This window comes from Puma concolor, chromosome C1, assembly GCF_028749965.1.
Source record: "Puma concolor isolate L17-30 chromosome C1, mPumCon1.1.hap2, whole genome shotgun sequence".
In the NCBI taxonomy this organism is placed as follows: domain Eukaryota; kingdom Metazoa; phylum Chordata; class Mammalia; order Carnivora; family Felidae; genus Puma; species Puma concolor.
In genome coordinates, this window is record NC_141674.1 from 42,338,785 (window position 1) to 42,576,861 (window position 238,077).

Here is a 238,077-nt window from a genome sequence, read left to right on the forward strand (position 1 = left end):
AACAACCACCTGATCAGTCAGCACTCAAGTCAAGACCCTCCACCAGCAAAAAGATTATGACTCACTGAATTTCAGCTGATGATTAACATATTTTAGCAATAAAATTAAGGCATGTACATTTTCGACAATGCTACTGTACACTTAAATCAACTACAGGATAAGTGTAAACGTAACTTACATGCACTGGGAAATCAAAAAAGGCATTTGACTCACTTTAATGCGATACTCGCTTTATTGCAGTGATCTGGGACCTAATCTGCAACATCTCCGAGGTATGCCTATATTTTAACAAAAACATACACTGGGCCAGCTATCTCATTAACAGAACAAATGAGCAAACTCCACCATTTAGTAGGATTCTGAGAGATACTGAAGTTTTAATATGAAGAACTTACAGTAAATAGACCTGATCTTAACATTTAATAAATACCTTTTCAGGGCTGTAAATATGGCAGGAAAGCCCTCAACCTCCTGCAATAGATTTCAAGCATCTTCCAAGTTGGAAAATATGGCAAAAGCCCAGAGTCTCCTATTTAAGTAATGCACATCTGAGGAAGCAGAACAAAGATAATACACTGTCCTTAAAATACATTTGTATTTACTTATTCTGCAGATTTCCAAATAAATCTATAGGATCATTTAGTCCAAAATCCCTGTCAAATATGTAATTGGGAGGTTTAGACAAAACGACCTCAGCTCAATGGATAGTACCAAAAAGAGCTAAAATACTACTAACAACACAAGTTTAATTTCAACTATAATCAGTTACCACAACCATTATTGGTAAATACCATCCTGGCAAGTGTGCATTCCAGGTAGTAACAGAACTCAGAATGGATAGTCTGGCACATACTAGTACCTCAGTAAGTAAGAAATCTCTTCCCTCCACTCAAATTGCCAGTATCAGTCTCAGTGTTTAAAAACTCTTCTTCAAAAGATCTGTTTCCATTCTCTTTCCAACATAGAAGTGTGCTACCTTGGAATTCACTTTATTGTTTTGCACCTCTGTTTTCTCAATGATGAACAGACATGAAGACAGTATATGTTTCTATCAACTTCATATGGGTGTTGTGAAGATCCAGTAAAATAAAGGACATTAAAAAAGATTCTTGGTTCTCTAAGTCTGTAATTTAGAATGCTCCATTCACTGAGAGTAAAACAAATCTCTAAATTGTTACATATCTCCATGATCTAAACAACCATATGAATTAACCAAATTTGACTCTTGTCAAAAAGATTTATTAACTTAAAATAGAATTACTTCAAATACAGACGAAAGCAACTTTCTGTTCAATTTTGAATATTTTCAATATACAAGAATGTAAAAGAAAAAATTCTGAATCTTCACGTTGTAGTTTTATTTTATTATTTTTTTTTTTTTTAGCTTTTAAAAAGTTTTTGGCACTACAAGGTTCTGTAAAGAATAGAAGTGACAAATTTAAAACACATGAAAGTTTTTCCTAATTCTTAAGAACAATATATATAAAGTCTGAAGCAACCAAAGTATGAATACAGCTAATAGAAAATAAAGAATGTAATTTTTTAAATTCTCTCTTTATACAATTCATCAAGATTAAACAAAACATAAAATTCCCTTAAAAATAGGGTAATAAAATAGATGAAATTTGTATCACTCAATTTGGTGATACTAGTAAAAACTATAGTTCATATTTATATACAAATAATACAGTCTTTAAAAACAGTCTTAGAATTTAAATAAGCTATCTAAACGTGTTAAAATTTTAAATCAGGACCTGATTTGTTTTGCTTTCCATTAAATGTCACTTTTTCTGCTGAATGTAACTGACATTGAGGTACGGATACCCTTGAGACAGCAGGATTGGCTGGTTGCTGTGCATCGGTAGACCAGCTGAAAGAAAATGGACTCGCATTACTCCGACACGTTTCCTCTTGGTGGGTGGGGACAACGCTCTCTACACCGACGGGTGGCACATCTGTCTGTTGGACACAACACAGACAGGAAACTGAAAGGCTTGTGCCTATATATCTGACAACCCTTAGAATTAATAACTTGTAGCTAGTTCTCTTTTTTTCTATTTATATAGTAAAGAGGAGATAAAGCATGTAAAAACATTTCGCAGGAGAAAGAAGAGGAGAGCAGGAAACATGGGTATGTGAAAGAAAAGAGAGATGAAGGGGAGGTACCAAAGGCAACAAATTCATCAGGGAAGAATTTCAGACTCCCCCCAACCATGCCACCAGCCCACCAAGCCCTTATATGATTAATAATAACTTTTTTCAACCTTAGTTCTTTACTCAGAAGATTAAGTCCACCACAGTCAATGTTCTGCCATTCTATAATATAGGGATGCCCCAGCAATACACGGATAGTTTACAAAGGCTTAAATGAATCAAGCCTGAAACTTGCACCAGGGTTTCCCCTTAAAGTTACCATTTAATTCAGTCAGCATTTCTTGAGTGCCTTTCTTTAATTTCTTGAACTCCTAGTTTAAGTGTAGTAAGTAACTGACTCTAGTTTTTTAATTCATAGGTTAACGAAGAGCTGAGGGCCAGACTCAGACATTCCCTATTAGAATTGAAATACCTTCAAGGCAAGTAGGCTAGATAAAATGCTACAAATTCTCCTTAGTTTGTAATATTCATTACTTAGATCAAACCTATTATTGGTATGTCAGCACTAACAGAATAAATGAATTCTAATGTCATTCAAGTTCAACTAAACAAATTTTGACTATGTCACTATTCAACTCAAAAACTTCTATTAAATCCACACTACTTACTAAACATAGTCCAAAAAGTTTTTCATAATATGGCCTCAGCCTACCTTCTCCAGCCTCATCATGTACACATCTTTCCCATCCACTTCATCCTCTAGTCCTATTATTTTCTCTTCTTTTTTCCTCACTATGCCAGGCAAAACTCCTCGACTTTACATATATATTCCCTCAGCTAAGAATACTCTTCCCCTATAATCTCTAACAAATCTCTAGGAAAAACAAATCCTGTATCTCTTTCACAGTCTAATTCAAATGTCAAAATCTTGTGTGATTTGATCCTTGGTGTCCATATCTCCTATAAACTCTGCTAGGATAACATTTAACTGACTCCTTCTAAGTTCCTATCCTTGTCTATTTTACATGTCTGGCTCTTCTAAGTGTAAAGGTTTTACTTAATTCTTGCCTGAACAAGCACCTAGCACAGTGTGACACACAGTATGCTCTCAATAAAATGTTTACTGAATGCATAAAATCTCACTCCTGGTTCCTTGCCTTCACAAAGCCACCTTTGTCCCAGAACAAAACCCACCCAGCCTCTTAATGAATTTGTAAACAACGGTACCTTGAGTATAGAACGGTTTGTTGGGCTGAAATCTGGCATTTCCCTGATGCATGAAGTTTTGATGCAAACCATAAGGCCACGAAGCTGGGACAAGAGGGAAATGGGGACGTGGTGCATGTTCCCAAGGAATTGGAGGATTTAGTCCTGGAAAGCCTGGCTCTGCATTTCAACAAGACAGGAAAGACATACTTAAAATATCAGTTTGTTCATTTAAATATTCCTTCATTCCACAAAGATTTATTGAGTACCTACCACTGGACAAGAACAATGTTAAATGCAGAGGATACCAATTTTTTTAAGAATCAAACACTGTGCTCAAATTATTCATAAAAGAGACATATAAAAAGGTAGAGATACAATAATAAGTAGTCATTGCTATAAGAGATTGGTGGAAGGTGCTCTAAAGAGGGAACTAGGGGGGCGCCTGGGTGGCGCAGTCGGTTAAGCGTCCGACTCAGCCAGGTCACGATCTCGCGGTCCGTGAGTTCGAGCCCCGCGTCAGGCTCTGGGCTGATGGCTCGGAGCCTGGAGCCTGTTTCCGATTCTGTGTCTCCCTCTGTCTCTGCCCCTCCCCCATTCATGCTCTGTCTCTCTCTGTCCCCAAAATAAATAAACGTTGAAAAAAAAATTTAAAAAAAAAAAAAAAAAAAGAGGGAACTAGGGTGCCTGGGTGGCTCAGCTGGTTAAGTGACTGACTCTTGGTTTCAGCCTGGGTTTGGTTTGCGAGTTCAAGCCCTGCGTCGGGCTCTGTGCTGACAGTGTGGAGCCTGCTTGGGACTCTCTCTCTCCTCTCTCTCTGTCCCTCCCCTGCTTGCTTGGGCACTCTCTCTCTCTCAAAATAAGTATTAAAAAAAAATAATAATAATGAAAAATAAAGAGGGGGCTAACCTATTTGGTTCAAGGCTAGAGAAGGTTTTCCTAAGATGATTGACTAAACTAAATTTTAAAGCACAAGGAATTGTTAGGCAAAACAGGGCAAAGAGGGCATTTTAAACAGAAGGAATAACAAGTACAATAGCCAGGAAACAGGACAGTACAGCAAGTTTGGGAAGCTGCAAAAACAATCAGCAGTACCACTAAGGAGTAAAAGGAGGCAATGAAAGAAAAAAAGGCTGGATGGATAAGGTAGGATTTACATTTTAAAGAACCTTAGTACATCATTAAGGAGCTTCCACTTTTTCCTAAAGACAATGCCACTATCCTAGAAACAACTGTATCATGGTTCAAAAGGCAATTCTATTAGAAACTGAAGCACTGCGGTGTAATGGTTGAGAACTTGGGCTTTAGAGCCAACCAGGTCAAAGTTCAAATCCCAGTTCCAAAAATTACTAAAGTTCAATTATGCACCTCTGGCTGTTGTGAGGATTAAATTAGATAACAAAAACAATGTGGCTTGCACAAGTTGTGGTATGTAAGTAGAGACTCAAAAAATAGGAGTGCTATCCATTCTATGGCAAACAACCCCCACAACCTACTTCCCTTTTAGAAGTACATCTTTCAAAGTGCATCTTTTCAAATTACTCCTAAGTAATTACTCCTAAATCTTTTGCATCATTTCTGGTGGCTTTTCTCATCCAGGGTCACAATGTGGCAGGAAATAATCTGAAAGACACTTCCCTCATTCACTAAACTTCCTAGCAGACTCAAATTAAAAGGTACTGGATAGGGAGGAGTACACAGCCAGAAAACTAAAACCCATACTAGCCATACTCTTAACAAACTCAAGTCTTCTCAGGAGGTAAGCAGAAAAACAAAGCAGCTGCTTTGCTGAAAGTTCATAAAACCAAGTTACAATTAAGAACTGAAGCTACAGGGTATATTTTTTGCTTTAAATGAGACTGGGTATATATATTAAGGTCTTGACCAACTGAGAAATGTGTTTTGACATCAAAGGGTATTTCTTAGGATATATTCCAATCTCCCTCGGCCATTTTTCACAACTAAATATTTTCATAATATATTCTCACCCAATCCTTCCATTTTCAACAAATTAGTAATTTTAGCTGTAATATTAACTAGGAGTTGTAAATCCATTCCACATATAACAATATAACATTTACTGAGTAATCATTATATAATAAAAATAATATATTATATGAATAATGTATCTACCATACATCCGGGCACTATATTGGACACGATGGAGACAATGATAGAGAAGAAACAATTCACAGCTTTAGAAGTTCAGCCTAATGGGTTATGCAAACAAGTAAACTGGCAATTTCATAAGACAAGTATAAAGATATAGATATTAAGGAAACATGGAAAAGAAAAAGGATACCTAGCACAATTGGAGGACAAAATCAACAAGAGGGGTTCCTGTTAGAAAGTGAGCTAAATTTAAAAATGGAAGATGAATGAGTCACCCAAGCTTTGGAGCAAAGCAAAAGGAGGTGAGAGTAAGAAGGAGAGATAGGGAGAGGATTTTTCCAGGCAGAAGGAACAACTTTAGTAAAACAATTAAGGGTAAGAGATAATACAGTATGTTCCTAGGATGTTAATTAGTTCATTATGACTGACAGAGATCAACTAGTGGTGGTACTGGGAAGAATAAAACTGTAAAAACTGAGCCATTGTATCAAAGGGCAAGACACTGGGTCTGTGTTCATTATATAACCCAGTGACTATCATGGTACATGTCATAGCATATATACAATAAACATTTGTTGAATGACAGAAACAGAGATCACATTAGAATGAAGATGTATGGGGTGCCTAGGTGCTAGGTGGCTCAGTCCGTTAAGCATGTGACTCTTGATTTCAGCTTAGGTTATCATCTTGCAGCTTGTAGGTTTCCAGCACCACACTGGGCTATGTGCTGACAGTTCAGAGCCTGCTTGGGAGTCTTTTTCTCCCTCTCTCTCCCCCTCTCTGTGCCCCTCCCCATTTGCACTCATTCTCTCTCAAAATAAATTAAAAAAAAAAAAAAAAAAAAAAAGAATGGTCATATATGCCACATATCCTTTGATCTTGGAAATCTGAATGAGTTCCCATACTTTGACATTTCTGCTAAGCAAAATACATTATATGTATTGTTCCAAAGAGAGCAGAGGTACTTCTTCCATCATGGTACTCTAAGCAATAGCATATTTTTGTATAAAAAGTACTAAAATACTTGTGAAAATTGATAAAGGGAAAGAATCAAGCTTTTAGTCTTTTCTTATATTTCAGGATAATCAAGTAGTTAATAAGAAAAAGTTCTTTATAGAAGAATCACAAGCAGTAAATAGAAAATCATCATTTTACGACCCCTAGTAAAATAGTAATTATCAGAAATAATTATCAGTAACAACTAAAACAATTATGTAAAAATTAATGGGACACTTCATAATGGACAGAACACACTGATATCACCTAACTCATTGATCAATCTTAGATCACTAAAAGAGGAACAGTGAGAGTAAGTTCTTTTTGAAGTGAGGGAACAAGAAACATATAGGACCAATCAAGAGATAAATTCTTGCCAACAAAAATAACCTGAATCTAATCCAGCTTCTGGACCTAACTTCCAATTTATAGGAAATATGGGGACAGAGGTACATGTTAAATAATGCCACAAAGATACAATTCAGCCAACATCAGAATATAAGAAGTTCTACAGTTTCTTTAATAAACAGTTTATATGGGGGAAAAAATAGTGAAGAGAAAGTATTACATATTAAAGGAGACTTAAGAAATAAAATAAGCATACACTTATAATGTAAGGGCTTTGTTTGAATCCTGATTCAAATAAATCAACAATAACAGTAATTTTAGAAAAAGAATAAAAATGAACAGGTATTAGGTGATACGGGGTATGGTAATGGTCTTGTGATTTTTTTTTTTAAAGAGATACAAACAGGTTTATAAGGAAATTTGATCCAATGTCTGAGATTTGATTAAATACTAAAGCCAAAAGAATTTTTTAAATGAGGTAAAGGGGTCAAAGAATAGCAAATATTGGTAACTGTTAAAAGCTGGGTAACAGGGTGCTTGTCCTACTTTAAAACTCCCTCCTTCTGTGTACATTTCAAAAAAGTTTTTAAAATAAAAATATAATCAACTAAAACGATGAATATTAAACAAGATTTATGGTATATGTATTTTTAATTATGCAAATATTTAAAAAATGGATGGTAACACACCTAAGTATTACTTGGCAATTATGTCTAGGAATTGAGATTATGGATTATCTTTTATTTTTCAAATGTCCTATAATGAAAATGTATTACTTACATATCAGAAAAAACTAGTAGTTTTTAATGCTACAAAGTGCTAGTAATAGCTTTTTAAAGAATTGCTCCTTACTTATTAGTAAGAATTGTTTCTTACTAGGGCAAAGAACAAAGTTTTGAAGAAAGAAATTGATATAAAACTTGGATCTACTATGATTAATTACAAGAGCATGATAGTAAGTTACTTAACCCTATAGTTTCCTAAATTATAAAATGAGTGCCAGTAATGCACCAAGCAGGATTGCAGTGAAACTTTAAAATAATCATAAAGTTGACTTTTAAAAACTGAGAACAAACTGAGGGTTGATGGGGGTGGGAGGGAGGGGAGGGTGGGTGATGGGTATTGAAGAGGGCATCTTTTGGGATGAGCACTGGGTGTTGTATGGAAACCAATTTGACAATAAATTTCATATATTAAAAATATATATATATATAATAAAACAAAATAAAATAATCATAAAGTGACATTTATGTATATTACCTCATTTAATATTCACAACATCCCTGTGAGTTAGATGCTATTAATATCCTTATTTTACAGATGAAATCAATGCATAAAGAGATTAAGCAACTGCCTAATCCCACATAATAAATGGCAGAGCCAGGATTCAAATCTAGGCAGTCTGAATCCATAGCCCATATGCTGTATCTAATCCTATACTTGCCCCTCTGTAAATATTTCCTCACTTTTATTTCCCCCAGTTCAACCAATAAACCCAACCACCCAACCTTTCTACAGACATATACAAAAGAAGAAAAGGAAGGGTTACCCGAATTTCCCACTGTACCATTGTTCACCAGGGAATTTGGAGCCACAGTACGAGGCCAGTGTCCATCATGAGAGGAGTTAGGGATCGCCACAGGTCTGGCAGCAGGCTGTGCAAAGATGATGCTGGGATCGTTCAGGCCAATATTGCTGGGGGCACTGCCTGGTGCAGAGTGGATCACTGGGCCGTGAATAGGCCAGGACGGGGCAGGGATCTGGAGAGGGTGCATTGGCAACAGTCCCATATTGTGCATGGGAGAATACTGAGCTGGTGGTGACTGGGGAAAGTTATACATAGGCATCTGGACCTGATGTGGGGGCTGGGCTCCCTGCTGAGGTGGGCCAAGCTTGGGTTGGGATCCTGGCTGGGATGGAGACTGGGTAATGGCAGCTGACTGGGATGAATTCTGTGGAAATGGTTGGGGCTGAGGAGAATAAGATGGTGAATCAGACTGCAAAGAGAAAAAGATAACATTTTAAAATTAATTTTAAAACATCTTACTATTATAAAAGCAGAGATAATCAAAATACAAAATTATGGAGTTATTTCATTAGAACATTATAAACAGAACTCTATAATGTGTATAATAAACAATAATAGAGCCTCATTTTACATGAAAATAGAATTTTCTTCAAGATCCTCAAACTCTCTCTGACATATGTACTACCCTACAAACCCTTTCACTATCCAAAGAAAAAAGACCCCAGACGTCATTCCCATCATGCAGAACCCACATTTCCAACTGTAACTAGAAACTTATATCTAAATATCTCACAGCCACTTTGATTCAGTCCCTCAACAAGTGTTGATTACGTCTGGGCATTGTTTTAGGTGTTAGAAATACAACACTAACATATATGCCCTCATGGAACTTAAAGTTTATGGGGAAAAGGAAGAAGAGCACATGAAGATTACACAAGCAATCAAAATAAATTAAAATGATTACTATGATAAAGAATGTATAATGTATAGTGTATAAGGAAATCCCAAAGCAGGAACACCTAAAAGTACTTTGGGAAGAGAGAAAGATGAATGAAAGTGGAAATCAAGGAGAGCTTCCCAAAGGAAGCTGAGACTCAAGGGTAATAGAACTCAGTCTGATAAAAGAGAATAGGGATAAGGGGAAGGAAAGAGTGTTTTGAGCAGAGAAAACAACATGACTGAAGGTCTTTAGGCTCATGAACACCTGGCTTTTTTAAGTAATGGGATTGTGAAATAAGTTTAATATTACTGGAGTACAAAGGCAGGGGAACAGCAGATTTGAGGTTAAGAACCAATGAGGGGCAAGATAATGAAGGGTACTACAGCCCTTGTAGTTAAGACTTTATCCTGAGGGCACTGGAAAATGACCAAAGGGTTTTAAGTGGGTCAGGAACACCATCAATATGTGTTTTAGAAAAAATTATTCTGGCTTAACAGGAATGAAACAGAAAATATTAGGGGGGAAAAAACACTAATGATACTGATTAAAAGGCTGCTACAATAAATAGTCCTGAGATGATGGTAAGCTAGGCTACAAAATAGGGACAGGGAAGCAAATGGCTGTGAGCTCTTTTTTATAGGTAGAAACAACAGGATTTGGTGACTGATTTGGATGTGTGAATTGAGGGAGAGGAGTAGTTCTGGAAACCAGAGAATAGGATCATTCAATGAGATGGAGAACACAGGAGCAAGAAGAGGCCAGTCTAGGGATTTGGAGAAAAATGTTACATTCCAGACATTTTGAAGTTAAAATGCTTTGTGAGACATCAGAACAGCAGTGTCCATTAGGCTCTTATCCAAATATCAGGTAACAAAAAAGTGAGTGTTGGAAGCAAAGGGTAGAGTAGAAGCAGCACAGGAAAGTGGTTAGGGCATAGGTTTTGAAGACAGAGCCTGAGGGTTCAAGTTCAATTTACAAGTGTGTTTTGACCTCAGGCAAAAAACTTAAATCTGGTTTTTTTTACCTGTAATGTATAAATAATGAACTGAATCTACCTCATAAGTTTTTGTGTAGTTTAATTAAAATACATGTGGAAATATAAACACCAAATTAAGGATAGTAGATACATTTTAGTAGCTAGGAAGGGATGGTAGGAAGGTTTTTTTTTTTTTTTTTAATTTTTTTTTCAACGTTTATTTATTTTTGGGACAGAGAGAGACAGAGCATGAACGGGGGAGGGGCAGAGAGAGAAAGGGAGACACAGAGTCGGAAACAGGCTCCAGGCTCTGAGCCATCAGCCCAGAGCCTGACGCGGGGCTCGAACTCACGGACCGCGAGATCGTGACCTGGCTGAAGTCGGACGCTTAACCGACTGCGCCACCCAGGCGCCCCAAGGAAGGTTTTAAGATCCAATACGAATGCATAGGGACTGTTGACTATGGGTAATTTTTTAATAAATCAAAGCTAACAAAATGTTAAGACTTATTAAAGTCTGGTGGTACTACATGAATGTTTATTATTTTCTGTACTTTTCAAATATTTTACAGGAAGAAATAGAAAAAAAGCATATATACAGTACATAGCACTCAACAACGTTAGCTAATATTACCGCTGTTATGTAACATTTATGAAAATGTCAGACCCATAGTAGGTACGCAAATACTATAGGTGAGGATAGTGGGCTGCTTAATGTTCCCAATCTCTCCCTATATTGATCTTCATATACTCTTCGAATTTTTTTCTAGTGGGCGCCTGGGTGGCTCAGTTAAGCCTCCGACTCCCGGTTTCGGGTCAGGTCATGATCTCACCTTTTGTGAGTCTGAGCCTTGCATGAGGCTCTGCACTGTCTGCAGAGCCTGCTTGAGAATCAATCAATCTCTCTCTCTCTGCCCCTCTCCTGCTCATTCTATGTCTCTCTCAAAATAAATAAACCTTAAAAAAATTCTTAAAGATTTTTTTCTAAAACACAGATATCAGATTTAGCATGTTTAATAGTTAACAGCTTTGAAGCTACACAAACCTAGGTTTGAATCTTTTAGTTTCTCTTATTCTCAGCTTCCCAATTTGTAAAATTTGATCACACTAACACCTTCCACTTCACATAGCCGCCCAAAGGATTAAGTGTGACAAACCAAAACATAATGTCACATTTAGAGTAAGCAAACATTCGATTGGTATTGAATTAATTAATTTAAGAAGTGCAAGATGAATACAGATTTACATAAAGGTAAAAAGCAACTCAGCAAATATGAAACTTGTGAATCTGAACTCTAATTCAATATTCTGCTTTCACGGATATATTTCACTAGGTATTCAAATTAGCTATGAGAAGACACATAAAAGCTTCAAGCAAGTGCAATACCATGCATGTACTGCCTTAACAGTATTAAACCCCAACACATCTCAATTTTTGTGTCTATTTTTATAAATGTTGCTGATATTTTTCCACTAGGCAAAGCCTAGAACCTCAAAGTCATTACCTTATTTTAATCTACCAACAAACATATTAGTAGTTGTTATCTTACTTTACAAATAAGAAGGCAGAGTCACTGAAGTTAAGTAGCTTGCCCATAGATACAAACCCAGATATACATCACTCCAAAAGTAATGCTCATTCCACCTCAGGTGACTAGCAAGAATACCACTACAAAGCACCAAGTAATCTGGATGATTGTATTTGAAGTCTGAAAGATCAACCCTATCACCCATCAAAGATAGTACTATCTTCCTGCCAAGACTAATCCATTTGCAGGTTCAGTACTTACACATTCTGAGGACTGTCTAGTCCTTACGGACTGATCACCCTGTTGCTGGGCTGAACCAGCCACTTGCTGGGCATTTACGAGGTTGCGGACCAACTGGGCTGCTAAGAGAAGACATCAGAAAGAAAATCAACAGATAATGAAAACAGCAGAGAAATGACAATCAATAAACTCCCTTTCTCTGTTAAAGAGTCTCAAATCTTAGATTTGTACTTTTAAACTATGATTATGCATGTGAAGGACTTGTAACAACATTTTTGTTAAAGTCATTTTTCAATCTTGTAAATCACTAAAAAAATATGCTGTGGAGGACGCCTGGGTGGCTCAGCTGATTAAGCTTCCGACTCTTGATTTCGGTTTAGGTCATGATGAGGTTCATGAGTTCGAGTCCCGCATCAGGCTCCGTGCTGACAGCACAGAGCCTACTTGGGATTCTTTATCTCCCTCTCTGTCCCTCTCCCAAGTGTACACGTGTGCATGCACACACTCTTCTGTCTCAAAAATAAATAAACTTAAAAAAAAAAAACTGGGAATAGAAAGGACAAAAAGACAAATACTGCTTTTCTAAAGGAGACAATATATTTCAGAAAATACCTTCTGCAGGGCGCCTGGGTGGCTCAGTCAGTTAAGCAACCAACTCTTGCTTTCAGCTCAGATCATGATCTCATGTTGTGAGAGCAAGCCCTGAGTCTGTCTCCACCCTGGGCATGGAGCCTGCTTAAGATATTCTCTCTTCCTCTCCCTGCTCGTGCACACATATACTATCTCTCTTTCAAAACAATAAATACATTAAAAATGTTATCAACACAAATGACCTTATTTCTACCAGAAACTATTTTTGGCTTGTTCTATTTACCAGCCACACTGCTATTCCTCTGACGGGCCAGCTTGACCTCTGGGCACTCCCTTCGTACATGTCCAGCATCTCCACATATGAAGCATCTGAGGTCTCTGGGGTCTCTAAACTCTCGAGTGTCATGGAGGTCTCGGGGATCAAGAAGGTCTCGGGAGTCTTTCTCCTCTTCATTCCCATCCTTCTCTTCTTCACTGTCTTTCTTCTTTAGTCTAAACAGTAAACTGCTGATACCAATAATGTGGGGCTAGGGACTTGTAAACTGAGTGAATCACAGAACAAACTAAACTATACAAGAGTCTCACAATAAAGGGATTAACATGCTCATGGTTTCATGCATCTTTTTTAAGGCAAAAGAACTCATATTTAAAGCACATCTACTCATATGGCAGCAACTGGGTATTCTAGTAGTTTTATAATACATTATCAAATTAGAAAAAATTTTTAGTATTGAATTTTAATCTTATAACAATCAAACAGAGGCTGGTATTTATTAACTCCATTTTACAGAGTAAGAAGTAGATGCTTAGAGAAAGCATCTTCTCATTTAACAATCAGTAAATAGCACTGATGCAACCTAGGAGTTCATTCTGTCTGACAAGTTCTAAGATCTTTATATTAGGCAGGACTTGATTCCTACAGAAGGGATTTTCTTGGCCTATTAAATACAGGAAAGTATATTTCATAAATATATCCTCAGGGGGTAGAGAGAATAAATATTCCTCAAAATATGTATTATATAGGTATACCTCACAGTAGATACCTCAAAGATTTAGTTAATTATATATTATAATTATTGGTTTGCATTACTGTGAGGTGAGAACCCCATGTCTCTTTTTTTTTCTTGACTCCTAGCACAGTTTCCAATAAAGAAGGTATCAATAAATCCTTCTTCAATTTAAAAAAAAAGAAACACAAAGCCACAATGAATTAATGAATAAATGAACAAATGAGTATTTTAAGATACCATTGTACCACAAATAAATCTCACTCTATTAACAAAATTCCACTCCAATATACATTTACCCAACGTCCAATTTAAGCCCTGAACTTTCTCACTTAAACATATATGAACACAGTTACAGCTACAACTGGCCTCACATTTATTTTCCCTGTAATGTCAATATATAATCATTTTGCCAACCTTCTCCTTTTAGGGCAGTCTTTCATGTAGTGGCCTATTTTTCCACACACACGACAGCATCGATCATTGGGAGCCAGTTCTCCATCTGTTAATACTCTGGAATCAAAGAAGTACTCCTAGGGAGAAAATAAAAGTTTGCTAGAAAAAAACTATGAATTTTGGAATCCAAATGGAAATAAGACCAAGATGTAAAAGTGGTTTTAAAAAAAGGGACTAGCCACTTGGGTGGCTCAGTCAGTAAAGCATCCGACTCTTGATCTTGGGTCAGGTCATGATCTCATGGTCGTGAGATCAAGCCCTGTATCAGGCTCTATACTGACAGTGCTTGGGATTCTCTCTAGTTCTCTGCCTCTCCCCTACACACACACACACTCTCTCTCTCTCTCTCTCTCTCTCTCTCAAAATAAATAAACTTTAAAAAAGGAAATAAATATCAACAAATATTTCACGATAACTAAAATCATGATACGAAAATAAGATTAAAAATTATCATCAATATCACAGCTGCAAACAGTACTAATCACTTTATATCCACATTATTTCCTCATTCATTTGTGGCATCTTTCCATAATATTTTTTTTTTTATTAAAAAAAAATTTTTTTTTCATTTATTTATTTTTGGGACAGAGAGACAGAGCATGAACGGGGGAGGGGCAGAGAGAGAGGGAGACACAGAATCGGAAACAGGCTCCAGGCTCTGAGCCATCAGCCCAGAGCCCGACGCGGGGCTCGAACCCACGGACCGCGAGATCGTGACCTGGCTGAAGTCGGACGCTTAACCGACTGCGCCACCCAGGCGCCCCTTTCCATAATATTTCAATAAAGTAGATAGTATTTTCCAAATTTATTTTTGAGAGAGCACAAGTGGAGGAAGGGCAGAGAGAGGGACAGAGGATCTGAAGCGGGATCTGCACTGACAGGCTGACAGCAGTGAGCCTGACGTGGTGCTTGAACTCATGAACTGTGCGGGATGATGACCTGAACCAAAGTCAGGAGTTCAACTGACTAAGCCACCCAGGTGTCCCTAAAATAGATACTATTTTAATCCTCATTTTATAGATGAGGAAATGGAGGCTCAGAGAGTTCAAGTCATTTGCCCAAAGTAAAAAAAGCTGGTAAGTAAGCAGGATTTAAAGCTAAGTCTGTCTGACTACAAATCTCATATTTTCTGCCTTACCAGGCTACTTCTAGAAAAAAAAAAAACTATGCTCTTTACAAAAAGCTCTATGTAAATAAAGCAATCCTCTGGTTTATTTAAAATATGATTGGATTTTCTTATAACATCTCAAGAACATGTAACATTTATTATGCAAGCAGGGTATACCTAAAGAGAAGGTAGAGAACCAATACGAAGCAAGTCATTTTCCCAAATCATTTTTCCTTCATCCTAGCACCTGGCTTATTCTAAGCTTTAGCTCAGTTTTGTTTTGCAATATCACAAAGACTAATATGTCCTAACAGTACCCACATCTCTGGAAGGCAAGAGAATATGTCCATACAGCAATCTTCAAACCTATCTAAAGTCAGATATAAAAGAGACATACTAACTAGGATGGCTATCATAAAAAGAAAATGGATGTGGATGAAATGGAACCCACATATATTGCTAGTGGGAATATAAAATAACACAGCTACTTTAAAAAAGTTTGGCAGCAGGGCGCCTGGGTAGTGCTCCGTCAGTTGAGCGTCCGACTTTGGCTCAGGTCATGACCTCATGGTTCACGAGTTCGAGCCCCGCGTCGGGCTCTGTGCTGACAGCTCACAGCCCGCAGCCTTCTTCAGATTCTGTGTCTCCCTCTCTCTCTGACCCTCCCCTGCTCATACTCTGTCTCTCTCTTTCAAAAATAAATAAAACATTAAAAAAAAAAAGTTTTGCAGCACCACCTCAGGAAGTTAAAAATAAATTTATCAAAATGACCCAGCAATTCTGTTAGATATATAACCAAAAGAAAACATACATCCGCATGAAAATTTGTGCACAAATATTCACAGCATTACTCATAATATCCAAGAAGTAGAAACAACTCAAATGTCCAACACAGGTGATGAATAAATAAAATCTGATATATCCATATAATGGAATACCATTCAACCATAAAAAGGAATGAAGTACTGATACATGAACAAACCCTGAGAACATTAGCCCAAATGAAAGAAGCCAGTCACAAAAGGCTCCACATATGATTCCATTCATACAAAATGTCCACACAGTCAAATCTACAGAGACAAAAAAACAGATTGATGGTTTTGAGGGGTAGGAGTAAAAACAGGAGTGGGGATAGGGGTTTCCTTGAGAGAAAAACAAAATGTTCTAAATTGGATTGGGTGAAGGCTGCACAATCCTGTGAATAAACTATAAACCAGTGAATTAACTGCTCACTGTATATCAGTGAATTATAGAGTATATGAATTATATCAATAAAGCTGCATTTTAAAAAACAGATAAAAGAATTCTTCACAGTTATTATTGATGAAACCAATGTCCCTAATTAAAATCTTCACCATCATATTTTCTTCCAAGACAAAATGAAAGCCTATGTCAGTTCACCCAGTTGCTTAATGCAGAAACCTAGGAATCATCCTGAACTTGGTCTCCTTCACCCATCACCTTCAATTAATCACCAGTTGTAACCACTTTATTCTTGAATCTCTAATCCACGTTGCTCCATTCCCCCATCCCAGTTAAGGTGGCTTACACCTGAGGGTCAGCAAACTTTTCCTGTACCAGCGAGTAAATATTTTAGGTGTTGTAACAAAATTGAAGGTATTATGTACCTTCTCTCTTAACAAGAGAGAAAGCAAATTTCCACTAAATTTTCATTGAAGAATTTCAAAATATACTACTACTAATAATGGAGTTTTTTTGGTTTTTTTGTAATAGAAGTTTACTAATTGAAGAAAGTAATTCTTTCTGGGGGAGACATTTTGCCTGAGGTTCAAAATTAGTGTTCCCTATCATTAAAATCAATAGTAAATGCTCATCTCTTAATGCTAATCTGTAATTATGTTTTATGTATTTCATCTTTGAAAATGTTTTTCACAGATGAAGAGACTAAAGATTCAAGGTAAAGGGACTAACAAATGGAACTAGAATGCAAATGAAGGACTAGTCTCTGATAAAGAAAACGTATCTGTGGGGCACCTGGATGGCTCAGTCAGTTGAATGTCCGACTTCAGCTCAGGTCATGATCTCCTGGTTGGTTGAGTTCAAGCCCCATATAGGGCTTGCTGCTATCATAACAGAGCCCCTCTGTTCCCCTCTCTCTTTGCCCCTCCCCTGTTTGTGCTCTCTCTCTCTCAAAAATAAATGCACATTAAAAAAAAAAAATGTATCTGCAGATGCAGGCAGATTTATAGATTTACAGAAACTTGAAGGAATATTGGTCCGATACTATCTTTGTCTCTGAGGGAAAACTTCTAAGCATAAGAAGGGCAGAGGTGAAAGGGTGGACAAAATACAACAGGTATTGAATTTTGAGTAAAATAAGACCTGAATTAGTTTTTATCAAATAGGAGATATAGATAACTAAAGAAATGTAATAAGAGGAGCACCTGGGTGGCTCAGTTAAGTGTCTAACTCTTGGTTTCGGATCAGTTCATGATCTCATGTAATGGGATCGAGCCCCGCATCAGGCTCTGCACTACCATTGCAGAGCCTGCTTGGGATTATCCATCCCTCTCTCTCTGCCCCTCCCTCCATCTCAAAATAAATAAATATACTTTAAAAAAAATGTAGGGGCGCCTGGATGGTTCAGTTGGTTAAATGTCCAACTTTGGCTCAGGTCGTGATCTTGCAGTCTGTGAGTTCAAAGCTGTGCATCGGGCTCTGTGCTAACAGCTCAGAGCCTAGAGCCTGCCTTGGATTCTGTGTTTCCCTTTCTCTCTGTCCCTTCCCTGCTCATGCTCTGTCACTCTCTCTCTCTCAAAAATAAGTAAACATTAAAAAAAAATTTTTTTAATGTAGTAAGAATGTCACATGGTACCGAAAGTCTAATTTAGGCCAGTAAACATTAATTTATAGTTGTACTATATAAATAAAACCACCTAGCTTTATGACTTTTTTCCATAGTGCTTAGCTGCCCAAGCACAGACAGATGGTGGATGAGTGAATTCATGTAAGGCTGAACACATAAGGGTGCAAAAGAAAGGAAGGCCTAGGGTAGCTCAGTCAGTTGAGCATTCAACTCTTGCTTTTGGCTCAGGTCATGATTCCAGGTTTGGGACTGAGCCCCATGTCAGGCTCTTCCCTGAGCATGGAGCCTGCTTGAGATTCTCTCTCTCCTTCTACCCCTCTTCCCTTGCCTGTGCTCTCTCTCTCTTAACAAAACAAAACAAAAAAATAAACAAAAACAAAGAAAAAAAACGGTGCAAAAGAGGACAATGGTGCAAAGGAATTGAAAATGTAGGCCACATTGGGGCACCTAGGTGGCTCAGTCAACTGAGTTTCCAACTCTTGATTTTGGCTCAGGTCATGATCCCAGGGTTGTGGGATTGAGCCTGTGTCAGGCTCTTCCCTGAGCATGAAGCCTGCTTGAGATTCTCTCTCTCCCCCCTGCTTGCACATGCTTTCTCTTGCTCTCTCAAATAAAAAAACAAATTTTTTTAATTAATGAAAGTATACGGCACAGCACTGTCAACAATAGCCAAACTATGGAGAAAGCCCAAATGTCCATCAACTGATGAATAGGTAAAGATGTGGGGTGTGTGTGTGTGTGTGTGTATACACACACACACACACACACACATACTTACATACAATGGAATATTACTCAGCCATCAAAATGAATGAAATCTTGCCATATGTAATGTGGATAGAGCTAGAATGCATTATGCAAAGTGAAATAAGTCAGAGAAAGACAAATACCATATGATTTCACCCATACATGGAATTTAAGAAACAGAACAGATGAACATATAAAAATGGGGGGAGAGGAGAAAGGGAAACAAACCATAAGAGACTCTTAATAAAGAACAAACTGAGGGTTGATGGAGGAAGGTGGGTGAGAAATGGGCTAAGATGGGTGATGGATATTCAGGAGGGCACTTGTTGTGATAAGCATATGTAAGTGATGAATCACTAAATTCTACTCCTGAAACCAACATTTGCACTATATGTTAACTAAAATTTAAGTTAAAAAAAAAAAAAAAGGAAAAATAAAGAAAGTATATGCAAGAGAACAGACCAGGAAATCTAACTTGAATAGGAAGAAAAATGAAGACAGAAGATAGCTGACAGAATGGGAGAAAATGGGTCAGTATAGTAGAGAACCTGATGGTGTAGAATAGTTGAAGTGGGAATACGTAAGTGAAAAAGATGAATAGAAAATATACTTGTCTTCATTTTCATTAGTGTAAGAATGAAACACATCTATTTTGTATACTTATAAGCCTTGTCAGTACATAGCAGAGAAATCAGTACAAGTAGGAATTCAATAAATATGCATTGAAAGAATAAATTTTACTATGGCAAGTATAAGCATGAAAGACTATTTAACAAGGGTATTTTTTAATAGCATCAGTTGTAACACTGATATAATGAAAACAATCTAAATGCCTGTCAAAGGAGAACAGACTAGAATACACAAGCCATAGAATACTATATATTAACTTTTAAAAAGGAAAAATTCGATCAAAAAATGGTTAGCCAACTCATAGGCCCAGACTTCTGATAGGCCCCAAACTGATATTTGGCTTTTATACCAAATGATATTCAAGACCAAAGACTGATATCTGTTAGAACTGCTTATAACATACTGAGTTATTATGAGTTACTAAAATCTTATATTCATAGACTAAAGTTAGCACATTTCCAGTTTACTAAGTATTCTAATTTAATATTCTACTAAAAAGTCTGACAACATGAAACTGCTGGGTTCTATGGAACACATGCATGTATATATATGTATATACACACACTAACAATTGGAATTCCCACAATTTTCAGGTAAAATGTTTTATAAGTGCATCATCAGATTTGTTCTGATCTGACTGTGCTCTTTACTTATTGCTATTTTAATGAGTATGTTAGTAAAATTATTGTTGGATTTTCCGTTTGTTTGACATTTTTGTTCTTATACAACTTTTGTGTCATTTCAAATTTTACTGTTATTTTATTTCTCTCCATTATAATTATTATCACCCCCCAAAAGGTAGGAAAAAAATGCTCCAAGGGAATAAAGCTCTAGACTTTTCTACTTTTCTTACCCTACATCCCAAAAAAAGAGAGTGGAAATTGTACTGAACAAGATTGAGGATATTAATTAGGCAATAGTAGAGACACAGTTTCTTCTCTCTTGAGATTGCTTCTCTTGGAAGTTTCTGTGAAACTTAGACCTCCTCCCATTAGAAAGCAAGCAAAAAAAACAGAATGAGACCAAGAAGAATGGGAAACACTATGCCACCCAGTTCAGGTAAAAGGAATCCTCTCAGTTCCATGCCATCAAATTCAGCTTACCAGGGCTACACCAAAATTAGGGCAGAAGCCTCAGCAAATAATAAAGTATTTCTTTGGTGCTGTCCTCTCTGTTTGTATTTTCATTTAGATTTCAAGGGATAAGGGGCACCTAGGTAGCTCAGTGAGTTAAGCACCCAACCCCTGATTTCGGCTCAGGTCATGATCTCAAGGTTTGTGAGATCGAGCCCTGAGTTAGGCTCTGCACTGACAGTGGCAGAGCCTGCTTAGGACACTCTCTCTCTCTCCTTCTCTCTCTGTCCCTCCCCTGTTCTCTCTCTCTCAAAATAAATATATAAACATTAAAAAAAAAAGACTTCTAGAGATGGAAGAGGGACAGTAGGCAACAATTCAAATTCAGGATTTAAAGGGGCACCTGGGTGGCTCAGTCGGTTAAGCATCCAACTTTGGTTCAGGTCATGAGATCATAGGTTCGTGAGTTCAAGCCCCATATCAGGCTCTGTGCTGACAGCTTGGAGCCTGGAGCCTGTTTCAGATTCTGTATCTCCCTCTCTCTCCACCCCTCCTCCATTCGAGCATTCTCTCTCCTTCTCTCGCTCGCTCAAAGATAAACATTTAAAAAAAGTGTTTTTAAAACACATTTTAAAAAAAATTCAAACTTTAAGGATACTGACTCTTGAATATCTACCCTCACTCATTCAACAAATGCTTATCTGATACATCCTATGTGCCAGGCACTACGACAGGTACTAGAGGTATGACGGTGAAGAGACAGACCTGTCTTCATGGAGCTACAGTCTAATGAGGGAGACAAAATTTAACAGATTAACAAATACACAACATTTAGCAAATAGGTATCTAATTATGGACTATGACAAGTGCAATAAAAAAACAATACAGGGAGCTTATAATCATCTCTTTCCCCTATTCCTAACACCAACTTGAAAACAGGATAAGGCTTCCTGTATTGCAAAGAACAGTTCTTATAAGAAAAAATATTCAGAATTCAAATTATGTAAACTTACAGCTTCTCTGCCAATGAGTGGATAAAAGGGGGTACCAAAAAGTTTCCTTCCATTGATAAATGCCTTCATGATAAAATTGGTCACTATTGAAAAAAGAAGAAAATAATAAAGATGCAGACCTTAATGTAGAAGAGAGCTTTAAAAACAGGAGATTTCTATATTTCAAACTTACTTTTCCTAGAAACTCCAGCACCAAGGTTATGATTCAAGTCAAAAGGATCTAGAAAAGAAATATTTATTTTTTAATTAAAAATTATGTTCACTATAACATAAACTTAGGAGCCATAACTAGAGTCTAATACTATATAACTCAGACCATTCAAATCAGCAAATTATTCTTTTAAAAATTATAGATTAAAAGAGGAAGAATCTTCCAAATTCTAATGTGTTTTAGTTCTCCCCTCAATTTCCTTCCCAAATGAAACTCTAGCTTTTTGTTTTGTTTTATTTTGTTCCTCAGGTAATATCAGTTAAATGATTACCTTCAATTGCAATGCATTTGGATGTCCACTGCTTCTCAAAAGTTGTCAACAGCTTTTTCTGCCGAATGCTAATTACATATTCCTTGAAATCAAACTCTTCAGTATAGAAGCGAAGCAGTCCCAACCAAAGCTCTCCTAACGTTTCTGTATTCTTTCCAAGTGAAGGTAAACGCTTTTTCTATAAGTGAGAACAAAGAGAGAGAGATGTCAATACCTACCCAAAATATGGACCTCAAGTAAAATTATTAAATTATTCAAATCCTAACATGTATCAGTGAGCATTCTGTAACATAAAGGTTACGAAAAAATTACCAGCTCTTCTGTTTTATCAAAGAAAAATGCATTCCATCCATCAACCATTCGCTGTGGAATCTGTTTTCCATCAAAGATCTGCAAAAACAATTTTATTATCAGATTTCAAGTCATCCAACCCAAAAGCCTAAGTATTCTCAAATCATTTCAGAATGTAGCTATAAAAGACACATTGAAATACTTCTTCCAAAAGGAACATGTCAGGATAGTATAATTTGATGCCAAGTTATTAATGAATAAAATGTATCTGGAAGGTCAAAGCATGAGACTCTACAAATTGACACATTTGATGTTATCTATTTGGCCTGTCCAAACACATCCAGCGGAAAAATAAGGAAGTAAAACTAAAGAAAAAAACAATGAAAACTGAATTTTCATCAAAGGATCATAGATGCAGAAACACATAATACCTATTGATATGTACACCCAAAAGAAATCAATGGAACTGATTGTTTTGGGGAAGGGGTCTAGTACTTTTAATCAGTTATCTGTGTCAGATGAAGCTGAAAAGTCCCTGGGCATTGATTTCTTTAGAGAGAAAATTAGGTAGATTTCCCTGACGTCTTCATAAAAATTGTAAAATCTTCATGATAAAAAAATTTTTTTTATATTTATATATTTCTGAGACAGAAAGAAACGGAGCATGAGTGGGGGAGGGACAGAGACAGTGGGAGACACAGAATCCGAAGCAGGCTCCAGGCTCTGAGCTGTCAGCACAGAGCCCAATGTGAGGTTTGAACCCACAAACCACAATATCATGACCTGAGCCTAAGTCAGACCCCCAACTGACTGAGTCACCCAGGTGCCCCTGATATTTTTTTTAAACATGTTTTTTTTTAAGGCTTTATTTTATTTTTGAGACAGAGACAGCACAAGTAGGGGAGGGGCAGAGAGGGAGACAGAGAATCCCAAACAGGCTCCACACTGCCAGCACAGAGCCTGATGCAGCACTTGAACTCACAAACTGTGAGATCATGACCTGAGCTGAAACAAAGGGTCCAACACTTAACTGACTGTGCCACCCATGTGCCCCCAAAAGCTTCATGATTAATTATGCATAATAATTCACTGTCCCGACCAAGGAGAGGAAGGGGGCGGTGAGTAATGCTACTTTACTAGAAGAAAAGTATCCCATGAGATTAAAAAAAAAAAAAAGATGCAATAAAGTAGAAAGTTGCAATAGGTTCACAGTCAGCAGACTTCATTTCTAGTCTTAGTCCTGCCAAGTAGTGATTCCGGATAAGACAATTATCCTCTTAAACCCTTAGGTATTCTCAATGAAAATGAGAGATTAGATTAATTAGGTCAGTTGTTTCCTTTTTTCTTTTCCTCTTAAGCTGTAGAAACTTCTCCTAAAATGCAACCTTCCTGGAAGCTTAATAGGTAAAACAGATAAAAAGCAGAGGTACTCTGATAGAAGCCTGAGTACAGGAAACATACCCCATTTTTCTTTATCTCACTTCTCACATGTACACTAATGAGTCCCCAGAGCTTACCAGAAAATACTCCAAAACCATCAGATAAGGTGGTCCTCCCTCATCACCCCTTCCATTTTAGATGGTACAGTGATTTACAAAATTAACATGTCTGGCCCATCTAATCTCACTCTCAGCTTTATGTTCCTTGTAGGCAAAAACTGTAACTTTCCACTGGAGCCAAAATTCCTACTACATCACAGCCTGTCATATAGAGAATACTTAATACATGTTTGTTGAATGAATATATTTACTCTGAAAGCATGTTCATAAAGTGATCAAGTTTCCAGAAACTTAAGCTAATAAGTTGCTTTTTATTTATATGTAACTTAAATACAGTTACCACTTATCTACCATAAATTCTAACACTTCATAAAGCAAACAACGGAGAGCCTGGCAATTACAGATATTGATATCTAAAACAAAAGATATGGGATCTTGCCATGAAAAAAGAAATGAAGGCTTCAAAGGAGCCAAAGTGTAATATTTTACCCTTATAGATTATTTTACCCTTATGGATACTATTATAGATATTACATGGAAAATAATACAAGCTACCACTTTAGACCTTGATTCTTTTTGATATAATTCTTATTTCTGAGTAACCACCGTGATCCAAACTCAACTATGTTGGCTGATTAACACAGGAAGTGAACCCTGGGGGGTGGGCCTTGGAAGGTGTTTAATCACTGATTTGCCAATTTTTTTATGAGCTCTCATATTTCATTTTCTAACTTTCCACTCTTTCAGCCCTTAGAAAAAGCATTAATTCTATCCTCCCTTTCTCTTACACACGCACACACTTACTCTTTGCATTTCTTTCTTCTCTTTCTCTCTCTCAACACCATCATTTTCTATTCAAGCACTCAGTACTCCCTCTAAAACTTCATGACACATCTCAATCATATTTGTACAAGGAGTGACCCTGTATGTTTTCCATATTTACTTTTATATTTAATTGTAGTATTTTAGTATCTACTGCTATATTTAATTTTTGTTTGAAAGAGAGAGAGAGAGAGAGAGAGAGAGAGAGAGAGAGAGAGAACGAGCAGGGAAGGGGCAGAGAAAGAGGGAGACACAGATTCCAAAGCAGGTTCCAGGCTCCGAGCTGCCAGCACAGAGCCCGACGTGGGGATTCAAACTCACCAGCCATGAGATCATGACCTGAGCCAAAGTCGGATGCTTAACCAACTGAGCCACCCAGGTGCCCTTCTACTGCTATATTTAAATTGCAATTTTTTTACACATAACATAATAATATGTTATGTGTACACATAACAAATACACACAACAAATGATTATGATATAAATTTTATAAGTGTACAGTTCAGTGGCATTAAGCACACTCACATTGTTGTACACCATCACCATCATCCACCCACAGAATTCTTTTCATGAAACACTGAAAAGAAATGAAACACTGAAACTATTAAACAATAATTCCCTCTTCCTCTCTCTCCTAGCCCCTGAAAACCACCATTCCACTTTCCATCTCTTTGGATTTGACTACCTCACTTAAGTGGAATCACACAATATTTCTCCCACTGTTTTATCTTACTTAACATACTGCCCTCAAGATTCATCCATTCAATGGCAATTTTTAAGCTGATATAAGCTAAGAAAACATAGTGGTTCATAGTATCAAGTGTGAAACACTCCCTAATTCTTTTTTAGCATTTTTATATGAAAATGTACTTTACTTACGATGATTTTCTAGAATACAGCAAAACCATTCTCTTAGGAAAGCTCCTTTTGACCTACATAACTTTGTACTGTTAACCATGAAAAATACACTTAGTAGAACATTACTTATACCCAGTCACTTCAAGTCTAGGTTCAATTACAAATGGAGTCAAAGATCATCATCTTCATTAAACATATCCTTACCCTTAAAAGTTGATCAATGCCAATGACCAATACTTAAATGATGCCAAGAATGGACAATGGGGTCCCATATGACAAGCAAAAATGCCAGAAGCAAAATCCATATATCATCAGTTCATATGTATCACAAAGCCCCCCACAATCAGAGCTCATTATGATGGAAAACATTCCATGGACTGCCTCTCATTTCATCAAGCACTGTTATGCAGATAATGGGAGAGTTCTTGAAGTTGGCTACTATAGTCCTGCCTACATTTTCCCAGTAATAATATTTAAAAATCTGCTAATGATGATGATGATAATAAAACATGCACCATTTAGCACCTACTATATGCAAAAGCATCCGATTTCTCTGTACCTTATATCAATACTGAAATAATACTACTACATTATTACTGTTGATGAAACTCAGACTAGTGGCCGTTAGGCAACTTTTTGAAAGCCACAATATCAGAATTAGGATTCACATCAGGTATCTCTGGCTCCAAAATCATGCGCCTGCTCTTTCCATTATATAGTGCTACCTTAGTGGTATCTCATTCATGGGTAATGTAATTACACAACATAGACAAACCACCATGAAAACAAATTTTGTGTTCCATTTTAGTCATGGTATTCTGTCGAAGTCATAGCAAATCATAGTAAATGGCTGCTATGGTATTCCTGGGCAATAATGCATTTAAGATCCCCAAATTTAAAGCCGTTAACAATGGACTAATACAGAGAATGATCCTGGCCTTGTCAGGCCTCATTAATTCATGATAAATTTTAAGCATCCTACTGTGAACAACCTTGTCAAAAACCACATCATTCAACATAAATTCAGCAACTTAAAATTTTCTGCCAAGAAAGGATATTTGAAATTTTTGATTCCTTTCCATTGTTATCTTAAAAAGGGGCAAGGAAATGCTGCTATAAGCACATGACATTCATTAGAACTTTTTAAAATTTACTAGGGCTATCTGACATTCACCATTTGGCTTGCTTATTGTGTGATTTTCTTTTCTGCCATGACTATCGGTTTATGTGAAGTCAGAATATGTGAACTGCCAAGCAACTCTAACGGATTCTTCTCTTTATGTGAAAATAAACACTTTCCTAAGAAATTAGAACTGGATTCTCCCTAATGCTTGCAAATACACATTGTGCCAAGAATGAGGAGGAAAAGACAGATGATTAAGAAATCCCTTAAATCTATAACAGAGTATAAATTGGCTACAAAAAGAGAATCCTTAAGTCACCAAATCTGAATGAAAAGGAGTACAATCTGTTTCTTCTGATGTACACTCTTACACTTACTGCAATTAACATACCCTTACAGAGATGAGGAAGAATTTCCTTGGGTTTTCTCTCAACAAAAATTCACAAAGTTGACCAAAGTATACACAAGAATATACCAAACCTCATTGCCAGGCAGGAGAAGGGAGAATACTATGGAGAGAAGAAACTTTATATTTGCATCTGAGATGATATGATGTATGAGTTCATCGATGGCTACAAGACTTTCATAATCATCTGCAATACTCTAATACTGTGAAATACAAAACTGTTGCAAAAGATATTTAATAGTTCTGTTCATCTATTATTCTTTTGGTAGTCTATATTCTCCCATAATGAATTTTGCAAAAAAGTTCATTATATGATTATAACATTAAAGGAAGAAGAAAACTCAGAATTGTCCATGCTGGAAAAATTCCTTCATGATCTCATAAACTACACAAGATCTACTATGTGTAGATCAATTTTCACAAGAAACTCCTTTACACTTTAAAAACCTACCTCTTGTAGAACTGGGATAACAGGTGGTTTTCTCTGCTGCAGAAAGTACAGCACCATAAGGATATAAGCATATGAAGATAAACTTCCCCTGGAAGCATCTCCAATGTCACATCGCTAAAGAAACAGAAATATTATTGAAAATAAAACTTCAGAATCTTATTCCATGCAGAAGTACTGACTACATGAAGACACTATTTTTTTAACCCGTCAAAATGTCAAATATCCAAAAGCTAACAACAAACTATTATGAGGATGGGCAAAGAGGCACTCTTGTACATTACAGATGGCAGTATAAATTAGCATAAAATCTATGAAGAATAATTTGGCAATATCAAAATTACAAAAGTATATCTTACTTAACCTAGCAATTCTGTTCTAAGGATTTATCCTGCAAAAACACCAAAAAACATGTGAAATAACTTAAATTTTTTTTTTATTATAGCACTATTTTAACAGCAAAAAAATAGAAACAAGACTCATCAGTGGGGCACAGGTTTTAAAAAACTGATGACTACACTATGGAACAGGGTGTCACCATTAAAAAAGAACAAGGAAGAAAAAAAGGAACAAAAAAGCTCTAGTATACTAATAGAAAATAATTTCTATCTATTATTCAGTGAGGAAAGCAAAATACAAAACAATGTTTTCAGTATATTTATACCTGTAATAAAAAGGAGATAAGAAATTTATGTATTTGCTTATACTGACATATTTCTGGGAAGGCACAGAGGAACTTTTTAACACCAGTTGCCTCCAGCAAGAAGCACTGGTTAGCTAGGAGACAGGTGTGGACAAGAGATTTTCCAGCAGAAATCCCTTTAGACCTTTTAAATTCAAAACCACATGAATAAGTTGACTATTCAAAACAAAATTTTTAATTGAAAAATATCATGAAAGAATCCTCAGAGACTTCCACTAAGACTTTAGCTGACATATAAAGAGAGAGGAATGATTTCTGATATGAAACACTTTTAAGTTTCATTGCCACAACTCCACAAGAGTACAGACCCATCATGCTAAAATTACTTTTTTTTAATTTTAACTTGTTTTATTTTTTATTTTTTAAAATTTACATCCAAGTTATTTAGCATATAGTGCAACAATGACTTCAGGAGTAGATTCCTTAGTGCCCCTTACCCATTTAGCCCATCCCCGCCTCCCACAACCTCTCCCGTAACCCTCAGTTTGTTCTCCATATTTATGAGTCTCTTCTGTTTTGTCCCTCCCTGTTTTTATATTTTTGTTTCCCTTCCCTTATGTTCATCTATTTTGTCTCTTAAAGTCCTCATATGATTGAAGTCATATGATTTTTGTCTTTCTCTGACTAATTTCACTTAGCATAATACCCTCCAGTTCCATCCACGTAGTTGCAAATGATCATGCTAAAATTATTCTGTGAGGTGAATCCAAAAGTAGCCATATCAAATACGATTTGAGAATGTGTCTGAATGCCATTCTTTTCTTTTTTTAAAATTGTTTTAAATGTTTATTTATTTTTGAGAGAGAAAGAGTGCCAGCAGTGGAGGGGCAGAGAGAGAGGGAGACACAGAATCTGAAGCAGACTCCAGGCTCTGAACTATCTGCACAGAGCCCGATGTGGGGCTCAAACTCACAAACTGTGAGATCATGACCTGAGCCGAAGTCGGATGCTTAACTAAGCCACCCAGGCACTCCATCATTCTTTTCTAAGATGACCTCTGTCCACAGACATGCTAAAGGAATATCTAAACAAATATGTCTTCCTGCTGGAAGAGTGGATTTTACTAAATGAAAACGTGACCAACTCACTCCACTACTAGAAGTCTTCCACAAACACATTCACAAAATTAACTGTTTACTGAATAGCTAGCACAAAGCAGGTACGCTAAACTGGGGATACAGGTCTCCATCTTCATAGAGTTTACACACTTAGTGAAAAACAAGAAAACAGAATTCAGTTTATAAGTGTTATAACAGAAGAAACACATTTTATTGTTTTGTTTTCTTAGAAAAATTTATGACTAGACCCAAATCTCAGATTTCCTAACTCAGAGATTCTTACCTAACTCAGTATGATATGCCAACTCCCAGACCTGGGGCTGAAAATCTTTACTCCACTGAGAAATTTACGAAAGTATTGCACATAGGAATAGAGCACACACAGGAAAAAACTAAGACTCACCCTACTCTAACAGGATAAATTTAAATCATTTAATAGAGTGCTTCCCTTTAAAAGCTCAGATAAGTAATGAGGCACCTGAGTGGCTCTGTTGGTTGGGCATCCAACTCTTGATTTCGGCTTAGGTCATGATCTCAGTCATGAATTCGAGCCCTGCATCTGGCTCTGTGCTGACAGTGTGGAGCCTGCTTGGGATTCTCTCTTCTTCTCTGTCCCTACCTTGCTACACACAAGTGTCAGCACGTGCACATGCCCTCTCTCTCTCTCAAAACAAATAAACAGGGGCATCTGGGTGCTCAGTTGGTTAAGCATCCACCTCTTGATTTTGGCTCAGGTCATGAATTCATGGTTTGTGGAACTGAGCCCCACATTGGGCTCTGCATTACACGGACACCATGGAGCCTGTTTGGGATTCTCTCTCTCCCTCTCTCTGCCCCTCCCCCACTCACTCACACTCTCTTACACAAAATAAAAAAATAAGCTTTAAAAACAAGTACACATTAAAAATAATAATAAAATAAAAGCTCAGCCAAGTAAAACTGAGAAGATTTTTGCCACAAGTCTGACATCCATATATATCATCTTAACTATCATGAGTATTATAACAAAGCAGATCATTAACTATTTAATAAATACCTTTGCAAACACTTTCATAGTATATCCCAAGTATTGTACTCTAGGATCAATAGCTGCATAAGTAGCTAGCATTCTTGTGTTATGTTGAGCCTGAAAAATAATTACATATTGGAAAGCATTTCAAATTTATTAAAATTAAACTCAGAAATCAGATAAAAAGATATAATACAATCCAAATAAAATATATAATTGTAAAACTTAAAATACCTATAAATGAATCAAAAACTAATCTTCAATGTGAAGGAAATATCAAGACGATTCATAGAAATATTTTTGTCTTAAAATACATTTGAAACATCTAAACATAAATGGTCAGTGATCTGTAAACTTTTAAAATAACAAATACCTGGGTCTATACAGAAAGAGAAACTCACCAATGTATTATATAAACTGATATCGCCTTCTAAACCACTTCGTCTATGTTCAAATTTTACTATAGGCACTTTGGCAGTAGTTATAGGCAAAATGTTTCTTAAACCTGATTTAAGACAAACAAACACAAAAATTTCATTATGTTAAATAATTTTCATAAAGCTAAAAAATATTTTGTTGTTTTAAAGCTATAATTTAAATTCATACCTGGATGTCTCTTAAGAATTTTTGCCAAATTTTCAATTATTTCCTTACAGTTTAATTTCTAAAAAACAAAAGAAACAAATAATAAAGTTTGTCTAACTCAATTTGGCCTTGTGCAAATTCTACTGTAATGAGGCATTTAATACTAGCATTTCAAATCTCCAGCTAGCTATAAGCTCTACTTATATATGTATAAGGGTATACAAATATACCCTTGCTACTCAAAGTATGTGGTCTATAAACCTGCAGTATCAGCATCGTCTGGAAACTTGACAGAAAGACAGAATCTCAGGCCCCGCCCCAATCTAGTGAATCATAATCTGCATTTTAACAAGATTCCCAGGTAATTCACATCCACATTAAAGTGTGAGAAGCACAAAGACAAGAGAATACTGTTTTCAAATATGTGAATATGTAACTAAGGATGGATATGGTGAAGGTAAAACAGTACAGTGATTAAGAACATAGGCTCTGAATTTAGACAAACAATCTTCAACTAAGTATTAACTAGCTGTGTGACTGTGAATCCTTAAACCTCGGAGCCTAATACTATAAAATCAAGATAATGATAAATGTCTACCCTACCAAGTAGTTGGAAGAATTACATGAGACATGTATGAAAGCATTCAGCAGCATGCTTGGCACAAAATAAGCACTTTAAGTCTGTGAGCTATTATTATTATTATTATTACTATGTTGATGAGGAAAAGAAAAGTAATCCAATTATTACACAATCTACTTTTTCAAGAAAATTCTTACCCCCACAAATTGAAATATATTGATTTTTTTTAATCCAGAGACAGCAGAGTTTAAATGTGACAATAACCGTGATACAAGGAATAGGGAGATAATGGCATTATAAATTAAATGGATTAAGTTGAATGGTATATACATCAGTGCCCACACTTTCTACTAAAATCACTTTTGTATATCCCTAACGTGCTCTTTTTAGCTATAAGAGACCAGAAGCTATTACAACTTAACCTGAGGATTTCAAGGAAACCTTTAGTTACTAATTAACACATAATAAAATAAGAGATAATTTTTCTCTTTATTATGTAAGGATACAATTTATGCTAAATTATAAGTTTCAACTATGGCTCATCTAGAAGCAAATTTAATCTTTTTTATTGTTTCAACTTTCCAATGTTAATGGCACAGATTATATATATATAACAGACAAACCCTTAGTGCCTAGAGTCTGACTATTAAATTTTACATAGAAGGTATCTAAACCCTAACCTCTTCCCTGGGTAAAATCATTTCCTACTCCCTCAATTCTTGCTCTTCAAAATGGAGAGGGGAAGCCTATTTCCAAGTAGATGGCACCGAGCAGAAGTTAGTTAAGGAGAACTAAAACATTTACAACTTTTCCATTTTTTAAAGAATAAGATATTAAGGGGCGCCTGGGTGGCTCAACTGGTTAAGCATCAACTTCTGATTTCAGCTCAGGTCATGATCTCACAGTCATGAGACGGAGCCCTGCATCAGCCTCTGCACTGGGCATGGAGCCTGCTTAAGAATCTCTCTCTCCCTTTCCTTCCTGCCCCTCCCCTACTCACGTGCACACAAATGCACGCTCTCTCTCTCTCTCCCAGAAAGAATTAAATAATTAAAAGGAAAAAAAAGAATAAGATGTTAATACTAGAAGCAGTTTCTTAGGGCCAGAAATAAGGATCAACCAGACATGTTTACTCTGCCATCTTTACTATGGTTCTGCCATCTTTACTCTGATTCTAACAATTTAAAAGCCACCTTTTGAAAAAATGTTCAGAAACCCACAGTACACGATTCTGAATTCTTTTATAATAACACTCTATACTGACACCACTACAGATGCCAGAAGCTTGGCCACACCCCAATCTTGCAAGCAGCCCCTGATCTTGAAACATAAATTCCAACAGCTATGTTCCTAAAGGAATGAGCAACTATAGGGATCCCCTCCTTTTTAGTGGCTGCTAGGAAGGCCTGGGATACTTCCCTGTCCAATCAGTCCCTTTCTTTAGTGGAGCTTGGACAATCTTGTTCCCACTACTGAAGGCTGATACACGAAGAAAGAAAGCACAAGTACCCACTCTCACTGCTGAGACTGCTCTGGGGGAAGGTCTGCTCCTGGCATCTCACAGTGAAATTCCAAAAGTAGTGATTAGGTTCTACAGTAGTATTAGTACTAAATTTCAGCTACATTATGGGTTAAATAAATTACAGAGAAGCAGTGAGATACAATGGAAAGAGCATGAACTGTGGAGTCAGACAGACCTGGGTACGAATCCCGGCTCGAACATTTACTAGCTGTGTGAACTTGGGCAAGTCAGTATATCTCTCAAAGCCTCAGTTTCCTCATCTGTAAAATGGGGGAAATTATCTACCTCGAAGGTGGTTGTAAGAATGAAATGAGGCCTCAATAACTGTTAGTTCCCCTTCCCACCCAAAATGCATTTCTTGACTAAAAGCTATCCTAGAATGCAACATTTATAATAATGCTTTATGGAAAAAAATGTCTTCTAATTGCTCACAAATTCTAAATAACTTGTACAATACAACCTACTTATAAATTAGATGCCCACCTTTATTTTCTATCTTTAGTGATACAAAGATATCACTTAACGGAAGAGATATGAAAAGACAGAGAAAGTGAGATCAATGTTCACTCGTAGTGTAGCACCAGCTTCCCATTGGTTCTAATGGAAAAAACTACAACTCTATCGTATATTAACTTTTCCCAAAAATTCAATACAAAGCACTTTTAACTCAGTGACATTGTTTTCATGATATAAAATTATTGAAACAGTAAATTTACTTAGAGATTTGAATGTCTTCTAAAATGATAGTGCTAAATGCTTTTACATTTCAAATACTACAATTGCTGATATATTTTCACAAAGAATGGTACAATGTATTTTTATCAATACTACATACATAATTTCAAATATATTCACCACTGGAAAAAAATAAACTTCCACATCCCTTTCCAGACACTAGCTCTTACCTCTGCATTTTCATGGCCTTCCAGGGTCATACAAATATCCAGATCACTATCACGAAATCCAAATCCATTCTTAGAAGAGCCAAATAAGCACAATCTGGCCTTTTCTAAGTAAAGGAAAACAAAAGTCAAAAGTTTTATAATTTGTAGGAAAGAGAAGTCTTTTATTACCTACTAATGGACTAACACAAGATGCTCTTGTCCACTTTGACAGCTTAAATTACCTTCTATTGCCAGATATACTGAGAAATTCCAAAACATTCATCTAAAGCCCAGATCTTTTGCCCAAGTTCCCACAACCCATGTTTCTAACTGCTGTTTACATTTTTCTACAGACATCATAAATTCAACAAGTCAAAACTAAACCTTCAACTTTACCTCAAACCTACTATTGCTCCTATAATCCCTATTCTCAGCAAATAGTATTTTTATCTACCCAATTGCCCACATCAGAAATATAGGTATTATTCTTAATACCACTCTCTCTCAGCTTCTACATCCAAACAATCACCAAGTCCATTAGCTGCTTTCAATGTAACTAACTCATAAATTCATCCACTTTTCTTCATTCTCCACAACACTACCAATAGTAAAGTTTAATATTTAGAGATTTACCTCCTAGAAATTAGTAAACTAGTTTTTTCAGGGCACAATTCAAGTAGTTTTACAAATATCACCTAAGTACATAGAATTAATTCTCCTTCCAAAGTGAGTGATTAATCCATTTGATATAAATTATGATGGGATTATCCTTTCATATTTAGTGTCAGTCAGTAACAGCTACCACTTCAAACAAGCTGTACCTTAACTGGATTGGATTTCTTTCCATATTAATTCCTGTAGATTACACAGTTAAAAAACAAATTCTACATTTTCAAAACCTAATCCTCCAATTCAGTTCTGATGTCCAACTTGAAATTTCAATGGCAACTGAGAGACGTGAAAGAAGCTATGTTCATCAGCAAATAAAAATGTGCATAAGCTAAATATAATAGACTTAGATTTGATCAGGACTGTATATACTAGCAAATATAATGGAAAATGTAATCTTATATAACAGATCTTTCATAATATACATTCATTCCATTATAAATCAACTCTTTATCATTTCCTAAAATATTTGGCCACAAAACTCTCGATTCTTCGTCCCCATGCCCAAAACCTATTCCTTCTACTATTTTTGCCATCTCAGTTAAACAGTACCACCCAACTACTCAGGTAAAAGCTTTTAAACTGTCCTTGACACCTTTTTTTCCCTTCATATCTAACATGTAAGGCTTCAGCAAATCTTATTAGTTCTACATTCAAAATATGTCCTAAATTTGACCCCCTTTCATTGACTCTTTCAGATGTTATTACGTCTCATCTGAATGTATACAACAGCTTTTTAAATGTTCCACTTGCTTCTATTCTTATGGACCCATACTCTATTCTCTCAGATCATACCACTTAAGTGTTAAAACCTTCCAGAAGCTTCTCATTAGACACTCAAAATTCAAAGTCCTTCTACCAACATCTATAAGGCCCTAATGACTCAATCTCTAGACTACGTCTCAGACCTCAACTTTCTATTACAGTCTACCTCACAACTCCACTCCAGACACACTGACTTCCTGCATGGCCTTCAAGCATACCAAACATAATTCAACCTTGGAGTATTTGTACTTGCTACTCTTTCTCTCTAGAATGTTCTCTCCTTAGACATTCATATAACTTGCTCCCTCATATTATTCATGGCTCTCTTCAAATGTGACTTTATCAGAGAACTACCATAATAGTAGAGAGAACTACTCCATCACTATCCTTTCAACTCCTGTACTTCAATAGCATTTATTATTTCCTGATATTAAATTGTACACCTGTTTGTTAGTTGACTCTGTCTACTCCTCTTAATATAAGTTTTATGAAAGCAGGTTTCACCTTTTGTATTGGTACTATATTCCCAGCACCTGTTTTAGTACCTAACCATAACATTCAATGAACACTTTTAAAATAAACGAAACTCTGATTGGGTGGCTATAATAACAAAAACAATCAATTTTTAACATATGACATACCATCATATTCTTTTTGAATAAACTTTTCCAAGCCAATTAAAATTTGCTCCCTGTTGTGTTGTTCAGAAAAGGGTGGTGATAACTCATCTAAAAAAAGAAAAAGGAAAAAAGTAAGGAAAACAGAATCTGAAAAAGTCATCAATTTTTTATCCTAAACTCTTTACTTAAAATTTCATTATTTGTGGGGCGCCTGGGTGGCTCAGTCAGTTAAGCGTCTGACTTCGGCTCGTCATGATCTCATGGTCTGTGGGTTCGAGCCCCGCATCGGGCTCTGTGCTGACAGCTCAGAGCATGTAGCCTGCTTCAGATTCTGTGACTCCCTCTCTCTCTCTGCCCCTGCCCTGCTCATGCTCACTCACTTGCTCTCTCTCAAAAATAAACAAAACATTAAAAAAAATTTTTTTAATTTCATTATTTGTTAACTTCTCTGACTTTAAAATCGTAAATATTACTAGGGAAGGAAGGGGCAGAGGGAGAACAGAAAAATATTTTTTATAGGTCTATATACATTTCACATGATCATTCCTCTATGAAATATCTGCAAAATATATTTACTTCTACATATTATTTAATATTATTTTCTGCAGACATTCTTCTCGCTCCCAAAAAATGCTTGTTTTTCCTACCTGTTAAATCAATACTCATCTTGTTATGCGAGGTACCTGACCCATTCAAACCTAGCAGTTCCCTCAAATACATGGTCAAGATCTTTTCTATAAACTGCTTTGCCCAACCACAGCCTTCAATGACTTCTCCTTAAATTAATTTCCTTAGTTCTCCAAAGCACTTGCCAATTTGTACTAACCATTTAATTTTCTAGGTATTCCATTTATGTTCACATTATTTTTCCACATAAGACCAAATATTCTTTTTTTTTTTTAATTTTTTTTTTTTAACGTTTATTTATTTTTGAGACAGAGAGAGGCAGAGCATGAACGGGGGAGGGTCAGAGAGAGGGAGACACAGAATCTGAAACAGGCTCCAGGCTCTGAGCTGTCAGCACAGAGCCCGACACGGGGCTCGAACTCACGGACCGCGAGATCATGACCTGAGCCGAAGTCGGCCGCTTAACCGACTGATCCACCCAGGCGCCCAAGACCAAATATTCTTAAGAGTACTCTTTTTCCAGGGCACCTGGGTGGCTCAGTCAGTTAAGCATCCGACTTCGGGTCAGGTCATGAACTCACAGCTTGTGGGTTCGAGCCCTGTGTCAGGCTCTGTGCTGACAGCTCGGAGGCTGGAGCCTGCTTCGGATTCTGTGTCTCCCTCTCTTTCTGTTCCTCCCCCGCTTGCACTCTGTCTGTCTGTCTGTCTCTCTCTCTCAAAAATAAAGATTAAAAAAAAAATTCAAATACCAATTAAAAAAAATAAAAAGAGTAATCGGTTTTCTTTTCTATCTCCTCTTCTAGACTCATCCCCAAGAGTTAATACAGTGATAGCACACAAAGGAGTAATTTACTGTAATGATTTAAACTAATATTCAACTTTTGAAAAACAAATGTAGCATCTGTGTTTGCAAGCTGAATACAGGCATACCTCATTTTATTACACTTTGCTTTACTGCCCTTTGCAGATACTGTGATTTTCACAAAATGAAGTTCTGTGGCAACCCTACATCGAGCAAGTCTATTAAGCACCTTTTCTCCAACAGCACTTGCTCACTTCATGTCTGTGTCACATTTTGGTAATTCTCACATTTCTTTTTTTTTCTTTTTGTTCCTATCTTTGTTTTTTTGTTTTTTACTTTTATTTTTTTTTCAATATATGAAATTTATTGTCAGATTGGTTTCCATACAACACCCAGTGCTCATCCCAAAAGGTGCCCTCCTTAATACCCATCACCCACCTTCCCCTCCCTCCCACCCCCCATCAATCTCACAACATTTCAAACTTTTTCATTATTATATGTTATGATTACCTATGTTCAGTGACCTTTGATGCTACCATTGTAATTGTCTTGGGGTGCCATAAACTGTACCCACATAAGATGACAAACTTAATAAATTTTGTGTGTGTTCTGGATGCTCCACTGACCACCCATTTCCCCCACCTCTCACCCTCTCCTTAGGGCTTTCCATTTTCTGAGACAACATGCTACTGAAATTAGACCAGTCAATAACCTTATTATGGCCTCTAAGTGTTCAAAGGAAAACAAGTATCACATGTCTCTCACTTTAACTCAAAAGCTAGAAATAATAAAGCTTGTAAGGAAGGCATGTCAGAAGTCAAGATAGGCTGAGCACTAGGCTCTTGCACCAAACAGCCAAGTTGTGAATACAAAGGAAAAGTTCTTGAAGGAAATTAAAAGTGGTACTCCAGTGAACACACGAATGATAAGAGAGTGAAACAGCCTTATTACTGACATGGAGAAAGTATAAGTGGGTCTGAATAGATCAAACCAGCCACAACATTCGCTTAAGCCAAAGCCTAATCCAGAGCAAGTTTCTAATTCTCTTCAATTCTATGAAGGCTGAGGTGAGGAAGCTGCAAAACAAAAAGCTTGAAGCTAGCAGAGGTTCACGAGGTTTAAGAAAAGCAGCAATCTGAACAAAATACAGCATCCTTTCTTGATAAAAACCCTCAAGAAAGTAGGGATAGAAGGAACATACCTCAACATCATAAAGGCCATATACGAAAGACTCACAGCTAATATCATCCTCAATGGGGAAAAACTGAGAGCTTTCCCCCTAAGGTCAGGAACACGACAGGGATGTCCACTCTCACCACTGTTGTTCAACATAGTGCTGGAAATCCTAGCCTCAGCAATCAGACAACAAAAAGAAATAAAAGGTATCCAAATCAGCAAGGAAGAAGTCAACTTTCACTCTCTGCAGATGACATGATACTCTACATGGAAAACCTGAAAGACTCCACCAAAAAACTGCTAAAACTGATACATGAATTCAGCAAAGTGGCAGGATATAAAATCAATTAACAGAAATCAGTTGCATTTCTATACACCAATAATGAAGCAGCAAAAAAAGAGAAATCAAGGAATCGATCCCATTTACAATTGCACCAAAACCCATAAAATACCTAGGAATATACCTAACCAAAGAGGTAAAAGATATGTATGATGAAAACAATAGAAAGCTTATGGAAGAAACTGAAGATGACACAAAGAAATGGAAAAACATTCCATGCTCATGGATCAAAAGAATAAATATTGTTAAAATGTCAATACTACCCAAAGCAATCTACACTTCGATGCAATCCCTATCAAAATAACATCAGCATTCTTCACAGAGCTAGAACAAACAATTCTAAAATTTGTATGGAACCAACAAAAGGCCCTAAATGGCCAAAGTCCTGTTGAAAAAGAAAACCAAAGCTGGAGGCATCACAATTACAGACTTCAAGCTATATTACAAAGCTGTTATCATCAAGACAGTATGGTACTGGTGAAAAAACAGACACACAAATCAAGGAAATAATAGAGAACCCAGAAATGGGCCCACAAACGTATGGCCAACTAATCTTCGACAAAGCAGGAAAGAATAACCAATGGAAAAAAGATAACCTCTTCAGCAAATGGTGTTGGGAAAACTGGACAGTGACATGCAGGAGAATGAACTTACACCATACACAAAAACAAACTAAAAATGAACGAAAGACCTAAATGTAAGATAGGAAACCATCAAAATCCTAGAGGAGAAAACAGGCAACAACCCCTTTGACCTCGACCACAGCAACTTCTTACTAGGCATGTCTCTGGAGGCTAGGGAAACAAAAGCAAAAATGAACTACTGGGACCTCATCAAGTTTATAAAAACCTTCAGCACAGCAAAAGAACATTCAACAAAACTAAAAGGCACCGACAGAATGGGAGAAGATATTTGCAAATGACTTATCATATAAAGGGTTAGTATCCAAAATTTATAAAGAACTTATCAAACTCAACACCCAAAAATAAATAATCCAGTGAAGGAATGGGCAAAAGACATGAACACTTTTTCAAAGAAGACATCCAGATGGCTAACAGACACATGAAAAGATGTTCAATATCACTCATCATCAGGGAAACAGAAATCAAAACCACAATGAGATACCACCTCACACTTGTGAGAATGGCTAAAATTAACAATTCAGGAAACAAAAGATGTTGGCAAGGATGTGGAGAAAGGGGAACACTTTTATACTGTGGGTGGGAATGCAAACTAGTGCAGCCACTCTGAAAAATAGTATGGAGGTTCCTCAAAAAATTAAAAATAAAGCTACCCTATGACCAAGCACCAGTAGGTGTTTATCCAAAAGATACAAAAATGCTGATTCAAAGGGCACAGGCACCCCAATGTTTGTAGCAATACTATTAACGATAGCCAAATTATAGAAAAAGAGCCCAAATTTCCACTGACTAATGAATGGATAAAGATGTGCAGTGTGTGTGTAAGTTTGGGTGATGAACCCACAGTTCGTGGGGTCGAGCCCCACGTCAGGCTCTATGCTGACCTCTCAGAGCCTTGAGCTTGTTTTGGATTCTGTGTCTCCCTCCCTCTCTGCCCCTCCCCCACTCATACTCTGTCTCTCTCTCTCTCTCTGTCTCTCTCTTCTCAAAAATAAACATTAAAAAAAAAAAGTGAAAACAAAAGAGATGAGTATAAGGGAAAGAAATATAAGATAAAAACAGAGAGGGAGGCAAACCACAAGAGACTCCTGAACACAGAGAACAAACTGAGAGTCTCTGGAGGGGTGCTGGGCGGGGGGCGGGGGGGGGGGATGGGCTAAATGGGTGATGGGCATTAAGGAGGGCACTTGTTGGGATGAGCACTGGGTGTTACATATGTAAGTGATGAAGCATTAAATTCTACTCCTGAAACCATTATTATACTATATGTTACCTAACTTGGATGTAAATAAAATTTTTTAAAAAGAGAGAGAGGAAGCCATTTGAGTAACATAAAAGTGCAAGGTGAAGCAACAAGTGATCCACTATATCTAGCTGAGATCATTAATGAAGGTGGCCACACTAAACAATGCAGACAAAACAGCCTTATAATGGAAGAAGATACTATCTAGGACTTTCATAGCTAGACAGGAAAAGTCAATGCCTGCCTTCAAAGCTTCAAGGGACAGGCTGACTATCTTGTTAGGGGCTGATGTAGCTGGAGTCTTGAAGTTGGAACCAATGTTCATTTACCATTCTAAAAATCCTAGAGTTTAAGAATTATGTAATCTACTATGCCTGTGTTTTATAAATGAACAAAGCCTGGATGACAGCAAAACTGTTTGTAACATGGTTTACTGAATATTTTAAGCCCACTGTTGAGACATAATGCAGAAAAAAAAAAATTGCTTTCAACATGTTCCATTGACAATGCACCTGGGCACTCAAGAGCTCTGGCAGAGATCTATAGTAAGATTAATGTTTTCATGCCTGCTAAGCCAACATCCATTTATTCCACAGTCCATGGATCAGGAGTCATTTAAACTTTCAAGTCTTATCATTTAAGAAATCTATTTTGTGGGGCACCTGGGTGGCTCAGTCATTTAAATGTCATGATATCACAGTTTGTGAGTTCAGCACAGAGCTTGCTTGGGATTCTCTCCCCACCCCACCCCACCCCCCGCCTCTGTGCCTCCCCTGCTCACTCTCTCTCTCTCTCAAAATAAATTTAAAAACTTAAAAAAAGAAATCCATTCTGTAAGTTTATAGCTGCCATAGTGATTCCTCTTTTAGAGCTGTACAAAATAAACTGAAAATCTTCTGGGAAAGGAATCACTATTCTAGACGCCATTAAGAGCATCTGTGATTCATGGGAAGAAATCAAAATAGAAACCTAAACAGGAGGAATCTGAAAGAAGTTGATTCCAACCCTCATGGGTGACTCTGAGGGGTTCAAGACTTCAGTGGAGGAAGTAACTAAAGATGTGGTGCAGAGAGCAAGGGAACTAGAATAAGAAATGGAGCCTGAAGATGTGAATGAATTGCTGCAATCTCATGATATAACTTGAATGGATGAGGAGTTGCTTCTAATGGAAGCGCAATAAAGTGGCTTACTGAGATAGATTCTCTGAACTCCTGAAGATGCTGCAAAGATTGTCGAAATGACAACAAAGGATTTAGAATATGACATAACTTTGTTGATAAAGTTGATAAACTTAAGTTGATAAAACTGACTCCAACTTTGAAAGAAGTTCTACTATGGATAAAACAGCTACCTAAGGGCACCTAGGTGGCTCAGTTGGCTAAGTGTCTGACTTTAGCTCAGGTCATGATCTCATGGTTCATGGGTTTGGGACCCACATTGGGCTTTATGCTGACAGCACAGAGCCTACTTGGGATTCTGTCTCTCCCTTGTCGCTCTCTGCCCCTTCCCCCCACAAATAAACATTAAAAAAAATAGCTATCTAACAGCATCACATACTACAGAGAAATCATTCATAACAGGAAGAGTTAATGTGGCAAACTTCATTGCTGTCTTATTTTAGAAATTGTCATAGCCACCCTGATCAGTCAGCAGCCATTAACACTGAGACAAGACCCTCTACAAACAAAAAGACTATGATTCGCTGAAAGCTCAGATGATGGTTAGCATTTTTTAGCAATAAGGCATTTTTTAATCAAGGTATATACATTGTTCTTCTTTAGACACAATGCTATTGGACACTTAATAGATGACAGAGTAGTGTAAACATAACTTTTATATGCAGTGGGAAACAAAAAAATTCACTTAATTCACTTTACTGTGGTACTCACTTCATTGTGGTGGTCTGGAACCCAACCCACAATATCTCTGAGGTATACCTATAGCTGAATTACAGGTGATTTTTTTATTATTATTAAAGTGGTAAAACTATTCTGTATGATACCATAATGGTAAATACAGGATACAATGCACTTGTCAAAATCCATAGAACTTTGCAGTACAAAGAGTGAACTTTACAGTAGGTAAATTTTAAAAATATCATCTAGGTGGTTGGGGACTAGGATGGAATGCAGGCTGTGACAAAAAGAATCTACATGTGTAAGACAATGTCACTCAAAGTGAAACACACACTTCACTGTAAGACTAAGGGCAAAAGGGACTATGCATAAGTACTATAGTTGATAAAAGTTATTTCCCATAGGGGTATTAGATAATAGTTCTGATAATGTTATACATGTGTACTTAAATGTAACAACTGAATAAATGGGTAGCAGATGATGGGGCCAGTTTTTTCACTGTTGGAGTGGGAAATTTACAGATAAGCAGAAAGAAGAGACTTGAATGAGCCATGTGGTAATGTATTCAAGTTGAAGACATCAGTACAAAAGTCATGTTTAACTTAATATAAGATGGTCACATATAGAAATTTTTATAGATACAAGCATATATTTAAGTTAGTGCATATACCTAATTTTCTCACTCAGAGAGGGCCTAGAAGCAACAACAGCCCATAACAGCAAGCATGCTAGCATCCAGATCTTGGTTTCTAACACCATTCTCCAATAAAAGGAACCAAGGATCTTTGGAGACATATCTAATTCTAGGACTGGGGCAGAAAACATACATGATGAGCCTGGAGCATCTTGTAGTACCAGAAAGTAAGGAAGTGCTAAAAAAAATAAATAAAAAATAAAACGAACAAGCAAACAAAAAAAACCCCGCACACTGATGGGAGTATAAGTCACAGGAACCAACTGAAAGAATTCCCAATGGCCAAATCTGGAACAATTTGAGCAAAAGAAAAAGTAGTATTAGATAATAACCCAAAGTATAAAATATCCATGAGCTCATATAAAGACATATAAATGAATAAATAAATAAAAACAAATGTACTGTATTGTATCTTAATAAAGCTGTGGGGAAAAAATGTGCCACAAACCAGCTATTCAATGCCTTGGTATTACCTAAGAGAAATCAAAATGTACATCCATTCCCAGACCTGCACATAGATATACAGAGCAGATTTATTTATAATAATCAAAACTTAGAAATGAGCCACATTTGTATCAACAGGTGGATGGTAAACAAATTGTGGCTCTTCCATATAATGGAACACAACTCAGCAATAAAAATGAATAAACTATTTACACACATAACATGGATGAATCTCAAAATAATTATGCTAAATGAAAGAAGCCAGGACCCCAACTCAGAAAAAGAGTACATTCTAGGTGATTCTATTTATATAGAACTTTAGAGAATGCAAACTAATGGATATCAATTAAAAGCAGGTAAGTGGTTGCCTGGCAAGAGGGTGGGATAGGAAATAAGTGGGAGATATTACAACGGGGAACTAAATGTTATTACATCAAAAATTTTAACTTATCTGGGCACAGCAAATAATTTAAAAAAATATTTGTTGAGTGAAGGTTTATCCCAGGTTCACCATAAGTGTTTGTTGAATAAAATTATGTAAGGCATTTCCCAAAATATCTTTATAGCCTTTTCTCCCTCAATTATCTTTCTTATACTCTACCAAACCTAAGGCAATTATTCTCCCAAAGAAATTATACACCCTACACTTTTGTGTATAATCTCCTAGATCTGAAAAAGAGTTCAAGGTCCAACTCAAATGCCACATCATTAATTCCAATCCCTGTGTTCTACCCCAGTTAAAATACTGTTTGCCCTGCATTTTGTTTCCTACTACTACAGCATGTAATACATTCTGCTTCAAATTATGGCAATTTTTATACATATCATACTTCCATCTAGAGCAGAACTGTGCAAGAGCAATGCAGTGATGGAAATGTTGCCTATCTGACCTGTCCAATTCAGCAGCCACCAGCCACATGTAACTACTCACTACTCGGGTTGTGGCTACTAAAAATGAGGAATTTAATTTTTAATTTTAATTAATTTCAATTTAAATAGTGGCTACCATATTAGACAGCACAGATCCAGAGTCTAAGCTCTTTAAAAGCAACACATAATTACAAGAAACATAATGCCAATAAACTCATATCTTTCAGTACTCACTCTAAATCTCAATGGACTAAATGCTCCAAACAAAGACACAGGGTAACAGAATGGATAAGAAAACAAGATCCATCTATATGCTGTTTACAAGAGACCCACTTTAGACCTAAAGACACCTTCAGATTCAAAGTAAGGGGATGGAGAACCATCTAACGTGTTAGTGGTCAACAAAAGAAAGCCGGAGTAGCCATACTTACATCAGACAATCTGGACTTTAAAATAAAGACTGTATCAAGAGATGAAGAAGGGTATTATATCATAATTAAGAGGCCTATCCACCAAGAAGACCTAACAATTGTAAATAGTTATGCTCCAAATGTGAAGCACCCAAATATATAAATCAATTAATCATAAACATAAAGAAACTCATTGATAATAATACCATAATATTAGAGGACTTCAACACGCTACTTACAGCAATGGACAGATCATCTCAACAGAAAATCAACAAGGAAACAATGGCTTTGAATGATACACTGGACCAGATGGACTTAACAGATACATTCAAAACATTTCAGCCTAAAGCAGCAGAATATATATTCTTCTCCAGTGCACATGGAACATTCTCTAGAATACATCACATACTGGCACACAAATCAGCCCTCAACAAGTACAAAAAGATTAAGATCATACCGTGATTTTCAGACCACAATGCTATGGAACTCGAAATCAACCACAAGAAAAAATTGGGGAGGTAGCAAATACTTGGAGACTAAAGAACAGCCTACTAAAGAATGAATGGGCTAACCAAGAAGTTAAAGAGGAAATTTAAAACTACATGGAAGCCAATGAAAATGATAACACCACAGCCCAAAACCTCTGGGATGCAGCAAAGGTGGCCATAAGAGGGAAGTATATAGCCATCCAGGCCTTCCTAAAGAAGGAAGAAAGATCTCAAATACACAACCTAACCTCATGCCTTAAAGAGCTGAAAAAACAACAGCATATAAAACCCCAAACCAGCAGAAGACAGGAAATAATAAAGGTTAGAGCAGAAATCAATGCTATCAAAACCAAAAAAGCAGTAGAACAGAGCAATGATACCAGAAGCTGGTTCTTTGAAAGAATTAACAAAATTGACAAACCCCTAGCCAGTTTGATCAAAAAGAAAAAGGAAAGGACCCAAATAAATAAAATCAAGAAAGAAAGAAGAGAGATCACAACCAACACAGCAGAAATACAAACAATAATAAGAGAATGTTATAAGCAATTATATGTCAATAAAATGCGCAATCTGGAAGAAATGGACAAATTCCTAGAAATATATAAACTACCAAAACTGAAACAGGGAGAAATAGAAAATTTGAACAGACCCATAACCAGTAAAGAAAACGAATTAGTAATCGAAACTCTCCCAAAAAACAAGAGTCCAGGGCCAAATGGCTTTCCAGGGAAATTCTATCAAACATTTAAGGAAGACTTAACACCTATCCTCAAAGCTGTTCCAAAAAATAGAAATGGAAGGAAAACTTCTAAACTCTTTCTATGAAGTCAGCACTACCTCAATTCCAAAACCAGACAAAGACCCCACTAAAAAGAAGAACTATAGACCAATTTCCCTAATGAACATGGACGCAAAAATCCTCACCAAGATAGCAGCCAACTGGATCCAACAATACGTTAAAAAAATTATTCACCACGACCATGTGGGATTTATACCTGGGATGCAGGGCTGGATCAATATCTGCAAAACAATCAATGTGATTCATCACATCAATAAAAAGAAAGGACAAGAACCACATGATCCTCTCAACAGATGCACAGAAAGCATGTGACAAAATACAGCATCCTTTCTTGATAAAAACCCTCAAGAAAATAGGGATAGAAGGATCATACCTCGAGATCATAAAAGCCATATATGAAAGACACAACGCTAATATCATCCTCAATGGGGAAAAACTGAGAGCTTTCCCCCCTAAGGTCAGGGAGAAGACAGGGATGTCCACTCTTACCACCATTATTCAACATAGTATTGGAGGCTTAGCCTCAGCAATCAGAGAACACAAAGAAATAAAAGGCATCCAAATTGGCCAGGAGGACGTCAAACTTTCACTCTTCGCAGATGACATGATACTCCATATGGAAAACCCAAAAGACTCCAAAAAACTGCTAGAACGGATCCATGAATTCAGCAAAGTCACAGGATATAAAATCAATGCACAGAAATCGGTTGCATTCCTATAGATGAACAATGAAGCAAAAGAAAGAGAAATCAAGGAATTGATCCCATTTACAATTGCAACAAAAACCATAAAATACCTAAGAATAAATCTAACCAAAGAAGTGAAAAATCTATACACTGAAAACTATAGAAAGACCCCGAATAGCCAAAGTAATCTTGAAAAATAAAACCAAAGCTGGAGGTATCACAATCCCACAGTTCAAGCTATATTACAAAGCTATAATCATCAAGACAGTATGGTACTGGCACAAGAAAAGACACTGAGATCAATGGAGCAGAGAACCCAGAAATGGATCCACAAATGTATGGCCAACTAATCTTTGACAAAGCAGGAAAGAATATCCAATGGAATAAAGACAGTCTCTTCAGCAAGTAGTGCTGGAAAAACTGGACAGCGACATGCAGAAAAATAAATCTGGACTGCTTTCTTATATCATACACAAAAATAAATTCAAAATGGATGAAAGACTTAAATATAAGACAGGAAACCACCAAAATCCTCGAGAAGAAAGCAGGCAAAAACCTCTTTGACCTTGGCCGCAGCAACTTCTTATTCAACACTTCTCCAGAGGCAAGGGAAACAAAAGCACAAATGAACTACTTGGACCTCATCAAAATAAAAAGCTTCTGCACAGCGAAGGAAACAATCAGCAAAACTAAAAGGCAACCGATGGAATGGGAGGAGATATTTGCAAACGACATATCAGATAAAGGGTTAGTATCCAAAATCTATAAACAACTTATCAAACTCAACACCCAAAAACAAATAATCCAATGAAGAAACGACATGAATGACACTTCTCCAAAGAAGACATCCAGATGGCCTCCTGACACATTAAAAAATGCTCAACATCACTCATCATCAGGGAAATACAAATCAAAACCACAAGATACCACCTCACACCTGTCAGAATGGCTAACATTAACAACTCAGGCAACAACAGATGTTGACGAGGATGCAGAGAAAGAGGATCTCTTTTGCACTGCTGGTGGGAATGCAAACTGGTGCAGCCACTGTGGAAACAATTATGGAGGTTCCTCAAAAAATCAAAAATGGAACTACCCTATAACCCAGCAATTGCACTACTAGGTATTTATCCAAGGGATACAGGTATGCTGTTTCAAAGGGGCACATGCACCCCAACGTTTATAGCAGCACTATCAATAATAGCCAAAGTATGGAAAGAGCGCAAATGTCCATCGATGGGTGAATGGATAAAGAAGATGTGGTATATATATACAATAGAATATTACTCAGCAATCAAAAAGAATGAAATCTTGTCATTTGCAACTATGTGGATGGAACTAGAGCATATTATGCTAAGCAATATTAGTCAGAGAAAGACAAGTATCATATGACTTCACTCATGAGGACTTTAAGACACAGAACAGATGAATATAAGGGAAGGGAAGCAAAAATAATATAAAAACAGGGAGGGGGACAAAACATAAGAGACTCTTAAATATGGAGAAGAGAGGGTTGCTGGAGGGGTTGTGGGAGGGGGGATGGGCTAAATGGGTAAGGAGCATTAAGGAATCTACTCCTGAAATCATTGCTGCAGTGTATGCTAACTTGGATGTAAGTTAAAAAAATAAATTAAATAAAAATTAAAATAAATAAATAAAAGCAACACATAATGGACTCTGTATTCCCTTTGGCATTTACCACAGTGCTGTGCATTTAATAGGCATTTAATAAATATCTGTTGTTGGGTGTCTAAACTATTAAATAACCTGTACCAAAACAAAACGTAAGCAAACTGTTTTTAAATAAGAAAATAAATATTCAAAATCTAACAAAGAATCTATTCACAATAGCTCTAATAATAAAAGACTTACCAAAACATCTTTTACATACTAAATCAAGTATTTCCCGAAATCGATTTGTCATTGGTGGTAGAGGTTTTAGATCAATTTTCCTGAAATCCTCTGGACAATCATTTTTTGAATGGCCATCTTTTTTGCAGATGCTGCATACTATCGTTGGTGGCTATACAAACGTAAAAAAGAAAAAATTATCTAATAAACTATTGAGGGACTTCATCACCACTTAGAAAGCAGGTCCAAAAAGACTCTTCTATGTAACTCAATCCTGATAACCTGTGCTTTCAGGAGGTTAAAAAAAAAAAAAAAAAGCATATAAATAAAATGCAGTATTAAATGTAAAAAACACATTTTTGAGCAAACACTTTAATGTTTCTTCCCCACTAAAATGGTATTATCAAGATGAGATTTACCCAAATACATAAGAAACAGAAAATACCTGAAGAGGTAATACATATGGGTTAATGCAAACATTATGGTCAGCTCCCAAAATGAAATCTGTGCATTAATTTTAACCTACTAAAATCTTTAACAACGTAGACTATAAAGAAATTTCATGGTTTTTTTTTATGTTTATTTAATTTTGAGAGAGAGAGACAGAGAGACAGAGCGCAAGTGAGGGAGGGGCAGAGAGAAGGAGACACAGAATCAAAGCAGGCTCCAGGCTCTGAGGTGTCAGCACAGAGCCTGACGCGGGGCTCAAATTCACAGACTGCGAGATCATGACCTGAGCTGAAGTCAGACACTTAACTGTCTGAGCCACCCAGATGCCCTGATTATAAAGAAATTTCAAAAAAAGGAAGGAAGAAAAGAAAAGAAAAGAGAAGAGAAAAGAAAAAAGAAAAGAAAAGAAAGGAAAAGAAGAAATAAGAAGAAGGGAAAGAATGGAAGGAAAGGAAGAAAGGAAGAAATAAATTTGAAGTGGCAGTTTTCATTTCACTCCAAACACTTTCTATCTTCATAGTCAATTGTAAAACCCTCCACTTGGCTAGTTGGTTCAATTTATTACATTAGCATGGTACTCAAGAAACCAAACTGTAGGGCTGACCTCTAAAAATAACTTTGCGGGGCGCCTGGGTGGCGCAGTCGGTTAAGCATCCGACTTCAGCCAGGTCACAATCTCGCGGTCCGGGAGTTCAAGCCCCGCGTCAGGCTCTGGGCTGACGGCTCAGAGCCTGGAGCCTGTTTCCGATTCTGTGTCTCCCTCTCTCTCTGCCCCTCCCCCGTTCATGCTCTGTCTCTCTCTGTCCCAAAAATAAATAAACGTTGAAAAAAAAAAATTAAAAAAATAAAAAAATAAAAATAAAATAAAAATAACTTTGCTTCATACAAGGAATAACTCTTATGCAATAGCCACAAAGTTAACTGCAAACCCTATACCACCATTTAAAATGTATTCCAATGGTGGGACACCTGAATGGCTCAGTCAGTTAGGCATCCAACTCTTGGTTTCGGCTCAGTTCATGATGTCACAATTTTGGGAGCTCAAGCCCCACATTGGGATCTGTGCTAGTGTGGAAGCCTGCTTGGGATTCTCTCTCTTCCTCTCTCTCTGCCCCTCCCCCACTCACTGTCTCAATCTCTCTCAAAATAAACTTAAAAAAATTTTTTTAATAATAAAAAAATTAAATTAAATAAGATGTATTCCAATGGACTATCAGACAGGTAGTTAAAACAGTAAAAATGTATCCCAACTACTTGAACAAAACACATAGTGAAGGAAGAGCACCACTCCTTTCTTTATTGTAATATGCCTAGATTTCAAAGAGCTTCCTCCTCCAGGATTAGCTTAGATATTTACCTAGCCATGACCTCTGATGCAAATTACATACAAAAACCTCTACTTGTGGCAATGCTGTGCTATAGGCTAATTAACAGTACCACGGGAATTTTTCTTAGCTTTCAAAACTTCTTTTTAAAAGATTTATCAGAAAATACTAGAAAAATGTTACATATATCTAGAAAAAAAATTTAATTGGATAAATAGTTATCTTAAAATAACTGGGTGGCTCAGTCGGTTAAGCATATGACTTTGGCTCAGGTAATGATCTCACTGCTCGTGAGTTCAAGCCCCGCATAGGACTCTGTGCTGACAGCTCAGAGCCTAGATAGATCCTGTTTCCAATTATGTGTCGCCCTCTCTCTCTGCCCCTCCCCTGCTCACACTGTCTTTCTCAAAAATGAAATAAAATGTTAAAATAAATAAACATTAAAGAAAAAAGATAAGTTTCCAAGGGGTATAAGAAGTATATGGGGCGCCTGGGTGGCTCAGTCAGTTAAGCATCTGATTTCAGCTTAGGTCATTATCTCAAGGTTCACGAGTTCAAACCCCGCGTTGGGCTCTGTGCTGACAGCTCAGAGTCTAGAGCCTGCTTCTGATTTTATGTCATCCTCTGTCTCTGCCCCTCCCTCATTCATGTTCGGTCTTTCTCTCTGTCGGTCGGTCTCTCTCTCTCTCCCTCTCTCTCAAAAAAAAAAAAAAACGGTTTAAAAATTTACAAAAAAAAAAGCATACACTGCAGTTATATAATTTAGAAGGTTTTCTAAAAACCTACCATTTAATCTATCCTTTCTACAGTCCATATGTCCTAAACACCACAACCTAAAAAAAAAAACTGCAATATATGTATTCTTACAAAGAATAAAGAAGCACAGCTTAGTAATTAGGTTAAAAAATTTTAAGCTTGTCAATAAATAATTATTTATAAAATAATAAAACTGGGTAACTTTCTAGATTTTTTCAAAAACATTCTTCTTGGTTTACACATGACCTATATAATCATTTTTTCATCTTGGGTGCTGATATTTCAATTATGTACCCTGCAATTGAAGCAATGTGACTTAGCTAAACCTTTCTTTTATTAACAAAGTAGTCACTGCTTATTTTCTGTTATTGGGTATTTTATTTTCTATAATTTATCAAGTTGAAGTTCAGACTATCCCACTTGAACAGTAGAAAAGTTAAGACTCCATTAGTTTATAAAGGATATGCCAATATCCAAAGGAAAGCTCAAAGGCAGAGACAGAATCTGAATTCTTCACGCTTTTGGTTCCTGATCTTAGTTTCTGCTCAACTATCTTCATTAAATTTATATTCTATGTGGCTCAGTTGGTTATGCGTCTGACTCTGGGTCTCGGCTTAGGTCACGATCTCATGGTTCGTGAATTCAGGCCACGTGAATTCAGGCCCTGTGCTGACATCGTGGAGTCTGCTTGAAATTGTCTCCATCTTTATCTGCCCCTCCCCCGCTTGCTCTCTGTATCTTTCTCAAAATAAATAAAAATTTAAAAAAATTTAAAAATTTACATTCACCCACCCCATAGGGGTAAAAAACCACCTTTAAAGTGGAATACTATTAGAATTTACAAACCTTATAATCTTCTTTGTGGAAGATAAGTAAACATATACATAGAAAATTAACAAAATTTAAAATATTTGCTGCTTTTGCCAAACTGATCTTTATAAAATGCCTGATGAATCCTTTCATATATGAGAAAGTTAAGCAAACCAACTAGTAATAGAGTACTGAAACGTTTTGAGGTTTTACATACATTCTTTAAATTTTTTTTTTTTTTTCAACGTTTATTTATTTTTGGGACAGAGAGAGACAGAGCATGAACGGGGGAGGGGCAGAGAGAGAGGGAGACACAGAATCGGAAACAGGCTCCAGGCTCTGAGCCATCAGCCCAGAGCCCGACGCGGGGCTCGAACTCACGGACTGCGAGATCGTGACCTGGCTGAAGTCGGACGCTTAACCGACTGCGCCACCCAGGCGCCCCTACATACATTCTTTAAAGACAACTACAGAAAAAAATAAAGGAAAAGTGAAAATATACACCAAAATATCAATAGAAAGTAACAGTCTACCATCATAGAAGCTATTTTTACATTTCTGAATCTAAAAACTATAAATACAGTCCTACAACAACCACAAAATCTTACAGACTGTTTACAAACGGTATCCTACCTTGCCAGAGGTTAAAATAAACTTATCAAACACATAATATAATTCCTGGGTGGGGTGGTTATCATCATCATTAAAGTCAGAAGCATCTTCTGTAGCTTTGCAGTTGCAGGAGGTAGCAGATGTGTCAGTGCTCACAATCTGACGTGAACTCTCTGTTTCTATATTTGACTGGCAGTCTGTACCAGAAGATTCATCTGGGTCAGGGGATTTATAACCAATGCAATTACACTGGCTGAGTTCCTTTTTTAGACAAGTTTCTGACGGTGCTAAATCATCTTGTTTCTTAATTGATTTTGGCTCTAATTCACTGCCTCCACTGGTAGAAAGAGATGAAGATTCCTGTCCAAGTTCAGCCAAATCTAGCTCATTTACCAACAAACTGTCATCTTCAGTAATACATCTCTGTGATGTATATTCCATTTCATCATATTTATCAGGTTGACCTCTTTCTGCATTTATTTTTTCTGTGCTTTCTCCATGTAGAATGCAACAACTGGATGCCATATTGTCAGACTTCACTGGTTTCTTATTGCTTATTTTTCCCTTCTCTTTTTTCATGGAATCCACTGTAGATTTATTTCCACCCTTCCTCTGAGGACAGGCAAAATACCGATAAGCTGCCCTGAATCTCTCCACAACGTATTCATAAACAAGCTGGCTGTTTAAGCTCCGTGCAACATTCCTCTTAACTGAAAATGGATCTAGTAAAAAAAGAAATGGTCAGTAACTAAGTGTCCATCAACGAACTACAATTCCAAGCTTACCCAAACAGATTGAAACTGCTATATTCTCAGCACAGTACATTGTCCCAAAGCTTTTTTAACCTAAGGTTAAAGTGAGAGTTCCTACAAACTGAGTAGGAAAAATATAAGAGCAACATCTTTTCCTTTCTTCTGTCATAAAATAAAAAGTTAAAAGGAAAAGAGAGAAAAGAATAAGGTTAATTAATGAGAGAATAGCCAAAGAGACCAACTCAATAATTACACAATTTTTTTTTTAATTTATTTAAGTACTCACTACAACCAACATGGGGCTCAAACTCACAACCCCGAGATTAAGAATTGCATACTGTTGCAGACACCATGGTAATTACAAAATTACAATGATAAAACTGGCAGAAAAAGCCATGCCATTTATACCTTCCTGAACTGTTACTGAATAAAATTTTCCAAACCTCTAGGACCCATTAATAATTTTCATCTCTTATCATAACATTCTTTAGCGACATGCTCCTTGCAACTTAAATAAATGATAACCTAAAATTCTTAAAGCTTCAAGTTAAAAAGTACGGATTTTGGGGAGCCTGAGTGGCTCAGTCAGTTAAGCCTCCAACTCTTAGATTTCAGCTCAGGTCCTGATCTCTGTGAGATTGAGCCCCGTAGAGTCTGGGCATGGAGCCTGCTTAAGATTCTCTCTCTTGCTCTGCCCTTCCCCTGCTCATGGCCGCTCACTCTCTCTAAAAAAAACAAAAAGGAAATACTGATTTTAACATTTAACTTCAATGAGTTCAAAAAATTAAAGAAAGGAAAAATTGAAAAGTAGGAAGAAAGAGACCAAAGAAAGTAAAAATTAAACCAAAAGTTAAATTTTTTTTTTTTAAACTCTAAGGTCTTCTTTTTTTTTTTTTAACGTTTATTTTTATTTTTGAGACAGAGAGAGACAGAGCATGAACGGGGGAGGGTCAGAGAGAGGGAGACACAGAATCTGAAACAGGCTCCAGGCTCTGAGCTGTCAGCAGAGAGCCCGACGCAGGGCTCGAACCCACGGACCGTGAGATCATGACCTGAGCCGAAGTCAGCCACTCAACTGACTGAGGTACCCAGGCGCCCCCCAAAAGTTAAATTTTAATCCAGTCTAAAATGAGTATATATCAACCACATTTTCATTATTAAGAAAATATAAAAGACTTCTAAATGTTTATCGGTTTTTGGATTTTATAAACCTAAAATACAAATATGCCCCAGGAAAAAAGAATAAATGGATGACAGCCAAAAGACAATGCACATTTTCTCCACTACTGAAGATCATTAAGTAAAAGGATTAACAGGACAGGCTTCAGATTGTTAACAGGTTTGGGCATCTGTGACTTTTTGCTGTTATCTAAATCCACAGGCTGTTCTCTACACTCAAAGGCCTTTCCTGGCCTTTTTGCTCCTTGTAGAAGAAGAAAAAGACAAGAGAAAACAAATTATGATAGTTATAGGCTTCAGAGCTCATTGATTTACTGTATGTAAGTGTACAAGATGTGAGTAACTGAGTGTATAAGAATATTTGTGGGTTTAGGGGTGCCTGGGTGGCTCAGTTGGTTAAAGCATCTGACTCTTGATTTTGGCTCAGGTCATGATCTCCTGGTTCATGAGATCAAGCCCCGCGTCAGGCTCTGCACTTACAGAGTAGAGCCTGCTTGGGATTCTCTCTCTCCTCACTCTTCCCCTCCCGTGCTTGCTCTCTCTTTCTCAAAAACAAATAATATATTAATATCATTAACATTTTTTAATACATTTTTAAAAAATTATTTGTGGGTTGGGGTGCCTGGGTGGCTCAATCGGTTAAGCTTCCAACTTTGGCTCAGGTCATGATCCTGCAGTTCATGTGTTTGAGTCCCATGTCGGGCTCTGTGCTGACAGCTGAGAGCCTGGAGCCTGCTTCGGATTCTGTGTCTATCTCTTTCTGCCCCTTCCCCACACATGATCTGCCTCTCTCTCTCTCAAAAATAGAAAAAACATTAAAATTTTTAAAAAAATATTTATGGGTCAGAGAAGGCCAAAAGAGGACTGAGGGAACAGAAAAATATGTAGTCTAAGCAAACTAAAATGATGGACAGAAATTCAATTTCCTATCTATAAAAGTGAGTGAAATGCTGCATGATTTAAATTTTCTAAAAACCACTCTATCAATTTGCATCCCTAAAGATCTTAATATTCTTGGGATTTAATATGAAACTTTTTGTCAACATCAATTTTTTTTTCTTCAAATCAATCTTTTTTTTTTTAATCTTTAACCATATTTAAGCTGAGGTGCTTTTTTTTATGTTTTGAAGTATAACTGACATACAATGTTACATTATAGTTTAGGTGTACAACATAGTGATTCAACAATTCTGTAGTTAATGCTATGCTCACCAGAAGTATAGCTACCATCTGTCACCCTACAATGCTATTACAACACCACTGGCTGTATTCTGTATATATACTCCAATGACTTACACATTCCATAGAGATGAGGTTGGAGGACAATGAAAACCTGTATTTTAAAGTTATACTTTAACATAATTTTATGACAGAACCTTATAGGAATAAGATTGTTCTGAATAACTATTCTATGTGTCTATATTTTTGAAGTTTTTCATAACTAAAAAATAAACATAAAGGTATGTAATAAGCTAATAATCCTAACCAATATAGTATTTATAGATTGGAAACCTTAAAGTAAGTATTAATCCTATAAAACTATCATGGACTTGATAAAGAATTTATCTAAAATATATAATGACAACCTAGTGGTATATATAGTGCTATAAAGCCAAGGGATGTAATTTATAGCACTGTATTAGAAACAGATGATGAATAGCACACAAAAACATATTCTCTAAATGAAATATAACGTATCATCTCACCTTCAATGGCTATTCGCCTTTTAGGCCAGTTTTTGTTTTCTCTTGTTAAAATATCTTGTATCCGTACACATATGACATATTCTTCCAAAGCAAAATCCAGTGTGTAAAATTTTAGCAGCTCTAACCATAATTGTCCCAGGGATACCTGATTTGGTGTTCCCAATGTTAAAGGAGACTAGAAAAGAAAAAATACTTTTCATTTAAGCTTCACAAAACTATAGAATGATTGAATTTTCAGTGTGAAAAGACCTAAGAGATTAACTTTACAAAAACTGAAGCATAAAGAAGTAACTTGCCAAAAAGCAGTTTGTGGCCGAGCTGGGAACATAGTCCTAGTTTACCGACTGCTAGAATTTTATGTTCTTCCCAATAAACCAGTGATTCTCAACCTTGGCTGCAAATCAGAATCACACTGGGACCATTACAGTATACTAAATACCTGAGCTTCATACCATTCCTACCTCCCATACCCTTCCCAAGATTCTGATTTAACTGACCTTGGCTACATACTAGGCCCTGGGATTTTTAAAGCCTCCTAAGTGATTCATGTGCATCCAAGGTTGCAAATCACTGCACAGCAAATACTAAACTATTATAGGTCCTTATTGCAGCAATTACTTTAAATATCTAAGTAAATGCCCTGGGCTTTCAAAAGCTAATTCCTTCATTCAGCAAACTTTATTTAGAACCTACTATGTCCTGTGCTGAGGACATAAAAAAATAATGAGAGCTCACGCTTAAACATAATGGTCACCATGCATCATTCACTCCTTTAAATGCTGCAAATATAGTAGCTATTAATTCTAACAATTCTATGAAGTAGATACTACAGGGCAAGGTATGATTTGACTCAGGACCACCTGGCTACTGAATTTGTTGCTAATCACTATACCTACCATACTGCCACTCAAATAAGGTGAGGTTCTCCCTTCACAGATTATTAGAAGAGGAAGAGACAATTTAACAATTACAGTAAAGACTCTGTGCTAAAATGGGCCTCTAAATCGGGGGGGGGGGGGGGGTTAGTTAACAAAAGAGGTAATACCTGAATTCTAAAGGAATTAGCTAGATGAAGACTGGCTAAAAGTGACCACTAAGGAGCATAAAGACATGAAACAGTCATTCACTCATTCAATTCTACAACTATTCATTGAGTACCTACTATGTGCCAGGCACTTGGGATATATCCGTGAAAAAAAAAACAACAACCTTGCCTTAGTATATCTTACTTTCTAAGGAAAGAAGATAACAAACAACTTAATAAGTACATTACATAGCAAGTTACAAAAAGGAAAAGTGCTGTGGAAGTAAGAAAAAGTCGAGTAGGTTTAGTAAAAAGGGGATGGGAGTATGGAGCAGGACATGGTTTCAGTGAAACAGAGTGGTCAGGATAGTCTGCTCAGAAGGTATCATTTGAAGAAGAGGGAAAAGTGTTCTAGGAATAGGGAACAGACAGACCAAACACACTAAATAGAAGTGACTAGCTTTAAAAAGAAAACCATGAAAGCTAATGTGGTAAAGAAGGGAAGAAGAGAAGAGGAAAACAAAGAGCTACTAAGTTAAAGAGTCAGCTTTTATTCTAAATTAAATGAGGAGTGACTGAAGGGTTCTGAGTGTGGAGAGGAGGAAGGACATGATAAGACTTAAGTTTTTGAAGAACCATTCTGCCAAGAAGTGGTCAAATTCTGAAAATATTTTGAATCAGAAATGACAGGATTTCCTGACAGACTTGATATGGGGTATAAAAGAGAGAAGTAAAGGATGATTCCAAGGCTTCTGACTAACTGAAAGGATGCAGTGCCATCAACTGAGATGCAAAAACTGTATGTGGAGCAAGAGGAAGACCAGGAGTCCAGTTTCAGGCATGTTAAGTTTAAGACATCTGTTAGGAGGGAGCCTGGGTAGCTCAGTTGGTTAAGGGTCCGACTCTTGATTTTGGCTCAGGTCATTATCTCACACTTCATGAGATCCAGCCCCATGTTGGGGCTCTGCTGGCAGTGTGGTGCCTGCTTGTGATTCCCTCTCTCCCACTCTCTCTGCCCCTCTCCTGCTCATGCACGTGCATGCAGGTTCTAAATAAATAAATAAATAAATAAATAAATAAATAAATAAACAAACATTAAAAAAGTAAAATAAAAAAAAAAGACATCTCTTAGACATCTAAGTAGAGAAAGTATATAGGCAATTGGAGATACAACTATAGAGTTCAGGAGAGAGATTTGGCCAAAGATTTAAATTTGGGAGTATCATACAGATGGTATGTAAAATGCATGCAACTGAATGAGATCACCAACAGAGTGCAGATAGAGAAGAAAAGCAGTGAGAAGGGAGGATCGAGGACTGAGCCCTGGAGCATGCCACCATTAGGAGACCAGAGAGAAAGGGAGAAGACAAAGACAGCAAAGGAGACTAAGAAGGAATAATCTGCCATGGGTGTGCTACCCTGAAAGTTAAGACATTTTTCAGAAGGGGCACCTGGGTGGCTCAGTCGGTTAAGCGTCTGACTTCAGCTCAGATCATGATCTCTCGGTCTGTGGGTTTGAGCCCCACATCAGGCTCTGTGCTGACAGCTCAGAGTCTGAAGCCTGCTTCGGATCCTATATCTCCCTCTCCCTCTGCCTCACGTCTGCTCATGCTCTCTCTTCATCTTTCAAAATTGAATAAAAGCTAAAAAAAAAAAAAAAAAAAAAAAATTAAAAAAAAATTCTTTTTTTCAGAGAAGAAAATAATCAACTGGTAAATATGGCTGATAAGTCCAAAGAGATAAAAACTGAGAAGTGACAACTGGATTTAGCAATGTGGAGGATAACGACATTTGATGATACAAGTTTTGGTAGACTGACAAGGGTGGAAGACTGAATGCAGTGAGTTAATAGGAAACAGAAATCAGAAATAGTGAATGTGGACAATTCTTTCAAGAAGCTGTACTGCAAACGGGTGCAAAGGAGTTAACTGGGAAGGAAAATGATGTCCTTATTTTGCTTTAAAATGGTGGGGGGGGGGGGAAGGAGGCACCTGTGTGGCTCAGTCAAACAACTGAGTCTTGATTTCAGTTCTTTCGTGATCTCAGGGTTTGTGGATCAAAACCTTGCCCCTCACCCACCCCCCCCAACGCTGGGCGTAGAGTCTGCTTAAGATTCTCTCTCTTCCTCTCACCACGTGTTCTATCAAAAAAAAAAAAATAATAATAATAATAAATTAAATTAAATGGGAGAAATAAAAGGGTGTTTGATTCAATAAAGAATGAAAAATTGCTAACTTAGGCAGGAAAGAGAAGAATTGCTAGAGCAAAGTTCTAGTATAAACAAGAAGGGATGGGATTAAATACACAAGTGTAGAAAATGACTTTAGATAGCAACTAGGGAAGTTCCTTTATGAAAGGAGGCATCAAAGCAGATTATGTGAATGTAGATAGTAGCAGGCGATAGTGGCAGTATGTAGAAGTTCTTTTGACTGCTTCAGTTTTCTCAGTAAATAAGCAAAAGCATTAGCTAAGTATTGGTGGTTTGAGAAGAGAGTAGAAAGAAGTCTAGGAAAGTAGGAGTGTTGAAGGGACTAAGAATAAATGTTCAGGGAACTACATAAAATTCAATATAGCTAGAGTAATCATTTCAGTAATGCTTACATTTCTGTAGTAATATGTCTATTTCAGAAGACTACATACTTCTGGAAGACACAATGGCTATTCATCTTTCGTTCTCAGGCCCTCAAGATAATGTCTGGCACATAGCAGGTCCTTAATAAATGAATGTTGAATGATTAAATAAGCAAGCCATCCCCTAGGGGAGGAAAGGGCCTTTATTTTTCCACCAATCTGGCAATATTATTCCCACATGCTAAAGTTTTGGTCACCGCCCAACTCCTGAAGGAAATTTTCCTTGTCTAAATGAAAAAGATACAAAGAATTACCATGACATGATTCAAACAATACACGTCTTCCAAAATGAGGTATAAATTCATTAGAGAATCTCAGTACTGAAAAACTAAACCAGATCAACCCCTCACTTTACAGATGAGGAAAATGAGGCCAAGAGGCTTACGCAAAGTCAGTCCAGTCAATCTACTATTAAAATAGCTTCAATCGAAGGCATCACATATCCTACAGATAGAAAAGCCAAAAACAAAAACAAAAAAAAGCTTACTTTGCCATGTTTTTCCTTCATGGCATTACTTTGGTTGTCTGTTTCTGTCTTCTTGGTATCATCTTTTGGTTGGTCTGCCTTAGCTTTGTTTTCCTCAGCAATTGAGTTTTTCTCAGTTGCACTACTTGAATTATATTCCCACTTCACAAACTTCTCTTCTACTATGCCCTTCAGCTGAAAGTCATCCATTCTTTTTGGGTCAAAGCCTTCAATCTATATAAAAAGGCATTCCAAATTGGTAGTGGAAAAATTATTTACAAAAAAAAAAAAAAAAAAAAAAAGATGGACAAACAGACAAACCAGAATTCCAGCTTAATATGTTTGAACAGAGCACTCTGCAAGAGCAAACTACGTATATACATGCAAATATATGTCACAAATTCATGCTTACCCAACTTCCAAGTAAGCAAGGAAGAAGAGGGGGTTTTCTTTGTTGTAGAAAAAACATCACCATTAAAGCAAAACAGTAAGAAGGGATTCCGCCATCAGTTTGGGAGTCAATATAGCATAACTGCAAAACGAAGGGGGAAAAAGTACTGCCATTTAGCTTTAATTTTCTTTGTTCCCCTCACAATAGGAGCAGCTGGTTTTTTCCTGCTATAATCACTGTAAAACGTTTAAACAATAAAAATTATAAGGAATGACCTGAAATCACACTACCCTGAGATAAAATTAACATACTGATCTTTCCATTCATTTCTTTATTGTATATAAAGTCACATATATATTTTAGTTTAATGGAATATCATACATAGTGCTTTTACTGTATACACATTTTTAAAATATTATTTTATCTTGCTTCTACTTCTGCCTCAATGTTAACAATATTCTATATACTCTTTCATGCCTTTTTCTCTATCTATACTCTAGTAATCATATGCAAATATATTCCTATTTTCTATATAAATGCAGGAAATATTTTATGTTTTATGTCACTCTTACCAAAATTGTGTATTATAGACATGTCTCTGTATATTCTGTATATATTCTTCTCCCTTAATAATGTACAAAGTTCCTCTAAGTCAATTAGTACAGATCTAATACATTTTTTTAAAGTTTATTTATTTATTTTGAGAGAGAGACAGAGACACAGAGACACAGAGAGAGAGAGAGAGAGAGAACGCTGACATGCAGTGCCTGATATGGGGCTCAAACTCACAAACCGTGAGATCATGACCTGAGCCAAAATCAAGGGTTGGACACTTAACCGCCTGAGTCACCCAGGTACCCCATCTAATACATTCTTTTAAATGCTTAAATTATAGTCTACAATCTGGATGGCTACTCAACAGATTCCCCAGCAAAGATATTTATATTCTGTTCCCAATTACTGCCATTTTAAGCAATGCTGTAATATATTTTATCCTTATATATATTTCCTAATTACTAGTGCTTATTTATACGAGCTATATTCCCAGCACTGTGTGTACTGGATTTAAAAATGTGTGATATATATGAATTCTAATAAATAAGATTGTTTTCCAAAATCACTACAAAAATTCTTCTTTTCACCAGTAACATGAGTGTACACATACATGTTCCAACACTAAGTATTACCACTTTTTAAAAATGCCAATAGGATGTATAAGATGTAATTATCTAAGAATTATTTCAATTTGCATTTCCTCAATGCTAAGAGATTATACAATTTTCGTAAGTTTAGTAACCATTTAGATTTGCTCTTTTCTGGGGCGCCTGGGTGGCGCAGTCGGTTAAGCGTCCGACTTCAGCCAGGTCACGATCTCGCGGTCCGTGAGTTCGAGCCCCGCGTCGGGCTCTGGGCTGATGGCTCAGAGCCTGGAGCCTGTTTCCGATTCTGTGTCTCCCTCTCTCTCTGCCCCTCCCCCGTTCATGCTCTGTCTCTCTCTGTCCCAAAAATAAATAATTAAAAAAAAAAAAAAAAAAAAGATTTGCTCTTTTCTGAACTGCCTATTGAATCTTTTGCCAATTTTTCTATTTGCATGCACTGCCTATCAATTTGTATAGATTCATTTTACATTATAGTTAATGACCCTTTATACCTGATATATGCACTTCAACAATGTTATTTTTCCCAATCTGTTTTTATTCTGACATTATTTAGGGTACTTTTTATCATATAAAATATATTAATGCACATATAAATATGCTTATGTAATATAGCTTCAAGGTTTCCTATCATGGCAAAAAGGTTACTCCAAACTACAGACAACATATACATACTCTTAAGTGTTCTTCTAAAATTTTGATTTTTCATTTAAGTAGAATTTATTTTTGCATTTAGTGTCCTAAGGATCCAACATTATTTTGTTTAAGAAATATACAGTGTGACACCACCATTTAACAAATAAACCATTGTTTTATCACTGAAATCTTTTATTTTTTCATTACATTAAAATTTCATTTACAGTAGGATCTACTTCTGGGCCTTCTATTGTGTTCCACAGATCTATTTGTCTATCCCTACGGCAATGGCATATACTTGACTAAAGCAGTTTTATAGTGGTAAAGTAGGTCCCGTTCACTAGTCTTCTCTTTTTGAATTCTTTTGGCTATTCTCATTCTTCCATATTAACTTTAAGATCATTTTATCAACTTTTAAAAAAACTCTTGGTAATCAGAACTACTGTACATTTGAAAATTAAATTAAGGCAATATTACATTTTAAGGGTACCATTTCCCTATCTGACATCTTTGTATCTTTACATTTTCCAAAATTTTTGGAGTTGTCATCAATTACTCACTTCCCCTCCACTCTCATATCCAATACCTCTACAAGTCCTACCTCCAAAACCATCCCAAATGAGTCTGCTATGCTTCATATCCATTCTAACCCTGCAAAGACCATTATCACCTCTGGCTGATATATTACAGCAGCCTGCTTACTGGGCTCCCTATTTATAATCTTTACCCCAGAAAGATCTTTTCAAAGCATAAATCACATTAAGTCATACACCACTTTTAAAACTCTTCCCGTGCTTTCTCGCCACAATGAAAATCCAAATTCCTTACCACAAGAACTTTCACTTGCTTCATTCCAGCCACTCCTGCCTTCCTTTCTGTTCCTCACAAGCTCATTTGTACCTTAGAAGCTTTGTACTAGCTATTTGTTGGATGCTATTCCCTCAGACTTTCAAGTGGCTGGTTACTCATGCTCTGAGTTTAAATATCACTTTCCCTAACCATCTAGTGTAATGTCACTCTCATATCAACAGCACTAAACTCTACCAGATATTGTGTTACTTATATATTTACTGGCTGATTCTTCCACAAATATGTGAGCTTCCTGATAGCAGGACCCTACATAATCTTGTTAGATGTTTCCAGCACCTAGAATAGTATCTGGCCCATAGGAAGCATTTAACAAATGTTTGCTGAATAAATGAATTTGTTCGGATTTCACTTTTACCTATCAATAATATAATTTGCTTCCTGTACCCTTGTTATTAAATTTATTCTTTAGTATTCTATAATTTGTGACATGGTCACAAAGGTAATATTTTTGTTTCCACTCTACCAGGTTATTTTTATGACAGAGAAAACCAATTATTGCATATTTAGTCATCTTACAAATTCCCTTATTAATCCCAATAATTTAAAAAAAATTTTTTAAACGTTTATTTTTGAGAGAGAGACACACACACACACAGTGTGAGTGAGGGAGGAGCAGAGAGACAGAAAGACACACAATCAGAAGCAGGCTCCTGGCTCTGAGCTGTCAGCACAGTGCCCAACGTGGGGCTCAAACCCACAAACCACAAGATCATGACCTGAGTTGAAGTCGGATGCTTAACCGACTGAGCCACCCAGGCGCCCCTAATCCCAATAGTTTTTTAACTAAAGTTTTGCAGGTATACAATCATATCATTAATAAATTTTACTGTTTTTCCAACATATACATTATTTCATTTCATTTTCTTATTTTATTTTTTATTTTTTTTTTTAATTTTTTTTTTTCAACGTTTTTATTTATTTTTGGGACAGAGAGAGACAGAGCATGAACGGGGGAGGGGCAGAGAGAGAGGGAGACACAGAATCGGAAACAGGCTCCAGGCTCTGAGCCATCAGCCCAGAGCCTGACGCGGGGCTCGAACTCACGGACCGCGAGATCGTGACCTGGCTGAAGTCGGACGCCCAACCGACTGCGCCACCCAGGCGCCCCTTATTTTATTTTTTAAATCTCCCAAAACGATGTACAACTTCACTGGTGAACTTCTCTGTCGTATTCTTAATTCTAACACATATGGTTTGAGTAATTCACGATTTAAATGATGTTTATTTTTTTTAGTAAACAGCCTTTATTATTAATTTCCACTACTAGTTAAGAGCTTTTTTTTATGAAGAATATGCCTTTTCAGCATCCATGTTTTTTTCCACTTCAAACTGTTAATATAATAAATTATGTTAAGAGGTTTCCTGATATCAAACCTTTCGTATATTCCTGAAATCCTGCATAGTCATGGCATATAACCTTTTGTATTCCACTTGTTTATATTTCATCTAGACTTTTGCATCTATATAAGTAAGATTAGTCTATACTTGGATTTTTTTTACTTTTTATTTTTCATTCTCTTATTTATACGATAAAGATAATAATCACTATAGTTTAATGGCTTAGTAAATTTAAGAATACAGAGTCCTGGCTGGATTAGTCAGTAGAGCATATGACTCTTGATCTTGAGGCCATGAGTTCAAGCCCCATATTAGGTGTATGGCTTACTTAAAAAAAGAAAAAAAAAAGTACAATTAAAAATGAAAGGATAAAGAACACTTATAACAAGAGCTTCAATCTGGGGCACCTGGGTGGTTCAGTCGGTTAAGTGTCTGACTCTTGATTTCGGTTCAGGTCATGATCTCACAGGTTCATGAGTTTGAGCCTTGTGTCAGGCTCTGCACTAACAGCTAACAATTCCACTTGGGATTCTGTCTCCCTCTCTCTCTGTCCCACCCCTGCTTGCACACACATGCACGCTCTCTCTCAAAATAAATAAACATTTTTAAAAAATTAAATAGGGGCACCTGAGTGGTTCAGTTGGTTAAGTGTCCAACTTTAGCTCAGGTCATATCTCACAGCTCATGGGTTTGAGCCCCACGTCAGGCCCCAAACTGACAGCTCAGAGCCTGGAGCCTGCTCAGATTCTGTGTCTCCCTCTCTCTGCACCTCTCCCGCTCATACTCAGTCTCTCTCTCTCTCCCTCTCTCAAAAATTAACATTAAAAAATTTTTTTAATTAAATAAAATAAATAAGAGCTTCAACTATTCCACTAGAATAAATTCTCATTTCTCCAGAGTACTATGACAGGAGTAATGGCCTAATGACTAAGTCAAGTTAACTACTGTAAGAAACTGTTAATGTATGCTGTTAACACTATTGGACATCTCACAGAGGAGTAACATTAAGGTAGTTTAAGAGAGAGCTCTTAAAACACAGGGATCTCATAGCCAAGCTGTGGGAACAACCTTAAAGTCTATCAACAAATAAAGAGATAAAGAAAAATTGGTATACAAATACAATGGAATCTTAGTCAGCCTTAAAAAAGAGAATTCTCTCATTTGCAATAATGTGGATGGACCTACAGGACATTTTGGTAAGTGAAAGAAACTAAATATAGTAAGACAAATGCTTATCTCCCTTATGTGCAGAATCTAAAACAGTCAAACTCAAAGGAGGAGAGAGGTTAGAATGGTGATTACCAGAGGCTGGAGGAGAGGGAAATGGAGAGAATTTGGTCAAAAGATACAAAATGTCAGTTATACAAGATGAGTAAGTTCTGGTGATCTAACGTATAGCATGGTGACTATAGGTAATACTACTGTTAGTATATACCTAAAATTTGCTAGGAAGGTACATCCCAAGCATTCTCAACACACACACAAAAGGTAACTATGACAGGTAACAGACTGGTGATTATTTCACAATTAATACATATATCAAATTATCAAGTTGTAGAAGTTGTATTTATACACACACACACACACACACACACACACACACACACACACACACACACACACACACACACCCTCCCTGCCTAGGGATCTCTTTTTTATCCTTGTATGAGTATTTTTTAATTGCCTGTCAGCTGGGCCTCCGGAATTTTTTAAACTAAATTATAACTGACACATTACATTAGTTTCAGGTGTACAACACTGTGATTCAACAACTCTATATGTCATGCTATGCACACCACAAGTGACTATACTGACTATAGTCCCAATGCTATACCTTTCACCCATGTGACTTATTCATTCCACAAACGAAAGCCTGTACCTCCCACTCCTCTTCACCCAATTTGCCCATCACCCTACCCTCTTCTCCTCTGGTAACCACCAGTTTGTTCTCTGTATTTATAGGCCTGTTCCTTCTTTTTTTGTTTGTTTTTTAGATTCCAGATATAAATGAAATCATATTGTATTTGTCTTTCTTTGCCTAACTTATTTCACTTAGTATAATGCCCTCTATGACCATCCATGATATCACAAATGGCAAGGTCTTTCTTTTTTAATGGCTGAGTAATATTTCATTGTGTATGTGTACACACACGCGCGCGCACACACACACACACACACACACACACACACACACACAATCTTCTTTATCCATTCATCTATCAATGGATAGTTGTGTCACTCCCTTATCTTGGCTATTGCAAATAATGCCAATAAACACAGAGGTACACATGTCTTTTGGAGTGTTTTCTTTTTCTTTGAGTAAATACCCAGGAGTGGAATTACTGAATTGTATAGTACTTTTGATTTTAATTTTTTGAGGAACCTCCATACTATTTTCCACAGTGGCTGCACCAATTTACGTTCCCATCAACCTTGCAAGAAGGTTTCTTTTACTTTACATTCTCACCAACACCAGCTATTTCTTATCTTTTGATAAGACAGTGTAATGACGCTTTTTTTTTTTTTTTTGGAATGGCGCTTTTGATGTGCATTTTCCTGATGATTAGTGATATTGAGCATCTTTTCATCTGTTGGCCAGCTATATGTCTTCTTTGGAAAAATGTCAATTCAGGTCCTCTGCCCATTTTTTAACTGGATTATTTGGTATTTTGGTACTGACTTGTAAAAGTTCTTTACACATTTTGGATATTAAGCACTTATCAAATACATCATCTGCAAATATCTTTTCCCATTCAGTGGGCTGCCTTTTTATTTTGTTGATGGTTTCCTTATAAGTACAAAACCTTTTTATTTTGGTGTAGTCCTGATAGTTTATTTTTATTTTTGCTTCCCTTGCCTAAAAAAACACATCTAGAAAAAGGTTGCTAAGGCTGATGTCAAAGACATTACTTCCTATGTTTTCTTCTAAGAGTTTTATGGTTTTAGGTCTCACATTTAGGTCTTTAATCCATGTCAAGTTTGTTTTTGTGTATGGTATAAGAAAGTGGTCCAGTTTCATTTTTTTCCATGTAGTGGTCTCCAAGAATTTCTTTCAGATGTCAAATACTGCTAAAATTAATTCTTTTTTTCTTTAAAAATTTTTTAAATGTTTATTTTTGAGAGAGAGAGAGACAGAGCATGAGTGGGGGAGGGGCAGACAGAGAGGGAGACACAGAATCTGAAGCAGGCTCCAGTCTCTGAGCTGTCCACAAAGAGCTTGACACAGGGCTCGAACTCATGAACCGTGAGATCATGACCTGAGCCGAAGTCGGACGCTCAACCAACTGAGCCACTCAGGCGCCCCTAATTCTTATGTTAACCAAAGAAAAGTGACTCTGAGTCAGGAAACTTGACTATAAAGGGCTGATAAGGCTAAATAGTTTTAAAAGGCTTTACTTAAAAACTATTTCCTATTACTGGGAGGCTAAAATTAAGAGAGGAGACAGCCAGAGAATAGTCAAGAGCAATTTCATTACATCAGTTACAGAATAAATTATATTCATATACTAGAATTTTTCTGAACTCTCAAATTGTGGAAAATCTGTGCTTTATTATAAAATGTACAATGTGGCTTAAAACCTCACGATAAATAAAGCTGTTTTAAAAAAAGACTTTGAGAGAAAAAATATACCAGGAATTATTTCTAGGTTTCTCACAATAAACTCAGCAAATGAAAACCATGAAAAAAAGCTCTTTGCAACCAACACAAGAGCCAAAAATCAGGCACACTGTTCTGTTGGATCTAATAGAAAAGAGCCACTCTTAACCAGCTTCATACTGCATTTTTTTAGTGTACTTCATTGACTAGTACATTTAGAATCAACAGAAGTTTGAGAAATCTTGTAAGAGCCACTTTAGGAAACAAAGTTAATAGACTACATTTTTTTTTTCCAAATGAAAGTAACTTGTATGAATATCATTCATATTCTTCTCACACAGTCTACCTTAGTTGAATAAAAGAATATCTTAAGAAAACGGAAACTATTTTCTAATAACTAAACTTAGGACATAGTTAAGAAATATCATCCAAGGGGCTACTGTTTACACTTTCATCCCTTATGAAGCCACTAACCTTCCCAGAGTTGGTACACTGAGTTTCCTGAATGATAGCTATGCTTCATGTACCAGTCTCATCCCACACTCTGAGAAACCTTGGTTACTAGCGTTGTCCTCACAGACTTCACAATTTCATGGAAGAAAACAGATCACAAACAAATAAATATATGTATGGCAGGTGGTAGTAAGTGCTATGAAAAAAATAAAGCAGGGTAAAGACAGGGAGAATGATGAAGGCAATGCTATTTTATATATGGTTTCCCTTGTCAGGGAATCCTGACAAGGTAAAATTTAAGCAAAAATTTGAAAAAAGGAAAAAAGTAACCATGCTGGGTATGTGTAGTAAGAACATTCTAGATGAAGAGAACAGCAAACACAAAGGTCTTGAGTTGAAAAAACCCCAACCTTAGAATTCTGACTGCTCCTCCTTACTCAACCAGCTGGTTCTGCCCCACTCCTGAGTTCAATCCTCTTATCAGAGTCCAAACAAAAAAATTCCAAGAAGAATCCTCTAGCAGTTTTTGCTCTCAATTTACTCATTTCACCACCACCCCCTTAATCCATCTTCTTTATATAAGACTGAGAATTTATACTCATCACTACTGTAACAACTGATGAATACTATACTGATAAGAACACACTCAGAAAGGCTAAACTCTCTCTCTCTCTCTCTCTCTAGTCTTTTGGACTGATAATGGTAGTGACTTTATCACTCCTCCTTACCTCCATACCAAAGAAATGACAACAAAGGATACCGCAGCCTTCCAAAATTAATTCTAATTTAAGAAACAGATAACTGATTCTCAGCAGTTACCCGAGTAGAAATTGCTGTAGGTTATCAGTAACTTAGAGGAAAGAGAACAATGTTCTGAGACAGAGACAGGAAAAAAGATGCTAACAAAAAAACCTTGCAAACCTATGCATTAACTTGCATAACCACATCTTACAACTTTAACTTACATTAAGGGTGAAAACTTGAGCCTCATTTGTTATGTGAAAGAAAATGTTTCTGTACTACATAAAAGGAGAATAATAAAATATATCAATTACTCTGTATGTCTAGGAGACTTCATTTTCATGTCCATAATCAGAACTTGCCACATCATTTTCTGTCTGGCACAGATAACTATTTTATCCCCATATATTATGATTTATCTTACATGTTAGTACAGGAAAAAGCCTGAGTTATCTTAAAGATACGTACTTTTTTCTTCTGTTCCACTTACCTTAGCCCAGTAGCGAAAGGCTAACACCAAAGGAGTAAAAACAGGTTCCGTCTTGCCAAGAGCAGCAAGTAAATCAGTAGTGAGGCATGCCATATCATTTCCTGCACTCACTCTACAAAGTAAACCACTGTGAATGAGAAAGAAACAAATTTCACTGTATTAAAACCTTAAGAACCAGAATATTCCAAATCCTATGGTTATTCTTTCCAGTCACCGTATTTTAATACCAAGGAAGTCATAATAAAAACAAATAGATTTTAATAGATTGAGAGATAACTGGAAACGATAAATCATTTCTATCACTAGAGTTCCATAAAAAGTAAAGATGTTTTCAATATTCATTTGTACTTCAGAAATGAATTTCAACCTCACTTAGTATTTTAATTTTTCAGAAATTAATTTCAAGGGGTGCCTGGTGGGTGGCTAAGTGGGTAAGCATCCAACTCTTGATTTCAGTTCAAGTCATGATCTCACGGTTCATGGGACAGAGCCCCATGTCAGGTTCTGTGCTGACAGTGCGGAGCCCACTTAGGATTCTCTCTCTCCCTGCCCCTCCCCTGCTCTTGTGAGTGAACGCATGCACTCTCAAATAAATTAAAAAAAAAAATTTAATTTCAAAAGCAGCATTAACATTCACCAAAATTTGATTTATATCAGAGAAAAGGCATTGATCTCATCAATGTCAAGTAGTGTAACATACCTTCCTGGCTCATTCTTTTTGCTCTGCACATGATAAAAAGAAAAAATGAAATACTGAAGTAACCAGCTATACTTCTTGACTCGAATTTTTCCTATCTAAGCTTTCATGATTTTACTGATATGCTACTGTGGATTAGAAAGGACGTACAAATGAACCCTCAAATAATGCTTAAATGTAAGTGAAAATAGGAGCTATATTAAAGGAGTGACGGAATTATAGTAGAGATATTTGGTGGCAGGGAGAAGAATGTGTCTGAGGTTCCACAAAGAGGCAATTTGACACATTGTGGATACAAAACAAAAAACAGAAAACACTAGGAGTCAGAATACTTCCATTCTGATCCTGATTTTACTCTAAATGTTGTGAATCTGGCCAAATCATTTAATCCCTCCAGATTCCATTTTTTTAATTAGAAAATAACAAAGTTGAATTAGATCTCCATCGATTCTTCTAACTTTGAATAAGAAAATACAGTACTCTTAAAATGTAAGATATACAAGTTAGTATTCAATAAAAGAACACTTAGAGAACACTTAATTACTTCTCTATTGTTTTTATGTCTCCCACATTGATCGCAAATAGGATTATCTCAGTTTCCTTTTTGACAGGCGCTTTGCTCTCAATCCTACATACATCAGACTAAAAAGGCAACATTAGTCTTCAGTGACTCATTCAATTTCCGTGAACTAAAAATTAGATTCTAAAAGATGGTGGGCTCCTTGAGAAGAGCGGCTATTTCCTATTTATGTTTGTATCCTTACAGCAAAGCAGTACCTAACATACAGTAAATGCACAATGCTGTTGGGTGAATGAACTTCTCTAAGAAAAAAATGGAAGTTCTGCCTTACTGTGTTTTGTGTTTAATTGGTAACTCTCCTTTTTTTGACATGCTTTTAGTAAGCTTTTATTTTTAATAGATAGTATATTAATCTAAGGAGAAATCTAAAACAAAATTTTCTGGAGCGCCTGGTGGGTCAGTCAGTCAGTTGAGCGTCTGACTCTTGATTTCAGCTCAGGTCATGACCTCATGGTTCATGGGATAGAGCCCCAACTCAGGATTCTGTCTCTCCTTCTCTGTCCCTACCCTGTGCATGCACATTTGCATGTGTGCATTCTCTCTCTCAATAAATAAACTTTAATAATAAAATAAAATAAAATAAAATAAAATAAAATAAAATAAAATAAAATAAAATAAACAAAACAAAATAAAATAAAATTTTCTGCCTTGGAAATGTTCACTGTATATTTACTTGTTATTTCAAAAACTATTTTCATTGTTACTAACCTTTTCCGATCTTTGCACACCACAACAGGAACTTTGGCATGAAAATCAGATTCCACATCTATATATAATACTAATAAGGAAAAAAATAAAACTAGTAAGCTATTGCCAACATCTCTCAAATATTTACTTTATGGTAAACATTAAGTGATAGTTTCCTTCTAAAAATCATTTGTGTTGCTTCTGTGGGATAATACACACTCCACATTATAAGCATCAACCCAACAGAATCTCCTACCTCTCTTTGTGTCATTTGCTATATATCATAAATGACAGGCACAGTCCCAAATATTGTCCAAAAATTATAATCAGCTTAAGAAGAAAGGTCTTAACATCTCTAAAAATTTGAACATTTTCCAGTAAGTATATAATCTAGTCAAAGTGATTAAACCTTCAAAAATATGGCAAACAACAAACACCACTTACTTCTATTTCCAAAGGAGTCATGAAATGAAAACCTACAATGCTTTGACAATTTAGTTGTTTTAAGTTATCCATGCAAGTAAAAGGCTAACTCTGCTGGCCCCATTTCCTGTTACTATATGAAAAGCTTGCCCTAATCAATCAAAGAGCCTAAGGAAGAAGAGGGTAAAGCACACTTCCACTCTGAAGTCTTTCTCTACATCTCCCAGGAAGGCCCCATGACATAAATGTCCAATCTGATGAAAATAGATAGTTTAATTTATTTCATCTGAAGTTAAAAGAAAATCTCTTAGTAGTACTTGTTGGGATTATTAATTTATTAAAAATTCATGTGCTGAAGATTTATATGCCAGGAATTGCATTATGCATAGTGGTTATGACAATTAATTAGTAAGACACAAAGAGCTCAATTAAGGGTTTGCAAAACATACACAAATCCTGTAAATAACAAGACAGAGATCTTAAAGGAATACAATGAAGGCTTAAAGAAGGTAATAATTTTTTAATCAGACTGAATTCTATAAACCTGTGTTATGTGACTTAAGATGATCTAGTCATGTATTTAATATACGTTTGCTAGGCTGATACTGTCCAGTGAATCTAAAGAGGTAAAAGCTCTATATCTCTCTTATCTGTAATATGCTTTAGTTTTTGTGCAGTAACAGGCAAGTATTTATTACGAAAGAAAACTATATTAAAATCCCTTTACAAGATTAATTACATCAAATTATTTTCATAAAAACTAATTTCCCAGGAAAATGGCTAACAAGAAGCTGACAAATAATGGCGAGCTGACAGGGCAGAGAGAGAGAGAGAGAGAGAAACAGAGAGAGAGAAGGAAGTTAGAGCTGACTATGAAGTCAATGACAGGGTAAAGGAGGGTCAATAAGCGATCTTTTCTAAGCCAAACTGAAAATATTTTTGCCAGATATTTGTAACTCATAAAATTTAAGATGATAATAGGATTAATAACAACAATCACAGCAGCAAAAATTTAGTAAGAAGTCACTGCATGTAAACCAAGCACTTCTAAGCTGTGGCTTAATCCATTTCATCCTCCCAACAATCTTCTCATCAAAAAGATACTATACTGGACTGCCTGGGTAGCTCAGTCAGTTAAGCATCTGACATTTGGTTTCGGCTCAGGTTATGATCTCACAGATTGTAAGCTCAAGGCCCATGTTCAGTTCTGGGCTGACAGCATGGAGCCTGTTTAGAATTCTCTCTCCCCCTTCTCTCTGCCCCACCCCTGCTTGTATTCTCTCTCTCTCAAAATAAGTAACCTTAAAAAAAAAAAAAACAACACACTATATTACTGCCATTTTATAGATGAGAAAACTGAAGCATTAACACTTCAGTAATTTGTCAAAGGATACAACCAATAAGTGGCAGAAGTAAAATCTGAGCCCAGTTAAGTCTGGCTCCATATCCTGAGCTCTTAGGCATTTACTTTTAACAAGAAAAGCAATAAATAAAAAAACAAGAAAATAATATTGTACTACCTGACTTAGGGGGTGGTTTAAGACAGATGTAATTTAAAAACTTTTTTATTTTGAAAGTATTTTTACCTATACGAATGTCCATTTTACATCAAAAACAATCCAGACAGACAAGAAAGATATGAGAAACATACTAGGTATGACTTGGTTGATGTAATATAAATGATTAATTAAATTATTATTTTAAGTGGAAAAAAAAAAATACTCAATGCATGCAGCACACATTTTTTCCCAAGTCTCTCCTAAATCTTCCTTCATCAGTGACTTCCTAATGATTACAGGTTTTCTGTCTTCTTTTACACAAGAAATGCCCATAACATTTGTAAATTACCCAATAGGCAGTACTTTTTTACATACCAATTTTAAATATACTTTTTATCTAATAGGTGTGCTAAATTTTATAGCACACCTATTCAACAAATATGTAAATGTATGTAATATAATGACTCATATATGCTACTACAAGTGTTAAACTTGGTTAGCCATATATAAAAAACACAGTGCACATACCCTCAAAGAATTTTCTTTAGAAAGACAAAAAAAAAAAGAAACTTACCACTTTTTTTTAAAATCCCAAGCACTTGTATCAGAAGATCTGGATGATTCATCTAAAAAAATTCAAAGTAAATCAATATACTAATTTCAAAGTTCAAGGTGCAAACATTAGAGAGAATTCGATTTCATTAAATATTTAAATAAAACTAATATATTTTAAAATAATGAAAAAAGAATAGTTAAAACACTTTTATGGGGGTGCCTGGGTGGCGCAGTCGGTTAAGCGTCCGACTTCAGCCAGGTCACGATCTCGCGGTCCGTGGGTTCGAGCCCCGCGTCAGGCTCTGGGCTGATGGCTCAGAGCCTGGAGCCTGTTTCTGATTCTGTGTCTCCCTCTCTCTCTGCCCCTCCCCCGTTCATGCTCTGTCTCTCTCTGTCCCAAAAATAAATAAACGTTGAAAAAAAAAAAATTTAAAAAAAAAAACACTTTTATGGTAACATATCTTGTTCATGGAACTAGAATATAATAAATCATGTAGTGCTATTCTTCCAGCAATATTTCTAGAATTAGTAAGTTCTTAGAATGAGAAAAGATTCTGGAATTTCACAGCAAAATAAACAGAAAAGAAACCAGTTTGCCAAATAGCCTTCAAAGAGAAGTTGTTGAGACAGGAAATTTAAGAGATACTGGTAACTGGCAGCATGGTCAAAAGGTTTAGATTAAATACTACTTTAAAATACAAACTTGTCAAATGCTTAGTTTAGTATGTACTTTGCTGCTAAAGTATTTAATAATCATGTACTAATGGTAAGTAAATAACTGTATGAGATAAGAAATTAAAACATCAAGTTTTCACCTAAATCATTAATTTTCACCTAAGCATTAAAATTATTTAATAACATGTAAAATGTTAACCAACTATTTTAAATGTTTCATAGGTCAATAAATAAATAATGTTAGCAGTGCTAATTACTACTTATGGTAAGTACCCAGAATGTACCAGGCACACTATACAAAAATGTTTGGTATACAGCATCTTATTTAATATAAAAGTCATTATTATCCCTGTTTTAGAAATTAAAAAACTGAGTCATAAAAAGGCCAAGTCACTTGCTCATTGCAGCCAAGACTTGAACACAGAAGTATGATTTTAAAGTTATTTTCACTTTCTATACTGCCTACAAGTGATAACTTTTCAACACCATCAAATATGTACAAGCATTTTCCCTTTTTACTGCATTCCCCTGCTTCCTTCTTTCTCTCCCTTATTTTTATTCCACCTATATCTAGTACCTAATAGTTTCCAAAATCACATTTAATTACACTATAAACCAAAATCTTATAGTCCCCTACACCTTCTCTAAAAAGATAATCAACTAAAAATTACCAAGTACTAGTTAAGAACCACATAAAAAAGTGTTTTCATAATTACTTACCCTGGGAGGAAATTTTATATCTATATTAACATCACTACTTTTCAGAGCAAACTTAGTCAGAGATGAGCCATACAACCTAAGTGAACACTCTGGAAATAAAGGAAAAAATATGAAAGCATGACATAGTATGCAAATATGAGAAATTTCTTAAAAACGATAATAGGAAAATTACATATATTTCAATTCTGTGTCTTCAATTCTAGGACAACATTTACAGAAGAATGACATCCTTTCTAACTGATATGCAAAAAAATAAAAATGTTTCTCAGTTATGGGATTCAGGGACAGAGAAGGAAGAAATTACTCATAAAAGTCCAGTGTTTACACACAAAATATTAGTAATAGTTCATTTAGGAATGACTAGAAGTATGTTTTATATTTAATATGTAATAGTGAAAATGTACTAACCTAGGTATAGCTACTGTCATAAACTACATTTATTTACTCTTAGATATTTATATTTATGTAAGAGATAATAGCACTTTAAATGGGGAAGGGATCATAGACATTGAATGCCAATGCTCTTTAAAAATACAAAATGAAGGCTCATCACTTGATATTATAAACCTAAACTGCCCCCCCAAGAAAAAACAAAACACAAACAAAAAACCCTGTGGTGTTTCAAGATTTCATAGACCAAAATATATAGGAATAATAACATACAACTTATATCTTTTTCAAACTATCAAATACATTATTCAAAAATCATCGTAAGGTAAATTTTAAAAGGATCTCACCAGAGGGCAAGTTGAAAATAACATGATTGGGACTACTCAGGCAGGTTCAGTTTCTTAGAAAGGGTGAGTTTATACTCATTTGTATAGATAGAAGTCTACTGTTCAAGTTCACAAAACATCTGAAAATCACTGAAATCATTAACATCATAAAAACTTCCTTTCTGTCCATTTTTTAATATATTTTACTTATTTTTTTAAAGTAGGCTCCACAGGGGCGCCTGGGTGGCTCAGTCGGTTAAGCGCCCGACTTCAGCTCAGGTCATGATCTCATGGTTTCTGAGTTCGAGCCCCATGTGGGACTCTGTGCTGACAGCTCAGAGAATGGAGCCTCCTTTGGATTCTATGTCTCCCTCTCTCTCTGCCCCTCCCCCACTCATGCTCTGTCTCTCAACTTCAAAAATTAAACATTAAAAAAAAAAAAAAAAATTTAAAGTAGGCTCCACACACAACATGGGGCTCGAACTCACAACCCCAAGATCAAGAGCTGCATGCTCTACCGACTGAGCCAGCCAGGTGTCTGCATTTTTCTTCTCAAAATAGTAAATTATTTCTGTATATAATTTAAATTAGTATTCATTATACTTTAGGTAGAAAACCACATTACAGATATGAAATGAAATGAAAATGTTTTCCATTTTTTAATTTCAATTTTATATTTTCTTATAAATCTCACAAATGGCTCTATATAAAACTGTAATTTGTCAACTGTCCAAAATCCCGCTGGTGGTGAGAAATAAGTTTTACTGAATAGACATTTACTTAAATTCAATATTGATGCAAAAACAGTATTAAGTGTTAAGCAAATATAATCTTTATATAAATGTCTACAATAAACCTGGCACAACTCCCCCTTACACCAAAAATATAAGCTTTCTGTAAAGAAAGAGCAGAGTCAAAAAGAAATAAAAGGGCAAATTTTACTTGTAATGACCCTACTTAAAGTAAATTAATTTTTCCCCACCATCAGCCATAAGAATCTTTTTCAGTGACTAGCTGGAATATACGCACTGAAAATAATATAATTAAAATGTCCACTCAGAAGTCAAAGATACTGAAAAATAATATAAAATATAATATTTGACCTATAAGAAATTTTCCTATATCTGACATTTTAAAACTCTTCTTATTGTCATAATTCTCTATTTTACTTTTCTGAAATATTTCCCAAAAACTCACTTATAAAATAATTAAATTCATCTACTTTTAAGATGGGAGAAACAAACAGAAAGGAAACATTAAGAAATTTACACTAAGTTTAGCAAGAAGCAAGGGGAAAAGTTGTATGATTTTACTAATTAAGCATAAAGCGTATCTGTACCTGGTAAAAATGTTGTTATAACCTTTGACATTTCCTCCACAATTTCCTGACGGACTCTGAGGTCATCATCTGTTATTCCGTGTTCTTTTGCTAATTCAATAACTGCAACACTTAAAGCAGCCAAGTGGGCAGGGGAAGGAGGTGGCAGAGAACGAAGCTCACTTTCTTCCTGTTTTTCCTATTAATGTAACATTTAACAATAACATAAAAAAAATTTTTGTCTACTTTAATGTCCTTATATTTAGGATAGAAGAACATAAATATATTAACTCAACAAATATTCACCTTCTATATGCCAGATTTAATTTAAGACACCTAGGATATGGAAATGAACAAGAGACAGAAATGTTGTAAGTACTGGAAGATTAAGAAGTCTTTGGGGAGAGGTTATTATTAAACATTAAAAACTAAAACTTGTTCTACTGTACTGTCTTCATAAATTCTGAAATGCTACATCAAAGCCAAAATACTGTAAGTAAAACACTTAGCTGATAATTCTGTGGATAATTTTGCTGCAGCAAAAAGATTGTTTCAGATGGAGGAGAAAGTCTTGAATCCTCTCTGATCTGCACATGATACCAGATTAAACGGTCACAGGAAAACATCCTAGACACTACCATCACATTTGTTATACAGAATACCATTTACATTTGATTTCTTTCTGCTCTTTTATCCATCTAATACTAGGCAAAATGTTCCCAAAACCCTGATTCTACTGAAAGTTTGAAAGCCAACTTAAACCAAAAAGCTAAAGAGAGACTATATTATATATACACGATTTTTAAAGATTGATTTATTATTCTGATTTTTAAAAATTTTTTTAAGTTTATTTATTTGAGAGACAGAGAGTGAGTGAGGGAGGAGCAGAGAGAGATAGAGGGAGAGAGAGAATCCCAAGTAGGCTCTGCACTGTCAGCACGAAGCCTGATGCAAGCTTGAACCCACAAACCGTGATACCATGACCCAAGCCGAAATCAAGAGTCAGACACTCAACCAACTGAGCCACCCAGGTGCCCCTATTATTTTGATTTTTAAAAAAATACATGCTAACTGCAAAAGCTACATAAAACATAGGAAAATACAAAGAAGAAAATCATCCACACAATCTCGTCCTATTTCCTTTACTTTTTTTTTTTTTACCACAACAAAGACCATATCATTTGTTTAATATTATAATAATGGCATTTTCTATTACCACATTTTAGTCAAGAGACATTCTCTTATTTTTGATACATTTAGTTCCCAACAAATTGAAAAATCAGAAGTAGTTTGTTCGCTCTCCTCCACCCCTACAATGCACTTAAACAAAGACTGGTCTATTCCTAATTTTATTCATTGTTACTATATTCAGTCTTAACATAAGTGAAGTTTACCTAAGGTATAGAAAATCAAACATGGCCGTAAGACAGCTTCATTTTTCTTCCAAATTTTTAGTTAAATTCTAGTTAGAGGAAATAGACAACAAATAAATATATACATTCATGTCAGATAAAGCTATGAAGAAAAATCAAACAGGGTGAGAGACGAGTTTGACGGGTAGGGAGTATTATTTTAGAATAGAGTGGACAAAGGTAACTCTAAGCAGGTAATATTTGGCAGAAACCTAAAAATGAAGAACAGAAATGTTTAAATTTCTGAGGGAAGAGCATTCAGACACAGAGATGATAAATGCAAAGACTTAAGAGGCAACAAAGTACCTACCTAATGTTATTTGAAGAGATCAATGTGATTAAAGAGGTAACTAAATGATAAGGCTGAAAAGTTAACTAGAAGCCAAATATTGTATGACCTTATGATACGTGATAAGGACTTAAACTTTTATTCTAAGTTGGGAAGCCAGTGAAGAGCTATGAGCAGGAAGTAACATGTTATGACATGTTGTTGTTTTTTTTTTTTTAAGTTTATTTATTTATTTTGAAACAGAGAGAATTCCAAGCAGGCTCCACACCATCAGCACAGAGCCCGATGCAGCGCTCAAACCCACGAACCAGGAGATCATGACCCAAGCCAAAGTCAAGAGTTGGGCGCTCAACTGACTAAGCCACCTAAGTGCCCCCACATGTTATAACATATTTTAAAAGAACAGTCCTGGCTGATAAATGAAAAAAGAATGGACTGTGGGGGGCAAGAAGGAAGGGTAAATTGAAAAGAGTCCAGGTTAAAGATGGTGGTAACTTAGACTAAAACAAAAAGAGTAGAAGTAAGTGCCTGGCTGATTCAGTTGGGAGAACATGGGACTTTTGATCTCAGGATCATGCATTTGAGCCCTACACTGGGCATAGAGACTAGTTTAAAAAAAAAAAAAAAAAATCCCAGAGGCACCTGGGTGGCTCAGTCGGTTAATATTGGACTTTGATTCAGGTCATGATCTCAGGGTTCATGAGTTTGAGCCCCACACTGGGCTCTGTTCTAACAGCTCAGAGCCTGGAGCTTGCTTCAGATTCTGTGTCTCCCCTTCTGCCCTTCCCCCACTCATGCTCTCTCTCTCTCAAAAATAAACATTAAAAATAATTTAAACCCTAGGGATGGTAATAGCTTTCCACTATTAAACAAACAAGAAAATTCCAAACAGAAAGAGTAGAGTGTGTGCAAATGACTCAATTTGGAATATATAATGTTTCAAGGTAAACGCTATAGAATTTGTTAACAGTTTGAATGTGGGATGTAGATGAGAGAGACAAATCAAAGATGACTCAAAAGTGCTTGTCCAAAGCAACTGGGTAAACAAATGGTGGTGTTTCTGGTGATATCTGACAAGTTCTGGAAAGAATTAGTTTAGTCTAAGAAAACATGCCCGGAACACCAGGGTGGCTCAGTTAAGCGTCCGACTTTGGCTCAGGTCATGATCTCGCAGTTTGTGGGTTCGAGCTCTGCGTCGGGCTCTGTGCTGCCAGCTCAGAGCCTGGAGCCTGTTTCTGATTCTGTGTCTCCCTATCTCTCTGCTCCTCCCCTGTTCATGCTCTGTCTCTCTCAAAAATCAGTAAACATTAAGATATATGTATATATGGTGTGTGTGTGTGTGTGTGTGTGTGTATATATATATATATAGAGAGAGAGAGAGAGAGAGAGAGACAGGGAGAGAGGGAGAGAGGGAGAGAGGGAGGGAGAGAGGGAGAGAGAGAGAGAGAGAGAGAGAGAGAAAACATGCCCAAGAAGTAAGAGCTTGCTAACGAGTCATCTATTTCCACTCTCTGGCCATTCATCCCATTCCCCTTACAACTACCAGTTAGTCTCCTAGTTCAAAACTTTCAGTAAATCCTCAACAGAATACTAGCAAACCAAATGCAGCAAAATATTAAATAGATTATATAGCATGACCAAGTGCAATTTATTCCTGTAATGCAAGAAGAGTTCAACATACAATAGTCAATCAACGTAATCACCATCTTAATAAATGAAAGAAAAAAAAATGACTTGAATATCTTGATACAGAAAAAGCATTTGACAAAATTCATCCTTTTGTGGTTAAAAAAAACAAAAACAAAAACAAAAACACTCACCAAACTAGGAATAAAAGGAAATGACCTCAACATAATAAAGACATATAAAAACTCACAGCTAACATTAAACTCAGTGGTTAAAGACTAAAAGCTTTTTCTCTAAGATCAGGAACAAGTCAAGAATGCCAATTTTCGGGGTGTCTAGGTTGCTCAGTTGATTCAGCATCCAACTTCAGCTCAGGTCATGATCTCATGGTTCATGAGTTAGAACCCCACACTGGGCTCACTGCTGACAGTGCAGAGCACACTTCAGATACTCAGTCCCTCTCTCTCTCTGCTCCTCCCCTGCTCGCACTCCCTCTCAAAAATAAACATTAAAAAAAAAAAAAAAAAAAGAATGCCCATTTTTACCACTTCTATTCAACATATTATTAGAAGTGCTAGCCAGAGGAATTAGGCAAGAAAAAGAAATAATAGGCAACTAACTTGGAATGGAAGAAATAAAATTATCTCTATTCATAGATAACAAGCTAATATGTAAAAAACCCTAAAGATGCCATTTAAAAAAAACTGTTAGAACTAATGAACAAATTCAGTAAAGTAGAATACAAATCAACATGCAAAAATCAGTTGCATTTCTATACACTAACAATACACAATCTGAAAAGGAAATTAAGAAAACAACTCCATTCAACATAGCCTCAAAAAGGAACACCTGGGTGTCTCAGCTGGTTAAGCATCAAACTCTTGACTTAGGCTCAGGTCTTGATCTCAGGATCATGAGACTGAGCCCCACGCTGGGCTCCATGCTGACTGTGGAGCCTACTGGGGATTCTCTCTCTCTCTACTCCCCCCACCCCACTCTCTCTCTCAAAATAAATTTAAAACAAATAATAATAATAAAATAGCCTCAAAAAGAATAAAATACTTAGAAATTAACTTAACCAAAGAGATGAATGACTTTGTACACCGAAAAAATAAAACACTTAAAGAAATAAAAGAAGACATGAATAAACAGAAAGACATCCCATGTTCATGGACTGGCAGGCTTAATATTGTTAAGATGATGTCAATACTACTCAAAGTAATCTACAGATTCAATACAATCCCATTAAAATGGGATTGATTTTTTTTGCAAAAATAGGAAAATTAATCCTAAAATTCACATAGCATCTTAAGGGACCCTAAACAGCCGAAACAATCTTTAAAAACAACAACGAAGTTACAGAATCCACATTTCCTGACTTTGAAACTTACTCTAAGAGCCACAGTAACCAAGACAGTATGGTACTGGTATAAAGACAGATGTATAGGTCAACAGAATAAAACACATAGCCCAGAAACAGATACTCATATATATAGCCAAATGATTTTTTTTTTTTTTTTTTTTTTTTTTTTTTTTTTTTTTTTAACATTTATTTATTTTTGGGACAGAGAGAGACAGAGCATGAACAGGGGAGGGGCAGAGAGAGAGGGAGACACAGAATCGGAAACAGGCTCCAGGCTCCGAGCCATCAGCCCAGAGCCCGACGCGGGGCTCGAACTCACGGACCGCGAGATCGTGACCTGGCTGAAGTCGGACGCTTAACCGACTGCGCCACCCAGGCGCCCCCAAATGATTTTTAATAAGGGTGTCAAGACTGTCCAATGGCAAATGGACTGGCTTTTCAACAAATCATGCTAGGAAAACTGGACATCCATATGCAGTATAGACCCTTATCTTATACCAATATACAAAAATTAGCTCAAAATGGATCAAAGACCTAAATGTAAGAGAAAAATTATAAAACTCTTAGAAGAAAACAGAAAAGTTTCATGACACTAGATTTGGCAATGATTTAATGGATATGAAACATAAAAAAAACACACAGACAAAAAAAGAAAAATTAGACAAATTGGAATTTATGAAAATCAAACTTCAGTGCATCAAACAACACAATTAACAGAGTAAAAAGGCAACCCACAGAATAGGAGAAAATATTTGCAAATCACATATATGATAAGGGATTAATATCCAGAACATATAAAGACCTCCTAAAACTTAACAACAAGAAAACAACCCAATTCAAAAGTGGTCAAAGGACTTGAATAGACATTTCTCCAAAGAAGATATACAAATGGGCAGTAAGTACACAAAAAGGTGTTCAACCTCAGTAATCATTAGGAAAATGGAAATAAAAAGGACAATGAAATACCAATTCACATTTAGTAAGATAACTATTACAAAACAGAAAAAAACAAAAGTTTTGTGAATATAGAGAAATTGAACCCTTGGGCATTGCTAGTAGGAATCTAAAATGGTGTAGCCACTGTAGAAAATAGTATGGCAGTTCCTCAAAAAATTTAACATGTATTTACCATTTGATCCAGCAATTCCACTTCTGGGTATATACACAAATGAAATGAAAGTAGGGATTCGAACAAGTATTTCCTCTACCAATGTTCATACCAGTATCATTCACAATACCCAAAAAGTAGAAATGACCCAAATAGAATAAATTGATGGATGAATGGATACACAAAACATGGTACTATGGACTACTATTCAACATTAACAGGAAGGAAATCTAATACATACTACATTATGGTTGAACCTTTAAGATAAAACACTAAGTGAAATTTGCAGAAAAGGACAAACATTGTAGGATTCCACTTACATGAGGTACCTACAATAGCTAGCCAAGTACACAGACACAAAACCAGGGGCAAAGGGAAGAGGGGAATGAGGAGTTACTGTATAATGGGTACAGAGTTTTAATATGGGATGATAAAAAGTTCTACAGATGCATAGTGCAGATGGTTGTACAATCATGTGAATGTACTTAATGTCACTGAACTGTACACTTAAAAATGGAAAAAATAATAAATTTTATGTCATATGTATTTTACTGCAATAAAAATCATTTTTTAAAACCTTCAATGGCACACACAAAAAAACAAAACACCTTCAAGGGCACCAATAAGATAATGCCCCATCCTTTTAATAAGGAATTCACAGCAATTTAGTTTCAGCTTGCCTTTTTAAGCCCTCCTCCAACCATTCCTCCTACTTCTGCTAAAATTTTAGGCAATATCCATAGTTAAATAGTTACCAGCCATAAAATACTATATGTGCTATTGGGCCTCCAGGTCTTTACTTTCTGTCTCTATTCTGCCTATTTTCCTGATCATTCTCCAGTCTATTGGTTGCTCTTCTTCTACTAGTCCCTTAAACGTTTGTATTCTTTGATCTTCTCTCCTGGTTCCTTTGGGTTATCTCACCCACACCCATGACTTCAATATGCTAAAGATTACCAAATCTGAATTTTGAATTTGTAGCTCCTATTATAAATTCCAGATCATTAGATTCAACTTATTGGTGGACATCTCTAATTGAAATACCCTGCAAGTGTTTCAAATTCAGTATATTCAAAAACTTTTTTTTTCTATTTCCTGAGTAAATGGCACCACAACCTATAATAACACCTCAAATCAAATACCTTATGATCACTCTAGACATCCTAGGCCTCCACCTCCACAACTTTACATCCTAAATCTCTTAAAGTTCTAACCTCAACTCCATTCTGACTATCTACTCCTTCTTATCAAATGTTCATCATTGCCTGACTGGATTATCATGAGAGACTAACTGGTCTCCCCAAACCTAGACCTTTCAAAAGATTCTTTTTTTTTTTTTTTTTTTTTTTTTTTAATTTACTTCCAAATTAGTATATAGTGCAACAATGATTTCAGGAGTAGATTCCTTAGTGCCCCTTACGCATTTAGCCCATCCCCCCTCCCACAACCCCTCCAGTAACCCTCAATTTGTTCTCCATATTTATGAGTCTCTTCTGTTTTGTCCCCCTCCCTGTTTTTATATTATTTTTGTTTCCCTTCCCTTATGTTCATCTGTTTTGTCCCTTAAAGTCCTCATATGAGTGAAGTCATATGATGTTTGTATTTCTCTAATTTCACTTAGCCTAATACCCTCCAGTTCTATCCATGTAGTTGCAAATGGCAAGATTTCATTCTTTTTGATTGCGGAGTAATACTCCATTGTATATATATACCACATCTTCTTTATCCATTCATCCATCGAGGGACATTTGGGCTCTTTCCATACTTTGGCTATTGTTGACAGTGCTGCTATAAACATGGGGGTGCATGTGTCCCTTCAAAACAGCACACCTGTATCCCTTGGATAAATACCTAGTAGTGCAATTGCTGTGTAGTAGGGTAGTTCTATTTTGATTTTTTTGAGGAACCTCCATACTGTTTTCCAAGGTGGCTGCACCAGCTTGCATTCCCACCAACAATGCAAAAGAGATCCTCTTTCTCCGCATCCTCGCTGCACCAGCTTGCATTCCCACCAACAATGCAAAAGAGATCCTCTTTCTCCGCATCCTCGCCAACATCTGTTGTTGCCTGAATTGTTAATGTTAGCCATTCTGACAGGTGTCAAGTGGTTCAAAAGATTCTTTCACACTTGAGTATGAAAGAGTTTGCAAAATACATGTCATTAAGCTCCATAAACCTCAAAATAAAATTCAAACAGTGTAAGTATACATATTCATTCATGATCAGGCTTTTGCCTAACTGTCCAATTATCTATATATTTCATCCTCTCCTTTGTGTGCTTCAGTTATGCTAAACTACTAGTTGTTTCCTGAACACACTCTGCCATTTCTTGCCTCAAACCAACCCTCCACGTGATGGTTTCTCTTCCATAAAGATACATTCTCATTTCTACATTTGGCTAACATTATTAAGAACCAGGATCATATTCTCTATTCACCTTTTCTGACTCACTACACAAACTGTTACATAAGTCCCAATCTGCTGTCATACCATATTCTAAAAACCATCTACTATGACACTTAACCACATTCTTTCTCAATCAACCATTTGCTTATATGCCCGCAAACTCCTTGTGTCCACAGGTTATGGAGCTGTACTTCTTTTTACATTTCCGTAGCAGCAGTACCTAAAGCAGAAGCTGAAGGTACACAATAAATTCTTTATAAATTAAAAAAAAAATCTATATTAGTCTTTTTACTGGAAAATATAGTTCAATTATCTTTTTGGATATGCATAAAATTAGTATGATTGAGCTTTTTAATCTGTTTTTCCTGACACCATCAAGCCTTGTGCCCTACCCCAAATCTGCCCATTGTTTGGGATGGAGGCTTTTTCATTATCTTATTCAATCTTTCTACCTCTAATAGTTCAGAGGTTATACTTTTTTGCTACTCATAAAATGTATACCCTAGGTATTTCAACATGGATACTTAACCTAACAATATCTAAAACAAACCAGTATCTTTTATTCTCCTCCAAACCAGAAAATCTTTTTAAAGTTTTAATTTGGATAACCCTCTCAAAATTTACATCCTATTATTGTTAGTATTTTAGTACTAGCCTGCATTTTTCTCCATGACAAACTGAATGCTATTGTTGTTGTTGTTGTTACTGTCATTTTATTCAACCGATGTATCTTTAACTCTCCAATCCTTCTTCCAACTCTCTTATTTCCTCAAAGATCATTTTTAGTCTAAAATACAGCCTTTAGAATTTACTGAGGGTCTTTTGGAGGTTAACTCACTTCATTTATCCATCAATATATTCTGTGCTTAGTATTGTTAGATATTGTTAAGATATTGTGCTAAGATATTGTTAGATACACCTTTATGGGTGACCCCACCTTTTCTTTTTGACTGCTTTTATGAAAAGTACTTTACTGAAATATAATTGACATAAACAGCACAAATATAAAGTTTACAATTTGGCTGATATCTGACATACATATACCACCATAAAACCAGCACTGTAGTCAACGTAATAAATGTATCAATCACACATAAAAATTCCTTCATATCCCTTTGTGACCACTCTCCCACCCTTTTACACACATACTTGGGCAACCAATGACCTGCTTTTGACAACTACAGTTTAGTTTGCATTTTCTAGAGTTTTACATAAATGGAATCACACAATACATACTCATTTTTATCTGGCTTCTTTCACTCATGTTAATTATGTTAAGATTCATCTGTGTTGTATATATCAACAGATCATTCCTTTTTACGCCAAACAGAGTAACATGGTATGAATATATACCACAATTTGTATATCCTTTCACCTACCTATTCATGTACATTTGGCTTCTCTGCATTTTTTGGCTAATAATTGCATATAAAGCTGCCATGAACATTAGTATACAAGTATTTGTACAGACATATGCTTTCACTTCTACTGGGTAAATACATAGTAATAGAATAGCTGATAGTGTATTAGGTGTATGTTTAACTTCTTTCAAACTGCTGAAGTGTTTTCAAAAGTGGATGTACTACCACATGATCCAACAATTCCACTTCTGGGTACTTACCCAAAGGAAACAAAAATGCTAACTCAAAAAGATATTGTACCTCCTCATGTTCACTGCAGCATTACTTCTAATAGCCAACACATGGAAACAACCTAAGTACCCATGAATGGATGAATGAAAAATGTGATAGATATAGATATATACTTCCCATTGTGTATGTGTGTATATATACAACAGAAATTACTCAGCCAAAAAAAGAAAGACATTTATAACAGGGATGGATGCTGAGGTCATTATGTTAAGTGAAATAAGACAGAGAAAGAAATCCTACATGATCTCACTTATACGTGGAATCTAAAAAACACAAACTGAACTCATAAATACAGAGAACTGATACCAGCATTCTTCTCGAAGCTAGAACAAGCAATTCTAAAATTCATATGGAAACACAAAAGGCCCCGAATAGCCAAAGTAATTTTGAAGAAGACCAAAACAGGAGGCATCACAATCCCAGACTTTAGCCTCTACTACAAAGCTGTAATCATCAAGACAGCATGGTATTGGCACAAAAACAGTCACAAAGACCAATGGAAGAGAATAGAAACCCCAGAACTAGACCCACAAACATATGGCCAACTAATCTTTGACAAAGCAGGAAAGAATACCCAATGGAAAAAAGACAGTCTCTTTAACAAATAGTGCTGGGAGAACTGGACAGCAACATGCAGAAGGTTGAAACTAGACCACTTTCTTACACCATTCACAAAAATAAACTCAAAATGGATAAAGGACCTGAATGTGAGACAGGAATTTACCCAAGGGATACAGGAGTACTGATGCATAGGGGCACTTGTACCCCAATGTTTATAGCAGCACTCTCAACAATAGCCAAATTGTGGAAAGAGCCTAATGTCCATCAACTGATGAATGGATAAAGAAATTGTGGTTTATATACACAATGGAGTACTACATGGCAATGAGAAAGAACGAAATATGGCCCTTTGTAGCAACGTGGATGGAACCAGAGAGTGTGATGCTAAGTGAAATAAGCCATACAGAGAAAGACAGATACCATATGTTTTCACTCTTATGTGGATCCCGAGAAACTTAACAGAAACCCATGGGGGAGGGGAAGGGAAAAAAAAAAAAAAAAAGAGGTTAGAGTGGGAGAGAGCCAAAGCATAAGAGACTCTTAAAAACTGAGAACAAACTGAGGGTTGATGGGGGGTGGGAGGGAGGGGAGGGTGGGTGATGGGTATTGAGGAGGGCACCTTTTGGGATGAGCACTGGGTGTTGTATGGAAACCAATTTGACAATAAATTTCATATATTGAAAATAAATAAATACATACATACATACATACATACAGAGAACTGATTGGTTGGGATGAGCAAGATGGGTGAAAGTGATTAGATGGTATAAACTTTCAGTTATAAAATAAATAAATCTTAGGAATGTAATGTACAGCATGGTGACCACAATTAGTAATAATGCATTGTATATTTGAAAGTTGCTAAGAGAGTCAATCTTAAAAGTTCTCACCTCAAGACAAAAAATTTATTATGTGTGGTGCTGTACAACCAGACTTATTGTGATCATTTTGCAAAACGTATAGTGAATCATTATGCTGTCTACCTAAAACTATGTATCTCAATTAAATCTCAATTATATCTGAATTAAAAAATTATTGAAAATAACTAAAAGTTTTTAAAAAGTGCAAGTACTACTTTACATTTCCATCAGTACTGTTTGTGACTTACAGTTTGGGGTCCACATCCTTGACAAACCTTGGTACAGTTATTTTTTTTTAATTTTTAGCTATTCTTGTATTGATTTCCCTAATGTAAAGATACAGAACGTTGAACATCTTTTCATGTGTTTGATATCTGTTTATCTTTTGTAATGAAGTGTCAACTCCAATCTTCTGCCCATACTTTTATTGGACTGTTTATTACTGAGGTTTTTAATTTTTTTATTGAACTATAATTAACATACAATGTTGTATTAGTTTCAGATACACAATATAATGATTCAACAATTTTATACATTTCTCAGTGCTCATTATGCTTATTAGTGAGCTTTCAAAGTTGTTTCTACCTTCTACATATAAATTATTGCCAGATACATGATTTGCAAGTATTTTCTCCCAGTCTGTAGCTAATATCATCATTTTTTGAATAGTATCTTCCAAGGAACTGAAGTTTGCAATTTTGAGGAAGTCTCATTAATCATTTGTGTCCTTTAGTGTCATATTTTTTAAAATTGTGACTAACCCAAGGTTATAAACATTTTTTCCTATAGTTTCTTCTGGAAATTTTATGCTTTTAGGTTTTACATTTATGTCTGTTATTCATTTTAATTTTTTTATACAGTACAAATTATGGATCTAATTATTCTAGAGCCATATATTTAGAAGACTATCATTTCTCCACTGAATTGCTTTTGAACGTCAAAAATCAGTTGTTCACACATGTGTGGACCTATTTCTAGACTCACCATTCTGTTCCACTGATCTATTAGTCCACTTGATGCCAGTACCACACTGTCTTGATTATTGTGGCTTTGTTAAGTCTGGAAATAAAGTGTATTAGCCTTCCACCTTTGTTCTCTTTCAAGGTTGTTTTGGATCTTCTAGATAGAGCCTTTGTGTTCTCATATGAATTTTAGAATCAGTTTTTAAATCAGGATTTTGGCTGGGATTATGTCGAATCTATTCATCAGTTTAGAAAGAACTGACAATAATATTAATTCTTCTAACACCCAAACAAGACGATTTCTCCATTTATTTAGCTCTTTGGTTTCTCTCAGGAATGTTTTATAGTTTTCTGTACACAAGCTTTGCATATTTTGATGCTATTTTAAATAGGGCTTTTTTTTAACTTCTAGATTTCACTAAATATTCTATATAAACAATTATATTGTCTATAAATACAGTTTTGCTATTTCTTTTAGAACCTCTAATACAATATAGAACAAAAGTGTTAAGTGTGAACATTATCTTCTTTCTTCTCCAATTTTTTTAATGTCATAAAATATACACCACATAAATTTCACTATCTTAACTGTTAGGGTACATTTCAGTGACATTAAGTAAATTCATACTGTACAACCATCACTATCATCCATCCACAGAATTTCCATCTTACAAAACTGATACTCTATATCCATTCATGATAACTCCCCATTCCCTCATTTCTGCAAGGTTCTGGCAACCACCATTCTACTTTCTCTATGATTTTGTCTATTCTAAATATCTCAGGTAAATGAATTCATATAGTATTTGTCTTTTTGTTACTGGCTTACTTTATTTAGCATAATGTCCTCAAGATTCATCCATGTTATAGTATATCAGAATTTCCTCCCTTTTTATCACCCATTGTATGTTTATATAACATTTTGCTGACCCATTCATCTACAGATGGACACTTGGGTGGCTTCTATGTTTTAGTCATTATGAATGATGCACTATGAACACAGGTGTACAAATACTTCTTCAAGACCCTGCTTTCAGTTCTTCCAAGCATACACTCAGAAGTGTAACTGCTGGATCATATGGTAATTCTTTTTTTTTTAATGTTTATTTATTTATTTTTGAGAGGGAGAGAGCACAAGCAGGGGAGGGGCAGAGAAAGAGAGGGAGACACAGAATCTGAAGCAGGCTCCAGACTGATCTGCCAGCACAGAGCCCAACGCAGGGCTCAAACTCATGAACCATGAGATCATGACCCTGAGCCGAAGTCAGATGCTTGACTGAGCCACCCAGGCACCCCAGTAATTCTACTTTTAATTTCTTGAGGAAACACAATACTATTTTCACAAGAGCTATACCATTTTTTTTAATGTTTTTATTTATTTTTGAGACAGAGAGAGACAGAGCATGGTCAGGGGAGGGGCAGAGAGAGAGGGAGACACAGAATCTGAAGCAGGATCCAGACTCTGAGCTGTCAGCACAGAGCCTGACACGGGGCTTGAGCTCATAGACTGTGAGATCATGACCTGAGCTGAAGTCAGACACTTAACTGACTGAGCCACGCAGGCGCCCCAAGCTATACCATTTTCGTATCTATCTTTTCTCCTAATCTTAGGGAGACAGTGAGTGTTCAGTCTTTCACCATTAAGTATGATATTAGCTGTATGTTTTTCATAGATGTTCTTTATCACATTGAGGAAGTTCTCTTCTATTCCTAGCTTTGCAGAGCCTGATGCAGGGCTTGAACTCATCAACTTGAGACCTGGGTCAAGATCAAGAGTTGGACGCTTAACTGACTGAGCCACCCAGGAGCCCCTTGCTGAGACTTTTTATAACAACTTTTTAAAATGCTTTTTCAGCATCTACTGAAATGATCAAATAGTTTTTTTGGTTTGTTAATATGATAAATTACATTCATTGGTTTTCTAAACCAAAACTGCACTCTTGGAATAAAGCCCCACTTGGTCATAATATATTTCTTCCTTAAAATTATTCTTAGATTCAACTTGCTAAAATAATGTTTAGAATTTTTGCATTTTTATTCATGAGGGATATAGGGCTTAAGTTTTCTTTTATTGTAATGTCTTTTTCTGGTTTTGGTATCAGAATAACATAGGCCTCATGGACTCAATTAGGAAGCCATACTCTTCTTCAGTGTTCTGGAATATGTGTACTGGCACACAAATTATCAATTATCCCAGAGCTCAAGGGTGACCTTTTATTTCTTTTTTTCAAGTTTTTTCCTCTTTCTATTTCATTTTGGATGGCCTCCATTATCGTATGTTCAAGTTCACTTTTTCTTTTGCAACGTCTGATCTGCCATTAGTCCTACCCAGTGTATTTTTCATCTTAGACCCTGGAGTTTTCATTACTATAAATTCAATTGTAATCTTTTTTATATCTTCCAAGTCTCTATTTAATTTTTGGAATAGCAGGAATATAGTTAACTGCCTTGATGTCTTCCTCTGCTAATTCTCGAGTCAATTTAATCAGTTTTTCCCCTCATCATGGTTTGTGTTCTCCTGCTTCATTGTATGCCTGATAATCTTTGAATGCCAACATGAACTTTTTTTGTGGTGATGGATATACTGTGTTTCTATAAACATTCTCAACCTTTGGTCTGAAACACTGGAAACTGTACTTTTGGGTCTTGTCTTTTAAATACTTTAGTCAGGATCAGACTGCATTTAGTTTAGGGTTACATACTCCCCACTCCTGAAACAGAATCTTTCTGCATACTCCACCCAATGCCCATGAAGGTTTTCCAGTCTGGATAGTGGCAAGGTACTTACTATTCAAAGCCCTATGTGAGCATCAAGCACTGTTTGAATTCCATCAGATGATTCTTTCCCTGGCTCTAGGCAACTTTCTCACATGCATGTACCAATCAGTACTGTATTGAATACTCTGAGGGGACTGTCTTTACACCTATGGATTTCTTTTTTTTTTTCTTTTTTTTCAAGTTTATTTATTTATTTTGAGAGAAAGAGAGAGAGAGCACAAGCAGGGGAGGGGCAAAGAGACGGGGAAAGAATTCTAAGCAGGCTCTGTGCTGTCAGCAAGGCTTGAACTAGCAAACTGTGAGATCATGACCAAAGCCAAACCCAAGTGGAATGCTTAACCGACTAAGCCACCTGGGCACCCCTTTCTCTTTTTTGTTTCTTCAACAAGAAAGCTTTCTCTTTTTTGTTTCTTCAACAAAAAAGCTTTCTCTTTTTTGTTATTCTATCCTACAAACTCTAGCCACCCTGGATTCCCTGGACTAAAGTTCATCTCACCTCTGGGAGTTCATTGGGTTCCCCTCCCTATAATGCAGTATGGAAATCAAACTGGAGTAATCATTGGGTTCACCTCATTTGTTTTCCATTCACTGCCTGTCCTTCATTGCTTGAAAACCACTGTTAGCTATTTTTATTCTTTTTTCCCCTTTGGTTATTTCAAGAGTGAGGTAAATCTAGTCCTTTTTATTCCAATTTCAACAAAAGCAGAAGTCCAGTACGACTGTTTTTAATGTTTGTTTGCTTTTTTGTAATGTTCTAACATTTCCTTATAAAGTATATAATGTGTATTGGCTTTCTTTTTAAGTTTCTTGTTTGGAACTCCCTGAGGTTCCTGGAATTAATGAGCAGCATCATTCAACATTTCTTGAAATTTCTCAGTTATTTTGTCTTTGTTCCATTAAGTCTTATGAAGCTCTAATTAAATCAAAATAGGCTAATAAAATCTGAATTTCTTTTCCGAATTTCTGATTTTCTTCAATGCATTCATTTTTTCAAGAAAGATGTACTGAACACCTACTATGTGTCAGACACTGTCCTAAGCAATATAGAAACAAAAATAAGACACTAAACCTACCTGCTAGAATACTGGATATTGAAAGTGTAGAAGAAAAGGAGAGAAAGCAGACATGCACAATACATTCTGATCAAGCTGCTATGCAAGCACAGAAATACCTAATCCAGACTTTTTGGGAAGATCAGGTAAGAGTATTTCTCAGAGAAAATACACCAGCAGAGACTGAGACATAAGTAGATTACATAGTATTAATATTACAACTTTGAAAAGAAAAAATTAAATAGCTAAAATACTAATCATTTTTAAAAACACTATTCATATCTATGTCTACGAAATGTTCAAACAAAAATAGCTAATTAAAAAATTATGAATTCACAAAGTCTAATCATCATAAAGCCCTACATGGTCTGGACTTCTCTACCTTCACCTCACATCATTTTCGTCCTCTCTCTCTTTGCCCCAGTCACACTAGACATTTTCAGTTCCTAATATGCCACATCATTTCCTAACTTAGAGAACTTTATTCATACTTTTTTGTGTAAAATGCCCTCAGCTTACTCCTCTGTGCCATTCACCTTTCTTTTAAACTACTTCAAAGTTCAACTCAAATGACACTTTCTCAGATAAACTGTCTCTGTTGCAGACTAAGTAAAACATTCTTGTACACTTCCTTAGCACCACATTTCTCCCTTTAATAAAACTCGTTATACTTAAATTCTTTTTCAGTGTACGCCTTCACCAATACTTTAGACACTCTGAGGGTAGGAATCACGACTATCTTGTTCACCGCTGCCTAGACCAAGCACATAAAATCTCAATAAGTATCAGGTGGACTGACTGTACTCGACAGTTATGTATGTATGTAAGTATGTATGTATTCATTCATGCATTCATTTCGGTTTTATTTTTAAGTTATCCATACAACCAACATGGGGCTCAAATTTACAACCTGGAGATCAAGAGTCACATGCTCTACCAAATAAGACAGCCAGGAGCCCCTCTCTGACAGTTTTAAACTTAGTAATCAACATACTTTAGGATGAAAAGACTGGTCTCTGAAAAGAACCTCCTGACCACCTAAGATAAAGTCAATCACAGTTTTTAATGCTATCATTTTAGTTACTAATATAAGACTGGACAAATGCCTCATTTTTGGTTTCATAAATAAATCTTTGATATAGTTTTACCATTCAAAATATAAATAAAATATTTTGTAAAAAGAACTCACCAAAATATTTTTCTTATGTCGTTTCTCCTTTATATGTTTATGAGCTCCCTGGATGTTTTCAATGTGAATTAAGCAAAGTTTGCATAGATATCGGCAATTGGTATATTCTGGTGAGCGCTGAAAAGTTAAAAAATACATTTTCAGAAAACAGAGAAGTAAATTTTTGACTATATATTTGGATGACATAAATATAAGTAACAAAAATAGGCATTAAAGGAATAAATTTTTAATAAACAAATCAGTACTTATATACCGAAAAGATCGTTGTCCTTTTCAAAACAGTCACCATAGGCGATTATACACTAATTTCAAACAACATGATAATGTAATATAGTCTTTAGAATCCAATGTAGGATAAAAAAGTCAGTCTTGTTACTTAGTCTTATTCCAATGTTGTCCCAAAAACCAGTTTCAAACTTTGTCTTTTTATTATAAAAAATAAAATCCACCCTCAAATAGGGGATTTCAAAAGAATGAACTGCAAATATGGAAGACAGTTTCAAAAGCTGAGTTCCAAAATCACTCCAATGAATCTCAAGCTCATGGGAATAAATGGATACTCTCTTGAGTCAACTATTCCGAAGGGAACAATTCTGACACACAAAATTATCATAGTACTTTAGTCATACTTTATAAATCTAATCTTGAAATAATTTTTAAAAACTTAGTAATTTCAGGGGCGCCTGGGTGGCGCAGTCGGTTAAGCGTCCGACTTCAGCCAGGTCACGATCTCGCGGTCCATGAGTTCGAGCCCCGTGTCGGGCTCTGGGCTGATGGCTCAGAGCCTGGAGCCTGTTTCCGATTCTGTGTCTCCCTCTCTCTCTGCCCCTCCCCCCGTTCATGCTCTGTCTCTCTCTGTCCCAAAAATAAATAAACGTTGAAAAAAAGAAAAAAACTTAGTAATTTCAAAGGGCCTGTTATGTGCTAGGCACCATACTAGGTGTTTTCACATATAATTTGTCACTTTAATACCCCTAATAATCCAATTAGATTGGTATTATCTTCATTCTATACATGTGAAAACAAAAGTTCATACAGCTTGTAACTTTCACAAGGATACAACATTAAGTAGGAGATGCTGAATTTAAATTCATGTATATCTGAATCCAAAACCAGCTCTATCCATATTGATTACACAATGAAAAATTATAAAAACACAATAAATACACATTGAATTTAAAATATTATTTCTAGTGCCTTATACTGAAATTGTAGCAATGCTTAAATTTTTATCTCAGATCGATCTTCAATAGGCTGCAATTCCTGACAAAAAGATTCTCACCCCAAATTTACCAACAATCCTACCAGACTAAAAATAAATATAGCCATCATTTAATGACTCCACATTTTACTGGCAAAGCAACTAAATCTCAAGAATTAAATAATCTGTCCAAGGCAACAAGCAAAAAGGAAAATTCAGTTCGACAGTCATTTCGATTTGTAGTATAAAAATCCTTTCACCATTGCAAAGATATGGATGGAGCGAGAGTTATGCTAAGTGAAATAAGTCAGAGAAAGACAAATACCATGTGATTTCACTCATATGTAGAATTTAAGAAACAAAACAAACGAGCAAAGGGGAGAAGGGGGGGGCAAAGCAAGAAACAGATGCTTAACTACAGAGAACAAACTGGTTACCAAAAGAGAAGTGGGTAGGAGGATGGGTTAAATAGGTGATAGGAATTAAGGAGAGCACTTGTGATCAGCACCAAGTGTTGTATGGAAGTGCTGAATCACTATACTTTACACCTGACACTATCATTACACTGTATGTTAACTGGAATTTAAATAAAAACTTAAAGACAAAAAACAAACCAAAAAAACTCTTTCAAATCTGTCCTTCTTGGGGAACGAATTAAGACCTTGCAGAGACTCCTACCTCTTAGTTTCTAACCACAACTAATACTTAACTCCCTAAATACCTTCTTAGCTCATACTATGTCAGACATTTATCTAGGAGCTGGGGAAATACAAACAAAACAAATTCTCTGTTCTCACAGTTTACATTCTAGTGTACAGAGACATGTAATAAATAAACAAATGTACAAATTAATAGGAATATGGTGTGGGAGTATTAACTACTTTTTTAAAAAAGGGTCCTCACTTAAGACTTTACTGATAAACTTAAAGGAAGTGAAGGATTAAGCTGGGTGGATATTTGGTAAGAGACATTCTAAGCAGAAGGAAATGTTAATGCTAAGGCCCTGAGGCAGGAATGTGCTAATATGTTTGAGAAACTGCAAAAAGCCTAGTGTATGACTGGCAGAGGGGTAACTGGGGCCAGGTCACAGGCCCCTTAAAAAGACCCTGGCTTTTATTCCAAGTGTGAGAGGAAGACACTGAAGGTTTTCAAGCAGAGAATTACAAGATCTAATCTACTTTTAAAGGGATGACTTGCCTTCTTCCTAATTCCTTCAAGAACAGAAGCAGGAAGAGCTTATTGCCATTATGAGCATACTGCAACAATCCAGAAGAGAGATGATGTTGACTTGGTTCAAGAAGAGTGGTGAATGTGGCAAGAAGGGTCGATTCAAGAGTCAAAAGCATAAATACAGAACACCTGAAGCTATGAATATTGATGAGGGAGTCATGAAATCACTTATGACACGAGTTTTTCAGTTGTAAAATATTAGCGGACAAGGACTTGTCTGGATTTTTTTTATAAGAAAAATTTGTTGTAACACTGAACGGGGAGTCAGAAAGCTTGAGATGACATCTCAATTGACCTTGGATAAATCTCTAACACTGAAAACTGCTTCTATCATCTTAGAATGTAATAATAAAAATTGCTCTCCTTGGTAAATTCAATTCTACAAATAGCTGATCTTTATTTAGTGGTTACTACATACCAGGCACTATGCCAAGAACTTTACTTGTATTACTGTATTTAGCCCTCCTAACAGCCAATGAGCTGTTATTTTTTTATCAACTCTATTCTAATGATGAAGAAACTGAGGTTTAAAGAAGTTAAATAACTTATCCAATGTTACCCAACCAGTAAGTGGCAGAGATAGACCCCATGACTCCGAAACCCATACACTTTAATCACTAAGCAAACTACCTCCAATTATTGGCTAACTTCTATGTGCAAGGCAATATATTAAGTACAACAGGAAATAGGACAAAAATGTTCTATCATGAAGCTTCTAGTTTCACAGGAGAAACAAATAAAAAAATGTTTTAAAATTCCTTTATTATAGTTATATTTTATTTTGCCATTAAACACACACACTAATAAGCCTTTTTCTGGGCATGGAAATTCTAGTCAACAATACTAGTCAACTAGTATTTCCTAGTCAACATTTAACACTCACTATGGGGAAATTTACCCTTCGGATCTAAGAGCTTGGATTCATTCCTTCTTTGGTACAGTTTAAAAATCTACATCTTTACTCCTCAATCAGATAATCTATGGGTATAGTGTGAACCAAAGGACCTGATGAAACCAAAAGCAAGTAGTTAAGAATATTCTTAATGGGGGCGCCTGGGTGGCTCAGTGGGTTACGTGTCCGACTTCGGCTCAGGTCATGATCTCATGGTCCATGGGTTCGAGCCCCGCGTCGGGCTCTGTGCTGACAGCTCAGAGCCTGGAGCCTGTTTCGGATTCTGTGTCTCCCTCTCTCTCTGACCCTCCCCCGTTGGTGCTGTGTCTCTCCCTGTCTCAAAAATAAATAAACGTTAAAAAAAAAAAATTAAAAAAAAAAAGAATATTCTTAATGAATGTCTAAAGCTGGTAAAAAAAAAAAAAAAAAAAAGGTTAACTAAGAGTACACTCAACAACTGGGGCACCTGGTTGGCTCAGCTGTGCTGACAGCTCAGCGCCTAGAGCCTGCTTCAGATTCTGTGTCTCCCTCTCTCTCTGCTCCTACTCTTCCCCTGCTCATACTTGGTCTCTCTGTCTCTCTCAAAAATAAACAAAACATTAAAAAAAAAAAGTACACTCAATTGAAACGAGAGGTTTTGGAGGACAAAGAGGTGCCAGGAAGAAAAGAGATTACAGACATCTATGCTGGTACTGGCACACTCATTTTATATAACTATTGCCTAAATTCAAATAAACAAATTCAAACAACAAATAATACGTCTTCCACACTTCCAAGCTTTTCTTTTACCCCAGGCCATTCTTTCCCACCACCATCAAATATCCATTCCACCCCAACTTCTTCCTTCTCCCAAGAATTGATCTTTCCTGCTTCATATCTTACCCCATCCAGTCCCCAACTTGTCTTAAAAACACATCTTTCACATTTCCTTTATATATGCCATATAATATTCACCTATATCAGCCTTCTCCAATTCACCAAGTCAATTCCTAACTGCTCCTTCAGACTCCATTCCAATGTTACCTCTTTATAAAGCATTCAAGCTGGTCACTCTTTTAAGATCCCATTTTCAAACAACAGTGTTACTATTACTGTTATTTGCTTACATGTTTTTCTCTAATCAATAAACTCCTAGAGGAGAAGCATCATGTTTTTAAAAATGCCACACACATCCAATTCAACTTTTTATCACTAGATCATGGTACATGAAAAGCACTCAATATTTATCTTAACAATACACAGATCCAGAATAGCACTAATTCCAGACTTAGGGAAAAGAAAATGATAGGAAAGAGAGGACTAAGTAAAATAGCAAATTGCAAAAGACTTCCTTCTAACTAGCTTGGGAGACTAGCTAGTACAAAACCTAAATTCTCTTCTACATTATGGACCCTGACGCCCTTAATATTCCTTTCTATTTTCAGTGGGTGACTACTCTGTACTATTAATAACCCAGGATCGCCTTCTTCAATTTAGATATGACCTCATTTTTCTAAACTCTACAAAATTATACCATTTCTTTCTTTGCTTTCTTATTTATCAAGAATGATTACCTATTTCCTTGTATACCTATTCACAAATATCCCAAATATCTATTTATGAACAGATTGATTTATGATTCTTTCCTTCAATACCTAGCAGTGTTTTTATTAAGGCTAGGAAGGTGTATTTCTAGATTAAAAAATTAATTAGTACTCAGGAACAAGATACAAATGGCTACAACAGTTCCTAATACACTGGAGATACTCAGTAAATTTGGGAGAAAAAAGAGGAAAAGGTAGAAAACCAAGGAAAAAGGGTTAAAGTGTAATACATCATATAGTATTTACTAATTTATCATTCCAAATGGACTGTTCACTTCTAATTCATAAACTGCCACTTTCACCAATATATCCCCAGTGCCTAGCATAGTACCTAGAAAGTAACAAGCATTCTGTAACTATTGATGAGTGAATAAATCAAGGGTCAACAAACTTCTTCTGTAAAGGGACAAAGTAATACTTTGGTAAATATTTTACTTTGGTAAATATTTTGGTAAATATTTACTTTGGTAAATAATGAATATTTTATGCTTTGATAAATAATAAATATTTTATGCTTTGCAAGCTATATGCTCTCTAGAGCAACTACTCAATGCAACTCTGCCATGGTAGCATGAAAGCAGCCATACACAATAGGTAAACAAATGGGCATGGCTGTGTACCAATAAAACTTTGTTTATAAAAACAAGGAGTAGGGGTTTTTTTAATCACAATTTAAAAAACACAAAACTCACCAACCAAAAAGCAAAAAAAGAGGATAACCCCATAGTTTGTTGACCCCTGGAATGAGAATGAATGAAGTCAGATTCACAGATATAAGGATTTACTGAACAAAGGGAGAGAAGAAAGAAGGAAAGAAGGAAGTTAGGAAAAATGAAAGCTATCTCTGCCTTAGCAATAAAAGAAAAAAAAAAGAGCTGTACTTGGCAAAGAAAAGTTATGAAACATGCATCTTCCTCCAAACAACTAAAATGACATAGTATACTTTTTCAAGTCGAAAGATGTGATCTCTTTCTAAGCGTTCTTCTGCTTGTTTCAAGCCTAGCCTCTGCTCAGGTGTCAATGCAGATTCATCTATCACAGTAGCATTTTCTAAATAGTCCATCTCTGAAGAATTTTCTTTAATAGATTCATCATTCTTCATTTTACCTGGAAAAGGAAGCAACCACTTAGTTACCATCAGCAGAACTGATAAATTTTAAAAAAATTTAATGGAAAACATTCAATTTCTGCACATACAGAAAAAAGATTCTTTCCTTATACATTCCTTAGTTGTACAAGTTGGTATACTTATGTAAGATTCAAGTAAGAGATATACACGGTATCAGAATTCACAAAGAAAAATCTATGTCATGGGTCAAATGCCTATCTTGTTCTTCCAACCTATCAAGAGAGACAAATCTAACTGACACTCACTGCAGAAGGCTAACACACTATAACCATCTTGCAAAATGTCTGAAGTATGATAAAAAGCTATTTGAAGTCCCAAAGATTAATCACTAAAATCAGTTTAGTGACTTCATCAATATACACTAGCAGCCAAAATAACATACATACTCTAGACCACAAACCCACACCAAGCTCCTCCCTCTTTGCTTTCACTGAACTCATGGATATCTCTACCATATCAATATTTCTTTCTTTACTTCCCTACCTCATAGCTACATTGCAATCTCTTCAAGGCGAAGACTGGGTGCTGTCATCTTTTCATTTTCAGCACGTAGCATTATATACCTAGCATACAGTAGGTTCCACCATCACTGTGATTTTTCTAAATACATAATGAATCATGTTATTCTCTTGCTTAAAATATATAAGGCTTTCAAAGAGTTCAGGATAAAGTTTAAACTCTCTAGCTTATTACATGTCATTCTTGCCTTCATGAAGGCAGTAAACAGAGTAACTACAATAATTCCAAGTTGTAGCAAGTGTTATAAAAGGGGAAATGCAAGTAACTGAGAAGGAGACTAATTTAGATATGGGAGTCAGGGAAGGCTTCTCTCAGATTTTAAACCAAGACCTTCAGAAAGAGAGCTAAGTTCTCTATATCTCTAACCTTATATTCTGCCTTAAGCATCTTTCATTTCATTCATACCAAATGTGCTAGAATGGATCATTGCTACTTCAAGTCTCAATGTCCTTTATATATGTTTTTTCTTCCACCATCAAGGCCCTCCTCACTTCAACTAGTAATGTTTACCTGTCCTGCAAAATTCAGCTTGAGCTTAACCTAATTCAGAAGACAGTCTGATATTCTTTATACAGTTGACACTTGAACAATACTGGGGCTTGGGGTGCCAAAATCTGCATGTAACTTTTGACTGCCCAAAACCTTTACTATTAATAGCCTATTTTTGACCAAAAGCCTAATGATTAACAGTTGATAGACACACATTTTGCATGTTATATATACTATATATTTTATTCTTACAGTAAGGTAAGCCAGAAAAAAGAAACTGTTATTAAAAAAATCATGAGAAAATAGATTTACAGTACCATACTATATTTACTAAAAAAAAAAAAAAAATCAGGGGTGCCTGGCTGGCTCAGTCAGTAGAGCATGTGACTCTTGATCTTGAGATTATAAACTGAGCCCCATGCTGAGTGTAGTGATACTTTTAAAAAAATGAAAATATTAAAAAAAATTTTTTAAGCTTATTTTTATTTATTCTGAGAAAGAAAAGGAGAAAGAGCACAAGAGAGGGAGGAGCAGAGAGAGAGAGAGAGAGAGAGAGAGAGAGAGAGAGAGAGACCGACCAACCAGGCTCCACGCTGTAAGCACAGAGCCCAACCCAACTCGGGGCTCCATCCCACGAACGATGAGATCATGACCTGAGCCAAAATCAAGAGTCAGACACTTACCCAACTGAGCCACCCAGGTGCCCCCAAAAATAATAATTTTTTTTAATTAAAAAAAATCCATATAAGTGGACCTGTGCAATTCAAACCTGTGTTGTTCAATTATACAACTGTATTCGCGTAACACTCTCTATTGTTTCACATTTGCATAATAATGTAATTTGTATTCATTTATCTATCTCCTCTTCACATGATTCCTTGATGCTAATGACTAGGTATTATTTAACTTTGTATTTTCAGATTTTAATACCTAGACCAGAGAAGACACATAATAAAAGTGTACTGAACAAATAAATTTGGATGTATCTAAAAACACTACTTAAAGTAAACGTTCATGGACAACAGATCTCTCCATTCTGCCCTCAAAAGCCAACTGCATGCCATCTACAAGAACCATGACAGTCAATTCTACCTTTTGATAACACGAATTTTCTAAACAAAGAAGAAAGGATAGGCCTTTGGAAATGAAGTGTTTCCTACCACAAGGACACAGAAGTCTCTAGAGTCAGGTGGCAAACTCTTAAGATGTTATTAGAAGGATTCAAACATAAGAATTATGTTAGGTTGGCTAATTAATTCTTAAGTTATTGTCAGGGAAAGACTGATGCACAAGAAGTAATTTGCAATTGTATCCTAGCATTTAGAAAAATAATTTAGCTTTTTAGTAACGATTTTATGACGGTAATGTAAAATAAAAGGTAAAATTCTAGTTTTATTTCTACATGTCATGATAAAGAACAGTAGTAAGAATATTCTAACCTTTTTCTCTTTTCTATATGTACAATTTGCCAAGCACTACAAGGCAACATCAGCAAATCTGGTAAAACTGTCATTTCTGCCAATATAAATAATTATAGAAAGTTACATACCTTCTTTAAAATTCAGAAATAAATTATTTATTTTTCTAAAATCAACATGAATATAAAATAACATCTGGCAGAAGTTCCCAAATCTCTTCCATCAAACTCCAGTTCTGTGAGATGTTAATACTATCCCAAAACAACAAGAGTTCAAAACAGGTATTCGAACAAAAACCTCTACATGAATGTTCATAGCAGCACTATTCACAATAGTCAAATGTGGAAATGACCCAAATGTCCAATCACTGATAAACATAAACAAAATGTGGCATATCCGCACAGTGGAATATTATTCAACTGTCTTAGCTCAGGTTGTCATAACAAAATACCATAGACTTAACAGGGATTTATTTTCTCACAGTTCTAGAGGCAGGAAAGCCCAACATCAAGGTGCCAGCCAGCAGGTTTGGTGTCTAATTAGAACTCTCTCCTTGGATTGCAGACAGTTGCTTTCTTGCTGTGTCCTCACAAGGCCATTCCTTGGTTCATGCATACAATGAGACAGATGCCTCTATTCCTCTTCTTATAAGGCTTCAATCCCATTGTATTAGGAACCTACCCTTATGACCTCATTTAATCTTAATTACCTACTAAAAGCTCTTATCTCCAAATGCAATCATACCGGGAGTTGAGACTTTAGCATACAAAATTTAAGGGGACACAATTCAGTCTATAGCATCAGCCTTAAAAAGGAGAAGTCCTGGGGGGGTGCCTGGGGGACTCAGTCAGTTAAGCATCCTACTATCAGCTCAGGTCACCACCATGATTTCATGGTCATGAGATCCGAGTTCCACATCAGGCTCTGCACTGGGTGTGGAGCCTGGTAGAGATTCTCTCTCCCTCTGCCCCTCTCCCCTGCTTTTCCATGCTCGCTCTCTCTCTCTAAAAAAAAAAAAAAAAAAAAAAAAAAAAAAGTACTGATATATATAACACAAATGAACCTTGAAAACACGATGCTTAATGAAGGAGCCAGACATACAAAACAACATACCTGATTCCATTTCTATGAAATATCCAGAAAAGGTAAATATATAGAAACAGAAAGCTTCATATTAGTGATTGTCAGAAGATGACAGGAGGAGGGCAAAAGGATGTGAATCTTAATGAGTAGAGTGTTTCCTTTTGGGGTGATGAAAAAGTTCTGCAATTAGATAGTGGTGATGGTTGTACAACACTATAAATGTACTTAATGTCACTAAATTATATACTTTTAAATGGTTAAGACAGTAGTTATCATATGACTCAGAACTCTACTTCAACATATATATCAAGGAGAAATGAATACACACACCCACACAGAAATTTTTAAATAAATGTTCAAAAAAAATGTTCATTGCAGGGTTATTTATACTAGGCAAAAGATGGAAACAATTCAATTATCTATCAGCTGATAAAAGGATAAGTAAAACATGGTATAGCCATAAGATGGAATATTATTCAGCAATAAAAAGGAGTAAGGTACTAGTACATGCTACAACATGTATGAATCTTGAAAACATTCTGCTAAGTGTAAAAAGCCAGACACAAAAGGCCACATGTTATATGATTCCCTTTATATAAAACAGGGAAATCTATAGAGACAGAAAGTAGATTACTGGCTGGCAATGTCTAGGAGGAGGGAGTAATGAGTAAGTGACTTCTAATGGGTACAGTTTCTTTTGGGGGTGATAAAAATTTTCAGGAATTAGACAGTGGCTATATCTACACAACTCTATGAATATAGTACTAAAAACCCCTAAACCGTATGTTTTTAAATGAGACATTTTGGCATGTGAACTGTATCTCAAGAAAACTATTATATAAAAAGGTAAATAAGAAAAATTTTAAATATGACAAATAGTAATAAAGACTATGGAGAAAGGCACCTGGGCATCTGACTCCTGGTTTCAGCTCAGGTTATGATCTCACAGTTCATGAGTTCGAGCCGAGTCAGGCTCTGAGGGGCTGGTGCAGAGCCTGCTTGGGATTCTCTCTCTTCCTCCCTCTCTACCCCTCCCTCACTCACACTCTCTCTTAAAATAAATAAATGAACTTAAAAAAAAAATAAGACTACTGAGAACAATTAAAAAGAGTAAAGACTGTAAATTCCTCCTTCACTGAAAAGGTGAAGGAGGTAAGGGAGCAAACCATGTGGACATCTCAGGGAAGAATGTTCCAAGCAAAGGAAAAGCAAATGTGAAGACCATTCTCCATATTTGAGGAAATGCAAGGAAACCATGCAGTTGGAGCAGAGAAGGGGAGAGGGAAAAAATGTAGAATGAAAGCAGAGAAGTGGAACAGTAGCACAGATCACAGTAGCACAGATCACATAGGGCCTCACAGGTCACTGCAAGGATGCTAACTATTACTCTAACATATAAGAAACTAGTAAAACACTTTGAAGAGTAGTAACATGATCTGAATAATTTTAAAAGGATTATTCTGGCGTGTAAAAAGTAAAATGAAGGATGGTGTAAATGAAAGTAAGGAAATGAGTTGGGTTATCCTGCTCAAAAGCATATCTTACTCAGGAGCTTTTTAAAAATCCAGCATCTTGGAGCCCGTGAGTGGCTCAGTCGGTTAAGCATCCAAATCTTGGTTTTGGCCCAGGTTATTATCTCACAATTTCTTGAGTTCAAGCCCCATGTAAGTCTCTGTGCTGGCAGCATGAAGTCTGCTTGGGATTCTCTCTCTGCCTCTTTCTCCCCACCCTTCTCACTTGCACTGTCTTGTCTGTCTCTCTCAAAATAAATAAACTTGAAAAAAAATTTTTAAATACTAAAAGGGGACCTGGGTGGCTTAGCTGGTTAAGAGTCTGACTTTAGCTCATGCCATGAATTCTCGGTTGGTGAGTTCGAGCCCCACATCAGGCTGTCTGCTGTCAGCATAGAGCCCACTTCAGATCCTCTGCCTCCCTCTCTCTCTAACCCTCCCGTTTGTGCTCTTTCAAAAATAAACATAAAATAATAAAAATTAATATTAAAAAATAATCCTATGGTCGCTTGTATGGGTCAGTCTATTCAACATCTAACTCTTGATTTTGGCTCAGGTCATGATCCCATGGTTGTGGGACTGAGCCCTGTCTCAGGCTTAGCAAGGGCTCAGCGCTGAACATGGAGCCTGCTTAAGATTCTCTCTCTCTCCTGTTGTCCCTCTTTCTTGCTTGTGATCTCTCTCAAATAAAAATAAATAAATAAATCTTTAATTTAGATTTTTCACTAACTCAAGTGGTCAAACCATTATAAGTGATCTTTAAGCAATTTCAAGCATTCACAGGGGCACCTGGGTGGCTCAGCTGGTTATCAGAGCCTGCTTAGGATCCTCTGTCTCCCTCTCTCTCTGTCCTAGCCCCGCTCACATCCTTGCTCTCTCAAAAATAAATACATTTCAAAGAAAAAATCACTGGGGCGCCTCAGTGGCTCAGTTGGTTAAGCATCTGGCATCAGCTCAGGTCATAATCTCGTAGTTAGTGAGTTTGAACCCCACACTGGGCTCTCTGCTGTCAGCTCCTGTCTTAGTATCATCTGTCTCACTCTCTGCTCCTCCCCGCCAGCGCTCTCTCAAAAATAAATAAACATTAAAAAAAAAAAATCATTCATGGGGCTCCTGGGTGGCTTAAATAGCTGAGTGACTTCAGCTCAGGTCATGATCTCACAGTTAATGTGTTCAAGCCTCTATGCTGACAGCTGGAGACTGGAGCCTGCTTCGGATTCTGTGTCTTCCTCTCTCTCTGCCTCTCCCCTACTCATGCTCTATCTCTCTCGAAAATAAACAAACATTTTAAAAAAATTTTTTTAATCATTCATTGGGGCGCCTGGGCGACTCAGTTGATTAAGCATCTGACTCAGTTATAACTCAGGTCATGATTGCATTAGTTTCATTGGGTTTGAACCCCACAATGGGTTTTGTGCTGATGGTGCAGAGCCTACTTGGGATTCTCTCTCTTCTCCCTTTCCCTTTGCCCCTCCCCAGCTCGTGCTGTCTCTGTCTAAATAATAAACTTAAAAATTTTTAATACAAAAAATAAATTAAAAAAAATCATTCACATGTTTTCATGTTCAGATTTGCTTATCTAAACATTATCAGTAGTGTTATTTATTTGATACTATCTTTAAATTGACTTGCTTTTTTTGTCCTTCTCCTAAAGCATATCTTTAAAATTATGAAGTTGGTATTTTTCTTATGCATATAAAAATATGTCTATTAAAATTAAAAAAAAAAAGTCTGTCAACATACTGTCACCAGAAATAAAAAGAAACTATTTCTAAACTCTTTACCGGAGGTTCTCAAAGTGTGAAATAGCTTTCTTTTGTTATTCATATACCAAGAAAAGGTTTTATCCAACTAGCCACAGAAACATGAGGAAAAAAGATTGGTAAGAAAAATCCATTAAGTTAAACAGAATCAGGATTACTCAAAAGACATAGACAACATTTATAAGCAATTAATTAAAACTAAGATCAAAATCCCAAAAGAAAATGAATTTTATACCAATAGCTCAAGTAAATTCCAAGGGTCCTAACCAATCTGTGCTTCCATTCTTGTTCCTGTCAAAAAATTTGCTGCACTGCAGCCAAAAAGATTAAAAATATGTATCTGTATCTGATCATAGCACTACCTTACTTAAAATTCTTTAGTGTGTTCCAAAACACTCATAATAAAGTCCAAACTGCCTATCATGTCCTAAAAGGTCCTTCATTCTCCAATTGTTCTAAGACTTTTCAGCTGTATCATTTGCTACTTTTCCCCTCAATTCTGTTCCAGTCATACTCAATCTCAGTCATACTCTCAGTCTCACATTTATGTCCTACATTTTCTCAATCTAAAATCTAAATCCCTCAATTAAAGCATGTACTCTCTCAACTCTTAAGTTTTTGGCACTGAACTAAACCACCACTTTATCTGTATCACCCCCCCCATCAAACTAGAAGCTTCCTTGAGGTCTGGGGCTGTATTTTTTGGGTTTTTCATTGTAAACATATGTTTGGCATATAAAAGGAACTCAATACATACATGTTTGTTGAATGAAAGAGTTAAATATTACCAGGACCACTTAAAAAGTGTTTGTGTGTGTACACATGCACATACCTACATACTGGACTATAGGAGCCACTAATTTCTATTTGCACAGGCTTTTTACCCACCTCAATAAATGTAAACGTTCTTTTTTAGCTTAAAAAGCCGTATTATTTGGGCACCTGGGTGGCTCAGCTGGTTAAGCATCTTACTCTTGATTTCAGCTCAGGTCATAATCTGATGGTTGTGAGATCAAGCCCTGTGTCAGGCTCTGCACTGAGTGCAGGGCCTGCTTGGGATTCTCTTTCTCTCTCTCTCTCTCTCTCTCTCTCTCTGCCCCTCCTCTGCTCACACACGCACATTTGTGCTCTTTCTCTCCCTCTCAAAATAAACAAACATTTTTAAAAAGCCGTATTATTAATGTCCTTCTTGTAATTAAAGTAGTTAAAATCAAACTGGTGATAATCTAAACACTATTAACATAGGAAAAATCTCCCCAAAAATGTGACCCTGGGGTAATCTAATTTGTACTTACTCAAATCATCTGATATGTCTTCAATTCCCGAAGCACTATCATCAGAATCACCAGTATTATCTGTACATGCTTGTTGCTTCTGAGATCGTGGTGAGTTTTCCAAAGCAGATTTTTCTCCCTCTACAACATCAATATTCACCTTGTCCAGAGAAGTAAAGGAACTTGGAATTTTTCTTCCAATCTGCTGTAATTCTATCTGTCGCATGTTTTCTTTTAACGGTAAACTGGGTGCCTTCTCTGGTTCTGTTAGCGAACCAGGGACCTTTTCTGATTTCATCTGAGCAATGGGTACTTTTTCTGTTTTCCTCTGTGAACTAAGTGCCTTTTCTGCTGCTATTGCCTGGGAGCTGGATGTCTTTTCTGTTTTCACTGGTGAATTAGATGACTTTGGTGACTTTTCTGCTTTTGCCTGTGAAACAGGTACCTTCTCTGCTTTTACCGGTGAATTAGGTGATTTTTTTGTTTTGCAATGACTTTGATCTCGAAGGACTAATCCCAAATCTTTAGGACTTGCTACGTTGGCAGCATTTACTTTACATGATTTAACTTCTGTCTTTTCTATACAAATATCATTTTGCTTATTTTTTTTACTACTATTCCTACTTGGAGAGCTGGTCCCAATTTCTTTTATGGATTTATCATTTCTAGCTTTCAAAGTTTGATTAGATATAACTTTAACTGCTTTGCTTTCTTCAGAAAGAGCCCAAGCATTCTTCTTTGGTTCATGATTTTCATTTTTAGAGGTCTTAGACTCTTCCATTATTTGAAAACCTGCTTCTTCCCAATTGTGATATTGTAAAATGGCAGATTTCTAGTAGTTGAATTGCTTCAAGTCCAGATTAGGCAAACAAACTATTGGATTGGAAAAAAAAAAGAAAAATCTGTTATTTAAAACACAAAAGCCACTGTTTTTTAATTGGTGAGACTTTCAAAATTTGTTCTTAAAACTAAAGAAATAGTAAAAAATTAAAAACTCTTAAAACCATATGAGGAGTTAAAACCCACTTAGTAAATAACAACCAAATGCTCATAAAGAAGGTTGTAATGTAATTATGGCAATATGACATCAAAACAATTTTAGAAGTAAAATTTGTTTTATATTACCCAATAAGAATTCAACTAAAAGGGAAATAAAACCTGCAATTGATGTACCACGATTAACATAAAAGGAAATGGAACAAAGAAAACACAAAAACCCTAATCTAGGGGCGCCTGGCTGGCTCAACCAATGGAGCATTTGACTCTTGGGGTCGTGAGTTCAAGTCCCACATGGTGTATACAGATTACTTAAATAAACAAAGCTTTTAAAAAAAGAATCCAAGGGGCGCCTGGGTGGCGCAGTCGGTTAAGCGTCCGACTTCAGCCAGGTCACGATCTCGCGGTCCGTGAGTTCGAGCCCCGCATCAGGCTCTGGGCTGATGGCTCGGAGCCTGGAGCCTGTTTCCGATTCTGTGTCTCCCTCTCTCTCTGCCCCTCCCCCGTTCATGCTCTGTCTCTCTCTGTCCCAAAAATAAATAAAAAACGTTGAAAAAAAATTAAAAAAAAAAAAAAAAAAAAGAATCCAAATTTATAGGCAATATAGGGAATCAGTTTATAGAGGCCCAAATTGAAAGATTTTGCCTACATGACTTTCCTACTAAACACTACCTATTTATACTGCTAACCTACTTCAAACTTGATTTTCTAAAGATGGGGAAATAATGTCAACAGACTTTCTCCACCTCTAAAGTATAAAGGAGTTTAAATTAATTTTTCTGAGATTAAAAAATTTAAAAATAGGAACCCAGAATTAAAAAATGATAGTAATATTTTATATGATATAATGGTGGATACATGACATTATACATTATACAAAATCGATAGAATATATACCATTAAAAGTGAACCCTAACATAAACTATGGACTTTGGGTGATAGTGACATGTCAATGTAGGTTCACTGACATAACAAATATACCACCCTGGGATGATGATAGGGAGGCTATTCCTGTATTGGGGAAGGGAGTTTATGAGCCTTCTGTATTTTCTGGTCAATTCTGCTATAAAAATTTAAACTGCTATATAAAAACGAATGTTTAAAAAAGAAAGATGATAGAATACTAAAATCAGTCAGAACTCATCTTGTTCTAAAATATAATAGAAACAATTATACATTTACCACTGAGCACAAACTACAAACAAAATAAAATGCTGCATTTTGTTAAATTATTTCTATATTAGAAATACCCTGTATACTGTATTTTACAGAAATAAGAATTTTTTTTTTACTGTTCACTTTGCCCTGTATGCCTTAAATTCAGATCTATGCTTCTAAACAGATAACTAATATGAATAAAAATTAAAGTCAGCTAAAACAAAATGTAAGTGGCATCTTTGATTTTACTTAATTTATTAAACTACAAATTTGGGCAAATGAACACCTCTAATCATATAACCATACATCATATAAATGCAAAAAAATTGCCTAAAATAAAAAGTCCAAAACACCAAGTCATATCCTCCCAACTATCTATTTATACCAAAACCTATGTCCAAATTAAAGAAACTAAACTTACCTAGCTATGTCTCCACCACAACATCTTACTCAACGTGCACCTAAGTTTTATAATTCCTATTGTAGTAAAGCAGTATGTATCCTCTGCCTTGATCTCTGTCCAGATTGACATTCTCTTTTATTTAAAACAAAAACAAAAACAATTAGATTCTTCTTTCTAAATTATTTTATGGACACCTGGGTGCCTCAGTCATTTAAGCATCCAACTCTTGGTTTTGGTTTGGTTTTTGCGGTTTCATGGGTTTGAGCCCTACACATCGGGCTCTGTGCTGGCAGCATGGAGTTTGCTTAGGATTCTCTCTCTCTCTCTCTCTCTCTCTCTCTCTCTCTCTCTCTCTCTCTGTCCCTCTCCCACTTATGCTGTCTCTCAATAAACAAATAAACTAAAAAAATAATTTTATAAAGTAACTTTTTCAAATTATAAAATTTAAGCCAAAAAAAAAACTTTAAGCCAAAACCATCCTAGATTTTCACCATTAATGTCTTCTGTGACTAATATTATTTTCTAATAAAAAGCTGTAGCACTCTTAGCTATAAAAGAATGTTTAGGGGCGCCTGGGTGGCGCAGTCGGTTGAGCGTCCGACTTCAACCAGGTCACGATCTCGCGGTCTGTGAGTTCGAGCCCCGCGTCGGGCTCTGGGCTGATGGCTCAGAGCCTGGAGCCTGTTTCCGATTCTGTGTCTCCCTCTCTCTCTGACCCTCCCCCGTTCATGCTCTGTCTCTCTCTGTCTCAAAAATAAATAAACGTTAATGCCTCAGACCCTCTTAATGCACACTCCCATTTCTTAAAAAAAAAAAAAAAAAAAAAAATGTTTATATTCCTGGTTTTTGGATATTTGAATTTATTAAATTTATACATTCTGCTCTCAATATTCTTCATAAGGTGTTTCACATAAATGTCAAAACAGTTACCAAATATGACTATATCTAAATTCTTGTAGAAACTACTGCACATTCTTAATTTTAAAAATAAAAATGGATTCTATTTCTAAAAGATTAGTTTTACCTTATCCAGAAACCAAAATATTTTAAATTTTCTAATTCTATTCTATTATGATGACTCTAATAATTTTGTAGATGTCATCTCCCTGACAAAAGCCATAATACAACAAACACTTGATTGAGCCACACTGATCCACAATTCCATTTATAAAACTTTTTAGAGGAGCGCCTGGGAGGCTCAGTTGGTTTAGCGTAGGACTCTTGATTTTGACTCAAGTCATGATTTCACTGTTCGTGGGTTTGAGCCCCATGTTGGGCTCCATGCTGGTGGCACAGAGCCTGCTTAGGAGGATCCCCTCCCTCCTTCTCTGCCCCTCCCCTGCTTGCACTCTCTCTCTCAAAAATAAACTTAAAAAAAAACTTTTAAAGATTTTTTTTTTAATGTTTATTCATTTTTGAAAGAGACAGAGCACGAGTGGGGTAGGGGCAGAGAGAGAGGAAGACACAGAATCTGAAGCAGGCTCCAGGCTCTGAGCTGTCAGCACAGAGTCCGACGCAGGATCCAAACCCACGAACTGTGAGATCATGACCTGAGCCAAATTTGAACATTTAACCAACTGAGCCACCCAGGCCCCAACAAAACTTTCTAGATACACTATTCTTCCACTCAAAAAAAACTCTATAAATCGGGGTGCCTGGGTGGCTCAGTCGGTTGAGCGTCTGACTTCGGCTCAGGTCATGATCTCAAAGTTCATGGGTTGGAGCCCCGCATAGGGCTCTGTGCTGACAATTCAGAGCCTGGAGCCTGCTTCGGATTCTGCCTCGCCCTCTCTCTCTCTGCCCCTCCCCCATTTGTTCTCTCTCCCTCTCTCTCTTAAAAAAAATAAACATGAAAAATTTTTTAAAAAACTCTATAAATCAAGTTTGTATACATAAATTAAAGCTACAAACATTTAAAAAATTAATGTACTTAATATAGATAAATGCTAGTTCAAGACTCAGGAAATTGCTACATTTCACTTTGATTAATTTGGTTCATGTAACTAAAAGTACATTTAAATTTTTAACAGGAACATGTTATTAAAAACAAGCTTTACTTAATTTCTAATCTTCCTCATCTTCTTATAAGAGTAACAGATGTCCTATTCAAAACAAAAAAAGCATGGTAATATTATATAGCAAAATTCCTATTTTAAGCTATCAACAGTATAAATTTTTCCCAAAAAAGTTGTAATTTCTAAAAATGAAGTTCTCTCTGAGGAGGTTAAGATTTTGAAAATAAGGTTCACTGCTTCCCACTGCACACTCATAGCAAAATTGGTTGAACAAAATAAAAATGTCAGACCTATGTTCTAGTTCCTGGCTACATTTCTCCAATGTAGTAAATGAGGATTAAATGAGGTTCCAACCTTGAATGCACTATTATTGTCAAGAAGATACAAAGAATTTTTAATAAATTTTAAAAAGGTATTTGAATATAGAAAACAATAGCATTTAGAATGTATCCCATTTCATTTTTATATTATTAAGATAGGAGTTCACTTCTTACTTCTAGTTCTAACCATGTCTTCGTTTCTTGAATTCTTACAATGCCTACAGATACTGGAGACTGAGGGAGTTCTCAGGCCCTGAGACTTCAACTAACAACTAGTGCCAGGTTCCTGACTTTGCTGTGAAAAAGAATTCAAGGACAAGTCAGAGTGAAATACAGCAGAGGAAGCTTTACTACAAAGCGAAAGTACACACCTGAAGGAAAGAGGAGTCCGTACGGGCACACTCAGAGAATCTAAGTAGCGCCGGGTGGATATGGGGCTGATTTTTATTGGTGGTTATAATTTGGGGATGAAATATTCATATGGGGTTCTGCAGAATAGGCAGAGATTTCTAGGAATTCTGCATAATACTACATATGCCCTATGATGGCTACTATGCACAGGTGCAGTCTGATTTCAGGCTAACTGGGTCTTGGTGTGCATGTAGGTTAAGCAACAGCAGGATGCTTATTATCATTAGAAACCACAGAACTATCAGAGGTTTGCTTAATCGCCACAATCTGTCAGATATCAGACTAGGTTCCCCGTTTTTTTGTTCCTCCTGCAAATATCTAGCACTTCCCTATTCCACCTGCCCCACTACCACAATGCTGGGTACTCAAAAGACATTCAAAATCACTACCAATTAAAATATCCATTCCAGACTGATGGCCAAACACGGGGCCTGTAGTTGTGCCTGTGCCTCAGTAAGTCTAATTGTGGCATTGAGTATTAACAAAAACTTGAAAATATTAAGTCCCATTCTCCAAAGTGCATTTTATCCATAATAAAAAAGGATAATCTAATCTCCATATGCTTCTTCTGTCTTTCCCAATTTGTTCAGGATTCAGGAAAGGAAAAGAGTGCTATTTATTGGTCCCCGTAAGCCCCAAGAAGTAGGTAAATTTTATAAGACTCTGAATGTCTTAAATGTCTATCCTATCTTCATATTTTGTTTAATTAAGTTTAAAATTCTAGGTTAGAAATCATTCACTCAAAATGCTACAGGTATTGTTTCAATGATTTCTAGTTTCTAGTATTACTAGGGAAAATCATGCCATTCTTATTTTCCATTTCTTTTTTAATGTTTATTTACAAGACAGGGAGAAAGACAGTGAGAGAGTGAAGAGGGCAGACAAAGAGAGAATCCCAAGCAAGCTCCATGTTATCAGTACAGAGCCCAATGTAGGGCTAAAACCCATGAACTGTGAGATCATGACTGAGCCAAAACCAAAGCCAGATGCCCGTATTTTCCATCTTTTTTACTGAACTGTTTCTTTTCTGTATGGAAACTTAGGATATTCTCTTTGTCTCGGTGTTCTGTAATTTTTTTTTTTTCAATTTAGGTTTGAGTTAACATATAGTGTAGTTAGTATTGGTTTCAAGTGCTCTGTAATTTCTTTTTTTTTTTTTTAACGTTTTTATTTATTTTTGAGACAGAGAGAGACAGAGCATGAATGGGGGAGGAGCAGAGAGAGAGGGAGACACAGAATCGGAAGCAGGCTCCAGGCTCTGAGCCATCAGCCCAGAGCCCGACGCGGGACTCAAACTCACGGACCGCGAGATGGTCACCTGAGCTGAACTCGGATGCTTAGCCGACTGAGCCACCCAGGCGCCCCATGTAATTTCTAATTGATAAACCATGGAGCAGATATTTCTTCAAACATTTGTCTGGGTATTTAGTTGGCTGTTTTAATCTCTAACTCAAGTTCCCCAGTTTTGACAATTTTTTCTTATATTATGTCTTGTATCTTTTCCTCCCTTTCATTTTCTCCGTCCTTTTTCTCTAACTCCTATTAATTGGCCTTTATTGTCTCCTACATTGATTCTACATTTATCTTACCTTTCTCTCCATTATCTATCTCTTTATTTTCTTTCCTCAGTGATTTCCTCACCTTTATCTTCCAAATCTTCCGCATTTAAGAGGAGAGGAGCATTTTCATTTCTAAAAATGCCTTAACTGATTATTCCTTTTTACGACACTCTGTTCTTGTCTCATGATTATTATCTTATTTCTGAATGCTAATAGTTTTCTTAAATTTTTTTCTGCTCCCTGTAGTTTCCTGACTTTCTTATTTGTTTTCTTCTCTATCAAGCATAATAGGAATCTCAGGAGAAAAAGAGAATAAAGGAGACAGAAGAATACTTGAAGAAATAGTCAAAAACTTCCCAAATCAGATGAAAGACACAATTATACACAACCAAAAAGACCAATAACTCCAAGCAGAATAAACTAAAAAAATCCACACCAAGACCAACTACTACTCAATTTTGATAAACAATGAGAGAATTTTGAAAGCAGTAAGAGAGAAGCAACTTTTCATATACTAAGAATTCACAATAAGATTAAAAGATGATTTCCCATCAGAAACCATGAAAATCAGAAAAAAGATGACATATTTAAAGTTCTGAATGAAAAAAATGTCAACCAAGCATTCTCTAGCCTTGTGGCAAAACTATACAAAGGAGGAATTATGACATTCCAGATAAACCTCCTGGAAAACATAAGTATTTAAGCTCATGTGACTTACAGCCCCCAAGGAAGGGGAGAGCTGGAAGACTATTCTACTCTTACTATTCTTCTTACTGTTCTTATCATTTAAAGGATTAAGCACTCCACCCCTTGCTTACTGTTATTAAGCTCAAAAATCCCAAGAATGGTTTAGGAGCTTTTTTCCCAGAGCTGCCAAAAGCTAGACACTAGGCAAAATTCATGATATGCAGCCCACTGTGCACTCACTCACTTCCTTCTCTGAAGTTATCACCAATAACTTATACTGTTAACAATATTGGGTTTTGTTTTGTTAAGTTCATTTATTCTGAGGGGTAGGGGGAGAGGGGGAGAGAGAGGGAGAGGGAGGGGGAGAGAGAGGGAGAGAGAGAGAGAGAAAGCGAAAGTGGGAGGAGTAGATAGAGAGGGAGAAAGAGAATCCAGAGCAGGCTCCATGATGTCACCCAGAGCCCCAGGAGATCATAACCTGAGCTGAAATCAGGAGTTGGGAACTCAAACCGACAGAGCTACCCAGGCACCCCTATCGTTAACAATATTGTTAAGATGCCAACACTGCCCAAAGCAATCTAAAAACTGAATGCACTATCAAAATCCCAATGGTATTTTTTGCAGAAATAGAAAACCTCATCCTAAAATTCATATGGAATTTCAAAAAACTCTGACTAGCCAAATCAACCTAGAAAAAGAAGAAAAAAGAATTGGAAGACTCACACTTCCTGATTTCAAAACTTAATACAAGCTACAGTAATCAAACAGCATGATACTGGCATAAAAAAAAAAACAAAAAAACACAGATCAACAGAATAAAACAGAGAGCCCCAGAATAAACCCTCACATATGTGGTCAACTGATTTGACACTGATGCTAATAGTATTCAGTGGGGAAAGGACAGTTTTCTCAAGAAATGGTGCTGCAAAAACCAGATATGTACATTCAAAGGAATGAATTTGGACCCTGACCTTATACCGGTTACAAGAATTTACTCAAAATGGATCAACTTAGGCACTAATTATAAAGCAAAAGACTGGAACAAAATTCAAATGGCCGATAATGCTAAATTGGTAAGGAAAACTATCACAAAATCATAAAATATATTACCATAGCAGCCATTAAACAGAGTAAGTTTCTACTCTGCTATGGAGCGATAGTGAAGACATACTGTTAAACAAAGAAAGTAATAACATAGGAGTATGCACTACAGTAAATCTATGCAAGAAAGAAGACAGTGGGGCACCTGGATGGCTCAGTCAGCAGAGCGTGTGACTCTTGATCTCAGGGTTGTAGGTTCGAGCCCCACGTTGGGTGTAGAGATTACTTAAAAATAAAAACTTGAAAGAAAGAGAGAAAGAAAGAGAAAAAAAAGAAAAGAAAAGAATATATATACTTAAAATTTCACATACTATATAAAAATTGTAAGTCTTCAGGACTTTGGGTCTGGCAACAGCTTCTTAAGTATGACATTAGAAGCAGACAAGGGCACCTGTCTGGCTCAGTAGGTGGCATATGTGACTCTTGATCTCAGGGGTCATGAGTTCAAGCCCCGACAAAAATAAATATATAAACTTTAAATATAAATAAATAAACTTAAAAAAAACATACAACAAAGAAATACTGGATCATCAAAATTTAAATTTTTTCTTTGACATCTGTCTTGGCAATGATTTTTCGGATTTGACACCAAAACCAAAGACAACTGGGGGCACCTGGGTAGCGGTCAGTTGGGCGTCTGGCTTTGGCTCAGGTTACAATCTCACAGTTCGTGGGTTCCAGCCTGGAGCCTGCTTCGGATTCTGTGTCTCCCTCTCTCTCTCTGCCCCTCCCCTGCTCACACTCTGTGTCTCTCTCAAAAATAAACAAACATTAAAATATATTTTTTTTCAAAACCAAAGAAACCAAAGCAAAAATAAACAAGGAAGACTATCAAATTAAAAAGCTTCTACAGAGCAAAGGAAACCATCAGCAAAATAAAAGGGCAACCTGCCCTGCAAGAGACACTAAGGTCATGGTCTCACGGTTTATCAGTTCGAGCCCCGCATCAGACTCTGTGCTGACAGCTCAGAGCCTGGAGCCTGCTTCAGATTCTGTCTCCTTCTCTCTCTCTGTCCCTCCCCCACTTGCACACGCACACATGTGTGGGCTCTCTCTCTCTCAAAAATAAATAAAGTTAAAAAAAATTTTTTTTAATTAAAAAGAGAAATACCATATGATCCAGCAATTCCACTTCTGGGCATTTACTGAAAGGAAACAAAAACACTAAGTCAAAAAGATATCTGCACCCCCATGTTCTTTGCGGTGTTTATTTACAATAGCCAAGACATGGAAGCAACCTGTGTCTACTCACAGATGAACTGATAAAGAAAATGTGGTATACAATGCAATATTATTCAGCCCTGAAAAAGTAGAAAACCTTGCTATTTATAACAACTTGGATAGACCCTGAAGGCATTATGCTAAGCGAAGTAAGTCAGACAAATACTGTTATGATCTCATTTACATGTAAAATCTAAAACAAACAAAAATGAACTCACAGCTATAGAGAACAGCTTGATAGATGCCATAGGCTGGGGCTGGGGCAGGGGAAGGAGATGGGCAAAATAGGTCAAAGCGGTGGGGTGCCTGGGTGGCTCAGTCAGTTAAGTGACTGACTCCATTTCAGCTCAGGTCATGATCTATCTCATGGTTCATGAGTTCGAGCCCCACATCAGACTCCACAATGTCACAGTGTGAGTCTGCTTTGTTTTCTCTCTCTCTGCCCTTCATGTGCACTCTCTCTCTCAAAATAAATAAACTTAAAAAAAGTTTTTTAAAATAGGTCAAAGTGGTCAAAACATGAACTTAACATTTATTAAAGAAAATAAATTCTGGGGATGTAACATATAGCATGCTGACTATAGTTAATAATACTGTCTTGTATATTTGAAAGTTGCTAATAGAGTAAATCTTAAAGGTACTCATCACAAAAAAAATAATTTATTAACTATGTGATGATGGATGTTAATAACTAGACTTACTGTGGAGATCCTTTCACAATATATACAAATATCAGAGCATTATGTTGTACACCTGAAACTAATATAATGTATATATGTATATATATACATACATATACACATATGTAATGTGTATGTTAATTATATCTCAACCAAAAAAAAATTAAAACATCTGTTCAGCAAGGACACTACCAAAAAAGTGAAAAAATTACCAACAGAATGGGAGGAAATATATGCAAATCACGTATTTAAATAAGGGTCTAGTATCCAGAATATATAAAAAACTCCTTACAACTTACCAACAAAAAAGACAAACAACCCACTTAACAAATCAGCAAGACTTGAATAGACATTGCTCCAAAGATAAATGGTCAATAAGTGCATGAAAAAATGCTGAACATCATTAGTCATTAGGGAAATGTAAATCAAAACTACAATAAAACACCACTTCATTCTTACTAGGATTATCAAAAAAGCAGAAAATAACAAATGTTGGTGAGGATATGGAAAGATTGGAATCCTCACGCAACTGCTGGTGAGAATAAAATGATGCAGCCAATGCAGAAAACAGTTTGGCAGTTCCTTAAAAAAAATATAGAGAATTACCATATGATCCAGCAATTCTACCCATAGGCATATATTCCAAAGAGCTGAAACCCGGGACTCGAACAGTTATTTGTATGCCCATGTTCACTACAACATCATTCACAATAGCCAAAATGTAGAAGCAACCCAAGTGACTAACAGATGAATGGATAAGCAAATTGTGGTATATACAAAACAATGGAATTTTAGTCAGCCATTGAAAGAAATTCTGACACATGCTACAACATGGCTGAACCTTGACAACACTGTACTAAATGAAATGTCAGTCACAAAAGGACAAATTTGGGAGCACCTGTGTGGTTCAGTTAAGCATCCGACTCAGGTCATGAACAGGTCATGATCTCAGTTCATAGGAATCAGAGACCTGTGTTGGGCTCTGCGATGACAGCAAACAGCCTACTTGGGATTCTCTCCCTCTCGCTCTGCACCCCCCCACCCCCGCCCTCTGTCTTTCTCTGTCAAAATAAATAAATAAACTTTAAAAAATAAAAGGAGAGGGGTGCCTGGGTGATTCAGTTGGTTGGGCATTATGATCTCGCAGTCCGTGAGTTCAAGCCCCAAGTCAGGCTCTGTGCTAACAGCTCAGAGCCTGGAGCCTGCTTCAGATTCTGTGTCTCCCTCTCTCTGCCCCACCCCACTCATGCTCTGTCTCCCTCCCTCTCTCTCTCAAAAATAAATACACATAAAAAAAGGACAAATATTGTATAACTCCCATTATAAGATATTTAAAATAAGTATATTCATAAAGACAGAAAATAGAACAGAAGTTATCAGGGAATGGAGGAAGAAGGGAATGAGAAGTAACTATTTAATGGGTTTCTGTTTGGGATGATTAAAAAAAGTTCTGGAAATAGTCGTGATGATGATGTAACATTGCAAATGCATTGATGCTACTAAGTTGTACATTTAACTGGTAAGTTCTATGTTATTTATATTTTTCAATAAAAAACTTAAAACTCAAGGGGCGCCTGGGTGGCTCAGTCAGTTACGCATCCAACTTCGGCTCAGGCCATGATCTCACAGTTTGTGGGTTTGAGCCCCGTTTCGGGCTCTGTGCTGACAGCTCAGAGCTTGGAACCTGCTTTGGATTATGTGTCTCCCTCTCTCTCTGCTCCTCCCCCACTCATGCTGTCTCTCTCTGTCACTCAAAGATAAAAAAAATAAAACATTAAAAAAAAATTTTAACTTAAAACTCAAAAAATTATAATCAAAATAATGTGCATGCACTGACCTTATGTAAGATATCATAGACCTCAAATCTTAATCACTCTCAAATAGCTAAAGATTTTTTAAAAAATACTTTTTATATGGGTAAAATCAACTGACAGAATTTTTATGATCAAAGGCAAGTGCAACTGTGCCCCCTTCTCTCAAAGCCAGTTTTGTGAATAAACAGGATTTCCAAACTAAAAATTACCTATATACTCACCCAAAGTCCAATTACGTAAAGCTTTCTGGATTGATTAGTCAATCTTTTTTCCTTCTTTGTTCATCTGGTAAGCCTTTTTGGACATTTTATTATATACTAGAATCTTTACCACCAATAGACAAAATAAATTTAAGTTATGCTTCTTTTCACAAGCAATTTGTTGGCCTCACATTGCCAACTGTTTTAGGGTTTTTTTTTCCTAATGAGATATGGAGATTATGTGGATCCCCAAATTACCCAAGACACAATTTCCTTTTCTTCCTTATAATCAAGAATTAGCACTACAGATGAAAAGTTCTGTGCAAGATTTGCCAGAGAGCTCTTGATTCTTCTATTATCAAGCAGCTCCTGAGTATTTATAATGATATACCTAACACCTTTTGAGTGGGTTTACTTGTTTACTGGGGATACCTATTATAGCCCGTAGATCCAAATATCATGATGTGTAACTGTGCTGGTCCTACAAAGCTTTTGAAATTTGACAAACTATAATTCAAAATAAGCCAGGTTACACTGCAGTAACAACCTCTTTAACTCAGTGCTGATCACAACATAAATTGATTTATTAACTCATGTAAAATCCTCTGTAAGTTCAGGTGCTCTCCAAGGCAGCTGTCCTTCATGCATCAGCTCAACATTCCAAGCTGCTTAATCTTATGCTACCTCTCACTTTTAGTAAAACAGGGAGAGAAAGACTAGCACTGGTTAGTTTTGCTCACATTTAATTTACCTTAACAGGTCACTGGGCTCCACCAAACTTCAAGGCACACAGCCCTCAGAATGCCTCAAAATAAAAAGTAGTAACAATTCTTATCACATTGGTACAAGGTGAAATATGGCAACCTCTTTGTCTCAATGCATGTTACTGTTTCCCTCCAATCCTTTTATTCAGGACTAATTTCATAAACATGTGATGCGTACCATCACATAGGGCTCCCATCTCAGAAAAGAAAGACTCTGTGCTTGTTTTAAAACTGCTGTCACTGCGGGGCCTGGGTGGCTCAGTCAGTTAAGCATCAGACTACTGCTAAGGTCATGATCTCATGGTTCGTGAGTTCAAGCCCTGCATCAGGCTCTCTGCTGTCAGCACAGAGTCCACTTTGGATCCTCTGTCTCTGTCTCTCTCAAACATAAACATTTAAAAAAAAAAAAAAAGCTTCTGTCACCATCTTGAAATTCTTAATAATTTTATCTTTGAATTTGTGTTTTGTAGTCTAATGGGACAATGGAACATGCATAGGAGCAGTGGAGATACATGCAAAATGCATGTCCGACATTCCTTTCTACTTCATTCTCATACAGCTTTGGTGATACACCATGAGCACAGAATTTCAGTGGATCCACAATATATGTGGGAGTTCAGCATATATTGACTTAAAGTGAGTGACTTAAAGTGAGTGAGTATAAAGTAAGCATGTTGTCTACAACTAAGGAGGCAGTGGTACTAACAGCCGAAGAACCTTCATTTTCTATTTCAACCATAATTTGCTTCAAACACAGAACAAAGACAATGGTATTCTAAGAAACACGAATAACAAAAATGAAAAATAAAAACCTTTTATATCTTTTCTTACTCATGTTACTTCCCTGTATTAACCAACTAAGTATGCTAAAAGTGATGACACAGAAAGAAAGGGAAAGATAGAACAAGTCACAGTTTCTTGTTTCAGTCCTGCCATGGTCAAAGGTAGAGCATATTGGGCCACCTGGCTGGCTCAGATGGAAGAGCATGGGACTCTTCATCTCAGGATTTGTGAGTTCAAGCCCCACCACACTGAGTGTAGAAATTATATATATTATATAATCATAACATATATATTATATGTCATATTATATATAATATATATATTTTTTTAAGTAGAGAGTGTTGATGGAATGTGCAAGTATAAGAAGTAAAATAAAAATAGTTGAGGGGTAGGGGTGCTGGGTGGCTCAGTTGGTTAAGTGTCTGACTTCAGCTCATGTCGCGATCTCATGGTTCATGGGCTTGAGCCCCATGTGGGCTCTACACTGACAGCGCAGAGCCTGCTTGGGATTCTCATTCTCATTCTCTCTCTCTCTCTCTCTCTCTCTGCCCTTCCCCTGCTTGCTCTAAGTAAGTAAATAAATAACTTTATATTTTAAAAAATTAGTTGAGGGGCACCTAGGTGGCTCAGTCCGTTAAGTGTCCAATTCTTGATTTCAGCTCAGGTCATGATCTCATGATTCATCTCACTTTGGGATCCATGCTGACAGCGTGGAGCCTGCTTGCAATTATCTGTCTCCCCTTCTCTTTGCCCCTTCCCCATGCTCCCTCTCTCAAAAATAAATAAACATTAAAAAAAAAAATAGCTGAGTTAAGTTTTGTGCAGTGTTTTCCGTGTTCTGGTAAAAATGAAATATGAATTCACAAACTATGAAATACCAGCAATTCCACATAAGAGTTAAATAGTCTTATATTTGCACTTAGAGATGACGCTACACAAAATAAAGATGAATAGTAAAACTTATGCTTAATAACTTAAATTTTTAAATTGTTCTATATTTAGAATAACATTTACAAGTAAATCAAAAATAAGTAAATGGGACGCCTGGATGGCTCAGTTGGTTAGACGTTCAACTTTGGCTCTGATCTCGGGATTCTTAAGTTCAAGCTCGGCAGGGCTCTATGCTGACAGCTCAGAGCCTGGAGCCTGCTTCTGATTCTGTGCCTCTCTCCCACTCTCTCTCTCTTAAAAATAAACATTAAAAAAATTTTTAGGGGCGCCTGGGTGGCGCAGTCGGTTAAGCGTCCGACTTCAGCCAGGTCACGATCTCGCGGTCCGTGAGTTCGAGCCCCGCATCAGGCTCTGGGCTGATGGCTCAGAGCCTGGAGCCTGTTTCCGATTCTGTGTCTCCCTCTCTCTCTGCTCCTCCCCCGTTCATGCTCTGTCTCTCTCTGTCCCAAAAATAAATAAACGTTGAAAAAAAAAATTTAAAAAAAAAAAATTTTGGGGGCGCCTGGGTGGCGCAGTCAGTTAAGCGTCCGACTTCAGCCAGGTCACGATCTCGCGGTCTGTGAGTTCGAGCCCCGCGTCGGGCTCTGCGCTGATGGCTCAGAGCCTGGAGCCTGTTTCCGATTCTGTGTCTCCCTCTCTCTCTGCCCCTCCCCCGTTCATGCTCTGTCTCTCTCTGTCCCAAAAATAAACGTTGAAAAAAAAAAAAAATTTTTTTTAAATAAATTAAATACCTAAAAATTAAAGTAAATTAAAATCACCATAACAAGTTGAGAAAAAGATCGCAGAGGAAAAGAAAAAGCTTTATATTTTAGTAACTTGTTTAAGATTTTATTTTTAAGTAACCTCTACACCCAACATGGGGCTCAAACTTACAACCCTGAGATCAAGAGTGGCATGCTAAATCAGCTGAGCTAGTAGCCAGGAGCCCCTATATTTTAGTAACTTTATTACCAACTTTTTTCCTACTTTTTCAGCAAGGGCTTTGCATTTTCATTTTGCATTTCGCCCTGCAAATTACGTAGCTGGGCCTGCATTTGTTCAGGTAAATAAATATAAATCTAGAATTCGTTTTAACAAAGATCATTTGCCAATATTCACATATAAGGTGCTGGGTTAGAAGCTGAAGATACAATGATAAATAATGGGCTCATGCCTGAAAGGGGAGACAGTCATATAAACAAGTAATGACAATATATTATGTGACCATGTTATGGAAAGCCTGTGGAAAGAGCCTTAGAAAAGCGTTCATCATGGAGATAACAGTTGGGCTGAGAAAGAACTTCCCACTTAGGAGAGAAAGTGAGAAGGGATAGTCCTAATAATAAGACCTGTATATACTAAACAAAATGTATTTATAAAATTTTGGCAAGTTTTTTGGGACCATAAAATAGCACGCATAATGATGAATACAGGAGACGAACTGAGAATGTAAATTGGTGCACACATTTGCATACCAAGTCAGGTTTACACTTTAAGCAAAAAGAAGGCATAGATTTATAAGCAGAAGAGTGGCACAACTTCTGTTTTAGACTAACTTCAGAATAGGAAGACAGAGTGGAGAGAAAAATGAGATAAATCAGTAAAGTAAGTAATAGTAATTATCAGTAATAGTAAAAAGCATTCACTTATTTAGGGCCTTATCATAAGCAATTTTAGTGGGGTTAGGAAGGGGAAAAGGCTGTGTTAAAGGAGTTTCTTTCTAGAAGAACCTTTCACACTCTTTAATATGCTAATAAGCACTGCAAATCTCTAAGAGAGAGATAATTTGCAACATTTCCCAGATTTATTGGACTAAAGAAACCTCTTTTGCCAGGACCACCACTGAAGAACTGTGAGGGACACAATTTTAACATTTTTCTATTAAAGAGAAGACAGCACTTAGTGAGGAAAGCAGAGGGCAGTAGAGGGCTTAAGATGGGGTAAAACAATAGGAAATGTGAGAAACAGAAAGAAATCTAGCTAAAGTCCTGTCAAGCTGTATTAAGGGCCTGACTAAATATATAAAATACCAGTCTATTAATTTATACAATTAGAAAATATTTTAATTCACACTGGGTAGGGGGCTGACAGAATGAATATCTCAACAGAAATAAGGGGAAAAAAATAGTAACGATATGAGTGGGGGAAGGAATAAAGCCAAAAAGATGTTACATCCAGAGATTTAGGATAGTTCAGAAAACTAAAGAAATGAAAAGCATGCACATATCGGTATTTAGGAGAGTCTGATCAGAAGTAGAACCATTTTTGAACCACATTAATAGATGTGCCAAGGAACACAGAATTGAGTATCACTGGAATATAGAAATTAAGAAAAAATAAACTTAAGGTGTTAGATGACCTTCAATGTCCAACTGCCAATATGATGTCAAGAATTAATCCAGTATCAGGGCACCTGAGTGGCTCAGTCAGTTAAGCATCTGACTCTTGATTTCGGCTGAGGTCATGATCTCTGTGCTGACAGTACGGGAGTCTACTTGAGATTCTCTTCCCTTTCTCTGCCTCTCCCTACCCTCTCTCTCAAAATAAACACTTTCAAAAAAAATTTTTCAAAGAAAATTACATCCACTAACAGTGAATATAAGGGAATAACCTAGAGGTTCCTAGACTGAAATGACAAAATCAGATAAGAAATAATAGGCACGGGGCGCCTGGGTGGCTCAGTCGGTTGGGCGTCTGACTTCGGCTCAGATCATGATCTTGCAGTCTGTGAGTTCAAGCCCCATGTTGGGCTCTGTGCTGACATCTCAGAGCCTGGAGCCTGCTTCAGACTCTGTCTCTATCTATCTCTACCCCTCCCCTGCTCTCACTGTCTCAGTCTCTCTGTCTCTCTCTCTCTCTCAAAAATAAAATAAAAACATAAAAGTTTTTTTTAAAGAAATAATAGGCAGCAGGTCACCCGCCTTAAAAGAAGAGGAACTACAGAGAAACAGAAAAGAATAAATAGATGGGGCGCCTGGATGTCCCAGTCGGTGAAGCGTCTGACTCTTGACTCAGGCTCAGGTCATGATCTCACGGTTCATGGGTTCAAGCCCCACATCAAGTTCCGTGCTAACTGTTGGGAGACTGCTTGGAATTCTCTCTCTCTCAAAATAAGTAAACTTAAAAAAAAAAAGAAGAAGAAATACATAATATGTATAAAAATATGGATCTGGTTTCCTGGCTGTGAGGAAAATAAGCATATTCTTACAGGATTAGAACAAAGTAATGGTTCTCAATCTTTTTTCTGTTCCAACACATCTGAGAAATAGAGAATATACATTCCCAACAGAAATAAAGAGGAACAAAAGAATGAGGAAGAGGGAGGATAAATGTGAGTGGTTCCTAAGGCCTTCCAAAATAATTATAAAAAGACTTCCTAAGGAAGTGTAACTCTCATATATTGAAAACCACTAGTTTAAAACTGCTGCTACCACAGAAAACTTAAATAAAGTTCCAAAGACAAACAATTTTTTATCTGTGTGACAGAATTCAAGACACTATCACATAAGACAAGTTCCTGCAAAAAGTCCCAGAGCTCTTTCAGTTAAAAAAAAAAAAAAATTGTTTTTGAAGATACAGCATCAGCTAATACATGTCTAGTATGTTCATTCATTTATATTTACACATTTATGAAATTAATACAGTCTTTTAGTATTTCCATTTTATACACTAATGAAGCACCCTAAGTTTGTGACTTGCCTAAAGTGACACAAACCAGACTGGTTTATAACTATAAGAAACAAGAGTCCCAATTTTTGTTTCAATGCTTAAGCTAGGGTAGGTCTATTCATCTACACCAGAAGCAGTTCTCAAATTTTTTTATCTCAGGATGTGTTTATATTCTTAAAAATTACTGAAGATCCAAAGAACTTCTTTGTGTACGGGTTATAACTACTGATACTCATGTCATTAGATATTAAAACAAATTTTTCACATACAAAAATACACTATTAACTCATTCTGTAAGGCCAGTATAACCCTAATACCAAAACCAGACAAAGACATCATAAGAAAATTATGGTCCGGGGCACCTGGGTGGCTCAGTCGGTTAAGTGTCTGACTTCGGCTCAGGTCATGATCTCACAGTTCGTGAGTTCAAGCCCCACATCAAGCTCTGCACTGATAGTGCAGAACCTGCCTGGGATTCTCTCTCTACCACTCTTTCTCTGCCCCTCCCCAATTCATGTATGCATGTGCTCACTCTCTCTCTCAAAAATAAATAAACTTAAAAACAAAATGTGGACCAATGTTTCTTATGAACATAGATGCAAAATTTTTCAACAAAATACTAGCAAACCAAAGACAGCAACAAAGGATTGTACCCCAGGATACCAAGTAGTATGTGTCCCAGGAATGCAAGGTTGGTTCAACATATGAAAATCACTCAACATAATACACCATATTAGTTGAATAAAGGACAAAAACCACAGTCATCTCAATAAATGTAAAATGCATTTGATAGGGGCATCTGGGTGGCTCAGTCGGTTAAGTTTCTGACTCTTGATTTCGGCTCAGGTCATGATCCCAGAGTGGTGGCATAGAGCCCACATCAGTCTCCAGGCTGAGCATGGAGCATGCTTAAGATTTTCTCTCTCCCTTCCTCTGCCCCTCTCACCTGCTCACACACTTTCTACAATAAAATTATTAAAAATGCATTTGATAAAACCTAACACCCTTTTATGATAAAAAACAACAACAACAACAACACTCAATCAACTAAGAATAGAAAGGAACTGCCTCAACCTGACAAAGCCCATCTAAGAAAAACCCACAGGTGACATCATACTTTATGGTGAAAGACTAGATGTTCTCTCCTCTAAGAGAACAGAGGATGAGGATGTCTGCTGTCTCCAATTCTATTCATCATTGTACTACCCAGAGTAATTAGACAAGAAAAAGAAATTAAAAGTATCCAGATCAGGAAGGAAGAAATAAAACTATATCTAATTTGCAGATGACATGATCTTACATACAGAAAATCAGAAGAAATCCACAAAAAAATTTAGAGCTAGTAAATGAGTCCAGCCAGGTTGCTATCCAAAATCAATATACAAAAATTAGTTATATTTCTACACACTAGCAATGAACAATCCAAAAATGAAATTAAAAAAAAAAACCAATTTCATTTACAATAGCATCAAAAAGAATAAAATACTTAGGAATAAATGTAATAAAAGAAGAACAAAATTTGTACACTAAAAACCACAAAATGCTGTTGAAATAAATAGGTAAAGGCCTATTTAATGGAAATGAAAAGTAAGTGCACAAACATCTCATATTCACAGATTGGAAGGCTTAATATTAAGATGACAATACCAGGGTACCTGGGTGGCTCATTCAGTTAAGCATCCCAACTCTTGGTTCCAGCTCAGGTCATGACTTCACAGTCTGTAAGTTAGAGCCCCACATCAGGCTCTGAACTGACAGTGTAGAGCCTGCTTGGAATTCTCTCTCTCTCTGCCCTCCCCCACTCACTCCCACACTCTCTCTCAAAATAAATAAACTTTAAAAAAAAAAAAAAAAAGATGACAATACTCCCCAGGTTAATCACCAGATTCAACACAATTCCTTTCAAAACTCCAGATGCTCTTTTTTTTTGGGGGGGGGGGGGGCAGAAATGGATATACTTATCCTAAAATTCATATCAAATTGCAAGGGACTCTACAAAACAATCTTGAAAAAGAACAAAGTTGGAAGACTCACACTTTCAGATTTCAAAACTCTGTACAAAGCTACAGTAGTCAATACTGGGTGGTACTGGCGTTAAGAACAAATATATATATAGATCAATGGAGAATCCAGAAACAATTGAGAATCCACAAATAAACACAGACATTTATGATCAATTGATTTTCAACAAGGATGCCAAGACCATTCAATAAGGGAAAGAACAGTCTTGTCAATTAATGGTGGGACAACTGGATAGCCACATGGAAAAGAATAAAGTTGAACATCTACCTCACACCACATACAAAAATTAACTCAAAATGGATCAAAGACCTTTCTATTAAGCTAAAACTATAAAACTGTTCAATGAAAACAGAGGTATAAACTCTTATAATCCTGGATTAGGCGATTATTTCTAAGGTATGACCCCAAAGCACAAATACCCAAAGAAAAAATAAATCAAACTTTATTAAAACTGAAAACTTACGTTCTTCAAAAACATATTTTATTCAAAAAAATGAAAAAACCAACATGGCAAACCCTCAAAAAGCTAAATATAAATTTACTGTATGATCAGCAATTCCAATTCTGGGTATATGCCCAAAGAGCTGAAAGCAGGGGCTCAAACAGATATTTGTATGCCCATATGCAAAGCAATATTACTCACAATAGCCAAAAGTGGAAGGAACCCAAATGTTGAGCAACAGATGAATAAACAAAATGTGGTATATAATACAACAAAATATTATTCATCCTTAAAAAGAAAGAAAATTTTGACACATGTGACAACATGGAAGAACTTTGAAGACACTGTGCTAAATGAAGTATCAGTCACAAAGGGACAAATACTGAGGGGCAGTCAGCTGGCTCAGTCATTGGAGCACATAACTCTCAATCTCAAGGTCATGAGTTCAAGCCCCACATTGGGTGTGGAGTGTACTTTAAAAAAAAAGAAAAAAAAAGGACAAAAATTGTATGACTCTAATTACATATAGTAGTCAAATTCACTGTGACAGAAAGTAGAATGGTAGTTTCTAAGGGGTGGGAGGAGGGAATGGGAAGTCATTGCTTAAAAGGTACAGAGTTTTAGTCTGCAAAAAATGAAAAAGTTCTGGGGATGGATAGTGGTGACGGTTTGCACAACAATGTGAATGTACCTAATGTCACTGAATGTACTCATAAAAATCATTAAAATGGTTTAAAATGGTAAATTTGGTGTTAGGAATATTTTACCACAATTTTTTTAAGTTTATTTATTTACTGAGAGAGAGAGAGAGAGAGAGAGAGAGAGAGAGAGCGAGAGCGCATAGAGGAGACAGGGGGAGAGAGAGAATCCCAAGCAGGCTCCACACCATCAGCACAGACTCTGAAAAAGGGCTGAAACTCAAAAACCTCGAGATCATGACCTGAGCTGAAATTAAGAGTCAGACACTTATCCAGCTAAGCTACCCAGGCACCCCTATTTTACAACTATTAAAATTTAAAAAAAGAAATTGAAAAGACAACCCACAAAAATGGAAGAACGTTTTTACAAATTATATATCTGATAAAAAGTCCAGTATCAAAAATATATAAAGAATTCTTACAACTCAGGGGCGCCTGGGTGGCGCAGTCGGTTAAGCGTCCGACTTCAACCAGGTCACGATCTCGCGGTCCGTGAGTTCGAGCCCCGCATCAGGCTCTGGGCTGATGGCTCAGAGCCTGGAGCCTGTTTCCGATTCTGTGTCTCCCTCTCTCTCTGCCCCTCCCCCGTTCATGCTCTGTCTCTCTCTGTCCCAAAAATAAATAAACGTTGAAAAAAAAAAAAAAAAAGAGAAAAAAAAAATAAAGAATTCTTACAACTCAGGGGCGCCTGGGTGGCGCAGTCGGTTAAGCGTCCGACTTCAGCCAGGTCACGATCTCGCGGTCCGTGAGTTCGAGCCCCGCGTCAGGCTCTGGGCTGATGGCTCAGAGCCTGGAGCCTGTTTCCGATTCTGTGTCTCCCTCTCTCTCTGACCCTCCCTCGTTCATGCTCTGTCTCTCTCTGTCCCAAAAATAAATAAACGTTGAAAAAAAAAAAAAAAGAATTCTTACAACTCAACAATAAAAAGACAAACAACCCTGGCACTTGGGTGGCTCAGTCAGTCAAGCATCCAGCTCTTGAATTGGGCTCAGGTCATGATCTCATGGTTAGTGGGATTGAGTCCCGAGTCTGCCTCTGCACTGACAACTCAGAGCTGCTTGAGATTCTCTCTCTCTCCCTCTCTCCCTTCCCTACATTCGAGTGCACACTCTCTCTCTGCCTCTCCTTCAGAATAAATAAACTTAAAAAAAAAAAAAGGACAGCCTAGTTTTTTTAAATAGGCAAAGGATGTGAGTAGACCTTTCTCCAAATAAGATATACAAATGGCCAAAAGGCATATGAAGAGATTGTCAACATCATCATCATCAGTTACTAGGGAAATGCAAATCAAAACCACAATGAGATACCACTTCACCTACTAGGATGGCTATAATTAAAAGATGGGGGGGGGCACTTGGTTAGCTCAGTAAGTTGAACATCTGACTTTTGACTTCAGCTCAGGTCATCATTTCATGGTTCGTCAGTTCAAGCCCCGCATGGGGGCTCTGTGCTGAGCATGGAACCTACTTAAGATTCTCTCCCTCTCTCACTCTGTCCCTCTTCCCCACCTGCTCTCTTCTCTCAAAAAAGAAAAAAGAAAAAAGATGAACAATAACAAGTATTGGTGAGGATGTGGAGAAATTAGAACTCTCATACATTGTTAGTGGGAATATAAAATGGTACAGTCTCTTAGGAAAATAGTTTGGTAGGTCCTTATAAAGTTAAACTTAAATGTAACAAAACACTCAGCAATTCCACTCCTGGGTGTATACCCAAGAGAAATGAAAACATACATCCACAAAAACTTTCACATGAATTTTCATAGGAATATTATTCATAATAGCCAAAAAAGTGGAAATAAGCCAAATGACTATCAAATGATGAATGGATAAACAAAACATGGTATCTCCACAGAACACATTCCATAGAATGAAGTATTGTAAAAAGGAATGAAGTACTAATACTTGACATAACATGGACAAACCTTGAAAACATTCTGCTTAGTGAAAGAAGTCAGGCACAAAAAGCCACACACATATGATTCCATTTACATGACGTGTCCAGAACCAGCAAATCCACAGACAGAAAATAGCTTAGTGGTTGCCAAAGGCTTTGAGCAGAGGCGAATAAGGAGTGACTGCTAATGGACACAGGATTTCTATTCTTTTTTTAATATTTTTGAGAGAGAGACAAAGTACAAGCAAGCGGGGGGGGGGGGGGGGGAGGTAGACACAGAATCTAAAGCAGGCTCCAGGCTCTCAGCTGTCAGCAGAACCCAACAGAGGGGCTCAAACTCAGGAATGGCAAGATCATGACCTGAGCCCAAGTCAGACACTTAACCAGCTGAGCCACCCAGGCACCCCCAGGATTTCTTTTTGGAAAGATGAAAATGTTCTGGAATTAGATAGTGATGGTTACAGAACCTTATGAATATATACTTAACACTATACTTTAAAAGGGTGAGTTTTATTTGGTTTTGGTTTTTGAGAGAGAGAGAAAGCATGCTGGGGGGCAGGCAAGGTGGGGAGGAAGAGGGAAGAGGAGGGGGGAGAGGGAGAGAAGGGGGAGGGGGGGAGAGAGGGGGACAGAGAAGGGGACAGAGGGGGGAAGGGGGAAGAGAAGGGGGAGAGAGAGGGAGGAGGGAGGGGGGGAGGGGGGGAGAGAGGGAGAGAGAGAGAGAGAGAGACATGGAGAATATCAAGCAGGCTCTATGCTCAGCGCTTTCTGACTGGGGGTTTGATCCCACAATCCTGGGATTATGTTATGACCTGGGCCAAAATCAAGCGCTGGATGTTCAACCAGCTGAGCCAGCCAGGTACCCCTGACTGATCAATTTTAATGATAATTATTTAAATTTTTTTTCAACGTTTATTTATTTTTCGGACAGAGAGAGACAGAGCATGAACGGGGGAGGGGCAGAGAGAGAGAGGGAGACACAGAATCGGAAACAGGCTCCAGGCTCTGAGCCAACAGCCCAGAGCCTGATGCGGGGCTCGAACTCACGGACCACGAGATCGTGACCTGGCTGAAGTCGGACGCTTAACCGACTGCGCCACCCAGGCGCCCCTTAATGATAATTATTTAAACTACGATGTACAAGACAGACAAAATGCAAGCAGATTTCACTATTATGTATAATTCATACTTTATGTTCTTACAACATACAGTAATACCTTGGATTGCGAACAACTTGTTCTGCAAGTGTTCTGCAAGATGAGCAAACATTTCCAATAAATTTTAATGTCATAAACAAGCAACGTCTTGCAATACCAGTAGTACATGACACCCAATGTCACATGATCACAACTGAGCCAATGGTGCTTGAAATTCACTTTGATATACAAGTGCTTTGGATTACAAGCATGTTTCCAGAAGAATTATGCTCACAAACCAAGGTTTTTTTCTCACAACATATTTTTGACAACCTATGTAACTATACTGAACACCCCCTGCATATTAAATTATAAAAAAAAATTTTTTTAACCTTTATTTTTTAGAGAGTGTGTGCATGCACATGGGAGAGGGGCAGAGAAAGGGAGAGAGAGAATCCCAAGTAGGCTCCATGTTCTCAGCACAGAGCACGATGTGGGGCTTGAACTCACAATGACATCATGACCTGAGCAGAAATCAAGAGTCAGCCGCTTAACCAACTGAGGCACCCAGGCACCCCTGCATACTAAATTCTGACAACCCAAGCCTGAGGTGCAACTCTGACTCCAGACTCAGATACCCTGAATATGAATGCTAACACTGAGGCAAAGTAGCTGTGAAATCTTGTCCAAGATACTTAACCCTTCTGCACCTCTTTTCCTCACCTGTAAATGAGGATAATACCAAAAGGTTGTTGTGAAAACTGAATTAATACTTAAGCTCTTTAGAAAGAGGGGCACCTGGCTGGCTCAGTTGGAAAAGCATATACAACTCTTGATCTCAGGGTCATTAGTTCAAGCCACACATTGGGTGTGGAAATTACTAAAAACAAACAAGTAAATTTAAAAATTTGTAAAAAGATCTTTAGAAAGAAATTACACATCGCAAATATGCAGTAAGTTATCTATTATCATTGTAAATCAAATACCCACTTAAAACTACCACACTATTTGGGCACCTGGCTGGCTCAGTGGGTGGAGCATGTGACTCTATCTCAGGGTTGTGAATTTGAGTCCTTCGTTGAGTGTAAAGATTACCTAAAAATAAAATCTTTGGGGCACCTGGGTGGCTCAGTTGGTTAAGTGGCCAACTCTTGATTTCAGCTTAGGTCATGATCTCACTGTTCATGAGTTTGAGCCCCCCATCAGGCTCTATGCTATCAGCTGGGAGCCTGCCTGGGATTCTCTCTCTGCCTCTCCCCTGCTTGTGTGCTGTCTCTCTCTCTCTCAAAATAAGTAAACACTAAAAAAAATAATAATAACAAAATCTTTGAAAATTAATAAATAAAACTACCAGACGACTGACTTACAAACATACTGATTTCGTCTTGAAAGTACAGGCTACTTTGTGCAAAGATTAAGACGTTGCACATCTTTACTGATGAACACAGAGCTTGCAGGAAGCCCACACTCCCCAATTCCCCCATGCTATTGCTTTCCAGTACTAAACTAGAAAGTAGTCAACTAACCCTTAGGAGTGAAAAAACTTCCTAAGAAACTATAACAAGGTTATTTCCCCCAGAGGTATTTTTATGGCAAAAGAACCTTCTAAGAAATTTAACATTCAGGATCCTCAAAAAAACAATGTGAATTATAGCAACTACTAAGAGGAGAAAAGAGTGGCATGGAAAAGGTGGCTTGACTATCCACTGAAAACAGGGCTAAACTCTGTTGGTATAAGGAAGCTGAAGAGAAAGAAATATTAAAGTTGGAGTCAGAAAACACACTTCTAATCACAACTCAACCACTAGCTCACTTGGTGATCTCATTTGGTAAAATTGAAAGGCCTTAATTCAAAATACACAATAACTTTCACAATCTGACTACTGTTTCCAAACATTTCTCTCACCACTCTACCCATAAATCCTCAATTCCCGCCACAATGAATTTCTCACTTTTCTACTCTGAGCCCCATAACAACTTATCTTTGCATATGTTATTCACTAACTGTGAGACCATGACCTGAGCTGAAATCAAGAGTCCACTTAACCAAATGAGCCATCCAGGCACCCCTCACATATCCTGCTTTAAACTAGCATTTTTTCCTTGTTTTAGGTATTTCTGGAACTGTTCTTTTTTAGAACATATTTCTGTCTGCAGTAATGACTTTCAATGAATTTTGTAAAATTATTTTACCAATTCTAGCATTTGTAGTTTACATTAGAAAGTAACACATCTCACTGAATTGTTATATCAAAATGGTCTGATTTTTTTTTTAAGGATAAACAAAATGTACCAGTATCAGCGTTTCCGGGTAAGGCTTACTGATGGTCTGGAAACAAACTTTCTGTAGGAAATAAAGTCAAACACCATTCTCTACCCACAGATCCTGATTTGACATTCTATAAATAACACATGAAAAAAAACACACACACACAAACACAGCATAATTAATGATGCTTATTATGCATGTCAAGGTTAACTCTGAGGTCAAAAAAAGTTCTCTACTTACTAAACTGAATCTGCTCTGAGAACTAATAAAAATTCTCTTTAAACAGTTTTTTATTAATCGGAAATATTAATAATTGCCATTGTAACTTGATTTTAAGTTTTAAAATTATAACAGACACTGTACTGTTCTAGTTTAATGAACTAAAATTAAATGTAATTCACGGTGTGATTTAGGAATTACAAAATTGAATTAAACTTTTAAGTGCATGATAACATCTTATAAATTTATCTGCTAACAACCTGACCTAGGACAATGAAAAGACCTTAGTTTCCCCTTTGTATTTAGACATTTGCTACACTTAAAACATTAAATGTCAATAACTTTCACTTCCGCTTCTGTATTATTTCAAGGAAGCTTTACTTTTTCATTTTCCACACTAGTCAAATGAAAAATTGAAAGTAGGAAAATTTACCTAAAAGAGCTCTTTTTCAAACCAACTTTCTTTTGTTTATATGAAACGTCACATTTTTAAAGCCTAAAACGGCTTAAAATTTTTATCTTCCCAAAAGTATGATTTTTAAGAAGCACCCTTTAAAATGTGTTTATAAAAGCATCATAGCACACTAGACACTAGTGAATTCGTTAATACAGCATTCTAAATGAAGTAATATTTCATAATTTTACAAGTTGTGACTAATAAGTACTAGGATGCAATGCTGTGCAGCTATTTTCAAGTAGACATTACAGGGTGCTGAGCCTAAAGAAAATTTCAGTGTACAATCTACTCATATACAGAACATGTTGACTGACACAACAAAAAAAGTCAACTTTTTTTAACCATCCACAATTCACCGCCTTATTATGGCACTCTCTCTAAATGGTCGTATCCAGTTGGGATTCTCCAATTTTATTAGCTAATAGTTCTCATTACTTTAAAAACAGAAACAGGATACGTTCTGTTTCACCAAGTATTACACGTTTCGCTACTACAAGACTTGGCAGGGGGAGGGGGACATTTAGGAAACAAAAGGTAATCTGATCCACTCCAGCTAATTACTAAATGCACGCCAACAATACACAATTTGAATTGCGTTTCTAGTCACTAAGAAGATCACAAAAGGAGGCTGAATGTCCAATGTGTAAGGAACTAGTTTTGTATCAAAAATATATCAAAATGAAGAAACAGGGTATACGGAAACAAGATCTCGCACAAGGTTCAAAATTCATCTGATTAAAGATCTGGTAAACTTACGATAATAAAATGTTCAATTAGCGTCGTTAAAATAACAGTAATTCATCCCATTCAGGTATGACTAAAAATCCCGATGATGTGCTTCTTTCGGGTCTAAATATCTCATTCTTTTACAATCCGGATACCAAACGGACCCGAAACCTCTCGCGGAGGCGTGCAACACACACGGCTGGTGCTGTCTGTTTACAAATACGAATCTCACAGTTTCCCACGTCAAAAGCGTTCATTACCACCATTCGACTGGGGGGCGGGGGAGAGAGAAGGCGGGCAAGCAAGAAACGAAATCTATACAGGCACCTCTGCCTTCCCTCTTCCCGAAAAGGGTGAGCTTGTGTATTACAGGAGTGTGTATATTTACATGTTATATATGTACGTCCGTGTCTAAGCGGGGATGAAAGAAAAGGCATACATGACAAGGAATCGTACTGGACCCAAAAGAATGCTCACGCCAATCCCGTTAACTCAAAATCCACCTCCCGAGGTCTACAGGTTTCGGCCCGGGGCCGAGAACCTCAGCCTCTCTGTGAAGTTCGGCCCCCAAAGCGCCCCAATGCCCTCCTCAGGCCGCCAGGCCGCCGCCCCTACCTCCCTTATCTCTGCCTTTCCTTGGGACACCCGAAGCCCATTCCCGCAAAGAAAGAAGTGTCAGGCCCCAAGGGGCGACTGGGCCCCCGACACCTGCGAGGCGCGGCACCTGAGGAGGCGGACAGGGGGCCGCCTGGCCTTCCCCGAGCACACCCCCTCGGCGCGGAGCGCTGAGTCGCGGCCGGAACCTCCGTACCTGAGAGGCCCGCGAGCTACAGGCGCGCGCGGCGCCTCCTCATCTCAGTGGCTCCCGCTCCCCCCGCCGCCTCCCGCTGCCGCCGCCGCCGTCACTGCCGCCGCCGCTGGAGGCCGGGACACGACGAGCTCAGGACTCCACCGCCATGTCCGCCGCGCCGCGAACTGCATTGTGGGGGGGAAGGGATGGGGTGGGGGAGGAGGAGGGAGAGGGAGAGAAAAAGGAGGACCCGCTGAGGGGAGGGGGCCGAGGGGGAGCCAGGGAAGGGGGGAGGGGAGAGAGGGACGGAATCTTGACGAGTCCTGACCCCGAGGGTTGGGCAGGGGAGAGTCGCGGAGGAGACCCTGGAGAGGAGACGCAGAGGGTTGAGTTCAGGGGTACCCCCCCTTAGTTCTGGGGGCCCGTAGGCGCCGCTTAAACCGGGGAGAGTGGGGGCGGTAAACACCAATGGGGGGAGGGGTTGCGTTTGGAGGCTTGTGGTGGCGTCGTGAAACAATAGGGAGGGGCCGAGGTGGGAGGGCAGCACACTCACACTCAAAGCCGAGGGAAAGGGCGCGCGCGCGCGCGCGCGCGAGGACACTCGTTAGCCCGCGAGGAGGGGGCGGGGCCCTCCAGCGTTGGGGGAGGGTCGAAGTCACCACGGGCTCGCGGGGAGGGGCGGGGCCACCGAGCCGGGGTCGCTAGGTCCCGGTACCCGCCTACCCGCCGGGGCCCCACTGGGGAGACGGAGGACGCCGGCATGCCTGCCGAGGCCCGGACTTGCGGGCACGGCCGCGCCACTCAGCTCTAGCTCCTGGGCTGCGGGCCGCCCTACCAAGGCCCCCAAGCGAGAAGGACCAGAAAGCCGCCTCCACGCCTTCCTCCAAAAGCTGTCCCCTCACCTCACAAGGAGGCCAGGCGCTGGACGTGCACCTTGTGGCCTGGCACACGGACCCGGCCTGACCTGTGCCTCCGTGGACCCTCGGCGCCTAGCGCGGGCTTCTGAGCATCAAGGTGGAGCTAGACGAAGGAAGCCGGGGTCGACACCCGCGTATTCACCTTTGCCGCCAGTCCACCAAAGCTGGAATTCTTTTCTTCTTTAAAATGTAGCCAACCTAGGAGTTAAGGAGCTCAGCAGAAAAATCTCAAGAGCATCCCCCCACCCCGGGGAAGATTTCAGAATCATTTCTTTAGTTTCACTTGGGTTTGCAATCAACCCATGGGCCCCTCCTTCCTTTGCTTTTAATGTGTTAGGTTCGTCTGCATAGTTATTTAAAGTCACGATCCGAGAGAACCTATGATTTAATTAGTTTTTTTTTAAGACCCCACCATGGACATTATTTAACCAACCTCTGACCTCAAAGCTGGACAAATCACACAACTACAATCCTTGCCTTTGACACACACACTAAGCAGGAAAAGAATGTAACGGGTGGACAAGGGTGGACATGGTGAAGGAGGATGCTAAATCTTACGTGTTTACAAAATATTGCCTTATGAAATTTCTTATAATGTGTCTCAGAGGATAGAACCTATGTGTAGTCCATCTACTCACTACACCTCAGAACTGGATACTTATTTATCTGTTCATGTACATAAGAATTTGAAGCTTGTGAGAAGGGACCAAGCATTGCCCAGTAAGTGCTAAGCCTTGAGCTAGGGACTTCACATATTTCACCCCGTTTAACCCTCATAACAATCCCATGTGGTCAGTACTATTGCTCTCATTTACAAAGGAAAAACCAGAGCTTTGAGAATAAGTGCATTTACCCCTACTTGTCTGATGCCACATGGCCCCAATACAGTGCGGAGAGTAGTGGATTTCAAGTCAAAAGAGCCCTGCTTGGCTTCAGAACCTAGCTGGATCACTGGACAAATGGCACCCTCTGAGTTTCCTCATCTCTAAGTTTTTAAAGGCAAAAAAGACTCTACTTCACAGGGATGATGTAAGAAAAACAGCAGGACACAAAAGTTGAAGCCTATAGAGACATGAAGATGATACCAACATGTCCTTCACTTTAGTGAGTGATACAATGTCCTTGGAACAAGTTCAGTTGAATAAAATTTCCTGATTACTTACTAAGAGCAAAGCATTGAGTTCAGTACCAGATTCCCATCTCCAAAAAGTTCACCATTAAGCAAGGAAGGTGGTTCTATTAAGCTATAATAAAAGCAAGGGGTCATATGAACAAGGGCCTGGGCTATTATAGAGGAAAGCACTGTAAATTTCACCTGGGTGAGGCTGGAAGGGAAGAGGTAGAAGCTGGGCCTTGGAGGCTTGCCTGCTATGTGCCAGACACACGCTTGATTCAGAGAACATCATTTAGTCTGAAGTGTGCAGAAGATAAGGAGTATGAAAATAAAAGCTGGGGGCAGATTGAGAATCCCAGTACCTCTCTGTTCTTATCCCTTCCAGATGACTCTTTCTATCACCTTTCCTATTCCTCCAGACCCAGCTCAACAACTATCTCCTTTATTAAATATACCTGATCACATCCCCTTCCTCCACTAAATGTAATCCATCCTTTCTCTAGATCCTTACATGTTACTTTTATAAGTCTGACCCCAATAGAATATAAACTTGAATACAAATACTTATATTTGTATTCCTTATAATACATACTTGCTGAGTTAAAATTTTGGGCAACTAAAATTGTATATAGTCAGAAAGTATATGTAGAACACTACATATACTTTTGGGCAACTAAAATTGTATATAGTCAGAAAGTATATGTATAAAATTGTATATAGTCAGAAAGTATATGTAGAACAAATATTATTTCTACCTGAATAATCAGAAAACTTAGTACATAAGAGGTTTAATTAGAAACCAGGATCATACAGGAAGTCACAGGCAGGACTAGACCAGTCCTGTGTTCTTTCCATTGAATCACAGCTCATTGAGAAATAAGATGGTAAATGACTGCTCTACAAAAATAGGAGTCACTGAGGAGGGCACCTGGGTGGCTCAGTCACTTAAGCATCTGGCTTCAGCTCAGGTCACGATATCACAGTTCATGAGTTGGAACCCCACACTGGGCTCTCTGCTGTCAACACAGAGCCCACTTCAGATCTTCTATCCCCCGTCTCTCTCTGCCCCTTCCCCACTCATGCGCTTTCTCTCTCTCTCTCTCTCTCAAAAATAATAAATAAAAAAAATTTTTTAAATACACTGAGGACTTACATCTGGTACTTGTAAGGAAGACATTCATAATTGTGGTTAAGTCTCTAAATTTAGCCTTCCAGTCCAGAAGTTCTGGGAACAATTTCATCTAAACTCAGGTGAAAATTACTGATAGCAAAAGTCTTATTTCATCATATATAATGAGAAATATAAATGCCCAGTGGATCAATATTCATATTATATTCTCTTCCTAGGTGATAGAAAAGCCTATAAAGCAAAAGATATGTTCAAAGTTTAAAACTTTTGTAATGCTTACAAATACACAATACCAAAGATCCTACAGTATGTTTCCACCTGAAAGACAGTGTAAAGGATCTATTCCTTTGTCTTTTTGCATTCTTAAAATTAAATAATCTAAAATATGTTTAAATGTCTATTATATGGGTGCCTGGCTGGCTTAGTTGGTAGAGCATGCGACTCTTGATTTCAGGATCATGAGTTCAACCCCTACATTGGGCACAGAGCTTACTTAAAAAATAATAATAAATGTCTATTATATAGTAAACATTCACCAAATGTTAATTCCCTTTCTTATTAAAATCGAGTGATAGGATCAACAAGACTTAAATGACTTATCAAATGTGTTGTGCATGTTAGAGATGAAGGCTTTCATGTGAACAAGGCCATTCTTGTCCAGGGAAGTTTCTCCAGTGCCAACTCTCAACAATGAGTAGCGGCTGCTGGTGCACAGTTTAGGAAAAGAACCTAAAACTCAATCGAGGCATAATAAGAAAGAATGATGAATTAATAATATCTGCCATGATGCAGAATGGGAGAGTCCAGCACGTGACAGATATTTAGCATTCCTATTGTCAGGCAGAGGAAACCTAAAAATGTACTATGTGGTTTGTTTGGTTTTTTTAAGTTTATTTACTTATTTGAAAGAGAGAGCAGGGGAAGGGCAGAGAGAGAGGGAAAGAATCCCAAGCAGGCTTCCCACTGCCAGCACAGAGCCTGATGTAGGACTCGAACTCACGAACCAAACCCAGAGATCATGGGTTTGAAATCAATCATGGAGCTGAAATCAAGAGTCGGTGCTTAACCAAGGGAGCCACCCAAGCGCCTCTGGACTACATGTTTTAAAGAATACTTATGGTGGGCACCTGGGTGGGTCCCTCAGTTAAGCGTCCGACTGTGGCTCAGGTCATGATCTCACAGTTCGTGAGTTTGAGCCCCTAGTGGGGCTCTGTGCTGGCAGCTGGGACCCTGGAGCCTGCTTTGGATTCTGTGTCTCCCTCTCTCTCTACCCCTCCCCTGCTCATGCTCTGTCTCTGTCTCTGTCTCTGTCTCTCTCTCTCTCTCTCTCAAAAATTAATAAACATTAAAAAGAAATTAAAAACAAAAAAAAGAATACTATGGCATGGGGGCCTGGCTGGCTCAGTTAGAAGAGCATGCAACTCTTGATCTCGGGGTCGTGAGTTTAAGCCCCATGTTGGGCATAGAGCAGACTTAAAAAAAAAAAAAATCATAGGGGCACCTGGGTGGCTCAGTTAGTTAAGCATCCAACTCTTGATTTCGGCTCAGGTCATAATCTCACAGTTCATGGGATCAAGCCCTGTGTCAGGACCTGAGCTGAACCTGCTTGGGATTCTCTCTCTCTCTCTCTCTCTGTCCCTCTCTTCTCTGTATGCACACTCCTTAAATAAATAGACATTTATAAATAAATACATAAATACATAAATAAATAAACAAGCATACATGTCTATTATATAGTAAACATTCACCAAAAATTAATTCCCTTTCTTTTTAAAATTAAATTTGTTCTCATCTGCCCCAGTTTGGATTTCATGTGCCCTTATACTCACAGTAGCACATGTGTGTACCTGCTACCCATTGATTCCATTTAGTTTGTTCCTAGGATTCTATGTGTGGAATTTTAAGCTATAGCCACACCCTTTAGCTTACTTCCTTGAAGCATTAGAAACAGTCTGTTTTACTAAGATGGTTGTTTTATTTTTTTTTTAATTTGAGTAAGATCTGAGAATTAAAAATGACAGATCTCACAATACAGTTAGATATATCAAGAACACAGATACTTGGCAGGAAATGATGCTATGTAGGTAGCCTGGGACCACATCTTAAGGGTTATGTATGCCATTTCAAAAAGCAGGCCCTTATCCTGAAGTTAATGGGCAGTCCTGGAATATTCACAAGCAAGGAAGAGAAATGATCAGACCTACCTTCTACAGCAAAACTTACAGGTGATCATCCAACTTCCGTGTGAATATCTGTAGTTATAGAGTTCATTCTTTAATCTAGCTATTCCAGATGTTAGAAATTCTTCCTTCACTAAGTTGAAATCTTTCTTCTATAATGTCTTGTTGGGTTTTGTTTTGTTTTGTTTTGTTTTGTTTTGTTTTGTTTTGTTTTGTTTTGGTAATTCTGATCTCAAGAGAAACATAAGCCCTCTTTTTCTTCATATATAAAAACAAGGATGTGAACTAGATGAACTAGGCAGGAAAGGGGTTTGAGGTCTACAATTCTGACATGAACTCCTTTTAAGTCAGCTGTTTTACCTCCTTCTAAAATCATTTCTCTTTTGTTTTCTCTAAAACAAAAATGAGATCCAACTCCATTCTAACAACCTCCTTATGACCAATATAGTGTGTTAGGACAATCTGATTCATCTTTGTATCCTATGAAATGCCATGCACTCTATCCAGAAATAAACCCTCACCTATATGGTGAGGCACCCATGGCAGTAATTTTTTGGATATGACACCAAAGGCACAGACAACCAAAGAAAATAAAGACAAACTGGACTTTATAAAAATTAAATTTTTGTGCATCAAAAGACAGTATCATCAGAGTAAAAAGGCAACCGAGAGAATGGGAGCAAATGTTTGCAAATCCTATCTCTGATAAAGGATTAATATCCAGAATATGTAGAGAACTAGAAGTCAACAACAACAACAAAAAAACATATTTAAAAAACAGGCAAAGGACTTGAATACACAACACTCCAAAGAAGGTCTGCAAATGGCCAATGAGCACATGAAAAGATGCTCAACATCACCAATCATTAGGGAAGTGCAAATCAAAAGTACAATGAGATGTCACCTCACATTCATTAGGATGTCTACTACCAAAAACAAAAACAGGGACATCTGGGTGTCTCAGCTGGTTGAGCATCGGACTTTGGCTCAGGTCATGATCTCATGGCTCATGGGTTCGAGCCCCGCCTCAGGCTTTGCACAGATAGCGTGGAGCCTGCTTCGTATTCTCCATCTTCCTCTTTCTCTGCCCCTTCCCCACTGGTGCACACATGCTCTCTCTCTCTCAAAAATAAAATAAACATTAAAAGAAAAAACATAGAAAACAGTAAGTATTGGTGTGGGTATGGAGAAATTGGAACCCCATGAGCATTGTTGATGGGAAAGTAAAATGGTGCAGCCACAGTGGAAAACAGTATAGTGGTTCCTCAAAAAATTAAACATAGAATTACCATATGATCCAGCAATTCCACTTCTGAGCAAATACTCAAAGGAATTGAAAGCAGAGATTTATACACTCATATTCATAGCAGCATTATTCACAATAACTAACAAGCAAAAGCAATCCAAGTGTCCATTGACAGATGAATGGATAAGCAAATTGTGGTATATACATACAGTGAAATATTATTTGGCCTTCAAAAGGAAGGAAATATTGATACATGCTACAACATGAATAAACCTTGAAGACATTGTGCCAAATAAAATAAGCCAGCCACAAAAAAAAAAAAAAACAAATACTGTGTGATCCCAGTTATAAGGGGTACTTAAAGTAGCCAACTTCACAGACAGTAGAATGGTGGTTGCCAGAGGTTAGGTGGAGAGGAGAATGAGGAGTTGTTTAGTAAGTATGGAGTTTCAGTTTTGCAAGATGAAAAGAGTTCTAGAGATAGATGATGGTGATAGCTGCATGACCATAAAACTATAATTAGTACTACTGTACTGTACACTTGAAAATGATAAAGATGGTGACCTTCATGTTATGTGTATTTTAGCACAATTTTTTTTAATTGTAAAAAACGGGGTGCCTGGGTGGCTCAGTCAGTTAAGCATTGAGCTTTTGATCTCAGCTCAGGTCTTGATCTCAGGGTCATGAATTCAAGCCACACATTGGGCTCTGTGCTAGGTGTGAAGCCTACTAAATAAGTAAACAAACAAACAAACAAACAAATAAATGTAAAAACAGATATCATTCACTCTGATGAGTTCTGGAGCTGCAAAGCTCTCTTCCCTCAAAGAACTCTTAGAAATGTAAATAGATAATAATACAACATGATAATTGTCGTAATAAGGATATGTATAAAGTATTATGAGGATACAAACAAGGGATAATTAGTTTTGCCTGGGAGAGAAAAATCATTTGTTAGGGAAAGAATGACCAATAAAGGTTTGTATAATAAATATCCTTGAAATGTCCTTATAGAGTGAAGGAGACTTAGCCATTTAGAGAAGAAAAGCAAGATTAGAGGAGAGGGGCGCCTGGGTGGCTCAGTCAGTTGATTTGAGCATCCAACTCTTGACTTCGGCTCAGGTCATGATCTCACAGTTCATGGGTTCGAGCCCCACATCAGGCCCTGCGCTGACAGCATGGAGCCTGCTTGGGGTTCTGTCTCCCTCTCTCTCTCTGCCCCCCTCCTGCTTGCTCTCTTATCTCTCTCTCAACATAAATAAAACTTTAAAAGGAAAGATTAGAGGAGAAAGAGGGCAGGGCATGTTGCAGAAAACTGCAAGCTGCTGGCACACTGGAGGGCAGTGTGACAGGAGATGACACTGGAGAGATGGGCAGGACCAGATCACAAGACCTGCAATACCATGCTAACCACTTGGGCTTAACCTGAAAGATAGTCCCTTAAAGGTTTTAACCAGGAGAATGACGTAGTATATCATATTTGCATATTTAAAAAAAGATTCATCAGCAGTGTGTAGAAAAGAATAGAGGGGCCAAAATTGAAGTTAAGGAAAACAGTGAGGGGTTGTTGTAGAAAATCAGGTGAGAGACTATGAAAGTTTGCAATAAGCAGAGAAGTGAGAATGGATAAAAGGGACAGATTGGAAAGATATTACAGTGATAGGATCAATAAATCTTAAATGACTTACCAGATAAGTTGCACGTGGTAGATGAGGGCTTTCATGTGAACTTGTCCAGGGAAGTTTCTCCAGTGCAAACTCTCAACAATGAGTAGCGGCTGCTGGTACACAGTTTAGGAAAAGAACCTAAAACTCAACTGAAGCATAATAAGAAAGAAAGATGAATTAGTAATATCTGCCATGATGCAGAATGGGAGAGTCCAGCACATGACAGATACTTAGCATTCCTATTGTCAGGCAAAGGAAACATAAAAATGTACTTTGTGTTTTAAGGAATACATAGGGGTGCCTGGCTGGCTCAGTTGGTAGAGCATGTGACTCTCAATCTCAGGGTCGTGAGTTCAAGCCCCATGTTGGGCATAGAGCTTACTTTAAAAAAAGAGAGAAAGATGGGGCGCCTGGGTGGCTCAGTCAGTTAAGTGGCTGACTTCGGTTCAGGTCATGATCTCTCGGTCTGTGAGTTCAAGCCCCGCGTCGGGCTCTGTGCTGACAACTCAGAGCCTGGAGCCTGTTTCAGATTCTGTGTCTCCCTCTCTTTGACCCTCCCCTGTTCATGCTCTGTCTCTCCCTGTCTCAAAAATAAATAAAATGTTAAAAAAAATTTTTTTTTAAAAAGAGAGAGAAAGAGAATACATATGGTGTATTTCCATTTTTTTAAGTTAAAGAACAGACAAACCTTTGTTGATGGAAGTCAAAATAGTGTAGATATGGACTAAGGGGGGTATAGGGGAGCCATCTAGAGTTTAGAAACGTTCTAGATTTTGATCGTGTGTATACATACATGAACAACCATTGAGTTGTACACTTAAGTTTGATGCTCCTTATTATATGAATGGTATACATCAATAAAATGTGAAAAAAAGTTAATACGTGTTTAAGGAATGGCAAGTAGTCTGATGTAACATAGGGTAAGGAAGGACAAAAAAGGTTAGCAGATTACTGGGACATAAAGTTGGAGAGGTAGAATAACAGTAGATTATGAAGGGACTTGAGAGCCATATTAAAGAATTTGGACTTGAACCTGTAGGCGCTGGGGTTTTGAGGTAAGAGAAATATATGCTCATATCTCTATTTTGGCTGTAGATAATCTGGAGAGAAAAGATGCAGAGAAAGATGGAGAGAAAATTTAGAGAGAAAAAGATGTTTCTTTGACCCAGATAGGATCTCAGACCCTGTATCTTCTTGTCTAAAGGGATATCAATTTTATGACATCGAAAGGAAGAGAATCATGAAAATCATGAAAAGGAAGAGAATTCAAAAATTACCTGTGAAAGCACAGAGAGTGACTTTAATTCAAACTTCAAATATTTTTGTTATAGATCTATCATAACCACATTGTAAAATTTCAAACCTAAGGAAAAGTGGCATAAACTACCAATAAATCCACCACAGTATTATTAGCATTTTGATATACTGAATTTCCTATGTCTTTTTTTTTTTTTTTTTTAAACAGTTAGCTCTTCAAGATAAGGCAGCTGGCTTATGCTGATAGGAGAGTACCAGGGGCTAGGTCAGATATGGAGAGGCATTGCCAAAAGTAGTCTCTGAGTATATTTTGGCTGGAGCAAGGCAGAATCTAAATGAAAACCAAGTCAGAAATACATGTCTAAAAAGAGGAAGTAGGGGCATCTGGCTGGCTCAGTTGGTGGAGCACGCAACTCTTGATCTTGGGGTGGTGAGTTTGAGCTCCACTTTGTCCATTTGCCAAGCCTATGCCACCAGGTGGGGTGCAAGACAAAGGGCTCTGTTCAGCAAAAGGCTGAAGAGGAAGTAAGGGGCAAGAGTGCAAAGGATGAGAAGTTCAAGAGCTAGCCTTTGCAAGAAAGCAGTATCTATAGGAAAGTCCTTTTTCTGGGCACCACTCTCTATCGTTGCTTACAATGTTGGCCTAAATAGTTGTAATCTTAATTATTTTGGCCCCTTTGCACATAGCCTTAAATCATAAGCATTTCTCACGTTGTTATATTGTCTTCATGACTACTTGTGTTTTCAAAGGCTGCTTTATTTTTAATAAAATGAAAATCAAAAATAATATTTAAAAAAAAAAAAGTTTTAGGGGGGGTTGGGCTGTGGCTGCACGGAGACTGTCTGGTGTTGAATCCTGGGCCAGCCCCAGCTCAAAGTCCCAGACCCAGGGGACACCAGAAGAAGCTAAAGGACTTGAGGTTCAGGAGCAGTCCTGCTGGCTGCTGCCTCTGCTGCTCTGCCTGGGCCCCTGCCACCTGAGGACTCGGCCCTGACAGCCTCTAGGCCTAGTGTAGCCAGAGGAGCCCTACACGCTGCTGCCTGCCAGTGCTGCTATAATATGAGCACCTTCTCCACAGTTGTTTAGAAATTAAAATGAAGGACAGTTCTTTGTCTAACCGAGATACCAACAAGCTAGAGGCCATTGCTCAGGAGATATATGTAGACCTAATAGAGGATTCTTGTTTGGGCCTCTGCTTTGAGGTCCACCGGGCAGTCAAGTGTGACTACTTCTACCCAGAGTTCGAAGAAACTGGCAGCATGAAGGATTTTGGCACTCAGCCAGTAGAAGATAAAGGAGCGTGCTGCCTCCAGCTTTGCTCCCTTCCTGGAGAATCTGGGAATGGGCCCGATCAGCAGCTGCAACGCTCACCCAGAGAATTCTAGTAGCTGCGCCATGAGAGAGTCAGAGGGTGACCAGGACAATAACATAGACTGGTCCTGTGGTTTGGAGAAGTTAGGTATCTAAGTAGAAAAAGAAAAAAAAAAAAAAAATCGGACAAAATTCCCAATTTCCCATTGAAGATTCCAGCCTTTAAAAACCCAAAGTGGAGGGGTACCTGGGTGGCTTAGTCAGTTAAACAGCAGACTGAGATCATGATCTCACGGTTCATAAGGTCGAGCCCCGCATGGGTCCCCACATAGGCCCCTATTGACAGTGCAGAGCCTGCTTGGGATTCTCTCTCCCTCTCTTTCTGTCTGCTCCTCCCCTACTCTCTCTCTCTCTCTCTGTCACTCAAAATAAGTAAACCTAAAAAAGAAAAAAAAAAACCCCAAGTGGACAATTTAGGAATTTTGATCCTTTTATATTACCTGGAATCAGCTTTGAAACCCTGGGCAGGGGGAGCTGTGCATCCCGACACCATACCATGCAGGTAATCTCCACACAAGGAAGTGCACAAGATCTATTGTCTCCCATGCACAGGTGAGCATCTGTGTGCCCAGTGTATAAATCCTTTGGTTCCTCGGGCTTTCTATCTATCTGATGTCAGGGCTTTCTGGATAACTGATAGATGAACGTGGCTGATGGTCAGGCCTTTATCATTGGGCCTCAGTGGGACTGCTCCTCTGATCTCTGAGCCTGATTCGGACTTCCTCAAGACAAATGCAAGTCAGGTGAGAGATCTGGATATTAACAGTTCCAATTTGGGAAACCAAGAAAAAGAATTACAACTGAATCTGATAAGCAAAGCTCTGTGATCTTGGCTTCAACAAGAAGAAAAGGACAATGCTACCAGTTTCCAAAATATCTAGCATTTATAGTGACTTGAACAGACTTGGGGACAAGGGCAAATTTGCTGAACAGAGCCCTTTGTCTTGCACCCCACCTGGTAGCATAGGCTTGGCAAATGGACAACTTGGTTATCTAGGCAGGTTGAGGATTCAGTTATGATCCCCTGAAGAGGTAGCAGGGGCTTCTACAACTATGTACCATCTCTTAAACTGCAAGATCATATATGGATATATTATGCTGTGAACAACAGTTTGGTGGGGCAGTCATTTTCCTACTCTGGGTTGTTAGTTACCTAGCCAGTCCATGTGTCTGATTTGGTTATTATGCCAGGTCACTACCTGCCTTCCATGCCAGGGGCAGGCCTGAATTATAGAAGAGCATAATGGCTGTAGAGACTGTGGTTTGAAAGCTGAGCCCAGAAGGGACCTCTTCCAACTGCCCTCAATGTTAATAGGTTAGTACTAGGAGCCAAGGACCAAGGCTGGGTCTCTCATCTGATGGCAGTATCCTACTGAATGTCCCTGTTCCTTGGGTTGGGCAGTCGAAGCTCTGTTATGGTGAACATACAGACTGCCACCACCTGTTGTCCCTCATGAGGGACAGCCCCTTTCTATTCAGTCCCTTTTGAACATTCTCGACAAGAGCTGTCCTTTTGTTGTCAGAAGTCAGGTAATGGGATAGGCAAGGATGGGAAATGTGAGCCACATATCAAAACTACCTTCCACTTTACTTCCTGATCGAGGGTTTATGAAGTGTAGAGGTGTGAGAGCCCCAAAGTGAGCGGGAACAGTGCTGCCTTATTTGAAATGTTTTCTTAAACCTCATTCTGTGCCCCAGTAAGGGGCCCAGCCTCGTCTGTCTGGCTTGGCCCCATGTCCCCTGCTCCACTGCCCATCTGGTGTAGCTCATGACCCAGGTACTGCCTGCCACCCTGCTTTCATACTGACCAATTTCAATTCATCTCTCTTGATGCTCCTGCTTCTGAAGCCTGCCCAGTTTCCCTTTCCTTAGCTTCTTTTAAGTTTTTCTTTTTCTTGTTCCCCGCCCCCACCCTTGTTCTTTTAGGAGATCCAGAGAAGAATCTTGCTGGTAGGTTCCTCTGTTGGGATCAAGATGGGGAGACAACCAGGGTGCCTGAGTGGCCCAGTAGGTTCAACCTCTAACCCTTGATTCCTTCCTTCAGCTTTTGGCTCCAGTAGTGGTCTCACAGTCCGTGGGATCAGGCCCTGACTCAGGCTCTGCACTGGCAGCATGGATCTTGCTTGGGATTCTCTCTCTCCTCTCTTTCTCTTTCTCTCTCTCTCTCCCCCCCTACCCCCACCCCGCTTGTGCTCCCCCCACCTCACTTGTGACCCTCTCCCTCACTTGTGTGCTCTCTCTCTGTCAAAATAAATAAATAAACATTTTTAAAAATTCTTTAAAAAATAAAGATGGGGAGAGAACATAATTTTTTGTGTATGAAAGGCAGTATCACGCATAAGCATTGTTCCTATAGGACTGCCTTGCTAGATGCCTTCCTGCTGTGTCTTACTTCATAAGGAATTACATCTTCCCACCTCCATTTGGATACTGTCTCTTAGGACCTAAGTAGAAGACCAGGAAAGGCTGAATGACACACAGGGATGGAGTGGGTACTAATCTATTTTCTCTAACCCCTGGGCATGCATCCTTCCTTACCTGAGAAGGAACTGTTTGGACTATATGGACTAATTAGTGTTACATATAGACTTTAAGGGAACCATAGTAATAGGCCTCAAGACTGTCTATTATTGTATTCTCCCCCTAAAATTGTCCAGGTCAGGGTTGAGGTATAATTACAGACTGGTCTGTCAATCCAAGAATTGTGACCACTTCTTAGAAAGGTAAACCTTGGCAAGAGCTAAAATAATTTTGGGTGTTCTGCCCTTGACTTTATAGACATATCCTTCTAAGGAGATACAGAGGAAAAGGAGAGTCCAAGTAAATTTGGCCTACTTCCAAACAATGTCTGGGAAACAAGCTGAAAGTAAGGTCATGGTCCACTCTTCCTTCAGAGAGGGAGCTCTGATTGTGATATTACTGATTCCTTTCTGGTCTCTTGGTTAGAGGAGGAAGAAGTAGAAATAATTTTGAAAAATCATTGGTTCATATTAACTCCCTCTTATTTATTGTTTTTGGCTTTTGCCCTCCCATTACTAGGGCAATAGTCCTAGGCCTGTCCTGGATGGGTAAGAGGTGGGCTAGGTAGAACAGGTTCCCTGAGGGGGACAAACTAACTCCTTTCTTCTCTGGGGAGTGAATGTTCCCCACCATATAGTTTACAGTGGTTAGGAACTTGCCCTTTCCCTACCCATCTTCCCTCTAATAGCAGAATTCCTATCCTTCCTTCCTCAGTTAAGTATAGTGATCACCCTGTGATTCTATTATGTATCTGAATGTGTGTGTGTGTGTGTGTGTGCACACGTGCATGGGGGGGAAGGGGGTTCTTTACAAATTTGTGTAGTTTGTGACTTTTTCTTCCATACATTAGTTCCCACCACCGCATATCCAGGGGCCATTGCCTGGCATAATCACATCCTGGAACCATTGGGGAAGTGTTGTGAAACTCTCCACTGTCCTTTGTTTTGGAGATTATTATTTTTGCATAAGTAGTTGATCCTATACAGACTGCTAACTAACTGTCTATTCCCCTTGCCCCTATGGCTGCTGGTGTAAATAAACTGCATCTCCACTTTGGTAAAAGTACTAATAAAAATTTTTTAATAGTTAAAAAAATAAATAAATACATAAATAAAAATAAAAGTTTTATTGCATTCCTTTTAATAATTTTTTTATTTCCTTTAGAATTTTATTAAAAAAGTTTTTTTAATGTTTTTTTTTTTTCTTCAATGGGGAAAAACTGAGAGTTTTTCCCCTAAGGTCAGAAAAATGATAGGGATGTCCATTCTCACCACTGTTGTTCAACATAGTACTGGAAGTCCTAGTCTCAGCAATCAGACAACACAAAGGAATAAAAGGCATCCAAATCGGCAAGGAGGAAGTCAACCTGTCACTTTTCGCAGATGACATACTACTCTATATGGAAAACCCAAAAGATTCCACCAAAAAACTGCTAGAACTGATCCATGAATTCAGCAAAGTCGCACAGAAATCGGTTGCATTCTATACACCAACAATGAAGCAACAGAAAGAGAAATCAAGGAATCAATCCCATTTACAATTGCACCAAAAACCATAAAATACCTAGGAATAAACCTAACCAAAGAGGTGAAAAATTTACACACTGAAAACTATAGAAAGCTTATGAAACAAATTGAAGAAGACACACACAAAAAAGGAAAAATATTCCATGCTCATGGATTGGAAGAACAAATATTGTTAAAATGTTGATACTACCCAAAGCAATCTACATATTCAATGCAATCCTTATCAAAATAACACCAGCATTCTTCACAGAGCCAGAACAAACAATCCTAAAAGTTGTGTGGAACCAGAAAAGACTCTGAATAGCCAAAGCAATCCTGAAAAAGAAAACCAAAGCTGGAGGCATCACAATCCCGGACTTCAAGATGTATTACAAAGCTGTAATCATCAAGACAGTATGGTACTGGCACAAAAACAGACACTTAGATAAATGGAACAGACTAGAGAACCCAGAAATGGACCCACAAACATATGGCTAACTAATCTTTGACAAAGCAGGAAAGAATATCCAATGGAATAAAGAAAGTCTCTTCAGCAAACGGTGCTAGGAAAACTTGACAGCAGCATGCAGAAAAATGAACCTGGACCACTTTCTTACACCATACACAAAAATAAACTCAAAATGGATGAAAGACCTAAATGTGAGACAGGAACCCATCAAAATCCTCGAGGAGAAAGCAGGCAAAAACCTCTTTGACCTCAGCCACAGCAACTTCTTACCATACAAGTCTCCAGAGGCAAGGGAAACAAAAGCAAAAATGAACTATTGGGACCTCATCAAGATAAAAAGCTTCTGCACAGCGAAGAACACAATCAGCTAAACTAAAAGGCAACCAACAGAATGGGAGAAGATATTTGCAAATGACTTAGTAGATAAAGGGTTAGTATCCAAAATCTATAAAGAACCTATCAAACTCAACACCCAAAAAACAAATAATCCAGTGAAGAAATGGGCAAAAGACATGAACAGACACTTTTCCAAAGAAGACATCCAGATGGCTAACAGACACATGAAAAGATGCTCAACATCACTCATCATCAGGGAAATACAAATCAAAACCACAATGAAATACCACCTCACACCAGTCAGAATGGCTAAAATTAATAACTCAAGCAACAGATGTTGGGGAGGAGGCAGAGAAAGAGGATCTCTTTTGCATTGCTGGTGGGAATGCAAACTGGTGCAGCCACTCTGGAAAATAGTGTGGAGGTTCCGCGAAAAATTAAAAATAGAACTACCCTATGGCTCAGCAATTGCACTACTAGGTATTTATCCAATGGATACAAAAATACTAATTCGAAGTGGCACATGCACCCCCCAATGTTTATAGCAGCATTATCAACAATAGCCAAAGTATGGAAAGATCCCAAATGTCCATCGACAAATGAATGGATAATGAAGATGTGGTATATATACACAATGGAGTATTAGTTGGCAATCAAATAGAATGAAATCTTGCCATTTACAACTAAATGGATGGAACTAGAGGGTATTATGCTAAACGAAATGAGTCAGTCAGAGACAGACAAATATATGACTTCACTCATATGTGGAATTTAAGATACAAAACAGATGAACATAACGGAAGGGAAGCAAAAATAATATAAAAACAGGGAAGGGGACAAAACATAAGAGACTCTTAAATACAGAGAACAAACTGAGGGTTGCTGGAGTGGTTGGGGGTGGGGGTGGGGATGGGCTAAATAGGTAAGGGGAATTAAGGAAGATACTTGTTGGGAAGAGCACCAGGTGTTATACATATGGGATGAATCACTGGAATCTGCTCCTGAAATCATTATTGCACTATATGCTAACTGACTTAGATATAAATATAAAACATAAGTAAATAAGTAAAAAATTTTTAAAAATGTTTATTTTTGAGAGAGAAAGAGACAGAGCACAAGCAGGGAAGGGGCAGAGAGAGAGGGAGACACAGAATCCAAAACAGGCTACAGGCTCTGAGCTGTCAGACCAGAGGCCAACATGGGGCTCAAACCCACGAACCCTGAGATCACTACCTAAGGTGAAGACCTATGTGCTGCCTTTAGCATTTTTTAAAATACTGACTTTTTTTTTAAGTTTATTTATTTTGACAGAGAGACACAGAGACCATAAGCAGGTGAGGGGCAGAAAGAGAGGGAGGGAGAGAATCCCAAGCAGGCCCAGCACTGTCAGCACAGAGCCGGATCAGGCTTTCAAGAACTGAAAGATCATGACCTGAGCCAAAATCAAGAGCCAAATGCTTAACCGACGTGAGCCACCCAGGCATATCTACTTGATGTTTTATCTTAAGTATTTCTCCACATCACTAAGAATTCTTTGTAAATATAATTTTAGCAGCTCCAAAATATTACATAAGAGAGGTGCTAGCGGTGACTGGGTACCTCAGTCAGTTAAGCATCCAACTCTTGATTTTGGCTCAAGTAATGATCCCACGGTTCTTGAGTTTGAGCCCCACATCAGGGCATCCCTGCTTGGGATTCCCTCCCTTTCTCTCTCTACCCATCCCCTACTCGTGTTCGGGAGCACACGTGCTTTCTCTCTCTCCCACCCACCTCCCCTTGCCAAAAAAACCCCAGTCTTTTCAGAATCTCTGAGCAAAGGCTATAGTAATCTACAAAAGTATTTTCCTTCAAAAAATAAATACTGTCTGGTAGCATAGAAGTCCCAGATTTAGGGAGAAGCAGGGACTTCCACACTTCACTCACTTTGATGTTTCCCAAGAACCTGAGAAACACACTTTTAAACTACTAAGTACCCCCATCTTGCAAGCCAGCAATGTTTTAGAGAAAGGTTTCCTGAAGGTTAGATGACATCAACAAAACATCTGTCTGGGTTTCCACAATTCCCCAGAGAGTATCACCCAAGATCACTTTACAGCTTTGAGGGGGGCTAGGCTCTCTAGGGGATCCCTCGAGGGATCACCAGTTCTAGCAGACAGCAAATGCAGCTTTGAGTTTTCTTGTTTGCACAGCCCTTGGTCCAGTTCCAAAATCTTTTCCCAGCCTTAGATCTCTCCCAACTCTCCCCCAGACTTTCACAACCTTGAGAGAAACTTCAGATTTCCCATTTGTCTCTCTTGCCCTTGCCTGCTTGCTTGCTCTAGCTCCCCCACCCCCTACTCCAACTTCACTCTTCCGCTCTGGTTCTTCCTAGCCTTTCTTCCTTTCCTCCCACCTGCCTGAGTCTGTCTTTCAAGATTTTCTGTAAGTTTCTCTTTTAATGCTATTCTCTCTCTCTCTCTCTCTCTCTCTCTCTCTCTCTCTCTCTCTTTCCCTCCCTCCCTCCTTCTTTCTCCTCTGAGTGTTTGTATAACTTTCTTTCAAGATCTCTCCGTCCTGGTTTTCTCAAATTTTCAGCCTTTTCCTCTTCAATGGGGACACAGCTGACCTTCACTAGAAGCAGCCTTTCCCTATTTTGTTCCCAAACTTCTCTCCCTTGGACTTTTCTATTATCTCCAAATGGCACAAAAACATACTTAATTTTGCAAGAGTACCTCCCAGCGTCTTTCACACCAAATATGACTTTTTTACACCTTGTTACCAAGGAATACTCTTTAGGAATACTCTGAGCACTGTTATCCCTCTAATCTCCAGCATAACTTCCTTCTGGTATTTATCCTTATCATAAAGGTCAAGAAAGTATCACTTATATCACACCTATATTTTCCCCTCTATCCAAATTGGGATACACAAGAGCACACATTTATAAGCATACTTATAGTTACAACAGGATAGGATATTTGAAATCTGGGCTGTCCTCAAAAATCTGGGACATACGTTGCTATAAATTCACCTATCCAGAATCTAGCTTTCAAGCAATTTCACAGGCAAGAACTCTGAGCATCCTCAGAGTTGTCAGGAAGTTTGTGTTTGATATATTGCACTCATACTAAAAACGAGGTTTTCTCCTCTTTTTGTCCCCTCTGGGAATCAGAATTTTGACTGCACACGGTAGGATCTAGCCATGCATATTGCTATCTATAGGTCATACATAGAGGGATTCTCTAACTGGAGACTTTTTTCTAAGTTTATTTATTTTGAGTGGGGGGCATGAGTGGGGGAAGGGCAGAGAGAGAGAGAGAGAGAGAGAGAGAATCCCAGGTAGGCTCTGCGCTGTCAGCCCAGAGCTCGACTCGGGCTCAAACTCATGAACCATGAGATCATGACCTGAGCCAAAATGAAGAGTTGGACACTTAACCAGCTGAGCCACCCAGGCACCCCTCTAACTGGAGACCTTATGAAGGTCATATAAGGGTTCACTGAGAAAAACTGAACCCATACTCTGAAATGAGAGTACACAGTTCACTACCCATTGACTTACACATAAATATGTATGAAGATCTTCAAAGGTGGTTTAATAGGTTCTGGTTTAGGCTTTCAGTTCCTCCTCCTTAAAAAAAAAAAGTAATAAAAATAAAAAAATAAAAAAGATTAAAAAATGAGGGAAACCTATTAACTATCTGAATTCCTCAGGTCCAATTTGGGAACTTTCCTACTTACACTGCCCAAGTTCTGCTGATTCTCTTCTGTCTGGAAACTTTAATCTAAATCTTCATGGTCGCAGGGTGCCTGGGTGGCTCAGCAGATTAAGCGTCTGACTTTTGATTTCGGCCCAGGTCATGATTTCATGGTTCCTGAATTCAAGCTCCACATCAGGCTCTTTGCTGTCAGCATGGAACCTGCTTCAGATCCTCTGTCCTCCACTCTCTCTGCCCATCCCCCGCTCATGCTCACTAGCTCTCTCTCTCTCACACAAAAAATAAATAAACTTAAAAAAATAAAGCTTCATGGTTGCATTTGCTCAGGGTTCACTTCAAGTACAGTCTTAATCAATCATATTTCTGAGGAAGTTTGCTTCCTCTAGTAAGTCCCAAACCTCTCCCTTCTTATTTATTCCTCATGGTCCCCTGGAACCAATGTATCTCTTTGTGAATTAATATGGCTCTGCCTAGCTCTAGATAATCCTAACTCTTTTTGTCACATAACTTGTCAGTGTTGCATTTTCCACCCCGTCCCTACAGTAAAGGGAGTATTTTAAAATTTTTTGTTTCCAGAGAAGAGTAACTTGCTGGTTAAAGGACCCAAGTTTAAAATGGACCCCCAGAAAAATAAATAAACATTTAAAAAATTTTTTTTAATTAAAAGAAATGGGGCACCTGGATGGCTCTGTTGGTAAAGCATCCGGCTTTGGCTCAGGTCATGATCTCACAGCTCATGAGTTAGAGCCCCACTTTGAGTCTATGCTGACAGCTCAGAGCCTGGAGCCTGCTTCGGATTCTGTGTCTCTCTCTCTCTCTCAAGAATAAACATGAAAAAAAATTTTTTTAATGGTCCCCCTGAGACACATGTGTGGCCTGAGACATCCTTTGTAATTCAATAAATATCCACCTCTTCCCCACCCCCACCCTTGCTGGCTATGGCAAGTGGGGAGTGAGAGAGGGGAAGGAGTTATTTTTAAGTATTTTGTGCTCAGTCTTGTGCAGGCTACATATGCTGTAGAGTTTATGCACTTTGTTCCCAAATGTGACTTTCAGCTTTTACTTTAGCATGCAGTTCCAGCAAGTTTGGGTCTCTAGTTTCTATGTCTACAGCAGCCCAAAAACAACAACTAGTGAGTGGGTAGGAGTGGGGAGGGGGCAGAACAAGAATAGTGATTAAGAGCACAAATTCTGGAGTGAAACTGTGAGTTTGAATTTTGGCACTGCCACTTCAATGCTATATGACTTTGAATGATGAACCTGACTTTTTGCCTCAATTTCCTCATCTGTAAAATGAGAATAATAACGGTACCTATTTCACACAGTTGTCATAAGTTTATATAGTTAGTACATACAAAGTGACTGCAACATTAAGTACTTTATGAGTATTAAGTGGAGTGGACACGCAGGCAACAGTTTTATGAAAAGTAAAGGAAATAACTTACAGAAAATGCGTAATACAGACCATAATAGATGTCCAAGCGCCCCTTGCCATTTGCTAAACATGCTTTAGGCTTGCATCCTACTAAACGTATGCAGCATGGTGCTTCCTTGGCCCGATATATCCTACTGCCTTTCTTTGCTGGCAAGCTGTTCATTCTGTGTCACCCAACTTAAATGCATTTTACCCTCTAAAGCCTCCCTTGGCTTCTTTGGAGAGAATGAGTCACTCCCTCTCCTTCAGTTTTGCAGTACTTACCCCACCACCACATTTGATTGTATTGTGTTGTAATTACTTATTTATGAATCCTCTTCCTCACCAGATTTTATGGTCTTCGTCCATGGAAGAGAAATAAGACCACATCTTATTTTCACAGCATCTAGCACAGTACTTAGCCCTCAAGAAATGTTCTGGTGAATGGATGAATAATAGCAAACACTTACACAGTGCTTAGTTCTAGGCTCCGTTCCAATGCTTTACAAGTACTAACTCGTTTAATCTTGACAACAATCCTAAGAAATAGTATTATCTTCTCTAACTTAACAGATAAGGTAAATGACACAAAAGAGCTTATGTAATTTGTCCAGGGTGACCTCAGCTATTAATTGTGGAAGCCAGGATTCAAATCTAAACAGCTGGTGTCAGAGACCAGGCTTTTAACCAGCACACTACAATGCTTCCCAGAGAACAAGGGCACAAGCAATCACACACAAACCTGGCTTCCCCAAACATCTCACTTTCTTACGTTTTGGAATGGCTCACTCATTTATCCAACAAATATTTACATAGTGTTTTCTATGTGTACACCATCATGTTAAACACCCATTTCTAATTGTTCCCCTCTTCCCTCTCTACCCTCTCCCTCCCCAGCTTCTACTAGCTCTACTGCTCTGTAAACTTTCATTTTCTTTTTTCATTTAATTTGCATTTCTTTCAGTTTCTTTTTTTTAAGTTTATTTATTTTTGAAAGAGAGAGAGTGTGCACAAGAAAGGGATAGGCAGGGAGAGAGAGGGAGAGAGAGAGAATCCCAAGCAAGCTCCCCAGTGTCAGCACAGAGTCAGACCCAGGGCTCAAACTCACAAACCCGTGAGATCCCGACCTAAGCTAAAATCAAGAGTCAGACACTTAACCGACTGAATCACCCAGGTGCCCATTTCTTTCAGTTTCTTAAATGTATTGTGCTCTCTCTCAGCTCTGGACCCATGCCTGGCTAATTCATGCTGATCCTTCAGTTCTTAGCTTAAATTACTTCCTCCTAATAGCCTCCTTGCTCTAGGCTCCCCATTGTACTTTACACTTTCCTTATCATAGCATTTGTCATATTTACTGTTCTTGCCTGCTTACTCGTCTGCCTTCTGCCTTCTGCAACTGACTATAGCTCTGTTAGAACAAGGACTGAGTCTTATCCAGGTTATTAGTGAATCTGCAGCACCTATGTGATGTCCATAGTAGATGTTTGATAAGTATTTTTTGAATGACCAATAGGACATGAACAAGACAAAATCTCTATGCTTAGGTGGCTCAGTCAGTTAAGCGTCCGACTTTGGCTCAGATCATGATCTCACGGTTCCTGAGTTTGGATCTTCTGTGCCCCCGCCCCTGCCCCTTCCCCGCTTGCAGAGCTCATAGGTGCCTGCGTGCTCTCTGTCTCAAAACTAAATAAACATTAAAAAAAAAAAAAAAAAAAAAAGAAAAGAAATCTAGCAGTGAGAAAAAGTCTAGGGGGGATACATGAAAAACAAACCAACCAGATTTCTAATTCTACCTGGGGTAAAGTGAGAGAGGGGAGTTCAGCAGAGTTTTAAGAATGAGAGTTTGTGAAAAGGAAAGGAAAATGTAGTATAGAAGTCATAAGCAAGAACTATAGTAGAAATTGGTTCGTTACCTAAGTGGCTAAACCATTTTTCCGGATGTCTCAAAATAACATTAATCTAAACTTAGGCCTACAATTGACTGATCTAATATGAGTTTGGAAGCAATAGGAAACAACTTAAAAGGAAATATGATGAAATTATTTTTACTCCTTTTAAGTACCTCTCCTGTGAATTCCCATGAAAATCTCTTCATATCTCTATTATCATATTTATCATACTGCATTGCCATTGTCAAAGTGTCTCTATTCCACCTGATGAACTATTCAAGACCTGGGATTAAGGTACTTTAAAGTCTGATTCAATTCTATATATCCCTAGTACCTGAACAAAGCCAGTGCCAGGGAAAGGCTCTGAATAGTCCAACATGACCATAAAGTCTTAAATGAGCTGACCCCCATCAGTCTTCCAGCTTTGTCTCATGTCTCATACTTGGTGCTCTAGCCATTACACACCTTCAGTTCTCTGAACAAAATTTGGTTCCTTAAAGCCACTGGCCCCCACCCCCCCAACACATACCAATGCCACTCCCACTGTCTCTTCCCACTCATTTCTCTAGCTCTTCATCTGCCTAACTCCCACTCAATGTTCAGATTTCAACTTAAACACTACATTTGAAGGAAGCCTTCACCAACCCAAAGACAAGTTTAGACATTCCTATTATATAGTCCTATTGATGTGAAATGTTGGGGTCTGGGAGCCAATGGTCAAGAAAGGATTCTTGAGACCTCTACCGTGCAAAAAGGGTGGTTTTATTAAAGCATGGGGACAGAACCTGTGGGCAGAAAGAGCTGCACTGGGATTGTGAGGAGTGACTAATTATATACTTTCAAGTTGGGAGAGGGTTAGGGATAGCATAAGTCTCTAAGGAATTTGGAATCAAGGTTTCTAGGACCTTAAGGGGCTAGCTGTTTTTAGGAAAAAGTCATTTACTTCTGTCTAGTAAAACCTTCGTCATGAGACCCTTCAGTTGTATATCAGTGGGCCATATGCTTGGAGGATGTATCTTGGGGGAATAGAGACAAAGGAAGTTTCCAAAGGGATTTTTACAGGATCCTGGAGATCATGCTAAAGTCAAGCTAAGGTTGCCTTTTGCCTCTAGCAAAGTATTAAAATGGAGGCAGCTGAGCTCCGTGATGAAGGTTACTCTGCCTGTCTCAAATACTTGTTAGTGGACTTTTAAGTTGTAAGGAAGTTTAATTTTTTCCTTTGCCTTTGTTCTCCACATCACTATAATATTCTATATTTCTCATTTGTATCATTTATCACACTTGTAAATACTTAATCATCATCTCTCCAGTAGATCATAAGTTTCATAATTCAGCACCTGGAACAGAGCCTATAAGATAACAGGTGCTCAATAAAAATTATTTTGAATAAGTTAATGAATAAATGAATAAAATGCTATTATTTATTTATAGCATGATTTTAGTGGCCCAGCTTTCAGGAAGCTCTGTATGGTGTTATGATAGATTGGAACTAACTAAATCAAACTAGTGAATCACCATTTAGTATTAGAAACACTTCCCATTCACCATTAAGAATCGGGATTGTTGGAGTGCCTCGCTGGCTCAGTCAGTAGACCATGAGGCTCTTGATATCAGGATCGTGAATTCGAGCCCCACACTGGACGTAAAGCTTACTTTAAAAAAAGAAGAAGAAGAAAAGAAAAAACTTTTCTCTTGAGCTTACTTTTCCTATACTAACTTTCAACTCGTCTCTTGCTTCAGGTCCTTCTTCCTAGTTCTTCAAAGGCTTGCCCTAGCCAGCCAGCCCTAGGATTCACCTTTCCTCAGCAGCCTTTCCCAGAGCATCAGAATATTATTGCTCCTAGCTCCAGACCATCTTACTTAGTACCTCTCCAGCTCCTACCAATCTATCCTTCTAGTAAGCTCTGGCACAAGGCATGGGGCCGGGTGGTGTGGAGGAGCCAAAAAAAAGACAGCTCTTGCCCCAGTCTGCTGAGGAAACAGAGGATAAATACAAAAAGCAAAATAACATAGCATACTGTATACCCTTAAATGTCAAATACTTTAAATATACATAGATCATTCATGAGGAAATTCAGAGGAGTCATTATCTTTGAGTCTTCATTCTTACTTACCTCACAATCACTCTCCAAGTCTTGATATTTCCTTCTTAGCTCTTCTACCTTTCCCTTTCCCACTATCCCCACTACCATTACCTTATTGTAGACCCCATTCACTCTCCTCTGCTCTATTGCCACAGTCTCCCGGTTTAACTTCTTGCTTCTATTCTCAATCCCCATTCAATTGTTCTCTATTGTAGCCAGAGTGAGATTCATAAAACATGAATCTGACCATACCCTCCCCCACAGAAAACCTTTTAACAGCTTCTCATTGCTCTCAGGATAAAGTGCAAGCATTCAACGTCCTTTACAATCTGCCCTCAACTCACCATTCTGGCCTCAAATCAAAGACAGGAGCAAGGGGAGAGTAGCTCAAGTTTTAGCTACTGTTTGGTAAATCTGTACAAGGGAATAAGGTAAGGCCTTATCTCAAATGTTCATTTCGGCATTGAACTTTCTTTCTTTCTTTCTTTCTTTCTTTCTTTCTTTCTTTCTTTCTTTCTTTCTTTCTTTCAATTTGATTTTTAAGTAATCTCCACACCATGGACCCCCTGGGTGGCTTAGTCGGTTAAGCGGCAGACTTTGGCTCAGGTCATGAACTCCCAATTTGTGGGTTCAAACCCCAAGTTGGGCTCTGTGCTGACATTTCAGAGCCTGGAGCCTGCTTCGGTTTCTGTGTCTCCTCTCTGTCTGCTCCTACCCTGCTCATGCTCTGTCTCTCTTTGCCTCTCAAAAATAAATGAAAAATGTTAAAAAAAATTTTTTTTAGAAAGTAATCTCCACACCCAATGTGGGGCTTGAACTCACAACCCTGAGATCAAGAGTGTCATGTTCTACCAACAGAGCTAGCCAGGTGTCCCTATATATTTCCTTTTTCTTCTTCTTATTTTATTATTTTATTTTATTTTACTTTATTTTATTTAAGAGAGAGAGAGAATCTTAAGCAGGCCCTTATATATTTCCTTTTTCTTCTTCTTATTTTATTTTATTTCATTTCATTTTATTTAAGAGAGAGAGAATCTTAAGCAGGCCCCTATATATTTCCTTTTTCTTCTTATTATTTTATTTTATTTCATTTCATTTTATTTAAGAGAGAGAGAATCTTAAGCAGGCCCCTATATATTTCCTTTTTCTTCTTTTTATGTTATTTTATTTTATTTTATTTTATTTTATTTTATTTTATTTTATTTTATTTCATTTCATTTCATTTCATTTTATTTAAGAGAGAGAGAGAATCTTAAGCAGGCTCCATGCCCAGCTTGGAGCCTGAAGCGGGGCTCAATCCCATGTCCCTGGAATCATGACCTGAGCTGAAATCAGGAGCTGGACACTCAACTGACTGAGTCACCCAAGCAGCCCATATATATTTCATTTTTAATGAAACATTTCAGATGTACAAAAAATTATACAAAATAATATAATAAATACTGTATGCCCATGACCCACTGAAGAAATGAAACATTATCAATAAAACTAAAGCCTCCACAGTTGCCTAGTCCTCTCTTCCCCTCCCTTAGCATCCAGAAGTATTTAGAATCATGAATTCGGTGTTTTTCATTCCTATGTATGTTTTTGTTTGTTTAATTTTATTTAAATTCTAGTTAGTTAACATAAAGCGTAATATTAGTTTCAGGTGTATAATTTAGTAATTCGGCACTTCCCATACAACACCTGGTGCTCATCATGACAAGTATACTCCTTAATCCCCAACACCTATTTTTTTTCTATTCCCTTCTATTTTATTAATAGTTTTTTTAATTAGAAATTAATAGTGAATTTTATCACTTTACCTCCACCCTTTATCAAGATGGTTATATGGGTTGTCTCCTTTGTCTTATTGAAATGGTAACTTACAAATAATAAACCATTTCCAAGTTGAACCATCATTGCATTCTTGGAATTGGGCCTCCCTGATCATGATGCATAACCTTGTGTTACACATCTGAATTTTATTTTTTAATGTTTTAATTAGTACTTCTGTATCTAATAAGTGTGGTTGGTAATTCCCCATCACCTATTTAACCCATTCCTCCACCCAGCTCCCCTCTGATAACCATCAGTTTGTTCTCTATAGTTAAGAGTCTGTTTTTCCATTTCTTCAACGTTTATTTATTTTTGGGACAGAGAGAGACAGAGCATGAACGGGCGAGGGGCAGAGAGAGAGGGAGACACAGAATCGGAAACAGGCTCCAGGCTCTGAGCCATCAGCCCAGAGCCCGACGCGGGGCTCGAACTCACGGACCGCGGGATCGTGACCTGGCTGAAGTCGGACGCTTAACCGACTGCGCCACCCAGGCGCCCCCCATTTCTTTATATCAACTGATGAATAGATAAAGAAATTGTGGTTTATATACACAATGGAATACTACTTGGCAATGAGAAAGAATGAAATATGGCCTTTTGTAGCACGTGGATGGAACTGGAGAGTGACATAAGTGAAATAAGTCATACAGAGAAAGACAGATAACATATGTTTTCACTCATATGTGGACCCTGAGAAACTTAACAGAAGACCATGGGGGAGCGGAAGGGAAAAAAAAAGTTAAAGAGGGAGGGAGCCAAACCATAAGAGACTCTTAAAAACTGAGAATAAACTGACAGTTGATGGGGGGTGGGAGGGTGGAGAGGGTGGGTGATGGGCATTGAGGAGGGCACCTGTTGGGATAAGCACTGTGTGTTGTATGGAAACCAATTTGACAATAAATTTCATATTAAAAAAAAAAAGTCTGTTTCTTTGGTTTGCCTCTTTTTTTTCCCCCTATGCTCATTTGTTTCTAAAACTCCACATAAGAGTGAAATCATATGGTATTTGTCTTTCTCTGACTGACTTATTTACACTTAGCATAATACACTCTAGCTCCATCCAAGTCATTGCAAATGGCAAGATTTCATTCTTTTTATGGCTGAGTAATATTCCATTGTGTATGTATACCACATTTTTTTTTAATTCATTCATTAGTTGATGGACCTTTGGGCTTTTTCCATAATTTGTCTATTGTAGACAATATGCTCTAAACATTGGGGTGCATGTATCCCTTCAAATTAGCGTTTTTATATTCTCTGGGTAAATACCTAGTATTTAGTAGTGCAGTTGCTGGATCATAAGGTAGTTCTATTTTTAACTTTTTGAGGAACCTCCATACTGTTTTCCAGAGTGGCTGCACCAGTTTGGATTCCTACCAAGAGTGCAAGAGTGTTCCCCTTTCTCTACATCCTCCCCAACACCTGTTGTTTCTTGTATTGTTGATTTAAGCCATTCTGATAGGTGTGAAGTGATATTTCATTGTGGTTTTGATTTGTGTTTCCCTGATGATGAGTGGCGTTGAGCATCTTGTCATGTGTCTGTTAGCCATCTGTATGTCTTTGGAAAAATGTCTATTCATGTCTTCTGTCCGTTTTAAACTTTTAAAACATTTATTTATTTATTTTGAAAGAGAGAGAGAGAGCATATACAAGCAGGAGAGGGGTGGAGAAAGAGGAAGAGGGAGAATCCCAAGAAGGCTGCACTCTGTCAGTGGGTAGCCCAACACAGGGTTCAATCTCAGGAACTGTGAGATCATGCTCTGAGCAGAAATCAAGAGTCATCATCGCTTAACCAGTTGAGCCACCCACGCACCCCGTCCATTTTTAATTGGATTATTTATTTTGAGGGTGCTGAGTTTTATAAGTTCTTTGTATATTTTGGATACTAACCCTTCATCAGATATGTCATTGAAAATATCTTCTCCTATTTGGTAGGTGGCCTTTGTATGCTTCTATGCTTTTTTTTTTAAGAAATTTTTTTTAAGTTTTATTTATTATTTTTGAGAGAGACAAAGACAGTGTAAGCAGGGGAAAGGCAGAGAGAGAGAGAACCCCAAGCAGCATAGAGCCAGACGTGGGACTTGAAGCATGAACTGTGAGATCATGACCTGAGTTGAAACCAACAATTGGATGTTCAACCAACTGAGCCACCCAGGCACCCCTAGACTTTCTTAATTTTTTTGGAAGAATCTCTTTTATGTATGATGTATGTACATATGTATGTATGTATGTATGTATGTATGTATGTATGTATGTATTTATAAAGTAAGTTTTATGCCCAATGTGGGGCTTGAACTCACCATAACCAAGTCAAGAGTTGCATGCTCTCCTGACTAAGCCAGCCAGGCACACTTGCTTCCAGACTTTCAATGCATATTCATATCTGTGAACAATATGTTGTATTATTTTGCATCTTAAAACTCTTTATTTTTTTATATTTTTAAAGATTTTATTTTTAAGTAATCTCAACAACCAATGTGGGGCTCGAACTTCCAACGCCAAAATCAAGAGTCACATACTCCACCGACTGAGCCAGCCAGGTGCCCCAATTATTAACTCTTTAATTCAAAATAATTTAACATTTTATGGGGTGCCTGGGTGGCTCAGTTGGTTAAGCCTCTGACTTCGGTTCAGGTCATGATCTCACAGTTTGTGAGTTCAAGCCTTGCATCAGGCTGTCTGCTGTCAGCACAGAGCCTTCTTTGGATCCTCTGTCCCCCAACCCGCCCCCCCCGCCCCGCCTCTCTCTGCCCCACCTCTGCTCATGTTTGTTTGTTTTTCTCTCTCTCAAAAATAAACATTTAAAAATACAGTTTCAAAATAATTTAACATTTTAAATTTATAGAAGAGTTGCAAAAAACAGTTTTTCTGAATATCTTACTCAGCTATGTTGTCATTTTAAATAAAAAAGCAACAGACAGACATTAAATTGAAAGAATTCAAGGAATCCAGCATCCTTCTTTAAATAACTTCTTAATGCTGCAATCCAGCTAATCAAGACATGAATGTAAGGAAAGAAAAGAAACTATAATAAAGGACTGATGATGAAAATGGAATCTACTTAAAACTGGAACTAAGCTGGGGCGCCTGGGTGGCGCAGTCGGTTAAGCGTCCGACTTCAGCCAGGTCACGATCTCGCGGTCCGTGAGTTCGAGCCCCGCGTCAGGCTCTGGGCTGATGGCTCAGGGCCTGGAGCCTGTTTCCGATTCTGTGTCTCCCTCTCTCTCTGCCCCTCCCCCGTTCATGCTCTGTCTCTCTCTGTCCCAAAAATAAATAAACGTTGAAAAAAAAAAATTTAAAAAAAAAAAAAAAAAAAAAAAAAAAAACTGGAACTAAGCCTAAACAGCTAGATGAGTTATAGTTATAAAATAAAATGTAAATATTATGAATCTTGGCAAAGTAAAAATAATGAGCCACAAAAATTAGGCAGTAGAAGAGAGGAGATGGGGGAAGTATAATGTATTAATCACACCATGACAGACAATAATAAGTTAATATTGTCTAACATTAAAATGTGTAGTTTAAAAAAAAATGACAATTCCAATTATTTTCATAATCTTTTAATAAATATAATTTATCACCTTTTTTGTTATTTTTATTCTTAACTTCAACAAGACCTTTTTATTAAATATTTTATTTCAAATATCTTGCTCAGTATGAGCCTTTTGAAATTATTTCAGGTATTGATTATGCTGTGTAAATACATATAGAAATGTCCACAATGATTTTCCCCATACATTAAAAATGCTATTTTGAGTGTTACAATTAAGGGTGATCTGTTACTTTCTTCCTTGTGTTTTTCTGTACTAGAATTTTTTATGAGCGTGGGTCATTATTTTTTTTTAAGACTTTATTTTTAAGTAATCTTTACACCCAATGTGGGACTCGAACTTATAAGTCTGAGATCAAGAGTCACATTCTCTTGAGGCACCTGGGTGGCTCAGTCAATTGAGCGTCCAACTTTGGCTCAGGTAATGATCTCACAGATTGTGGGTTCGAGCCCCCCATTGGGCTCTGTGCTGACAGCTCAGAGTCTGGAGCCTGCTTTGGATTCTGTATCTCCCTCTCTCTCTGCCCCTCCCCTGCTCAATAAAAATTAAGAAAAAAAAAAAAAAAGAGTCACATTCTCTACCAACTGAGCTGACGAGGCATCCCTGTATCATTATTTTTAAAGCATGATAAATTTCCTCTAAAAAAGTAAAGAGAGAGGGAGTTTGGTTCTGAGGAAATACTCCCTAACTTTCGAGAGACAGATTCTTTCAAGAATACCAATAGTAATAGTTTTATTATTGAGTGCTTATGCTATTCCAAAGAGTTTTCATACAGTATCTTTATTACCCACCACAATTATAAAAGCTAGGCATGATAATGCCTAAATTACAGATGAAGCCTTTTGCCCAAAGTCACATATCTTGAAAAGGTCAAAATCAAGATGTGTACTGATTCTGTTTTTTTTTTTTTTCAATATATGAAATTTATTGTCAAATTGGTTTCCATAAGACCTCTCTGATTCTTTACATTGAACCACTTTTGTATCCATATAGGTAGGGTTAACTCATTATAATTAAACTTTCTCTTTGAATTTCTACAACCTTGGATTATTCTCTGGATGCTTGATGATGAAAGAGTGGGACACCCTCAAAAAGTCTGGAATCAAGATTGCCCCTGAAATAAAATCTACTCTGCACAAATGAAATTAATCATCTGTAGGAAACTAAGAACCCATGTGTAAAACTGTGTCTGAGAGGTTTGGGAACATTCAGAACTCCAATCAACATGATCTGGGAGTATTCTGAAAGCTGCAGGCCTAGAAACTGACTGCTGTGTAATAACTGGAAACCGCATCAATTGCAATATATCTTGTTTGGAAAACATCTATATGAATGGAAAGGGAAGATGGTCAACCATGGAACCTTGAAAAAGGAAAGTCACAGAAGTGTCTCTCCAGGCAATGTCCTGTGGTGAGAAATCTTAGCTAAGCAACATAAACACCATGATTTCCTTGAAAGACCTAGAAAACAGCCCTTTGTTGCATGTTGGACTTGCCTTAGCAGCTTTTAAAATAAGACTCCAAAACAAAAATAAGGTAACTAATTAATTAATTAATTAATTAAGATTCCTATCTGGGCTTTAACACAGAGCAACTGAATCAGAATCTCAGTGGGTCCCTGGCATGAGTGCTTTTTTTTTTTTTTTTTTTCAACGTTTATTTATTTTTGGGACAGAGAGAGACAGAGCATGAACAGGGGAGGGGCAGAGAGAGAGGGAGACACAGAATCGGAAACAGGCTCCAGGCTCTGAGCCATCAGCCCAGAGCCCGACGCGGGGCTCGAACTCACGAACCACGAGATCGTGACCTGGCTGAAGTCGGACGCTTAACCGACTGCGCCACCCAGGCGCCCCCTGGCATGAGTGCTTTAAAAATCTTTCTAGGCGATTCTAATTTGCAATCAGTGTTGAGAAACAGCTGAAGTGAGTAGAGTGTCCAATCTCATTGACAGAGGGGACCTCTCTTGAGATTGACTCATACCCTTTGCTTTAATTCCAGGCCTACTCAGCTACTCTCCAATACTTGGCTTCCCGTGTAGCATGTTTGGAGGGAGAAAGTGCACAGATCTTCTGATGTGAGTGTTCTGGCCTGCTTTGCAAATTAAACTGTCTTTGCAAATAATTTTTTTGCAGATGAATAAATGGACTTCTGGTTTATGCATGTTACATTGAGCTTTGTTAATGTATGTTTGAGGATATGTCTCTAATCTGAGAGACATATCCATTCTTTATGTGCCACAAAATCAGGGTTCCTGAGACGGTCAGGATCCTAGACAATGGTAATGCCAGTCTATGGGAATGAGTCTGAGTGGCCATCTGACCTTCTCCAGGAACACATCCTTTGCCCTACTACAGACCTATTTTTCTCCACAGCCAGATTATAAGATCTTTAAGAGCACAGACCATGGCTTCCTTTTTTTTTTTTTTTTTAATCTCCTACTTCTGCCTAGTACACAGCTGGGAAGTTTTAGAAACTTCCAAAAGAGATTAGGAATATTAATGAAGGATAGAATGTATGTAAATACTCTTACTTGTGGAAATTTGTGTTCAGTCTCTGTTCTCAGACCGAAAGGCTGAGGCACCCAGGCAATGGTGTCCACAGTTCTGGATTGGATGCCAGGTGCCAAGCAAGGTACCTCATAGCTGAGGCTTTGCAGACAGGTGCCTGGGACAGTAAGAGGGAGGACAGAATTCCTAGCTAGCTAAAACTCCTTTGTTCTTCAGGTCTCAGACATCATTTTTCCCAGAATGTTTTCTCTGATTTCTCCTGATTCCTTTATGCTAGCCAGTTCCTCTTCTCTGTAATCCCACAGCCTGCTCTGCTTTTCCTCTATCATGGCCATTATCACAGTGCATTCAAACTGCCCATTCACACTATACCAGACTTGGAACTCTTAAAAGCAGATGCTAGTCACTTTTGTGGGTTTTTTTTAAAATGTTCATTTATTTCTGAGAGAGAGAGAGAGCAAGCGCACTAGTTGGGGAGGGGAAGAGAGAGACGGAGACACAGAATCTGAAGCAGGTTCCAGGCTCTGAGCTGTCAGCACAGAGCCCGACGTGGGGCTCGAACTCACGAACCGTGAGATCATGACCTGAGCCAAAGTCAGACACTTAACTGAATGAGCCACCCAGGGGCCCCAATGCTGGTCACCATTGTATTCCCAAGGCATGATCTTAAAAGTTCAATAAGATGTGCCTGGTTGGCTTGCTTACTTAAAAATTCTTAAAAATTTTAAAGTTCAATAAATATTTGTTGGGGCACCTGGGTGGCTCAGTCGGTTAAGCGTCCAACTTCAGCTCAGGTCACGATCTCACGGTCCGTGAGTTCGAGCCCCACATCCGGCTCTGGGCTGACAGCTCAGAGCCTGGAGCCTGTTTCCGATTCTGTGTCTCCCTCTCTCTCTGCCCCTCCCCCGTTCATGCTCTGTCTCTCTCTGTCTCAAAAATAAATAAAACGTTAATAAAAAAAAATAAATAATAAAATAAAATAAAATAAAATAAAATAAAATAAAATAAAATAAAATAAAATAAAATAAATATTTGTTGAGTATAGTGGACACTTGTAATTCTGAGTGATGCATATCTGAACCTCTTCCTTATGTTAAGAGACTCCTCAATCGGTTAAGCATCTGACCTCGGCTCAGATCATGATCTCACGGTTTGTGGGTTTGAGCCCCCCATCAGACTCTGCTGACAGCTCTGAGACTGAAGGCTGCTTCAGATTCTCTGCCTCCCTCTCTCTGCCCGTTCCCTACTCGTGCTCTCTCTCTCTCTCAAAAAATGAATAAACTTTTCATTTTTTTTAAGTAAAAAAAAGGAGAGACTACTTATGTGTCTTGATGGAAGACAGAGCCTAATAGAGAAGCAGAAAACACAAGATGCTTGTTTTCCCAGCCTCTCTTGCAGGTAGGCAAGGGCATGTGTCACCCAATCAGATACACTTGCCCCAAATTTTGAATCAGGAGCTGGTGATCCAGAAGGGGCCATAGAGTATTCATTCTAGTGGCAAAGTGGGAGTGGCAGCAGGCATGCCAAGTTTTCAGGGAGCAGTGCAGGAACCAGAGAGGGCAGTGTCACTGGTCATGGCAGTGATACCGTCATCAGACTGGTTTGGTGGTGTGGTTTGAAACGTAGGCTGGTTACTCACTGCCTTACCTCTCTCATTCCTGCCTGATTTCCAAGGCTTCCCTGTGATTCTGTGAAATCCCCAGTGCCTTTTAAGTCATTTTTCCCCCCGAAATCAGTGAGAGTCCGTTTCTGTTGCTTATTACTTAGAACCCTATTATGGACTAAATTGTGTCTCTTCTCTCCCATCAAAATTCCTATGTTGAAGCCCCAACCCCTAGTACCTCAGAATGTGACTATATCTGGAGATAGGGACTTTAAAGAGGTGATTACGTTAAAATGAGGTCATTATGATAAGCCTAATCCATTCTGATTGGTGTCCTTATGAGAAAAGGAAATTTGGACACAGAGAGATACTTGAGACACACATGCACAGAGAAACAACCATGTGTAGACACAGTGAGAAGGCAGCCACCTGTAAGCCATGTGGAGAAGTCTCTGGAATAACCAAACCTGCAGATACCTGATCTCAGATTTCTTACCTCCAGAACTGGGAGAAAATAAATTTCTGTTGTTTAAGGCACCCAGTCTGTGGTATTTTATTATGGCAGCCCTTGAAAACTAATAGAAATTCTGACTGAATTTAGTGACTGATCAAACAACAAGATTGGAAGATGGAAAGAAGATTATTATATGTAAATGGAGCAAGACAAGAAAGAAGAGTCAAGGTGTGAAACCAAGCAGGACCCTAAGTAAGAATGGACTAGAAGGTACAAGCAGCAGTAGGAAAGGAAGCCTAGAGGAATTCCCCAACTCCAATGGAAATGTTTCTATGGGCCCCAAGACTGAGGGTCTCAGAACAAAGACCTAATCTCTAGCAGAAAGAACCTGGATTTCAGCAGAGAAAACCTGGGTTCAAATTCTCACCCCATCCTTTGCTTCATATGTGATTCTGAGCAAATTACTGCAACTTTCTGAGCCACAGTTTTCTCTTTAGAGGGAAAATGAAAAGGGGTGCCTGGGTAGCCCAGTTAGTTAAGCATCTGACTTTGGCTCAGGTCATGATCTCGTGGTCTGTGAGTTCAAGCTCCGCATTGGGCTCTGAGCTGACAGCCTGGAGCCTGCTTCGGATTCTGTGTCTCCTTCTCTCTTTGCCCCTCCCCTGCTCACACTCTGTCTCTCTCTCTCTCTCTCTCAAAAATAAATAAACATTGGGGCGCCTGGGTGGCTCAGTCGGTTAAGCGGCCGACTTCGGTTCAGGTCATGATCTCGCAATTTGTGAGTTCAAGCCCCGCGTCGGGCTCTGTGCTGACAGCTCAGAGCCTGGAGCCTGTTTCGGATTCTGTGTCTCCCTCTCTCTGACCCTCCCCCGTTCATGCTCTGTCTCTTTCTGTCTCAAAAATAAATAAACGTTAAAAAAATTTTAAAAATAAATAAATAAATAAACATTAAAAAAAATTGTAAAGGAAAATGAAAAAAAAGACCTATCTCATATAGTTGTTAGGATTAAACTAAGCAAGAATGCATATGTAAAGCTACTTAGGATTTAATAAATGTTAGCGTATTTCTCCTTTTTCTCTTGGGCTAGAGGAAGAGAGAAGTAAAGACCCAGTCAGGAGAAGTCTGAATATCTTCTGGGACCAAAGTGCAATGTTCAGAGTGTGATGAGCTCAGACATGGTCTGGGTAGGCGCTTTGGGTGGCAAGAAGCTCCAATTTAGCAGGTGGAAATGGCAGCCAGTCTAGGCAGCAAATGACATTGAAAAGAGTCTGATAGGAGCAATGCTGTAGTTCTAGGTTATCATTCTATTCCCAGCTATATGCCAGCTAGTGGCTAAAATAAGGAGCAGGATCCATCTCTACTCCCTACCCAGGTTAGGATTAGCAGGATTTATGCAGGCTGACAACCCCAGGACAGGTGTATTAAGTAGGAGAACTGCAGCTGAAGACTGGTTGTACAAACTGGACCAGTCTAGCCTGTGCCAAACCAGGTCTAATTCTTGGTCCCACATGCTAGTAGAGGTAAGGCAGTCTACCCCTACATTGGTCAGGCAGGACTGGCTCAAAAACTGGGCAGAACTGACCCTTTGGTTCCAGGGTATAATGTTAATAATAGTTATAATTTATTAGTGATTACCGTGTGCCATGATTTTCGCATATCTTTTCTCTTTACCTCATTACAACCCAGGGAGGTGGAACTGTTATTTCCCAAAAAAAAAAAAAAAATATATATATATATATATATATTTTTTTTTTTTTTCAGAAAAAGAAATTGAGTTTCAGAGATGGTAGGCAACCTGTACAAAACTATATAGTTAATAAGTGGTAGGGCCAGGAATTTAATAAATTTCAAAGTTTGCTTACTGAAGAAAAGAAGAGGTTTCAGTTGTTGGCAATGCAAAGAAATTTCTAAGGAATTTTCTAATATTCCAACAGATCCCTTACAAGTACAGTATACCTCCTAGTATCTCAATATGGGGCCCAGATTCAAACCTTTGATACTTCTACCAGAAACCCACATAACAGAGGGCAGCCCTATGGAATATTTTCCACAGGAAGCATCTGCCCAAATATTTCGAAGGCTGCAAAGTGTCCCAAGAGGAAAGGGGGAAAGCTGAGGCCAATCACAAACACCGTGGTTAAGTCCAGGTACCAGGTGGACTGAAGCAGAGAGAAAATGCAGGCTTCCTGCTTTCCGCTCCCTCTGGAAGCATGTTCTAGTAAAATAAACTCTTTCCAAGACTCAGGTTCCTAGGTTAGTGATCTGGTTTTCTTCTAATAGGAAGTGAGCTGTCTCTCAATCAGGGAGTGGAGGAGGGGGAAATTATTGCCAATTATACTAAATACGTTAGGAGGGAAGATTCAGACATTTTATGTCTTTACAATTAAAAGACCTCCACTTTATTCTTTTTTTTCCCTTTCTCCCCGCCCCCTGTCCCCCCACAACCTCCACTTTATTCTTAGAGTCAATTACCCCAGCCATAGGACAGACATTCTTTCTTTGAGTGTTTACAAGAGAATCAATTTTAAAAGATTTTTTATAATCCTTTTTTGTTTAAAGAAACGGACATAATAGAAAGGATTGAGTCCCTGCCAAGAAAAGGCTTTCTGAACCTTCTTTGGCTCAGATCGACAACACTTTAAGGTCTTTCAATAAACCAAGTCATTGGCCCCAGATAGAAAATTGCTACCAGGGAAGAAGAATTTTTGTTTAATGGGATGTCTTTGAGTTAAATTAGAGCCCATAATCACCCTGAATGTATTATTCAGACTTTTTTTTTTTCAGACTCTTTTTTTTAATCCGCTCCTTTTATTTTTTTAAATTGAAGTATAGTTGACATACAATGTTACATTAATTTCAGGTGTACAACATAGTGACTTGACAACTCTCTAACGTTATGTTATGCTCACCACAAGTGTAGCTACAATCTGTCACCACACATTGTGACAATCCCATTGACTTTATTCCTATTCTATACCTTTCATCCTTGTGACTCATTCATTCCATAACTGGAAGCCTGTTTCTCTCACTCCCCTGTACCCATTTTGCTCATCCCCTACTCCCCTCCCCTCTGGTGACCACCAGTTTGTTCTCTGTATTTATTAGTCTGTTTCTGCTTTTTTGTTTGTTCATGTTTTGTTTTTTAGATTCTACATGTATGTGAAACAATATGGTATTTGTTTTAACTGATTTCACTCAGCATAATACTTTCTAGATTCATCCATGTTGTCCCAAATGGCAAAAGCTCATTCTTTATTAATAGCTGAATAATATTCCATTTATATACCACATCTTCTTTATCTATTCATCTATTGATGGACACCTAGGTTTCTTTTTTTTTTTTAACTTGTTTTATTTTTTATTTTTTTTAATTTACATCCAAATTAGTTAGCATATAGTGCAACAATGATTTCAGGAGTAGATTCCTGAGTGCCCCTTACCCATTTAGCCCATCCCCCCTCCCACAACCCTTCCAGTAACCCTTAGTTTGTTCTCCATATTTACGAGTCTCTTCTGTTTTGTCCCCCTCCCTGTTTTTATATTATTTTTGTTTCCCTTCCCTTATGTTCATCTGTTCTGTGTCTTAAAGTCCTCATATGAGTGAAGTCATATAATATTTGTCTTTCTCTGACTGACTAATTTCACTTAGCATAATACCCTCCAGTTCCATTGACATAGTTGCAAATGGAAAGATTTCATTCTTTTTGATTGCCAAGTAATACTCCATTGTATATATATACCACATCTTCTTTATCCACTCATCCATCGATGGACATTTGGGCTCTTTCCATACTTTGGCTATTGTTGATAGTGCTGCTATGAACATTGGGGTACATGTGTCCTTTCGAAACAGAACACCTGTATCCCTTGGATAAATGCCTAGTAGTGCAATTGCTGGGTCATAGGGTAGTTCTATTTTTAGTTTTTTGAGGAAACTCCATACTGTTTTCCAGAGTGGCTACACCAGCTTGCATTCCCAGCTAGGTTTCTTCTATATCTTGGCTATTGTAAATAATGCTACAACAAACATAGGGGTGCATATATCTTTTTGGATTAGTGTTTTCATTTTCTTTGGGTAATGCAAGTACTGGGTCATATGGCATTTCTATTTTTAATTTTTTTCTCTTTTTAATTTTTTGAGGAACTTCCATATTGTTCTCCACAGTGGTTGTACCAATTTATATTCCAACCAACATTGCACAGGGTTCTTTTTTCTCCACATCCTTACCAACACATATTATTTCTTGTTGTTTTGATACCAGTCATTCTGATAGGTGTAAGGTTATATTTCATTGTGGTTTTGATTTACATTTCCATGATGATTAGTGATGTTGAGAATCTTTTCATATGTTTGTTAGCCATCTGTATATCTTCTTCAGAAAAATGTCTATTCAGGTCTTCTGTCCATTTTTTATTATTTTATTTTAGTTTTTAAAACTTTATTTTAGAGCAAGCAAGAGAGAGAGCATGGGGGGGGGGGGGAGCAGAAGGAGAGAGAGAATTTTAAGCAGGCTCTATCCCATGAGCCTGGGATCATGACCTGAGCTGAAATCAAAAGTCAGACGCTCAACTGACTAAGCCACCCAGCTGCCCCTTCTGTCCATTTTTTAAATCAGATTATTTAATTTTTTTGGCGTTGCATTGTATAAGTTCTTTATATATTTTGGCTATTAACCCCTCATCAGATATATAATTTGTAAATATCTTCTCCCATTCAGTAGGTTGCCTTTTCATCACACTCATTCCCCATGTGCCAGGCATTGTACCAGGCACTGAGGAGCCAAAGGTATTCATCCATCCTGATCCTTGTTTGCCAAGGACTTCCTGTGTGGGGAGATGAAATCACACTCAGAGATAGAATGAAAAGACAGTGGGGAAAGTGGGAAGGTCTAAAGGGGACTGAGCATGTAACACTGAGTTAGAGGGTTGTAAATTGGAATTTGGGGTCCCTGAGTGGGAGACACAGTGCTTCATCTCTCAGTGATGAGGGGAAAATAAGCCTCTTTCATCTGGGGTTGGAAGGGAATCATCTTTTCCTTGTTTTTCTTTTCCTATCCCTTCTCTTCAACCACTGCCATACACCTATCTGCCCATTCATGCAACCAGCATTTACTATGCACTGAGTAGGGGTACCTGAGTGGCTCAGTTAAACATCAACTCTTGATTCCAGCTCAGGTCATGACTTCATGGGGATCGTGAGATGAGCCCCATATTGGGCTCTGCACTGGGATTCTCTCTCTCCCCCTCTCCCCCGTCTCTCTGCCCCTCCCCTGTGCTCTCTCTCTCTCTCAAAACAAACAAACATTGGGGAAAAATAAAACTATGTGCTGAGTATTATGCTAGGCATGTCATACACATTTTTTCCACTCATCTTTCACAGAAGCCTTGTGAGGATGGAATTATTGCTTCACTTGACCATTGGGAAACTGAAGGCAAGGAAGTTTAAGGTCATATGGCTAATACCTGATTCAAATGACATCTGCTCCTTGTCTGTCCCTGAAAGCCTGTGCACTCTTCACTATACTCAAAAGCTAAAGTTCTGAGAGATGTATTAGATAGGATCCCTGCCCCTGAGCAGCACATAGTTCAGTGGAGAAGAAAGACATATAAAGAGTTTGTTAATTCCTTCAGTCATTCAACAATACTTACTAATTGCCACCGTTTGCTGTCACAAAGCAGAATCAGACATAGTCTCCTGGTCTTTAGGAGAATAGACAAAACATTACAATTTACATAAATGATAATATAAAGTAATGAATCTTCTAAGAAAAGACATTGTAAGGCTTCAGGAAATAGGAAAGGATGCAAGTGTCCCTGGGATAATTGGGAGCAGTTCCACAAGGACAGGGGACATGTTTGAGTGGAAAAGAGGAATGTGCAGGAATTTGCCACGAGAAGCTCCTTCCAGTCTAAATGCGTCAGGCTGCCTCTGAGCTTTTACACATGTTGACCCCCTAATTAGACCAGTTCCCTGCTACTGGTTCACCCCACACACGTTTCTGGCATCTGTTTGGAAGATACTTCCTCCTGGAAGCCTTCCTTCATGCGCCCTTTTTCCTTCCTTCATCTGGACTAAGACTTATTGCCATGGTTTCCCACAGAACTGTGTGTGTATGCAAATGTTAGAGAGGGACAGCACTTTTGTTTATTGTGTAAGGAACAGTGAGAAACTCAGTGTGGTTGAAGTATAGGGTACATGGCTCAACCAAGAAATATTTGTGGAATGAATTATTGAATGAATACTTTAAAGAACTATAATTTCACCCAGAAAAGTAGGCATTATCAAATCTCTCCTAAATGTACACATCCAGACATCTGAACTGTCCCTATCACATTCCCCTTATCTTTACCTGGTCTTCTACTCATTGTTCAAAACATCCCTTTGTCCTAGAATCCTTTCCTGACAACTCTCCTCTGTTCTTCCAGTCTGAGTCAAGTGCTTACCACTCTGTTGTGCCTTTCTGGGATCAGTGAAGTCAGGAGACAGGCTCTGGAGTCCTGATGTTGCTGCTCTCTGGATCAAAGCACACTAATGGAAACTCCATATAAGAAATTGGATGGAACCTTCAAGATTATCCCTTTTCTGACAGGGAACTGGTCTCCTAGCCTTATATGTTTTGTTTGTTGCTGAAGCACCTACTCCATGGAAGGCTCTAATGGGAAGGGCAGCAATGTGACCCATGGACTCTTGGATCTCTCCACTTGATGACTTGTGAGCACCCCAAATTTAACTCGTCCGAAATCAAAATACTGGAAAGGTCTCAGGTTTTTGAATCAGAAAAACCTGGGTTTAGCTCTGCACTTTATTTGTTATGTGGACATTGGGCAAGTTATTTCAAATCTCTGAACCTTAGTTTCCTCAACTGACAGCCCAAAGGTTTTGGAATAGGGGAGTGCTATGGTCTATGCTTGTTTTAGAAAGATCTAGCCTGCAGCTGTGTGGGGGATGGGCTGGAGGGGCAAAACCAGAGGCAGTTCAGAGGCTGCTGAATAGAAGTGTTTCTAATTACCTCAGCCTCGGCCTCCATTGCACACTCTCCACTGTGACCCCAGAGCCAACCTCATGCTGTTGCCTAGCAACTCACCTGCATCACCCAGGGATCTGAAGCTGGGGCCCCACTGACGATGGGGAAATGGCCAGTTTAATTACAAAGTCTCAGGGGAATCATGCATCCGTTCATTCCTCAAATACTCACCGGGCTCCCACCAAGTGCCAAGCCTTGGGCTAGCTATTGGAGATTTAGAGATTAATAAAACACTGTCTCTTTCCTCAAAAAAACTCATAATGCAACAGAATGGATAATCAAATGGCCTATGATGAGTGAAAGAAGCTAGATAGAAAAAGATATATTGTTTGGTCACAGGCTAAGTCACTGAAGAGTATTTAAACAAAGGAGAACCATGATCAGATTTTTGTGTGAGAAAGATAATTCTGGTTTCTCTGTGGAAAATTGCATTGGATTGGATGGGGAGAAAGTGGAGGCAGGGAGACCAAGGAGAAAGCTGCTCCAGGAGTCCAAATGAGAGACACTGAGGCCTAATTGAGGATAGAGGCTAAGGAGAGGAAGGGAAGATTTTTAGAAATCAATGACACTTGGGTACCTGGGTGGCTCAGTTGGTTGAGTGTCCACCTCTTGATTTTGTTCAGTTCAGGTCATGATCCCAGGGTTGTGGGATTGAGCCCAGCATTGGGCTCCACGCTGAGCATGGAACGTGCTTAAGATTCTCTCTCTTTCTCTCTCTCTCTCTCCCCCTCTGCCCCTCTCCCTGGTTCACCTGCTCGCTCTCTCTCTCTAAAAAACAAAACAAAACAAAACAAAACAGGCTGGGTGGCTCAGTAGGTTAAGCATCTGACTTCAGATCAGGTCATGATCTTATGGTTCATGAGTTCAAGCCCCGTGTCGGGCTCTGTACTGACAGCTCAGAGCCTGGAGCCTGCTTTGGATTCTGTGTCTCCCTCTCTCTCTCTGCCCCTCCCACACTCACACTCTGTCTCTGTCTCTCAAAAATCAAATAAACGTTGAAAAAAAAGAAAAAAGAAAGAAATCAATGACACCTATCTACTTTACATTTTACATATACTGTTAGAAATAAAATCCCCCCAAAAGGCAGAAATTATAGTATTTTATTTTATTTTAAGTTTATTTATTTATTTTTGAGAGAGAGAGAGAAAGCAAGAATGAGTCGGGTAGGGGCAGAGAGACTGGGGGAAAGAGAATCTCAAGCAGGCTCCACACTGTCAGCACAGAGCCCAATGCGAGGCTTGAACTCACAAACCATAAGATCATGCCCTGAGTAGAAACCAAGAGTCTGACACTTAACCAGCTGAGCCATCCAGGAGCCCCTATTTTATTTTATTTTAAAATTTTAAGTGCAGATAGTTGAGGTAAACGTATTACTCAGTTGTCTTCTTTGGCCTTGAAGGCCTGTCTCTTATTCATTCATTCATTCATTCATTCATTCATTCATTTATCCTCTCTCCCTCTCTCTCTCTCTTTTTTTAACATAATCTCTACACCCAACATGGGGCTTGAACTCATGATCAAAAATTGCATGCTCTCTGAACTGAGCCAGCCGGATGCCCCTATCGATTCTCTTTTACCCTCTTTCCTCTCCCTACCCCTGCAGGTAACTCTTTAAAGTATTGACTATGCAACTGGTTTATATTGTTCTTGAAAAATGTGCATTTTCATATTGTGGGCACATATTTTACATTTATGTTAATGGCATCGAATTATGTATCCCACTCTGTATCTTACTTTTGCACAACACACTATATTTTTCAAGATCTATCCCTGCTGCTATATGTATCTTTTGTTTGTTGACTCTAACTGCATTCCAGGATTTTACAATTGGATTGACGATACAATACCATAGAAAGTGCTCTACCATGGAACGGAGAGACTTCAACTATAACCTCTGCCTCTCCACCAACTTGTCATGTGAACTTACATAAGTCCCTTCCCCTAGTTGAGTCTTAGCTTCCTCACTTGTAAAATCAGAGGTGCCTTTTATCTCTAACTTCCATTCAGTCTCTCTCACTTTATACACAGGAAACTCTGGTGCAGAGTGTGTGACTTGATCAAGGTCACACAACAGTTATCAATAGTTTAGCCTATCTATTGAGTAACAGGTATGGTGTTAAGTGTTTTGGATATTCAAACAAGTAAGCCCTGCTTAGTCCCTACTCCTAAGACCTCTAAACAGAGCTGTACTAATTTTCCAAGAGCAGGTGCAGAGATAGCCTGTGGGCACCGGTCAGAAGCAGTAGAGATATTAATAGGACCTAGCCACAGATAGAATCTAAGGCAGCACCTCCACCACCCCAATCAGGCCCCACAACATTCCTGACCTCAAGAAAAGGAAAGCGCTGGGGTACACAGCTTCCTATTTGTAAAAAGTTATTTATTGCCATAGCATTTTCCAATAATAACTGAGTTTAAAAAAAGCTCTTATCTACCTGTATGCCTAATATTGTACAGCAGTAATTGCAGGATAAATAAAATTTCATTTATTTATTTATTTATTAAACATTTTTATAAGTGTATTTATTTTTGAGACAGAAAGACAGCGAGCACGAGCACGGGAGGAGCAGTGAGAGAAGGAGAGAGAGACTCCCAAGCAGACTCAGCAGTGCCCGATGCAGGGCTGGAATTCACCAACCATGACATCATGACCCGAGCTGAAACCAAGAGTCAGACACTCAACCAACTGAGCCACCCAGGCACCACTAAAATTTTATATTCTGCTTTTAAAAAGTGTTTTTGTTGTCGAACAATAAAACAGGTACTGTTGATTATGTACTCTGCTAGACACCAAGCACTTTACATGTATTACTTCATTTAATCTTCATTACAATCCCATGAGATAGGAGGTACTATGATTCTATTTTAAAAGATAGGGAGGGGCGCCTGGGTGGCTCAGTCAGTTGAGCATCTGACTTCAGCTCAGGTCACGATCTCAGGTTCGTGGGCTGGAGCCCCACGTTGGGTTCTGTGCTGAACGCTTGCTCAGAGCCTGGAGCCTGCTTCAGATTCTGTCCTTCTCTCTCTGCCCCTCCCCCACTCGCACTCTGTCTCATTCTCTCAAAAATAAACGTTAAAAAAAATTTTTTTTTTAAAGATAGGTAAACAGAAGCACAGAGAGATTACTTGTCCTAGGTCACTGGATTTCAAGCATTGTGAATGCAATTCACAGCAGAAACAGTTTATGTTGCAATCTGGATCACCCATACCTGTTTCACAACACTACACTAACCCTTACTATATGTCACCTACTCTTGAATTTGTATTCAATTTTTCCCCCGTGCTGGTCTATGACCTACTAAGGGGTTGCAACTTGCAGATTGAAAACAATACCGTAGGTGACATATATACCACAATCCTAACAAAATTACACAAATGTGAAGTCCTCACACTCTGTAATGTGAACTTTCATGTCCTGAGCACCTGCCCTGTATCAGGTTCCATGCTGCACGTTAAAGACATGATCTTACCCTCAAAGCACTCAGACACTCCTCAGTGAAACATAGGTAGGTAGGCAATGACAACACAGCAGTGGTTCTCAATCCTGGCTGCACCTTAGAATCACCTGGAGGATTTTTAAAAAGCATTAATGTTGAGGACCTACCCCCAGACTTTCTGATTCAATTGGTCTGGAATGGGACTGGACATCAATATTTTTAAAAAACTCCCTGGGTGATTCTAAGGTGCAGCCAGGATTGCAATACAGCATTAAGTACTATGTTAAAGGGAGGCTTAGAATAGGCACTCCTAACTACCTAAAGATGTTGAGAGGGGTGGGTGCCTGGTTGGTCAGTCAGTGAAGCATGCAACTCTTGACCTTCAGGGTTGTGGGTTTGAGCCCCAGGTTGGATGTGGAGATTACTCAAAAATAAAATTAAAAAAGGAGCATCTGGGTGGCTCAGTTGGTTGAACATTCAAGTCGATTTCAGCTCAGGTCCTGATCTCAGGGTTGTGGGATCAAACCCCACATCGGGCTCCATGCTCCAAGTGTGGAGCCTGCCTGAGATTCTCTCTCTCTCTCTCTCTCTCTCTCTCTCTCTCTCTCTCCCTGTGCCCTTCTCCCCTGCTTGCATGCTATCTCTCTAAAATAAAAGAATTAAAAATAAAAATAATTTTTAAACAAACATTGAGAAAAGCCTCAGAAATTGTTTTCTGAGCTGGGTTTTTGTGCTGGATACCTTCTGTTTGGCTTTTAGATCACTGTCCACCCACCGTCTGCCCAGTACACTGAACCTGTGGAGACCAGGTCAATTGGCTCCTTTGCTCTCTGGCTTCCACTTTCCACTTAGGTCTGGGCCAACACCCTTGCAGGGGATTGGTGAGAGGGAGGGCTAGATAATGAATTCCCTGACTACTTCCTGCAAGTTTCCTTTGTGGTGTGAACCTTTTTTTTTCTTCTAAGTTTTGTTTTTATTTATTTTGAGAGAGGGAGAGCACGTGCATGAGCAGTGGAGGAGCAGAGAGAGAGAATCCCAGGCAGGCTCCTCACTGTCAGCACAGAGCCCAACAGGCTCCATGCTGGGCTCCATGTGGGGCTCCACCTCCAGAACAGTTGACATTGTGACCTGAGCTGAAGTCAATGCTTAACCTATTTACCCACCCAGGTGCCCCTGGCTGTGAACCTTTTTTGAAAGTAAGTGTCCCTTTCACGATGGCTAGATGAACAGTACTCTTGCAGTTTCTGAAATCTCTCCTCCCTCTCCCCACCCTTCAGGTCAAGGGGTGTAACAGATCACATAGTTCTTGAACTATCCCTTGTCTTCCTCTATACTCCACCCACATGTTTTAAACTAGTCCCTTTGTAAATAAACCTTTGTCTAATTGTCCTAATCTGAGTGTGTCATCTGTTTCCTATTGAGACTCTGACTGATAAAGCCTGGAAGCAAGATGGGAGCTTGCTCTAAGGATAAGGAAGGGGGAAAAATGTCAGAGAGAGCAGCATGAGTAATGCCAAAAAGGCATGAAAATATTGTATTTTTGTTTGATTCTCTTTATTGGTTAAGAACAAATTGCTAAACCCAATGTTCACTTCTCAGTCCTAATCTTACTAGATCAGCAGCATTTGACTAGTTAATGACTGCTTGGTAAAACAAAACAAAATAAAATTTAAAAATTAAAAATTAAAAAAAAAAAACAGGGGCGCCTGGGTGGCGCAGTCGGTTAAGCGTCCGACTTCAGCCAGGTCACGATCTTGCGGTCCGTGAGTTCGAGCCCTGCGTCGGGCTCTGGGCTGATGGCTCAGAGCCTGGAGCCTGTTTCCGATTCTCTGTCTCCCTCTCTCTCTGACCCTCCCCCGTTCATGCTCTGTCTCTCCCTGTCCCAAAAATAAATAAACGTTGAAAAAAAAAAATTAAAAAAAAAAACAAAAAAACAAAAAACCAAAAGATACAAATAAATAAATAGATAGATAGATAGATAGATAAATAAATGAATACATGAATAAATAAATAAAAGCTCCATCTTGGAACAATTTTGCCACTTGGCCCCCATGATACTGCACTCTATTGGTTCCTGTTCTTCTAGCTACTCTGTTAAGTCACCTCTTCTGGTTCCCTCCCACTTTTCTGATGTCTTCATCTCCCCGATGCTGAATGATGGAGTCCCAAGAACTGTTCTCAGTTCTCCCGTCTATCTACACCAACTCTCCATCAAGATTCAGTATCCTGGCTTTAAGTACTCCATATGCTATCCACTCCCAAATTTATACCTCTGACCTAGAGCTCTCCTCCAAGTCCAGACTGAGATATCCAACCTAACTAGAGAAAGGAGTAGTGTTCTAGAGCCAACTGTTATATTTTCAGGAATTTTTCCAGCCTCTTGTTAAACACAGTCATTACTAACACTTAAATTATGAAAACTTAAAATTAAATAAATTATAGTATAAGGTAAAATTCAAAACTCATCATTTTCTAATTACTTTATTTTATTATTTTCTATGCTCTTGGTGTTATTTACATCTATTCTCTCTGTATTGTGGAAATACTATATAATGGTGTAGTATTCTTACATCTTTTCCTAACTCCACATTTAGTGACATTATGTTGGTAGCTCCAAAACCAGCCATAGTGAGAGTATCACACCACAGAAATTGGCAAAATACTACCAGAGTTTGACCTATTACTATGTTGATTGCCTATACCTAAGAAAGTGATGTAAAACATATTAATAATGCAGATTAAATTTAGACTGCATTGTATCTGTAGCTATTACACTGTAAATAACATTTAAAAATTGAGGAATTATTCTTCTAATATTAAAAAACTACTATCTGAGTCAGCAAAGCAATCATGTGTGTCATTGACTAGTGAAGTTCCAACATTAGTCTTTATTGTTTCACTTTCATCTTACTATTTGGTTTTTGTTTGTTTGTTTTTAAGTAGGTTCTACACACACTGTGGGGCTTGAACTCATGACTCTGACATCAAGAGCTACATACTCTACTGACTGAGCCAGCCAGGCACCCCCCCATCTTACTGTTAATGTGAACAAATATCAACCAATATTCACCTTGGACTGTACTTCTCTTAAATTTCAATTTTTGTTTTAATTCCACTACAGTGTTATATCAGTTTCAGGTGTACATATAGTGATTCACCAATTCTATACATTACTCAGTGCTCATCATGGTAAGTGTACTCTTAATCCCCTTCACCTATTTCACCCCTTCACCCACCCACCTACTCTGGTGATCATCTGTTTGTTCTCTGTAGTTAAGAGTCTGTTTTTTGGGTTGTCTCTTTTTTTTTTTCCTTGTTTGTTTGTTTTGTTTTTAAATTCCACATATGAGTGAAATGATGTGATATTTGTCTTTCTCTGTGACTTATTTCACTTAGCATTACACTCTCTAGAGGTCATTGTCATTGCACATCCTTGCAAAAGGCAAGATTTCATTCTTTTTTATGGCTGAGCCTTGAAACTATACTTGTTCAGCAATTTGCAACCATTAAATGGCTACAGATACAAGTTTAGAGAAATCATGGTGCTTGGCTGGCTCTGTCAGTAGAGCCTGTGACTCTTGATCTTGGAGTCATGAATTCAAGCCCTATGTTGGGTGTAGAGATTACTTTAAAAAAAAAAAACAAGTTTGGCAAAAATCAAAACATTCTGTTAGAACAAATTTGGAATTTATGATAAAGAGCATTTTTTTAATTTTTAAAAATGTTTATTTATTTTTTGAGAGAGAGCAAATGGAGGCGAGCAGGGGCAGATCTGAAGAATGTTCCACCCTAATAGCAGAGAGCCCAACGTGGGGCTTGAACTCACAAACCATGGCCACCGAGGCTCCCCTGTGATAGGAAATATTATATAAAGTAGTCTTCCCTCATCCAAGTTTTTGCCTTTGCATTTTCACTTATCCTGGGTCAAAGGCAGTCTAGAAAAAGACAGTCCTCCCTTTTTTTTTTTTTTTTAATTTTTAAAAATGTTTATTTATTTGAGAGAGAGAGACAAAGTGCCAAGTGGGAAAGTAGCAGAGAGAGAGGGAGACACAGAATCTGAAGCAGGCTCCAGGCTCTGAGCCATCAGCACAGAGCCCAACATGGGGCTCGAAATCATGAACTGCAAGATCATGGGGCTCAAACTCATAAACCATGAGCTCATGACCTGAACTGAAGTCAGATGCTTAGCTGACTGAGCCACCCAGGCACCCTAGACAGTCCTCCTTCTGATGTACCACCAAAAGGTCAATTTTTGCCTAATGCTACATCACAAATGCCTAATTGTTTACCTCACCTCCTCTCATCCCACAGGCATTTTATTTTCTCACATAATCACAAGAAGGGTGAAAAGGGGACTTCCAACTACCTGTATTTTGACCTCAGTATGTACTTTCACACATTAAGCTCTTTTTTCCAGCTTTCTCTTTTTTAATGTTTATTTATTTCTTGAGAGGGAGATAGAGTGAGAGAGAGAGAGAGAGAGAGAGAGACAGAATCCAAAGCAGGCTCCAGGCTCTGAGCTGTCAGCACAGAGCCCGAGGCGGGACTTGAACTCATGAACCATGAGATCATGACCTGAACCGAAGTCGAATGCTCAACCGACTGAGCCACCCAGGAACCCTTTCCAGCTTTCTCTTACTTAACTCAAGCAAAAGACTCTGTGGGCAAAGCATCCTCTGATGGGAACCCAAAATACCTCAAGCAATCAGGACTGCCCTGAGCCAGCAAGACCCCATGATGATTGACCTCAAGATAATGATCAACCTGACCTTTACTGCCCACCAGCATGTACCCACCCACCATTGTCGCACATTTTCCTCATATAAACCTAGAAGTTATTTTTGGCACTTCGGAGACAGTGTTCCAGATGCTGGCCTATTGTCTTCCTGGTGTTGGCCTCACTGAAATAAATCCCTTTCCTGTTTCCCCACCACCCTTCTCTCTGCCTTTGGATTTTGTCAGCTGCCAGTGGCTGAACTTGGTCTCTTTGGGGACCCTGGAGCCACATGCTCTTGCACCCCGGTTCCCTGGTTACAAACACAGTACAAGGGGTTTGGATAGAGAGAGAAAGACCACATTCACATAACTTTTATATCGCTACAACTGTTCTATTCTATTATTTGCACTTGTTATTAATCTCTTACTGTGCCTATTTGTGAATTAAACTCTCTCAGGTATGTATAGGAGAAAACATAGCTTTATATAGGGTTCAGTACTATGCATGGTTTCAGGTATCTACTGTGGGTCTTGGAACATATCTCACGTAGACAGGGGGAGAACTACTAAATTTTAGTATTTGTGAATCGTGTGCCATGCGTAAACTTTATAATACACTTATATGGGTGTATGCGCACATATACACACACACACCTTTTTCCCTTGGCGCAGAAGTTGTCAAACGTTTACCAGCATACCACTGCTAGTAAGCCACTCAAGTTTAACAGGTCCAAAACTGAGCTCTTGATTTTCCATCCCAAACCAGTTGCCTCTGTAGGCATCTTCATTTCAGTTAACAGCAGAACTTCATTCTTCCAGTTGCTCTGGCCAAAACTTTAAAGCCACCCGTGACATTCAACAGTCAGAAACCCTTTTGCCTCTACTTTCAAAATATATTCAGAATCTGACTACTTTGCACTACCTCCACCGCCATCACTTTTGTGAAGGCCTGCATTTTCCTTCACATCCATTATTGCAAGAGCCTCCTGAATGGCCTCCTTACTTCAATACTGCTGTCAGAGCGATTCTGTTAAAACATGAATTAGAAATGCCATTCCCTTGCTTAAAACTCTTTAATAGCTTCACATCTCAGATTCCAAGCCAATATCTTTACGATGGCTTATAAGGCCCTACAGTGTGTGCTCCCTTCCCATCCTATTACCTCCCTAATGTTATCCCCAGTTACTCCCCGCCCCCCGCCCCCCACTCACTCCACTGCAGTTATGCTAGCCCCTTTGCTGTTCTCCCAACACATTATGCATGCTTCTGCCTCATGGCCTTTGTACTTGCTGTTTCCGCTATCTGGAATGTTGCTTCTTGTTTTCCCATTGCTTGCTCTCTTTCTTCAGGTCTTTGCCCAATGCCACTTTCTCAGTGAGGCCTCCTGATCATTCAATTAAAATTGCAATCTCCCCACCCTACCACCACATTCTCCATCCCTCTCCCCAGCTTATCACCATCTAATGTGTTATATGTATGTTTCCTATTATCAATTTTTATTATTCTTTTCCCCCTGCTAGAATGTATGTTCAAGAATTATTGTCTTTTTTGTCTGTCTTATTAACTACTATACTCCTAGACCTTAAAATGTGTTTTGTAGATAGTAGGTTCTCAACAATTTGATGAACAAACAAAACATTAATGAGTATTCTAAATGCCCATTAAAAGCTTCTTTGAGCTTTTACAGGAGATCCAGGAGGGAGTCCCTCACCCTTCTAGGTGTTCAGCTAAGAATTTTATGTGCATTTGTCAGTGCCCTTGGGTCTCCCACTTGTATAGATAGACCACTTGGGAATAGGTGTGCTCTTTCAGAAACACAAAAAAACTCATAGTGGACTGAAAATAAAATGACAAAACATACACTGATGGTTAAAATCAATAGCATCTCATATCAGATTCCAGCACAGACAAATAATGAAAGAAAGTTTATGAAAAATGAATATTTACTGAGTAGCTAATGTATACCAGGGAGACAAAGATGATTCAGATATAGTCCAGCCTGCCCCCAAGCCACAGAAATGGACAACTGCACAATATTATCATCAGCCCACTGAGAGGAAAATGTACTAGGTACAAAGGCATCAGAGAAGAGAGAGTGATTTAGTACCACAGGGGGGTGATATCTGAACTGGGTTCCAAAGCATGAATAGGGGAGACGGGTAGGCCCCAGAAGAGAAATTTACAACTGAGAAACATTTCACCTCTAACTTTTTTTTTTTTTTTTTTTCTGCTTAGTAGAAATGCCTGCCTATCTGGATTTTACAGGAAACAGCTTGGCCAAGCTTGCAAAACTCTGTATGGAGCAGAATTTGAGAACTCGTGGTTATTAGGACATCCAGGGAAAGGCTGAGTGAAAGGGACACATGGCAGGAAGGGAGATCAACATCTTTGTGGGGCAGAGTAAAGCGGGAGCCATTTAATAATACCAGAGAAGCATCACAGGCTCAAGGTTCCCACGGAGGTGGGGCAGAGGAGGGAGTAGGAAGGCCGGAGCACTTTATTCCTGTCTTGGCCCTTGTCTGGAGCACATTTTCTCTGGTCTTCCTCTTCTCCCGATAATGCTGTCTGCTCCTGAAGAGAGAGCCACACTGGCAGTACAGAAAGACTCCATGTTCTGAGTCTGAAGGCCTGGATTTAAGTTTCATTAACTGTGTAATCTTGTGCCCACCTTCAAACTTTGCTCACCACAGCATGGAGAGTGAAGTCCAAGCTCCTAGGCTTGGCACTCAACACCCTTCTCCATCTGGCCCCTGATAACTGTTCCCACCTCATCTATGCTCCACCCTCTCATCCCAACAGCCAAGCAGACTCTTGTGAAGACTGTGCCCCTTCATAGACACTGCTCTCTCAGGCCAACATCTTTGCCCTCCCCTTGCCCAAACTGGAGAATTCCCATTCCTCTTTGAAGACATGGTTCTAGTGTTACCACCTACAAGAAAACTTTCCTGACTACTAGGTTAGCAACCACGTCTAGGCCTCAAAAACGCACAGTGTCCTTTACCTCAGCATCTAGAACACATGCACTCTTTCTCCTTTCTATCCACTCTCTTTGGAACAGCCAGAGGTACCTTTCTACACCTACATCATAGGACTCACCACCACTACTCTGCTTTAAACAACAACAATAACAACAACAACAACAAACCACCCTCATTTCTTGCCTTAAAGACCATAATCTTGACTGTGGCCTACTAGGTATTGTGTGGCCTCACCCCTACCTGCCTCACTACCTTCCCTTACCCTTTGCTCTCTCTGCTCCAACCAGACTAGCCTTCTTTGTTTCTCAATGCACCATGTTTCTCTCTCACTCAGGATCTTTGAACTTGCTTCCTTGTTTCAACCTGCCCAATTTCTACTTATTCTTCAGAATGCAGCTCAGACCTTCCTCTGGGAAGCCCTCCTAGCCTGCTTCTGCCTCTCCTACCAGGTTAGTTTAGGTGGTACTTAACACAGCAGTAATTATAGACCTATTTATGAATTGTTTAATACCTGTCTCCCCCTGGGTAGGGACCATGCTGTCTTGTTCATCACTGCACAAGAAGCATCTAAAGCAGAACCTGGCATAGACCAGGTGCTCAATAAGTGTTTGTTGAATGACTGTAGGAATGCTTAGCCCTTACCACATTACATGAAATCTCCAGTTTACCTGGTTTCTCATAAAAGTGGACGTTGGCTGCCTCCATTTTGGTCTCAAATTTTCTAGTTGGGTTTTTCATCCAGTTCGTCCCTTGGCTCAGGTGGAAGACCCTGCAGGCAAAGCATCCCTGGCTTTGGAATGTGGGAACCCAAACTACTTTCTTTTTTTTTTCCTTTAAAATTTTTTTTTTTTTAACGTTTATTTATTTTTGAGACAGAGCATGAACGGGGGAGGGTCAGAGAGAGGGAGACACAGAATCCGAAACAGGCTCCAGGCTCTGAACTGTCAGCACAGAGCCCGACGCGGGGCTCGAACTCACGGACCGTGAGATCGTGACCTGAGCCGAAGTCGGCCACTCAACCGACTGAGCCACCCAGGCGCCCCCAAACTACTTTCTTAAGTAGTCAGGACTGCCCTGAGCCAGCAAGACCCTGCCTGTGATGGACTCCAAGACAATGATCAATTTGACTGTCACTGCCTATCCATCCACATGTGCCCTCCCACTTTTGTCCTACATTTTCCTTATATAAACCTGGATGTATTTTTGCCACTTTGGAGACAGTCTTTGAGAGGCACTAGTCCATTGTCTTCCTGGTGGTGTCCTCACTGAAATAAATTCCTTTCCTGTTTCACCACCACTTGTCTTTCTGCCTTTGGATTTTGTCAGTAACGGGTGGCCAAACTTGGTCTATTTGGGACCCTTGGAACCTGGCGCTCTGTACCCTTGCATCCTGGCTACACTGTCACACCCAGCACCATGCTTGGCATTTGGTGCGGCTCAGCAATGTGGTGTTTAAATGGTGTGTCTGTCCGATGGGATGGGACCCCCAAATGTGGGGTGACGATATGGTGGAAGCCTGTGGCACAGGCGGTGAAAGAATTTACCGGAGGCAGAACAAAGCAGCTAGAAGTTTATTGAATACATAGCAATGGAGCGGCTGGGTGAACAGCAAACAGGCAGTGGGTGGGGTCTGTTATTTTTGTTTGTTTGTTTAAGGTTTATTTATGTATTGTGAGGAGGGGACAGACAGAGAGAGAGAGGGAGAGAGAGAATCCCAAACAGGCTCTATCTACACTGTCAGCGTGGAGCTCAGTATGGGACTTGAGCTCATGAACTGTGAGAGCATGACCTGAGCCAAGATCAAGAGTTGGATGCTTAACCAACTGAACCCCCCAAGTGGGGGCTGTTTTTAAAGGGGAAAGATGAAGAAGTATGGCCAGATATGGAATTCTCCCTTTTTTGGTAACTGTGCCTAGTTGTAAGTAGCCCATTGGTCAGTTAGGGCCCATGGGTATTTTGAAGTGGGTCGCCTGATGGGCCTGTCTATATTCAGCCAGGTGGTTGCTGTGGCCCTTTCTACATTCCATCCTTCAAGCCTCTTTGTCTAAAAGTGGCCTCAACAAGAACACGTTTTCTGAGTGTGGGAGACATTGTAATGTGCTGCCCAGATTTCCCGTCAGTGAAGACCTGAGACACCAGCTGCTGGGAGTGCTGTCAGTGGAAAGCCTTTAACTGTCAGCCCCTCCAGGGACAGGGTCACCTTTGCTCCTATCACACCCTTTCCCAGATGGCCTCACATCCAAAGACAGGTGTAGCAGGGATATAAAGTCTTGGCCTGGCCATTTTCATTTATCTGGGGACTACTCTGATGGGCCGTTCTAGCTCCAGTGTCCCCATGGGATCAACCAAGACTGTCCTTGGACCTGCATGGAGCTCTGGACTTGTGCCCACTCCTGTTCCCTCCCTCCCTTCCACAGGTGTTGATCCCAGGGAGGCTCCCTCGTATATTCCTGCACTGCAACCTCTATCTCAGAATCTGCTTCCCTGGCACCCAACCTACAACAGACCCTCTGTCCTCTCTTCCTTTTCTCTGTGTCATCTCTTTCAGGGACCGTACACATTCATTCCTCTAAAATTTGTAAGCACCATTCAGCAGACAAAGTGTTTAGATGTGATGTGAGCCAAGAGTAAATGGTCAAGAAAGAATTCTTGAGACGTTTTCAGTGCAAAAAGTACTCTTATCAAAGCACAACTCAGGACCCGTGGGCAGAAAGAGCTGCACTGGGATTGTGAAGACTCACTGATTATACACTTTTTAGTTAGTGGGGGTTAGGGATAGCTTAAATCTCCAAGGAATTTGGAAGTAAAGCTTTCAGGACCTTGGGGGGGCTGCTGCTGCTACGATAAGGTTATTTACTAGTGCCTAGTAAAACACCAGTCTGGGGACTCTTCAGATGTGTATCAGTGGGCCATATGCTCAGGAGGTAATTGCAAATATATCTCAGGGCGTGTTTACAGCTATCAGGGAAAGTAACACTATTAAGAGCAAAGCTACAGAGGTAAAGCAATAAAGGAAGTCCTTGAGAGAGCTGCGGGAGTGTTACAATTTGTAAGCCTCAGGAATTCGCCTGGAGACTGAGAGCCGCATGAAGCCTGACATTTGTTTCTTTTTTCTCCCATCAGTTTCACCTCCATTTTTTCTATTACTCCCATTCTATATTGCCCAGGTGCGTCAGGGAGGGAGGCTAGCGCCACTGAACTAATGGAGAAGCTGAAGCCCAGAGAAGTGGCCTGACCAGCCTAAGGCCACTGAGCAAATTAAAAGTTGAACTCTCAAATCGAATTTTTCACCTCTTTCCCTACCAAGTCGCTGCATCCTGAAACAAGACGGAGCCTCACTGCAACTGGTCGGAACGGTCTCAGTGGTCAGACGCCTGAACCCACGACTCTGGGGTCGGAGACAGGCGCGCAGTCCAACGCTCCCACGGTGCAGATGGGGAGACTGAGGTCCAGAGCCCCGCGCTCCACCGCCAGCGGGACAGAAGGCGAGGGGGCGCGTCCAGCCTCGCCGGCCCCCTGGCGCGGGTGCCGCCTCCGCCCGCCCCCCACGCTGGGTCCCCCCGCCTGATTTTGCCCTCGCAGAGCCGGCAGCTCGGGAGCGAGTCATGGTGGGTGCACTGGTGTTGGCGTGGCTGCTCCTATCGGCCGCGGCCTGCGCGCAGCGGGAGCAGGACTTCTACGACTTCAAGGCGGTCAACATCCGGGGCAAGTTGGTGTCGCTGGAGAAGTACCGCGGTTCGGTGAGTGTCCGCCGGCGGGGCCTCGGAGCCACCCGGGCAGGGCCCGTTGCGGGAACCCCGCAGCCCGGGACCCTGCGGGTGTGGCCCCGAGGGGGTTCCGCAGCCCTGCCCTGGCTCCCACTCCCCCAGCTATTTCCCCCCGGGGTGCGGCGCCCCCAGATCCTGCGCTGAGCCTATCCCGCAACTACGTGGCACGGCCTCGGTGCGCAGTGAAACCCGAAACTCTTCCAGCCTACGCCGATTTCCCTCGCAGCGACTTTGGGCAGTGGAGCCCGACCTCTCTCAGAGGCTGCTTGCCTCGGCTAGGCCTTTGTCAAGCACCGGTCGAAAGGCAACCCTAGCATCCTGCCGCCTTTGTCTCTCCCATCCCCCGTTTCCGCTCTGGAACTGGGATTGTTGCTGATACTGAGTCCAATGAGAAACCCGTGGATATGGATATGCAGTGCTGGGGGAGTTAGTTAAGATGCACGGCGACCTTTACACAGATCATCCTTTAGAGAGGACAGGAAGGTCCAGAGGAAAGGTCATACAGCTCTAGAAAGCACAGAGCCTGGAGAGAACTACCCATCCATCTGTGGACTTCTCTAGGCAAACTCCTAAGATGGCAGCTCGGGCTGAGATACAAGAGCCATCCAGGCTAACTGCTATCTCATTACCAAGTCTCTCAGAGAGGACTCAGAGAAGAAATGTACCTGGGTGAGTCTTTGAAACAAGAATGAGTTTTGGCAAGACCAAGAAGAGCTTTCCAGGCAAAGAACTGTTCATACCAAGTCTCTAAAGCAAACAAACAGCAAGAAGGATGGAGGAGGAGTGGGTGGCCTTCAAGCAGATCTGCTTGAAGGAGTATAAAGCATGAGGCTGAGTGGTGGAAGATGAGGCTGATGATAGTAGGGAGGGACCGAGAGGGGCCTTGAACAGTATATTCAGAGGCCTAGATGTTACACTGTGTATAATGAAGAGCACTCTGAGCCCCATTTCTCAAGATGGCCCTAGGGCCTTAATGTGGGAAAGGTGGGGAATTGGTAATGAACACATAGGTACAGCATCCAGATTTGGATGGACCACAGAAAAATGGCTTATCAGCATTCTTCTCCTGGGAGCGAGTCTTTAGTGAAGAAAGTACTTTCTAAACCTGAAAATGCTCAAATATGCTGGTAGTCCTGGGGGCAGTATTCCTTGTCCTGATTGTCCCCCAAGGTATTGTGAATTTCAAATGAGATGACAGTGTGGAAGCTCTTGGTAGAGTGCTCCGTACCTGTGTTTGGTGGGCTCCAGCAGGAAACTCATCCAGGACTGAGGACAAAGAGCCAATAAGAGTAGGGCCCATTCCCAGTTAGGCCTTTCCTTCCTTCTAGTGCAGCTTAACAGAGAGCTCTAGGTTTAGCACTTGACTAGCTCTGCTATTCATTCATTCATTCATTCATTCATTCATTCATTATTATTGAGTACCTACTGTACACTAAGTACTAGGCCAGTCTTTGGGACACAGTGGTGAACAAAAAAGATAAGTTTCCACTTCAATAGAGCCTATATGCAATGGAGAAGAGAGAGACAATAAACAGGAACAGAAACGAACAAGGTAATTCCCAGTACAGTGGTAATAAGTGCTAAGATGGAAATAGAACAAATTTTATTTATTTTCAGAAGTAATGAGGCACCCAGGATGTGAAGAACAGAAATCCTGGAGAAAAATGACCCAGAGAAGTGATCCCAGAATTCTGAGTGTTTTCATACTCTTGGTTACTGGTATATCCTAAAAAGCATAGGCGTGGGGCGCCTGGGTGGCGCAGTCGGTTAAGCGTCCGACTTCAGCCAGGTCACAATCTCGCGGTCCGTGGGTTCGAGCCCCGCGTCAGGCTCTGGGCTGATGGCTCAGAGCCTGGAGACTGTTTCCGATTCTGTGTCTCCCTCTCTCTCTGCTCCTCCCCCGTTCATGCTCTGTCTCTCTCTGTCCCAAAAATAAATAAACGTTGAAAAAAAAAATTTAAAAAAAAAAGCATAGGCGTGAGAAGCCAAGATATCAATCAGAAAGAAAATGGAAAAAAGAAAAAGAAAAGAACAAAGTCACACACCTGCTAAGAGATAGAGTGAGAATTTGAACATAGGCAGTCCAGCTCCAAAGCCCAAGCTCTTAGCTGCCAGGTTTAGAGGGAAACCAGAAATAGTCCAGGGAAGCTGTAAATGATTCTGTTGAGTTAATCCAAGCTAGGACTACCACTTGGTCATTCATTCACCTGTAAATAATTACTGGCTCATTATGTATATTTTACCACTGTCTTTTAAAAATTGAAAGAGATTTATTGGCTCCCACTACATGCCTGGCACTGAGTCTAGCCCTGGAGACAAAACCACGAGCAAGATTGTATAGTTTATGCCCTGTGGCTAACTGGAAGGCAGTCATTTAGACCAGTGTTGAGTATGGATGAATGGGTGACTACCTGGGAATGTGCTTGTCTACGGTGTGAGCTTATGTACATGCAGGCCTGAGTGTAGTATGCATGCAAATAGTTTATTTGTTTCCTTGCTTCTATGTGAACGCCTGAGTCTGTATCTATGCTTTGATATGCACATATGTAAATTAACTATGTATATGTGGGTGTCTCTGTCCATCCATCCTTTGATCAGTTTAAGGAGAAACTTTTTGGTTTCAGGTATGGAACTAGAAACAGGATTTCCCTCCTTCCAAGGGTAGGCAGACGCACAAGACATAGGTTAAAAATAAGCAACTTTTAATGCTTTCACTGTCCAGGGATCCAGCAGAAAAGAAAGAGGAAGACCCCCAATTAAGGAAGGGAATTAAGGGTCCCAGTTTCTCAGCACCACAAGCAAAATACAACATGCTGACACAGATAGGGGAGGTTGTTCTAATGGCCTGTGGCCCCATAGAATGGGTCCTTCCTCATCTGGTAGAGGCAGGGTAGGGGAGTTACAGCTCAACAGTTCTCATCATCCAGCCCAGTAGTTCTCAACTGGGGGTGATTTTCCTCCCCAGGAGACATACAGCAACGTTTGGAGACATTTTTGATTGTCAAAACTAGACATCAGGGCACCTGGGTGGCTCAGTCGGTTAAGCGTCCGACTTCAACTCAGGTCACACTCTCACGGGTCATGGGTTCGAGCCCCTCATTGGGCTGTGTACTGACAGCTCTCTCTGTCCCTCTCCTGCTCACGCTCTGTCTCTGTCTCTCTCTCTCTCAGAAATAGATTAAACATTTAAAAAAATTTTTTTTAAAGCTAGACATCTAGTGGGTAGAGGCCAGGGATGCTGCTAAACATCCTACAATGAATAGGAAAGCCCCTGCATAATAGAATTATCTGGCCCAGTGGGGTGCCTGGGTGGCTCAGTCCATTAAGCACCGACTCTTGATTTTGGCTCAATCATGATCTCATGGTTCATGAGATTGAACCCCATCTCAGGCTCTGCACTGACAGCTGAGAGCCTGCTTGGGATTTTCTCTCTCTCTCTGCCTCTACCCCGCTTTGTGCTCTCTTGCTCTGTCTCAAAATAAATAAAAAAAAAAAAAAAAAAAAAGGAAGGAAGGAAGGAAGGAAGAAAAGAATGATCTGGCCCAAAATGTCAATAGTGCTGAGGTTGAAAAAGCCTGTCTAGCCTGAGCAGTTTGTGCCAGTGTATGTCCAGTGCCCCAGGCTGTCTCTGGGAGGTGGCTCTCTTTATGGAGCCAGCTAGTATAATCCCAGCTCTTCCAAAAAAGTGGCCAAAGAGATAGGGCTGGGCTCCACAGACACAGGGTAAGATTTAAGAATTCTTTAACAATGTATACAGCATTGGTGCCAAAATCCTACTTGCTGTATTGTCAGCAATTGTATTTATCAGCCAGCTTTGTATGTATCACCTAAAGGCTATAAATAAATGCATTTATTATAAGGTGGTAAGAAGTTTAAGGAATAGTCTAGTGACTCAAGAAAGTGGTATTTGTGTGCTGGAGGGAGAGGCGCAGAAAGGGATTGCCATGGGGTCCTTTTATGAAGAAAACCTACGTCTGTCTCTATATCCATGTGATTATGTATGTGTGTACATTTACTTATTCATTTAGCACTTTCTGAGACCTGAAGAGGACATGGCTCCTGCCTTCAACGGGTTCACAGTGGGTTTCTTAGAAGGGTTTATTACTCATGTAAAGTGATGAGTGCCAGTTGACTGAACCAGAAATTGAACCCAGGTCTGCCTTTCCATTCCCCCACATTACCTCCTTTTTTGTTTTAATTTTATTTTTTAAGTTTTTTAAAATTTTTATTTATTTATTTATTTTTTTATTTTAGAGAGAGAGCATGCCAACAGGGGAGAAAGGCTGAGGGGAAGAGAGAGAGAGAGAATCTTAAGCAGGCTCCATATGCTCAGCACAGAGCCCGACATGGGGCTCGATCTCACGATCATGAGATCATGACCTAAGCCAAAATGAAGAGTTAGATGCTTAACAAACTGAGCCACCCAGGTGCCCCCACATTACCTCCTGATGTGAGCTCACCAGTGTGTGTGCCTCTTTGTGTAAATGTGTTGTGTGTGTTTGTGGGCATGTGTGATGTGTGCTAATATATTTTTGCATCATGGGGCATATGCATCCCCATTTATGTATATTGTATGCTTATTCTCATGGATGTTCATGTATGTGTATGCATACATATCTGCAAGCCCCTGAATGTTTGATTTCATTTGTGCCTATGTGCATGTGTTTGTGTATTTGTGAGAGCATTGCACATTTATATATGTATACATTGTGCTCTTGAATATATGAGAAAGCATTAATTTTTGGGGGGTGGTCACCGTGTGGGCACGTCTGGCATGTGAAAGTGCATGACTCTTCACTGGGCTGTGTATGTATCTGGGTTTTGTTTTTGCCACCCAGGTGTCCCTGGTAGTGAACGTGGCTAGCGAGTGTGGCTTCACAGACCAGCACTACAGAGCCTTGCAGCAGCTGCAGCGGGACCTGGGGCCCCATCACTTCAATGTGCTTGCCTTCCCCTGCAACCAGTTTGGCCAGCAGGAGCCCGATAGCAACAAGGAGATCGAGAGCTTCGCCCGCCGCACCTATGGTGTCTCTTTCCCCATGTTTAGCAAGGTCGCAGTTACTGGCACTGGTGCCCACCCTGCCTTCAAGTACCTGATCCGTGAGTCCTGATCTGTTCCCTTACTTTCCCTCAGCTGGCTGAGGTCATGGCTCCCTGGGCAGCAGAAACTACTTGCTGATTGGGTGACCTGGGTCCCCTTCCAGACTCCTGCATATAGGTTCATGGTCTGTTCGAGCACTCATCTTTGAGGATGAAGAGAGAGGTATTTCTGCCTGAGGATACCTCTACCCCTGCTGCCTTGAAGTTCCCCCTCAGGGGCACTCTAGCAGACTTCTCTGAGGTCCTGTTTTCATACACAGGGATTTTAAAAGGAGACTGAGGCCCTCAGATTTAGTCTATGTGAATTAGTCGAGCTTATGGATTTCGGATGGAGACACCAAGGGCAGACAGAGGATGCCACACGTCTGGAGAAGGCTGACCAAGATGGCTGACAGGTTATTTCCTGTCCTGAGTTAGGGGCAACGTCCATATACCATGGAGGGAAACCTTCAGAGCAAAAATTCCAGATCTTAATATTTCAGAAATAGGTCCCCTCTGCATCCCCGGAAGCTTCAGAACTACAAAATGAGGTCATGGGCCAAGCTTATCATTATGGTCCTGTTTCCTTCCTTGGGCCTTTCTCTTCCTTTGGAGGCTCCATTTTTGCCATCTATGCTGTATATCTGATTGCCTTCACATCCCTCACTACCACCCCCCACCCATTTACCTGGAGGAGTAAATGAAAACAGTGTAGCAAACAAAAAATCCCTTACTGATGCAGATTTGAATTTTGCCCTATGGTTCAATCCTAATATTTGCTTTTTTTCCCCTGTGTGTTTTTATTAGTACCTTTCCAGTTCCCATAGTTATAGATCAAACCTAACTGTGCTTTAGAAGCAACTGGGAACTCTTAAAAGTGGTTTAGTCTGAGACCTACTGAAGCAGGGCCCAAGAATTTATTTAAGTACCTCCCCCCACCCCCACCACCAAGATTCAGATGCAACCAGTCCACAGACTAACATTTGGAAACCATTAAGATTTCCTTAGAGAATAGGCTGTAGACTATTTAGTAGTTTGAGATCATTAAGAAAGGAGGATCTGATACTACTTTATCAAGTACTTCACAGAATCCTAAAGCAGTAGTTCTCAACCTTGGGGCCATATTGGCATCTCCTAGAGAGCTTTTAAAAAAATACTGATGCCTGGGGGCGTCTGGGTGGCTGAGTCAGTTAAGCATCTGACCTTGGTTTGGGCTTAGGTCATGATCTCACAGTTCATGGGATCGAGCCCTGTATTGGGCTCTGCACTGACAGCATGGAGCCTGCTTGGGATTCTCTCCCTCTCTCTGCCCCTCTCCCACTTGCACTCTCTCTCAAAATAAATAAATAAACTTAAAAAAAATTACTGATTCCTAAGACTTGCCACCAGAGATTCTGATTTAAGTAGTCTGGGGTGTGGCCTGGGCATCAGGATTTTAAAAAGCTCTCTAGTTAATTCTAAATAATGGAACAACTGCTTCAAGGGAAGGATGGACACCGATAATGGAATTCCAGGAGAGTGGACACAGGGAAGCACATTTTGCTTTCCTTCTTCCTTTTTCTCTAGAGACTTCTGGGAAGGAGCCCACCTGGAACTTCTGGAAGTACCTAGTGGCCCCAGATGGAAAGGTAGTAGGGGCTTGGGACCCAACTGTGTCGGTGGAGGAAATCAGGCCCCAGATCACAGCACTCGTGAGGAAGCTCATCCTGAAGAAGCGAGAAGACTTATAACCACTTTCTCTCCTCTCCCACTGTCCCATTCCCCCCACCCTACACCTTGGATGGTGACCAAAGCAAACTCAGTCGTGCTCAATGGTGCTCGGAGGGAGGGCCTATGGACTCTCCTTCCTCCACTTTTATCCCATGTACCCTATCCTTCCTATGAGGGAAAAATCTGGTATTTTGTAGTTGAGTCTTAGAACAACCTTTAGGAACTCCTGGCCAGTGAGAGCTCTTGACCAATGAATCACCAGCCAATAAGCACCTCTAGCCTATGAAAACATGTGGCAAATAGAAGTATATCAAGCAATAATCTGCTGCCTATTAAGAACTCTATAAGATGGGACCAATTCCTACCTCACAGGGCTGTTGTGAGGATGAGGATGAACAACCTATGAAAGGTGCCTAGGGCAGTGCCAGCTCACTAGGAGCATTCAATAAATGTTTTTTGCATATGAACCAAAAAATAACTTGTAATCAATAAAAACTTGCACCCAACATGAATTTCCAGCCATTGAGAATCCAGGCCAAAGATTTATTGGTTGTTGTAGTTGTTTTCCTCTGTATTATTTTTTTAATTGAAAAAGTAATCCAAATAGATTGTAAAATAATACAGGATGATAATAAATAAAAATGAAAGTATCTGGGCACCTGGGTGGCTCAGTCCGTTAAGCGTCCAACTTCAGCTCAGGTCATAGTCTCATAGTTCGTGAGTTCAAGCCCCACATCAGGCTCTGTGCTGACAGCTCAGCCTGGAGCCTGCTTCCGTTTCTGTGTTTCCTTCTTTCTCTGCCCCTCCCCTACTCGCACTTTGTCTCTGTCTCTCAAAAATAAATAAACATTTAAAAAGTTTTTTTAAAAATGAAAGTATCTCCCTTGTTTTCTGTATCTCACTCCCTGGAGGTAAGTAAACACTGTTAGGAATCTGGTACAAAGACTTCCTAATTTTTTTTTTTAATCAAGCCAATCATTATTGCCCAGTAAGAATGCACTGACCAAAAGTACACTACAATAACAAATAGGCAAAAGATATGAAGAGATCATTCACAGAATAATGTAGATGGATAATAAGGATATGAAAAGATGCTCAGCCTCATTAAAATTGGAGAGATTTTTTAAATGATAATACTCATAGTTGGTAAGGATGTGGGGAAATGGGCATTCATAGTAACTGTTGGTGGGACAATGAGCTGACATAAGTTTTTGGATGGTGATTTGGCAGTATCTTTTATTTATTTATTTTTTTTTTTACTGTTTACTTATATTTTGAGAGAGAGAGAAAGACAGAGTTCGAGTTGGGAGAGGGCAGAGAGAGGGAGACACAGAATCTGAAGGAGGTTCCAGTCTCTGAGCTGTCAGCACAGAGCCCGACGCGGGGCTCGAACTCATGAGCTGTGAGATCATGACCTGAGCTGAAGTCAGATGCTCAACTGACTGAGCCACCCAGGTGCCCCGGCAGTGTCTTTTAAGACAAAATGCTCATGCCCATTGATCCATCATTTCTCATCCTAGAAGTCTCCCCAACTGTGTAAATATATATGTACAATAATATGTATGTTTACTGTTCAAATAGTGAAAATTGGATGCACCTCTATGTCCATCAATATGATCTGATAATAAATTAGTGTACAAATCCAAATAGTTCACTAATACAGTTCTTAATATGAATGAATTAGATTTTTGTCTTAAAATATTTTTAAGATATCTCTACACCCAACGTGGGGCTCAATCTTACAACCCTGAGATCAAGAGTCACATGCTCTACCCACTGAGCCAGCCAGGTGCCCCAAAATGAATGAATCAGAATTCTATATACTACCATAATAAGTTTTCGAAAAGCAAAAAAAGGGCAAGTTGTAAAACAGAATGAATACAGGTGCACACACACACACACACACACAAGCCAGTAGAGGGGCACCTAGCTGGCCCAGTCAGTAGAGCATGCAACTCTTAATCTCGGGATTGTAAATTCAAGACCCATATTGGGTGCAGAGATTACTTAAAAAATAAAATCTTTTAAAAAATCCACTGTAAGCAAGCATAATATTTTTATCAAAAATTTCAATGTTAAGTCAGAGGGAGAGAGGAAGGGAGGAATATAGACTAAACTATTAATGGTGGTTGTCAATGAGCGAGTCAGGGCAAAGAGGGCATAACAGGAGTCCTTCACTGTCTTTGTTAAGTATTTTTGTAATGTTTGAATTTTGTATATAAACTATGTATTTCGCTTTTATATAAACATCAAAAGAGGCAGCTAAAAACTGAGGTGATGAGCAAAGTCACCGATCAGTAATTCACTGGCTAATAAGAATTTCATGTCCACTTCTCCCAAGGTCACTCTTCTAGAAGGGAGACTCAGACTCAAGTCCTGGCTGTGTCCCTGACTCATAGACTGAGCAAATTGTTCCCTCTCTGCTGTCTTCCATTTTGCCACTGGACAATGAAAGGGTTGAACTGTGCTTACAGTTTTTGCAGTGTCCCTTAACGGTCCTTCTCAAAAGTTACCCAGAATAAAAGAAGGCTCTCTGTAAGCCGACCACAAGTCCCTCTATCGTGGCCTCCAAGCCTGCCTTTACACAACACACCCTGCTCCAAGTTCCAGGTCTGCATATGCCGTGCACATACACACACGCAACGAAATGCAGCAATCAAAGAAATGTTTGTGATGGACACCTCAGAACCACATTCTCTTCTCTGCCCCTCCCCCATGGGCGCTCTCTCTCTCTCTCTCTCTCTCTCTCTCTCTCTCAAAAATACACCTGGGTGCCCCTTTCCCATGCTCGCTCTCTCTCATCTGATTGTTGGTTTCAGCTCAGGTCATGATCTTGCAGTTCGTGGGTTCAAGCCCCACATCAGGCTCCACATTGTTGGCATGGAGCCTGCTAAGGATTCTCTCTCACTCCCTCTCTCTCTGTCCCTTCCCCACTCGCTTTCTCTCTCAACATAAATAAGTATACTTAAAAAAAAATTTTTTTTTAATGTTTATTTATTTTTGAGACAGAGACAGAGCATGAACAGGGGAGGGTCAGAGAGGGAAGGAGGCACAGAATCTGAAACAGGCTCCAGGCTCTGAGCTGTCAGCACAGAGCCCGACGCGGGGCTCGAACTCACGGACTGTGAGATCATGACCTGAGCCGAAGTCAGCCGCTTAACCGACTGAGCCACCCAGGCTCCCCAAAAAAAATTTTTTTAAAGAGTTGCACACTCTACTGACTGAGCCAGCCAGTTGCCCCCAGAACGACATTTTCAGTGGATGTCTCTCTGGCTTATCCTGCTTAGCCTCTTAGCCACATCTGACACTGATGACTACACTCTTCTCCCTGACACATTCTCTGCTTTCATGCCACTATCTTCTCTTGATTCCACCCCAATCTCTTTGAGTGCTTTTACCTTTCAGTATCTGTTAATGTCTCTTCCCCCTGCCCACTCCTTTGCTACTGGTCTTCTTTGGAGTAATAGGCTGGTCCTTTTTCTCACACCATGTACTCTTCTGCAGCCACCTCATTGTTTCTCATGGTTTTGACCACCACCCATGCTCTCTTGACACCCGAATCTCTACCTTGCATCTACACTGGATAGATATTATTCACCTATTATTCACTTGCCTACTGGGCATGTCTACAAACGTTTCAGTTCAACATGTCCGGAACTAAACTCATCATCTCTCCTGGACACACCTCTCTCCCTTCCACTCAGCCTTCACAAATCCCCAAAGCCTTTACATTCACACACCACTCGCTCACTATAGTATTATTGTTTAAGTGACTGCCCTCCCTTCTCTCCCTAGCACAGTGCCTGGCTCTTAGTATTACATTTAATTATAAGGTAAGCATTTTGAGCACCAGCTCTGTGCTGTCAGTTTCCCCCAGAAATCTGGAGTCCAGCTGAGGATTTTGTAGTCCCAATTAGACCTTCATTCCTAGGCTTTATCAGCTTTCTACTGTCCCCACATCCCCTCGAATGTGCAAGAGTCCCAGAGGAAAAAAAATCTCACTTTAAATCCTTATCAACTGTTACCTTAATCGTCATTGACTAACCAGTATCTGCTAACAACTTAGTTTTAAATTAATCCCTTGGTAAATCAACTAATACTTGAGTAGTTAATATTTGATTTTCTACTTACACTTTAGTTATCTTCTAACTCTTTATAAGCATTATACTTTATCAGGTTTTATCTTAGCACTTAGTGGTTTAGCTATTTGCCAAGCCTTAATTATTAATCAATACTTAGTTGGCATTTGACAATGTCTAGAGACATTTTTTGTTGTCACAACTAGGGGATGGGTACTATGGGCATCTAGTGGGTAGAACCCATGGATGCTGCTGAACATCTATACTGCACAGAACTGTCCATCACAACAAAGAATTATCTCAAAATGTCAATAGGTTAATAAATCCTGGTCTGGAGTATTGCAGAGCAGGAGTCACAATCCCAGCTCTGCTGCTTAGCAGCTGGGTGACTCGTGAACAAAGTACTATACCTTGCTGGGCCTCAGTGTCTCCCTCTGGGATATGGGGGATATTAATAGCATTTAATGCATAAGCCTATTATGATGATAAATGCTAATACACCCACAAACCACTGAAGTACCTGATACATAGTAAATATTCAGTAAATGATAGTTCTTCTTGTGGTTATTTAAATTTATTGTCTCCATTTAAAAAAACAGGAAATTGAGGCTCAGAGATGGGAACAGACTTGGCCAAGGTTAACAGAAAAGGCAGTTCCAGTCATAGGGTTGACAAATGTCACTAAGAATCTTCTGTAAATAAATGCTGAAGTTTTCTTGTGTGTGGACCTAACACAAGACACAATCCTTGTTCTCAGCAAAGTGGAAGGAAGGGGAGAACTAACCTTTCCCAAGTGCTCATGTACCTCTATCTCATTCCTATGAGGTGAGTATTTTGACTTCCATTTTACAGATGAGGCTAAGTAAGAAGTCCAAATTCTCCCAGGAAGTCAATTGCCAAGTATTGATAGGCTGATCCGGTACCAAAGTCCTTGCCTTTCCCTAGTCTCTGTTTCCTGAACTCTAATGACACTCCAGCTAGGATGGAGAGGGAGCAGTTAGGATTAGAGACATGATCCTAGAAGAAGGCAAGACATTCACTCCAGGGTGCAGAAATCTTAGAGTAAATTCCAGGAGTGGCTGATCTCAGGCTGAAAAAGAATTGTGAACATGAAAAATGCTTACTAACACGTGAAGAGCTGGACTCATGTTGAGACCAGAGAAGGAGGTAGGCAAAGGCAGTGTTTCCTTGAGTTTTGGGGATTAACAGACCTGGGACAAATCCCAGCTGGGTAAATACCAGGTTGGGATTTAAACTACTCAGGTGAGTAGTTTAACTTCTCTGAGGCTTGATAGATATATTGTCTACATATTTATATATAAAATACCCATACTTCAGAATGACTTGTTCAGTTATTAATTCCTCCCTTGAGGTACAGTTGACCCTTATGGCCATGCAGGTTTTAAAGATATGCAACAGAAGGGACAGGTGGGAGTTGAAATCTGGCCTGAACTCTAATTACCCAGCCTTACCTTTGGCATGGAGCTACATCAGGCCACGGGAAAGGTCACTTTTTTCCTAATATGCACAAAGGAACAAAGGCAGTGCAAAGCAGCAGTCCTGCCTTCTAGAAGACCCTAAGCCAACTGCAGTGAAACTAGGGCTGAAGCAGGCACTACCTCCGTCATAGAGGAGCTTGTGGTCTGAAGCTGTAATTGCCAAGTGAGATGATGACACATGGAAGGTGCTCAATGAATGGTACATATATAGTCAGGACAACAGATACTGCAGAAAAGTACAATGTCCTGAGAGTTGGCCACAGAAAGGCGTCCAGCAGAAGGGGTTATTTCAAGCCTGGCCTTGAAAGGTGGAGAGGATTTAGATAAGTACAAGGGGGGGAACTACATGAGCAAAAACTTGGGAGAGGGGGTTCCTTTCCCAGGTCAGACTGGTTAAATCGGAAGCTTCCTGTAGGAAAGAAGAGGCAGGTATAGTTGAAGAGACAGGGAGAGTTCAGATTTTAGAGGTTCTGGAATCGCTGGGACAACTCAACAGATCAAGTGAAGCCTTCAGAAAATCTGTTAATCCAGTGGGAGAAAGGATAATCTTTTCAAGGGATGATTTTCGGAACAACTGGATATCCACATATATTTTTTTTATAAATAAAAAATTTATTTATTATATTTAAATGATCTCTACACCCAACATGGGACTCGAACTCACAGCCTTGAGATCAAGAGTCGCATACTCTCCTGACTGAGTTAGCCAGGTACCCCTGGATATGTATATGTAAAAGTGAACTTCAACCATTGCTTCACGCTACACATAAAAACTAACTCAGAAGCATAAACATAAAACTTCTAGAAGAAAACATAGGAGAAAATTTTTGCTATCTTGAGGTAGGCAAAGATTTTTTTTAATTTTTTTTTAATGTTTATTTATTTCTGAGACAGAGAGAGACAGAGCATGAGTGAGGGACGGGCATTCAGAAAGGGGGACACAGAATCCGAAGCATTCTGTCGTCACAGAGCCCAAAGCGGGGCTCGAACTCAAAGATCGCGAGATCATGACCTGAGCGGAAGCTGGACGCTCAACCGACTGAGCCACCCAGGCGCCCCGGCAAAGATTTTTTCTAGATAGAACACAGGAAACACTAATCTTAACAGAAAAAAAGTGATAAATTAGACTAAAATTTTAATTTCTGCTTTTTGAAAAATGCATTTAAGAAAATGAGAAGGGAGGGGCAGCTGACTGGCTTGGTGGGTAAAGCATACTACTCTTTGTCTCTGGGTTGTGAGTTCGAGCCCCATGTTAAGTGTAAAGATTACTTTAAAAAACTAAAATCTTTTTTTTTTTTTTTTTTTGAGAACGAGAGAGAGAGAGAGAGAGAGAGCACATGAGCAGGGGAGGGGGAAAGGAAGAGGGAGAGAGACAATCTTAAGCAGGCTCCATCCATGCCCAGCATGGATTGCGACGTGGGGCTCCATCTCACAACAGTGAGATCATGACCTGAGCCGAAATCAAGAGTCAGTCGCTTAACCAACTGAGTCACCCAGGCGCCCCTACACCTCAATAAAGTTGACTTTAAAAGAAAAAAACCCTCAAGAGCAGCATCATCGTATAGCAATAAAAGAATTGAAAGGAACCTAAATGTTGAAGAAAATGGATAATCAGTCATCACATATTCACTAAATGGAAAACTACATAGCAGCAAAATTGGATGAACCAGATTGAGCATACACATCAGTACAAAGTTCACAAACACACAACTGAGTGGAAAAAAAAAAACAAAACAGGTTCCAGAAGAATACATGCAGTATGATTTTTATTTAAAGTTTTATCACAAGTAAAGCAACTCCCTACAATTTCTCAAAGATCCATACTTATGTGATAAATGCATGAAGAAGAGCATGGGAATGATAAACACTAAATTCAGGAGAGCAGTTATCTGGGGGAGGAGAGGGCAGGCAGGAAGGAGTACACAGGGGGCTTCAAACAGGACTGATCAATGTTTGTATTTCTTAAGCTGAGTGGAGGGTACATGGGTGGTCCTTATACTATCCTTTATGTTGTTTAATGTGTCTTAACAAAAACTCTACACCTGGAGTCAGGAAAGAGTTTGGCTGGTATCAGGAGCTCTGAGCCTAGGTCCCAATTTGTCCCTGGATGTCATTTGTCCCTGGATGTCATCAAGGTGTTCCACTGTGGTAAAGTCACTTCTCTCAGGATGAGACACAAGAGCATCATTATGGACAGGAAAGGAAGGATTTGTACCGGGCATCAAGGGGGAGGCCCTGAGAGGAACTGGCACTTGGAGGGAAATAATGCACCTGTGCCTCCTTCCTTTGCTTCTCCAGCTGCAGTGAACTGCAAGCTGACCCCAGAGCTCGGTGGGGGCCCGAAGGTGAGGATGGGGGTGTGTAGGGGATGGGTTCAGGGTGGGCACAGCTGCAGGAAGCAGGGCAAGGGGAGAGGGGTGCTCGGCGGTGTCGAGTGCAGACACTGCCCGCGGGGCCCACACGCGGCTGAGCCCAGCAGTGAATACTCAACCTCAGGTTGCACACGGGCTCTCAGCCGCTACTGACTGAGGTCACCGCACTGCGTGGCCCACCCCAGCGAGGGGCCATTTCTTTCTAGAGACTCTCTGAGGGGACTGGGTTCCTGGAGCAAGGGTGCTGAGGTCTAGGGGCACTGCTTTGAGAGCCACGCAAGAGAGGCTTCCAGTTATGGCTCACTGGGTGCCAGGGGACACACGCTTCCATCTCCAGTAATATAAACTACTGCCCTAATGTAATGCACAGGCAAAAAGTGACCGACCTAAGGTCACACTGCAGGTGACTGGAACTTACTCCTTGCATATAGTTGGGCAAGCTACTTAACCTGTTTGGGTCCAAGGTGTGGTGTGTGTGTCTGTGTATCTGGAAGACACCATACCAAAGTATTTGTTTTGTGTGATGAGATTATGGGTGATTTTGATTGTTTCCTTTAACTTACTATAATTTCTAGTTTGTTGTTTTATAATGAATATGTATATATTTTGTTATTTAAAACCGGGAGAGTAATAGTACACAGGGTTGTTGGGAAGGTTAAAGGAGAGGATGAAAAGCACAGAACACAAACTCTAGATTACAGTGTTTTCTCCATAAATGTGAATTCTCCCTGCTCACCCTTCCCTCCTATACTTTCTTTCCCTTGTGGTATTGGAGACTCTGGTCCCCAGACCTCAGCTGGGGAGGAAGGAATTGATGGAAGGAGTCACACTGGCTGTGTGACTTTGGGTAAATCACTTAACCTCCCTGAGTTTCTTACTTTGCAAAATGGGAAGAGTAACACTGATCTCAAAGGAAGTTTTCAAGGACTGTATGACATACAAGATGGAAAACTTCCTGATAAGTGCCTGCAAGAAGAATAAGACTGTATGACATACAATATGGAAAACTTCCTGATACTTAGTAGGTCTACAATAAGTGCCTGCAAGAAGAATAAGCATTACAGTAGGAGGTAGGCCAGAAAAACTAAAGGAGTTTAGCATATGGTCCACAGAGCCCAGGGGGTCCGTGGTTAGAGTTCAGGGCGGGGTGGGGGGGGGGTGGGGGGGTAGTCTATGAACCTGGAATGAAAAAAAATTACATCCTGTTTTCACTAACCTCTAATTGGAATTTAGCATTTCTTTCTGTCATGCAGGTAAGGAACAAGCCCCAGTACTATTTATCAGTACCTGTGACTTTGTCACCAATAGAAATCCTAGATAGTTTTGTATTGCATTGCAGTAGCAATATCTTGAAATACTATTTACACTCATTCACCACCTCAAAATTACAATAGTTAATAGACCAATCTCTAGATCTTGCTTTTTAATGTTTAAAAAAGACACAAAATAAATATTTCGATAATGATCCTATATAACTAGTATTCTTGTTATCCTAAGTAATTTACTCTTTGTAGTTAAAAATATTCTTCCAGGGGGGCGCCTGGGTGGCTCAGTCGGTTAAGCGTCCGACTTCAGCTCAGGTCACGATCTCGCGGTCTGTGAGTTCGAGCCCCGCGTCGGGCTCTGGGCTGATGGCTCAGAGCCTGGAGCCTGCTTCCGATTCTGTGTCTCCCTCTCTCTCTGCCCCTCCCCTGTTCATGCTCTGTCTCTCTCTGTCTCAAAAATAAATAAAAACATTAAGAAAAAAAAGAATATAAAAAAAAAAATATTCTTCCAGGAGCGCCTGGGTGGCTCAGTCGGTTGGGTGTCCAACTTCCACTCAGGTCACAATCTCACAGTTTGTGAGTTCGAGCCCTTTGTCGGGCTCTGTGCTGACAGTTCAGAGCCTGGAGCTTGCTTCGGATTCTGTGTCTCCCTCTCTCTCTGACCCTCCCCAGCTCACACTCTGTCTCTTTCTCTCCCTCAAAAATAAACATTAAAAAAAATTTTTTTAATAGTCTTCTGAATGGGGGGGGGTGGTCTATAAGTCTTCATCAGACCACTAAAGGAACCCTTGGATAAACAGACACGTTTATCATGTTTATCAATGCCTGGGCCATTGGCTGCTGTGTGACATTGGGTTTGTTATTTCTCAGGGGCACAATCATCCCTGCTTGGCTCATCCCACAGGGTTGTTGGGAGGAACAAATTAATTCTTGGCTGGAAAAGTTTTCTGGAAACTGTTGGCAGCTTCACAATTTTCCCAAAAGTCAGAGTACAGTCCTTTTTACCTTTCAGTTAAACCTCTCTCCTTTCCACGGGATTCCACTCCACCCCCTTTACTTTCCATCTGATAAATAAAGAGGTCAAAGTGCACCTTCATTAGTGTATGCCATCCAGCTCCCAGTTTGCAGAGATCCATAGCTCAGTGGAAATGTTTTCTGGGGGATAATAACGATTCCCTCCAGTTTTCACATTTGACCTTATAGTGACCCTTGAGGACACTACCCCTTCCAAAATTATTCTTCTGTCCTTCAGATGGTGACCCCTCTGTGGCCATGGTCCCTACATTTCCCCTTTCACTGCTCTGTCCTATGATCATCTGTGTGACTCCCCCACCATACTGTGTTTCTCAAGGGCAGACCCAGATCTGACCCCCTCAGGGACTCCAGTGTTCAGGTCAAAAGCATGGCACACAGGGGCACCTGGGTGGCTTAGCCGGTTAAGCATCCGACTTCAGCTCAGGTCATGATCTTGTGCTTCGTGGGTTTGAGCCCCGCATTGGGCTCTGTGCTGACAGTTCAGAGCCTGGAACCTGCTTCAGATTCTGTGTCGCCCTCTCTCTCTGGCACTCCCCCACTTGCCCTCTGTCTCTCTCCCTCTCAAAAATAAATAAACATTAAAAAGCATGGCACACATTAGCGTCTTAGAAGCTGGCCTAGATGAAGAAAGGTGACCTGAAACACAGAAAAACCAGGGAAGGAGTAGAGCTAGGGCTTGAACCCAGGTCACCTGATGCCCATGATATATCCCCCATATACCCAAAGCAAGGGATGGAGGAACTGAGGAGTTTCAAGGCATCACAATAACTATTTCCTCCTCTACCCACTCCTGTGAAAAATGAAAAGAGCTAAAGATCTTGTAATCTTGAGTTAGCCCCTGCCCATCTGTCCAGTGGGAGGTGTCAGATTCAGTGGCTTTCAAGCCTTTTTGACCTGATTCAAAGTAAGAAATGCATTTTACATTGTGATCTGGTCCATAATGCATACATACATATGTAACTGAAAGAGACATTTTATGAAAGAACACTTAGTTTTACTATCTGCAGTGCACTTTTTCTATTCTGTTCAATTATTATTATTTTTTAAACCTTGCTGTGACTCAGTAACTGGTTACATGCCCCACAAGTCTTTTTCAACCCCAATACCCTGTGTCTAGCTGAATGGGCATGATTCGCAAATAAAATAGGACAGCTAAAGCTCAGGAGTCTCTAGTCCTGGATCAGTGTGATTGGGCAAAGCTGTGTAACTCTCAGAGCCTCAGTTTCCCCAGTGTACCCTGAGAGGACAGACAGGCAATTCCTAAGGGCCACATATGGTTCCTTTAGTCTGTGGTTCCCTGATCCTAGTGAGAATGTTGCTCTTGTAATCTATAAATAACTTCTGAGAGTAGAAAGGTGTGTTGGCTTTGCTTCCTGGCAGGGGCGGGGGTGGGAGGGTTGGGGGGGGGGGGTGGAATTATAATTTGGGACATTGTGTAGCTCCCCTGTCCTAGGCCAGTATGGCAGGGAGTCTGATCAGGGTGTGAACAAGTCAGTACATAAATTAGCTGCTCAAGGAAGGCAGAGACAGGCAAGGAAGTCAGAGGATGAAGATATTTAAAAGTCCACTGGAGGGGCACCTGGGTGGCTCAGTTGGTTAAGTGTTGGACTTTGGCTCAGGTCATAAATCTCGTGCTTCATGGATTCCAGCCCCCGGTCGGGTTCTGTGCTGACAGTATGGGGCCTGGAGCCTGCTTTGGGTTCTGTGTCTCCCTCTCTCTCTGCTCCTCCCCTGCTCGCTCTGTCTCTCTCTCTCTCAAATGAATAAACCAAAATGATTTTTTTTTTAAGTCCACTGGAAAAGAGGCGCACTGGAAAAGAACAAGGGCTTGGGGACTAGACAGACCCAGGTTAAAATCTCAGGGTTTGAGGACTGGGGGAAACGACCTCTATGGCGCTTAGCTCTCATTTATAAAGTGGGTTTGAAAATCTCTGGCCCTCCGGGTTGGTGTGACGGTTAAGTAGTGTACGAATCATCCCACACTGACGCTACTGAGGGGTCGCGGAGGCGCGCACTAGCCTGGAACTGCCCTGAGACTGCCGGCGTCGAGCACAGTGCCCAGCACCAGGCGGGTGCCCAAGCGCCAAGTGTGGAATCCACGGCGGTGGCTTCCATGCCCACCCTGGACTTGTGTTGTCTGAGCACCCAGCACCCCCGTGCATAACCTGGGAACGCAGCAGGGCAGGTAGGGGAAGTGCGGGCACAGACCCGCGCCCAGGAGGCTCCCCCGGGCTGCTCCCACCTCCCGGCTCCGCCAGTCGCCCTCCCATCCGGCCCCCCCAACCCCCGCCCCGCGCTCGCGCTCGGGCTCCGGGTCCCGCCCCGCTTCCAGCCGCTCTCCACTCCCACCGCTCCTCCGCCCTCCTCCTCCCTCTCCTCTTCCTCCTCCACGCCCCTCCCGCTGCGCCCGTCCGCGTACCTGGCTGCCTCTCTGGGTCCTCGGGGAGTCTAGAGCTCTAACCGCTGCGTTTGCGCGCCTCTCGCCGCGTCTCTCCCTGTCTCGCTGCTTCTCTCCCTGTCTCGCTGCTTCTCTCCGCTTATTTCTCCCTCAGTCTCTGTCTTTCTCAGGCTCGGTGTTGTCTCCGTTCGTCCCTCGCCCAGCCGTCTGGTGGCCCGAGGTGGCAGCGGGCCCGGCGCGGGGCGCGATGAGCGGCGCCTGCACGAGCTACGTGAGCGCCGAGCAGGAGGTGGTGCGTGGCTTCAGCTGCCCGCGGCCGGGGGGCGAGGCGGCCGCCGTCTTCTGCTGCGGCTTCCGCGACCACAAGTACTGCTGCGACGACCCGCACAGCTTCTTTCCCTACGAGCACAGCTACATGTGGTGGCTCAGGTACCGGCCGGCCGTGGCCCTAACCCCAGCTAGAACCCCACTCCAGCCCTAGCCCCTTCGCCGCACCCTCGGCCCAGCGCGGGCTAAACCCTGAGCCCTCACCCAAATGCCCACCCCGACATCAGCATGGACCCCACCGGCCCTTTAGCCCTTCAGGCCCAATCCTGACCTTTGCTCTCATCCCGTCACCAACCCAACTCCCTCAGTAACCTCTTCCTCCATTCAGATCTAAGCTTGAACCTCACCCCAACTCCATCCCTACTCCCAACGTCATACTCCACCACCTTCAAACCAGCCCCAGATTACATACCAACCCTCTTCCTGACACCACACTCTCTTCTCCCACAATCACTGGAAACCCAAACTCCACCCTCATTCAAATGCAAACCAGGGTCCCCATCCTAACATCAGCTCGACATCTTCCCTGACTTTACCCACTGCGAAATACTGATCACCAGACCCAACCTCCCCCTGAATCCTCCAGGCAACCCACCTCAGCTCTTCTTCCCAACCCTGACTCCAAACATGGTCCAGCCCTACACCCAGACCTCAGCCCCAAGTCCTACTCCTCATCTCATACTATATCCCTAGTCAATCCCAGCCCAGTCCAGGTTCAACTCTTTCTTCCCCCTCATATTTACTTATTCTTTCATCTACCCCTTACTGAGCACTTAGTTGTGCCAGGCCCTGGAGTGGGTACTGGGGATGTACTCCACTCCTGAGCTAAAGCAGAAGACCAAGGGATTAGAGATGCCTCCAAGTTCATCAGTGGCACAATGCTACAGCAGAAGCCAGCTCAGGCTATATTAATAGAAGTGTAATTTGGGTGGATCCCCACTCGTAGGACCTTAGTTTCCCTGCCTGTTCAGGGGAGGGGGTGGGTAGGACAGCACTGACATTCCTGGAGCCTAAGTGTGGTGCTGAGAGGGCAACGGGTCTCAGTGTCTCTCTGTCTCTAAAGGCCTCACCCAGAAAATAGGACGTGATCCTGAGCCTGCTCTGGAAAACAGACATCAGCAAAAATGGCGTGGGCCATCTCAGTAGATAGTGATTTTTTTCTGTTCCTGCAGGTATGTGACCGGAGGCTGCATACCCTCTGGGTGGGAAAGGACAGTCTGCTGCAGAACCCATTCTGAGCCTCTGTCTTTGCATCTATCAAATGAAGAGCATGATAAATGATTGCCCCAATTTCTGACTTGGACCAAATGAGATAGAGGTGAAATCAACTTGGCATATGCCACTGACAATTACAGATACCACTTTTTGTAGACTGATTAATCTGTAATTCTGAAACCATTTTCAGATGGCCAAGTTTTCTGATCCTGCACATTTGGCTGCTGTCTGTAACCTGAGGAATTATACTAATTTATTCTCTATTCCCCCATATATTCATTCATTCCTTATAGCCTTTGCTTTGTGCCTGGTGCAATGCTAGGCAATAGTGACACAGAAATCAATTATTCCCTGCCCCTGAGGAGCTCATAGTCCATTCAGAGAGATATGTCATGCACCTAGAGTATAACAATGGAGGATTTGCTGAAGACTGAGTGTACTTAGCACTGAGCTGGGTGCTGAAATATGTCAGTGCTGACCTCCCTTTGAGGTATAGAGACAGTATAGAACTTTGGGGATGATTAGAAGGCTGTCCAAACCTTGGCTTTGTCACTTAATAGCTATGTGAATTAGGGCAATTACCTCTGAGTGGTATTTTTTTTTTTAAGTTTATTTATTTATTTATTTATTTATTTATTTATTTATTTATTTATTAGTAATCTCTACATCCAACATGGGGCTCGAACTCATGACCCCAAGTCACATACTGCTCTGACTGAGCCAGCCAGGCGCCCCTCTGAGTCTCTTTTTTCATCTTCAAAATAGCAATAGGAATACCTATCTCGTTGAATTGTTGTGAGGATTTAGTGAAATAAAATAATGCATGTGAGAGTGACTAATACATATTGCAGATGTTCAGTAAAAGGAGGTTTCTTTCCCTGGTTCATAGGTTGGGAAAGTGAAGCTTGGAGTATCGAAGTGAATTGTCCAAGACCATCTAGCAATGTATTGGCAGACTGAGGTTTAAAGAACAGTACCTAGGATCAACCAAGAGTTAGATGAATTCACACATTCACAACCCTGGCACATCTTTTCTCCAGTTTACAGATGAGAAAACTTCCAAGGAGCTAAGTTCCTATCTGGGAATGCCCTAGTGAGAGCAAGTGGCAGAGCTGGGATGAAAACTCAGGCCTGTCTGGACCCACGTCCAGGTCTGTCCTGTGGCACAACTGTTTAAATCTAGCCTGGCTTTCTCATAACCCGCTCTACTCAGATCATTTGAAAAGATACTCACTGACCCTCCAATTCTGTGACCTCAAGAGCAGTTGAAAGGTTTAGCGTGCAGGGCTGACTCTTCCTAGGCTTGGACATAATGTGGTTCATAAACATCACAGACAGTTGCAAAGTGGAGGAGAGGAACTGAGGGTCCCCAGGACATCCAGGTAATCAGTGTGCTCTAACCCCTGAAACAACCCTCTGGTGTGCTCCACAGAGCCCTACCATAGCAGGGTGGAGACCTTGTTTGGCTCTAGACTCCATTTGGCCTTTTTCATGAAAGTTGGCCCTCAAAAACATAAAAATCTCCAGGTAAACAACTGTTTCCTTGTATAGTGCTCAAGGAGAATTGCTGTCTTTAAAAGTGTGTCTCAGGAAGTGAAGACTCCCTGTGGAGAAGCAGCTGGTGCTATCACATGTCTGGTCCACTTTCCAAACACCCTCTATCAGTAGCTCCATATTTTTTTTTTAAACCAGAATGTGAGCCAAAAGACAGCAGCCTTGCAGCAGGACAGAACTGGGTGTCAGGCACTGGATATACACCACCTCATTTAATCTTTATGGACACCTGGTGAGAAAGGAACCTTTACAAATAAAGAAAATGAAAGTCAAGAGATGCAGGACTTTTCAGTTTACATGTGACAGAACCCAGATTTGAACTTAGAACTGCCCGACTCAAAAACCCTACCAAATGCTAGACTACCCCTCCAATTCTTTCCTAGAGGACACAGTGTGATCTTTCAGACTTGTAGATCTGTGCAATCCTACAAGGCTAGCAGCTCTTCAGCTTCCCACCCAGGGCAGGAAACTCCAACTTCATTGAAAAGTGTACTTATCCAGGTGTTCTTCACAAACCTGTGCAATAATAGAGAGCTTACCACCTCTTGAGGCGGTGCATTCACCTGGGGACAATGCTAATCATTTGAAGTTCATCTTATACCAACCACAGATTTCCCCCTTAGAGCTTCCCCTGGCATTCCTGACTCTATCCTTGGGGGCAGGTTCCTCTATTCCCAGACAGACCATCAGAGACAGTGCCCGCTCCCTGACTGGCTGCTAATCTAGGATGTATTCCCCCAGCTCTCTCACCCATTCTTCAAAGGGCCCTACTTTTATTTATTTATTTATTTATTTATTTATTTATTTATTTAAAAAATATTTTTAATGTTTATTTATTTTTGACAGAGAGAGACAGAGCATGAGCAGAGGAGGGGCAGAGAGAGAGGGAGACACAGAATCTGAAGCAGGCTCCAGGCTCTGAGCTGTCAGCCCAGAGCCCGACGCAGGGCCTGAACTCACAGACCGCGAGATCATGACCTGAGCCGAAGCCGGACACTCAACCGACTGAACCACCCAAGCGCCCCAGGACCCTACTTTTAGAGGTGGCCACAGATGTCCCATGGAAAGTATAGGGTCCCAACTGGAGCACAAGCCTTCCTTATAAACAGTGAGCATATCTCAAAAGAGGAAATAATGTTTAATTAAAGTACTTATGAGAACCAAAAGGTACTGCATGTTCACTGTGGAAAATGTGGAAGGGACAAGAGAAACAAAAAAGGAAAGAAATCATGGGAGATCAGGTGTCTTAGCTTGGATTCCCCCCAAAGACTCAGATACAAGAATTTGAGGTCAAGTAGTTTATATGGAAAGGCATCCTAGAAAACATGGGTAGACGGTGGGGGAGAGAGGCGGGGAAGGGTAGGAGCAAACAATGGTGTGTCACCACTGAGGGTCACAGGAGCTTAAACCTGCTGAACTCTGCCAGCCATTGCAGAAATTATACCTCAGAGTCATCCCACCTGAGGACCAGGAATTTATATACCAGTTTATATACCACAGTATATAGGGAATATATGCCAGGGAATCTGTGTATCAGGGTATTTATATACCAATTTCTGTCAGTCACTGGTTGTGTGCTGATGGGAGAAGGGAGGCATTAATTTTCCTGTACTTATGACCTGCTTGATGTACAGACGAAGACTGTTCTGGCCCAAGAAAGCTTTCAGGCAAAAGGATGCAGATGCTGGCATTTGAAACTCTGGCCAGAATATTCTATAATTATAAGACCAAATGGGACATAGACAGGACATCCACAGCCTGCGCTACACCCAGAGAGAGCCTGTTAGCAATTTGATGTATTTCTACCCGACCTTACAGATGTATAATTATGTAAATGTTTATGTTTATTTAAGTTGGCATTATGCTATATATTTAGTAGTGTGTCCTAGTCTTTTCACTTAACATTTTCCCATCAGAATTTATTCTTGACCTTAAATAATATTTGAAAATATGTTTTTAATGGCTCTATATGATTCCACTGCAGGGTGTTCAATAATTTATTTAGCCAGGGGCACCGGGGTGGCTCAGTCTGTTAAGTGTCCGACTCTTGGTTTCACGTCGGGTCATGATCTCATGGCTTGTGGGTTCGAGCCCCGCATCTCAGAGCAGAGCCTGCTTGGGACTCTCTCTCTCTCCCTCTCTCTGCCCCTCCTCCCCTCCCCCAAAATAAATAAATAAACTTAAAAGTAATAATTGACTAAATAATTTATTTAGCCATGGTGAGGTGAAGGAACAGCAGTGAGGAGATATTCTAGATGTGGAATCCACACTGGTGCAATGACCCACTGGAGGCTGGGTCAGAAATTACTTTGAGGCTGGAAGGACAGCTGATTTTTAACTAAGGCTTACTCTTTGTCTTGATTTTTTAAGAAACAGCATCGTGGGGAGGGCTCTTTAAGACCATCTCCAGCTCCCTGGGGTGGAAGCAGGTTGAAGAAAGTAGGGAGGGAAGGCGAACAGAAGAAGGGGAATACATACTGAGTCCCAACTACGTGGTTGCACTGAAGCATGTCATGTTACATGTATGGTGAGTACTTGGCGTATAGCTAATGCTCTTTCTCATGCTTAGGTGCAGAAAGTCTGAGACAAGTAGAGACAGAACAAAAGCTGAAGCCAGCTGATTCCTATAATATCTACAATACTTCGCATCTAACAGGCTGCCTCCCAAGTCCCTTCCCGACACTCAGCTCCCTCCTGTCTTCTCTCCCCAGTATTGGAGCCCTTGTGGGCCTGTCCATAGCAGCAGTGGTTCTCCTGGCCTTCATTGTCACTGCCTGTGTGCTCTGTTACCTGTTCATCAGCTCAAAGCCCCACACGAAGTTGGACCCAGGCTTAAGCTTACAGCCTACAGGTAAGAAATAGGCCTCAGGATTTCTGTGTATTGAACAGGCTAGCACCTTTACAGAGGGGAGATATTTAGAAGTGACGTACGAAATATTTGCTTCACGAGTGTTCCTAGAATATCCTGAAGCAGCAACACGTTTTTTAAGAGGGTCATGATCTGAACATTTTCATCCGAAGCTCTTCATGTGCTCAATGTTTATCAAAATAATTTGATATAGTCAAGATTCTATTTGTCACACAAAGATTAATCCATCTTGTGGATTTGCTAAGATAATGTTTTCATTCTAGCCTTAGAGAGTGAAAACTGATTTTAATATTGTCCCAAAATAGAATTAATAAGAAAAACTGAGTTTGTTCAGAAATTAAATAGTTATTTTTCGATAATCTGAATTTTTGGACTACCCCTTCCTTCATTAGCACAGGCCATCTAAAGCCTCAAAGGCCCCCTGCCCAAAAAAACAGTATTGCTTTTTCATAAGTCTTTATTGCACACATTTTTACGACCTCTGCAAGGTACTATGAAAGATACAAGTCCCTACTGGCAAATGATCTTTCTGTATGGTTTGGCAAACAACACTCAAAATGAGTATTATTATCTCCGCTTTATAGATGAGATGAGAGATGAGAGAGTCGAGGCTAAGACAGATTAGATGACTTAACTCAAAGTGTCACAGCCAATAAATGGTAAGGGTGAGTGGATGCCTGGCTGGCTCAGTTGGTAGAGCATGTGACTTTTGATACTGGGGTCCTGAGGTCAAGCCCCACGTTAGGTGGACAGCCTACTTTAAAAAAATAAATTGAAAAAAATTTTTTAAAAGGTAAGGCTGAAATTCAGCTCATGTTTTTCTACCTTAAATCATGCTCTTCTGCCCACCCAAACAAGAGTAGATTTGAATGAGTGCTGAGTTAGCAAAGTTGTTGGTTGGGTAAAAGGAGGAAAGGCATTCCAGGTTAGAGTAAATAATGGGTAAAAGTGTGTGGGCAATTCTGAGTAAGAGCTATGCAGTGACTGGTTCATTTATCACAGGGCCCCATAGGAAATAAGGCCAGGCAGGACCTGAGGAATTTAAGCTAAGCAGAAGCAAGGGCAGCAATTATCAGGGACGTAGAAAGGGGCGGAGTAGCTAACTTTCAGAAGAAGATAGAGGGTTTTTTCAGTTGTAAAAGATTAATTTTCCAACTTAACAACTTATGCAACAAACAACAGCACAAGAACCCTTCTCCGAACCTGATGACAATGAATAATCCTGCTGCTGCTGAGCAATGAAAAGCAGAAGGGATGAGGGTGGAAGGATTCTTCTGGCTCCCCTTGTAGTCAGGAATATGGGAGGCAGTGGCAGGGAATAGGAAGAAAGCCCTGAGCCTAGATCCAGACAGCTCAGGGAGACCAGAGACAGCCCAGGCTTCAACTTTTCCAGAGAAAGATCAGAGAAGTTAATGAAAGGCATGAAAGAAACTATCTCATGAGATATAGCATGTATGTAGATAGGAAGGCTCAATATCATAGACATATCAGATCTTAAAAAATTAATCTATAAATAAAAATCCCAACAAAATGTTTCATGGAATTTGTCAAATTAGTTCTAAAATTAATGTAGAAGAGTAAAGGGAGAGACTAAACAAAACAATTTTGGAAAAGAAAGAAGAGGGGCACCTGGGTGGCTCATTCAGGTGAGCATCCGACTCTTGGTTTTGGTTCAGGTCATGATCTTATGGTTCGTGAGTTCAAGCCCCACATTAGGCTCTGTGCTAACAGCTTGGAGTCTGGAGCCTGCTTTAGATTCTGTGTCTCCCTCTCGCTGTGCCCCTTCCCTGCTCACACTCTGTCTCTCTCTCTCTTAAAAATAAATAAACAGTAAAAAATTAAAAAAAAAAAAAAGGGAAAAGAAAGAGACGAGGGACTTACCCTATCAGATAACAGACATTTTAAGAAGATATATTGTCTGCTTGATATTGGCACAGCAATTAACAGACAGAATTAGCAATGCAGTGCTAATTTGTACATTTGCCCCCCAGGGACATTTGGCAATGTCTGGAGACATTTTTGGTTGTTCCAACTGGGGAAGGTATCTCTTGATAGAGACCAGGGATGCTGTTAAACATCCTACAATACAGAGGACAACACTCCACAACAAAGAGTTATGCAACCCAAAATTAAATAGTGCCAATGTTGAAAAACCCTAGATTTAAAAAGAGTCCAGAAACAGACTTATTAAAATGTAGGAATTTGAATTAAACACTTAAAAAAATTTTCTTAAATAAGGGAAAAATTGGCAAATTTGCCTTCATCAAATCCAAATAGACATGAAATAAAAATAAGATAAAAGTGGGATGCCTGAGTGTCTCAGTCAGTTAAGCGTCCAACTCTCGGTTTTGGCTCAGGTCATGATCTCACAGTTTTGTGAGTTCAAGCCCTGTGTCAGGCTCTGCACTGGCAGCGTGCAGCCTGCTTGGGATTCTGTCTCTTCCCCTCTCTCTCTGCCCCTCCCCTGCTCATGCTCTCTCTGTCTCTCTCAAAATAAATAAATGAACTTACAAAAATTGTTTTTAAAAAGACAAAAGACATTATAAATAACATTACAAAACAAGTGGTGGACTGCAAAGTTATTAGAAACATAAAAATAAATACACACATATAGACAATCCTCATTATTCACAGATTTGATATTTGTGAAATTGTGTACTTGCTAAAATTTATCTGTAACCTCAAAATCAATACTTACAGTGTTTTTGAGGTCATTTGTGGATGTGGACATGTGCAGAGCAGCAAAAAGTTTGAGTTGCCCATCACGCACATACCCAGCTGAGGTTAAACAAGGCTACACTCTGCCTTCTTGTTTTCAGCTCTCATACTGTAAACAAGTATATATTTAGTGCCATGTTTTTTGCATTTTTGTGATTTTTGTTAATTTCACTGTTTAAAATGCCCCCCAAATATAGTGCCAAAGTATTATTGTCTACTGTTCCTAAGCATAAGAAGGCTGCTGTGCCCTGTGGAGAAAACACATGTGTTTTAAACTTTGTTTTGGCAGGAGTTATAATGCTGTTGGTCATGAGTTCAATGTTAATGAATCAACAATGTATATTAAATAATGTGTCTTCAAACAGAAACACACACAAAATAAATTCATGTATTGGTCAGATGACAAAACTGTTGTGACCAGAGGCTCACAGGAACCTAACCTAGCATTTCCCCAGGAGCAATGATTCAGTATTCATTAATTCAGTGTTTGTGATGACTTTATAGAATATAACTACTGCGGGGTGCCTGGGTGGCTCAGTCAGTTGAGTGTCTGACTCTTGATTTTGGCTCAGGTCATGATCTTGTGGTTGTGGGACCAAGCCCCGCATCAGGATCTGCACTGACAGTACAGAGCCTGCTTGGGATTCTCTCTCTCTCTCTCTCTCTCTCTCTCTCTCTCTGCCCCTCCTCTGCTTCTGCTCTCAGTCTCTCTCAAAATAAACAAATTTAAAAAAATAAATGTTAAGAAAAGAGTATAACTACTGTGAATTATGAGAATCAACTATATATAAAGTAGAGGCGAGGTTGATATCCAGAATATACAGGCACATCTTTAAACAAATGAGAAAAACATAATCTACAAAAAAAGAAATTCAAATGCTCAGTACACATGAAAAGATGCTCAGCCTTACTAATAATCAGAAGAGTGCAGTTTAAGAATGAAGTAACTTTTAAAAACAATTACATTGGCGGGCCCCTGGTTGGCTCAGTCAGAAGAGCATGTGACTCTTGATCTCGGGGTTGTGAGTTCAAGCCCCACATTGGGGGTAGAGATTACTAAAAAAATAAATAAATAAACTTAAAAAAATCAATTACACTGGCAAAAGTCCAAAAATGGATCATATTAATAGTGAGAAGTTCAGGTGTGAGGAATTGATCCTGTCATATGCGACTGGTAAGAGAATAACTTGGACAACCACTTTGTGGAGCAACTTGGCAATATCTATTGAAACTAAAAAAATTAAAAAAAAAATATATATATATATACACACACATCCTATACTCCATAATTCCACTGTAATTATCTGCCTTAGAGAAATAGTTGCACTAGGAGGGGCTTGTAAAGATAGATCCATGATAACTTGTTATAATTAGAAACAAACTAAATGTCCATCAGTAGAGGAATAATGAAATATGATATCACAGTTAAAAGGAATGAACTAGCTCTAAATACACCATCTCATTTGCTCTTCACATAACTGGGCAGAGCACAGATCTTATTGCTATCCATTTTACAGATGAGGATTTTACAGACTGAGGCCCAGCGTCACCTAGTGAGTGAGTGACAGAACCAACTCAACCTCCACCCTCCTTCCTCTCCTTATCCCTGTGCCATCAAAGGGAAGTCCTCACCATGTGCCAGACACTGAAACTTTATGTGCACTCTCTCATCTAATTTTCCCAAATGGGTTAATGATTATCACCCCTTTTACAGATGTGAACACCAGGTCTCAGAGAGGTTAGATGACTGGCCCAAGGATTTACAGCTTGTAAACTGTAGAACTGGAATTCAAATACATGTGTCTTTCTGCCTCCCAAGTCCTACTCTTTCTGTGTTGCCAGGCCAGGTGTGTGAGGTGTTCCTGCTTGTGACCTGCTTCTCTTACCTCTCCTTGTTTTATCCCCCAAACCTTTCTGACTCAAAGGAGATATAGTTCATTCTTTGGCCGTGTGAATGAAAACCACCCTCCTACTTTTCACTGCTCAGCCACCAGGTAGATTATTCAGTCCCTAGGGTTTGAGGCAGTTGTGTTCTTGCTTTTTGCTGCTGCTGCTTCTTCTTCTTCTTCTTCTTCTTCTTCTTCTTCTTCTTTTAAGATTTTATTTTTGAGTAATCTCTACACCCAATGTGGGGCTTGAACTCACAACACTGAGATCAAGGGTCACATGCTCTAACAGAGTGAGACAGCCATGCGTCCCTTGCTTATTTTTAAGATGGAAAATGCATTTCCTGACCTTTTATTAAGTGATAGCTTTCAGCTCTCTCTGCATTTTGCCCAAACTCAACTCTTAGCTCCTCCCCTTCTTCATTAAGTGCTATGCTCTCCTTCCTCTGAATGCACAGTGTTTAACCAGGAGCTTCTCATTTCTCCAGCATCTGAGACAGTTTAAAAAAAAAAATTAATGTTTGGGGCGCCTGGGTGGCGCAGTCGGTTAAGCGTCCGACTTCAGCCAGGTCACGATCTCGCGGTCCGTGAGTTCGAGCCCCGCGTCAGGCTCTGGGCTGATGGCTCAGAGCCTGGAGCCTGTTTCCGATTCTGTGTCTCCCTCTCTCTCTGCCCCTCCCCCGTTCATGCTCTGTCTCTCTCTGTCCCAAAAAAATAAATAAATGTTGAAAAAAAAAAATTAAAAAAAATAAAAAAATAAAAAAAATAAAAAAATAAAAAAAATTAATGTTTATTTATTTTTGAGAGAGAGACAGAACATGAGTGGAGGAAGGGCAGAGAGAGAGGGAAACACAGAATCCAAAGTAGGCTCCAGGCTTTGAGCTGTCAGGACAGAGCCCAACATAGGGCTTGAACCCATGAAACGTGAGATCATGACCTGAACTGAAGTCAGATGCTTAACTGACTGAGCCACTCAGACACCCCATCTGCATCTGAGACAGTTTATAAGCCCACTATCTTTTTTTTTTTTTTAATTTTTTTTTTTCTAACGTTTATTTATTTTTGGGACAGAGAGAGACAGAGCATGAACGGGGGAGGGGCAGAGAGAGAGGGAGGCACAGAATCGGAAACAGGCTCCAGGCTCTGAGCCATCAGCCCAGAGCCCGACGCGGGGCTCGAACTCACGGACCGCGAGATCATGACCTGAGCCGAAGTCGGACGTATAAGCCCAGTATCTTACATTCATCAGAGCTTTACCCTTCACAAAGAAAGACTTTTCACTTCTGTCTCCCTCTCTGGTAGGACATGTGGAGAGATCATCAGCCCCATTTTACAGCAGAAGGAACCAAGGCTTAGCCAAGGGAAGTGAATTAGCCAAGTCCACACAGCTAGTGAGCTTGTGTTGCTGAGGTATCAAGCCCAATCTCCCAGACTCTAAAGACTACGATTATTGCACTGTATCTTGGGGCCATGATATCTGACTATGGGGACACGGGCAGTGTAGGGAGTGAGAACCTTAGTAAGAGCACAGTGGGAATGGACCTGAGTTTCTGAAAATAGGTTCTTTCTGCTGCTCAGGCATTCTGTACTATCCCATCACACCCACACCAATCCCATCACCCAAACTCAGGATGCAACAAAGACCGTAACTTTCTTACTCTGGTACTTTGTGAGGAACTAGCTTGATCAGAAGGGTGACTGAGTTCCTACTGTTGTGCTAGGTGCTATGCTTTAAACACCTTATCCCATTTAACCAGCTCAACTACTCTGCCAAGTGGTTATTATCAACCCTATTTTGCAGATGAGGTGAATGAGGTAAGTGTAGAGGTGATATTCCGACCTAGGTACGTTTAGTAAGAGACAAAAAAAAGGGGGGGGAAATGAGAGACAAGAGTTCAATTTTCCCTCTAAAAGGTGTTGGTGGGAGATCATTAATCAGCCATTCTCATCATCCATCAGCTTGGTGTTTTCATAAAGTTAAACATACACTTACTATATGTATTAGTTTCCTACAGCCCCTGTAACAAATGACCACAAACTTGGTGGCTTAGCATAACAGAAATGTATTAATTATCTCACATTCCAAATCAGTTTCACTAGATTGAAATCAAAGGCTCCAGGGGAGAATCTATTCCCTGCCTTGTCCAGTTTCTGGTGACTGCCAGCATTCCTTTGCTTGTAGCTGTATCACTCCAATCACACACTCTACATGTGTCTTCACATCACTCTGCGTGTGTCCATCTCCCTCTGCCTTTCTCTTATAAAGGCAGTTGTGTTGGCATTTAGGGCCCACCCAGATAATTCAGGATAATATCCTCATCTCAAAACCCTTAATTTTATCACATCTGCAAAACTTTACCATATAAGGTAACATTCACAGGTTCCAGAGATTAGGACCTGATATCTTTGGGGGCCACCATTCAGCCCACTATACCATACAAATCAGCAATCACACTCCTAGGTGTTTATCCTAGAGAAATGAAAATGTATGTCTGCACAAAGCCTATACATGAATGTTCATAGCAGCTTTATTTGTAATTGATGAAAACTAGAAAAAACTCAGATGTCCTTCAATGAGCAGATGGTACAACTATACAATGGCACATATGCAGCCATAAAAAGGAATGCACTATTGATACGCACAACAATTAAATGGATCTCAAGGGTATTATGTCAAATAAAAAAAGCCAATCTCAAAAGGTGGTATACTATATACTTCTATTTATATAACACTTCTGGAATGACAAAATTATAGTAATGGAGAAAAGGTTGGTGGTTACCAGGAGTTAGGTTTAGGAGGAAGGTCTGACTATAAAGACATAGCATGAAGAAGTTTTTTCTGTGGTAATGAAACAGTTCTTTATCCTGACTGTGGCAGTGATTATATAACTATGTATGTGATAAACTCTGATAGTACCATACACCAAAAAAAAAAAAAAAAAAAAAGTACATATAAAAACTGGTAAAAATTGAACAGGATTTGTAGTTTAGTTCATCATATTGTATCCATGTCAGTCTCCTAGTTTTGAAGTTATTCTGTGGTTATTTAAGATTTTACCATTGGGGAAAGCTAGGTGAAGGGTAAACTGCAACTCTCTACTATTTTTGTAACTTCTTATGAGTCTTAAATTAGTTAAAAAATAGAAAGGTCAAAAGAAAACAAAGGAAATCTATTGGCTCTGTGGGTGAGAAGTCCAAAAGTCAGGTGGGCTTTCTGGATGGTTTGAATAGAAGTTCACTATGTCCTTAGGCTTGTGTCTCCATCCTCTAAGATTCTCTCGGCTCTACCCTCTATTTTGTGTTGGCTTACTCCTCAGGCTGACTTTTCTTATGGTAGTAAGTTGACTACCAGCAGTCCCTGGGACCACTAGCTTTTTGTTTCCTTCTAGCCAGGAGAAGAAAGAGGGAACTATCCCTTCTTTCCAGGGGGAAGGTGTGAGCTCTACTCTTACTGGACCATTAAGGTCATGTGTCCAACCCTAAACCAATCACTGTGCCCAGGGAAATGCTATGCACCCACTGCCAATCCATGTGGCAAAAGAATGGGATTACCCGATTGGCTCAGACCACCCAGGCCCCACAACTGGAGCTGGGATGGGGCCAATACCACCCAAATATAATTGCTATTAACAGGTGGGAAGAGGTGGGATGTATGTTAGGTAGCCAACTCCAATGTCCAATACAACCTCCTTCTTGAAACTCACTCTTCCCTTAGTTTTGAAGGCATCATTCTTCCTGGACATCCCCCATCAGTGGGTCTTTTAAAGCATAGGTGTTTTCTAGACAGATAAGGTATAAAATGTCATTCCAAGCAGAAGACATAGCATAAGCAAAAAACCAGAGATGTGAAGGAATGAAACTGTTTAGGGAACAATGAAAACCTTGGTAACCCAAAGTGTAGAATTCTTAAGGGAAGGGTGAGAGTAATGAAGCTAAAGAGAAGGGGGATTGGGCCAGTATATGAAGAGCCTTGAATACGACCCCAAGGACGCAGGTAATGGGAAGACATTGAAGGCTTTTGAGAAAAAACAGTACGTGGACTCACTTGACTTTAGAAAGCTCTCTCTGGCCACAAACTAGAGGATAGATTGGAGGGGGTCTAACTGGAAGCTGTTCCACTGGTCTAGGAGGAAGAAGATGTGACTGAGGGTGGTGGCCTTGAAGATGTAAAGAAATGGGTGAATATGGAAGATGGTGATTGGTGGAATCTGCAGGACTCACATTTCTGGCTTGAATACTTGATACACTTTTTTTTTTTTTTTTTTTTTTTAGTAATCTCTACCTCCAACATGGGGCTCGAACCCACAACCCCAAGATCAAAAGCCACCTGCCCTACCAACTGAGCCAGCCAGGTGCCCCTGAACACTTGATGCACTTTTTATTCAAAAAAGCAGGAATGCTCAATTGTGTCAAATGCTCCTGATAAGTCAAGGGAGATAAGGATTTGTAAGTGACCATGGGATTTAGTGACAAAACATTTTGAGGCAAGTTGGGGGAAGTACCTAAGTCAATTACAGCAGAATAAGTCATGAATGGGAAATAGGGAATACTAAGGCCAAGTGAGCCTCCTTTCAAGCTCATATATAAGAAGAGAGAATAAAGCAGTAGCTGAAGAGAGTCGTGGAATCTATTCTTAAAGAAGAGAATAATGTATCTTTTAAAATTTTCCAGCACTTCTCTGCATGCTAGCTATGTAGTCAGCCTGTATCTTCATCTATAAAATGAGTTTTCAGTAGTACCTATCTTATGGGTTTATGGTCAAGGTCAAGTCTTCATTTTTCCTAACAATTGTTTGTTGTCCGTCTCCCCGAGTAGACTTTAACTTCATTAGAAACACTGATAGCTCAGGGCGCCTGGGTGGCTCAGTCGGTTAAGTGTCCGACTTTGGCTCAGGTCATGATCTCACGGTCCGTGAGTTTGAGCCCTGTGTCGGGCTCTGTGCTGATAGCTCAGAGCCTGGAGCCTGTTTCAGATTCCGTGTCTCCCTCTCTCTCTGCCCCTCCCCTGTTCATGCTCTGTCTCTCTCTGTCTCAAAAATAAATAAATGTTAAAAAAAAAAAATTAAAAAAAAAAAAGAAACACTAATAGCTCCTAGTGAATGATGTAGTATGTTGTTAATAAATATTTGTTAAGCAAATGATGAATTTAAGACTATAAGCATAGTCCTACCCCAGGTAAGCACTCAGGGAAGTTAGCCAGGGTGTATGGGACTGTGGGGGAGGAAGGTCTGCATGAGGAAACCCCATACCTTCAGCCTGCTGTTTTCCAGACCCCAAGGAGGAGGCGCCCCCTGACTGCCAAGGTGGGAATACAGGCACTTTGATGGAAGTGCCAGGAGTGAGCGCTCTTGGGCAGAATCACCCTTTCCTGAACCCATGGCTGGACTGCAATGAGGAGCAGGCTATGGACCCCAAGTGCTTTCTCCAGCACTGCTTCATGGCCACAGTGACTGTCAGCGACATTCCAGGCAGCCCTGAGGAGGCCCCTGTCCCAAATCTAGACCCACGTGGACCAGCCCCATAAACATCGAATAAATGTCTCTACATCATCCTTTTCTGGAGCCTCTTTTCCATAAAAGATGGGGGTGGGGATGATCAAAGGGACCTTGGAGTCCAGTGGGATACATGAGGGCTTTCCCCAGAAATCCCACCCAGGCCTTGCTTTGCACCCATTTATATTGCTGTGCCTGGACTACTGTGGGCCAAAGACAGTTTAGACATGAGTCCCAGAGAAATGGTCGGTAATAACTCCATGCAATCAGAGGGAAGCTTGAGGCCTCTGGAGGCTCAGAGGAGCCCCTTACCCAACTTAGGGAGCAAGAGAAGTCTGACTTGGTCTTCCTGTCACAGAGCAGGTATACCTAGGATGCTCCGGAAAGATGGCTGGGACCCAGAAGCGGGTGACTTCTACCTCTCCTGCAGCTCTGCCCCAAGGAACAGAATGAGAGGGAGTATAGAGTACACGGGGCCCAGCCACATTTAATATCATTTAATTTCTTAGTTGGATGAAAGAGTGAATAAACAAGAGAGGGAATGTATGGTTAACAGACTGAACACAGGCTGCACAGTGTAGACGCAGCCACCTCCTGTCCTCATGTGGTCTTGATAAAGTCCCTAACTCTCCCTGAGCCTCAGTTCCCTTGCTGGGTTATGGTGAGTGTTCAATGGGATGATGGTTATGTTCTGCCTTCATAAATATGAAAGTGCTACAAAGACTTTTGAAACTACAGTTGTGTGTTTTTCAATATAATGAGTAAGAGCAGGGACTCTGGAACCAAATATCTGGTTCAAATCCTGTCCCTGCCCTTACTTCCTAGGTGACATTTGTGCCTCAGTTCTCTCATCTATGCAAGCAGGTATAATAGTAGGACCTGCCTTATAGAGTTTGGGGGAAGATTAAATCACTTAGTCCATACAAAGTACTTAGAACAGTGTTGGCAAATGGAAAGCACTATGTATTAGCTATTGCCATTATATTATTATTATTATTATTATTATTATTATTACTATTAATTTTATTGTTAAGGGATCTTAGGGGGGATGGCTGACTTCCACCCCTCTCCTGGCTGTTCTCTTTATCTTAACTTTGCAAGTGGCTTTAGGCTTTGCCTTGGGAGCACAAGGTAAGCATCGAGGAGATTCGGTGGCCACTGAAAGCAGCTCTTGACATTTCTGAGAGTGACACGAACTGCTGCTAGATTTGGCAACAGTGAAATAGCCACTCTTAGATATTTGTTCATGGGGCCTGAGCCAGCCAAGGGCACATGGTGGAGTGGCAAGGCAGAGTGAGTCACCTTCAGAAGTGCCCTAGACTGAAAGTCAAGAGACCTCGGTTCTGGTCTTCATTTGTTGTCCTGTGTGTATGTATACACACATAGGTAGGTATGTGTGCATGCACATGTGCCTGCGTATATGTCTATGTGAGTGCACATGCATGCATGCATGTGTATTTTATTTTGTGTATGTATGTGTCTTTTATTATTAGCACTCTGAACCCAGCATCTTTGTCCACTTACTGTATGTACATCCATCTATTCTGTGCCAAGAACTGTGCAGGTTACTGGAAACAAAAAGGAATCAGCCACAGCTGCTAGTTCAAGGGGCTCACATGGAGAGCAAGGAGAGCACACAAAAGGGCAGTGGGCCCAATGGTGGCCCCTTATGCAGTTTGAGTGAGGAATAAGTGATGTCTGAGCTGAATCATCAAAGATGAGTCAAAGTTTCCAGGTGAGACAAGGTCAGAAGACATAATGTTCAGAGTACAACCTGTACCAAAACAGAGAGAGCCTAACACATCTCAGGAACTGCAAGTCATATGTTGGAGCGAGAGCTTAGGGTACTTTTTTTGTGTGTGTAAGTGGGAGTGGGTGACAGACAGGAGGTTTAGTCACTGACGTTTTGTATGACCTTTCACAGGACAGATCCTGTCTCTCTCCTTAATATCCCCATCAGTAAATTTCAGTTTTCCTCTGAACTTTCTGTGCTGGATCTTCTGGGAGGTTACAAGGGAGAATCCAATACAGCCTTTAGGCTGCTCATGGTCTGACAGGGGGACATAATCGGTAAATTCTAAAAACTCAAGTGGTCATCAGTGGCCTAAGCAGTGGTTCTCAAACTTCAGACTGCATCAGAATCAGACGGAGGGCTTGTTAAAGCACAGATTGCTGGGTCTGCCTCTCTCCCACCTCTTTCCTACCTTGGAGTGTCTGAATCTGTAGTTCTGGAAGAAGTCCCCACAATTTTAACTGGTTCCAGGTGATGCTGCTGCTGCTGGTCTGGGTCCACCTTTTTGAGCATGACTGGCCAGGAAAAACAAAGAGGAATCAGCTGGAGAGATTAAGAGCCAGCCTCACACTGAGCAGGGCCCTGAAGGTCTAGGAGAACATCCCCCAGCAGGAGTCTGTATGGATGGGTTGCGGATAGGTGGAAAACAGACTGTGTGTGTTGCCTTTGCTGACCTGTACATCCCAGGCCCCATAAAGCTCTTCCCATCCCCCATGTTTAAGGTTCTCCCTTTTGAATTTAATCAATCCTCAGAGCTGGCTTTCACTGGGGTTGGCTTGTCTGAGTCCGAGGTCAGAAACAAACTGCCCACCCTCTGCAGTGGGAGCCCCCCCCCCCGCCAGGGCAGTTGAGGAGGAAGGAAGCTGGGTGGGCTGACGCACAGACAGAAATAGTCTGAGCTCACCGCTGCTCCCAAGCACACATCGACCAGCAATTATCTCTTGTAAATTGCTTTCCTGGTTATGTTCAGAACATGCGTGTGTGCCTGCCTGAGAACAAACACTCGGAAGCCATAGGGTGAAGGTGGCTAGCTGGGGAGTGGGCTCTAAATGAAGGGGAGCCCAAGTCTGAATCTTCAGCGAAGAATTAGGGAACTGCTGAATCTTAGAACTCAGAAATACTAGAACTTTGCACTCGCCTTTATAATACTCCTATCAGTTGGTTTTCCAGCCTCTCCTCAAACATTCTCATTTGTTTATTCCTTCAACATTGACTGACAACAATTCTCTGCCAGGATCTGGGCTAAATGAAGTCCCAGTCCCTGTCCTCAGGAGCTCATGGCTATGGCATCTACAGGAGATCCCTAACACAGCTAAGGGCTTCGGGAAGCTTCTTGGAGGAAGCGAGGCCTGAATTAAGTCTTGAAGGACCCAGTGACAGGTGAAAGGGGGTTTGTGGTACAAGACAGGGAACAGCATTCAAGGAAGGCACAGGGAACAGTATACACAAAGGTCCAGAGCTAGGAATGAGCATATGGTGTTTCAAGGGACAATAAATAGTTCACTTTGAGTAGACACTAGAATCAAGGTGGGATGGTGAGAGATGAAGTTGGAGGGCTATGTGGGCCATGTCCTGAAGCCTTGGCCATATTAAGGGGCTCAGGCTTTATCCTGAGGACAAGGGAAGTGATGGCAAAGAGTTTAGCATGGGAAGGAACTTGGCACCTTATGTGATAGCTTGCTTTCATATTCTTCAAGACACTGAAGTAAAATTTGTTACCCAGGAGCTCTGCCTTGGGGGCCTATTGAACACCAGTCCCTTTGGTTCCTGAAACCTCAGAAGTGTGAAGGACAGTGATGGCTCCCATGTCCACAAGAAGTGCCTCAGGCCCTGGACTCTTATCAGGGGGAGGAGGCCATTCCACTGTCATATATGACTCCGTTCTTCCTGGTCTTTGCCCACTTAGCTTAGGGGCCAGAGCCTGGTACAACCAAGGCCCAGGCCATAGACCAGAGCCCAGAAGAGCATTGTTTTGCTCTGTCCTAGAGACCTGGGAGACTCTCATGTGCAGAGCACTAACAAGGGTATGAATGGCTCCTTGCATGCCTTCTTCATACCTCACAGGATCAAGGCCATCCAAACTCTTTGCCAGTCCACTCAGGGAATATTGACTGAGGACATCCTGTGGGCTCAGCACTGTGATGAGCCCTTTAGGGTAGAAGATGCAGCTCAGCCCTTGGGGACTCACCACTAGGGATGAAAAGTAAGTTTCACCCATAAAACCCCAAGGGAGCAGTCAGAGAATTCAAAAGCAAATGCAGAGCTGTGGGTTAAGAGCCATTAGAATTGCAGAGAATCTACAATAGAAGAAAATAAGCAGTCTGGAAGCCTTTTTGGAGAAAGTAGGTGTTGAGTTTGACCTTGATGGATCATGGTAATATTTGAAGGGTCTCAGTGAGGTATAGAAAGTGTTCTATAATGTCAACTTTATATTTAAAGAAAATACTACTGGGGCAATTGGGTGGGTTAGTCGGTTAAGCATCTGACTCTTTCGGCTCAGGTCATGATCTCACAGTTTTATGAGTTTGAGCACCACATCAGGCTCTGCGCTCACAGTGTGGAGCCTGCTTGGGATTCTCTTTCTCTCTTCTCTCTCTGCACCTTCCCCACTCACACTGTCTCTGTCTCTCTCAAAATAAATAAACTTTAAAAAAAGCAAAAAAAAAAAAAAAAAAGAGAGAGAGAGACAGAGACAGAGACAGAGAGACAGAATACTACTTGTGGCTCCAAGGGCTTTGGACAAGGTAGAACATTCACCAGCCCTATCCCAACCATAGTCATTCAACAAACATAAACTTAATATCTTTTGTGTGCCAGGCCTCATCCTGAGCACTAAGAACAAGGTAATGAATCAGTCAAAAATTCCTGTCCTCAAGGAGTTCTCAGGCTATTGGAGAACACTGATAACTTAAATAGACAGTTACAGTATAGTGGAAAGTGCTCTGTTCATTCATCAGTTGAAAGATGGTTATGCTAACTGTATTGCTACATGGTATTACATGGTATTACATTGTATACCATGGTATTACATTAGTGCAGTGGAACTCTCTCACATCTTCAGTCAAGCAGTGGCATGTGTTTTCCCCATCCTTTGTTTCTCGCTAACTTTGTGATTGATTTGCTTTGACAAATAGCAAGTGGCAGAAGTGACATTGTGCCACTTTTGAGTCTAGGCCTCAGGAGACTTTGCAGCTTCCTCTTTCACGTTTTTGGAATGCAGTGTCACTACATAAGGAGCCTAGGCTAGCCAGCTGGAAGATGAGACCATGTAGAAGATATATGAGCTCTCCACTGATGTCCCCTAGAGCAACCAGCTCCCAGTTGAGGGACCAGATGAGTGAAACTACATGAGTGGCCCCAGGTGAGATCAACTAGGGGAGAATCACTAGCTAAGCCCAAAGTGCCAATTCACAGAATCATGAGCAAATAAATGGTTATTGTTTTAAGCCATTTGTTTTGGGGTACTTCGTTACATAGCAAGAGATTACTAATACAGGTCTTTTCACATATTTTGTCACAATTGTGAACATGTGTATACGTCTTCTCCATTGGTCTGTGAGCTCCTCCTTAGAGGAAAAAAACTGTCTTTGTGCTGAATATCTTCCATTTACCACTCCAGATCCACTCTCTTCCCTTCTCCACCTTGCTCTTTACCTTAAGAGGGTTACACAAAGAGGCTAGGTTGCTCTCTGGAATTTGGTAGGGTCTGGCCAACTGAAGTCCTAGGAGAATACATATTTTCCTAGCTTCCTTCCTGAAGGTTCACCATGGGCCGCATCTCTGGACCGAGGCATGTAATTCCTGTAACAAGGGATATAATTCCAATCAGGTAGCCCTTACAACAGCTTTCTTTGTCTCCAGATTCTAGCAATTACTCCCATCCTCGCTCCTTTAGGCCTAAGGGTAGTTACCAGTGCCCTAACACGACTTGCCCTGGAGTATTTCCCTATTCCTTGTCCCTCTATTAAATAATCTCTTTATTAAACTCTTCTCAAAGGGCTCCTGGGTGACTCAGTCGGTTGACCGTCTGACTCTTGATTTCGCCTCAGGTCATGATCTCACGGTTCATGAGATCCAGCTCCGCAGTGGGCTCTGCACTGAGTGTGGAGACGGCTCAAGATTCTCTCTCTCTCTCCCTCTGCCCTTCTCCCCCTCTCATGCTGTTTCTCTCTCTCTAATATGTATATATATATATATATATATATAGTGTATATATATATATATATAGTGTATATATATATATAATATATATGTATATATTATACACACACACACACACACACACACACACACACATACATATATATAAACCCTTTTCAGATTACCCAGTTTGAGAATGCCATCTATTTCCTTCTGACACCCTGAATGATACTGTCTTATTCCTTAATCTATCCCCAGCTGCCACTTAATTCACAGTATATACTCAATAAATGTCATTTGGTGGAGGAATGTCATTTGGAATGGAGATTCCAAGGAATTTGCTGTTAAAGTTATACTTTGATCAGAAAGACTATGGTCTGGATCCTGATCCTGTGGCTTCCTAGATGTATGGCCTTCAACAAATTTCTTCACTTCTCCAGAAGAGTCTGTTTCCTTATGTGTTAAATTTGGATAACAAATACCAACATTGCAGGATTGCTGCTCAGTTTATAGATAATGTTTGTAAAATGTTTGGCTCACAGTAAATGATAAATAGGATTCTGGTGAGGAGGTAGGAAGGATTTCATAGCCATTTTCCTACTTCATTCTCATTACACCACTATGAAGATTATCTATCTATCTATCTATCTATCTATCTACCAATCTATCTATTTACATATCTATCTTAGCAAATGACGACCAGGGAGGGAAAACAACCTGCGGAAGGCCACACACTGAGCTGGAAATAGTCAGAATTTGAATCCAGGTTTCTGACTCTTGGTTCAGTGTTTGTTTTGCCATACCAGGTGAGGGATGAGGAAGAGGCATGGCCTCAACACACCTCTCCAATAAGCCAACTGGGAAAGAAAAAAATAAAATGGGACCTCTCAGGAGAAGCTGACAGGGACCACCTGCCTCACCCTCTTCTTCAACAGAACTTCCTGAGTTTTTCCAAGAAAAGGTCTTAGTCCAGCTGCATACCCCACTGCTCAGTAGGAAACTTGAGAATGAAATCATCCTTCTGGAGACAGGATGAGGAAAAGTCATACTTGGCTGGGAAGCCCTCCTCCAACAAGGCTTCCAGAACACTCCAGGCCTCAGTGAGTGAGCACTTCTGTGAGCTATCACAGTACCTGCCACAGAGTAGGTGCTCTTTAAGCCCTGTGGAACAAAAGAATGAATGTGTCCATCTGCATAAATACTTGTTCTGATGTAGGAAACAAAGGCAAAAGAAAAGAAATTTCCTTACAACTTACAGCCCACTGACAAGTCCTTGAGACAGGCAGAGGACATTCCTCTAGAAGTTCAGCTGCCTCCATTTGACAATTTGCTAAGGGCAAAAAGGCAATCATAGGCTG

At 39.2% G+C, this 238,077-nt stretch overlaps 4 protein-coding genes across 15 annotated transcripts; 3 read left to right on the forward strand and 1 right to left on the reverse strand.

The window, feature by feature from the left end:
* Positions 1 to 209: 209 nt before the first annotated feature.
* On the reverse strand, positions 210 to 138,801 carry TUT4 (terminal uridylyl transferase 4). 12 transcript variants are annotated; one of them, XM_086716966.1, is made up of 32 exons: positions 138,662 to 138,800; positions 111,852 to 111,965; positions 109,298 to 110,149; positions 101,034 to 101,197; positions 95,185 to 95,301; positions 77,948 to 78,125; positions 75,893 to 75,981; positions 74,517 to 74,568; positions 72,042 to 72,111; positions 70,057 to 70,183; positions 60,795 to 60,914; positions 60,404 to 60,616; positions 56,262 to 56,436; positions 52,646 to 53,346; positions 48,693 to 48,843; positions 35,766 to 35,852; positions 33,712 to 33,815; positions 30,726 to 30,783; positions 30,521 to 30,624; positions 30,147 to 30,236; positions 27,353 to 27,466; positions 22,215 to 22,292; positions 21,903 to 22,080; positions 21,593 to 21,640; positions 21,421 to 21,503; positions 13,984 to 14,099; positions 12,843 to 13,066; positions 11,990 to 12,090; positions 8,306 to 8,753; positions 3,322 to 3,480; positions 1,755 to 1,870; positions 210 to 548 (listed from the first exon to the last, which is right to left on the reverse strand). In XM_086716966.1, exons 3-31 carry the CDS (start codon positions 110,055 to 110,057, stop codon positions 1,782 to 1,784), a joined length of 4,998 nt encoding a protein of 1,665 aa, XP_086573092.1. In that variant the 5' UTR covers positions 110,058 to 110,149; positions 111,852 to 111,965; positions 138,662 to 138,800; the 3' UTR covers positions 210 to 548; positions 1,755 to 1,781. The 12 variants fall into 12 exon arrangements, with proteins under 12 accessions (XP_086573092.1, XP_086573097.1, XP_086573096.1 ...); XM_086716971.1 differs by having other exon boundaries at positions 210 to 1,870; positions 12,843 to 13,051; XM_086716970.1 differs by having other exon boundaries at positions 210 to 1,870; positions 12,843 to 13,063.
* Positions 138,802 to 149,245: 10,444 nt separating this feature from the next.
* On the forward strand, positions 149,246 to 149,638 carry LOC112848769 (ataxin-7-like protein 3B). Its single transcript, XM_025912572.2, has one exon. It carries the CDS (start codon positions 149,246 to 149,248, stop codon positions 149,534 to 149,536), a length of 291 nt encoding a protein of 96 aa, XP_025768357.1. The 3' UTR covers positions 149,537 to 149,638.
* Positions 149,639 to 195,061: 45,423 nt separating this feature from the next.
* GPX7 (glutathione peroxidase 7) lies at positions 195,062 to 202,737 on the forward strand. The gene is made up of 3 exons (XM_025912277.2): positions 195,062 to 195,263; positions 200,129 to 200,390; positions 201,936 to 202,737. Exons 1-3 carry the CDS (start codon positions 195,129 to 195,131, stop codon positions 202,097 to 202,099), a joined length of 561 nt encoding a protein of 186 aa, XP_025768062.1. The 5' UTR covers positions 195,062 to 195,128; the 3' UTR covers positions 202,100 to 202,737.
* Positions 202,738 to 214,974: 12,237 nt separating this feature from the next.
* Positions 214,975 to 230,844, forward strand: SHISAL2A (shisa like 2A). The gene is made up of 3 exons (XM_025912621.2): positions 214,975 to 215,156; positions 220,535 to 220,674; positions 230,566 to 230,844. The coding sequence occupies exons 1-3, from the start codon at positions 214,975 to 214,977 to the stop codon at positions 230,817 to 230,819; spliced, it is 576 nt and encodes a 191-aa protein (XP_025768406.1). The 3' UTR covers positions 230,820 to 230,844.
* The last annotated feature ends 7,233 nt before the right edge of the window (positions 230,845 to 238,077 follow it).

Coding starts and splice junctions, on each gene's coding strand:
- GPX7 (XM_025912277.2), top strand. CDS start 195,129: ATGGTGGGTGCACTGGTGTTGGCGTGGCTGCTCCTATCGGCCGCGGCC. Junction 195,264..200,128: donor TGGAGAAGTACCGCGGTTCG/GTGAGTGTCCGC, acceptor TTTGCCACCCAG/GTGTCCCTGGTAGTGAACGT. Junction 200,391..201,935: donor TGCCTTCAAGTACCTGATCC/GTGAGTCCTGAT, acceptor CTTTTTCTCTAG/AGACTTCTGGGAAGGAGCCC.
- SHISAL2A (XM_025912621.2), top strand. CDS start 214,975: ATGAGCGGCGCCTGCACGAGCTACGTGAGCGCCGAGCAGGAGGTGGTG. Junction 215,157..220,534: donor AGCTACATGTGGTGGCTCAG/GTACCGGCCGGC, acceptor TTCTCTCCCCAG/TATTGGAGCCCTTGTGGGCC. Junction 220,675..230,565: donor CTTAAGCTTACAGCCTACAG/GTAAGAAATAGG, acceptor GCTGTTTTCCAG/ACCCCAAGGAGGAGGCGCCC.
- LOC112848769 (XM_025912572.2), top strand. CDS start 149,246: ATGAAGGACAGTTCTTTGTCTAACCGAGATACCAACAAGCTAGAGGCC.
- TUT4 (XM_086716969.1), bottom strand. CDS start 110,057: ATGGAAGAGTCTAAGACCTCTAAAAATGAAAATCATGAACCAAAGAAG. Junction 72,112..74,516: donor TGGGATTTTAAAAAAAAGTG/GTAAGTTTCTTT, acceptor TTTCCTTATTAG/TATTATATATAGATGTGGAA. Junction 14,100..21,420: donor CACTCATTGGCAGAGAAGCT/GTAAGTTTACAT, acceptor TTTTCTCCCTAG/GAGTACTTCTTTGATTCCAG.